The 288,358-nt window shown below is 42.6% G+C and overlaps 2 protein-coding genes across 2 annotated transcripts; one reads left to right on the forward strand and one right to left on the reverse strand.

The window, feature by feature from the left end:
• Nucleotides 1-13,672: 13,672 nt before the first annotated feature.
• On the reverse strand, nt 13,673-133,642 carry LOC124545854 (odorant receptor Or2-like). Its single transcript, XM_047124812.1, has 8 exons — nt 133,553-133,642; nt 94,125-94,346; nt 90,219-90,462; nt 67,065-67,446; nt 45,229-45,328; nt 41,999-42,097; nt 31,980-32,135; nt 13,673-13,758 (listed from the first exon to the last, which is right to left on the reverse strand). The coding sequence occupies exons 1-8, from the start codon at nt 133,640-133,642 to the stop codon at nt 13,696-13,698; spliced, it is 1,356 nt and encodes a 451-aa protein (XP_046980768.1). The 3' UTR covers nt 13,673-13,695.
• A 29,501-nt stretch (nt 133,643-163,143) lies between these two features.
• On the forward strand, nt 163,144-226,142 carry LOC124544897 (snRNA-activating protein complex subunit 3-like). The gene is made up of 6 exons (XM_047123628.1): nt 163,144-163,457; nt 176,861-177,038; nt 196,301-196,540; nt 200,910-201,157; nt 213,986-214,093; nt 225,503-226,142. The coding sequence occupies exons 1-6, from the start codon at nt 163,246-163,248 to the stop codon at nt 225,648-225,650; spliced, it is 1,134 nt and encodes a 377-aa protein (XP_046979584.1). The 5' UTR covers nt 163,144-163,245; the 3' UTR covers nt 225,651-226,142.
• The last annotated feature ends 62,216 nt before the right edge of the window (nt 226,143-288,358 follow it).

The raw sequence follows: 288,358 nt of genomic DNA on the forward strand, positions 1-288,358 counted from the left end.
AAGTTCACGTGATGCTTGACGAGTTGATTTAGACGGACTCCGTTGAAACGATTGTCGAACACGATCAACAGTTGCATCACTCACACGAGGCCTGCCACTTCGAGGACGATCTTCAACGCTGCCTGTTTCGTTAAACTTTGCGTACCATCGCTTTATTGATTTAACGTCACGAGGGCTACGTCCATGAGAAGCCCGAAATTTACGCTGAACACTGATGGGCAATTTCGTTTCGTGAAAACAAAGCACACATTCCGCTTTCTCCTGCTTCGACGCCATTTCGCCAGCAACTAACGTGACCCATCAGACCGCGTCGGTGTTGTGGAGCACTAGCGCCATCTATTGGTCACAACAACTAGTAACACTAACCTATGTAACGGCATCAAATGTAACTTATCATGTCAAACGGGTAAGACTTTGTGCTCACCAGGTATGCTCAATATTACTTAAGTTTTTACCTTTTCCCAGGTAGGTCTTTCATTAGTATGTCCGTTCTGGTAGGGGCGACGACGAAGTTTTCGGACCTAGCCCGGTCCAACATACACAGTTTTAAATCCAACAGGAAACAACGCTGCAGCACAAATTCCGCGGTACTGGGCAGCTTTGTAATGGTATGTGAAACGCAGTACACAAAATATGCGTGTGTTGATGGTTAATTGGATCAGTAACTGACATTTTGACTAAGGACATTACAGCCACACTACTGAGTGACTCAGACACTATCGACTTTTTTTCACATCGTACGTTCATCAGCAGACGCTGATGAGGCATATGCACCAAAGAAATGAAACTTCATACGGTTCACTGATTACAAAATCGAATCAAATTTACAAAGAAGTTGGCAGTAATAGCCCAGCACGACGTTATACCCCCTCTGGCCTGGATGAGTACACTGGGTCTGTTGAGCAGGGTGTCACAAAGCCGCTGTTTCCTCTTCTGTGGTAACCTAGCACACAGCTGTTGTAGCGGGTCATTCATATACTGGCACTGGGGCGGAGTAGACGTCCCAGCTGGTCTCCCAGATGTTCTTCTATCAAGGACAGATCAGAGGCTCTTGCTGGCAACGGGAGTACGCCCACATCATCCAAACAGTTCATAGAGACAAGTGCCATGTGTGAACGGGCAGCGTTCTGTTGACAAAGCGGCTCCACGATAGTGTAGCGTGAGAGCTGACACACGAGACGCAGGAAGTCCGAGACATTTCGTTGTGCCGCCAGAGTTCCCTAAATCACTACCAGCCGTGTCCTCAAGTCATCCCCGCTGGCTCCTCACACCATAACACCTTTGTGCTGCTCCAGAACACACTCGCCGATGGTGGATATACAGTGTACAGAACCGCGATTCATTGCTGAACGCAGTGCGACGCCGTTCATCATCAGTACATGTTATCTGGTCGCGACAATACTCCAAATGCTGCAAGTTCGTAAAATTTGTGATAAAGAGTCCATAAGGCAATGGTTATTTTATTTGAAATGACAGAGTTCAGCCTAGTATTATCCATCTTCAAAACAGCACCATCATCTGAAGTCGACAATGTCCGGAACAGTCAGTAGACCTCAGTTGCTGAAACTGCTGAGGTCTATTGGCTGTTCTGGACATCGTCATCTTCAACTGATTGTGGTGTTCTGAAAATGGATAAGAATAGTTCGAAACCTGTCATTTCAAATAAAATAAGCATTGCGGTATAGACTGTTCATCACTAATTTTAAATAGATTAACAGATCGTTGTTCTCCCAAGATCTTACCAAAAATTTTCAACATGTTTGTGTTGTGTTGTTAACGGCAGTAATCTCCTTGTCTGGCTGATGCTAGTCTCCGAGCAATGGTGTCGGATCACATTCATTTTCATTTTCATTTCATTTACTGCATATTTCAAAACCTGCTGCCTATTTTAAAAACTAGGTCGTACATTTTTCAGTTTTGCATGTTACTGTACATTGTTCTCTTTTTGTAACAAATTTGTTTTTAGCAGAAAAACAAGAGTTAATACTGGTATAAAAGGAACATAATTTGAGGAAAAGAAAACAAAAATAATTTGCTTGTTTAAGAAGAAGCTAACAGGTGATATGAGAGGTTTTTAATAGAAGAAGTTGTCCCAGTACCTAGCTGTTCCAGGTGGGATGGAATCGGGATGGCCTCCCAGACGGAGGAGCAATTTGCTTAGTTCTAAGTACAAATTGTATTGAATTATGTTATTTTCAATTTTTCAACTTATGTAATAAATTAGCATTTTTTTCTCATATTAATTTTACTGATGTAGTGCAGTTTCTAGTAAGGCATTATGAAAATTGACCTATTACGGGAAATTTACAGCTTAGATGGCACTGGACAGTAATATGACATGCTTGCGTAACTACTGGTAATGACATACACCATCTAATCAAAAGTATCCGGACACCCCAAAAAACATACGTCTTTCATATTAGGTGTATTAGGTGTATTGTACTTCAGTAGTCATTAGACGTCGTTAAAGAGCGGAACTGGGCGCTCAGCGGAACTCAAGAACTTCGAACGTGGTCAGGTGATTGGATGTCACTTGTCTCATTCGTCTGTAAGCGAGATTTTCACACTCCCTACGTCCAATGTTTCCGATGTGATAGTGAAGTGAAAACGAAAAGGGACAAGTACTGCACAAAAGCGTACAGGCCGATCTAGTCTGTTGACTGACAGAGACAGCCGATTGTTGAAGTGTGTCGTAATGTGTAATTGGCAAACGTCTATCCAGACCATCACAAAGGAATTCCAAACTGCATCAGGATCCACTGCAAGTACTCTGTTAGGCGGGAGGTGAGAAAACTTGGGTTTCATGGTCGAGCGACCTCTCATAAGCCACACATCACGCCGGTAAATGCCAAACGACGCGCCGTTTGGTTAAGGAGCGTAAACATTGGACAATTGAACAGTGGAAAAACGTTGTGTGGAGTGACGAGTCACGGTACATAATGTGACGATCCCGTGGCAAGGTGTGGCTATGGCGAATGCCTGGTGAACGTCATCTGCCAGCGTGTGTAGTGCCAACAGTAAAATTCGGAGGCGGTGGTGTTATGGTCATGGAGGGGGCTTGCACCCATGGCTGTTTTGCGTGGCACTATCACAGCACAGGCCTACATTGATGTTTTGAGCACCTTCTTGCTTCCCACTGTTGAAGAGCAATTCGGGGATGGCGAATCCATTTTTCAACACGATCGAGCACCTGTTCATAATGCACGGCCTGTGGCGGAGTGGTTATATGACAGTAACATCCCAGTAATGGACTGGCCTCCACAGAGTCCTGACCTGAATCCTATAGAACACCTTTGGGATGTTTTGGAACGCCAGCTTCGTCTCAGGCCTCACAGACCTACATCTATACCTCTCCTCAGCGCAGCACTCAGTGAAGAACGGGCTGCCATTCCCCGAGAAACCTTCCAGCACCTGCATGAACGTATGCCTCTGAGAGTGGAAGCTGTCATCAAGGTTATGGCTGGGCCAACAACATATTGAATTCCAGCATTACCAATGGAGGGCGCCACGAACTTGTGATTTTCAGCCAGGTGTCCGGATACATTTGATCACATAGTGTAGCTTTTCCTGTGGGAGGGGAGCCTCGGAAGTTCGTCCAGCTTCGCCTCCCCAGGAAGTTTTAGTTCACTGTATTTCTGTAATATAAGCCTTTATGAAATTAAACTTAGCAATTATTTACGTGACACAGAATGTTGCACCCTAATCCATTACTCGGATGGCACATGCAAGTGTGGAGGAGGTACGATTTGCACGACGCACAATTTGGCGATCCTCGTTTGTGGTGGTCAGAAATGGTCGACAGGAACCTTGACGAGTATTGCTGCCCTCACGTTCCTATTCAGCCCAATATCGGGCCATGTCACATCTGAATGCCCCACAAATGTGGATACCGCACGATTCAACCAACTGGCCGAATGAAGACTGAAAAGGAGGCCTCTTTCAATTTCACCTGCTGGTAAGGCTGTCTCACATGTGTCCGCTGCATCTCTGTGTCCTTACCAGTGATCACTCAACATCTGACGCTGTTCGTGCCCCTTATGCACGCTACCAGACCTCATAACACTAAACCCTAACAATTTTAACGCACTTTGTTAGCAGCTCTACCTGCTGCAGCGGATTGCAGCCCTAATCATTTGATTTTTCACTGATGGTTCGCAGGTGTACGAAGCTACATTGACATCCGACCACGTCTTCCGGGTGCTTCATTTGTTTTATCAGCAGTGGATTTTTAAACTGGTTTTTTCAGGTACGCACCCAGTAAAACTCGTCACTCGTTCTGACTAAGACTGAAACTTAGTCTACGCAACCATTTAGACAGATCAGTTTTTCTCTATATACTACTGTCAGCTAGTCAAGGCGCTAGTCAGGCACATTATTCATTGGTATGCAATAACATACAAGCGTTATTCTCTCTTCTGTCATTTCCAATCCTGTCCCAGTGTTTGTACATACTGACACTTAAGCCCCACACCCACTCCGGAAAAGGCATTCGAAACGCTAGCAGGGCGCCAGCCTTTCCAGGAACTGAGGGCCAAAGCAAAGGGGAGGTTGCGCCAGTTGTACCCACTCATTAAGCTGGCGTCTACACACCCGAAGAATCATGAAGTAGGTTTGCAAATTTACATCATTTCGCGACGTACAGAGCTTCACCCGCGTCTGATGTTACTGTATTTCTACAGCGAGAAGACCTATTTTTGACGATGACATGTACACACGTCGGAGTATTTTAAAGTGTGACGTGTTCTGAAGCAAAATCTTTTGCAAGACCACTAGAAAATGGCCCAAAGGCTGAAATTGCAGTAGCGGGTTAAATAATTTCTACAGTTAACGGCGAATATGATGCCCTTAACAAAGTTCTGTAAAAGACGCTTCTGTGACCCATTGCAGGGTAGGCAACAGTAGCATTTAGTAGAGTGCAAATACTCTTATCGACCGATTGCAGTAGGTGCAGAATAGAGGCTACTCTTTTCGAAGCTACAATGACATTACCTCGCAGGGCAATTCTACCCGGTAGCTATAGTACCTTACCTTGAGAGGACGTTCAGAGGGACGTGACCGAGAGCACAATTACACGAGAAATCTAGAATGTCGTAGAACCGATACACAAACGAGAAATTTGGAAATTTATAGTAATGGCTTATGGGACCAAACTGCTGAGGTCATCAGTCCCTAAGCTTACGCACTACTTAATCTAACTTAAACTAACTTACGCTAAGGACAACACACACACCCATGCCCGAGCCAACGAGAAACGCACTAGGCATTAACAACTGGTAATTTTTTTTTTAAGCCGTCTTCTTTCGACAGGTTCGTCACAGTCCTCCACATTCTCCTGTCTTGCGCTAATCTTTCCATCTCTGTTTAATTAGCATCCCCAAAATCCTCTAGAACTTGTTTTGCATATCGTAGTCCTGGTCTGCCCCTAATACTTTTCCCCTTCAAATGGTTCAAATGGCTCTGAGCACTATGGGACTTAACTTCTGAGGTCATCAGTCCCCTAGAACTTAGAACTACTTAAACCTAACTAACCTAAGGACATCACACACATCCATGCCCGAGGCAGGATTAGAACCTGCGACCGTAGCAGTCACGCGGTTCCAAACTGAAGCGCTTAGAACCGCACGGCCACACCGGCCGGCTTTTCCCCTTCAACTACTCCTTCTAACGTCAAGGTGATAACTATTATTCCCATAGTAGACTCGGCCAAAGAAGTTCTTTAACAGCTCGCAGCGCTGTTGCCAACTTACAACAGCGAAACACAAACGCCTACAGGCGAAAACAATAGCCGTTTATACACTGAGATAGCGATCTGCTTGTATACAGGTGTCAAATGTTCAAATGTGTGTGAAATGTTATGGGACTTAACTGCTAAGGTCATCAGTCCCTAAGCTTAGACACTACTTAATCTAAATTATCCTAAGGACAAATACACACACCCATGCCCGAGGGAGGACTCGATCCTCCGCCGGGACCAGCCGCACAGTCCATGACTGCAGCGCCCTAGACCTCTTGGCTAATCCCGCGCGGCGTATACAGGTGTCGGTAACATCGCGTACACAAGGTGCATTGGCGGAGTTGTCATTTGTACTCAGGTGATTTATGTGAAAAGGTTTCCGACGTGATTATGGCTCACGACGGGAATTAACAGACTTTGAAAACGGAATGGTAGTTGAAGCTAGACACATGGGACATTCTTTTGCGGAAACTGTTAGAAAATTCATTATTCTGAGATCCACAGTGTCAAGAGTGTGCCGAGAATACCAAATTTCAGGCATCATCTCTCATCACAGACAACGCAGTGGCTGTCGATCGAGAGCAGCGGCCTTTGCGTGGAATTGTCACTTGTAACAGACAAGCAACATTGCGTAAAGTAACCACAAAATCAATGTGGAACTTACAACTACGGTATCTGTTATGACATTGCAACGACATTTGGCGTTAATGGATTGTGACAGATGACTGGGTGTTGTGTGATGTCCTTAGGTTAGTTAGTTTTAAGTAGTTCTAAGTTCTACGGGACTGATGACCTCACAAGTTAAGTCCCATAGCGCTCAGAGCCATTTGAACCATTTTTTGATTGTGGCAGCAGACCTCCGATGCGAGGGCCTTTGCCACCAGCATGACATGGCCTGTAGCGCCTCTCCTGCGCTCGTGACCATATCAGTTGAAACCTAACGACTGGAAAACCGTAGCCTGCTCAGACAAGTTCCGATTTCAGTTGGTTTGAATTCATGGTGGAGTTAGAATGTGTTTCAGACCCCATGAAGCCATAGACCCAGTTTGTCAACTAGGCACTGTGCAATCTGGTGGTGGCTTCTTAATGGTGTGGACTGTGAAACTTCCTGGCAGATTAAAACTGTGCGCCGGACCGAGACTCGAACTCGGGACCTTTGCCTTTCGCGGGCAAGTGCTCTGCCAACTGAGCTACCCAAGCATGACTCACGACCCGTCCTCACAGCTTTACTTCTGCCAGTACCTCGTCTCCTACCTTCCAAACTTTACAGATGCTCTCCTGCGAACCTGTGAGGACGGCTCGTGAGTCGTGCTTGGGTAGCTCAGTTGGCAGAGCACTTTCCCGCGAAAGGCAAACGTCCCGAGTTCTAGTCTCGGTCCGGCACATAGTTTTAATCTGCCAGGAAGTTTCATATCAGCGCACACTCCGCTGCAGAGTGAAAATCTCATTCTGGAAACATCCCCTAGGCTGTGGTTAAGTCATGTCTACGCAATATCCTTTCTTTCAGGAGTGATAGTTCTGCAAGGTTCGCAGGAGAGCTTCCCTAAAGTTTGGAAGGTAGGAGACGAGGTACTGGCAGAAGTAAAGCTGTGAGGACGGGTCGTGAGTCATGCTTGGGTAGCTCAGTTGGCAGAGCACTTGCCTGCGAAGGTCAAAGGTTCCGAGTTCGAGTCTCGGTCCGGCACACAGTTTTAATCTGCCAGAAAGTTTCATATCAACGCACACTCCGCTGTAGAGTGAAAATCTCATTCTGGGTGTGGACTGTGTTTATATGGAATGGACTGCGTCCTCTGGTCTCACCGATCGTTGACTGGAAATGGTTATAATCGGTTGCTTGGAGATCATTTGCAGCCATTCATGGACTTCATTTTCCCGAATAACGATAGAATTTCATGTGGATGACAATGCGCCGAGCCAAGGGCCACAATTGTTCGCGGATGGTTTGCAGAACATTCTGGAAAGATCACGTGAATCATTTGGCCACCCCAATCACCCGACATGAATCCCATGGATCATTTATGGGACGTAATCGAGAGATCAGTTCGTGCACAAAATCCTACACCGTCAACACTTTCGCAATTATGGACGGCTATAGAGGCAGCATGGCTAAGTATTTCCGCAGGCGACTTCCATCGACTTGTTGAGTCCAAGCTCGTCGAGTTGCTGCGCTATGGCAGGAAAAAGGAGATCCGACACGATGTTGGGCGGTATCCCGTGACTTTTGTCGCCTCACTCTAGAGCTACGACAATGCTGTGGAGTTGCCATAGAGACTTTTACAAAATTGTGTTAGACTATTAGTTGCGGCAGACGCGCAAATCAGCGACGCCAAGGACACTGCAACAGACCGGGATCTTCCTTCCCAGAAGCTATTATAAATAACATATATCTAGTAATCATGTTACTTATTCTGGTACCGATCTTCCAAAAAATTATTATACTGCTTGTGATTTGTAGTAAAGTGCGGTAGTTACATTTGTAGTTGTATCTCCAAACCGAACTTTTTCTTTCGCTCAAGCACACTTTAACATAAACCGCAACTGTTTGGCAATAGGTATTTGTCTTCGTTTTAGTAAAATTAGGAAATCTTAAAAGGTTGCACTTGAAAGGTAATATGGAATGATCGGGAAATGTGGAATAGGTGGTAAAATGCAAATAATCATTAAAAAAATATTTGATGTACGTAAAGAGCTCACTCTTAAAGAAATTTATTAGCAGTTATTTGTTTTGTTTTTGGGTTTAGCAATTATTTGTTTATGTAGTGAAGACGATTTCTTTTACATTCATTCATTTGCAGAAGATACAAATGGAATCTTCGTTCTCAGTACCTGCAGATTCAAGGTGCACCTACATTTTATATACAACGCACTCAATCGAAACTTCTCCTCTTCCTTAATACAACAATTATTCTGTATCATTATCTTCAGTTGGCGTCAGGAGGCTCATGGCTCATTCCGCCCGTACCGATCTCCCACCCATGATAAGTCCCTGGCAGAAAAGGTGGATCGAATCCACGTCCTCCACATTAGCAGTCAGACACCGCTGACCACTGAGCTACGTAGGCAGAACAGTTAAAATAGTGGTTCCTAAATATATGCTGTGGCTTATAGCAGATACTTTACTGTCAGGTTATGTCGAATGTTCTGGATTTTACGTCGTGTCATATGGAATACCAAGTATTTCATATTGCCCGACGCTCCATCTTGGACTTCACAATACAGGGTGTTTCGGAAAGAATGGCCTGATTTTGGACGGTAATTTTTACGAAATGTTGCTTGAATGGGCATGGCCAAGGGTTTCATAAAATCACCGTTAGATGTCAGCCGTAAGACGGCGTCCGCTCAACAGAAGGCGTTTTGTGTGCTGCAGTTCGCAAAGAGAGAGTCAGTGATGTCGGTCTAGCGTGCTTTTCGTCGACGTTCTGGCATTTATCTGCCTGTGCCCAAAAACATTCGACGTTGGTATCGCCAATTTGAGGAGACAGTAGGCTTGTGCATAGGTAATAACCCGGGTCGACGTCTCACTTCGGATATAGTGGAAAGAATTCGGTAAACGTTGCAGTGGAGTCGACAACAGTTTACTCGCCGAGCAAACGAAGAACTGACAATGCCTCATACGACTGCCTGGTGAGTGTTAAGGTGTCTATAAACAATACAGACTACAATTAGTACAAACTCCTCGTGTTGGTGATAAAAGGAAACGGGTTGACTTCAGCAATGCTTTGCTAGATGACATGTAAGACGATCCATTTTGACCACGGTTAATTTTCAGACATGAAGCAACATTTATTTACCTTTTACCTCGTGACGTAGAAGAAGTGAAGAATAGAACAACAGCCGGCATAACTTCTGTAAAAGCAGATACATTGCGTAAAGTTTATGACGAATTTAGCTATGGTCTAGATGTTGTTCTTGCTGCTGGTGATGATCGCAGCATTTACAATTCTCAGTAGTGTTACTCATGGTGAAAAAATCCTCTTCGCTGATGACAGTAACATTATAGTCACTGAGAAAACAAGAAAACTCCTTGCCGAGAAAGCAAATGAAACTCTCAAGGAAGTTTATGATTGGTCAATAAGTAATAAAGTGACACTGAACATAAAGAAAACTAATGCCATGAATTTCAGTTTGAAGAGGAAAAATGACAATGTTAAATTAAATGTAGATGACACCTCTATAGACTGTGTAACAAATTCAAAATTTCCAGGAATGAATATGATTCTCAGTTGAAGTGGTGGAACAAACAAAGGTACTTGCAAACAGAATGTCATCAGCATGTTATGCCCTTAGAATGCTATCATCAGTGTGTAACATGCAGTGTCTTTAAGTTACATATTATTCATATGGACACTCAGTTCAGCTATGGCGTTCTTTCTAGGGGAACAAATGCACAAAATATGAACACAATTTTCAAACTCCAGAAAAGAGCCATACGAATAATAAGCAAAAATACTAGTCGAGCTCATTGTAAGGATCTGCTCAGAACACTGGGGATTTTAAATGCTCCATGTGAAGACGTTTACCACTCAGTTGTACGCATCAAAAATAACATTGGTAATTACTGCACAAACAGCTCTGTCCGTGTCCATGGAACAAGAGACAGACACAACTTACATTTACCAAGAAAATAAAATCATAAAACTCAAAACAGCATTTCCTACCAAGGAATGAAACTGTACAATAAATTACTAAAAGAGATTAAAAAATTGCAAAAAATACACTTATTTAAAAAGGCAGCTAAAAAGTACCTGTTATGCAATACATTTTATACATTGAAGGATTACTTAGCTAAAACAGAATAGGGGGTTGATAAAAAATGTTATACAAATAAATACTACTAATAATTATTATAAAATATCCAACATTCCACATAACACATTCACTTTAGGTTTTTTTCCTTTTTTTCCTTTCTAGAAATACTTACCCCCAAGCTATGCATAGCACAATACTAACACCTCTTCCTCTTTCTGAGCTCAACATCTCACTCATTATGGAGGGATACTGACTCAGCTTTTCAGCATAGAAAAAGGAAAGTTGCGGTACAGAAAATGGCCCAGAGATCACCAGTGTGTGTGTGTATGTGTGTGTGTGTGTGTGTGTGTGTGTGTGTGTGTGTGTGTGTGTGTAGTGAGTGAAGTATTATGAAACAATGCGTGTATAGTGTGTGCAGAGACTGATAGTGAGACATGAGTGAACAATGTGGCATTACATTATGTAATAAGTTATTTGTAAAAAATGTATTGTATACCCGGAGTAAACCTAATGATTGTCTCTAACTAGAAGTCTGTAAATATATGTGAATACGAATTAGCTTATTTTAAATTGATCTAAATTTGTAAATACGTTGACATGTCCTATATCCTTGTTGGTTGGTTGGTTTGGGGAAGGAGACCAGACAGCGTGGTGGTCGGTCTCATCGGATTAGGGAAGGATGGGGAAGGAAGTCGCCCGTGCCCTTTCAGAGGAACCATCCCGACATTTGCCTGGACTGATTTAGGGAAATCACGGAAATCTAAATCAAGGTGGCCGGACGCGGGATTGAACCGTCGTCCTTCCGAATGCGAGTCCAGTGTCTAACCACTGCGCCACCTCGCTCGGTATATCCTTGTAAACATAAATCTACGGATGAATAAAGCTACTACTACTACTACTACTACATAATAGTATCCCTAAAACTTTAAGATTTTGTGAGTTTTTGCAATCCACCTCGCATTTTACCAATAAAAATAGGGTTCTGAAATCAGATCTTTTTTTAAATACCCTATCGACTGTATCCATAAACAAAAATAGAACAACACATAAAGATTTGCTGCTCTTTTGCTTAATAAATTGCATATTTTTAATAGTTTGCGTACATTTTCAATAGTTATTGGATATTTTTTAAACTTAACAGCAAAAATATTTGTAAAACTGCGGAAACGAGTTTTGTGTGCCGTAGCTCATACCGTGACTGGAGACGAACTGGACTCGCAACAAAACATCATGGAAACATCTAGAAGTAGTTCATGTGTCTCCCACTTGGGATAATCACTCGACAGATGAGAAACCACTATATTACACATTTACTAAGTCCATAATACCCGAAGTTCATTTCATATTTCAACTATCTACTAACCAATATTCTAACATTATTCGATAGCACAGACGTAATACTTAGAGTTTCAATTGTCAATGATCCACGTTTCACTTCGATAAAGCGCGGTATTTCAGACCTAAAGATTCAGGAACAACCTACTCATTTTCTAATCACTGCTTGATATTGACGAAAACTTTCCACGTCTGTTGCTATTTGCTTCTGATATCTTGCTCACTTCTACCATCCTGTGTAAAGGTTTTTCCTAGACAGTATAACTCTTTCACTTTTTTCACTGCTGCGTCTTACACTTTTGGTTTTGCGCCAGTCGTTACTCTGCTTCTTATTACTCTACATCACCCTTGTCTTTGTTCCGTGTACCTTTAAGCCAATTTCTGTGCGAAGTTGGTGTCCGTTTCTCTCAACACGTCGTCTAAGTTTTTCTCTTATTACATTACTACAGCGACAAACTGATGGAACACTCTGTCACAATTACAGATGGGCTATGGCTCTGAGCACTATGCGACTCAACTGCTGAGGTCATCAGTCGCCTAGAACTTAGAACTAATTAAACCTAACTAACCTAAGGACAGCACACAACACCCAGCCATCACGAGGCAGAGAAAATCCCTGACCCCGCCGGGAATCGAACCCGGGAACCCGGGCGTGGGAAGCGAGAACGCTACCGCACGACCACGAGATGCGGGCATTACAGATGGGTTAATAGATTCAAACGTAATGAGCAATGATATGGGAAATCTAATCAACCTGTTTGTTAATGACTTGGGCGAAGAGCAAAACGTGCGATTATATTTCGAAATAGCCCACTAGGAAGGCAATAAGAATTAATACCGATGTAACAAACACAATACTTTTCTGTAGTATGTCACGTTAACAGTCACCTTCGAGAGCAAAATCAGTACTCTAACTAAAAAAATGCCTTGATATGAATAAAATGTGTAGAGGTAGAGGTAACTGTGAAATACGACTACCACTTCAATGATGTTTATATTGTTTTTTTCTATAATCATTGCAGGTTATTACACATGAGAATACTTCCATATTATGGTATACGGAAGAGTGAATGCAATTCATAAAACAGTTTCTTTTAAAAACATTGAAACGTCCCCTTTGAACAATTTATATACGACTGTGCTTAACCTGACAGACAATATTTTTAGCGCAACGCAATCTGACTATCAAAGATCCCTGCAAAAGAATGGCCCTGACTAACATTAAACTATACCTCTCACAAATCACTTACCTCACAAAAATCTTCGCTGCTCAAGCTACTGCAATACAGCGAGCGCCACTACTGCCAGCTAAATAAAAGATTCAAACTACTGAAGGCACTAACTACTGATAGGGATAGTTAGCAAATGAAAGATATTAATAGAGAACAAACAATGTATTTACCTTGATATCATCACAAGTCATAATATACATATCAGTTCATGACAAATTACAAAACTCCGCCATCTCTCTCCCCACATCCACCATTGCTGGCGGCTCACCTCCAACTGCGCAACGCTACGCGCTGTTCACAGCCAGCTGCCTAACACTACAATGGCGAGAATTACAACAATGCAAAGCAGCCACAGACTGCACACAGCACAGCCAGTGATTTTCATATTGAGCGCTACGTAATGTTGCCAATAAGAAAACATAAACAGCCTACTTACAACATGTTTGTAATTATCATCTCAAAATTATATGAGAAAGCTTTGGATTAATGAAACACAGGAAATTACGTTGTTTTAGTTAAATTTATTGTTTATTTAACGCCCGTCATAAAGCACGTGATTCTAACACTTTTCTACACTTTTAACAGCTGACTGCTCGGACACGAGTGCTGGAGGGCAGACCCCCTGCAGCAGGACGCTGGAGTCTCCTAGGCCGGCGCCTGGTTCATCCGGTGGAGCAGGGCGAAGTACGAGTAGGAGCCGTTCATCAGCTGCAACAACAACAACAGGATATTACACTTTCAGTACTAAGCCACAAAGAACTATTTGTCAGAATGAGATTTTCACTCTGCAGCGGATTGCGCGCTGATATGAAACTTCCTGGCAGGTTGAAACTGTGTGCCGGACCGAGACTCGAACTCGGGACCTTTGTCATTCGCGGGCAAGAGCTCCATCAACATTTTTTTTTTTGGTCATTGCGGACGTCACATGACATCCGTTCAAGTTCGTTGTTGATCCTTTCGCTCAGTTTTTTTGTTACAGAATCCAACCCGCTCTCTGACCGAACACCCTGAGCTACCGTGCCGGCTGCCACCTGAGGTACCCAAGCACGACTCACGATTCGTCCTCACAGCTTTAATACCGCGAGTACCTCGCCTCCTGCCTTCCAAACTTCACAGAAGCTCTCCTGCATACAATGCAGAACTCGAAACATCCCCCAGGCTGTGGCTGAGCCATGTCTCTGCAATACCCTTTCTTCCAGGAGTGCTGGTCCTGCAAGGTATGCAGGAGAGCTTCTGTGAAGTTTGGATGGTAGAAGACGAGGTAATGGGGGAATTAAAGCTGTGAGGAGGCGTCGTGAGTCGTGCCTGGGTAGCTCAGTTGCGTCCGCAGCTCGTGGTCGTGCGGTAGCGTTCTCGCTTCCCACGCCCGGGTTCCCGGGTTCGATTCCCGGCGGGGTCAGGGATTTTCTCTGCCTCGTGATGACTGGGTGTTGTGTGCTGTCCTTAGGTTAGTTAGGTTTAAGTAGTTCTAAGTTCTAGGGGACCGATGACCATAGATGTTAAGTCCCATAGCGCTCAGAGCCATTTGAATCATTTTATATATTGCAGTCTGCTTTCGGCCGGTGAGCGGCGAGGACGTCTTGTTTACGTCCCGTCCGCAGAGTCGCGGTCCCGTCCTCAGAGTGGCGAGCGCGCGTAGTTTGTTTACTTCCTCGCCGCAGCTAATACTCGCGTCCGTTAACACTGAGTCGCCATGGCTCATTCGTACAGAAAAGCTACCATCAAGATCAGCTTCCAGCCCGACTACGCACGACCAGAGCCTTTGAAGTCGAACGATTCATCCGTGACGAACTTCAAATACCAACACAGCACATCATCGGTATCCACCTATCCATCACAAGCAGCGTCGTTTACGTCAAGATGGTCGATGACGAGTTATGTCACGCAGTTGTGAACAGATGCGCGAACACTCTCAAGTTCAAACACTCCGATGGTCACATCGGAGAGGTTACTGTTGACCATGCTGGACTAGGATTACGCACACTAAGAGTCTTCGAACTCCCTTTCGAAGTACCACCGGACGTCGTCACCTCAGCTTTCCTCCCTTATGGGACGGTAATTAGCCACGTGGCCGAAAAATGGAACACCTTCGAGACGTACCAAGTCCTCAACGGCGTCCGACAAAGTGAAAATTGAATTAAAGAAACATGTGCCGTCCTACTTAGTCATAGGTGGCTGTCGAGCAATAATAATGTACGACGGCCAACCTCGTACTTGTTCTGGTTGTGGCCAGGAGGGTCATGTGCGCTCGGCGTGTATTCAACGTCGGGTTACACAACTTCCATTGCATGACACGACACCACCTCCTACGCTCACGGCCCTCCCCCTCAATTACGCAGAGGTGACACGATCGACCGTCATGACAGACGACAACCCCCCCGGAAGACAGGAAGCGTTAGAATGCGCACCTGTCGCCGGTCCTGGATTGACCAACACCATTACGGTGTCTGCAGGGGTTGAAGAACGCCGGCCATCGACTCCACATGAAGATTCGGACGAGAGAATGGAACTCGACGCTAGGGTTTACCGACCTCTGCCTTTCTCCCTGAGGGGGATGCTATACGGGAACCACAAACTCTTTCGGACACAGAAACCCACGTCCGCAAACAAAGGTCACCGAGAAAACATAAAAAGCGACGTCGCACACCCTCAGACGATTGCCTCCAGCAGACGTCTTCTCCAGTTGACGACCGGACGGCTGACGAAACGACGAGGAGAATGGATGACACGAGATCGCCCTCACCTGTCACTTTGTCTGATTTTGACAAACCCGATTCCGCTCCCTCGGACAAACGGATGGCCAGCACAGTGCCCGCCGTTGGTACACAACCGGAAACAACTGCGGATTCACCCTTAGTCACTCAGCCCACAAGTGTTCTACCGCAGCCAGCGTTTACTTACGGACCTTGGGCGGATGACATTGAAGACGATTCTACGACCGCTGTGGTGGATGAGGAGAGGGGTCTCTCCTCCCACACCTCGGCCCCTCCCGAGTAGCAACAGATGACGGCGCGGACGCGGCCAGCAGATCACAGGCCCCACCTTTTACGGCGACACTGACGGCAGCCCCCACCTCAGGAGACGATCTACAAACCTATCGCTTAACGACCATCAACATTAACACCATTCGGACGCGTACGAAGTTGTCGCTGCTCCAAGACATGCTCAATGCAGCAGACATTGTCTTTCTCCAAGAAGTCTTCGTCGCCGATTTCCCGGGTATGTATGGTTATACGGCTCTTGTGTCCCACGCCTCGCCAACTAACAGTGGAGTCGCCATTCTCCTCAGAGAGGGCCTCGAGGCGGACGAAGTCCGATATCTCCCCGACGCTAGAGGAATGGCCGTAACGGTGCAAGGCGTCCGGTTTATCAATGTGTACGCCCCTTCCGGAACGAATCGCCGTCGTGACCGATCGCTCTTCTTCGCAGAAGGAATAGCACCGCTTTTTCAGGGCAGGCACGATGACTTGACATTAGGGGGCGATTTCAATTGCACCCAAGCACCTACAGATCAGCTGCCACGCCATTCACCGTGCCCCGAACTTGGGACACTCATCGGCGATCTCCAGCTAGTAGATGCATGGGAACATGTCCGAGGAAATAGACCGGGATACACCCATTTCACGAGTCACTCGTCTAGTCGCATCGATAGGATTTACGTCTCCCGTTCTCTCGCGGCAACGGTGAGTGACGCGGAGGTGTGGCCAGTAGCCTTTTCTGATCACGAGGCCTATATATGTGCCGTCACCCTTCGTCGCCAACGGGTGTGGCGCAGCCGACATCCCTGGAAATTAAACCTTGCTCATCTCGCTTCTCCGGATTGTCGACGCGCCATCGAAGACACGTGGAGTTTGTGCGTCCGCCGATTCCCAACGTATCCTACGTCGATTAGTTGGTGGTTAACCTGCGCCAAGCCGGCCCTACGGCGAACCTTTATTACGTATGGTCGTGAGACTGCTGCTTGGAGGCGGCAGACCCTTGATTTCTATTTCACCGTCCTTCGCGAATGCGCCTCCTTGCCACCCACACCGGAACGACAGCTGACAGTTCAGCGTGCGAAAGCACAGATCGTAGCCCATATGCGCCGACACCTCGAAGGGACGACCGTCCGAGCGCGGACACAAGACAGACTAGCAACGGAACGACCCACCATGTACCACGTCATCCGAGAACGTACACTGCGAAGACGGGCGCTGATACATGCCATCACCACTGAGGACGGTCATCATCACACCACACAACGCGATATTGCTGCAGCCTTCTTCGACCATTACGCACGACTTTATTCTGCTCAATGTTCCGACCCGACGACGGTGACAGCAGTCTCACAACTGGTTTACGGCATTGTCCCACAGGATTTACAAACGGAATTATTGAACGACACTACGGAAGACGAAGTTATCGACGCCATCGGTAAAGGAGCGGCGAATAAGTCTCCTGGCCCCGACGGGCTCCCTGTGGAGTTTTATAGAACTTTCCAGTATTTACTGGCTCCCAAGTTAACAGACATCTGTCGGGAGCTTATGTCCCCCGCGGTGCCGCTCCGTTGCGACCTTTGTAGAAGGAATAATTAAACCGGTTCACAAGCCTAAAGGTGGGGCTCGAATACAAGATTACCGCCCGCTAACACTCGTCAACTGCGACATGAAGATATTCACGGGACTATTAGCAAACCGTCTACGACCGACCCTACCTTACGTCATCTCGCCAGATCAGACTTCCCTAGGGGGTATCAACAACATCCACACAGCACTGTGTCGATACCGTGACTTAATAGCCCTAGCCAGGGCACGCCGCATCCCGGGAGCGCTGGCATCACTAGATTTTAGCCAAGCTTTTGATCGAGTGGATCACGCGTACCTAGCGTCCGTTCTCCAGCACAAGCAGTACCAGCAGCAATTCACAGACGTCGTGATGCGCCTACTCCGAGGGGCGACTTCCAAAGCGCTCGTTAACGGGCGTCTCTCGCAGTCCCTCCCGATTTTCCGCTCCGTCCGTCAAGGCTGCCCCTTGTCGACGTTACTATATGCTCTGGCACTGGAACCGCTCCTCTGTGGTCTCCGTCAACGCCTCACCGGTCTTACCCTACGTGACGTCACATTTCGCTGTACAGCATATGCAGACGACCTGGTTCTCGTGTTTCGCAATCGCGACGATGTCAACAGAGCACTAGAATGGATTACCACGTACGGTGTGGCTTCCGGCAGCTGTCTCAACGTCGCCAAATCGGTCTCCATGGCCATAGGAGACGGGTTGACCCCAGCGTGTGTCGAACCCCTACAGCTTCGTGGCACTATCAAATGCCTCGGAATAGAGTTTCATGACGACATACGGCGCACCGCGGCTCTTAACTACCGCCGCTTATTACAACAAATTCGGGTCCAGATCTTCAACCTTCGTCTGCGGACCCTCGACATTCTCCAAAGGACACACTTCGTCAATGTTTACCTCGCATCGCGCCTTCCACACATAGCGCTTGTTCTCCCAATACCGTTACTGATGGCTCGACGTCTATTAGCGGCATTCGGAGCCTACGTCAGTACAGGCATGCTCTTCAAAGTCAGTTACGAGTCACTGACCCTTCCCCCAGAAAGGGGAGGTCTTGGTCTAGTCCATGTCCACGACAGAGCTGTGGCCCTGTATGTCAGCTCACACATCAAGCTGTGGCGCCACCACCCGGAAAGTTTGACAGGTTTGCTGTTGGAGTCCTTAGCTCCGCCCTCCATTATGCCCCCACTGACGACGCAAGACATACCCTCACCCTTCTACTACTTCGGGAACTTTTACATTGAACACAGCTATGTCCGTATCGCAGTACCACCGACGGAACAGGCGTCGGCGCGGGATATATATCACGTCCTACAGCAGAGGCGCCCACCAAACATCGTGGAGACCAAAAGCCCTCAGGTTAATTGGAAGGTGGTGTGGAAGACGATTCACGCGATTCCACTGGACACAGCCGTCCGATCCACATGGTACATCACAGTCAATGGTAAACAGATCACCCGATCACGCCTCCACAAGATAAACATGGCGGAATCGCCTCTCTGCGTAGACTGCGGGATACCAGACACGGACGAACACCGACTCACATGTGGCGCGGCAGAAGACGTATGGCGCTTGGTGCGACAAATTTTGTCGTATTTTCTACGAGTGACTCCGGAGCACATTACACCTCGGTTTCTACTATTTCCGGATCAACAGTTCTTCCCGCGCGCCAAGACCAACGCTGTCACGTGGATCCGTGCGGATGCGGTACACTACTTATTTCACGATGGACCTACAGGTGTATTAGACTTTTGGAACTACCTACAAGAACGTCATTGCAAGATCGCACGGAACCCAAAATACAGAGAGTATTTTTCTAATTACTTAGGGAGTGCCCTACGCGACCCTCCGCGCAGCTGGATCATCAACAGGTAGGAGAAGATACCCATTGAGTGAGCTGACATGACTAAGTTCGATTCTCGGTGGAACAACATGATATACGTGAAGACGTACCTGGATGATGAAGCGTAAGGAGAGTAGCGGCACACCCTTCTGCATCCTGTATGAAGCACTTTTTTTTCGTTTTCCCCATATACATTACCTCGGTGTAGAAACGTGCCGAGATATTGTTTTCTTTTTCTCAGAGCACGATGCGGTGCTAGATACATTTATTTTTGTTGTGGTATAAAGTAAAACCACATTAAGAATGTATTAAAAACAGTAAATAAAAATAAATAAATAAATAATAATTCCCACAAAAGATTTCCCCTTCCCATCCCTGATTCCTTGACGGACGAGGGGGACACTGCGACCAGGCCTCGGGTTACGACCCCTGATCGCTCTGCCTTCCCCGCCCTCCCCCACCTCCTTAAAAAAAAAAAGGTTGGTAGAGCACTTGCCCGCAAAAGGCAAAGGTCCCGAGCCCGAGTTCGAGTCTCGGTCCGGCAGGCAGTTTTAATCTGCCGGGAAGTTTCAACTATTTCTCAGTCTAAACACGAATTGAAAATCAGAGTCACCACATCCTATAGACTATGTTTACAAATACAGTGTTTCTCTTAACACTTTATGAAACTTGCATTTTGAAAAACCTGATGGACGTATTTCTTTTATGTTTACAAATACTGTGTTTCTTTAAACATTTTATAAAACTTGCATTTTGAAGAATCTGATGGACATATTTCTTTACTTTTGTTACCTGTTAACTCACGAACTCTAATGTTATCGTCACGCCCGGGTTCCCGGGTTCGATTCCCGGCGGGGTCAGGGATTTTCTCTGCCTCGTGATGGCTGGGTGTTGTGTGATGTCCTTAGGTTAGTTAGGTTTAAGTAGTTCTAAGTTCTAGCGGACTGATGACCATAGATGTTAAGTCCCATAGTGCTCAGAGCCATTTGAACCATTTTTTAATGTTATCGTCACAAAATTATTAGTTGTGGTTACTCCCTCATCGATGCTATGTTTGATCATTGGCTTTAATAAATTTTCGTATTCGAATTTTTTCTTAGAACGATTGCGAAATAGTATCAGTCTAAAAAACACAGTGTATATGAGCATAATTTTAAATTGGTTTCATTTTGTGTTATAAAGACAGAGTCGTTGTATTTTCAAATTATAAAACCAGAAATTTGGGGTACATGACACATTCTTAGAATATAGATGCTGCTCGGAAATTCCCGTTACAAATTTCTAGGATTTGTAGAGGAGAGTGAATACATAATATTCTGAAGAGGAACCCATGTCCGGAAACGCACTGTTTACATTCTACGACGGTTTCAATTCAGGAGTTAAACTCATCCACGCCTGATTGAGGAACTGAATTAGGCGAGGCACAGTACAATTATCAGGTAACAATTCAAAAGAAGGCATAACGAAACATTTATGTATCACTTAAGCACATTTGTTTGTATTAATATTTAAACTTTATGTGTTTACATTATTCCAAAACAAAACAGAACCCAACAATACTGTGTGTACAGAACACTGCTCATGGATTACAACAGCGGCTAGATGTGGCAACCACCAACATTGTTACAGACGCAGAACGTATGAAGCATGTTCTGGTACACACGCATCATCGCACCTGTTATCTATTCAACTTTCTAGTGCAGCGGCCAGAACTCGCGACAGTGTGTCTTCCTTTGTCTCTACAGGGGTTTCGTAAACTAAACTTTGCATTCGATCTGACAAGAAGTAGGTCATAGAAGTACAGTACACGTCATCCTGTATACCCTATACATGCGGTTCTAAAACTTTTCTCTTCCCCTCGGCAAAAGTGGACGCGTTACACATCTGATTGAAACTGTCAAAGAACGTGAACGGTACGTTTCCGGACATGGGTTCCTGCTCAAAATGTTGCGCACTCATGTACTCACTCCCCTCTACAAAATTTTGATCTGCGGCAGTAAATTCGACGTTAAAGACTGACAATCTGGCAGCACTGTAATAACATGTACGGTAACTACTTCTGTCAGCAGATACTAGTAGCGCTGTGCAGCTGCTGCAGTAGGTAGCGTTTTGGGTTAGCATGTAGGAGGGCGAGGGTTCGAGTCTGGGTCGAGGTGTATTTGTTTTTATTTGCTAAGTAAAATTCGTGTGGTAGGCTGGCGTCTTAATCGTCATGTAGCGATCAGGGTGGCTTTTCTAGAAAACTTTTGCGCTTACGTGCTACGGACACAGAAATGGAAGTACTATCGTCTTCAATGGTCAGATTTTAAAGAAGCCTTTTACATGTCGTGTACCCGAACTGTTTCACACCACTGCATGTATTAGATTTCAAATCTGTTTTCTGTATACCCTCCTCCACTTGTGCTATAGATTATAGTACCAACTATTATTCTTGCCACCTTCAGGTCCGTTACATGTCGTTAGGGCCTTACGCCAGCAGTGAAGCTAGCAAGGTGCCTTGCAAATAATTTCCAAACTCGATTACTAGTTGTATGTATTATCAGCATGGAACCACTAATTATGCGTTTCAACATTGAGAATGACAAGCGCATGCTATTCAGTAAGCATCTCCATGCGTTACTGTTATTATTATTATTATTACTGTTTCCTTTCTCAGACGTTATGTCTGGTTAAAAATGGAAAGTGACGCGTACCTTGATCAAGCGTGACTTCCTTTTAACTGTATAGTATATGTTACATTGCATTTAGGAACTTTCGGGTAATCGAACATGTATCAATAATTACAGATTTCTGTAGTTGTATATATACGTTTGGATGTAGCTGTATTGCGTTGATGTACTGGTGGATATTGTGTGGTATGACTCTTGTAGTTGATAGTATAATTGGTATAATGTCCACTTTGTCTTGATCCCACATGTCCTTGTCTTCCTCAGCCAGTTGGATGTATTTTTCAATTTTTTCTCCTGTTTTCTTCTGTATATTTGTTGTATTGGGTATGGATATTTCGATTAGTTGTGTTAATTTCCTCTTTTTATTGGTGAGTATGATGTCAGGTTTGTTATGTGGTGTTGTTTTATCTGTTATAATGGTTCTGTTCCAGCATAATTTGTATTCATCATTCTCAAGTACATTTTGTGGTGCATACTTGTATGTGGGAAAGCGTTGTTTTATTAGTCTATGTTGTATGGCAAGTTGTTGATGTATTATTTTTGCTACATTGTCATGTCTTCTGGTGTATTCTGTATTTGCTAGTATTGTACATCCGCTTGTGATGTGATCTACAGTTTCTATTTGTTGTTTGCAAAGTCTGCATTTATCTGTTGTGGTATTGGGATCTTTAATAATATGCTTGCTGTAATTATTATTATTATTATTATTATTGTTGATGGAAATCTGGAAACATCACGTCCATTATCTCTAGGGAAACGCGTAACATTTGAAAGTCAGCTGTGCCGGAATGAATCACACCGAATATAAGCTGTAAGGGAGGTGATGTGCTGTAGGTGTCACAGCCCACTGTGACTAGTGACGTGTCTATACTGTATCCGCCGTCCACCAAACAGGGAGGCTAGTTGTTAGCGGAGTATGCGCCCGTGACAGACTTCATGTACATTCGCACATATGTCGTATTTTCTTCTTTTGTTATTCTAAAACAATGTGACAGATGTATGGGTAGCGGTTGTTTGGGGGGAGGGGACCAGACAGCGAGGTCATCGGTCTCATCGGATTAGGGAAGGACGGGGAAGGAAGTCGGCCGTGTCCTTTCAATGAAACCATCCGAGAATTTGCCTGGAACGATTTAGGAAATCACGGAAAACGTAGATCGGGATGGCTGGACGCGGGATTGAGCCGTCGTCCTCCCGAATGCGGGTCCATTGTGCTAGCAGACGTATGGCATACACAGACGATGAATATGTGGATATGCTTCTGGTCCTTGGAGGAGCTAATAACTGGGCTGGTGTTGTCGCTCGTGAATATGCTGCTAGATATCGTGATCGACGTCATCCAGATAAAATCGTATTTCGTCGTCTGGAGCTTCGCCTTCGTGAGACAGGTTTTCTTCTTCCACCGTTGCGTGACCGGAAGTCGTCCACGGACTCGCCGTACTCCAGCTACTGAGGAAGCTATACTGTACGTCAAACACCAAGAACTCTAGCGTAATACGCGTAGCGCAGGAAGACAACTGCGTGTTCCGCAGCGCCCTGTCGTTGACGTGCTGCACGAGCACGGGCTGCACCCCTATCATTATTCTTTAACGTAATACCTGTACCATGCAGACCGCCGTCTGCGGATCCAGTTCTATGAAGGGTTCCAAAAACAACAACATGAAGCCAACGACGACTTCGCAAACACTGTAATACGGTCGGATGAAGTAGCGTTCACTCGTGACGGTGTCTTCAGTATGCTTAATGCCCACAATTGCGATGACGTTTACCCACAAATCACCCGCGACCGTGGATATCAAGTTCGCTCTGGCATCAACGTCTGGCCTGTAATATAGGGAGACAGGAGTTTGGATCCCCATTTGTTGCCTGCCGGTTGACTGCAGGAATTTGGGTCCCCATTTGTTGCCCGACCAGGTGACTGCACGAAGATATCATGCATTCCTCTCAAACTGTTTAACGCATTGGAAGATGTTCCACTTCACTTTCGGCACAGGTTATGGTTCCGACATAATGGTGCACCTCCACACTTTGGAATTAATGTGCGATGGTATTTATATGATACATTTCTAGGGAAATGGCTCGGACGGGAGATCCAACTGCATAGTCTCCGCTTTCACCTGACCTAAATCCCCTGGATTTCTTCCTGTGGGCACACATGAAGGAGCACGTGTATTCTGCTCCGCCGAAACATGTCGAAGAACTGATAGAGCGTGTTCATGTTGCTCTTGTATCTGTGGATGTAGCGATGTTGCGAAGAGACCAGAGTTGTTTGATTCAGCGGGTCGCACAATGTTTAGACATACAAGGGATTCACTTTTAGCATCTGCTCTGAAGACAACGTATTCTCTTGTGAACATAATGCGATCATTAATTATTATTAATTATTATTATTATTTATTATTATTGTCACTGGTTGCTAATGTGGTACATCTGAGCGATTCTACTGCGTGTAGTATACATGACTAGTAGATGTTGAGTTATTCAACTGTGCAGTCAACCTTAGCATCTCGAAATAGCTATTGTTTTCGTAGTTATTCTGTCCTATGACTGGTGCCGCGTGGGATTAGCCGAGCGGTCTAAGGCGCTGCAGTCATGGACTGTGCGGCTGGTCCCGGCGGAGGTTCGAGTCCTCCCTCGGGCATGGATGTGTGTGTTTGTCCTTAGGATAATTTAGGTTAAGTAGTGTGTAAGCTTAGGGACTGATGACCTTAGCAGTTAAGTCCCATAAGATTTCACACACATTTGAACATTTTTTTTCCTATGACTGGTCATTCGTTTCAACTGTTTATTTCTGACTTGTATGATCATGTTTTTGTTACGTTCACCGCTACAAAACATTGTTCTACAAACGTTGAATATGTGTGGCTTATGAAACGATGTATACGACAGTGTTGCAATGCAGAATGAAACTAGCAAATAGAAATAAATATACTTCAGCCCAGAATCTATCCTCAACCTCCTTCAAACTAACCCAAAACGCTATCCATTGCACCATCTGTACAGCACTACTGATATATGCTGACAAAGGTAGTTACCGTACATATGATTACAGTGTTGCCAGATTACCAGTTTTTAACGTCCATTTGTTGCCGGAAATATGAGCACGATGAAATTTTGTGAGAGAAATTTTTGTGTTGCCAGTATGTGAGGAATCGCGCTCCAAAGTCCGAGTGTGCAAATTTTTCTTCACCCTGTACGAAGAAAAATACTACCACAACAGTTGTTACTTCTGTATTTGCTTTGGTGGACGATAGATTAGAATCAGTACATCAGAAATTATTACTAATTGGAAATTCTTAGCTGAGACATTTGATTGCGTAGCCTGTGTTACGCAGGTCATACCAAGGGATTCCATTTTGCGTCCTGTATTGTATCTACATTAGTTATCGTCATGTTGGGCACTCTGAAGAAAAAATCCTCATACTTGTATATGAGAGAAACAGCGCCATTCGTCTTACTGCTGGAGCAGTTAATAAATTGCTTAAAAATAGCAGTAGGTGCATCAAGTGAAATATTGACATAACTCGATGCACACAGTTCAGTCCTGATCACAAAGGGCAGAAATTATGATCTGTTCACAGAGTGCAGTCTAGGAGGTGTATGGCAATCAGTTTTTGAGAATGCAGATAAATCACGGCTAAAATTGGAGAACCCCACATTTCATATAGCCCATCAGTTCAATCACATTCGAAGTATGCCAGTAAGCAGGTGTGCGTGATACTTAAAGAATGTCCTTTGGAAACCTCTAAAAAAGGCTGTCTGTCTGCGTGTTATAATTATTGTGACGAATTATTACTTTCTAACGATATGTGATTATTTGTAATTATGAATTTACATTGAAACAGCTGCTGCTGTTTCCTTAAATTCTCTTTCAGAAAGAGGCCTATAACAGTTTTTCTTTCGATTCCTGATAACGTTTCGAAGATTGATAAAAAATAGGCGGTAGGGTAGTTTGTGGAAACCAAGACAGACATCCGCCTCCGCAGAGAATGTTGCTAACACACGCCTGTGCAGTGATATTCAGCTGTCGTTTAATGCTACTTTCCATGATAGTCACTCCTGCGCAAGCCTCTCCATTTCTGCATAATTACTGCAGCCGAATGTGTTTGCACATGCTTGCTAGAGTCAAGCCTTGGTGATTTATTTATGCCTTGTGTCCTATCAGCCATTCCCTTCATGTAATCAAAATGTGCCACACATTTCTTTACTCCACAACTCGATTCAGCAGCACTTGTTTAGTTATTTGTTTTACCCATCTAAAGTTAAGCAGTACATCACAAAAAGTTCTGTTTCTTATATTAACTGTTAACCTTGAACGCTTCACTTCTGTACAAGGCTACTTTCCAGACAAAAACCTACAGAAAATACGAGGATTATTGGGAAAGTAAGGAGCGATCGGTCGCGAAATGGAAAATACAGTGAAAATCTGATGAAGCTTTGCACAGATGCGTTGGGCACTGTGTCTCACAGTGAGAAGGTAAAGATGGCTAGAAATTAGCGTCTCCCGTCAAGTATGAGGGCCTGGTGAAAGATTTCGCCTGAAGCTATGCAATCCACATAGCATAACTGTCGAGTGGATAGTTCGACAAGACAATTCTTGGCCGCACTCTGCGGGGGCAAAGAAGACGCTCCTGCAGCGTTTTCGATGGGAAGTGTTTGATCACCCACGATACAGCCCGTAATTGACTACCTCTGAGATTCATCTCTGCTCAAATTAACCGCTGGCTATGAAGACAATATTTTGACACAGACAACGAGCTGCAGTCCAGAGTAGAAAATTGTCGAAAAGCACTGGCGGCTGTCTTCTATAGCGAGGGAACTGAAAAGTTGGTGCAACGCAACAACAGATGTCTAAGTCTGAGAGGCGACTGTGTAGTGAAGTAGCTGGAACGTGTATCTAACCGTTTCAAATAAGACAGTTTTTATTTTCACTGTGGTTTCCATTTCGCGGCCTATCGTTCCGTACTTTCCGAATAGCCCTCGTACTTCCCAATAACTAAACTGATACTCCATGTTAACAATGTTCTCTTCTTCAGAAATGCTCTTCTGGTTTTTGTCGCCAGTCCTGTTTCAGGACAAGTTGTATGTAACCCTTCGCTCGCTGTCGTTTATCCCTGTAGGATTTCCTAGAGTGTAGCCTAGTTAACACTGACAAAAGTTTCTGTAATCTATGTATTCTGTCTGTAACCTATCTTCTAAATCGTAAGGTCAGTATTGCCTCAGGTGTTGCTATATTTGCCTGGTACCCAGACTGACCTCCCCCGAGGTCGGCCTCCGCCAGTTTCCCTATTCTTCTGTAAATAACTCGTGTCACTTCTTCGCGATCATTGAAAATCGTCTGCTGCTACACACATTTCAAGCTGCATATTGACGTGACCGTCGCTGGGCATTAGTCTGTTTCAGAGGGCTTGTTATCTAGCTGTGTGCTGCAGTAGTATATCGCTAGGTAGGAACTGTGAGGCAGGTCTCAGTAAGGACTCTGGCCTTTGACGTGAGTCAGCCAATAGCAAAGCTCGGCGGCAGAATCATTTCACAAGGCCGCGCAGTCGGCGGACAAAGGCGCAGTTTCAGCTCTTCCGTTTGCTGCTGTGACGCAGTGCCGTTCTGTTTAGTGTAAACACTTTGTCTTGTGATAATGAAATTAGCCATTGAAGCAGCTTTGTTCTGGATTGTGGTGAGATGGCTGTTCGCTAGCACTCTTTCACTTCATTTATTTGCGCATCATTTACGTAATTAGTTCTTCAAATTGTGGATCACTGAATTTCTTTACACAAGATACTTCGCAGTCGTTTTTAAAGTAGGTAACGTAGGCGACGTTAGGTCTTTGTTAGATTCACAACTTTAATACACCAAGTGGGAATCAACATCCAATTTTATTCAGTCATGTGGGCTTGCAAGTTACTTATCTCATTGCTCTTCCACTCATCAAATAATATTTCGGGCATTATTGTTTTTTTTTTTTGTCTGTTATGGATGGTCATCTAAAGATACGTGGTTCGCTGAATGGGATGTGTATATGAAACAGCCGCATCATTGCTACAAACTAACAACAATAATAAACTAAAACCAACGTTTCGGCCGAACTGCAACGGCCTTCCTCAGGCCGCGACTGGTTTTGCATGGGGATAGGTGCTTCTATTTATTACAGACTATCGATGTCTGACGTCACTGTTGCAAAACTTTTAATTGGCGTTCTAATATGATTGGCTAGTCATGACGTAAGGGAAGATGGAAGGAAAGAGGCTATTCGTGGATGTCCATGTCGTCAGCGATTGGTAGCTGTCCGCCAATAAGCGTTCGGCTTCTGGTCGAGCAGTTTTCCTCCTGAGAGTTGCTCTACAGCTGTTTGTGCAGATACCTCCGTGTCCCGTGTAGCTTCTGCCCCGCGACCGCTCGCGGCCCGTTTGACTGGGATGGCCTGCAGCCAGGACGCAGGGAGTTTGTAGCCATCTTCTCTGTTGATGTTGTCAGGCTGCTTAGTAATTTCAATCGCCTCCCGTGTTTTGCGTTCTCGCATCCACGATTCTTTCGCCAGTACTCGGGCTTCCTGGAACCTGTCCACAGTCACGGTGGTGTTCTGCTATCGCCGATTTATTATGTTGTTGTAATCGTACAAAGCGCTCGTGTTCTGCTACTCGTAAGCCGACAAGATTTATGACTGGTTACTACGGTGCTACAGTTTTACACTTGACATGGCAAACTTTGGCATGCAATAGATTAGTGTCACTGGCTTCTCAAGAAGGCCAAATTATTTTGGCTGAAACCTGGGTAAAGATTGGTTTCTGTTTGCAACTGAGGCTGACGTGTTACATGTTCAACTGTCACAGTTGCTGACGGGGCTGCACAATGTTAAAAATTCTGAATACATTTATTTGAAATCTTATGAGGTGTTTTGCACAAGCGCGTGTGTGAGGACTTTTTAAAGAACCATTGTCGTGACGGTACTGTGAGCAAAAGGTCTTAAGTTCAGATTGGTAATTTGTGGATCTGGTTTTGAGTGCCTCTGATAAAATTTTCTACTTTTATTTTATTTTATTCGTCACACGGTTAAGCTATTAACTATAAAATTTAAAAATGAGAGTTCAGTTTATGTTCATAAAATTAATATAGCCAATTTGGGCTAGATGATGGTAAAACGTGTGAGTATACGAGGAAATTTAGTGTGAAAGTGTTTTCTGCAGACGATCCGCTGAAGAGGTCCCTTACCAGTAGATATTTGGAGGAGAAAGGGAGATTTAAAGAGTTAGGTAGATGTATTTCAAATGAAAATCGAAGAACAGAGGGGCGTGGGATAACGCTGGCTGATTTGACTTACATAACCCTGAAAATTTCGAAATATTTGCAAAATATTTTGATCAGCTTCTTAATTGTTCTGAACCATCCATAGGCTCGAACTCGAACACGATGAAAATCTGGGAAAAAAGTATTCTAAACCACCAAGGAAGACGTTATTAAAACCTTATTAAGCTGCTGGAGGAGACTCTATAACAGCAGAACTTTTGAAATTGTCTCTACCAAAAATAAAAAAGAGCCAAAATTAATGTTTCAGAAAACTCAGAAAACAGAAAAACTCCCACGAGTATGGAAGGTAGCCCTGATAAATCTACTACAGAAGAAAGGCAATAAACTGGTGTTAACAACAACATAGGAATTTCTTTGCAATCAGTTGCATATAACAAGTTCCCCAAGACTAGACTAAGCGGGTAGAAACAACACTGAAGATTAATTTAGATGAATAGCAAGGTAATTGTAGGAAAGGCCCCTCATGTTCTCAACGAATATTTAATCTGAAGTTAGACATTTGCCACAAATTACTGAATGCAAAAGATAAGTATTTTTCCTTGAAACTGTGTGTAGCGTATCGTGTAAGCGTACGGTATTTTTAAAGCCGTATTGTCACGACTACACCATGGACGCGTAGTCTAAAGCATAGATGGGTAATTCGTGGACCTGGGTTCAGTTCCCATAGACGCCAAAAATTTGTTTTCCCTTTTATTTTATTCCCTGAAATGTAAAACTATTGATTATTAAGTTATTATTAAAACAGTTCAGTTTATATACGCAAAATTAATATATTTAACTTAATTATGATTACTACCATGTAATTCAGAAGGCTATAGACCACCACATTGTATCACATTTGTATAATTTTGCACGAGCTGGGTATAGGGTGTCACTGGGTGCACAGTACCATCAAAAATGTTCAAATGAGTGTGAAATCTTATGCGGCTTAAATGCTAAGGTCATCAGTCCCTAAGCTTACACACTACTTAACCTAAATTATCCTAAGGACAAACACACACACCCATGCCCGAGGGAGGACTCGAACCTCCGCCGGGACCAGCCGCACAGTCCCTGACTGCACCGCCTTAGACCGTTCGGCTACAGTACCATCACCTATGGTTCGCGTACCTGGTAACACGGACAGCAGCTGTTACATTTCAAATGTGTTAAGGGTTGTGACTGTATCATTAAACGAGATTACGTAAGACCGCGTGTTGGCTATTCTGTTCTGCCCTATCTCGACTGTTACCCTGGCCAGCATAACCTCCATGGCGTAAATGTCGTACAGCGTTGTTGGCCAGGAAATCCCACAGGGACAGTTTAGCAGCCAGTCGGAAATGTTGTTCTTCCCCTGTGCACATTGGCCCCTTCCTTTACGGATATGTAAGAGATGTGTCGTATGGGGATTTGTTGAGTGCAGGTGAGCGTAATGGATGAGTTTGTAGCATAGCCTTATGTTTGTGTCGTCTATTGATGGTGATAGAAGGGAGGGGGTGAAACTAGGTCCCAGCACGCAGCCTACTTCTCTCAGATAGCACCAAACAGTCACCAATCTTAATGTCCCAATCTTATGGACTGATCAGCATCAACAGTGACACATGGCCTCACTTCATGACACGCTGTGGAGAGGTTCGAATTTTAATCCAGGACATTGGCGCAAAGAGTGATGACCAGAATCTTTATACCACCATCTTGGCTCCGCTTGCCTCCAAAATACTGGCAGTTACAATTTCATCCAGCACCAGAACTCGGACCCGCTTACCAGCATGTCGAGCACTACCGCTGTATTTCCTGGGGTGGCCATGAATGTGGAGTTTATAAGTGCCATGTGGTGATAGTTATTGTATGAATTGCTGGCGCAGTGCACCAAAGAGGACAGTAAACTTTCTTTTAGATTCCACGAGCTATGTGGCCGCTACGAATAATTTAATATACTTTCAGATTTTCTCAAGGTTGCAAGATAATATCCCAAGCAGAAAGGTCTGGTTACAGGATTCTAGTTTTAGTATAAGATTTCATCTGCAAAAGTTTAGGCATGTTATCTTATATTGGTATTCGAGACGAAACCACGATCTTGAATTACGGGTTCCATTACTCTACATTGAACTGACATACGAAATATCATCGGATGCTATAAGCACATGAGTCTTAACTATACTCTGGATATACGTACATAGGGGAATATCTGTTATGATTCAAGAGAGAGACAATTAGTTATTTATAATCGCGTAACCACCCTGAGTACTGAGCTAGTTTGCTGATTGCTGATCCGCGTCGTGCTAAATTAAAAATGCGGTACATTACACTGTTCATAGTATTATTAGTTATTTATCTTTCGTTTTGACGTCACTTTATTCAAAGATATCAAAGCAGAAAAATAAATTTAAAATTTTATGAAGTTACATTACACGGTGCAAGCACTGTGCGCTAAATTTCGTACCCAGTACATCCCCCAATCACCCACAAATTAGACATGTAATCTTCCTATTGTACTGTATATACACTATAAGAAAATTTCGTTATTCGTTATCCTCCCTGATCTTATAATTTTAACGGCCATTAGTGTAGATAAAACGAAGAGTACGCACCAGCAGGAATGTCTCGCGGGTGAGTCCATAGAGCTTGCAGGCAGTGAGCTTGACGGGGTTCTGCAGGCGAGCCATCATGATGCGCAAGGAGCGCTTCAAACTGGGGTCCGCATCTGGCCAGGCACAGCTGTACGCCGACAACTGCAGCTTCTCGCTCTGCAACAGCCGTAACATAACTTAACAGCGTTATACTGGCCGCTTCGTGGCCACCTGTCAGGGCGCCTTATGCAACAAGCGAGCATTTTCGTAGCTGGTCAACGGTGATGGGATGAGACGGACGACATGTATACAGGATCAGAGAGTTAAGGCAGAACGATTAAGTATAACGTGATATTTCTAAATGGGACAAACTGTAGGAAGCGGTCTCTGAGAGGATGAAGGACACAAAAGGCCATGTGGACATATGGCTAGTTCCCAGTGGGGTATACCCACGCGAAGTTTGAGGTAAAAAGATCTTTGATAATGATTCCAGTATCAGCACCAGACAGCTTAGAGTAAGCCAGAAGACCACGTGGAATATTCTCCACCACAGCTGCCAATATCCATACCACGTACAACGTGTTTTGGCCCTTTTACCTATGGATTTACCTCCCGCTCTTTCATCACATATGGCGCCACGTTGTGGGATTTCTGTTATACTTCCTATTCACAGATGGGCCTACTTTTACAAGGGGCGGTATCGTCAACATTTACAACACACCACCGTCCGTTCTGGCCGAGCGCTTCTAGGCGCTTCAGTCTGGAACCACGCTGCTACTACAGTCACAGGTTTGAATCCTGCCTCGGGCATGGATGTGTGTGATGTTCTAAGGTTAGTTAGGTTAAGTAGTTGTAATTCTAGGGGACTGATGGCCTCAAATTTTAAGTCCCATAGTGCTCAGAGTTATTTGAACCATTTCACAACACACCCCTGAGGGCTACGGAAATTCCCCTTGTGTGGTGTGGTGGCAGCGGACCATCAGTACTGGTTCAGTGTGTGGATTGGATTACAGGCGACTAACATGTAGGACCAGTCATCCTTCCACTGTGCTTCTCCTGTTGGAAGATGAAATGTAATGTGGCTACCGCATGACGGTGCTCCAGCTCACCGCCCTCTTGAGTGTCGAGCCAAAATATTAGCAGAAAAGGAACACTCCCACTTGCCCATTGTGTTGTCGTATATGATTTCAATCATTAAAAGCTACACTGCCACAAACCTTTTATCTGCACATTCAAGGGGGTATACCTCCCTTGGAACTCATTTCTGGTCATATGTCCATACGACCTGTTTTGCTTCTTATTCTGTCAGCGACCTTGTCCTGCAGTTTGCCCATATTTAGTAAAATCGCCCTGTGTATACTCGTACCGTCGTAATTATCTCACCCTGTATACATACTGTCCGTCTCATTCCATCGTTCTCACCAGCCAATGACCATCAACAGTATCACTTGCCTTCACTTCATTCCACACTGTAGAGTGGTTCTAAATTTAATCAATCACATTGACGCAAAGATTGGTGATCAGCCACTCTGCACCACCACCTCTTCTCCTCTTGCATGCGAAGTACTGGTAGTGAACGTTTGATCCACCAACAGGATTCGAGCCACACACCTCTTAGTCGAGCGCCACTACACAGACGTGTAATAGCGACCTCGGCTATGGAGACAGGTACCGACACAATAAAATTATTCCAATAAACATGGGTCCAGAAAATCGTACTTTCTGAGATCTAAATACGTGTTCGTAGGAGGTGCTCAACGTGATTTCCATCCATGACAATGCATCCCTTTACACTACGCTGTAAGGAATTACACACTCTTCGAACTTTCGCTGAAGTTCCTGTAGTATTTGCACGTCTGCACAAAACTTAGTTCACTAGCCTTAAAAAGATTGGGAACTACCGATATATGTACTCCATAATTCTAGTGTAACTCAAAGGTCAGAGGATAATTTTCTAATCAGTAGAATACATCAGAGTACAAAGTAGTTACTACTGACCAATAATATGGTTATTGTAAATGCGGAGCAATACTTCGCCCTTATGTGACATGCGTTTCATAAGGTTATTGGCGAGTTAATGAGAGATTTGTTACCCCACTCAAGAAGAGAACACCAGTTCTGAGTGTATCATCAGAGGTGCTGTAGTAGGAGAGAAGAGGAGAGAACAGGAAATTGGTGCAAAGCGCTCTCCGACACATACTATATTGCAGCAAGTGAGGAAGATACGTATATGTAGCTAGCTTAGCTGTAACATAGGTTCCAATTAAATCTCGGATTGGTCCAATAAGATTCGTGTCCGAATAATGTGCTGTTCACGGTATTTGACTGATATTTGCACTTTGTTGAATATCGATAACCAATTGTGCTCTATAGAACTAACTTCGTCTTGCATAAAAAGAACATATGAGGAAATAAAATTAATTATGGGACATACGTTGCCCCGAGTGGTCAACAACCTTTCTTGTTTAGCAACAATCCGCTAGCCGTCACGGTTCCGCACGTGATCTGAAGATATTAGTCATAGAGACCAAAACAGATCTTAAAGTTAATGTGCAATCGCGACTTTAAATGAAATGTTATACAGAAAAAATTATGCAAGATGTCACCCTTGTACCGTCGAACGATCAAGTTACGTTCCGGATAACACGAGGATCCATTCCCCCGCTCAATGTTGAACCCTGCTCTTACCATCTGTGCCTCACTGCGATATTAGAACGTACAGCTCACCAACGTAGTATTCCGCACTCTCTGTATAGAAAAGCGTCCTCCTTCAGGCTGGACTCTAAATCATAGCTCGTCAGACAACCAAACGCACCGACTGAGATGGCGATGTGGTTAGATACCGGACTAGCATTCGAGAGAAGTTTTCCATTGCTCGCCTAAATCGCATGTGGTAAATGTCAGGTTCCTTCTTCTTAAAAGAATATGGCCGATTTTCCTCGTCATTTTTCCCAATCCGGAATCTATAATGATCTTTTCGTCGACGAGAGTTTACCTTCAGAATCAAACCTGATTCCAATCAGCGTCGCCTTGCCAACGAGCTCCTCTACCCGGAATCCTAGAGGTACTATGCTATAGTGTTGACAAAAATACATACAAGTGCGTGAAAGAGCATCATCCCGACGATGAATACGAATTGGTTTGATCGAAATGACCTCTTAAAGTTTACAAGTTGAATAGAATCCTGCCGCGTCTTCCGATTTGCAGTGAGCAAAATGTAACGACTGTCTCACGTTGCAGCTGAACGTGGGCAAAGTGTAGGTTAGCTTTCTTCGCATCCATTGGGTTTTCTCAACAAGAGCCAAAAGCCTTGGACGATAACATGCGAAACTTCAACTGCATTTACTACACAAATCTGTGACTCGCCGTTTCTATTCTGCTAATGGACGTCATGCCAATAATCCTTCCATAATCGCACTACATTTACTAGTATCGAAGAGAGCACTAGTATCGAATACCTTCGTCTCTTGGAATCCAGTGATGTAGCAATACGACTCTTATCTGTGACTACACGATCTTTTCCTCCTTCCTGTAGTAGTTATCAGCGATTCTATTCAAAGTCGTCTTAGTTACATTTTTTCCGTTTAATAGTATACGTATACCTCCTTCACCTCTCAAGCTATCAGCTGTGCAACATTCCGCTCTCTAGAAATGAAATCTTAAAACGGAGAGGATGATGTACTACCTTCTCCGACAATAAAAGTGACGTACCACGAAGGAATTATCGAAATTGAAACAAAATCGGTATATGTCACGTACGTGTACAGACAAACAAATGATTACAGTTTAAGAAAAATCGCATAATTTTTTCAAGAGAAAGAGCTACACAAATTGAGCAAGTCAATAACGCTTTGGTCCATCTCTGACCCTCATGCAAGCAGTTACTCGACTTGGCATTGATTGATAGAGATGTTGGATGTCCTACTGAGTGATATCGTGCCAGATTCTGTCCATTTAGTGAAGTATTCCTCACTCGGATTATTACCACAAGATCACAAGTAGATGTAGCTAAACTTCGTTTATTTGAAAAAGTAAACTTCGAATACAAACAGTTTGCTGTTTCTGATGCAGGTCAACAAAAGAGAAAAAACGTTCTTCAGAAATTCTTCTTAGTAATGTGAAGAAAACGTTCGTCACGAGAAATTGTTCTCCAGCTAAAGAAAATAGATTCCTGAATGCGTAGATTATGTTCTCTTGAGAAATGAAAGGGCAACGGCCTTGCCGCAGTGGATATACCGGTTCCCGTGAGATCACCGAAGTTAAGCGCTGTTAGGCGTGGCCGGCGCTCGGATGGGTGACCATCCAGCCGCCATGCGCTGTTGCCATTTTTCGGGGTGCACTCAGCCTCGTGATGCCAATTGAGGAGCTACTCGACCGAATAGTAGCGGCTTCGGTCAAGAATACCATCTTACGACCGGGAGAGCAGTGTGCTGACCCCACGCCCCCACGTCCGGATGACCAAGGTGTCGTCCGGTCCGAGTAATGGTACAACAGTTGCTGGCTGGCGAAGACGAAAGTCGCTCTAGCCGGCTCTGGATGGGGGCAGAAATATTCGAGCGGAGCAAGTTACAATTTTCCTATTGGCTATCTAAGGTCTGGCAGATGCAGCAAGAGGTGCGTGTATGGAGCAGCCTCTTTTGCTATATTCTGCGCACTCTGCCTGGTTACGGGGAGGCCCTCTGGGGGCTGAGCCGGATACCGCGGAAACCACCCGCAGGGGCCGAGTTGACGATAACCCACTAAGAACAGATACGTTGCGGGTTGGCGGCGTCGAAGGCGAAGGTGAGAGACGTGCCATTTAGAGCGTTAGACTGTCAAAATCCCGAGTTCGTTGTAAAGCCTGCCTATAATGCTCCAAACGTTCTCAAGTGGGAGGACATCCGGCGGCTTTGCTGGCAAAGGTAGGGTTTGGCAATCACTCTCGCCGTGTGCGGGCGGGCACTGTCTTGCTGAAATGTAAGCCAAGGATGGCTTGCCATGAAGGGCAACAAAACGGGACGCAAAGTATCGTTGACATACCGCTGTGCTGTAAGAGTGTCGCGGATGACAACCAAAGGGGTCCTGCTATGAAAAAAAATGGCACCCCAGACCATCCTGGGCTTACATTTTACCAATATTATGTCTGTTCGCACACGGCGGGAGTTTCTATTGCTTTTCTTCGCGATTTCCAAACCCTACCTTGACCAGTAAGGTCGCTGGATCCCTCAAATTGAGAACGCTTGGGGCCCTTCAACCAGCTTGGGATTTTGACGATCTGACCCTCCAATTAGACAGGATTTGGAAGGTATCCTTCAGAACGTCAATCAACTCTACCAATGCCGAACCAAATAATTGCGATTTGTGGTGTGTCATTTTGTTACTTTTTATTTTTTATTTCATTTTCTTGAAGTGCAATTTAAAGAGAATGAAATATTTAAAAGTGTTTTCATTATAGGATTATTTGCATTGATGTTATTAAAATCACCCATCATCCCTGCTTTTCATTCTTTAGAAATAGAGTTATAGAGAAGCACTGCACTTCTTTGCGCAGGAAGCAACTGCGGCGGGAAAGGATAATTAGTGAGGGGAAGGTTGACTGGAGATGTAATGATTTGAATATCGCTGGATCAAGGGTACTAGGGTGTTAAAACGGAAGGGAGTGGCGATGTAAGTGGGTCGGTTTTGTGGTAGGATACGTGAGTTGGAATTTGCGCAAGAAAGAACGATTTATAGGAAAGATATGAGGAAAAGGGAAAGATTAGGCGTCAGCATCCTATGGAGAACAAAATCCTTAGAGCTGGACCACAAGCTCAGATTGGACAAGCATAGGGAAGGCACTCGGCTGATTCTTTAGAAAAAGAAATCCCAACATTTTCCTTAAGTGGTTTTGGGAACCAATGGGAAAGTTAAATTAGAGTGGCTGTCTTGTGATCTGAACCCCACTCCTACCGAATGTGAGTCCAGTGGCATAAATACAGCACCACACAAATCGAGGAGAGAGTAGGAACTGAATGGCGGCAGTAGAATCTGATAAAGGTAATGATGGGGATGGGCGAGTTAGATATGATTTCATAGACTAGGATTGTCTGTCTGTTGTACCACTGGGAGAGGAAATTGACTATGTTGGACGGTGTAGAAGCATGCGGCCGAGGAAATCTGTTTGTATAGGGGCAGGGGGCATATCCCGATTAGAGCGAACCAATAGAGTGCTTGGAGTATGATTTAGGACAAGTTTGCGTGTTGCGGAGTTCTGATGAATAGGGCGGTTGTAAATGGCATTGTTGAAGACCTCAGGACGAAAACTGCACGTGGTTCATCTTCTTTTATAGCTTAAATTGTTGAGTTGGAGCCCATGAATCTTGTATTTCTTGACAGTGAAACGGAAGTTTAGTAAAACAGGTGGTGTAGGAGGAGATAGTCTTAGCGTGTTACCGGTCCGGACGATAAATATAGAGAGAGATCAGATCGGAACATAGGGGCAAGCACAAAAACGTATAGAATAAAAGCTTACCTGCGTGGATTTGTAGAACTGCAATTACAATGGGAACTTCATTCTTTAATACTGACAGAAATTAACCCGCTCCTAAGATATATGCGAGTTTCGAATGGACATCCATTATGTAACAGCTTAATAGCTGAGAGACACAAATCACCTTCTACAGTAACAAAAGATCTGAAATCAGTATGAGTTGTAAGAGGTATGTGCTGCCTGCGATATGTAAGCTATAAGAGAATCTGAGACCAAAGAGCAGTGTTGACTGCAGTACGAACTGTGTAGCAGTAGCAGTAAGTTGTTGCTAGCGAGCAGTCGCCTGTCTGCGCTTGTCAGTCCAGTCTGGTGTATCGTGTTGGGTGGGGCGGTCGCGGTGCAGCGATGCCGGATCCTGAGTATTATTGTATAAGGTAAATATCAGCCTTGCGCAAATCTAGTAATGTTATGTGAAGTCCCATGTAAATCTTTTAAAAATGTCCTAATAATAATCTTCGTGATATAAAGTAATTTCTAACAAACATTCATTTCAATTTAAAGAATTTACTAATTTCTTCAATCCATGATCATTCCTATTGTTGCAAAAGAAAAAATCAGTTGCTTCCTTTCATAAAATGACAAATCTATCGGCCAGCATTGCAAAGAGCTGTCCCGGAAAAATTTTATATAAGAGCAGATATATTCGCCGTTTTTATTGAGGTAAGAATTTTTCCTTTTTTATTCAGAATGATCTTATTCAGAATGACGCAGCGCTGCTGTCGTCCAAATTCTACCAGTTTACTGAATTTATTTTTTATTACGAGGTTTAGGAATTTTTCTGCTTCGAGCTTACATTAAATGGGAAACAAATTTTGTGTGGAGGTTAAATGTGAATGAATTTCTGTAGGGAGGTTATAAATGGGAACCAATTTTGTTCTGAGGTTACACTAAAATTTAATCGCTATCAATAATAATTATTTAATTAAAACTTTTTTTGTGGGGAGGTTACAGAGTGCGACTCAAATTTCAGTCCGTATATTTTGATTTAAGTTTTTCGTGGTTTAGTCAGATGACAGCAGATGAACGCCTGAATTTACATTCACAGTGAGATTAGCCACTGGTATACCAAACAAAGTGTAAGCAGTGCAAGTTATCCATGTTGCATCAAAGTTTCTTGGGCTGCCTAGCCCTTACATTACAATACAGAACACCTTATGATCCACCGACTACCTCCGTTAATTGTAGAGTAGGTGCAGCGGGACAAGCATGGATATTCCAACGCCCTACCACCCAGTATAAGTTGCTGTTGTTGTGGTCTTCAGTCCAGAGACTGGTTTGATGCAGCTCTCCATGCTACTCTATCCTGTGCAAGCTTCTTCATCTCCCGATACCTACTGCAACCTGCATCCTTCTGAATTCATCTCTTGGCCTCCCTCTACGATTTTTACCCTCCACGCTACCCTCCAGTACTAAATTGGTGATACCTTGATGCCTCAGAACATGTCCTACCATTCGATCCATCCTTCTTGTGAAATTGTGCCACAAACTCCTCTTCTCCCCAATCCTATTCAGTATCTCATTAGTTATGTGATCTACTCATATAATCTTCAGCATTCTTCTGTAGCACCACATTTCGAAAGCTTCTATTCTCTTCTCGTCCAAACTATTTATCGTCCATGTTTCACTTCCATGCATGGCCCCCTAATACTTTCAGAAACAACTCAAAAAATGGTTCAAATGGCTCTGAGCACTATGGGACTTAACATCTGTGGTCATCAGTACCCTAGAACGTAGAACTACTTAAACCTAACTCACCTAAGGACATCACACACATCCATGACCGAGGCAGGATTCGAACCTGCGACCGCAACAGTCGCGCGGTTCCGGACTGAGCGCCTAGAACCGCGAGACCACCGCGGCCGGCAGCAGAAACAACTTCCTGACACTTAAATCTATACTCGATGTTAACAAATTTCTCTTCTTCAGAAACGCTTTCCTTGCCATTGCCAGTCTACATTTTATATCATCTCTACTTCGACCATCAGTTATTTTGCTCTCCAAATAGCAAAATTCCTTTACTACTTTAAGTGTCTCATTTCCTAATCTAACTCCCTCAGAATCACACGACTTAATTCGACTACATTCCATTATCCTCGTTTTGCTTTTGTTGATGTTCATCTTATATCCACTGACCATTCCGTTCAACTGCTCTTCCAAGTTCTTTGCTGTCTCTGACAGAATTACAATGTCATCAGTGAACCTCAAAGTTTATATTTCTTCTCCATGGATTTTAGTACCTACTCTGAATTTTTCTTTTGTTTTCTTTAGTGCTTGCTCAATATACAGATTGAATAACATCGGGGAGAGGCTACAACTCTGTCTCACACCCTTCCCAACCACTGCTTTCCTTTCATGTCCCTCGACTATTATAACTGCCATCTGGTTTCTGTACAAATTGTAAATAGCCTTTCGCTTCCTGTATTTTAGCCCTGCCACCTTCAGAATTTGAAAGAGAGTATTCCAGTCAACATTGTCAAAAGCTTTCTCTAAGTCTACAAATGCTAGAAACGTAGGTTTGCCTTTCATTGATCTATCTTCTAAGATAAGTCGTAGGGTTAGTATTGCTCACGTGTTCCAATATTTCTACGTAATCCAAACTGGTCTTCCACGAGGTCGGCTTCTACCAGTTTTTCCATTCGTCTGTAACGAATTCGTGTTAGTATTTTGCAGGCGTGACTTATTAAACTGATAGTTCGGTAATTTTCACATCTGTCAACACCTACTTTCTTTGGGATTGGAACTATTATACTCTTCTTGAAGTTTGAGGGTATTTCGCGTGTCTCATACATCTTGCTCACCAAATAGTAGAGTTCTGTCAGGACTGGCTCTCCCAAGGCTGTAAGTAGTTCTAATGGAATGTTGTCTACTCCCGGGGCCTCGTTTCGACTCACGTGTTTCAGTGCTCTGTCAAACTCTTCACGCAGTATCGTATCTCCCATTTCATCTTAATCTACATCCTCTTCCATTTCCATAATATTGTCCTCAAATACATCGCCCTTGTTTAGAACCTCTATATACTACTTCCACCTTTCTGCTTTCCCTTCTTTGCTTATAACTGGGTTTCCATCTGAGCTCTTGGTATTCACACAAGTGGCTCTCTTTTCTCCAAAGGTCTCTTTAATTTTCCTGTAGGCAGTATCTATCTTACCCCTCGTGAGATAACCCTCTACATCCTTACATCTGTCCTCTAGTCATCCCTGCTTAGCCATTTTGTACTTCCTGTCGATTTCATTTTTGAGACGTTTGTATTCCTTTTTGCCTGCTTCATTTACTGCATTTTTATATTTTGTCCTTTCATCAATTAAATTCACTATTTCTTCTGTTGCCCAAGGATTTCTACTAGCCCTCGTCTTTTTACCTACTTGATCCTCTGCTGCCTTCATTACTTGATCCCGCAAAGCTACCCAATCTTCTTTTACTGTATTGCTTTCCCCCTTTCCTGTCAATTGTTCCCTTATGCTCTCTCTGAAATACATGAGAAATTATTAATGCATTTGTGCACGTACGTGGGCAGCCTACAGTATTTACTGACCTCCAAAAGCAGCTCCCCACCGTACCAGCAGTACAGGAACAGCTGGTAGAACATTGTAGCCAGGTACGTTATGTATGTGTGTAGGTACGCTCTCTCCGCCTGCAACAATTATACATAGTACATATCTCAGGTACACTCATCAGCCAGAACATTATGATCACCGACCTACTATCGATATAGTCCCGTTCAGGCCATAGCGCATTAGATAGCGAGGAATGGCTGCCAGTCAGCCACACACAGGGTGCATGTAGTGTCAGTGAGCCTGCTGTCCGTATGTAGAATGGCGAAGGCGCACGATCTATTTGGCTTTCACTGAGGGCGGCTTGTGACGACCTGGAGACTCTGCACGAGAATTTAGGAAACTGCATGACTTGTGGGGTGTTCGATGAGTGCTGTGGGAAGTGCGTTAAACATGTGGCGAAAGCAAGGTGAAACAACGTCCAGACGTGGTGGGGTTGGGCGACCACATCTCCTTACAGATGTCGGATATCGTAAGCTGGACACATTGGTAAAATAGGACAGGCGTCGATCTGTGGCAGAACTAACATCAGACTTTAATGCCGGACAGAGTACAAGTGTGTCCGAACACACAGTACACCGAACACTTCAAAACGATGGCCCTCCACAGGTGACGACTCGTCCATGTGTCAAAGTTAACACCATCACATCGGCAACTACGGCTGAAATAGGCAGTGACAATCGGCATTGGACGTTGGCGCAGCGGCATATCGTTGCATGATCTAATGAATCGCCGGCCGGTGTGGCCGTGCGGTTCTAGGCGCTCCAGTCTGGAACCGCGTGACCGCTACGGTCGCAGGTTCGAATTCTGCCTCGGGCATGGATGTGTGTGATGTCCTTAGGTTAGTTAGGTTTAAGTAGTTCTAAGTTCTAGGGGACTGATGACCACAGATGTTAAGTCCCATAGTGCTCAGAGCCATCTAATGAATCCCAATCCCTTTGTCATCATATCGTCTTCCAAGGTAACAGTTCCTTGACATCTGTACTGCAGGGCGGTAACAAGCTAGCGGCGGCTCCGTAATGCTCTGGGGAACATTCACGTGGGCATTCACGGGTCCAGTGGAGCTCGTACAGGGCACCATGTAGGTGAAGGGATATCGTACACTGGTTGCATACCACGTGCCCCTCTTCATGACGATATGTTTCACGATGGCAGCGGCAATTTTCAACAAGATTGTGCGCCATACCACAAGGCCAGGAGAGTGATGAACTGGTTCGAGGAACACAGTGGGAAGTTCCACCTGATGTGCACCCCCCCCCCCGCCCCCCCCCCCTCCTACACACACACACACACACTTGCCAGATCTGAACCTACTCGAACACAACTAAGATGCGACTGAATGTGGCGTCAGAGTTCATCGGCCCCTTCACCGGAATTTGCCAGAACTAGTGCCTTGTGTGTGCAGATGTGGCGCCAACTCCTTTCAGCGACCTACCAGTCTCATTGCTTCCATGCCACGAAGCGTCGCCGCTGTTATCCGTGCCAAAGGTGGACATACCGGCTGTTAGGTAGGAGGTCGTAATGCTCTGGCTGATCTGTGTATTTCGTCTATTACTGCAACAAAGACATAGATCATCAACGGTTACAGCTCCCAACAACATATGAAAAATGAATGGTCTGGAATGAGTAGAATGTGGTACACTGAGGGACCAATGATGCCTTACAAGTTAACTCATTATCTATACAAGAGTTGAGTCAGGACAAAATTAAGAAATTGCTGGTAGTGTTTCAAGTAAAGTGAGCACCCCTTAACCCTCTCAAACCAAGTGGGGAGGGATGGGGTATTTTATGCATACCTTTTGAAAACTTTGTAATCTAGTCTGCTATTTAATATTTTAAAATTTTGAAAAAATATTAATTGTTCTTTTAATGAATTCTTCTACCAGATTCCATAAAAGTTTTAAATTTTTCAGGTAAACTATAGCCAACAATGTAAATATTAGTGGTAGATGTCACTTTCTCCATTGAATTTAGTATTGAATATTTTCAGGTTCATTACCTTATTTAAACATTGATATCTCTTTAAAAATACGTTATGAGTAAAATAACGTTATTGAAGTGCGTTGATATTCCTAAGTGTGTGCTAAAAATTATTGTCAGGTTGAGAACTCTAATACATATCAGGATCTCTTTAAAAACTATGTTGTTAATATAGGTCAACAACAATCAACGAATTTTTTTTCATTTTTTCTGGGACTGGACATAAAGAAACACCCCTCCTTCCCCTTGATAATGCCCGATATGGAAAATTTGCTGATATTGCTTGGGTCAACATTTCAAAATCATTTTTAGGTCCACGGAATAACATTACCATCTTGATCACTACCGATTTCCAGCATATATCAATACTATAGCTATCTGTATGGTGATTAATATCATTCAATACTGAGAATTGTTCTCTGGACACGATTATGTTACGACAGTTCTAGATGCAGAAAAAATGTAGCAGCGACTAGCAGCTGCAAATATTTGAATGTGAAAAACTGAAACATTATTTCTGTATTTCAGTCCTTCAACAGCCATTTTTTAATGTATAAAATAGTATCTTCAAGCCTTTTGTCAGTTTAACTTACGTATACGAGAAGCTAAATATTGCAGCTGTTTAAAGGAAGAAGAAACTACAGACGGACACGTTTTAATGTTTTTTAATGATTTGTTGCCGTGATAGCGTTTCCTGTTCAGCGTTTGTACTCTGTTTGTGTAAATTTGCCAGTTTCTAGAGACGGAGTCTCCACACAGCCGGGAATGGATAGTGTCGCCTTGCGTTTCTCAGAATCTCCTGGGTGACATGTTGTCGTCTTTACATTCTCAGGTAATAGCTACGAGCAGTCTACAAATTAAAGCTCCTGTCAAAACCGCATCTAATGATTAGCCTGAAGTATTTGGAAATCTGGCTAATAGGGCAAAAATAATGCAAAACATTACTAAATGCTTAACTGCATTTTTTTTCCAATGCATCCCTCGTTGTCAAAAGCTACACTTTTTTCTGAGTTAGTGCGTATTTAGTGATTTTTCTCTGAATTTTGAATAACAATACATATTTTCAGGAAAATATAAGTTACATACCGTATCTGAAAGGTTAAGCCAATGGATATATTTGGAAAAACATGCTCAGAAAATTAATACAGTATTGAAATTTGTTCTTTCTGGAGACCATGTCGTGATTCTAAGTCTTTTTTATAAGAGTATGTTAATTGTACAATCGACCTACCGTAATAACAGTGAATGCTGTGAAACATATGACGAGCGTGCTGGTCATGAACTGCATGAGTACTGAAGCGCTCAAAATGGACTCCATCTCAGCCGCAGACCTGAACAAAAACAATGTACACATCACAACAGAAGAGCTTCTGCGTTTACCCTGTGTATTCTGAACGGGAGAGCTCAAGAAACTAATAAATCACCAGAGATACATGGATTGGTTAAAAAATAGTGGCAACACTGCCGTAATATGAAGGATGTACGTCACATGGCATGCCCATTCTCTGAAGCTGAGAGCAGAAGGTCAGATGAAGTGGTGCAATGAGTGGCGACGGCTGTGTTTAAAACAATTGCAGTGTGTACGAGTACTATCCGAAAGTACGGGACGCCGGTTCAGGCACCCTGACAGTATGTTTAGGAAACACGAACACCGTGTGCGGATCAAGACTGAAGTGGCACGTATTCGGAGCGCACAACAATGTTTCCTTCTGGCCTGCATCCCATAATCCTTCATGACAATGTACGAGGGTAAGCCCAAAAGTAAGATCTCCTATTTTTCTGTAAGTACGTAGACTTGTTTATTTCTACAATGATTTACATAAGTTTACAGCTTGAACATTTAGCTATTTTTCGACATAATCACCATTTCTGTCGATGCATTTTTGTAGACACTGTGGCAGTTTTTGTATGCCCATGTCATACCAGCTCGCCGCCATGCTGTTCAGAAAGTTATGAACCTCTTCTTTCACCTCGTCATCGGAGCTAAATCGCTGGCACCGCAATTAACGCTGACAGGTACTGTGAGACTCTGAAAAATCTCAAAAGGGCAATTCAGAACCGGTGAAGAGGAATTTTGAGCAAGGGCGTACGCATTCTCCACGACAACGCTGGCCCACACATCGCTCGGCAAACCGTTTCAGTGGAACATAATCACTCACCCACCCTATAGTCCTGACTTGGTGCCAGTGACTATCACCTGTTCCCTAGGTTAAAAGAACATTTGGCCCGAAAGCGATTCAGCTCCGACGACGAGGTGGAAGAAGAGGTTCAAAATTTCTGAACAGCATGGCGGCGAGATGGTATGATATGGGCATACAAAAACCGCCACAGCGTCTACAAAAATGCATCGACAGAAATGGTGATTATGTCGAAAAATAGCTAAATGTTCAAGCTGTAAACTGATGTAAACCGTTGTAGAAATAAACAATTATATGTACTCATGAAAAATAGGAGACATTACTTTTGTGATTACCCTCGAACAATACCACACGATGAACTCCGTGCAGCAGGCGCTGTGTACGTGGGGATGAAAGATACCGAAACATCCACGGTATTCACCCACATGGGTCCGTGCGATGACGACCTGTTGGTCAAAATGAAGGAGTCTCTTCGCGGTACGCGTCACAACACAAGAGGAGACATCATCGGTGTCACGGGGTGGTCCTTGCGAGACATCGACAGAGATGAATGCGCTGTCGGCGTACGACGTGTTCCGTCTCTGGTCTCTGAGGGTGAAGGTGATGGAGATGCGGGGTGATTGCACTCAGGTGATGTAATACGTTAAACGACTGTCAATAAAGTCTGGTAGACTTTATTGAGAGATGTACAGTTATAACCTGTTGTCATTACTTTTTATCCAACCCATGTATACTTGTCCATTAGTTACGTTTTACCAAATTCAATCAAATACACTCGGAGAACACGTAGAAGGTAAGGTCTCAGATAATGACGGGATGATTCTCTCTCCGTACTGCACAGTAGTTAGGAAATACAGGATGGTCAGGAATAGTCTAAAGAGCTTGTAAGGGTCATGCAGGGTCGATGGTGCTGAGAAATGATTGTTAATTAATAAATTCGATATGCTGCGCTGTTTCCTAGGTAATTGCCATTGAAGTTAACCAATAAGGCCGTTGTGCGCAAACTCAAGCGGCCGGCCAGAGAAGGTATCGACAGACGCCTTCTTTGTATAGTTTCCTAAGACCGAACAAGAGAGCGATACTAAAATTGGATATGGGACGGTAGTAAGCGTCAAATCCGAGCCAAAGGCTGAGCAGTCTCGTGCGCTGTAATGTATGTTATGACAACAACTGACACTAAGTGTATTCGGCGAACTGTTTGAATTTGCGCGCGAAATGGCCTGATTGGCTATCTTCAATGCTAATTAACTCGGAAATGGCTCAACGTATCGAATTATTTTCTGAAAAATTTTTTGTCAGCACAACTTACTCTGCAAACCCCTTACAAGTTTATCACTGTTTCTGATCATCCGGTGTATATACTCTTTATACGGCATAGAATTGACTAGAAAACACTTGACAGGCACCCTGATGTGAAAGATATATGTTCCATACACCGATGAGCTGAAATATCATGACCACTCCTTACTGCGAGTCTGAATGCCTCTGGTTAAAATGGCTCTGAGCACTATGGGACTCAACTGCTGAGGTCATTAGTCCCCTAGAACTTAGAACTAGTTAAACCTAAGTAACCTAAGGGCATCACAAACATCCATGCCCGAGGCAGGATTCGAACCTGCGACCGTAGCGGTCTTGCGGTTCCAGACTGCAGCGCCTTTAACCGCACGGCCACTTCGGCCGGCTGCCTCTGGTGACGGCGTGGTCACGCGAAGTGGTAAGCGGAGCAGAAATGAATGGGGAATCATTCGAGCAATGATGTAGGCCACAGATGGGAAAATCCACTAAGATAAGTGGCTTTGACAAAGGGCAGATTGAAAAATCCTGATAGATTAAAACAGCGTGCTGGACGGGAAACTCGAAGCCGGGATCTTTGTGCACACTACAAGGCTTTCGACACCGTTCCTCACAAGCGTCTTCTAACCAAACTGCCTGCCTGAGGAATATCGCCTCAGTTGTGCGACTGGATTCGTGATTTCCTGTCAGAAAGGTCACAGTTCGTAGTAACAGACGGAAATTCATCGAGTAAAACAGAAATTATACGGCGTTCCCGAAGGAAGTGTTACAAGCCCTCTATTGTTCCTGATCCATATTAACGACGTAGGAGACAATCTCAGTAGCCGTCTCAGATTGTTTGCAGATGGTGCTGTCATTTACCGTCTTGTAAAGTCATCAAATGACCAAAAGGAATTGCAAAATGATTTAGATAAGATATCTGTATGGTGAGAAAAGTGACAATTGACCCTGAATAAAGAAAAAAGTGAAGTTACTCGCTTTAAGTCACCAAATCTGAAGGCTGAAAATGCAACTAAATACTTAGGGTTTACAATTACAAATAACCTAAATTCGAACGATCACATAGATAATGTTGTGGGTGGAGCCAACCAAAGACTGGGATTCATTGGCAGAACACTTAGAAGGTGCAACAGGTCTACTAAAGAGACTGCTTACACCACGCTTATCCGCCCTATTCTGGAGTATTGCTGTGCGGTGTGGGATCCACATCAGATGGGACTGACGGAAGACATCAAAAAAAGTACGATGTAGGGCAGCTCGTTTTGTATTATCATGAAGTAGGGGAGATATTGGCACAGACATGATGCGTGAATTGGAGTGGCAATCATTAAAACAAAGGCGTTTTTTGTTGCGACGGGATCTTCTAATGAAATTTAAATCACCTGTTTTCTCCTCAGATTGTGAAAACATTCTGTTGGTACCAACCTACATAGGGAGATATGTCCATCGCGATAAAATAAGAGAAATCTGGGCTCGCACAGAAAAAGTTCAGTGCTCGTTTTTCCCTCGCGCCGTTCGAGAGTGGAACGGTAGAGAGACAGCTTGAAGGAGGTTCATTGAACCCTCTGTCAGGCACTTTATTGTGAATAGCACAGTAATCACGTAGATGTAGAGACTATGCTGCAGAGTGAAAATTTTATTCTGATAACAACACACAGTCTGTGGCTAAGCCATGTCTTCAGCATTCCCTTTCGTCCAATATTGCTAGTCTCGCAAGTTTCGCCAGAGAACTGCTGTGAAATTTGGAAGGTTGGAGATGAGATACTTGAGAAAGCAAAGCAGTGAGGACGGGTCGTGAGTCGATCGTGGGTAACTTAGCTGGTAGAGCACTTATCCACGATAGGCAAGGGTTCTGATTTCATGTTTGGGTCCGGGATACAATTTTAATCTGTCAGGAAGTTTGATATCAGCGCACACTCCGCTGCAGAGTGAGAATTTTATTCTAAAAGGCCAAATTGTTATGACCTTGCGCCTATGAATGAACATCTTGGGACCAACGAAGATGGCAGACTGTTCGTGTGCTAGTGTCGTGAGCATCCATGGAAAGTGGTTGAGGATCGGTGAAAGCACAGGTTGGGAACAAAGTGTTGGACGCCCACGCCTCATCATATGAAGGGCAGACAACTGAAAACCGAACAACCGCCACAACGGGACCACGGAATGGTTCCATTCAAAAATGATCACCACACACTTTAAGATCTGTATCCCACAGAAAGACGAGACGATCAATTCCTGTTTTATAGAACACCATCGGCCACTGACAGATCCACAAACACACTCAATCTTGCACTTACTCGTCTGCCTGAAAGCGATGCCCATGCATGTCTTCCTTCAGGTCGCCCACGCAATGATTCGCGCTGTACGAAGGATGTTGCAGCATTTCGTAAGTAAGTTGCTGAAGCGCAGCCTTCGTACGGTTGGCAATGTGAGGGTGGGCGTTATTCTGTAACAGGGCGATTCCGTCCGACAGCATTCCGAGCAGCCGACAGTGGAAACGTCCCACATCTACCCCGGCAAAGAAATCGAAAGCTGATAATCTTGTCGTGTTACTGGTCCACAGTCATGTAATAACATTTGAATAATATTTATGCCATTTGACTGTGCGAACTCCTTTATTTTATATTACACTGATGTTCTTTCTGTGGCTCAGTTGTTCTATGATTGGAAAACAGGTTTGCTACCTTTCTGTCATATATTTTGTGATTTTGTACTCATCTACGCGCTGAGACATCCAGTTTCGTAGATCTTGACGATGACTTCAGTTAACAAAGTCTAATTATATGCAACATTATTGTACTTGGTAATGGCATAAGGCCGAAACCGTGATAGTAATATGAAATAAAGAAGGTTCTAAAGTCAAATGGCAGAAATATCATTCAAAGAAATCCAAAACTGTTCATACAATTTCCAGTAAAATCATGATGACCTCCTTCTTCGAACGCCGGGGTCTTCTGCTCGTCGAGTTTCTCGAGCGTGAATCCACAATCAATGCGCATCGCTACGAAGACACTTTGCAAAAACTGCGACGCCTCATAAAGTCAGAACGCCGAGGAACGCTGTCAGACGGAATCATCCTGCTGCACGACAACGCCCGCCGCCACGCAATCAATCGGACGAAGACTACTCTTCGGCATTTTGGTTGCGAAACACTGCTACATCTTCCTTACAGCACGGATCCTTATCTGTGTGATTTTCACTCCTTTGGCGATCTGAAGAAAGACGCGCGTGGAAGTCGGTTTCAGTCGGTCGAGAAAGTGCTACAGTCAGTGCGGTAGTGGATCCGTCAGCGGCCGACCGCGTTCTACGAAACAATGGTTCATCGTATTGTCTCCCAGTGGGGTAAATGTCTTAACACGTGTAATGATTAATTTTTGAGTGGCGCCCATTCCGTGGTCCCATTGTGGCGAGTGTTCGGTTTTCATTTGACTGCCCCATATAGAATGCGGAGGTTAGAAGTATGCCCGCTCTGCAAAGCACGATAAGCGGCTCTATGAGACCGATCTGATGACAGATTACAGTGTTGGTACAGGCACATGTGTTTCAGACCACCCCTTAGGACCACGTTGTTGAACATGGGCCTCCGCAGCAGACAACCGCTATATATCCCCACGATGATCAAAGGGCATGGTCAATTATTATTGCATTGGGCTCGGGATCATCGAGATTGGACCGTAAATCAACGGAAACACGTCTTTGCTACAACTGGCCGATGGCCGTGACCAGATCCGCGGTCATCATGGCGAACGATTGTTGAAAACATGCACTGCGTCACGAACGCAGGCAGGGGAGTATTATGCATTGTGGAACATTCACCTAGGCTTCCATGGGACCTGTGGCAGTAATCAAAGGCATCGCGATAGCTGTGGGCGAGGTAGTCATCTCTTCACGCTTTATGTCTTCCCAGATGCCCTCTTCTAGAAGGATGTGGAGAACAAATGGAAAAAATTCAAATGCATCGTTCAATATGACGTAGAAAAGTATGTTCCGAGTAAGGTTTTAAGGGAAGGGAAAGATCCACCATGGTTTAATAGCCGTGTTATAAAAGCGCTACGTAAACAAAGAGCACTTCATCTCAGATTCAACATTTCAGTAAGGCATTTGATATCTCTCGCATTGCCGTTCAATGAAAAAATACGAGTTTACGGAGTATGAAAGTAGACCTACGATTGGATTCAAGACTTTCTTACAGAGAGAACTCAGCACGTCGCTCTTAACGGAACTAAATCGGCAGATGTTAAGGTAATATCCGGAGTACCACAGGGAATTGTGATAGGACCGTTGCTGTTCACAAAATATATAAATCATCTAGAAGAAAGCGTCGGATGCTCTTTAAGGCTATTCGGAGATGATGCAGTTGTTTATCCCAAAGTAGCAACGCCAGAAGATAGTAAGAATTTGCAGAACGACCTGCAGAGAATTGATGAATGGTACAGACTCTGGCAGTTGACCCTGAACGTAAATAAATGTAACATATTGCGCATACATAGGAAAAGAAATCCACTACTGTACAGCTCCACTATTGATGACAAACAGCTGGAGACAGCGTCTGCCGTAAAATATCTAGGTGTAACTATCCAGAGCGACCTTAAGTGGAATGACCTTGTAAAACAGATAGTGGGTAAAGCAGACACAAGATTCAGATTCATGGGAAGAATCTTAAGGAAATGTAACTCATCTACGAAAGAAATGGCTTATAAGGCGCTTGTTCGCCCGACTCTTGAGTATTGCTCATCTGTCTGGGATCTCTATCATGTAGGGCTGTTAGAGGAGATAGAGAAGATCCAACGAAGAGCTCGGCGTTTCGTCACGGCATCGTTTACCTGGCGAGAGAGCGTAGCGGAGATGCTAAACAAACTCCACTGGTAGACGTTACAGGAGAGACGTTGTGCATCACGGAGAGATTTACTACTGAAAATACGGGACAGCACTTTTCAGGAGGAGTCAGACTACATATTACTTCCCCCCCACATAAAAAAATGGCTCTGAGCACTATGGGACTTAACATCTATGGTCATCAGTCCCCTAGAACTTAGAACTACTTAAACCTAACTAACCTAAGGACATCACACAACACCCAGCCATCACGAGGCAGAGAAAATCCCTGACCCCGCCGAGAATCGAACCCGGGAACCCGGGCGTTGGAAGCGAGAACGCTACCGCACGACCACGAAATGCGGGCCCCCCCACATACATATCGCGTATTGACCACAAGGAGAAAATTCGAAGAATTAGAGCCAATACAGAGGCTTACCGACAATCACTCTTCCCACGTACTATTCGCGAGGCCGGCCAGTGTGGCCGAGCGGTTCTAGGCGCTTCAGTCTGGATCCGCGCGACCGCTACGGTTACAGGTACGAATCCTGCCTCGGGCATGGATGTGTGTGATGTCCTTAGGTTAGTTTGGTTTAAGTAGTTCTAAGTTCTAGGGGACTGATGATCTCAGATGTTAAGTCCCATAATGCTCAGAGCCATTTGAACCATTTGAACTATTCGCGAGTGAAACAGGGTTGGAGGGATCAGATAGTGGTACCGAAAGTACCCTCCACCACACACCGGTATTAGGTGGCTTGTGGAGTATAATGTAGATGTAGATGTACAAGTGTTCTTGACTGAAGGCCGAAATCGTGCTGCAGTGGATTCAGGAATGTGGTAGTGTACTCACGTTCATGCCAACTGCACGCCCACGAGCCATCGGATCGCAATTGAAGGGAAATACGTGGCATGTGCGTCAAAACATGATGCCATGTTCCTCTGGGAAGCTACCAAGGTCGTTTCAACTCCATTACACGCAGAATCCTGCTGTAATGTGACCCAAAGTGGACCAAAATAGAATAAAGCAGTCAATTACACATAACGGTCGTCTTGAAGTGACTGCATACGATTTGCCCGTGTCTACGAGTACAGCGTTGTTCATAACTACCCAAAGGGATTCAGAAGAATACTGCCCGAAAACTGTGAGACATACAGAAAAAAATCTGGCAAGATGTGAGTAAAACTCACGTCCTGAGGGTTCTGCATAAATTTAATTACGTATGCAGACAATTCATCCACACCGGAAGTCAGTAATCACGACCTTTTTTGCTGTTATCGACACTGATTCTGGTAAGGTATCAGCCTCGGAAAATCCAAGACTTTCGACAATGTTTTAATTTTAAGTTTGAAGTTCGGTTACAAACGATAAAAGAACTCGTGTGATATAATTTCAAAATAACTGTTTTCTGATATTTTCTTCATCTTGCATCTTCCCAAATTTCATGACTGCAGGTCAACGGGAAGCTCCCTATACGTTTCAGTGAGTGAGTTTACGAGTATCAAAATATGTGTCATAAATCGCCGTATCTTTTGATTGACTTAGAAGCTTAAATGTACTGGACTTCCAAGGGACTATCGGCCTCAGTATGTGACATAAATTTCAACTCGATTTCTCTAACCGTTCCTGAGAAAACCGGTTCTTCATAGACGGACGGATAGACAGACAGTCGGAGAACAAATGACAAAAAACTTTTTTCTTTGTGACATAATTACAAATTAACAATTTTTTATTTTTTTGCTTTACTTGTACAGTGAAACTTCCCTTCTTGCCAAATTTCATGACTCTAGGTCAACCTAAAGTATCTTGTAGATTTTTAATGAGTTTGTGAGTATCAAAATATGTGACGTAAATGGCAGTTCTTTTGACTGCATTGACTTAAATGTGTTTCACCGCCAAGAGATCGTAGACCCGAGTATGGGCATAAATTTCCTATGAAAATTGTTTTTAACATTGGACAGAGAGACAGACGGACGGGCAACAGCGTGATCCTATAAGGGTTCCGTTTTTACCGGGTTAGGAATGGAACCTTTAAAAGGACACGAATCAATGGATAGAGTATCTCTCGAACTTTCGATTCGTAATACGTGCCGAGACGTAATTGCAGAGCGCACCACCAGAAGGCAGGCGTGTTAGGAAGTGTTCACAAATACCTTAATACACTCCGCATTGTCGCATTGAATTGTTTCGCACCTGTGGATGGGCAAGCAGATAAACAGATTTACAAAGCGGGAAGCGCGGCAACGAGTTCAATGAATTGCACACCCATGCTGACGTTCTGAGTCACAAATGGTGCTCATATAGAGATATTTTATGTCCGTTAAAAACTTGGAGAAATGCTCTGTATATCTTTAAGTATTCACGCAGACGTCTTCTGAAACTCTGAAGATACGAATAAACCTGTATTATTCATTTTAGTAACTTACTCATGTATTATACTAAGCCGGCCGCGGTGGCCGTGCGGCTCTGGCGCTGCAATACGGAACCGCGAGGCTGCTACGGTCGCAGGTTCGAGTCCTGCCTCGGGCATGGGTGTGTGTGATGTCCTTACGTTAGTTAGGTTTAAGTAGTTCTAAGTTCTAGGGGACTTATGACCTAAGATGTTGAGTCCCATAGTGCTCAGAGCCATTTGAACCATTTTGTTATACTAACATTACTTTAGCCTAAGTGCTCAATAACTCAGCATCACTCAAAATGTGCCCATTAGAAGACAACGAATACATTCTTATTCAGAAAATCAGGAGAAAAAGAAAATTGATGTGAAACTGCAGTCACCTTTACGCTACGCAAGTCACGCAATGGAGTATGGTGTAGGGAGTACTTCAGTCGTTCCCAGCCCGCATCTGGCGACATTGCTCTCCCCCCAGTTTTGTTCGTTAACAGTGGACAGGAAGTAAGATAAGTGCCTGTTTAAGCTCTAAAGCTTTTGAAAATGTTGACTGGAATACTCTCTTTCAAATTCTGAAGGTGGCAGGGGTAAAATACAGGGAGCGAAAGGCTATTTACAATTTGTACAGAAACCAGATGGCAGTTATAAGAGTCGAGGGGTATGAAAGGGAAACAGTGGTTGGGAAGGGAGTGAGACAGGGTTGTAGCCTCTCCCCGATGTTATTCAGTCTGTATATTGAGCAAGCAGTGAAGGAAACAAAAGAAAAATTCGGAGTAGGCCTGGCTCTGAGCACTATGGGACTCAACTGCTGAGGTCGTTAGTCCCCTAGAACTTAGAACTAGTTAAACCTAACCAACCGAAGGACATCACAAACATCCATGCCCGAGGCAGGATTCGAACCTGCGACCGTAGCGGTCTTGCGGTTCCAGACTGCAGCGCCTTTAACCGCACGGCCACTTCGGCCGGCAATTCGGAGTAGGTATTAAAATCCATGGAGAAGAAATAAAATCTTTGAGGTTCGCCGAAGACATTGTAATTCTGTCAGAGACAGCAAAGGACTTGGAAGAGCAGTTGAACGGAATGGACAGTGTCATGATAGGAGGGTATAAGATGAACATCAACAAAAGCAAAACGAGGATAATGGAATGTGGTCGAATTAAGTCGGGTGATGCTGAGGAAATTAGATTAGGAAATGAGACACTTAAAGTAGTAAAGGAGTTTTGCTATTTGGGGAGCAAAATAACTGATGATGGTCAAAGTAGAGACGATATCAAATGTAGACTGGCAATGGCGAGGAAAGCGTTTCTGAAGAAGACAAATTTGTTAACATCGAGTATAGATTTAAGTGTCAGGAAGTCGTTTCTGAAAGTATTTGTATGGAGCGTAGCCACGTATGGAAGTGGAAGCTTTCGAAATGTGGTGCTACAGAAGAATGCTGAAGATTAGATGGGTAGATCATATAACTAATGAGGAGGTATTGAATAGGACTGGGGAGAAGAGAAGTTTGTGGCACAACTTGACAAGAAGGGATCGGTTGGTAGGACATGTTCTGAGGCATCAAGGGATCACCAATTTAGTATTGGAGGGCAGCGTTGAGGGAAAAAATCCTAGAGGGAGACCAAGAGATGAATACACTAAACAGATTCAGAAGGATGTAGGTTGCAGTAGGTACTGGGAGATGAAGAAGCTTGCACAGGATAGAGTAGCATGGAGAGCTGCATCAAACCAGTCTCAGGACTGAAGACCACAACAAAAAGCTCTGTTTTCTTTAATTTTACTCCTATGGTCATCTGAGATGCAGGGTGAGGAAGCTAAGGCAGGCCGCCTGTCAAAGACTGAATGACCACCTTTTGCTTCGTCGACGTGCAAAAAGAGAGTCATTGAGGTTTTGGAAGCTACCGACAGGGATGTGGAGACATGCCGACTCCAGTGCTGTGGCCAGCTGTGCTATGTTTCTCGGTTGAGGGTCCATGGTGCGAACAGTTCGATCGAACTGGTCCTACAGATTCTGTTTGGGTTTAAATCGATGGAGTTTGGTGGCCAGGGGAGTACGGGAAACTCATGCTGGTGTTCTTCGAATCACGCACTTAAGTGTGACTTGTAGGGCAGTCAGTAGATGATGTAGATGTACACAGTAGGCTGTGTGACACGTTGCATTGTCCAGCTGGTAGATGCCATCGTGTCGAGGAAAAAATAAACTGTAAGTCCGGGGTCCATGGACTCCAAGGAAAGATGCACATTTGTGTTAGTCCTTTGCGCCTTTCAGAATGACGAGATCATCGAGGATATGCCACGGAAACATTCCCTCCTCCGATCCGGAACCTTGCAGGGCTGTACACACCAACGGTCGTCTGTCCGTTGAAGCATGTGATTCATCTAAAAAGACTACGTGTCTCCATTCAGTGGACGTACAGTTGCAGGATTGGCGTGCAAATTCCAGCCTTCGTCACCGATGAATATGAGTCAGCATGAGAGGATGAATGAGGCACACGCAGCAACTTTCACTGAACAGTCGTTGAGAAGACACTATTGGTAGCCTCTTGGTTCATCTCGGCGATCAGTTACACGACAGTGGCACTGCTATTCGCCCGTACACATCTCGTCGTTCGCCCTATCATCTATGTCACAAGCTGCAGATTAGATGCCTCGGGGCCGGTTTTTGATAGCGTTATTTTGCGATGCAAGGTGTGCTTTAACAACGGTGGCATGCGAACAGTTTACAAACTTAGCCACTATGACCAGAAATCATATGATCATGCCCGTTTGGACGCCACATAACGCGCACCGTTTCCGGCTTACGACAATGACTGCGCTGATTTCTGTGTCCCCCGACACCCTTTAGATATCCTTCACTGCTAGTGGTGCCATCTGCCGTCCGCGAGTGGTTAATGGCTGTTGACGTTGAACGTAGGTGGTGGTCACCTTAATGTGACTGGAAGGCCATATGCAACAAATACGAGGTCTATTCGGAAAGTCTTCCAGCTACTTCTCTACATAGACGCCGCACCGACTTAGACATTTTTCGTAGCGTTGTACCTACTTTCCAATACCCTCATCAGAGAAAGCAGTCGCTTGTGCTTTCTGCCAATTTTCTACGCTTGTCTTCAACTCCTGGTCTCTGCCAAAATGTTGTCTTCCTAGGCAGAGCAGAGATGAAACTCAGGGGGAGCCAATTAAGGGCTGTATAGTGGATGATCAAACACTTCCCATCGAAAACGCTGCAGGAACATATTCATCGCCCTTGCAGAATGCGGCTGAAGGTACCGCATTACGGTTATGTTATGTGGTCTGCATGACATCAAGCGAAATCTCTCAACAGGTCCTTATACGCGTATCAAAAAAAGTTTTACATCACCTCGGTTCAGAGAGTTCCGGAACCTGTACAAAAATTGGAATAGAGATCAACATAAAAATCATTTCCGCCCTTTTTATTGCTCATGAAAACCATTCACGGCATGTTGTACCACCATACAGCGAGACCTTCATAGGTGGTGGTCCAGACTGCTGTACACACCGGTACCTCTAATACCCAGCAGCATGTCCTCTTGCATTGATGCATGCCTGCATTCGTCGTGGTATACTATCCACAAGTTCATCAAGGCACTGTTGGTCCAGATTGTCCCACTCCTCAACGGCGATTCAGCTTAGATCCCTCAGAGTGGTTGGTGGGTCGGTTCGTCCATAAATAGCCCTTTTCAATCCATCCGAGGCACGTTCGATAGGGCTAATGTTTGGAGAACATGCTGGCCACAGTAGTCGAGGGATGTCGTTATCCTGAAGGAAGTCAGTCATCCACAAGATGTGCACAAGGGGGGCGCGAATTGTCTCCAATAATCTGCCGATATGGTTGCACTATCGGTCGGAGGATGGCATTCACGTATTGCACAGCCTTTACGGCACCTTCCACGACCGCTAACGGCGTACTTGGGTCCCACATAATGCCACCCCAAAACTACAGGGAACCTCCACCTCGCTGGACAGTGTGTCTAAAGCGTTCAGCCCAACCGCGTTGCCTCGAAACACGTCTCCGACGATTGTCTGGTTGAAGGCATGTGCGACAGTCATCGGCGAAAGAGCGTGATGCCAGTCCTGAGCAGTCCATTCGGCATGTTGTTGCGCATATTTGTACGGCGCTGCACGGTGTCGTGGTTACAAAGATGGACCTTGCCATGGACGTCGGGAGTGAAGTTGCGCATCATGCAGCCTATTGCGCACAGTTTGAGTCGTAACACGACGTCCTGTGGCTGCACGAAAATCATTATTCAACATGGTGGTGCTGCTGTCAGGGTTCCTCCGAGCCATAATCCGTAGGTAGCGGTCATCCACTGGAGTAGTAGCCCTACTGTAGTGGCATGTCATCGACAGTTCCTGTCCCTTTGTATCTCCTCCATGTCCGAACAACATCGCTTTTGTTCACTCCGAGACGCCTGGACACTTCTCATGGGCAGAGCTCTTCCTGGCACAAAGTAACAATGCGGTCGCGATCGAACCGCAGTATTGACCGTCTAGGTATGGTTGAACTACAGACAACGTGAGCCGTGCACCTCCTTCCTGGTGGAATGACTGGAACTGATCGGCTGTCGGACCCCCTCCGTCTAATAGAAGCTGCTCGTTCGTGATTGTTTCGTCTTTGGGAGGGTTTAGTGACATCTCTGAACAGTCAAAGGTACTGCGTCTGTGATACAATATCCACAGTCAACGTCTATGTTCAGGAGTACTAGGAACCGGGGTGATGCAAAACTTTTTTTGGTGTATTTACTTGACTGTAGACACTACTTCCTGCGCATCTTCGCTTGCTCACTGTGCGCTCCGAGCTGAAAAGAGGGGCATGGCGCCGTTGACGGGCATACTAGAGGCACTGCGCAACACATCTGTGCGAAGATGCATCGGATTTTGAATCGGACCTTACTTTCCGAATGGACGTTGGGTGTAAGTTAAACTCTGAGATAAACAGAGGTTAATTCGAGACAGGTCGCCAAAAATCAGTCAGAGGTCTGAGTAAAACTGTGAGAGCGCATTGTAAGTCGTATCTGGTTAGCTCATTATGTAACAGCATTGTCCCGGAAAGATGTCGTTCTGGTTTCGAGTCCCGATCCGGCACACAGTTTTAATCTGCCAGAAAGTGTAGTAACAGCGCGCAGTCCGCTGGAGAGTGGAAGATTAATAGGGCCACACTTTGTTCCGGAATGCTAGTCCTAAAGGTATGGAAGGGAAATTCCGTGAAGCTTGAAAACTAGGAGAGAGGTACTGGTCAAGGCAGAGCTGTGAGGGCGAGTCGTGAGTCGTTTTGGAGTGCCTGGAGCACTGCTCACGAAAGACAAGCCTCTGGTTTCGAGTTCCAGTATGGCACAGTATTTGAAGATGCCTGGAAGGTGCACTTTACTCGTTTTTTTTAGGACTGTGGTTTAGCTCTCCATGCAGCTATACAGATTTAGTGTATGTTGAGACCACGAGTCGCAACATCTGGAAGCTAGACTTCCCTCCAGCAGCTAGGTTCCAACTGGGCTGTCTAATCGCCAGGAGCAGCGAGTCCTCCAGCAAATGCTTGCGCTTTGAAGGTTGCTACTAGCGAGGAATCGGTTTCAGGTGAAGCATCGCATGGAACAAATAGTGCGGATCAATATTCAGCGAATTTTTCCGACGGTGGCCGCATTACGGCATTGAAATTAATCAATGACGCGAGTTGATAACTTGTATCGGACTGAGAGCCGAACACGGATGCTCCGCTTCTCTAAAACGGTTGTCTTAACCGTCTCGATCATCCAGACACGCTCCCCGACCGACCCGAATTTCCAGCTCGTTGTACGCCAATCAGTGTCCCCGTCCATGTACTTTCTCTCGCTGAGCGACCTGTATTCCTGCGAGAGGAAACGAAAGCTGATGTGCATGCGCACTGAAACAATCATGTTTGGCTATCAAGGCTGTAGAAATATTACATACTACATAATGTGCAGCTTGCAACAAACACTCACAGACAGTAGATGGCAGCACTAGCAGTGGAGGTTGTATGAAGCGCGTCGGGGCTCGCGGAAAACCGTGCAGCCCTTGTAATGCGGAAACGGAGCGATTTTCTGATGTCCCAAAGGGTATAATCATTGGCCTTCGGGCATTTCCGAAACGGCTAAGTTTGTAAATTATTCTCATCCCACCACGGCTAAAGTATACCGTGCATGGCAAAATGGCACTATCGAAAAGCGGCTACGAGGAAACTGTGGTGCACCACAGGCCATAGATGACAGGGGTAGACGACAGCTACGGAGGTGTGTACGGGTGAATGGAGGTGCAGCTGTTGAGCAACTGACCGTCTAGATAAACCAGGAGGCTAGTAACTGTGATGTAGTCAGTCATACTACCACACCGCTGCCTGAGAGATCGATCCGCCGGATGCGATTCTCTCGATAAACGGAACAGAAGAACGGCTGTGCTAGTCAAAGAGTACACTGCCAGTCGCAGTACTTATGCTCGCCGCGAGGCGCCGCTAGGCCACTTCATGTGTAGCAAGAGTGTTGTGCAGTTGTGCCAGTCTACAGTTCGTAGCCGCGCTCAGTGGTCAGCCAGTGCCGATGTTAGTCATCGTCTGCAGCTCAGTCATTGCCGCCATCAAGCCTTTGTAACCCAGTTCCAAGTTAGTCCTCAAATTCACCGGATTCGACATTCAAGATTACGAGAGATTAAATCGTCACTGCCTGATTTGTGACTTGTAAATTACGTCATTCTACAGACGCTTAGTCTAGTCGCGCCTTCTATAATTGTCAACCAATAGATCATGGACTACAACAAAGTTAAGTAAGAAATACTTTCTCATTTTGTAATCGTGCTAATTAATTGTGTTTTCCTGTTGTAGCTACCAAGCAGTCTTGGCATAGTAGAACCCACATTTCCACCTCCTTGGCTACCTCATATTTGCTACCTCGTGTTGATGGACATGGTTATGGTGGAAGATCGAGAGCCATCAGTAACAGTGTCTGCTCAACGACCGTTCTGCGAACGTTGCTGCATACGGACCTCCGCAGCAGGCGTCTGGTTCACGCATCCATGCTTTCAAACGAAACTCATCGGCGACTAAGGGTGGAATTTGCACACCGAAACCGCAAATCGACGTCCACTGAGTGGCGACAAGTGAGCTTTTCAGATGGACCACGTTTCATGCTCCATCGGACAGGTGGCCCTTGGCGTATACGACGTGAAACGTCTGAAAGCAAACACACTGCAATAACCGTGAGAAGTGTTCAGGCCGGAGGAGGGAGCTTTATGGTCTGGGGAAAGTGTCCGTGGCATTCCGTGGGGATCTGGAGTGCAAAGAGGATCAATACAAGTATGCATCTACGCTTGGAAACCGTGTCCACCCCTAGTAACATGCAGTTAGTTTTTCCTCGGCACAATGGCACCTACCAATAAGTCAATACAATCTGTCACGCAGCTCGCAGTGTAGGTGAAGAACAGCAAGATGAGATTACCGTACTTTCCAGGTCACAAACACCGCAAATTTCAACCCAATCGAGAATCTGTGGGACCTCCTCGATCGGGTTGTTCGAGCGGTGGACTCTCTACCTAGAAACCTAATGCAGCTGGCCACGGCACTGAAGTGGGCGTGGCCCCGCATGCCTGTCGGTACCTTCCAGAGCGTCAGTGACTTTCTTCCTGCAGGTCTCACAGCAGCCGGCACTGCAGAAGGTGGTTGTTCAGGCTTTTGACAAATTTTCACGTTCGTGTCACTGGAGAGTGTCCGACAGACAACTTAACACCGACTTACTTTGTATCAAGGATTCGGTTATATGCTCTGTTACATAAAGTTACTCGCAGGTACGTCTACAACACGTTGCACATTTGGATTTGAAAAAACTTTTATGTACTGAACACATAAAATTCGTGCCACATTACACAGGGTGGTCGGAAACTCCCGTTACAAACATCTAGGACATGTAGAGGGTAGTGAGTACATAACATTTTGAATAGGAACTCATGTCCGGAAACGTATCGTTTCCGTTCTACGACAGTTTCAATGCAGATGATAATCTCATCCACAACCACTTGAGGAATGTACTTAGGCGTGACCCAGCACAATTTGAAAAGAATACTGACTCGTTCCGTTATTACTTACGCATTTGCATTACAACTTAAACCTTATGGTTTACATTAGTCGACAACAACAAGAATCCAGCATCTCCCGCACCAGCCGCAACGTACCAACGTTGTGACACACATTGTACCTCCGAAGCATGTTCTGGTACACTCTCTCCATCTCACCTGGTGTCTCTTCAGTGTCTTGTGCAGCGGCCAGAACTCGTGCCAGCAGATCTTCCTCTGTCTCTACAGGTGCCTCATAAATTAGGCTCTTCATACGACCCCACAAGAAGTAGTCCATAGGGGCTAAATCCGGCGATTATGGCGGCCACGCGGTTGGACCAACTCTCACCATACCGTCTGTTGAGATGTCTCCGGACAGCCAGTGAAAAGTGGGGTGATGCTCCATCATGTTGAAACCACATTTCCTGACGGACATTCAATGGCACAGCTTCCAAGGACGGGTCCATTGAGTGTCGTAGGAAGACTAAGCATGCGGGACCCGTGAGCTTGGGTGGAAGGAGGTATGTTCCAATCACATGGCGGTCCAGAATACCTGCCCACACGTTAATTCCAAACCTGTCTTTGAAATCCCTGAACATGCGTCGCATGAGAGTTTTCGTCCGCCCAGACATGGCTATTTCGAGCATTCAGTACACAATCCCTTGTGAACCTACATTGATCTGTGAAGAGAACTCGACGTGGAAACAGGGGCGCATCGATGTAACGGTGCAGGAATCATTTGCAGAAGGCGACGCGTTAAGGAAAGTCTGCTGGACCCATAGAGTGTACCCTTTGTAAGTGGTACGGATGTAATTGTTGCTCATGCGGGACGTCCAAGACGGTACTGTGACTAACAGCCACTGCACGTGCAGTTGTTCGCGAACTCGTTGACGGGCTATCTTCAATGCGGCGCAGTACGTCTTCTTCAAATTCGGGTGTGCGGCGTCGCCGTGGAGCACCACAGTCCTGCCTCCTCACGGTGAAGGCACCCGTTTCTCGTAGCCATTGTGTAACCTGGGCAAACAGTTTGTGCGATGGAGTGTGATGGTGTGGAAAACATTCGTGATACAGCCGACTAGCAGCTCTTCCGTTACCTCCAGCTTCCCCATACACAGGGAGCATGTCTGTGTATTCCGCAAAAGTGTACCGCACCACGTTTCCTCTATCGGTGATGCACAGGTATTGACTCGGTCTCACAGCAAAGCGGACAATAAGTGACATCTGGGGATCGTTTGACGTAGTACACGTCATCGTGTCTACCCTGTTGCACACCAGCACAGGGAACTCTGAGACGTTTCTCTTGCCCTAAGCAGAAGTTGACGAGGTACACATCCGAAAGGAAACTGTCGTAGAACGGAAACGATATGATTCCGGACATTGGCTCCTATTCAAAATGTTCTGTACTCACTACCCTCTACACGTCCTAGAAGTTTGTAACGGGAATTTCCGACCACCATGTATAAGAATAAGCCGCTAGAAGACGTGGACTGTTAAACTGACTGAGTCATACGTATCAGAATGAAATATAATAATATGTACTGAAGCAGGTGTACCCTGGTTTTGTAATTTGTGTAGTGCTTACGTCGTTATCATCGTCGCACGTTGTTCTGTATGGAAACGAAGGAGTATCTTTCACACTCTCATGTGTATTTTGTGCTCAAGAATGCTTGTACGTTAACATAAGAAATGTATTCTAGTAAAGAGTAATGAATGTAAGTACCGAGAATGATTATTTCTTTCGTATATTATGGATTTTAATCAGCGTATAAATGCATGGAAAAGGAACAAAATTTAAAGTCATTACAGCATTCTAAGGTCAGATTAAAAATTATCGAAATACTACTATTTACATGCTGGGTGTAATTAGGCTGTGAAATGACGTCATCGCCAAGGTCTATTGAACTGGGTGTCCCAGACAAGTACAAAATCACCGAAATATGTGGCAGACGGGTAGCAAATATGTTTTCCAGCCATCAAACAGTTGAGCCGCAGAATGAACATCAAATACAATAGTTACATGAGCAGTGTACATGGTTTGAAAATTTACTACGCAAGTTACTGGTTGACTGATGATCAAAGATGAACAGCGTAGATTGTAAGTCTATGCTACGTAATCCATGATTACAGAAAGGCTATGGGTACATAAAATCACACATCTTTGAAAGAACCGTCTAATCTGTGAAAGCATCTGTAAATACTTCTTTACACGTATGGAAACGTTTTCATATGTATTGGATTAGAAATGGGACGCGGACAGAAAAGGTGAGACAAGTGAGAAAGACATAATGCTGATTTTACTATTAACAGTTTTGGCTTGTCAGATGACAGCGTGGATGTCATACTGCCACAGACACGGTGTACAGCGCCAGATTTACACCTGGTGGCCAAAATTGGAACTAATTTTTGCCAACGTAAACCGTATCCCCACAGAAATATTTGCATGTCTACCGTACAGCCCACAATGGACTTCCATGAGTAGCTGCACTTTATTTATAACCATCCAGTATTTCCTTTCCTTCGGCATTTGTTTCGTGTATCTCGTGGATCCCACAAGCACGTATGATAACTATATTCTTCTATCAGCAACATTAAATTATCTTCGGACCACTCCGTCTCTATCGCAACAACAACAAAAGTAGATAACATAGCTGACGAAAGCTTTCTGTTTTCCTAGCTCAGAAGCGGCTACCTTGAACTTCGCTAAAAGACCGACAACGAGCGGAACGTGAGCGAACACAAGCGAAGAAATCCCTTTCGCTGTTGCACGTTCGTTTCGGTGCAAAGGAGACTTTCGCACTCGATTAGTTGTGCGCTTTAAATAACGTAAACGGACACTTAACGCGACTTAGCCTATATGGAAAATACACTCCTGGAAATGGAAAAAAGAACACATTGACACCGGTGTGTCAGACCCACCATACTTGCTCCGGACACTGCGAGAGGGCTGTACAAGCAATGATCACACGCACGGCACAGCGGAAACACCAGGAACCGCGGTGTTGGCCGTCGAATGGCGCTAGCTGCGCAGCATTTGTGCACCGCCGCCGTCAGTGTCAGCCAGTTTGCCGTGGCATACGGAGCTCCATCGCAGTCTTTAACACTGGTAGCATGCCGCGACAGCGTGGACGTGAACCGTATGTGCAGTTGACGGACTTTGAGCGAGGGCGTATAGTGGGCATGCGGGAGGCCGGGTGGACGTACCGCCGAATTGCTCAACACGTGGGGCGTGAGGTCTCCACAGTACATCGATGTTGTCGCCAGTGGTCGGCGGAAGGTGCACGTGGCCGTCGACCTGGGACCGGACCGCAGCGACGCACGGATGCACGCCAAGACCGTAGGATCCTACGCAGTGCCGTAGGGGACCGCACCGCCACTTCCCAGCAAATTAGGGACACTGTTGCTCCTGGGGTATCGGCGAGGACCATTCGCAACTGTCTCCATGAAGCTGGGCTACGGTCCCGCACACCGTTAGGCCATCTTCCGCTCACGCCCCAACATCGTGCAGCCCGCCTCCAGTGGTGTCGCGACAGGCGTGAATGGAGGGACGAATGGAGACGTGTCGTCTTCAGCGATGAGAGTCGCTTCTGCCTTGGTGCCAATGATGGTCGTATGCGTGTTTGGCGCCGTGCAGGTGAGCGCCACAATCAGGACTGCATACGACCGAGGCACACAGGGCCAACACCCGGCATCATGGTGTGGGGAGCGATCTCCTACACTGGCCGTACACCACTGGTGATCGTCGAGGGGACACTGAATAGTGCACGGTACATCCAAACCGTCATCGAACCCATCGTTCTACCATTCCTAGACCGGCAAGGGAACTTGCTGTTCCAACAGGACAATGCACGTCCGCATGTATCCCGTGCCACCCGACGTGCTCTAGAAGGTGTAAGTCAACTACCCTGACCAGCAAGATCTCCGGATCTGTCCCCCATTGAGCATGTTTGGGACTGGATGAAGCGTCGTCTCACGCGGTGTGCACGTCCAGCACGAACGCTGGTCCAACTGAGGCGCCAGGTGGAAATGGCATGGCAAGCCGTTCCACAGGACTACATCCAGCATCTCTACGATCGTCTCCATGGGAGAATAGCAGCCTGCATTGCTGCGAAAGGTGGATATACACTGTACTAGTGCCGACATTGTGCATGCTCTGTTGCCTGTGTCTATGTGCCTGTGGTTCTGTCAGTGTGATCATGTGATGTATCTGACCCCAGGAATGTGTCAATAAAGTTTCCCCTTCCCGGGACAATGAATTCACGGTGTTCTTATTTCAATTTCCAGGAGTGTAGGTTGTCTCACAAGATATGCGTTATATGGCATCTTAAATTTGTTAACAAGTGTCTGTGTTCAACTGAAGGGCGTTACGGAACTTTATAATTTCCTGGTGGAACCGAATGCATTCGACAAGTCTGTCGCGGTCACTGCGCTTCGCCGGCACGACACACTCGGCGTCGCCCCGCCAGACTCTGGATGGAAGCTGCCTCCTCTCCGAAGTGTGGCAGTCCCCGCCATCCCCCGGGTGCAGAGCGTTGGTCAGAGCGGCGTTGAGCATGGTCAGCTGCGCCGACAGGTAGATGATGAGCGTCACGTAGAAGGCATCCTGCACGTCGCACGACAGGTAGATGAGCATCAGCCAGTAGCACATGAGCACGTACGTCAGCTGGTAGTAGGGCGTCTGCTCCGGCTGCCCGTTGTACCACCACATCAGCATCGGCAGGTTGCGGCCCATGTGCGGCCTCATGGTCACGTTACCTGTGCACAGCAGTACCGTAGAGTAAACCCCGTGTTGAACAATGAATCTATCTGTGAGCTATAGTCTACACTGCAAGTGATGAATATACCAGTGACTAGACTGGATTGGTCAGCTAACACGTTATGTATACGGTTCCTACACAGTCTCAACAATAGTACACTCATTCGTTCGTCATGAAACACAGGCCTAAATCCGTGTTTCTACACGTAAACAAAGCGACTCTACTTGGCCGCCTTTGGTGCGACGTCACCGAAGTTGGATGTGGGAACATTCAAATTTCTGTGGTGTCACTCGCTTGTCGACACTTTTTTTATCATGCCACTTAAGGTAAAAGTCGCCTTTACTTTGTTAAGCCACTTTCTGTTACCCACCGTCGCCAGCCTCATTCGACTGACATCTCGTGGCTGAATTTCGAAGTATTATCTCTCTATTCCGGTTTTCGTGTTAGTAAAACACATGTCCAGCAAATTTGAGAACGGAAGTAACAAAGTTTCTGATAGCTGTTGATTCGTGAGTGGCTCCTGTTCGTGCCATCTATTACTTAACACCCTGTTTTGACCGTTCTGCCACCTCCTTATGTTAATTTCTATTACTGGTGTCACTAAGTTGTTGCCTTGCCTGGCCGTGAGCGGAAGCAGCAGCACTTACCGATATAAGCCCTGCCGTATTACCTTTTCTGGACTGCTATTACTTCCCGGTCGTCGTGTGTCGACGAGGGAGATGGAACGTGCCAGCAGTTAGTTCGGACCTGGTAGTGTTTGTGTTGGCACGCGGCACAAGTTTAGTCGGGGCGCGGCAGCAGTGAGTTCCGGACCGCCATGACTCGCCCGACGGTTGCTGAAACGCATGGCGTCGACTTTGGTTGGTCGTCGGTCGGTCATCTCGCCGGACAACGTGTATACGGTAGGCGATCGCTTATGGGTTGGCAGTGTGTGCCGACTCGTGATCCGTCCCTGTTATTGTACAGTCACTGCCGTTAGCATTGCCTGGTTCTTCGTGCAAGCGTTCGTGAAACTGTGTGTAGTTTGTGTGATTTGACTGACAAGTTATTTTAAATGTTGTCGGCATACTGGCTCTGAGCAGTCGGTCGGTTGGCGTGGATCTTTGAGAAATTCTCGGCGGGGCGTAGTTTGGCCGGGACCCGCTGGCGGTCTTCACGCGGTGTCGGAGAGTGTGGCGCTGTTCCCATTGCTACGAGGTCCACCGACCCTGGACACGAAAGTTGAGTTCTGATATAACCTACCAGCAAGTCAAAGCTGTTCACATTGTGTCGTTTGGAGTTCGTTGTCGGCTGCTGAGATATTCCCGCGAGCAACAACGTGGTTTTCAATTTGGAAAATTCTAGCCACCCTCCGGTGGAGTTTCACTGTATTTGGTTATTTGAATTGAAGTGCACCAGCGGAATCTTCTGCCTTGTGGCCGTTAACGTTCCGGTTACCTGCCTTGGGCGTTGACGTAAATTTCAGGCAGTGTAGTTTCCTCATCGTGTGGTTGTTGTCCAGCACTGTGTGTAGTTTGACAGCTCCGTGTGTGACTAGTTGTGGTCACCAATATCTTCTACGTTATTCCGTTGAACTTCCTGTTGAGCTCTGGTCGGGTGAAGTGGAAATTATCTTGTCGGTGGGTCCGCTGACTGTCGGTCGGTTGGGTTGTCGTCGGATCGTGAATGGTTGGCCCGACTGCCTGTCTCGCCTAAACGAGCTTTAGTGTTTCAATTCAGGCTGACACTCGAACATCTGGGCGCCCTGTGTGTGTACTGCCTTATTTTTTTAAATTTGTTCTTGTTGTTGGTACTTGTACGCTTCTAGCTGGTTTTGTGTTTTAAATTAGAGTTGTTTTACTCTTAAGGCCTTCAGCCTAGCTTAAAGTACAGTTTCACGTAAGCCCCTTAGCATTTTTAAGAAATTTTTAATTTTTAAGTCTTCGGCCCTTAGCAGATTTGAATTTAACTTGTTTACTTTAACTTCTGCCCCCATGAACCATGGACCTTGCCGTTGGTGGGGAGGCTTGCGTGCCTCAGCGATACAGATGGCCGTACCGTAGGTGCAACCACAACGGAGGGGTATATGTTGAGAGGCCAGACAAACGTGTGGTTCCTGAAGAGGGGCAGCAGCCTTTTCAGTAGTTCCAGGGGCAACAGTCTGGATGATTGACTGATCTGGCCTTGTAACACCAACCAAAACGGCCTTGCTGTTGTGGTACTGCGAACGGCTGAAAGCAAGGGGAAACTACAGCCGTAATTTTTCCCGAGGGCATGCAGCTTTACTGTATGATTAAATGATGATGGCGTCCTCTTGGGTAAAATATTTCGGAGGTAAAATAGTCCCCCATTCTGATCTCCCGGCAGGGACTACTCAAGAGGACGTCGTTATCAGGAGAAAGAAAACTGGTGCTCTACGGATCGGAGCGTGGAATGTCAGCTCCCTTAATCAGGCAGGTAGGTTAGAAAATTTAGAACGGGAAATGGATAGGTTAAAGTTAGATATTGTGGGAATTAGTGAAGTTCGGTGGCAGGAGGAACAAGACTTCTGGTCAGGTGAATACAGGGTTATAAATACAAAATCAAATAAGGGTAATGCAGGAGTAGGTTTAATAATGAATAATAAATAGAATGCGGGTAAGCTACTACAAACAGCATAGTGAACGTATTATAGTGGCCAAGACAGACACGAAGCCCATGCATACTACAGTAGTACAAGTTTTTATGCCAACTACCTCTGCATATGACCACGATACTGATGAAATATATGACGACATAAAAGACATTATTCAGATAGTGAAGGGAGACAAAATTTAAGTCTCGGGTGACTGTAATTCGACAGTAGGAAAAGGAAGAGAAGGAAACATAGTGGGTGAATATGGATTGGGGGAGAAAAATGAAAGAGGAAGCCGTCTGGTAGAATTTTGCACACAGCATAACTTAATCATAGCTAACACTTGGTTCAAGAATCATAAAAGAAGATTGTATGCATGGAAGAATCCTGGAGATGCTAGAAGGTATCAGATAGATAATATAATGGTAAGACAGAGATTTAGGAACCAGATTTTAAATTGTAAGACAGTTCCAGGGGCAGATGTGGACTCTGACCACAATCTATTGGTTATTAACAGTAGATTAAAACTGTAGAAACTGCAAAAAGGTGGGAATTTAAGGAGATGGGACCTGGATAAACTGACTAAATCAGAGGTTGTACAGAGTTTTAGGGAGAGCATAAGGCAACAATTGACAGGAATGAGGGAAAGAAATACAGTAGAAGAAGAATGGGTAGCTTTGAGGGATGAAGTAGTGAAGGCAGCAGAGGATCAAGTAGGTAAAGAGACGAGGGCTAGTAGAAATCCTTGGGTAACAGAAGAAATACTGAATTTAATCGACGAAAGGAGACAATATAAAAACGCAGTAAATGAAGCAGGCAAAAAGGAATACAAACGTCTCAAAAATGAGATCGACAGGATGTGCAGAATGGTTAAGCAGGGATGGCTAGAGGACAAATGTAAGGATGTAGAGGCTTATCTCACTATGGGTAAGATAGATACTGCCTACAGGAAAATTAGAGACCTTTGGAGAAAAGAGAGCCACTTGTATGAATTTGAAGAGCTCAGATGGAAACCCAGTTATAAGCAAATAAGGGAAAGCAGAAAGGTGGAAGGAGTATATAGAGGGTCTATACAAGGGCGATGTACTTGACGACAATATTATGGAAATGGAAGAGGATGTAGATGAAGATGAAATGGGAGATACGATACTGCGTGAAGAGTTTGACAGAGCACCTGAGTCGAAACAAGGCCCCGGGAGTAGACAACATTCCATTTGAACTACTGACAGCCTTGGGAGAGCCAGTCCTGACAAAACTCTACCATCTGGTGAGCAAGATGTATGAGACAGGCGAAATACCCTCAGACTTCAGGAAGAATATAATAATTCCAATCCCAAAGAAATCAGGTGTTGACAGATGAGAAAATTACCGAACTATTAGTTTAATAAGTCACAGCTGCAAAATACTAACGCGAATTCTTTACAGACGAATGGAAAAACTGCTAGAAGCCGACCTCGGGGAATATCAGTTTGGATTCCGCAGAAATATTGGAACACGTGAGGTAATACTGACCCTACGACTCATCTTAGAAAATAGATGAAGGAAAGGCAATCCTACGTTTCTAGCATTTGTAGACTTAGAGAAAGGTTTTGACAATGTTGACTGGAATACTCTTTCAAATTCTAAAGGTGGCAGGGGTAAAATAGAGGGAGCGAAAGGCTATTTACAATTTGTAGAGAAACCAGATGGCAGTTATAAGAGTCGAGGGGCATGAAAGGGAAACAGCGGTTGGGAAGGGAGTGAGACAGGGTTGTAGCCTATCCCCGATGTTATTCAATGTGTATATTGAGCAAGCAGTAAAGGAAACAAAAGAAAAATTCGGGGTAGGTATTAAAGTCCATGGAGAAGAAATAAAAACGTTGAGGTTCGCCGATGACATTGTAATTCTGTCAGAGACAGCAAAGGACTTGGAAGAGCAGTTGAACGGAATGGACAGTGTCTTGAAAAGAGGATATAAGATGAACATCAACAACAGCAAAACGAGGATAATGGAATGTAGTCGAATTAAGTCGGGTGATACTGAGGGAATTAGATTAGGAAATTACACTTAAAGTAGTAAAGGAGTTTTGCTATTTGGAGAGCAAAATAACTGATGATGGTCGAAGTAGAGGGGATATAAAATGTAGATTGGCAATGGCAAGGAAAGCGTTTCTGAAGAAGAGAAATTTAACATCGAGTATAGATTTGTGTCAAGAAGTCGTTTCTGAAAGTATTTGAATGGAGTGTAGCCATGTATGGAAGTGAAACGTGGACGATAAATAGTTTGGACAAGAAGAGAATAGAAGCTTTCGAAATGTGGTGCTACAGAAGAATGCTGATGATTAGATGGGTAGATCACGTAACTAATGAAGAGGCATTGAATAGAATTGGGGAGAAGAGAAGTTTGTGGCACAACTTGACAAGAAGAAGGGACCGGTTGGTAGGACATGTTCTGAGGCATCAAGGGATCACAAATTTAGCATTGGAGGGCAGCGTGGAGGGTAAAAATCGTAGAGGGAGACCAAGAGATGAATACACTAAGCAAATTCAGAAGGATGTTGGTTGCAGTAGGTACTGGGAGATGAAGGAGCTTGCACAGGATAGAGTAGCATGGAGAGCTGCATCAAACCAGTCTCAGGACTGAAGACAACAACAACAACTTTAACCTATTGAATTTTTAAGTCTTCGGCCTTCAACCGGTTTGAGTTTCAGTTGTTTGTTCTTAAGGCCTTCAGCCCAAATGAAAGAACTGTTTCTCGTAAGGACTTCGGTATTTTTTAAAAAAAAAATGTTTTGGTGTTTTAAGTGTTCGGCCTTCAGCCGATTTGAATTCAACTTGTTTACTTCAGCCTAACTAAAGAACTGTTTTAAGATAAGGCTTGCCTTTCAAATACCTGATTATGCTTGCGTTTTAAGTTATTGGTCTTCAACCGTTTTTAAATTAAAGTTGCTTTCAGCCGGTAATTAAGTCCCAAAGATGAAAGCTGTGGGTTTAAAAAAAATTGTTGGGCTCTTGTAATGTTTGATCAAATAACAAAGTTGTATGTTCGAGTGTAACTGACAGCCCCTTATTTTGGCCTCTTTCCACAACTGAATCTATCTGTCCTGTCCTGCGGGTTAAGCAGGGCGTTTCAGCTCTATAACTTCAGATTGACTGTAGCTTTCAATAAAGAAGCGTGAATATGCAAAACCCGACTATTTTTCACCGTCTTTTGTGCACTTGCACAATGCGTTAACTCCCAACTTCAACATTTACAGTACCTGTGACATCTTATTTAATTAGCTTCTAACGTGGACTATGTAGTGTCATATATGCTAACTATGAAATACATATATGCTTTGCTATCATGTGACTTCACAACCGTCTGAAGTGTGAGATGAAAGTATATCAATAGAAACATATTAATACTGTGATACGTGGTGAATTTCTGCTTTTGTTTTTCTGTATAAACATGTCTTATAATTAAAATCATAATTATAATCATTTACTGAAGAGGTCAAACGGAAACGAACTCTATATGAAGATATGCCCGAAAAAACGGGCAAACCTTCAAATGCAAAAACTTAGAGATAAGAGTTGCCATCTGTTGCCGGGTACGGGAACTACCAAAATTGACATTGGTCTCACCTCTAAATATCATATTGGAATATTTAGGTTCAAAAATGGATGTAGGCACTATGGGAATTAACATCTGAGGTCATCAGTCCCCTAGACTTAGAACTACTTAAATCTAACTAACCTAAGGATATCACACACATCCATGCCCGAGGCAGGATTCGAACCTGCAACCGTAGCAGCAGTGCGGTTCCGGACTAAAGCGCCTAGAACCGTTCCGTCACAGCTGCCGGCAGGAATATTTAGGGGTGAGACAAATGTCAGTTTTGATAGTTCCCATACCCAGCGATAGATGGCAACATATATCTAAGCTTTTACATTTGAAGGTTAGCCGGTTTTTCTGCGCATGGTTTCATATATCTTTTGCTGTAAAACTAATGAAGCTGTACTTGAATTATTCTCGCCTTGCTATGGCATCGTTTTTCGTCTGGCTCTTGTAGAGTAAACACGTGTGTTTCTAGTACCATAAATTCAGGTAAATATATTTTTTGAAATGTGTAAGTGGAATTTAGTAGCAAACCTGATCATGTCCCACGATAACAAGCATAACTTGGTATGAATATCGGCATCATTCTTTTCGAGGCCGTAACGAAAGGATTGGCGATGAACTGTTTGAGGGTAGAACCGTCGAACACATTACGTGTTCTCTTGTTGCCTATCTTTGAAGAGGCCTATCCTGAAATCGAATGTCTATCATTCCCTTTCGTTCTTTACTTATATTTTTATGTACGAGGCCTGTTCAGAAAGTAAGCTCCGATTGATTGCCAAATTGAAACCACAGTGAACATCAGAAATGTTTTACTTGTAAGAATTAGCTACACCTTTCAGCTACTTCTCTACGTAGTCGCCGTTCTGACTTAGACTTTTGTCATAGCGTTGTACCAACTTTTCAATAGCCTCATCATAGAAGGCAGCCGCCAGTGCTTTCCGCCAATTCTCCACGCTGGCCTACACCTCGTTGTCTGTGTCAAAATGTTGTCTTCAAAGACAGCGGTTCATGTGACCAGAGATGAAACTCAGGGGGAGACAATTGCGGACTGTATTGTGGGTAATCTAACATTTCCATTTGAAAACGATACAGGAGCATCTTCATTGCCCCTGCAGAATGCGGCTGAGAATTGTCGTGAAGACGAAACAGCACGACAGTTATGTAATGTTAGCTGCATAGCTTCAGGCGAAATTTCTCACCAGGCCCTCGTACTTGGCGGCAGACACTATTTTCTAGACATCTTTACGCACTCACTGCGAGCTCAGAAATGAGAAGAGCGACGTGATGCTAACTGGAGTTATACTAGAGACACTACCCAACACATCTGTGCAAAGCTTTATCGGATTTTCATAGTCGTTTCCATTTCGCGACCGATCGGAGCTTACTTTCTGAACGCCCCTCGTAAGAATCATGTTAGGTCAATTACCTTCGAACAATGACGTCGGCAGTCGCTTCAATGGTTTTTATTAATATCGTCTCTCATAAAATTAATAGGCAGTAACCTGATAATTACCTGAATATGTAACTTACATCTTTGGACACTAATCATTAATTTCATTTATCTATACTTTTTGCTCAGGTTTGTCGTTTTTGAACGTTTCGCTCACCCATCGCGTAACTGAATTAACAGTCAACATTTTTCGGTATTTTTATTTGCCGTGACGCACTGGGAAAGGTTTTCATAACAGTAACATCTCAGACCTTTCTCTTGTACTATAAATTTTAGAAGGAAACGCTTCAACTAGTCACTGGATTTCACCTGAGTGACAGATCTGTCAGGCACTTTTCAACCCTTTTAAAGCTGCCAAATTCTAATTTTGGTGATACGGTTGTAGAAACGTGTAGGCGCCCTCCGTCGATCTGCTGTCGTCGGCTTCTCTGACGTACGATGTTAAAGTTATCTACTGTATATGCCCGACTTTTAGTTATATCGGTACATCAGATGGAGCGGCCACAAACGTCTTCACTGTAACGGCGACTACATTTCGGGTTTTAATGATAATTAATGTAACTTTTGCTCAGTCGATCACCCTTCATTTGTTGTTGCGTTACCGAAGACAAGATAGTTAATAACGTCTTTGGTTGTTAATTATTATTCACCAATACACACGTAATTATGGAAATAACTTCAGTTTCTTATCAACAACATTCGATAATAATTAAATGATCATGAATGATTGCGTATTGTATAGAAGGAAAAGGAGGGTTGGTCCTACGATTGCTCTCAGCAATTGCGGCAACTAAAATGGCCGTCATTTTTGTAGTTAGTCACTCATATACAGGGTGAGTCACCTAACGTTACCACTGGATATATTTCGTAAACCACATCAAATACTGACGAACCTATTCCACAGACCGAACGTGAGGAGAGGGGCTAGTGTAATTGTTTAGTACAAACCATACAAAAATGCACGGAAGTATGTTTTTAAACACAAACCTACGTTTTTTTTAAATGGAACCACGTTAGTTTTGTTAGCACATCTGAACATATAAACAAATACGTAATCAGTGCCGTTTGTTGCATTGTAAAATGTTAATTACATCCGGAGATATTGTAACCTAAAGTTGACGCTTGAAACATTGTCCTCACTTCATTGCAGGGGCCCAAACACCTGCAACATACATCGCTTTTCTACAGAATGATCTGCCAACGTTGCTCGAAAATGTCCCACTGGAAACGCGTCGACGTATGTGGTATCAGCATGATGGTGCACCTACACATTCCGCAATTAACACTAGGCTGACCCTTGACAGGATGTTCGACGGGCGTTTCATAGGACATGGAGGACGCATAAATTGGCCAGCCCGTTCTCCTGATCTTACACCTCTGGACTTCTTTCTGTGGGGTACGTTAAAGGAGAATGTGTACCGTGATGTGCCTACAACCCCAGAGGATATGAAACAACGTATTGTGGCAGCCTGCGGCGACATTACACCAGATGTACTGCGGCGTGTACGACATTCATTACGCCAGAGATTGCAATTGTGTGCAGCAAATGATGGCCACCACATTGAACATCTATTGGCCTGACATGTCGGGACACACTCTATTCCACTCCGTAATTGAAAACGGAAACCACGTGTGTACGTGTACCTCACCACTCATGGTAATGTACATGTGCGTCAGTGAAAAAGACCAATAAAAAGGTGTTAGCATGTGGACGTAATGTACTGATCCAGTCTCTTCTGTACCTAAGGTCCATCACCGTTCCCTTTGGATCCCTACGTAATTCGGTGCTCTCCGATACACACGATCGAACAGCGGAGGAGTGCTACTCAAGCGTCAACTTTAGGTTACAATATCTCCGGATGTAGTTAACATTTTACAATGCAACAAACGGCACTGATTACGTATTTGTTTATATGTTCAGATGTGCTAACAAAACTAACGGGGTTCCATTTAAAAATACGTAGGTTTGTGTTAAAAAACATACTTCCGTGCATTTTTTTATGATTTGTAGTAACCAATTACACTAGCCCCTCTCCTCACGTTCGGTCTGTGGAATCGATTCGTCAGTATTTGGTATGGTTTACGAAATATATCCAGCGGTAATGTTAGGTGACTCACCCTGTATATTGTAGCAAGGACTATGGTCCATTACTACACTTCGATACAGAGTTTCAAACTTCGTGCACTGTTATTTTCACAAAAACTAAGTGTCCAGTCCAGTCCTTATACTCAATTTATCGTCCCTTCGTGTAGTCCACAGATCCTATTATCAGTTATTCGGTAAAAGAATTTAATATTGAGTGCTACGTAGGTTTTTGTTAAAAACATACTTCCGTGCATTTTTTTATGATTTGTAGTAACCAATTACACTGGCCCCTCTCCTCACGTTCGGTCTGTGGAATCGATTCGTCAGTATTTGATATGGTTTACGAAATATATCCAGCGGTAATGTTAGGTGACTCACCCTGCATATTGTAGCAAGGACTATGGTCCATTACTACACTTCGATACAGAGTTTCAAACTTCGTGCACTGTTAATTTCACAAAAACTAAGTGTCCAGTCCAGTCCTTATACTCAATTTATCGTCCCTTCGTGTAGTCCACAGATCCTATTATCAGTTATTCGGTAAAAGAATTTAATATTGAGTGCTACTTTTTCTCGCACGCACAATTCCTCAGATATTCTTAGTCTGTGTGACCTTACTGCAAAAGTCTGTCCCATATAAATTAACTAAACTCATTTTTCTTGCAGTTTACAAAACTGCCCTGATCCCTTCCGTAGCATACCACACGGAAATGCCCGCTATACCGCACGCCGCAGCTACGTGGACTTATTCAGAACGCAGAAAACAAGACAAGAGAACTAACAATACCAAATGGCTCTGAGCACTATGGGACTTAACTGCTGTGGTCATCAGTCCCCTAGAACTTAGAACTACTTAAACCTAACTAACCGAAGGACATCACACACATCCACGCCCGAGGCAGGATTCGAACCTGCGACCGTATCGGTCAGGCGGTTCCAGACTGTAGCGCCTAGAACCGCACGGCCACTCCGGCCGGCGAACTAACAATACCCGCGCATGGTTTATATAGTAGGTTTTAGAAACAAAAGTAGCCGCATTGAACCCTCTTAGATTTCCCTGAGGCGCTATTTTGCTGCGGGCGTTACTCTGATGAGAGATTATGCATCGATAATTTTAAATAAAACTTTTTCAATGCTATTATACACATTAAAAAGAGTTATGTATCACCCCTGTTCCCAAATCTCCTGAAGATTAGACAGAGGGGGTACGACAGCCGATCAGTTCCAGTCACTCCACCAGGAAGGAGGTAGACGGCTCGTGTTGTCTGTAGTTCAACCATGCCTAGACGGTCAACACCGCGGTTCGATCGCGTCCTCATTGCTACTTTGTGCCAGGAAGGGCTCTCAACAAGGGAAGTGTCCAGTTGTCTCAGAGTGAACCAAACCGATGTTGTTCGGACATGAAGGATATACAGAGAGACAGGAACTGTCGATGACATGCCTCGCTCAGGCCGCCCAGGGGCTACTAATGCAGTGGTTGACCGCTGCCGACGGATTATGGCTCGGAGGACAACGCCACCATGTTGAATAATGCTTTTCGTGCAGCCACAGGATGCCGTATTACGACGCAAACTGTGCGCAGTAGCCTGCATGATGCACAACTTTACTCCCGACGTCCATGCCGAGGTCCATCTTTGTAACGACGACACCAAGCAGCGCGGTACAGATGGGCCCAACAACATACCGAATGGACCACTCAGGATTGGCATCACGTTCTCTTGACCGATGAGTGTCGCATATGCCTTCAACCAGACACCGTCGGAGACGTGTTCGGAGGCAATCCGGTCAGGGTGAACGCCTTAGATACACTGTCCAGCGAGTGCAGTAAGGTGGAGGTTCCCTATTGTTTTGGGGTGGCATTATGTGGGGCCGACGTACGCCGCTGGTGGTCATGGAAGTCGCCGTAACGGCTGTACGATACGTGAATGCCATCCTCCGACCGATAATGCAACACTATCGACATCATATTGGTGAGGCATTGGAACCCTATCGAACATGCCTGGGATAGATTGAAAAGGGCTGTTTATCGACGACGTATCTCACCAACCACTCTGAGGGATCTACGGTGAATCGCCGTTGAGGAGTGGGACAATCTGGACCAACAGTGCCTTGATGAACTTGTGGATAGTATGCCATGACGAATACAGGCACGCATCAGTGCAATAGGACTTGCTACTGGGTATTTATAGGTAACGGTGTATACAGCAATTTGGACCACCACCTCTGAAGGTCTCGCTGTATGGTGGTATAACATGCAATGTGTGGTTTTCATGAGGAATAAAAAGGGTGGAAATGATGTTTATGTTGATCTCTATCCCAATTTTCTGAACAAATTCTGGAACTCTCAGCACCGAGATGATGCAAAACGTTTTTTGATGTGTGTAATTATTACCTCTCCCCTAAATGAAAATAAGCCTCGGTTCAGGTGCTCAGTCCGGAACCGCGCGACTACTACGGTCGCAGGTTCGAATCCTGCCTCTGGCGTGGGTGTGTGTGATGTCCATAGGTTAGTTAGGTTTAAGTAGTTCTAAGTTCTAGGGGACTGATGACCACAGATGTTAGGTTCCATGGTGCTCAGAGCCATTTGAACCATTTGAACCAAAATAAGCCTGATAATATTTATCATAATTAAAAGAGCGGTTATAAGCGCGAAAGAGCAACTACAGCTAAATCAAGACCAAGCAAACCTCATGGTACTGACAGACAGGGACCGTCGAGTAATCCAGAAGATGGTTGTAAAAAATCACATGAAACCATCTCAAAGAGTTCTCAAGTGCTCTTAGCAGTCCAGATCCAGATGACACAACGACCGTGAATTGGGAGTTAAAAAGAGTGAGGTATAATTATCTAGCAGCTTCTCGTAAGTCACGTGTTTCTTTAGACAATGGTGAACGAGGCACGAGGGGGTGCAAAGAGCGACATCACTGACTAGTGATTGACTGGAAACGACTGATTTGGAGTAATGAATCACGCTATATGAAGGGCTTCGGCTTGGCCGCAGCCTGCAGAAAGTTACCAGCCAATATATTAAGCGCCAGCAGTAAAGTTCAGAGGAGGTGGAGTTACGGTATGTGTGATCCCCCTATTGCACATAATAATAATAATAACAATAAAAAAACGCTAGATGCAGAGGGATATGATGACATTTTACAGTATTGTGTACAATGTACAGGTGTACAGTAAAAGAACCGTTCGGAGACAATGATTGCGTGTTTCAGCATGACAATGCACCCTGACATAAAGCAACATCTGTAGGGCAGCGGATTGTGGACAATAATATTGAGAAATGGGCTGGACTGCCCAGACTCGCGCGACCTGAAGCCAATGAAGCACATTTGATATGAGCTGTAACGTCCACTTCCATTCAGACACCGGCGTCTGACGTCACTGTGCTGCCATTCCTCCAGAGGAAGGTGACCTCAAGGAAAGTGACCTCAGAAGAATTCAAACCGTAATAAAACCAAAGGGTGAACGCAATCTTTATTACTGTTAACCAAGACGAGTCTGGATATTTCTGATCATATACATTATCAATGCTGGAGACATGACAGGTAATCGCCAGCTGTCAGTTATCGAAGTGTCATTTGTATTTTCATTCGAGTCAGTACTGCGTCTGTAATGTGAATATCGGATTTTTTAATATAGAGTTCGATGCACGTTTCAGAGAGTACACGAAATTTGCATTTTTTAATCGAAATTGGTTCGCAAATAGATTTTCAATTTCGAGAATTACTTCTCTTACATGTTTGATGCCTCTCCCCTTAAGACTCCCCTGTGTTGTTCATGCACGAAATTTGCTTCGAAATGCAACATTTATTCTTTGTTTTCTGTCTATTGCTTTCTTGGCTCAGTTCTGTCAAAACCTGAATGTTGTCCGGATACTATTGAGCCGTGCGTGGCTCGCGTTCATACCGTTTGTTCTTTGGCATTTTGTCACATCGACTGACGTCTTGTTTCTTCCTTACTTACTGGCATAACGAAGTTGCTGGCTTGCCTCCTTGAGTGGCAGCAGCAGCGCTTGTCGACACTAGTACTGTTGTACTACCTTTGGTGTGACTGCTAGTATTTACGGGTGGTGGTGGTGGGTGGTGGTCAGTCGGTTGGGACGGAGCAATATATTAGAAATTGAATTTGTAATGACATACATGACAATCTGATTAGTGGTTGGCTAAGGCAAGTTTTACCGCGAGAATGATCTGGAAGGATCATTCTGATTGATCATTCAGATCAAAAGTCAATCAAAATTAAGCGGTTCCCTCATCAGAGAGTTAGATAGGCAGAGAGGATAGGAGCTTCGATATAGTCGCTCGCTAATCTGCTACAGAGTAACACCATGTTAGATGTCTCCGCGAAAATAGTATGTAAAATGAAGAGCTAGTGAGATAATTTCAGATAGAACGTGTCGTGACTAAAGCGGTGTAACTTACGAAAATTTTGAGGAAAGTGTGATGTTTCAGATTTAATTAGCTGAAGTTTTATAAGCTTGTGATCATTTGTCGTAGAGACAATTCCGTGTTCTTTATGGATTACTTTGGCGAGCACTTCTGACATAGAACATCACTGAAACGACCGAATGTTCAACTCGCAAATAGTGGTGGGTCAGTGACTGTTAAATCCCAAAATTAGCCAGGTTGGACTTGCAGAAATTCTGTCTGCTTTTACGTGTTAAATATGTTGGATAAACAATGAACTTGGAATGATAGAGCATTTGCATTAATAAATACGGACTTTATAGCCATTTCATGTGCTTCCTTATGAATAAAAATACGTTAATAGAATTTTCAAATGCTTAATGCAATGAAACTGCATTCTCCTACCACCCGAAATTTGTCAAAATGAACTTACAGGAACTGATTTGCAACTTGAGTTTCGCGGCCTCAGTGTGGTAGGTATTAGGTAGTGGTTTCATCAACGTTGCTTTGCACTGCCTAGCGTGTTCTACTACTGCAGAGTGAAGGGACGTCGGAAGGAAGAAATATAGAGGTAGGTGAACTGTTCGATGAAAGTGACAGAGAGAGAAGGTAAGGGGACAAAAGAACGACAGAACGATCCCGCCCCGCCGCACTATGTCAGGCCAATTAAGATTTCGAAGCGCGAAATTCTGTTGAATCCGCCGTTTTTAGAACTACGACACTACCAGCAGAAAGAAACAAAAGCAGAACTATTGTCATCCTTAGAAGCCACATCCTTAACCCTTTAGCTGAGGTGTCGGCGAAATCATATGTAACCAAATACGATTATTATAAGTTTTAAGTTAAATATTTCTTAACTATTCCGCTTTTGTAAATAGACCCTCTTAGTTGCGCTAAGCTGGCGCTTTCCATAACCTGACGCGACAATTTAGTTAACAAATCTAACGTCCACTTTAGACAGCAATTAGTTTCATGCTCAAAACAGATAAATCCTAAGTTATAACTATTGCAATTTCTTCGAAACTACTAACCGGATTTTTAAGAAAGAAATCACACTGAATTCGCCTGTTTTAGGACTACGGTACTATTGGCAGCTATTATCATAGGTCCATCTGAAAAAGCATAGTTAATACGACATCTTCGTAATTAATATATCAATGAAAAGAGAGATTAGGTTATTTACTGAGGACTTTTTAAAAATTCATTTAGTTGAAAATGGAATTCCAAAAAATTAAACGAGAGAAGTGTAATACCCGATGTACAGAGAAGAAGATATACGACAAACAGCAATATCCAACAAATTTTTCCTTGTACGTTACATGCAGGTACATATTACTCTATCACAGTTTATGTTTTTACCTTAGGAGTGCTGTTTCTGAACGGTTACTTTTATCTGCAACAAAGAATGAAATATAACGTGCTTTCTACTTGGTCGGCTGCTAGGAAAAAAATGGATCAAAGTTAGTGGAATACAACCCAAGGTGTAACCCAATCTATTCAGAGCATTAGCTATGAAATCACACAGGTGAAACGAGATTGCCCGGAGCACTAAAAGCAGTTCTCCATCTGTTATGTCTTCGTCATCACGCATCGTTAAACATTAATCTCCTTCGTCTTTGTCTGCTACTGTTCACTATACAACGTCGTTGATAACATAGCTCCATGAGGCTAGTCGCGGACGTGTGCGGCTATTGTTTACAAAAGGGTTGCAACGCCAGGAAGTTGTAGCGATTTGCACGAAGGCCTGATTTGTACAGGAACTGGTTGTTGGCTCTCGATATACAAATGTATTGTACTGTGCGTAAATAAAGGAAAATGCTCATCATTGTTTGTTTACATGACTGGCAACGAGCGTGCAGTATCCAAGGAAAGTCAGACGCCAGCCTTGAATTTAGCGGACGTATCCTAAGGAAATGTAATTAATCCACGAAAGAAGTAGTTCGCGAGATCGTTGTTCGATGTTCCTTGTGTACTGCTACATTATCTTGCGTCCTTAAAAGGTATGATACGTACACGAGATAGAGAAGATCGCGGAAAGAGCAGAGTGCTTTGTCACTGACTCGTTTCGCCGACTGGAGAACTTTCAACTTGTATCAAGAGGGACCCGCAGTTACGAAATTAAACGTTTCACTATGAACTAAGTAACATATTACTTTTTCCTGTATGCATATCTCAGCAAATGATCGTGACGTCAAAAATTCAAACTTATACAGAGACTTAGCAGCGGCTGTTGCTGCTGAGCAATATTCATGAACGCTAGAGGAAGGGGAAATGGTGGTCATATTCCATGTTCACTCCAATACAGTAAGGTGGTTTGTGGAGCAAAAACGTAGATGTTCGTGACAGTATCGCATTAAAGTTGACTGTTATTGTCCTCTACAGTCTCCTGAGGTCGTTAGTTATGAAGTGACCACAGCATACTTTTCTGTTAGGAGGAGTCTGATACGGTTGTGTATCACTGGAGTCGACCACTTTCCAGTCTTTTCCATTACTAGTATGATGTAGATAGATAGCTGTAATTTAAAAACAGTCATAGTTCAACCAGTAAAAGTTGCTTATGAATACTTCTTTATTTGGAAGTGGTTTCAGTGCTCAGATCATTATCAGTCATTTCAGCTTACATGACAGTGTTAAAACTGTGGTGTCAAATAGCACAAAACCCGTCATATGTCACTGCTGTGAAGTAGTAAAACACAAAAATAAATTACATTGTTAGTGGCAGAAGTGATATAGAATGGAGTTTATGCTACTTTACGCCACAGTTTTAATGTTGCCCTATAAGTTGTTATAAATAGTTCTAAGATACCTAATGTTTATTCGCAATCGGTTGGTATCTTTACGTATACAAGTTTTTATTATCTGCTCTTTGCACTATAGCTATGGCGTTTCTTAAATACGAGGTGTTCGGCTCCACTTTCACAAAATACAGGGCGACCAAAGGTCCGTTAACGTTTCACGGAATACTGAAGGTAGAGAAGCAAAACGTGACACACTTGCCTGAAAGATCTCTTGCGCACATGGTTTAGTGAGGATTGCGTGCTTCCATCATGCTGAGCCTGCCAGGTCCCCAAATCTCAATCCGTGCCATTATTGCTCGTGGGGTTACCCAAAGTACCGCGATCGTCCGACCTCATTGGGGACGCATAAAGACTACATAAGACGGCAGTTTCTCATCATACCTACTGGTATGCTGTACAGTGCTGTTCACAACATTGTCCCTCGACTGCAGGAACAGTTAATGTATGACGGCAGATATGCTGAGTATGTCTCAAAAAGAACATCATCTTTTCCAAATATCCATTGTTCCGCTAATTATCGCTTTTGTATCATATGAAGCACCATTGTTTGTCATTTTGCACACTTTTTTGGTTTCAATAAAACTTCATGTCCTTTCAAGTGTGTAAGTCAAATTTTACCTCTCCACCTACATTATTCCATGAAGTATTGGATTTTTAAATGTTAACGGACTTTTGGGTCACCCTGTACGAGGTGCATTGAAGTTCTAAGGCCTCCGATTTTTTTTCTCCGGACTGGAAAGAGATAGAAACATGCGCATTGTTTTAAAATGAGGCCGCGTTCATTGTCAATACGACCCAGAGATGGCAGCACCGTATGGCAGATGGAATTTTACCGCCAGCGGCGAGAATGAGAACTGTTTTAAATACTTAAAATGGCGACGTTTTCCTTACTTCAACAGCGTGCAATCATTCGTTTTCTGAATTTGCGTGGTGTGAAACCAATTGAAATTCATCGACAGTTGAAGGAGACATGTGGTGATGGAGTTATGGATGCGTCGAAAGTGCGTTCGTGGGTGCAACAGTTTAATGAAGGCAGAACATCGTGTGACAACAACCTCGGGCTTGCACAAGCCGGTTTGATGACATGATCGAGAAAGTGGAGAGAATTGTTTTGGGGGATCGCCGAATGACTGTTGAACAGATCGCCTCCAGAGTTGGCATTTCTGTGGGTTCTGTGCACACAGTCCTGCATGACGACCTGAAAATGCAAAAAGTGTCATCCAGGTGGGTGCCACGAATGCTGACGGACGACCACATGGCTGCCCGTGTGGCATGTTGCCAAGCAATGTTGACGTGCAACGACAGCATGAATGGGACTTTCTTTTCATCGGTTGTGACAATGGAAGAGATGTGGATGCCATTTTTCAATCCAGAAACAAAGCGCCATTTAGCTCAATGGAATCACACAGATTCACGACCACCAAAAAAATTTCGGGTAACCACCAGTGCTGAAAAAATGATGGTGTCCATGTTCTGGGACAGTGAGGGCGTAATCCTTACCCATTGCGTTCCAAAGGGCACTACGGTAACAGGTGCATCCTACGAAAATGTTTTGAAGAACAAATTCCTTCCTGCACTGCAACAAGAACGTCCGGGAAGGGCTGCGCGTGTGCTGTTTCACCAAGACAACGCACCCGCACATCGAGCAAACGTTACGCAACAGCTTCTTCGTGTTAACAACTTTGAAGTGATTCCTCATGCTCCCTACTCACCTGACCTGGCTCCTAGTGACTTTTGGCTTTTCAACAATGAAAGGCACTCTCCGTGGCCGCACATTCACCAGCCGTGCTGCTATTGCCTCAGCGATTTTCCAGTGGTCAAAACAGACTCCTAAAGAAGCCTGCGCCGCTGCCATGGAATCATGGCGTCAGCATTGTGAAAAATGTGTACGTCTGCAGGGCGATTACGTCGAGAAGTAACGCCAGTTTCATCGATTTCGGGTGAGTAGTTAATTAGAAAAAAAATCGGAGGCCTTAGAACTTGAGTGCACCTCGTATATGTAGGATTTCCCAGGGTGAATGGTCACTATTGAGGTATATAACAGGAACGATCATTCGAAGCAAAAAGGCGTAGTAAACATGTGCTCTAAAATGTAAATCATATTCAGTACTGTGAAAGAAACGTCATCCACTGCAAGATCTTTGCTTTCCGTACTTTGAGCAGTGGTATATAATATTGGCCAAAACAAGTAAAACAAAAAGGTCCAGTAAACATGGGCTCTAAAGTGCAAATCTTACGAGCTACCAGCACTTGTTCATCGTTGCTACTGTGAGACGTATAGTATATGATCAAAAATATCCGGTCATCTGGCTCAAAATGACTTACAAGTTCGTGGCGCCCTCCATCGGTAATGCTTGAATTCATTATAGTGTTGGTTGACCCTTAGCCTTGATGTCAGCTTCCACTCTCGCAGGCATTCGTTCGATCAGGTTCTGGGAGGTTTCTTGGTGAATGGCAGCCTATTCTTCACAGAGCGCTACACTGAGGAGAGGTACTGATACCGGTCAGTGAGGCCTGGCACCAAGTTGGCACTCCAAAGTTTCCCAAAGGTGTTCTATAGGATTCAGGTCAGGACTTGTAACACCGGAAATCCATATCCTCCTATTTCCATCTATTGTAGGATAAATTTTTTTCCTTATTTTGTTACCTGAAGATATGACATTTGTGTGTCTTTATATATTGTAATTGTTTTACTATATATATATATATATATATATATATATATATATATATATGCATTTATGTCGATGTATAATTGGTTTGTTTTGTAAATATTATTTGTACTTTTACGCTGGGTCTGGCCTAGGGAAAACTATGCTATCGAACGACTACATCGATAGGTCGTGTGGAGAACCAAAGTGTTTAGGATCTTTGGTAGTGTTAACGCTGCCGCATGGAGCGCGGGCAGAGAGTCTGGCTGGAGTAGGGCGGCGGAGCAGGTTTGTTGTATGACGCTCCCGCGAGTTGCTGCGCTTCCGCGATTTGGCAGCATGTAATTGCGCTCGACTTGCCATGATAGTTTCTGACACGGTGTCGCGGACGGGAAGCATTAGCTGGCGCACATCAAGAGCCCGTTTCGCCTGGTGACCGTGTCGAGAAGAAGGCGCGCCAACATCCAGCTTCTGCAACAGCGACGGCCGACAATGAGTGACTGTCGCCACCTCCTCGACCGACGACTTCAAACCTTCAATCAACCAACAAGGAAGACTGGAAGCACGTAAAGTTTTAGAACTGTATGGCAGACCTCAGCTTTTCAAACTGTTTCAAAATTACAGCAACATAGCATGAACCTTTGTTGCTCATTGTCCCAACTGCATTACCAAGCAGGGTCCCTTCCTTTTCCGGAATGAACCCGAGTGTCGTTGAAATTCAAACGCCAGCATTAAAGTAATATCATTCCATTTCACTGCTTTAATTTCAAAGTTTAGTTAAAGTATTCATAGCTGGCTACAATATTTAGATTACACAAGCACAAATTAAGAGTGCGAGTTTTGTTACCATACTTTAGCTTACCTGTGACTGCAGCTCAGCTTGGTACATACTAAATTTTACTATTGTTAATTGTTCAGAAACATTTAATTCAAGTTCAAAGTTAAATCCTTTATTTCTAAATTGCGTAGATTCAAGTAGCTTTTGAAATGATTGTTGAGGTAGCCCAAGACTAGCCTTATTTTATTGAATTTCGTAGTGCTTCAGAAACAAAGTTCACTATTAATTTTAGTCACTAAATTAACTTTTCAATTTTCCGGTTTTATTAATTCTTTTGCTAAATTAAGCCAGAGTGTAGCGAAATTTATTACTTCTGACAAACATTCAGTTTTCACACTACACGTGTCAACCTTCAGTTGCCACGCTTTTAGTGCTAATTATATGTGCATTAATCTTTCATTTTCAGTTATTTTAGTAGTCGTCCATAGGACTGGCGACCGCAATTTTCCCCGAATCTCAAATATGTAATTAACGCCAATTAATTGTTAACATAAAGACTGCACATTAATTTTCTTTATTAACTTTACCCTTTTTCAAAATTAATTTCCACCAATATCATTTGCATTTTTACTTTCATTTAGATGTAACCTTTTCCTCCCTCTTTACCGACAGATTAACTTCGGTGACGATTGCTTTTCCCAAATTGCCATTAGGTACACGCGGTTTAATTTTTCACTGTCATTAAGGTCGATAAGTTAGGGGGAGGTTACAGACTCTGTGTCAGTTATTGTCGTGTGATCAGTCCGCCAAATTCCGTGCATTATGAACAGGTGTTCGATCGTGTTAAAATATGCAATTGCCATCCCCGAAATGCTCTTCAACAGTGGGAAGCAAAAAAGTGCTTAAAACATCAGTGTAGCCCTGTGCTGTGATAGTGCCACGCAAAACAACAAGGGGTGCAAGCCTCCTCCATGAAAAACACGTCCACACCACAACACCACCGCCTCCGAATTTTACTGTTGGCACTACACACGCTGGCAGATGACGTTCACCGGGCATTCGCCATACCCACACCCTGCCATCGGATTGCCACATTGTGTACCGTGATTCGTCACTCCACACAACATTTTTCCACTGTTCAGTCGTCCAATGTTTATGCTCCTTACACGAAGCGAGGCGCCGTTTGGCATTTACCGGCGCGACGTGTGGCTTATGAGTAGCCGTTCGACCATGAAATCCAAGTTCTCTCACCTCCCGCCTAGCTATCACAGTACTTGCAGTGGATCCTGATGCAGTTTGGAATTCCTGTGTGATTGTATGGATAGATGTCTGCGTATTACACATTACGACCCTGTTCAACTGTCAGCGGTGTCTGTCAGTCAACAGACGAGGCCAGCCTGTAGGCTTTTGTGCGTTACGTGTCCCTTCACGTTTACTCTTCACTATCACATCGGAAACAGTGGACCTAGGGATGTTTAGGAGTGTGGAAATCTCGCGTACAGACGTATGACACAAGTGACCCTCAATCACCTGACCACGTTCAAAGTCTGTGAGTTCCGCGGAGCGCCCCATTCTGCTCTCTCACGGTGTCTAATGACTACTGAGGTCGCTGATATGGAGTACGTGGCAGTAGGTGGCAGCAAATTGCACCTAATGTGAAAAACATATGTCTTTGGTTGTGTCTGGGTACTTATGATCGCACAGTGTATCTCTTCCTTGGTTGTTTGATTTGGGGAGGGGACCAAACAGCGAGGTCATCGGTCCTATCGGATAAGGGAAGGATGAGGAAGGAAGTCGGCCGTGCCCTTTCAAAGGAACGATCCTGGTATTTGCCTGAAGCGATTTAGGGAAATCACAGTCTCTCTCTTTCTCTGAACAACTTCTTATAGCACTTATGGTTCAAATGGATCTGAGCACTATGGGACTCAACTTCTGAGGTCACCAGTCCCCTAGAACGTAGAACTACTTAAACCTAACTAACCTAAGGACATCGCACACATCTATGCCCTAGGCAGAATTCGAACCTGCGACCGTAGCGGTCGCGTGGTTCCGGACTGTAGCGCCTAGAACCACTCGGCCACTCCGGCCGGCATAACACTTATGGTATGCATTTACAGCCCAGTTTTACTAGACAATTTTTTCTTGTGCTGCTCCATACTGCCTCCTCCAAAAATAAGGAAGACGCGATATGTTTCACCGTGTCGAGAATGAGGAAATGCTCATAGTGCTTGAAGTATACATTTTGGAGACCTTGTTTACTCGACCCTTCAGCTCCGAATGATCGTTCCTGTCACATCCGTAAATACTGACTATTCCTACTGGGACATCCTGTGAAGCTGTAAGGCAGCGCTGGATGAGAGAAACTGTCCCAAATTGGTTATCAAGCAGCGCTTTTTCCCTCAAGGGGTAGAGACTTACTTGCCCCATCGGCGAGAAGCTTGGCATCCTTGAAGTTCTGCACGATGGGCCCCGTGTAGAAGGAGAGCAGCGTGATGCCACCGATGCCCATGAACGAGGTGAACATGAACAGCACGCGCAGCCTGCAGCCGCGCAAGGTGGCCTCCTTGACGCGCGGCATGAACGAGCAAAACGTGGCCAGGTTGTACTCCAGGTGCGCCATCAGAGCGTCCACACGAGGCCGCTGTGTCACGAAGATGACCGCCTGTGAAACGTCGGAACAATTAAATTGCTGGCCACTCACATGCGTGTTACTTCTCCCTTTTATACTCTTAGACTGCAAGCACTCTGGACAAAAAAAATTATCACCGCCGGTTTACATCAAGCTACTACAGTGTAACACACCCACTAGCTCTGATAATTGCCTCAGTTCGGTGAGCAAAAGAATCCATAAGTTTCTTCAAATTTGCCATATCCATTTGAAGCCACTAACTGATGACTAGCTGATCCCAGCCAAGCGTTGCTGTGGCTGAGTCTGATAAAATGGAAAAGAAAGAAAAAAGAAAGCACACGTTTCTCATATGTACGGTAACTGAATATAGATCATAATCTCCCTCTCCCTCCTGCCTCTGCCCATCTCCTCCTCCTGTTCTTCTCTTTGTCGCTCTCCTCCTCCTTCCCTCTCTTTCTTTCTCTGTCCATTATCTCCTCCTCCCCCTCTCTCCGTCCGTCTTCTCCTCCCCCTTCTGAAAGCATCCCCTCCTCCCCCTCTCTCTCTGTCTCCTTCTGCCCTATCTCTCTCCTCGCTCTCTCTGTCCATCACCTGTTCTCCCGTTTCTATATCCATCCTCCCCTCCCTCTCTTTCTTCATCTCCTCTCCTCTCTGCCATCTCCCCCTTTCCGCACTACCGAGCGAGGTGGCGCAGTGGTTAGCACACAGGACTCGCATTCGGGAGGACGACGGTTCAATCCCGTCTCCGGCCATCCTGATTTAGGTTTTCCGTGATTTCCCTAAATCGCTTCAGGCAAATGCCGGGTTGGTTCTTTTGAAAGGGCATGGCCGATTTCCTTCCCCATCCTTCCCTCACCCGAGCTTGCGCTCCGTCTCTAATGACCTCGTTGTCGACGGGACGTTAAACACTAATATCATCCTCATCATCCTCCCCTTTCCGCTTTCTATGCCTATTTCCTCCCGCCCCTGTGTGCATCTCCTCATGACCCCTCTCTCTCATCTTGAGCCTTGTTTATTGTTATTGCAGATTCATATTCTGTAGTATTGTTCTAATCCTAATTCGATAAGCCATGCGATAAGCCATAAACACAACTTTCCTGTCTGTTTTCAAGGCTTCACTGTTATATTTTTAAGATCTAACCTACACATGTCCAAACGTTTCTTACAGTAACGTGTAAAAATCTAAAGTAAATTGGTCAAAAACCTTTCACCTTTACATAATAAATACTTATTTTTATAGTACATATCTAAAAAATAGCTATATAAGAACATGTGTGTACCCGAGTGCAATTGTTTCAAAATTTCGAAGAGATTGGTGAAGAACTTCCGGAGTTTTAAGATTTTGAGTAAATAAGTAAGAGGTTTTTGCTAATGGCGTATCCTCTTTATATAAAAAGAGGGTTCCTTAAGAGCGTACAAAAATATAACAGGACGTAGAGGATGCTCCACTGAACAATTAGAAGCAGGGAACCTTGGTCGGAGAAGCCATCATAGAGATAATAGGAATAACATCACATTACGGGGCACATTTTAATTTATATTAGTTACAGTTAACTGCAAATACCATCACTGACACAATACAATATGAACTGAATCTTATAAAATGTGTTGAAACTGACGGCCATCAACCTTAATGCAAAAATATACCTGGTATGTTTCGAATCACATCACAGGCAGCTACATTTCTGGCAACTAATTCCATCTCTGTGTCGACTGGGGTCTGGTAAGAAAGTGACTTTAGACATCCCCATAGCAAATAATCAGCGGTATTTATGCCACGTGACCTCGCAGGCCATGGAATGAGACCTCCCCTTCCAATAGAGCGACCAGGAAATACAGCTCTGAGATGGTTGTGGACACCCACACTGAAGAGGTGCTCCTTCTTATCGCTAACAGCCGTCAACTCAGGTTTCTACTCTTTACACGAACAAGTAAAATAAACAAAACCTGTATCATGACTTTCTACACTACTGGCCATTAAAATTGATACACCAAGAAGAAATGCAGATGATAAACGGGTATTCATTGGACAAATATATTATACTAGAACTGACATGTGATTACATTCTCACGCAATTTGGGTGCATAGATCCTGAGAAATCAGTACCCAGAAAACCACCTCTGGACGTAATAACGGCCTTGATACGCCTGGGCATTGAGTCAAACAGAGCTTCGATGGCGTGTACAGGTACAGCTGCCCATGCAACTTCAACACGATACCACAGTTAATCAAGAGTAGTGACTGGCGTATTGTGACGAGCCAGTTGCTCGGCCACCATTGACCATACGTTTTCAATTGGTGAGAGATCTGGAGAATGCGCTGGCCAGGGCACCAGACGAGCATTTTCTGTATCCAGAAAGGCCCGTACAGGACCTGCAACATGCGGTCGTGCATTATCCTGCTGAAATGTAGGGTTTCGCAGGGATCGAATGAAGGGTAGAGCCACGGGTCGTAACACATCTGAAATGTAACGCCCACTGTTCAAAGTGCCGTCAATGCAAACAACAGGTGATCGAGAAGTGTAACCAATGACAGCCCATACCATCACATCGGGTGATACGCCAGTATGGCGATGACGAATACGCGCTTCCAATATGCGTTCACCGCGATGTCGCCAAACACAGATGAGACCATCATGATGCTGTAAACAGAACCTGGATTCATCCGAAAAAAAGACGTTTTGCCATTCGTGCACCCAGGTTCGTCGTTGAATACACCATCGGAGGTGCTTCTGTCTGTGATGCAGCGTCAAGGGTAACCGCAGCCACGGTCTCCGACCTGATAGTCCATGCTGTTGCAAACGTCGTCGAACTGTTCGTGCAGATGGTTGTTGTCTTGCAAATGTCCCCATCTGTTGACTCAGGGATCGAGACGTGGCTGCACGATCCGTTACAGCAATGCGGATAAGACCCCTGTCATCTCGACTGCTAGTGATAAGAGGCCGTTGGGATCCAGCACGGCGTTCCATATTACCCTCCTGAACCCACCGATTCCATATTCTGCTAACAGTCATTAATCTCGACCAACGCGAACAGCAATGTCGCGATACGATAAACAGCATTCGCGATAGGCTACAATCCGACCTTTATCAAAGTCGTAAACGTGATGGTACGCATTTCTCCTCCTTACACGAGGCTTCAAACAACGTTTCAACAGGCAACGCCGGTCAACTGCTGTTTGTGTATGAGAAATCGGTTGGAAACTTTCCTTATGTCAGCACGTTGTAGGTGTCGCCACCGGCGCCAACCTTGTGTGAATGCTCTGAAAAGCTAATCATTTGCATATCACAGCATCTTCTTCCTGTCGGTTAAATATCGCGTCTGTAGCACGTCATCTTCTTGGTGTAGCAATTTTAATGGCCAGTAGTGTAGAAATCACGCTCGTCCTCCATGTTCCCTTGCAAGAAATCAAGAAGGACATTTAAATAAACAGCACACTAGATGTAAACTTGTACATATGTTAGTTGTAAATAAGCTGGAAAACGGTAATGATAGACAAAGCGGTAGACAAGTTTCCTTCCATATCAGCTTAAGCTGGCTTCACAGGCCCCAGGTTCCCTACCTCAAATTGTTCAATCCTGTTACAGTTTTTGCGCGCTCTTGCGGTAACACACGGTATATATGGTGCATTGCCTCAGGTAGAAAACAAACTCGGTCGGCAGTCTGACTTGTTGCAGAACAAGTTAGAGTTATACCTTGATGAAGGTGCAGGTGATGGTGAGCACGAAGCACAGTGAGGTGGAGACGGCAGGCAGGTTGTCCCAGTGTCCCTGCAGGCCGGCCACCTGCCCCACGATGGTGACCACCAGCTGGAGCAGCGACCACCGCGTGTAGACCCAGTAGAGCCTGCTGGGCCGCGATGGGGCCCACAGGCCAATGACCACCAGGGCAGCCTTCGACAGACCTATGTCGACCACCTGTCAAGCAAGCGAACTGTATTCAGTTCAGAGAACCCAACAAAGGCGTCCAACCATCAACGATTTTCTCGCTCGTCTTGTTTGGAGATCCCAAACTTCAGGAAGCAATCATTCAGCTATTCCCTAGTCTTTGAAGTTTCTCCTCATTTTCAGGAAAACCTTGTAAATGCTGGTAAGACCAGTACGCCTGGCTGTCGTCATTTTCTTTGAACGTTTTTGATACCTTTGTATCGACACTAGCACTCAGAGTCTCTCTTTAAGCAGTGATGAGTTCTGGATCCCATGACAGAACGCACCTTGCACGTGAGTGAGCAAATTAATGTGCCAGCGCATGCACTGGATAGGGAGAGTGCTGCAGATGTGGACGCCAGTGGACGGACGCCACATGAGATCTGTGGGCAGGAAAGGGCAGTTTGCTGGTCATTGTATGGGGAAGATATGCTGGAGGAACACACGAGGATTGTCGGTGACGGTGTTGTGTCTGGGCACAACCGAACAAGTGTGTGTACACTGATGAGTCAAAACATTATGACCACCTGTTTAATTGCTTATTGCTCCACTATTCTAACGCAGTACAACAGAGATTCTCCTTGTCATGTATTCTAAAAGTCCTTGACAGGATTCCAGTAGTATGTGGCACTACATGTCTATGCCCAGACCAAGCAATTCTCGCAAATTCCGGGATGGTGGTTTCTGGGCACACAGCTGGCCCCCGATGTATGTTCCAATGTATGCTGACCATCAATATGAGTTCACTACAATGCCCCTCAAACCAATGTAGCATGATTCTCACTTTTCAACACAGACAGTTGTCCTGCTGGAAGATGTCACGCCCCTAGGTGGAGACATCAAACACGAACCGTTGCAGGTGTTCGACAATGATGTTACATAGTTCACTGTTGTCATGATTCTGGCACCGAGCGCCGCGGGTTTCGAATCCGCGCCAGACGGCATGGACCTCGATTACCACTAGAGGTCTCTGCACCCATCTCACCCTAAGCTGGCCCACGCATAAAGTGAGGGCGCCACTGTGGAGCACGTGGTCCGAGCAGCCAATAGCGACGTACCCTATCATGTGTTTAAGCGCCTGCCTCTCATTCAGCGAGTCGTCCCCCCGTCCCCCCCCCCCCTATCTGCCCTTGGCTAGGGAGTGTCCTCTTTGTGCCGACATTTTCGTGCAGTGTTTTACAGTGAGTGTTCCGTGTTGTGTGTCTTTTGGGACGTGTTGCGAACGGCCATCATGCTGTCGCTAGGTGTGATTTTTTATCTCTTGCGAACAGATACCCGACTGTCGCCATGTTTTTTAATTGTGTGTCTACTATGTTTCTCGTCTGATTCCTATGTATTTTATTAACATTGCCAACCCCTTTGCTTTCTGATTTAACTTTCCGCAATTTTCCGCCATTTTACACTAAGTCACCGTTTTATCGCCTGTTTTTCTTGTTTCTTTTCTTCTTACGTTTTTAAAACAGTCTGTAGGCTGTAGAGCAGCGTACTAAGCTGCTGCCAGCCCGCCCCCTTCGGGGGGAATTGAAATTCAATAATGGGAAAAAAATTCAGCGAGGCAGTCTCATATTCGAGTGAGTCTCTCCATATCTCGCTTACAAACATCGTATGTACTTTGCTTATTTCCGTGTACTAGTGGACATTGTTGATTTCGTGAGATTTTCGCTTGTGACCCTGTTGCTTCTTGCGTGTTGTTGTTCGTGGTGTCTTGCCCGGTCGTCTGTCGTGCGTGTCCATCCTTACCGTTCGTCTGTCTTGTTCGCGGACTGCTCCCGTTCAGTCCCGCCGCGCTTTCGTTCATAGCCACACTGCGACCGTTCCGGTCGCTGTTACAACGATGATGCCTTCGATTACCACCGCAGATCCCATGCAACCCCAACTCATTGTAACCCACAGCATAATTCTGCTTTCGGTGGCCTGCATCTGTGGCGCGGTGCATGGTTCATGCAGCCATTCGCCTACATGACGGCGTGTAGGGACCCAAGCGTCGACCTGGATTAACAAGAAATGTGATTCATTCGACACCCGATGGGTTTCTACTGAAAATTCAGTGATGCTGTGCCCAATTCAGTCATAAATGAGGATGTCTTGGATCAACACAGGAAAACATGGGGGTCATGTGATCTGGAGCTCCACGTTCAACAAAGGCTTTTGAAGGGTGTGGTCCGAAACACTTGCACCTGCACCAGCATTGTACTCTGTCGTCAGATCTGCCACAGATCGCTGCCTGTCCTGGATTTCACTGTGTGAGATCCTCTGACCCCTACGTTTTGCGATGAGACATGGTCGTTGAATATCATACGGCCTATTCATTATTTCACCACCCTCGAACCACTTTCCACATGTGCTCACGACAATAGTAAGCAAACAGCCGACCAGCTTCGTCGATTCAGAGAGTCTCTTTTCCAGTCGCAGCGCCACAACAATGTGGCCTTTGTTGAAAACCACTTCTATCAGAGGGTTTCTGCGTTTGCGGCCCGTATCTTCGCTGTAATGACCGCCCCTTCGTCCCTCTTCCGCTTACATTCTTCCCCTATCGCGCCACGTACCCGCAACATCACCAGGACGCTTTCAACCTTGGTGGGCGGTGTTCATAATGTTTCGGCTCACCATTGTATATGAGTGCCTGTTCCTTGTTGTTCAACTCCGGGTGCGCTAACACTTATGGTCTTCTGTTTTACCGAGCGAGATGGCGCAGTGATTAACACACTGAACTCTTCCTCGGGAGGACGACAGTTCACTCCCGCGTCCATCCAACCTGATTTAGGTCTTCCGTGATTTCTCTAAAGCGCTCCAGGTAAATGCCGGGATGGTTCCTCCGAAACGGGACGACCGACTTCCTTCCCCGTCCTTTCCTAATCCGATGAGACCGATGACCTGCCTTTGAGGTCTCCTCCTTCAAAACAACCCAACCGTAGAAATCGTGAGCATTCTCGTTACATTATGCTCCGAATTTCTTGACAGTCTGCTAACTGATTATCAGTGACCTGTGATTGTGAGCCGTTATGCTAAATGACGTTGCCGCCATTGTCCTCGCCCATAGTTCAAAATGGTTCAAATGGCTCTGAGCACTATGCGACTTAACTTCTGAGGTCATCAGTCGCCTAGAACTTAGAACTAATTAAACCTAACTAACCTAAGGACATCACACACATCCATGCCCGAGGCAGGATTCGAACCTGCGACCGTAGCGGTCGCTCGGTTCCAGACTGCAGCGCCCAGAACTGCACGGCCACTCCGGCCGGCCACCCATAGTTAAAGTATGCTGAGCCGAGGTTACAAATTATTGTGGCTTATTAGTGGTTTAGACTTCTAAAGGCAGTTCTTTCATGACGTCCACTCACTGGAATTGTCCCTTAAGTATTTAAAGATGCAGCGCTTCTCACCTGGATTCCGACTTTCGCAAGTGTTTACTTAAAGAAGGTTAATGATAGTTGTAAGGCAACTTTTTTGCCTGTAATCAATTTAATTACACGTTATCTTTTGTTTCGTGGGTTTGTTTTTTTGGGGTAATCAATGCATGTTTTCTAAAGGCAGAAAGCTCACTGCTACCAGATTAACTGGGCAGCATTTCTTTTCGTGCACGCTATGGCTGTACTCTTGTAATACTAGACGTTCTGAAAATTGCTCAGTGCAATCTAGTACATTTTGTAAACTTTAGGTAAGCAAGGCAGTGTGCCTCCCACAAAACTGTTCTCGCATTTAGCTTGAATAATTTCCAGGTCATACTCTTGCACAGTTACTGACCATCAGGCTAATTGAGCATGATAAAGTTTGCAACTCAATGGAAAGCTCTTAGCTTGATTATCCTTATAATTTTAATATGATACCTTGAAAGGTAGTAATGGAACTTTTTAAAAACCCAGAGCACTAGAATGACTTTTAGCTCAGTAGTTGACCAGTTCTCTCTAAGTCCAATAAAATTCGACTGCAGTGTAAACCATAGAATGACAGTCTACAGGTGCTGATGTTCCAGGGTAAGCATTGGCAGCAAGACAGAGTTCAGATGGCGTATGTGTGTGATAAAGCACAATATACACTGAGGCCACAAAAGTAATGGTATACCTCCAGATATCGTGTTAGGTCTACTTTTGCCCTGCGTAATGTAGCAACTCGACGTGGCATGGACGCAACAAGTCTTTGGGTGTCCCCTGCAGAAATATTGAGTTATGCTCCCTCTACAGCCGTCCATAAGCGCGAAAGTGTTGCCAGCGCAGGATTTTGTGCACGATATGACTTCTCGAATATGCCCCATAAATGTTCGATGGGAATCATGTTGGGCGATTTGGGTGGCCAAATCAATTGCTCGAAATGTCCATAATGTCTTTCAAACGGATCGCGAACAGCTGTGGTCAGGTGACATGGTGCACTGTCGCCTACAAAAATTCCATAGTTGTTTGGGAACGTGAAGTCCATGAATGGCTACAAGTGGTCTCCAAGTAGCCGAACATAAGCTGAACCTAGTCCATTCCATGTGAACACAGCCCGCACCGTTATGGAGCCACCATCAGCTTGCACAGTGACCTGTTGACAATCTGGATCCATGGCTTTGTGGGATTAACTGAAATCGGTACTCATCCGACCAGGTCACGGCTTTCCATTCGCCTAGGGTCCAACCAATACAGTCACAAGCCCAGGAGAGGCGCTAGAGGCGATGTCGTGCTATTAGAAAAGGCACTCTCGTAGGTCATCTGCTGCCGTAGCACATTAATGCCAAATTCCGCCACACTGTCCTAACGGGTACGTTCGTCGTACGTCGCACACTGATTTCTATGGTTGTTTCCCACAGTGTTGCCTGTCTGTTAGCACTAACAACTCTTCGTAAACGCCTCTGCACTTGGCGGTTAAGTGAAGGCGTTGTCTGTAGTGATTGCGTTTTCTGTAGTGAGAGGTAATGCCCGAAATTTGGTATTCTCAGCATACTGTTGATTCTGTGGATCTCGGAATAATGATTTCCGTAAGAATTTCCAAGATCGAATGTCCCATGCGTCTAGCTCCAACTACCATTCCGCATTCAAAGTCTGTTAATTCCCGTTATGTGATCATAATCACGCCAGAATCTTTTTTGAATGAGTTACTTGAGTACAAATGACAAGTACACCAATGCATTACATTTTTATATGTTGTGTATGCGATACTGCTGGTATCTCTATGTGCGCTATCCCATGACTTTTGTCTCCTCTGTGTTATGTTCTCATTCAAGGCAAGGGTGCCCCCTGCCGCCGTTGGATAAGCAGCTGCCAGCAGAAAGTCGTATACTCCTAGCTCACTCATTTGTTACATAGTTTAATTCTTAATTTCTTTGCGTGTTTTTGGTACTTGCATTGTTTAATTCACAAATTTTGGGCGTATTATAGTATTTGAGAGTTGTAGCATCGCGTTTTAGTGCCTGAATAGTGTAAATTCGCGTTGTCGTCTGTCTTCTGTTTTTGTTTTGAACGGCCAGTGTCGGTTGGTCACAGCCAATGTGCTCCCTGCCGCCGTTGGATAAGCAGCTGCCAGCAGAAAGTCGTATACTCCTAGCTCACTCATTTGTTACATAGTTTAATTCTTAATTTCTTTGCGTGTTTTTGGTACTTGCATTGTTTAATTCATAAATTTCGGGCCTATTATAGTATTTGAGAGTTGTAGCATCGCGTTTTAGTACCTGAATAGTTTAAAGTCGCGTAGTCTCCTTCCGCCGCCGAGCAGTGTGTCAGCAGTGCGCAAGTAGCAGCATTACTGCATTTACTAGGCAATCTTGTATTTTAATAACCGTTTAAATGTTGTGTCGATTTGTTTGTGCTCCCTGTAGATTAATTCAAACGTTCTTTGCACAACAGTTTTTAGCATGGATAGGGACTGCAACTGCTGTGTTCGGATGCAGGCTGAGTTGGCATCCCTTCGCTCCCAGCTTCAGGCAGTGTTGGCTTCGGTCACACAGCTTGAGGCTGTTGCCAATGTGGGCATCACTGTGGGGGTCCGGATGGGGGTTTGTCGGGGACGGCCAGCTCGTCCCACGCATCCCCCGATCGGACTACGACTGTGGCTGCCCGGGATACTGCCCACATTGAGGCTGATCCCTCACCTGTGGTAGAGTGGGAGGTCGTCTCGAGGTGTGGCAGGGGGCGAAAGACATTCTGGAGGGCTGAACGGAAAGCCTCTCCAGTTTGTCTGATGAACCGGTTTCAGGCTCTGTCTCCAGCTGATACTAATCTTCAGCCGGAAATGGCTGCTTGTCCTGTTCCAGAGGTTGCCCCTCAGTCTGCAAGACCTGGGCAGTCGCAGAGGGTGGGCTTACTGGTAGTTGGGAGCTCCAACGTCAGGTGCGTAATGGGGCCCCTTTAGGGATATGGCAGCAAGAGAGAGGACGAAAATCAATGTGCACTCCGTGTGCATACCGGGGGGAGTCATTCCGGATGTGGAAAGGGTCCTGCCGGATGCCATGAAGGGTACAGGGTGCACCCATCTGCAGGTGGTCGCTCATGTCGGCACCAATGATGTGTGTCGCTATGGATCGGAGGAAATCCTCTCTGGCTTCCGGCGGGTATCTGATTTGGTGAAGACTGCCAGTCTCGCTAGCGGGATGAAAGCAGAGCTCACCATCTGCAGCATCATCGACAGGACTGACTGTGGACCTTTGGTACAGAGCCGAGTGGAGGGTCTGAATCAGAGGCTGAGACGGTTCTGCGACCGTGTGGGCTGCAGATTCCTCGACTTGCGCCATAGGGTGGTGGGGTTTCGGGTTCCGCTGGATAGGTCAGGAGTCCACCACACGCAGGAAGCGGCTACACGGGTACCAGGGGTTGTGTGGCGTGGAGTGGGCGGTTGTTTTTTTTTTAGGTTAGATGGCCTCGGGCAAGTACAAAAAGGGCAGCAGCCTCAAAGGGTGCGGGGCAAAGTCAGGACATGCGGGGGCAAGCAGCAATCGGTATTGTAATTGTAAACTGTCGAAGCTGCATTGGTAAAGTACCGGAACTTCAAGCGCTGATAGAAAGCACCGAATCTGAAACCGTTATAAGTACAGAAAGCTGGCTGAAACCAGAGATAAAATCAGCCGAAATTTTTACAAAGGCACAGACGGTGCTTAGAAAGGATAGATTGCATGCAACCGGTGGTGGCGCGTTTGTCGCTGTTAGTTGTAGTTTATCCTGTAGTGAAGTAGAAGTGGATAGTTCCTGTGAATTATTATGGGTGGAGGTTACGCTCAACAACCGAGCTAGGTTAATAATCGACTCCTTTTACCGACCTCCCGACTCAGCAGCATTAGTGGCAGAACAACTAAGAGAAAATTTGGAATACATTTCACATAAATTTTCTCAGCATATTATAGTCTTAGGTGGAGATTTCAATTTACCGGATACAGACTGGGACACTCCGATGTTTAGGACGGGTGGTAGGGACAGAGCATCGAGTGACATTATACTGAGAGCACTATCCGATAATTACCTCGAGCAAATAAACAGAGAACCGACTCGTGGAGATAACATCTTGGACCTACTGATAACAAACAGACCCGAACTTTTCGACTCTGTAAGTGCAGAACAGGGAATCAGTCATCATAAGGCCGTTGCAGCATCCCTGAATATGGAAGTTAATTGGAATATATAAAAAAGGAGGAAGGTTTATCCGTTTAGCAAGAGTAATAGAAGGCAGATTTCAGACTACCTAACAGATCAAAACGAAAATTTCTGTTCCGACACTGACAATGTTGAGTGTTTATGGAAAAAGTCTAAGGCAATTGTAAAATGCGTTTTAGACAGGTACGTGCCGAGTAAAACTGTGAGGGACGGGAAAAACCCACCGTGGTTCAACAACAAAGTTAGGAAACTACTGCGAAAGCAAAGAGAGCTTCACTCCAAGTTTAAACGCAGCCAAAACCTCTCAGACAAACAGAAGCTAAACGATGTCAGAGATAGCGTAAGGAGGGCTATGCGGACGCGTTCAGTGAATTCTAAAGTAAAATTCTATGTACCGACTTGACAGAAAATCCTAGGAAGTTCTGGTCTTACGTTAAATCAGTAAGTGGCTCGAAACAGCATATACAGACACTCTGGGATGATGATGGCATTGAAACAGAGGATGACATGCGTAAAGCTGAAATACTAAACACCTTTTTTCCAAAGCTGTTTCACAGAGGAAGACCGCACGGCAGTTCCTTCTCTAAATCCTCGCACAAACGAAAAAATGGCTGACATCGAAATAAGTATCCAAGGAATAGAAAAGCAACTGAAATCACTCAACAGAGGAAAGTCCACTGGACCTGACGGGATACCAATTCGATTCTACACAGAGTACGCGAAAGAACTTGCCCCCCTTCTAACAGCCGTGTACCGCAAGTCTCTAGAGGAACGGAAGGTTCCAAATGATTGGAAAAGAGCACAGGTAGTCCCAGTCTTCAAGAAGGGTCGTCGAGCAGATGCGCAAAACTATAGACCTATCTCTGACATCGATCTGTTGTAGAATTTTAGAACATGTTTTTTGCTCGCGTATCATGTCATTTCTGGAAACCCAGAACCTACTCTGTAGGAATCAACATGGATTCCGGAAACAGCGATCGTGTGAGACCCAGCACGTTTTATTTGTTCATGAGACCCAGAAAATATTAGATGCAGGCTCCCAGGTAGATGCCATTTTCCTTGACTTCCGGAAGGCGTTCGATACAGTTCCGCACTGTCGCCTGATAAACAAAGTAAGAGCCTACGGAATATCAGACCAGCTGTGTGGCTGGATTGAAGAGTTTTTAGCAAACAGAACACAGCATGTTGTTACCAATGGAGAGACGTCTACAGACGTTAAAGTAACCTCTGGCGTGCCACAGGGGAGTGTTATGGGACCATTGCTTTTCACAATATATATAAATGACCTAGTAGACAGTGTCGGAAGTTCCATGTGACTTTTCGCGGATGATGCTGTAGTATACAGAGAAGTTGCAGCATTAGAAAATTGTAGCGAAATGTAGGAAAATCTGCAGCGGATAGGCACTTGGTGCAGGGAGTGGCAACTGAGCTTTAACGTAGACAAATGTAATGTATTGCGAATACATAGAAAGAAGGATCCTTTATTGTATGATTATATGATAGCGGAACAAACACTGGTAGCAGTTACTTCTGTAAAATATCTGGGAGTATGCGTGCGGGACGATTTGAAGTGGAATGATCATATAAAATTAATTGTTGGTAAGGCGGGTACCAGGTTGAGATTCATTGGGAGAGTCCTTAGAAAATGTAGTCCATCAACAAAGGAGGTGGCTTACAAAACACTCGTTCGACCTATACTTGAGTATTGCTCATCATTGTGCGATCCGTACCAGATCGTGTTGACGGAGGAGATAGAGAAGATCCAAAAGAGCGGCGCGTTTCGTCACAGGGTTATTTGGTAAGCGTGATAGCGTTACGGAGATTTTTAGCAAACTCAAGTGGCAAACTCTGCAAGAGAGGCGCTCTGCATCGCGGTGTAGCTTGCTGTCCAGGTTTCGAGAGGGTGCGTTTCTGGATGAGGTATCGAATATATTGCTTCCCCCTACTTATACCTCCCGAGGAGATCACGAATGTAAAATTAGAGAGATTCGAGCGTGCACGGAGGCTTTCAGACAGTCGTTCTTCCCGCGAACCATACGCGACTGGAACAGAAAAGGGAGGTAATGACAGCGGCACGTAAAGTGCCCTCCGCCACACACCGTTGGGTGGCTTGCGGAGTATAAATGTAGATGTAGATGTAGATGTAGAAAGGTAAATCTTTGGCCATTAGTAAATGTAACTGCGTAGCTATTTTCGCCGAGCACTAAAGGACTTTGTTAACCATATTGTTGGTTGAAAGGCATGTTTGTAGGGGCAATATGTATGTGTTTTAGCCTCTTATCTTTTAAGAGTGTTGTTAGTCTTGAAACTGACTGCTGTTTCAATTTTAGAAAGTGTACTTTCTTCCTGTTACACACCCGTTCTGTGGAGCGACGACCTGTTTGTATATTAGCACCTAGTGGAGGCGTAAGGTGGAACACGGTGCAGGCGTAAGCTGAAACACGAGTCTCAGTAGTGCGGGTTGGTCGCTGGGCCGGCGTGTGCTTGATGTTACTGTACGTTTTCTTTGTGATTCACTTTCATTGAACATGAAATATTAATTGGTGCTATCAATTAGAAGCTATGAAATACTAGTCTGTTCTGCTGTCGCAGGGTAGAGGTGGGGTTCTATGTGCTATTGGATATTCAAGGGCCATGAGTAGCATGTCGTAAATTATGATAGTGTACCGATTTATACTCCTCCGATTACAGCGTCATGTGTGGTGAAATGAAGAAAATGCTTGAGACAAACACATGTAGACTTTGCCATAGAACTGTAATCTGCAATTAAAAAAATTGGGGTTCCCCCAGGGTGGGGTGGAGGTCGCGGGTGGCATCATTGGATGTCCTCCTCTGAGACAAGCAAACTGGAATTATAACTTTTCTCTATCCGATGTATAGTTTTCGATATATTTCAATGTCTTCAGTTAAAATGAAAAACCTGTACGTGATTGAAAGAGTAGTAGGGTAGTGGCGGCCTCAGTGCAATTTTGATATCAAATTGATATGCAAATTAACTAAATTGATCAATCAAGCACCCCGCCCCCGGCTGTGCTGTGCTGACCTCTCGCCATACTCACGTCCCCCCCACCCAAAAATTGGCGGGAAATTAAAATTGGTGGTACCCTTTCCAGGAATCGAACCCCGGTGATTCCATCGCCGGAAGGTTCTGTTCACAACATGCGTGAGGTAGCACAAATAAAAAGAGGTACTGTTATCCTTTTTTTTCTTTTTTTTCATCAGTCTACTGATTGGTTTGATGCGGCCCGCCACGAATTCCTTTCCTGTGCTAACCTCTTCATCTCAGAGTAGCACTTGCAACCTACGTCCTCAATTATTTGCTTGACGTATTCCACTCTCTGTCTTCCTCTACAGTTTTTGCCCTCTACAGCTCCCTCTAGTACCATGGAAGTCATTTCCTCATGTCTTAGCAGATGTCCTATCATCCTGTCCCTTCTCCTTATCAGTGTTTTCCACATATTCCTTTCCACTCCGATTCTGCGTAGAACCTCCTAATTCCTTACCTTATCAGTCCACCTGATTTTCAACATTCGTCTATAGCACCACGTCTCAAATGCTTCGATTCTCTTCTGTTCCGGTTTTCCCACAGTCCATGTTTCACTACCATACAATGCTGTACTCCAGACGTACATCCTCAGAAATTTCTTCCTCAAATTAAGGCCGGTATTTGATATTAGTAGAATTCTCTTGGCCAGAAATGCCTTTTTTGCCATAACGAGTCTGCTTTTGATGTCCTCCTTGCTCCGTCCGTCATTGGTTATTTTACTGCCTAGGTAGCAGAATTCCTTAACTCCATTGACTTCGTGACCATCAATCCTGATGTTAAGTTTCTCGCTGTTCTCATTTCTACTACTTCTCATTACCTTCGTCTTTCTCCGATTTACTCTCAAACCATACTGTGTACTCATTAGACTGTTCATTCCGTTCAGCAGATCATTTAATTCTTCTTCACTTTCACCCAGGATAGCAATGTCATCAGCGAATCGTATCATTGATATCCTTTCACCTTTTATTTTAATTCCACTCCTGAACCTTTCTTTTATTTCCATCATTGCTTCCTCGATGTACAGATTGAAGAGTAGGGGCGAAAGGCTACAGCCTTGTCTTACACCCTTCTTAATACGAGCACTTCGTTCTTGATCGTCCACTCTTATTATTCCCTCTTGGTTGTTGTACATATTGTATATGACCCGTCTCTCCCTATAGCTTACCCCTACTTTTTTCAGAATCTCGAACAGCTTGCACCATTTTATATTGTCGAACGCTTTTTCAAGGTCGACAAATCCTACGAAAGTGTCTTGATTTTTCTTTAGCCTTGCTTCCATTATTAGCCGTAACGTCAGAATTGCCTCTCTCGTCCCTTTACTTCCTAAAGCCAAACTGATCGTCACCTAGCGCATTCTCAATTTTCTTTTCCATTCTTCTGTATATTATTCTAGTAAGCATCTTCGATGCATGAGCTGTTAAGCTGATTGTGCGATAATTCTCGCACTTGTCAGCTCTTGCCGTCTTCGGAATTGTGTGGATGATGCTTTTCCGAAAGTCAGATGGTATATCGCCAGACTCAGATATTCTACGCACCAACGTGAATAGTCGTTTTGTTGCCACCTCCCGCAATGATTTTAGAAATTCTGATGGAATGTTATCTATCCCTTCTGCCTTATTTGACCCTAAGTCCTCCAAAGCTCTTTTAAATTCCGATTCTAATACTGGATCCCCTATCTCTTCTAAATCGACTCCTGTTTCTTCTTCTATCACATCAGACAAATCTTCACCCTCATAGAGGCTTTCAATGTATTCTTTCCACCTATCTGCTCTCTCCTCTGCATTTAACAGTGGAATTCCCGTTGCACTTTTAATGTTACCACCGTTGCTTTTAATGTCACCAAAGGTTGTTTTGACTTTCCTGTATGCTGAGTCTGTCCTTCCGACAATCATATCTTTTTCGATGTCTTCACATTTTTCCTGCAGCCATTTCGTCTTAGCTTCCCTGAACTTCCTATTTATTTCATTCCTCAGCGACTTGTATTTCTGTATTCCTGGTTTTCCCGGAACATGTTTGTACTTCCTCCTTTCATCAATCAATTGAAGTATTTCTTCCGTTACCCATGGTTTTTTCGCAGCTACCTTCTTTGTACCTATGTTTTCCTTCCCAACTTCTGTAATGGCCCTTTTTAGAGATGTCCGTTGCTCTTCAACTGTACTGCCTACTGCGCTATTCTTTATTGCTGTATCTATAGCGTTAGAGAACTTCAAACGTAAATTGTCATTCCTTAGTACTTCCGTATCCCACTTCTTTGCGTATTGATTCTTCCCGACTAATGTCTTGAACTTCAGCCTACTCTTCATCACTACTATATTGAGATCTGAGTCTATATCTGCTCCTGGGTACGCCTTACAATCCAGTATCTGATTTCGGAATCTCTGTCTGACCATGATGTAATCTAATTGAAATCTTCCCGTACCGCCTGGCCTTTTCCAAGTTATCTTACTGGATAAAAAAATAAAAAAATAAAAATAAAAACATGTGTAGGGCATTGCAGCATATGGAAATAGGATTAATCTGTAGCAATGAGGAACGCTTCCAAACTACTGTACTAAGGTGATGACCTCCATTTAATCCCATGTTCCACCGTGACAAGTAGCAGACATCCAGCATTCCACCAAGGCTCCCTCCATCTCAACGGAGACATGTCAGTCAATCATTGTGTGGCAATCTACAGCATACCCAGTGAACGGTCGGGATGGGGAAGATACCACTGAAAGGGGCGATATGCTTTAATACACATCGCAGTTAACAACGAGATATATTTTACCCAGAAGTCGGAGAGAGTAATATCTACCACATTCTACAACGCGTGTAGAAACATAGTGAGCTGAATTAGTGCGGTAGGGCTGTGTTTTGACCTCTCAGTGGAAATGGGAGCATGTTGTCATTGCTCCGCCATCCGTGTACAATGTGTAAGGTGAGCGCCAAACGAAGCCTGCTCCTACAACACGACGTAGTATAAAAGACAGTACGAAGAGTTCTGGTGGTGTTTATCATGAAAATTAAGAAGACGCATCATACAGGTACTGCAGTCTGAAGCAGATCCGCATCCCTCAGGGTCCACTCACGTCTATCAACCAAACATTCTAACATCGTTATTCTGTACCATGCAACAGAGAAAAATTACGAGCTATAAAAGCACCGCTAACTTCATCCAATAGATTTTTACCGCATCTCTCTCTTTTACACAATACTCTCTACGTGCCAGCAGCGAGTATATGCCACGAACTTATTAAATATACAGGTATTTATATACTGGAGCAGGTGACCAGTGATCTACGTCGCTTTCAGAGATCGGTGTAAGAGTTTCATCGCCCTTACTGTTCGAGAAGCTTCTCCCACAGGTTATCAGTCGCAGGAGACGGTCCCTGTTTCGTTGTTTGATACAGCGCTTTTTGTGCTGTAACATGCTTTATACACTCCTACACGTTTTGTTTTTTTTCCGTCGTGACTTCGACGCCTGTGTCAGATTTCAAACTGACATTAGCACGTTTGGTCCATTGCCTCCTCAGAAAACTAGACCTCACACGGTGTAAATCATGTTGGTGCTGCTGATCCCACGATACACCCACACACTGGGTGATTGAAATAAAAGATAGTCACAACGTAAGGAAACTGAAAGAGTTTTGAGGCATTGTGGAGCGTTTCCAAACTTCTGTCCGTGATTGACGACCTCTACATTTAAATTCATCATTCACAGTGACGGGATAGCTCATGGCGCTGTGTTCCGTTTGATTGATTCTCATATTGCTGCCATGCACGCTATCACTATTTATGTGTTAAGCGTCCCCCGAAGGTATTGCCTCCTCCACCAAGACTCTTTCTCCATCTCAAATTAATTATGTCAGTCAATCATTATGCAGTAATCAACAGCATACAAGTGGACTGTTGGGGTGGAAAAGACACCGTCGATGTACTGTAACAATAAACATCATAGTTGATAGTGCGATCAATTTTAGCAATTTTATCGTAATTTCAACACCGACCAGTGACCCAGCAACATGCTTACCAATTTTTGTATCGTCCCTAAACAGCCCCTCCACTAATTTGCTGTACCATTGCGAATGTAAGTAGATGACTGTGCAGTACGTTCATTCAGTGTTAATTCTCGGTCATATACTCCGAAGCATACCAGACAGCGACCTACATGTCTCTAGCACATCGATCAGTGTGCGTAACTTATGATCTTTCTCTATGTGGATGTGAGCCGTGCATGGCTCGCATTGACCCATTTATTGTTTGTCAACTTCTATTAGGGTACTGCCGCCTCGTTTCTTATTCCATTTACTGGCATCACTAACTTCCTGCCTTACTTTCCTGCGAGCAGCAGCAGCAGCGCGTATCAATAAGTGCACTGTCGTACCATCTCTGGAGCGACCAACAGTATCTCCGGGTCGTCGTGTGTCTGTCAGCATTTCGAGACGGATCAGCAGTGCAGTCGGGATGTGGCAGCAGTGAAGTCGGGGATGGAGCGCCAGTGAGGTGCCGACAGCCAGTGCTCACCGACCGCTGGTGACACACATGAACTATCCGACGGAGGGAGATTGGAGCGGCGCGACTGTTGGTTGGTCGTCTCATCGGCCGACGTATATTTGGTCCTTTCACCATTGCCAGGCCTGCAGTCGGTCGGTTGGCGTGGAGGAGCGAGCAATTCTCCGCGGGATGTAGTTTGGCCAGGGCCACTGGTGGTCTCTACGCAGTGTTGGAGTGTGTGGGGCTATTCCTATTACTATGAGGTCCGTGGCTCGCCGACCCTGGACACGAAACTTGAGTTTTGATTTAGTCCACCAGCAAGTCAATACTGTTCCATTGTGTCGTTTGGAGTTCGTTGTCGGTTGTTCGGATATTCCCGCGACCAACAACGTGGTTTTCAAGTTGGAAAATTCTAGCCACCCACCGGTGGAGTTTCACTGGATTTGGTTATTTGAATTGAAGTGCACCAGCGGAATCTTCTGCCTTGTGGCCGTTAACATTCCGGTTACCTGCCCTGGCCCTTGACGTAAATTTCAGGCGGTGTAGTTTCCTCATCGTGTTCTCGTCCTGCACGGTGTGTAGTTTGACAGCTCCATGTATGATTGGTTGTGGATGGCAATATCTTCTACGTCGTTCTGTTGAACTCCCTGTTGCGCCCTGGTCGGGTGAAGTGGAAGTTATCTTGTCGGTGGGTGCGTTGACTGTCGGTCAGTTGGGTTGTCGTCGCATGGTGAATGGTTGGCATGACTGCCTGTCTCACCTAAGCTAGTGTTAGTGTTTGAGTTCCAGGCCGACCCTCGAACATCTGGGCGCCCTTGGGTGTACTGCCTTTTTTAAAATTGTTCTTGTTGTTTGTACTTGTATGGTTTCTACCCGTTTTTTTAAAAAAAATTAAGGTTGTTTTGCCGTAAGATTCTTTAGGCCTTCAGCCTTGTTCAAAGAACTATTTCACGTAAGGCCTTTGGCATTTTAAAAATTTTAATGTTGTTGAATTTTAAGTTTTGGGCTTTCAGACGATTTTGAATTCAAATTCTTTGCTCTGAAAATTTCAGATTCTTTGGGCCTTCAGCCTAAATAAGGAACTGTTGTAAGATAAGGCTTGCCTTTTGAATTACTGATTATGCTTTTTTAAGTTATTGGCCTTGAGCCGTTTTTAAATTAAAGTTGCTTTCAGCCAGTAACTAATCCTCAAAGATTAAAGCTGTGTGTTTTAAAAAAAAATTTTTTTTGGGCTCTTGTAATGTTTGATCAACTAATAAAGTTGTATGTTCGAGTGTAACTGACAGCCACTTATTTTGGCCCCTTTACACAGTTTAAACTACCTGTCCTGTCCTGCTGGTTAAGAGGGGTGTCTGAGGATGGTAGTCACAAGACATTCTCGCACTTTTAGGATAAAGTTAGAGACCTAAAGATCTCCTCGCATAGTCTTTGACCAACACTCACTGCAGACGACCAGAAGTAAACCGCCACATTCCAAGTTCCGTGTAGCAACAGTGCGAACCGAGGCTGTAGCTGCTGCCCGCACCCATCCAAGAGCACAAGATTTCTCCAGATGTGCGAATGTCGAAGAGGTTAGAACCCATTAATGGTATACAATAGATATGAATCTGTTGTGATGATGTAACAGGCGATTAAGAACAAGAAACGGGTGGTTTTATGTATGATGGAGCTCCAGACGGATTAAGTTTGTGGCGTTTTACGTAAATCAACTGCGCTATCAGTTCTAAAGTATTGTTCTAGTGTGTGGTGTCATTACCAAGAAGTCACTGGTAAGAGAGAACATAAACACATGCACTCCTAAGGCTGCAATTTTCTGCAGTTAAAACACGCTATCATGTTAGATCGCTGCGGTTCCCGACCTATTAGTCATATTGAGTGCAACGCTGTTACTATCCCAATGTAAGAAATATATTTCCAACGCATGTCATACGTTCTCCTTGCAGGTTTCTCTACGATAAACCATGGTGATAAACTGAAATATGAAAAACTGCTTCCTTTAAAACATCGATTTCTTGTGACACACGTACAATATAGCTTTTCAGAGATGTATAGCTCCCACTATTCACATCCGATGAGGGTTCAGAAATTATACTATGCTAGCACCCGTCCTGTATAAAATGATCGTTAGTAACGGAGAATGCCTCTTACAAAGAAAGGGACAAACTCATAGCAGCGGTGTTTGACATGTGAAATTACACGCCCTCCGCCACTAACTCCGTAAGCAGGACATCTGTCAAGCAGATGTATGCATGGGGACTGTAATACCTCACAAACACCTGCCGCTTAGAATCACCGTAGTTACGAAATTGGAGACTCAATTTTATGCCCAAGATGCGGCAGAGGAATCTAGTACGTCGCATAAATCTTCGTTTGTCCAGAGGAATGTGTCGAAACAGGATGAAAGTCTTTTGATGACGAGAAGTTTGCTGTTAACAGTCGCACGTAGACAGTGCTCTAAGTCACATACAGAACACGCAGTTGTATGCGAGTCGAACGCAGGTTACGTCCACAACTGATGCATCCCTACAGAACAACAGAAAAAAATGAACAAATGACCTGCAACGACATGTCCCTCTCTCTCTAGAGTGCATTATCAGTCTACCATTAAATCCTACTTCGTTACAACTCCATCTCAACCGATCACTCCATCCACTCTCTGTCATCGTTTAACGCAGATGCAAGTAAGTTTAGAGGCAAATGGTTCTCTTTTTGGCACAACAGAGGCTAGGTTTGGACTGATGGAAACATGTAATATGTTCAGGATAGTAAATGTTCTGTGTGATCAGGCAACATCTCCACTGTTCCCTGATAATAGCAGAAAATTATTCGTTAAGGGGTGTGTTATGTAAGTATTTTTCCTTCTAACATGATCAATTGACGTAATTAATTTTGTTAGTTAGATAGTGAAAGAGGCAGAAGAAGCGATGAACTTCAAGCAGGTTGGGATTGAGCTGGGAGATTTCTGTCAGTGGTGAAAGAGCAGAATTTTACAGCCTGCTGTGAAGCCACTGTGAGGAGTGGCCCAGCAAGCATCACCCCTCATTGTCAGAGGTCGAGCAAAAGTTGAAAGGTGCAGTAAAGATAGCCACCTAACAAGAATCACCTGGAATTTTTTCAACCGTATAGGAATACGTCTCCTGTCTCCACACAGGTGCCCAAGAGTAAACAGTCAGGAACTCTTCCCACACAGAACGCTTAGCATGTCCCCGCCACTATATCTGGGAACTTGTGATTGGTTGAGCACTTCAGCCATCTAACAAGAATCACCTGGAATTTTTTCAACCATGTTGGAATGTGTCTCCTATTGCCACACAGGTGTCTAGGAGTCTTCCCACACAGAATGCTTAGCACGTCGTTACCACTGTCTCCAGGAACTTGTGATTGGCTGAGCACTTCAGCCATCTAACAAGAATCACCTGGAATTTTTCAACCATGTGGGAATGCGTCTTCTGTCGCCACACAGGTGCCTAGGAGTCAACGGTCAAGAACTCTTCCCACACAGAATGCTTAGCACTTTCCCGCCACTGTCTCCAGGCGCTTGTGATTGGCTGAGCACTTCAGATGAACGTTGCTTTCAATTGTTTGAGGCACTTCTAGGACACTCTGTATGAACTTCTAGGGGTTGGTCTAGAAAGAGTGGGAGGAATTGAGGTTGTAATGAGGGGTCATCATTGGCTGCGTCGAGATATTTGCTAATATCGAGGCAGAATCTGTCAGCGACTCTCTGGCGGGTATCCAGCCAACACACATCATTGGAGAGTGTGTAATTTGTTTGAGACTTTGCTGGCAAAGCGTCCAATGATCAATCTCAAACTTAAACTGACGAAGTGGCCATTGTGCCGCCTGGAGCAGAGGAAGAAATTGGTTCTTCTCCATGGAGCTTTAGCCATTCCAAAGTGGTCATTTACAACCACGCACTTGAGTCAAGTGGCTGCTCCTGGAAAGTGTGCAAGCATATTGTCTTCACATCTGCGCATCGTACTTCGTATCCATGACGACTGCAGCCTTCCACAGATCGACATGGCTGATGCGCTCTCCACTCGACTGTGGTGATACATACACGCGCCACGGGTTGAGGGACCATAACGATAAATATTTTAGTTCCACTAGGTTGTTCTCGGAACTCTCTCTTGTCAGCGCCAGTCATTTTGGAGAATTTTATTAACAAAGAGGCTACGCAATATCAACTATTTAAGAGTTTCTCACACGAAAACGGAAGATGCGACTTTTGCGTAGAAGATAGATGTTTAGCCAAACTTAGTCTGACCAATAGGTTTAATTGAATGTTGTACTGTACAGATTCTGTTTTGCAATTTCCTTAATTTTTTGTTATAAATATGTTGTTAGCATCTTACTATTCTTATTTAACTAGGATTAGTCTTTACCCCCACTGATCCTGAACAGGTTATGTAAGAACATTAATCAGTTGTGATCTACTAAATAGTTTTTGTCTGACATCAGAGGGTGGCCAACCACAGCAGGGCTTGTCAGATTGCAACATATTAAAATCACGACATATTTTTACTGTATGTGTGTTGCATTTTCTGGAGTGAAGATTAGAGACCAGCCCAGCATTTGCGTAAAAGAGAGCGGGAAACGGTCTAAAAACCACATTCAAGGTGGCAGATGTTCCAGCCATGATCATTAATCATCCATGCGGATTCGATCCTGGTCCAGCTCACTCCTCTGTTCCACAAGGTAGTGTAATGCCCCTTATGCTAAGAGAGCAGCTCGACCTTAATTTTAGGATGAGATTTCCAAGAATGTACGTTAGTACTGAACAGAAATCAAACATGGACGGTTGGGAAACTGGAAAAGAAGAGTTTCGAAGAGTTTGAGATGTGGTGCTATAGAAGGAAGTTGAAAATCATGTGGGCTGTTAAGATAAGAAATAACGTTGTACTTCGCAGATTCAATGAACAGAGGAACTTGTGGGCATCTACATCTACATGATTACTCTGCAATTCACGTTTAAGTGCTTGGCAGAGGGTTCATCGAACCACAATCATACTATCTCTCTACCATTCCACTCCCGGACAGCGCGCGGGAAAAACGAACACCTAAACCTTTCTGTTCGAGCTCTGACTTCTCTTATTTTATTTTGATGATCATTCCTACCTATGTATGTTGGGCTCAAAAAAATATTTTCGCATTCGGAAGAGAAAGTTGGTGACTGAAATTTCGTAAATAGATCTCGCCGCGACGAAAAACGTCTTTGCTTTAATGACTTCCATCCCAACTCGCGTATCATATCTGCCACACTCTCTCCCCTATTACGTGATAATACAAAACGAGCTGACCTTATTTGCACCCTTTCGATGTCCTCCGTCAATCCCTCCCGGTAAGGATCCCACACCGCGCAGCAATATTCTAACAGAGGACGAACGAGTGGAGTGTAAGCTATCTCTTTAGTGGGCTTGTTGCATCTTCTAAGTGTCCTGCCAATAAAACGCAACCTTTGGCTCGCCTTCCCCACAATATTATCTATGTGGTCTTTCCAATTGAAGTTGTTCGTAATTTTAACACCCAGGTACTTAGATGAATTGACAGCCTTGAGAATTGTACTATTTATCGAGTAATCGAATTCCAACGGATTTCTTTTGGAACTCATGTGGATTACCTCACACTTTCCGTTATTTAGCGTCAACTGCCTGCCGGTCGCGGTGGTCTAGCGGTTCTAGGTGCTCAGTCCGGAGCCGCGCGACTGCTACGGTCGCAGGTTCGAATCCTGCCTCGGGCATGGATGTGTGTGATGTCCTTAGGTTAGTTAGGTTTAAGTAGTTCTAAGTTCTATGGGACTGATGACCATAGATGGTAAGTCCCATAGTGCTCAGAGCCATTTGAACCATTTCGTCAACTGCCACCTGCCACACTATGCAGCAATCTTTTCTAAATCGCTTTACAACTGATACTGGTCTTCGGATGACCTTACTAGACGGTAAATTACAGCATCATCTGCGAACAACCTAAGAGAACTGCTCAGATTGTCACCCAGGTCATTTATATAGATCAGGAACAGCAGAGGTCCCAGGACGCTTCTCTGGGGAACACCTGATATCACTTCAGTTTTACTCGATGATTTGCTGTCTATTACTACGAACTGCGACCTTCCTGACAGGAAATCACGAATCCAGTCGCACAACTGAGACGATACCCCATAGGCCCACAGCTTGATTAGAAGTCGCTTGTGAGGAACGGTGTCAAAAGCTTTCCGGAAATCCAGAAATACAGAATCAACCTGAGATCCCCTGTCGATAGCGGCCATTACTTCGTGCGAATAAAGAGCTAGCTGCGTTGCACAAGAACGATGTTTTCTGAAATCATGCTGATTACGTATCAATAGATCGTTCCCTTCGAGGTGATTCATATTGTTTGAATACAGTATATGCTCCAAAACCCTACTGCAAACCGACGTCGATGATATAGGTCTGTAGTTCGATGGATTACTCCTACTACCCTTCTTAAACACTGGTGCGACCTGCGCAATTTTCCAATCTGTAGGTGCAGATCTATCGGTGAACGAGCGGTTGTATATGATTGCTAAGTAGGGAGCTATTGTATCAGCGTAATCTGAAAGGAACCTAATCGGTATGCAATCTGGACCTGAAGACTTGCCCGTATCAAGCGATTTGAGTTGCTTCGCAACCCCTAAGGTATCTACTTCTAAAAAACTCATGCCAGCAGCTGTCCGTGTTTCAAATTCTGGAATATTCCATTCGTCTTCCCTGGTGAAGGAATTTCGGAAAACTGCGTTCAATAACTCCGCTTTAGCGGCACAGTCGTCGGTAACAGTACCATCGGCACTGCGCAACGAAGGTATTGACTGCTTCTTGCCGCTTGTGTACTTTGCATACGACCAGAATTTCTTCGGATTTTCTACCAAATTTCGAGACAATGTTTCGTTGTGGAACCTATTAAAGGCAGCTCGCATTGAAGACCGTGCCAAATTTCGCGCGTCTGTAAATTTTAGCCAATCTTCGGGATTTCGCGTTCTTCTGAACTTCGCATGCTTTTTCCGTTGCCTCTGCAACAGCGTTCGGACCTGTTTTGTGTACCATGGGGGATCATTTCCATCTAATACCAATTTATGAGGTATGAATCTCTCAATTGCTGTTGCTACTATATCTTTGAATTTGAGCCACATCTCGCCTACATTTCCATAGTTCGGAAGGAATGGAGATTGTCTCTTAGGAAGGCTTCTAGTGACACTTTATCGGCTTTTTTAAATAAAATTATTTTGCGTAGAAACGGCATTGAGCCTAGCTACAATGACCTTGTGATCACTAATCCCTGTATCAGTCATGATGCTCTCTATTAGCTCTGAATTGTTTGTGGCTAAGAGGTCAAGTGTGTTTTCGCAACCATTTACAATTCATGTGGGTTCGTGGACTAACTGCTCGGAATAATTTTCGGAGAAAGCATTTAGGACAATCTCGGAACGGAAGATGTTTTCTGCCTACCACCGGTCTTGAACAAGTATTTTTGCCAACATATCGAGGGAAGGTTGAAGTCCCCACCAACTATAACCGTATGAGTGGGGTATTTATTTGTTACGAGACTCAGTTTTTCTCTGAACTGTTCAGCAACTATATCATCGGAGTCTGGGGGTCGGTAGAAGGAGCAAATTATTAATTTAGTTCGGCTGTTAAGTATAACCTCCACCCATACCAATTCGCACGGAGTATCTACTTCGACTTCACACGGAGTATCTACTTCGACTTCACTACAAGATAAACCACTACTGACAGACACAAACACTCCACCACCAATTCTGCCTACTCTATCTTTCCTGAACACCGTCTGAGACTTCGAAAAAATTTCTGCAGAACTTATTTCAGGCTTTAGCCAGCTTTCTGTACCTATAACTATTTCAGCTTCTGTGTTTTTTATTAGCGCTTGTAGCTCAGGGACTTTCCCAGCACAACTACAACAATTGACAACTACAATTCTGACTGTTTCTTCATCCAAGCGCGTCCTGTATTTGCCATGCACCCTTTGAGATTGCAGCCCACCCCGTACTTTCCCGAGGCCTTCTAACCTAAAAAACCGCCCAGTCCACGCCACACAGCCTCCGCAACCCGTGTAGCCGCCAGCTGAGTGTAGTGAAGTCCAGACCTATTCAGCGGAACCCGAAACCCCACCACCCTATGGCGCAAGTCAAGGATCTGCAGCCAACACGGTCGCAAAACCGTCTGAGCCTCTGATTCAGACCCTCTACCCGGCTCTGCACCAAAGGTCCGCAGTCGGTTCTGTCAACGATGCTGCAGATGGTGAGCTCTGCCTTCATCTCGTAAGCAAGACCGGCAGCCTTCACCAAATCAGATAGCCGCTGGAATCCAGAGAGGATTTCCTCAGATCTAAAGCGACACACGTCATTAGTGCCGACATGTGCCACCACCTGCAGCTGGCTGCACCCTGTGCTCTTCATGGCATCCGGAAGGACCCTTTCCCCATCAGGAATGACTCCACCCGGAATGCACACGAAGTGCACACTGGATTTCTTCCCCTCCTTAACCGCCATATCCCTAAGGGGCCCCATCACGCGCCTAACATTGGAGCTCCCAACTACCAATAAGCCCACCCTCTGCGATTGCCCGGACCTTGAAGGCTGAGAATCATCCTCTGAAACACAGCAGGCAGCTGCATCTGGCTCAGCCAGAGACAGTGCCTGAAACCTGTTTGTCAGGCGCACCGGGGAGGCTTTCTGATCAGCCTCCGGGGACATCTTTCACTGCCTGCCACGCCTTGGAATGACCTCCCAATCAACCACAGGCGAGGGCTCAGCCCCACTGCGGGCAGCAACCGGGGCAACCACAGCGGCAGACCGATCTGGGGACAGACGGGACGAGGTTGACATCCCCGTGATACCCAAGTCCGGCTCCCCAAAGTGGTGCCCATTGGCAAAAGCCTCAAGCTGCGCGGCCGAAGTCAGCGCCGCTTGCAGCTGTGAGCGAAGGGATGCCAACTCAGCCCTCATCCGAACACAGCAATCACAATCCCTGTCCAGTCTAATCGATGCTGAACAACAGTTACTGAAAAACGAGTCCGTGCCTAGATAATGCAAGGGAAACACGCAAAGAATGTATTAACTAACCTGTACAAATGTCTAACGACTGCGCTACAATCTGCCTGAATTTACGATTACAGTAACTAAAACTCGAAATTACACTTCCTATACGAAACTCACACGCAATTTAAGTAAGAATCTACGAAGCAAACACTAAAGCGCGATGCTGCAACTCTCAAATACTATAATACACCCGAAATTTATGAATTAAACAATGCAAGTACCCAAAAACACGCAAAGAAATTAAGAATTAAACTATGTAACAAATAAGTAAACTAGGGGTATACAGGTACTAGTACATCCAACACATAACTGAAGACGTTCCGTGCAAGTGCCGCTTATGGATAACGAGGGTGGCATAGGAGAGGAATTTGTCTCGGGCTGTGTCAAACCAGTCAGAAAACTGATTACCCAAAAAAAGTGTCCTCCCCTGAGCAACGTATTAAGGCTTACAGAGTACAAATGGCTAAATGTGCAAGGGTCATTCCCAAACTAATGTCTCCTTTTTTTTAGTTTTTACTGTGCAGTTATAATTTAAGTGCAGCTGCTCACAGAGGTTCAGCGTGGGCACTAATCGTTTTATGGCAGCGAAACTAGGTACATATTCTAATGCATTAATGCAGAACCAATTTATGCTGGAAAAAATTAGTTCCAGTTTTGGCCACCAGGTGCACATCTGGCGTAGTGAGTTCAATAAAGATTAATCCATTACATAATAGAATTATGTAATGGATCAGGAACGGGAAGTAGGCAGAAAAGGTTAAATGAGTAAGAAAGGCATAATGTTGACGTTATTATTAATTTCCAGTCACACAGTTTGTTCAATATGAGCACCAGAGACATCGACGAGATGCTATACAGCGCCAAATTAGCACCTAGTGGCCAAAATTGGAACAAATTTTTTTGCATCATAAGTCGGGTCTGCATTAACACATTATACTATCTATCATGTTTCGCTACCATATGATAATTGCAGTCCACACGGGACTTCTGTGTGTATTTGCACTTAGTATAACTACCCAGTACTACTTTTTGAAACTTTCCCATATTGTCCTCTTGGTTTCAACAGATAGAAGCAGCAGGGAAGAATTCCAAATTGTATGTCACATGAAAACGCTTGTAGACCAGAGATGTGTCATTGAATTCCGCCCTGCTGAACAAATTGCGCCATTGACGCTTGCTAAATATTTATCGAAACGATACCGTTTTTTTGTACTTTAGTAATGTAAGGCAGTTGGTACTGCGTTTCACTTGTACGGAAAATGATGTGCACGACCAGCTACGTATCAGTCGAACCTGCGCACTTTCCGTTCCTCCTAATGAACAGCGCCTCGTTCGACTCATCCGTGATGTTCGGCAGATTACGACCGTGGAATTGCGTACACACCTGGATGTCGACTAGTGGGCTTTGAACATGCTACGCAACCTCAGTTTTCGCAAAATGTCTGAGAGATGGATCCCGCGAATGCTTACACAAGACAAAATACAAATAAAAAGTCGAATGGAAATTTTTCAAGACCTACTGGACCATTACGAGGCTGAAGGTGACGTTTTCCTGAACACCATCACCACTAGAGATGAGAAGTAATGTCACCCTACTAGTAGGAACCCAAAAGACAGTCCATGAGTGGCGACAGATGACGTCAAGGAAATAGTTCGAGACGCAGCCACCTGAAGAAAAAGTGGTCTGTATTCCTTCTGGGATAGGGAGGGTATGGTTCTTCCGGATGTCTTGGAGCCTAAAGTAACTGTCATTTCAGTGCGCTACAAGGCAAACCAGATTGGGCTAAAACCACGAAATTGCATGAAACCTAAAGCTAATGTCAACTTAAAACGCTAAAAGACGACCCTGACTAGGCTGAAAGCACAAATTTATAGTGTCTGACCAGGGAAGACCACGAACTTCTGAGTACAATAACTTTAGATCTCGCCATAGTTTTGTGAGAGCGGAACTCGTTGCCAAAATTTAACTCCAGTTACCTATCAGGTCCACCATTCGTTCTTGATTTAGGACATTCAGACTTTAATTTCTGTGAGCCTATAAAAGATAAACAACTTGGTCAATATTTTCCAGATTCAGTCGCTGTAAGAGAGGACAATCATCAGTTGGTTTTACAGGCTTTTGATCATAGTTGGCATAAACGAATGCATAACGAATGGTGGTGATTAGGTGCAAAAGTGACGATATGTATCTGTTTAACTTCGGTTTTACGTTTTCTGTGTCTATTGTAATTTCCACGAAAATAAATGAGGGGTATCAATATCGAATGACCTTCGTCTCACTGAAACAGAGGGAAACGTATGAAAAGAAAATGATGCAGAAGGCATCAGCGAGATTTCGAACGCTAAAAGACCAATTTTAATTACCACTACAAGAAAATATCCAGTTTTCTAACCCCCTGTAACACCTGTAAGGGTGATACCTACCGGCTTACGGTGTACGTAGTCTGCCATCTCGCCAGACCGAAGCGCGGTGCCGGAATTAGCAGTATGGTGCGCTAGCCATTAAATATGAAGCCCCTTGCCGCATGGGTCTTTAATCGCGCAGTGTAGACGATGCAGCAGATGCCCAGAATGTAGCAGCGAACGTCAATGCCTCATGAATGACGACAACACGCACGCCGCTGAGCGGACGCGCACAAGTTCTCATTAAGTCCACGCCTATATTTATATTTCCGCTGCTCCGCCTCCTTGAGCAGTAGGCTTTGCTCAGAGGCAGTGAAATATGCAGCCGGCAGGATAGGGTCTATTAATATTTGAGGGCGCAGTCAATATGCAAAACACGAGAAGCGTTAATGGTTCACCTCACTCCTACGAGGGAAACATACGGTTACAGCAACCGATCACCGATTTTTCTCCTCCTCGGCACGACTGTAGTACGTGCTTAGGTGTAACGATTGCTGTTCCAATACGAAGTGCTTCTCGAGAATTGTTGAGAAATCGTGGTTCCAACAAGGAACCCCTTGAGTGCGAGGTCGCAAGTTCAGTGTTTACTAAGGCCCATTTGAAAGTATTGTGTTAACAATTATGACAGCAAAAATATTAGCTGCTAATGACTCACCATGGGCATCAAGAGGCCGACAGAAAATGAGTGTCCGGGATGTGCAGAGATCGATCTTCTATGGGATGTGTGTATTACACTTCACAAAATGGACATAGTCGACATTCAAAAAATTTTCAGAACGAACCATTGACTTTCACCATGAACATCAAATGAAAAATGTCTCACCATGATGATAACAAAGGTTCGCACCATCAAAATCGACGGCAAATTCCTTGGGAGTACAAACCGTGCAGGACGTTCATCTAGATATCCACTCTTAAGGAATGCGTATAGAATCATATTAGTGTAACGGGGTGATGAGAACTGACGGATTGCGATGGCGTGCAACCGAATGCGAAAACATATGTCGTGGAACTTATCGTGAAACTGGCTAGCCTTTAACGTGTAGCTGCAGATAGTGCAATAATATGTTTTATAGGCACTGACAAATACAAACATCCAGGATTCCAGGTGGTATGAACTGCAATGTTACACAATTTTCAGGAGGGATAGTTCGGTCGAAATACGTGCGATTTTTATACGCAGACTAGGAATCAAGCGAAAGCAAATTATTTTGACCAGTAATTGGCCGAAAGCAGTGTTCACATCTTAACTGTGGTTGTCTTACGCCCATGTGAGTAAATATTCCCTACTGTCCTTGCGAGATCATGCACACGAAAAAGAATCGTAGCGGCAGAGCACCTCCAACTTCTCGCAGCACAATAAATAACTTTCCAGCCAATTTACCATCCAGATAACCGTCGACATAATTGTATACGAATGCGTTAAGGCATTGATGATAGCCGATCTCGATACAACTCCCTTGGTACCTCTAATTTCCAGGGATCCTTTAATATGTATTTGTTCTTCAAATCCCGACTGGTCGGAATTGAAAACAAATTCCTTACTGAACAATGGGATAAGATTTTTTATCTCGTCTATAAATTTTCGGGCCGATTCCGCTGTTTGCTGTGCATCGCCAAGTTGGCGCTTTGTTTGATATTTCGTTACCTTACGTCTTTCAACTCTGTAGCACTGTTTCAAGTTGTACAGCTATCTACTGCCTCCCTTGAAATTACTGTTATCAATGTTGCGTCCAGTTTGATGTGCATAGTAGGTCACTATCATGCGCATTTTGTAAACTGTACTGAGCATTCTTAAAACGTGCAGACAATAGTTTTTGTAACAAGTACGTCTTGTCCTCCTCTTAATATCCGTAGCTTTTCTTATGCACTACACGGTCATATTGCTGCGGACTTATTGGAAATTTGTTCATAACTGTCGTGGATAATATTCTGTGTACGTAATTACAGTTAGTACCCTCTCCTCGGACAACGATTGTTCTTTACACCGTTTAACTGGACACGGGATCTGAGGCTCCCTGGCCGGCCGCGGTGGCCGAGCGGTTCTAGGCGCTACAGTCCGGAATCGCGCGACTGTTACGGTCGCAGGTTCGAATCCCGCCTCTGGTATGGATATGTGTGATGTCCTTAGGTTAGTTAGTTTTAAGTAGTTCTAAGTTCTAGGGGACTGATGACCTCAGACGTTAAGTCCCATAGTGCTCAGAGCCATTTGAATCATTTTTTTTTTTTTTTAGGCTCCCTGTCCGACAAGGATGATGAACTACATGGCTGTTTCAAAATCACTTTCGCTTTTTAAGCAGGTATCGTCATCATTGTAATCACTCATGTATATTGTCCGCACAGTCGAGCGAATACGACCCACACATTCAACTGACTCATCTTGCGGAAATGATAATATTTCATCTGCCACTTCTTTCTCACTCTGCGAAATTCCTTGGGTCCCTTTCTGACGTAATGTCAACTTCCACAACTGTTGTAGATATAATGCAATGTATGCTTTGTTTATCGTTGCCATTGCTCTGATTTGTATCACTGCCTCTAGCATTGTAGCACTATTTTGAGTTGCTCGTCGACTAAGCAATTCATCTACGCTCCGTAGCCTCATGCTGTGCTCACAATTCGATACCTCCACTCCTGCCGCCTGTTGCCATTACCAGCGAATAATGTGGTTGCGTGATAGACACTACGTCGGGCGTCGAATGCCATAAACATCATTGGCTTTTTGGGACCTCTCACTCAAGGGGGTCCTTGTAAGTTTAAATACTTTACTAGAGCGCCAGCCATCGAGACCTGCTGTTAGCGCAGCCAGCTAGAGCGGCAGACCATACGCCCCTTACTGCACTTAGAGTGTTGTCACTTTTTTTTATTTTTCACTGCAATAAGCTCATAAATGTATCCGTAAGTAAATGGTCATTGCTTCATCGTTCCTTCTTATATCTTGATTGTATCGCTCCATGAATGTACCATAAGTATTACCATTTTTTTAACCTTTGTATTGACCAACTACCGTCACGTAACATTTCAATTCCTCTTCATTCTTTGTTGTTTCGAGTTTTTCGAATACTTCTCCCTATGTTATCTTTTTCTTCCTACAGTTCATGTTGTTCTCTATTTCTTATTTTTTCCATATCGGAATTATTCCTAAACGCGTTTCTTTCCGTTATTTCTGACTCGTTGATGTTGTTTATTTCTAATTCTTTTCTTCTTTCTGTAATCTGTGCCGAAGTCGGTTTCCTGAATTATTGGTGCATTTGCTTCGTTAGCCTGTTTACATTCATTCAATAGAGGTAAAAAAAAAAGAAATTAAACTTATATTTGCCACTAGTTTTGAATTTTTTCTATATTTTCGTAGATATCCATGTTACTCCTCATTTTTTAACCATCAGTAGTTTGTATTGCATCCACTATTTTCCTCATAATCCGTCTCTCAAGTGCCTCTATCCTGTCCAGGTTGTAGTTCGTCGTTAGGAATCCAAGGGCATACAAACATTCTCGTCTTACCACTGTAGTATACTGTTTTCGTTTTCTTTTTCTAAACATGTATTTCTCGTTTTAGATATTTTTTCCAAACCACATGCTCTTTCCATAACTCCTAAACCTATTGCAAATGATTCTATTCCATTCTTCTATATAGTTTCCACAAGATATTCAAAATTACTAACTCGCTCGATTTTATATATTTCTATGTATTTTGGAGCATTTTTTATATTTGTTATGAACTTCATTTTTTCAGCGGAAATATTGAGACCAGTCCTATTTGCCATTTTATAGAATAATGAATTGGGTAACTGCCTGTCTCAGATTCTCTGGAAGTACTGCTAAATCGTCTCCAATAGCCTGACAGTTTACCTTAATTACATCTGTTTTCCTTCCCGAAAGTACTTGTTCAGTTTTGTGATTTTTTAGCTCCAAATACCAGATCCTCGCAACTTTTTTTATAAACGCATTGAAATAGCGAACGCAATATGTAACCCGTTTTTATTTTCATTGCAGTGATTATCATTATTATTATTGTTCCTGTCCGATGAAATATGTTATACATGTTTTGATGCAAAATTTAAAAAAATGAAAATGACGTCACTCCAACGTAACAGACTTTTAATCTACTGGTTGCTCTAACGTCGATGCTCGACGGATGGCGCCCTCGTAGGGTATTCATTCAACAAGCTAGCCAAACATTGAACTTTTATTCCTCAAAACGCCTGAGAAGCTTACAGTACAAAAGCAACAGTTTTACATTAAGTATGCGCTACAATCATGCGAAAGATGAGCAAAATCGGTGACCTGTTAGTTGTGTGCTTCCCTTATATGATCTGCTCAGAATCGCATGTCAACTGTCTAGAAACTTTTGTAACCGTATCCTCCACGCTATGCATTGTTAGCATTACGAGCGCTTTACGTGTTGAGGAAGTCACCTACATCAACAAATATACATTCACATATATAGGCTGCACATATTTTGTCTGGGACATACCGTTACAAAATTAAACCAAAAATCGTTCCCATTCCCTTTGTTCTGACAAAGGGTTTCGGGAGGTTTTCCTTGGTCTGAAATCAAATGCCGGAGCTAGAAGCCATCTCTCCTCCCAAATATTCCTCCTTCCCACTACCAGCTTTCCTGGTATTTGGCCGAAAGCTCCCTCTCCTCAGTGGGTCATTACCTGAACAACCAAATCTGACATTAGAGCTAGGAAACGATGGTTAAAAAATGAAAAAAGCTCTCTGTACTAGGAGGAAAAGTTATTAATCTGGGTGTGACAAAAACGGTAGGCTCGGGCAAGATAATTCCTACAGACATACACTCTGCCACGAAGGATTTATCCGTATGGCAGGGAAATTGGTAGATGTGACGTACATGCACAGACAAACAAATAAGTACAAATACAGAAAAGTTGGACGAGTTTTTCAAGAGAAAGAGCTTCACAAATTGAGTAAGTCAACAACTCGTTGGTCCACCTCTGGTCCTTATGCAAGCAGTTATTCGGCCTCGTATTGGTTGACGACGTTGTTGAACGTCCTCCTGCGGGATATCGTGTCACATTCTGTCCAAGTGGCCCGTGAGATCGTCAAAATCCGAGGTGGCTGGAGGGCTCTCCCCATAATTTTCCAAACGTTCCCAATCAGGGAGAGATCCCGCGCCGTTGCTGGCCAAGACAGGGTTTAACAAGCACGAATACAAGCAGTAGAAACTCTCGCCGTGTGAGTACGGGCAATATCTTGCTGAAATGTAAGCCTAGTATGGCTTGGTTTGAAGGGTAACATAACGGGTCGTAGAATATCGTCGACGTACCGTTGTGCTGTAAGGGTGCCCTGGATGACAACCAAAGGGCCGCTGCTAAGAAATGGCACCCCAAACTATCATTCCTGGGTGTCGAGGCGTATGGCGGCGACATCAGATTGGCATCGCATCACCGTTCAGGACGTCTCTAGACACGTCTTCCCTGGTCATTGGGGCTCAGATCGAAGCGTGACTCACCACTGAAGACAGCTATACTCCAATGAGATGCCAGGCCGAATGTGTCTGACACCACTGCAGACGGCCATATTGGCGTACAGTGAAGCATTAGTTGCACATCGGATCAATGATAAATCCGGAGCTCTGAGTGCCTCTCTAACGATTGCTCGGTCCTCGAGTTGTGTCGTGTCTCTGGGTGGATCGCTTGCTTCTTGACGTTATGTTCAGCCATGGTTCACCCATTCCTACCAACATCGTCGAACAGTGACATAGCTCAGTGGCATGTCGAGCGATTCGTCAATTACTCCTATCGGCCTCTTTGAGTCCAACTACATGCCCTCTTTCAAATGTTGGTACGAGTATCTGTATACGTTGTTCAAGCTCCTGCCTCAGCTGAATACACGGAATGAAATTCGCAAAGACTTCATGTTTTGATATTGACATGCCACTGTTTACCATCCTTGCCAGCTGGGTGGTGAAACTGCTCTGCAGGGTCACACATTCATTCATCCATTGGCAGCCAAACATTACAGTTTCTCTTTCTCCGTCGTACCTGTATGAATATCAGTTTGTGACCATCTTGCATAAATCCTTCTATGTGCGTCTTTTTTTTTTTCTTTTTTACCCAGAGTGTATGTTCTGTTTCAAATGATACCAGGTGTAAACGAAGTATTTTCTTCATTCTTTTATTTTTTTCTCCACTGCCCCATTCTGAAGCTTTCTTTGTGATAACTGTAACGATGAAACTTTACATCATCATTGCCCACAGTTGGACTAACTATAGGCGGTGATGACATAAAGTTCCAACATTACAGCTTGGCTGGTCTGAACCATAAATAGCACTTCAGAATAAGGCCGTACACCAAAACTACCAGCGGAGAAAGTCAAAGGAAAAATGAACGTGATTTGTCATTGTATACGCTTGAATGTTTACTACGTACGTCTACGTTTTACGAGGGGTGCTGAAAAGTTCCTGGCTTTGTTACCTTATAGTCGAAATAAATAAAAAAATGGGGACTCATTTGAAAGTCTTAAATCTTAAGATGTAGCTACGTAAATATCTGGTTTTCACTATTCGTAAAATTTGTTCTGTTGCAGGTGATAGCCAACTGACAGAGTCATAAGCATATTTCTCGTCATTGCAGAAATGGCCATCATGAAGTTTTTGTATCTCCAGGGAAAGTCCACTGAGGACATTCACAATGAGATGTCACAAACACTAGGAGAGAAGTGTGCTTCCTACAACTCTATGAAATCTTGAATATTTCGTTTCCAGACTGGCCACTTCATTGTTTAAGACGAGTCCCGCGGTTGTCGCCCTCAAACCGCAGCAAACACTGCAAAATCCGATGCTGTCCTTCAGCTGATTCTTCAGGACCGACGAATATCCGCCAAACAAATAGCCGCGATGCAGGACATCTCTCGGGAACGTGTTGGTTTCATTACCACCACAATCCCTAGACATGCGCAAGCTTTCAGTGAAATGGGTGCCGAAATGTTTGAACTGTGATCAACGGAAACAAAACGCTGTGACATTGACAGCCATTTTGTTCCATTTCGAAGGTCCAGAGACATTTTCGGTGATGTTAGTGACTGAGGATAAAACTTGTTCTTCACATTTATGACCATTAAACCAAGGAACAATAAAAAAATGTACCACAGCAGGTCACCACGGCCGAAGAAGTTGGGCAACCAGAAATAGGCCAAAAAAGTGAAGGAATCCGTTTTCTGGGACAAGGACGGCATTATGTTGCTGGGTCAGTTGGAGGAAGCAATTAAGAACAAACACCGAGGAAAGTTGACCGTAGGTATTCTTTTGTTGCTTGTTATCGCACCTGTTCACACGTCCAACGTTGTGGCTTCCAAACTGACGAAGCTGGGCATGCAACTAGACAACCATCCTTCCGAACTGGAAGGAACATCTGAAGGGTAACCGTTTTCAGGGCATTCAAGATGTCAATGGGGCTGCGGAGAACTCGTTTCGTGACCGACCCACATGACTTTTATTTGCACGGACTAGAAAAATTGCAACAACGATGTGACAAGTGTATTAGTCTCAGGAGAGAATATATTTAATAAATGGATAATTTCAAAATTCTAGCTTTCTTCTTTTTGGGCAAAGCCTGGAACTTTTTAGCATTCTCCCGTATTTATCATAACTGCGAAAGTATTAGTCTTCTATTCTTATTATTAGTCTTGTCCGAAGACCAGTTCGAAGTAGCCCTCCACGCTAATCTTTCCCGTACAAGGTTCTTCTTCTCTGTACAACTACTACAATCTACATCTCTTCCAACCCGCTTACTGTCTTCTAGCCCCGGTCTCCCTCCACATATTAACCCCCCACACTTTTCTCTATTACCAAATTGATGATACCTTCATGTCTCAGGGCGTGTCATAATTCTTTTTTCCCAGTTCGAGTCAGTACCTGCTTATTACTTATTAGATGCATCCATTTAATTTTCAGCATTCTTCTGTAGCACCACTTTTCGGAAACATCTATTCTCTTCTTGTCGGAATTGTTTTCCGTCGACGTTTCAAGTCCTTACAAGGTACCTTCAGAAAAAAATTCCTAGCACTGAAAATTCCTAACACTCAAAATTTATATTCGATGTCAAGAAATTCCTCTTTTTCATACATTCTTTTCTTGTAATTGCCAATTTGCTTATTATATCCCCTCTACTTCAGTCATAATCAATTATTTTGCTGCCAAAATAACACAACTGATCTACTACTTTTAGCGTGTCACATCCTAATCTAGTTCCCTCATGTCGCTTTATTTAATTCGATAACATTCTACACCCTGTGCTTTACTTTCGTTGATGTTCGTCTCCTAATCCCTCCTCAAGACACTATCCACTCCATTCAATTGTTTTTCCAAGTCATTTTCGTCTCTGAGAGAATGACCATGTCATCGACACTCCAAAGTTTTTATTTCTTCTTCCTGAACTTTGCTGCAAATTTCTCCATAATAACCTTTACCGTTTACTAAATTTACAGACTGAATAACATCGGGAATAGGCTACAAACCTGTCTCATTCCCTTCTCACTTACTGTTTCGTTTCCTTCACTCTTATAAACGCAGTCTGATTTCTGTGCAAGTTGCGAGCAACTTTCCGCTTCCTGTATTTTATGCCAGCTATCCTCAGAATGTCAGTGTATTCCTGCCAACATTGTCAAAGATTGCTCTAAATCTTCCGTTATGGTAGGTCTTCGGTACGTGACGAGTCTGTAGAAGCTATAGGGAGTTGTTGTTACCTAATGCGTCCCAAAATAGTCAGTGCTTACGTGCGCTCGAGAATTAGGCCTAAAAATATACTACAGTTCATAGGGTTTTGAATAAATGCCTTCATTTTTCGGGTTACAAATTGCAGTTACTGCACGCTGTCAGCCTGGCTGATAGGCCCCAAACTGTTCAAGTTTTTTACAGATATGCTTAATGAGATCGATTGTGATGAATGATTTGTGAAGAAGATTGTGGTTAGTGTGTAATCACTTTACATGTCTGTGATCATGTTCATCGCTATAACATCAGAATATGGGCTTCTGAAAATCCTCGGACTACGGTGAGTACGAATGTAATACCCCTAAGGTGAACATGTGGTGTGTTGCTGAGCAGACGGTGACGTCAGACAATTATCTTGATTTGTTTAAGCAGCATGCAGTGCCACAGTTTCCGCAAGGTGTCATCTCTTAACAATAAGGCGCTCCTCCACACTACGCCAATAGTTCCTGGATATAAAATTTCCCCACCGGCGGATAGGAAGGGGTAGTTTTAGGTCATGCCACCACGATCCCGAGACCCCACGCTATTTGTCTTTTACTTTTGGGGTTATGTGAAGCAACGTGTGTACAGTGAGCGTATCAACGACATTAACCATTTAAAACAGAGAATCAGAGATGTTATTCACTCTGTTGCAACAGATGTCTTTACACGTATGTGGAAAGAACTGGAATATCGTTTAGATGTGTGTAGGGCAACAAATTGAAGCCACATAGAACAGCTCTGAACAGATATGCATACTTGGAGAGTTTGTCTTTCATTTCCATCTTGTTTCACATTTTTACCTTGTTTCATTGCTTTTCTGTGACCGATTAAAGCTTCACCATGACTCACGGACGCACTGTATCGCCCCGTGTTTTCCCACATTTCTCCGGAACCCAAACCGATCTTTCTCGAGTTCTGCTTCTATCAGTTTTCCCATTTTTCCGTAAATAATTCGTGTCAGTGTTCTTCAACCATGGATTATTAAAAACTGATGGTTCGGTAATATTCACACCTTTCAGTACCTGCCTTCTTTGAACTTGGAATAATTACATTTTTTCGAAGTCTGAGGGTATTTCGCCTGTCTCTTGTGTCTTGCACACAGGTTGAATAGTTTTGTCATGGTATGTTCTAATAAAAATCTCTACTCCAGACGTCTTGCTTCAACTTGGATCCTGCAGAACACTACTGCATTCTTCTCGCAGTATCGTGTCTCTCATCTCATCTTCATCTACTTCCTCTTCGTTTTCTATGAAGTTGTCTCGAAGTTCGTTCCCTTGTATAACCATTCTAGATTCCTTCCACTGCTCAGCTTTCACTGCTTCGCCCACTACTGGCATGCCACCTGAACTCTTGATATCCATACAGCTGCTTCTCTTTTCTCCAAATGTCTAATTTTGCAATGGGAGGCATCCGTCTTTCTTGTAGTCAAGCCCGCTTCTACACCCTTATATTTGTGCTCTATCCATTCGTGAGTATCCACTTTACACTTTCTGTCAATCTCATTTTTCAAATGTCTGTGTTGCCTTTAGCTCGATCCATTTGCTGCTTTTTTTATATTTCCCCCTTCACCTTCCGCACGATTTGCAACGCTTTTGGATACGTGTATATCATAGTTTGCGGTAATTCTCCTTGTCTGCAAGTAAACATTTGGTGTACTTAGTCCCTTTTGGGGTTGTGCCTTAGGATCTTGAAGTTCGGGTGAGGGCTGTATAAGGCGGCAGATTTAACTGGCACTGTTTAATTTTTTATATTAATATACAGCTGCGATTACTCCGTTTTCATGTTCAAGGTTAATAAGTAGCGTTGGCACGGTTCTTTTCACAAGTCATATCATAGGAAGTAATGTATTGTAATTAACTGTTATTATATAACAAGATTTAAATGACACAGATAACTATTATTAATATATTCCACGGCCAAAGCAAAATTCGAAGCAGGCGTAATCTTTGCCATTTGGTTGTAATTTTTGGCGATAAAACGAGTTATAATTTCGCGGAAAAGGCTTTGCTCTTGTGATAACAACTTTAATTATTGTCAGTTAATTGCAGAGATGTTTCAATGATATAATTCAGTTTTCCAGATGCTTCAAGATGGAAGATAGTTCCACATGATCAGGTTTCATTTAGTAAAGGCCGTAGTGGCAGTAGTGTTTTTATTTACTGTAACTTGCAACAGTTTGTTAATATTAGGTTGAGACACAAGTTCGTAGCCTTTTTGGTTTTGCATGTTGGTATTCCGTTTGCTATGGGTTTGTTTATCGATTGTCACTTTTTATCTGTAGATCACTGTTGCTACTTGCGTTTATATATTGTCATTCTGTCATCTAGATACGGTGAATGGAGCTGTGGAAGCTTGAAAGTGGAGTGCCAAGTTGAGAAATCGGAACATTTCCGAAATATTCGTCTGTTTCAGTTTAATAGAGAGAAGACAGCAGCGGAGGCTGCCACTAACATTTGCGCCGTGTATGGGGATAACGTCAATGGACAGGGCACGGCAAGAGAATAGGTTTCTCGTTTTAAGAAGGATCGTTTTGACATTGGTGACTCTCTACGTTCAGGAAGACCTTCAGGGTTTGATGAAGATCGTTGAAGCGCATTAATCCACAGTTATCCACGTAAGTATACTCGAGTAGTGACAAATCAACTGTCCCAAGCGAAAAAAAGGCCAAGTGTAGCAAGGAAGAAAGTCATCTTCCATCAAGAGAATGCGCGCCCGCACACATGTGCCATTGCCATGGCAAAATTACTCGAACTAAGGTATGAATTATGAGATCTCAGGCTTTCCCAGCGAATGTGCTGTATCCAAGGTTCTCGGGTGTCCAGCCGGATCCGTTCGTCGAAGTTCCACGATATTTCGGCGGATAACCGTTTCGCCATCATCAGGTGGTGCTGATCAGCACCTGATGATGGCGGAACGGTTATCCGCCGAAATATCGTGGAACTTCGACGAACGGATCCGGCTGGAGACCCGAGAACCTTGGATACAAGATATGAATTGTTGCCACATCCGCCTTATTCACCTGATATGACTCCGTCAGGCTTCCATCTCTTCTCGAAACTGAAAATTTTCCTTGTGGGTGAAGATTCACTTCAAACGAAAAACTGATAGCCAGAGTTGACAACCGTTATTCGGGCCTGGAGTAAACCCATATTCGAGGTGGGATCAAGGCACTGGAACATCGTTGGACCAAGTGTATTAATCTATAAGGAGACTACATTGAAAACTGAAAAAAGTTTCGGTGATGTAAGTTCTTATTTTCTATTCCGTTCCGATAACTTCTCAAACCATCCTCGTAGCTTTTCTAGAGCCTTGCATGTTAAAAGAAGCAAACTTATTTCTTTATAGGGTTTCTGTTTAGTGCTGACTTGAGCAACACGATGTGATCCACAAAGTTTTGTTACATCGTCTAACATCGTCTAACTCCTACAATCACCATAAGATGACCAAACGCTTAGTATTTTTTGACATGGTCTAGGTGTTCGTGTAAATCTTAAATAAAACAGACGTGAGAGGTAACGACAACGTGGAACCCCTACTTCTTTTCCCTTTCTGTTATATATTTAGATTTCTCTGAAACTCGAAGTGGGCTCAACGATTTCAAAGATCCCTGGCGGTACATTTTGTGTACGTTGGTCAGACGTCGGGTAAACCACAGTAATGGTGATGGGAGTAGTTGATTCTTAGAGAAGGGCGTGGGATCGTAGCGTGGAAATACTAAAGCACCAGCTACAACCCAGGTTCTTGTAGAACAACTAACTAATCTTTAAACAGATACTGTCTTCAAAAGAAGAAACCATAGACTATACAAATTGTTGTTTCACTGCAAGCAATATGTGGAGAAAACTAAACCTCTGTTGTGTTAGTTTCCTGCTAACTGAACTGTGGTGATATTACGAGCTGTTGTTAATGTACCATGCTTAATGTACCTGTTCGAAGTCACTCTCTCGTGCATGTGTGATCTCGTGCGTGCTGGGCCGCATGCTAGCATGAAATGTTAAAATACTACCTGTTGCCATGATGCCGTAATCGCAGACAATGGGCGTGCCCTTAAATGATTTAAGACCCCAACACCGGCAAGTACGCTGCACGATCTTACGTCCTTTGCCGAGAATCCTCAAAATGTCAGCCGCGTAATCTGCAGCATGTGTTGACACGCTATAAATTTAGCATTTCATTAAAAACATTCTACTTACTTTCACATCTACATGCATTCCCTGGAAATCAGTGTGCAATGTATTCCTGAGAGTACGTATAGAATCTCTTTGGTGTTATTCTCATGGCGTGTTCACTGCACGGACGTTCGTCATTTTTCATCGAAGTCGAAAGGCATGGTCACTTTTATAAATTAAACTTACGTTACATAGTTCATTGCGTATCTGGCCTAGTTGTACTCTCGAGCTCTTCCTGTACAAAGAAAGCTGTAAATTTGCTGAATTTTTTAGTTTGTTGGGTCACTTCAATTACGAAATAATAATAGTTCATTACTTTATTCTTCTGTATTTTATCACGTTCTGACAACTGGTCGACAATATTTACACTACTTCCAAATAATTGCGATTTTTATCTTCTCACGTGAGCTACGAAATTCCAACTGTTGTTACGTCTGCACAAAACATGTCTACTTCTCAGAACTCGACAAGACTCTTTCTTAGAATTGCACTTCCATCCAAGTGCAAGGAAAAGATCAAACATTAATTTTTAGGACAGGGAGTTTAGATTATTAATATCACTGACAAAAACATTATTTATATAAACTGATACATATTTAATAAAATTTTGTGTAAATAAATTTACCGATTTTTGTGATAAAACATCAAAACAATTCTAATCACATAAAATACAAACAGTCAACATTGTCAAAAGCTTTCTCTAAGTCTAAAAATGCTAGAAACGTAGGTTTGCCTTTCCTTAATCTATTTTCTAAGATGAGTCGTAGGGTCAGTATTGCTTCACGTGTTCCAACATTTCTGCGGAATCCAAACTGATCTTCCCCGAGGTCGGCTTGTACCAGTTTTTCCATTCGTCTGTAAAGAATTCGCATTAGTATTTTGCAGCAGTGACTTATTAAACAGATAGTTCGGTAATTTTCACATCTGTCAACACCTGCTTTCTTTGGGATTGGAATTATTATATTCTTCTTGAAGTCTGAGGGTATTTCACCTGTCTCATACATCTTGCTCACCAGATGGTAGAGTTTTGTCAGGACTGGTTCTCCCAAGGCCGTCAGTAGTTCCAATGGAACGTTGTCTACTCCCGGGGCCTTGTTTCGACTCAGGTCTTTCAGTGCTCTGTCAAACTCTTCACGCAGTATCGTATCTCCCATTTCATCTTCATCTACATCCTCTTCAATTTCCATAATATTGTCCTCAAGTACATCGCCCTTGTATAGACCCTCTATATACTCCTTCCACCTTTCTGCTTTCCCGTCTTTGCTTAGAACTGGGTTTCCATCAAAGCTCTTAATATTCATACAAGTGGTTCTCCTTTCTCCAAAGGTCTCTTTAATTTTCCTGTAGGCAGTATCTATCTTACCCCTAGTGAGATAAGCCTCTACATTCTTACATTTGTCCTCTAGCCATGCCTGCTTAGCCATTTTGCACTTCCTGTCGATATCATTTTTGAGATCGTTGTATTCCTTTTTGCCTGCTTCATTTACTGCATTTTTATATTTTCTCCTTTCATCAATTAAATTCAATATTTCTTCTGTTACCCAAGGGTTTCTACTAGCCCTCGTCTTTTTACCTACATGATACTCTGCTGCCTTCACTATTTCATCCCTCAAAGCTATCCATTCTTCATCTACTGTATTTCTTTCCCCCATTCCTGTCAATTGTTCCCTTATGCGCTCCCTGAAACTCTGTACAATCTCTGGTTCTTTCAGTTTATCCAGGTCCCATCTCCTTAAATTCCCACCTTTTTGCAGTTTCTTCAGTTTTAATCTACAGTTCATAACCATAGCTTGTGGTCAGAGTCCACATCTGCCCCTGGAAATGTCTTACAATTTAAAACCTGGTTCCTAAATCTCTGTCTTACCATTATATAATCTATGTGATACCTTCTAATATCTCCAGGATTCTTCCATGTATACAACCTTCTTTTATGATTCTTGAACCAAGTGTTAGCTATGATTAAGTTGTATAGTACCCCGTTTTTGAGATAGCCTTGATATATCTATGCATACCCCTTAATTTTGTATTGGCTTCCACAATTTTGTCAGCGACATATAATTCATATTGCTGTATTCTAAAATTTGACACCTCACCATTTCCAGCTCCGTTAATTTAGCGCTAATAATCTTGATTTTTGCGTCAATTTACACTCGTATGTGCTTTGCACCCTTCGAATGAGTGTGCAACACACTTGCAAATTTGTCCATAGTCTACAGTATACTGACACAATAACGTTTTAGTACGCTGTCTTTTCTTTTACGCATAATCTCATCGATGATCCTCTGTACCGGTCTTCATTCAGTTTCCTAGTTTCATCTATAACAAGAAAGATATACCATGATGTATTTCAGCAATCTCCTTAGCACACTGAACTCGCATTCGGGAGAACGACGGTTCTATCCCGCGTCCGGCTGTCCTGACTTAGGTTTTCCGCGATTTTCCTAAATCACTCCAGGCAAATGCCGGGATGGTGGTGGTGGTGGTTAGTGTTTAACGTCCCGTCGACAACGAGGTCATTAGAGACGGAGCGCATGCTCGGGTTAGGGAAGGATTGGGAAGGAAATCGGCCGTGGCCTTTCAAAGGAACCATCCCGGCATTTGCCTGAAACGATTTAGGGAAATCACGTGCCGGGATGGTTCCTTTGAAAGGGCATGGCCGACTTCCTTCCCCATCCTTCCCTAATCCAATGAGACCGATGACCTCGCTGTTTGGTCTCTTCCTCGAAACAACCCAACTCAGCAATCTCCGCATATGACAAAGAATTCTTTGAATGACATGTTGGTTTCTACAAGTGCTTGGTATATATGCTTGAAATTCAGGTTGGCATGTTTGAAAGAGGTAATAAGTTTTTCATTATCCCACTCCAACTAGTTTGGGATCCTAGAATATGTCTGATTGAAATAATATATTTGGACTTGAATATGGTGACTGGAGCGGAACTATCGCCAGATCTCATCCTGATTTTCCATTGCTATGTTGTCAAATATCATAACGCTGTTTAGCTTTGCTTTTTCAGGCAGTGGAATATCGCTGCTTTGGCTGAATGTCAATGCCCTCAAAATCCTGCGGTAGCTGATATTTTTGGCTGGAACAGGGTTTCTGAAAAATATATATGTATACATGCTCAAAGCAGACTTCTCAGAATGCGTTAGAACGAGATTAGTCTTCCCACAGCCTAAAGGCCTAATAATCAAAGTATGTATGTTATCCAAGCGTAGTTGTCCATTCTTTATCTGGTTTCAGGTAGCATCATTGCAGGATCATTCACCTACCACAAGACTCCTGTAGTGAGGCTGTTTCGTCCAGTCGGTCATGGTGGTAACTGTTCATTTACACTGGAATGCAGTGGATTTTATAAAATAACTAACACATGTATGGCTCTTAAACTTTATAAGCTCTTAGCTGTAGCTGTGCAAACAAACTTAAATAAGATTGTAGTCCTATGCCCGTATCTAGTAAAGTTGAATCATACATCTCCATCTCCATCGATGCACAGCAAGCATCACAAAGCTGTACTATGGTTTCTTCCAATGGGTGGAGATTCCTTCCCAATGTCCCATAGAATCGGTAGTTGCATATGACTGCCATCCTGGACGACACTTCCTAGTTCATGTTGTATTGCGTAGACGGCACACATGACACTGTTAGAGGTCTGCCCCTGCATATGCATGCATTCTCTGTTGTTAAATGTTCAAACTGTTTCAAGGAAGTCTCCTAAAGAGATTGATGATCGACCAATATAACCATCGAACAGTGAACCTTACTGTGGAACAAGGCTAAAATCTGCATATGCACATCACTTAGCCAACGTCATTCATCCATGGATAATATTACTTTGATGTCATTAAATTAAGGTTGGTTGGTTGGTTTGGGGAAGGAGACCAGACAGCGTGGTCATCGGTCTCATCGGATTAGGGAAGGATGGGGAAGGAAGTCGGCCGTGCCCTTTCAGAGGAACCATCCCGGCATTTGCCTGGAGTGATTTAGGAAAATCACGGAAAACCTAAATCAGGATGGCCGGACCCGGGATTGAACCGTCGTCCTTCCGAATGCGAGTCCAGTGTCTAACCACTGCACCACCTCGCTCGGTATTAAATTAAGGTTTTCAAATGTTATTAACAGAAAAACTCCTAATTCGATATCATACCGACACTGATGCACTTACAGCCACTGGTGTTCAAACAATAAGTTTGATTGAAGAACACTAATACCACGTCAGGTGGATGCTTTTGGAATGACCTCACCTTGCCTGTGCGATGCACGTAGCCGGATGTGGCTCCCGGAATGACCCTAGAGGTGAGGAAGTGTAAATGCTAACGTCAGCGAATTATTACAAGCACAACTGTCTGAGAATAGGATGGAATGACCTTGAAGGTAAGAAAGTGCTGACAGATGCTGAGTCAGCGAATTCTGCCAGAATTCCCAGTGACCCATTACGTTTCTCTCTGCCCCTTATCACTTGCATTTTGGCCTCATATTCATCTTGGCCCAGCATGAAGTTAGTCACAACCTCTCCATAACTGTGTACCTGACTGCCATTAAACCCTTTAATTTTACATTTTGACGCCTACCACCTTTCATCCTCAACTTTATGGCACCCCATCAAAGAAATTTAAGCCCTTGTATCAACTATGACCTGGACACTTTGTCACAGCAAATTGCATTATCGAGCAGACATTTAGAGCTGTCGTCAGCGGAGCTCGCAGTAACTACTGCTTCTTGAAGACAGGAGCAGTGGTGGTCCTTCCGTCCTCTCTGTCGCTTAACGTACTCCTTCCAAAGCTATCCATCTTCGACCTTGTGTTCATCTTCTTACAGTTTCGCGCTATGTGGCCTTCCACTTCACAGATGAAACAGTGAATATTTTTCCAATGAGAATTTGTGCTATGTTGCCAGTTCTTATGACTGCTGGTTCCTGAGTAAGCTCCAAATACACTTCTACCCAGTCCGATATCAATTTGAGATCTCCATAGCTCTTCAACAAATCGAACTTCTGTTTGTATGACTTCTTCAAATGCCTCGCGACATGCCAATCTTATTGCTCGATCGACTTCACTCTGTAGCTTGTTCAAAAAGGTGTTTAATGTCCTTTGTCCAGCTTCAAACAATTTTAGCTCGTTGTGTGAATTGTTCTGACTGAGCTCGTATGTGACGGCAGTAACTTTCCTAACTCGAGCTGCAAAATGCTCAGTTGATTCCCCATCCAAAATACGCATGCCGTGGAGCTGCTCCCTGTAAAGCCTTGCCGTGTTTTCCTCTTGTACCGTCGCAAAAGTGTCTGTTTAAATTCTTCACAGGTAGCTGCACGACTGCAAGTGGTACCACAAGTGGCGAAATCGAATGCATCATCTTGGAGTCGCAGTTTTGCCACAGTTACTTTGTCTGAGTCACTCCTGGAGCCTAAATGAGCTGCATTTTCCTGTTTATTAAAAAACACGTGAGCATTCTCATCTGATTTGCTGCGGAAGACTGAAACTTTATTGATTAAAGAAAAGTTCTTAACTATCGCTGAGTCCATTTTACTTTCATCGGTTATACTCCGACGGCTGCTGTTTACTGGATCCACGTCCCTCCTATCTCCCGCATCTGCTTTTAATTGCTGAATTTCTGAGCGAAATCATGCTATAATAGTCTACACCTTGGTATCTGTCCGTAATGAGTGATTCTACATAGAGTACTCGGAAGAAATTGCCCCCCTTCTAACAGCAGTGTACCGCAAGAATCTAGAGGAACGGAAGGTTCCAAATGATTGGAAAAGAGCACAGGTAGTTCCAGTTTTCAAGAAGGGTCGTCGAGCAGATGCGCAGGACTATAGGCCTATATCTCTGACATCGATCTGTTGTAGAATTTTAGAACATGTTTTTTGCTCGCGTATCATGTCATTTCTGGAAACCCAGAATCTACTCTGTAGGAATCAACATGGATTCCGGAAACAGCGATCGTGTGACACCCACCTCGCCTTATTTGTTCATGAGACGCAGAAAATATTTGATGCAGGCACCCAGGTAGATGCCTTTTTCCTTGACTTCCGGAAGGCGTTCGATACAGTTCTGCACTGTCGCCTGATAAACGAGTAAGAGCCTACGGAATATCAGACCAGCTGTGTGGCTGGATTGAAGAGTTTCTAGCAAACAGAACACAGCATGTTGTTCTCAATGGAGAGACGTTTGAAGACATTAAAGTAACCTCTGGCGTGCCACAGGGGAGTGTTATGGGACCATTGCTTTTCACAATATATATAAATGACCTAGTAGGTAGTGTCGGAAGTTCCATGCGGCTTTTCGCGGATGATGCTGTAGTATACAGAGAAGTTGCAGCATTAGAAAATTGTAGCGAAATGCAGGAAGATCTGCAGCGGATAGGCACTTGGTGCAGGGAGTGGCAACTGACCCTTAACATAGACAAATATAATGTATTGCGAATACATAGAGAGAAGGATCCTTTTTTGTATGATTATATGATAGCGGAACAAACACTGGTAGCAGTTACTTCTGTAAAATATCTGGGAGTATGCGTACGGAACGATTTGAAGTGGAATGATCATATAAAATTAGTTGTTGGTAAGGCAGGTACCAGGTTGAGATTCATTGGGAGAGTCCTTAGAAAATGTAGTCCATCAACAAAGGAGGTGGCTTACAAAACAGTATTGCTCATCAGTGTGGGATACGTACCAGGTAGGGTTGACAGAGGAGATAGAGAAGATCCAAAGAAGAGCGGCGCGTTTCGTCACAGGGTTATTTGGTAAGCGTGATAGCGTTACGGAGATGTTTAGCAAACTCAAGTGGCAGACTCTGCAAGAGAGGCGCTCTTCATCGCGGTGTAGCTTGCTCGCCAGGTTTCGAGAGGGTGCGTTTCTGGATGAGGTATCGAATGTATTGCTTCCCCCTACTTATACCTCCCGAGGAGATCACGAATGTAAAATTAGAGAGATTCGAGCGCGCACGGAGGCTTTCCGGCAGTCGTTCTTCCCGCGAACCATACGCGACTGGAGCAGGAAAGGGAGGTAATGACAGTGGCACGTAAAGTGTCCTCCGCCACACACCGTTGGGTGGCCTGAGGAGTATAAATGTAGATGTAGATGTAGACTGATTACCCACTTTTTCTGCTTATAAAAAATCTGCCATCACTGCCATTCGCATGCACATCAAGCAAAGTCAGAACCTGCAGCGGTCCTGCCTTTAGTGCTAGATGTCGCTTCGCTGCATCGCCGGAGAGAAGTGCTCCGACGGAAGAATGTTGTCTGCATCAGCCTTCCGCTACTTCCACGTACAGATACCACACACGAATTCCCGTTACACCCTGAGCCGTGTGGTGAGGTCGATGCCTCGTACCCGGCGAACTCGAACACCATCTTTAGGTATCTGTCGGAGGAACGATGGAGGTGACAGTGGGGCTGAGGGTTAAGAAGAGCCTAGGAGAGGGTGGCGCCCAAGGCGGTACGTACTTGTTTTGTGTTGGCGTGGCTAACTTTGCCGGTGTGCACATGTTGTAGCAGCGGGCCCAGTGTGTTAGCGCTGAAGATGTAGAGCCCTCCGGCGGTTACTGCGGCGCGCCAGCTGTTACTGGTTCATTCCGGTGGTGGTGGTGGTGGTGGTGGTGATTAGTGTTTAACGTCCCGTCGACAATGAGGTCATCAGAGACGGAGCGCAAGCTCGGGTTGGGGAAGGATTGGGAAGGAAATCGGCCGTGCCCTTTCAAAGTAACCATCCCGGCATTTGCCTGAAACGATTTAGGGAAATCAGGGAAAACCGAAATCAGGATGGCTGGAGACGGGATTGAACCGTCGTCCTCCCGAATGCGAGTCCAGTGTGGTTCATTCCGGCCGCACCGTTTGATGAGTAGTTTGACCGGACAGTTACCCAGCTTGCTTGCCATGGTTGGTCGAAGATTGAGCTTGAGATTTGCCGCTACCTGCTTCAATGGTGAGCGTTCTTTGAAATGTCTGACAACCCACTCAGTTCTCCTGTTTCAGTTACATAATGCAGTTAATTTATAGCCCTTTAAATTTAGTCAGACGTGTTTGGTGACGCGCAACGATCGAGCGCCATAAGTACTGTATCGTTAGTTATTTGTTATTCTTAAAAATCGAGCCAGAATCGTAATTCGAAGTCCAATTAACTTTTTACAAAATAATTGCTTTCGAATGAACATTATCTACGTACATAGTTATTTCCCACCAAGCGCGCCATTAACCAACAACATTTTGACCTGAAGCTTATTTTTATTCGTTCTATTAAAGTCAATGACTACAATTTCGTCCAAAGTAAAGACAATAAGCGTTTAGAGCAGTTTCAGTTACAAATAAGAGTACTTCCACTTCCCCTTTTTATCGCCTTTGGTGTTGATCCTTTTATTCCAGACTTTATGAAATTTATAATCTGGAGAATCAAACGTTTTACACAAAAGGAAGCACTTCAAGTGGCGACCGTTTATCAGGACTTAAGTGCAATTTTGTTGAATTTTCTGTATATACTAATTTTACCATCGCATAACTGCGGTTTGTAATTTTTTTTTCATGTTTCAACTAAGTGACCAATGAGGTAACATAATGTGGAGAAACAAAGTAAATAAGCAGTAAATATAAAAGGGTAATGTTACCCGCCAGGGTAGCCGAGAGCGCTAACGCGCTGCTTCCTGGACTCGGGTAGGCACGCCAGCCCCGGATCGAATCCGCCCGGCGGATTAACGACGACGGCCGGTGTGCTGGCCAGCCTGGGTTTGGTTCTTAGGCGGTTTTCCATATCCTCCTAGGTGAATACCGGATTGATCCCCACGTCCCGCCTCAGTTACACGATTCGCAGACATTTGACAACACATTCACACTGTTTCATGATTTACACTAGACGCAGACAGCTGGGGTACACTACTTCCATCCTGGAGAGTACGGGATGGCGGCAGGAAAGGCATCCGGCCACCCCTTACAATTAACCATGCCAATTCCATACTTAACCCTGCCGACCCTGCGCATAATGCGGGATAAAGGCAGTAGCAAAAGAAAGAAAAAAAGAAGAAGATGAAAGAGGAATGTTGAAAAGTACATAAAATTTTCTAAAGGAAATTTTCCGATAAGGATATTTTTACTAACGTTCTAAAATATGCCGCCAAACATAAGGTAAGGATATCATTGTTGATCCCTCTCCCTATAGATGTTATAAAATTTTGCCAATCAGGTAAATAGTTCAAGCTTTATCTCAAATTTAGTGTTCAAATCTGTCAATTAATTACGCTGTTCATGAAGATAACTGACGCAAAGTGGCTGATTTTGTGCATACTGGAGACAATATGGAATAGCACTCTTATCTTGTCTCTTCAAATCGATAATTTCTTGTTCAAAATTCACACTTTGAACCAAAATTACAATCTAGTCACATGTAGACTCGTTTTTGGATCTGTATATCAGATAGAAACAATGATGAAGGCAAATTTCAACCGTTTGTTGTTAGAACAGGACACCTTTCAATCCGCACATGGTGCCTTTCACTCCTAACAGGATGCCCTAAGATCCGAAATTTCGGAATTAAAAAGTGCTTATCAGGGCATTCGTGGTGGTAAAAGAAAATTAACAGACGAAGTGGGTTCAGTACAATCGAAACAATCTAACTTAAAGGAACTGTATAGCAGTTAACCAAGAGAGTAAACAATTTAGCTGCTGATCAAAAAGTAAAACAGAAAGAATAATTTGATGTACAGAGGTGGAATTTTTATGGATTTACGAAATGGATGTCTGAGAAAGATGCACAGATGAATGAGAGCTGGACTCTGAGTTAAAAGTTGTTACTCAACAGTCTAACATCGGATCATCATCAGAATTAGATGCTTCAGGCGAACTACTCGTACTTCTGTCTGAGTCGTGTCAAATTAACACAACATTAAGTAGGTACCTCCATGAGTTGCGTGATGATGATGTTGTTGTACAAATTAATGGTGTAACGAGAGAGTTGTCCGCTGTTAAACACACAGTGAGGGAGCCATCACCCCTTGTTACTGCGGCAGGTGATGCACATAGCATTCCAAATCAGTTTGACACGATACACAGCGTGAATCCGTTGCAAGCTGGTAATAGGATCCTTAAGAATTTGTTCATGTATGTGAGGATCTGAAACATTTTGAGTAATGGTGTCCTTGATCACAGCATCACTATAATAATGTCCGCACACACACACTTAACTTTGCAATGGCATGTAAGACACTGTAAGTCCGCTACCCACTGCTTACGAATCTGATTCAGTTGCCCATACAAAGGAAATAATTTGTAATGCGCCGCTGCCACACTACTCTGTTTATCAAAGTATTTGTCTAGTGCAGTAGTTGATCCTTCATAAGGAACACTCTCAAGGTGGTTGGTGGAGAAAAGTTTGCAGTCGGACCTGTACACTGACATTCCGACTCTTGCAAGAACATAAGTTTGCCTGCCCCTAACTTCAATCTGATGGCCGTGAGGTGTGCGTCGAGCTGTGCATAGTACTCGAACCATTCCTCATGTATTGAAACAAAAGCGCAGAATGGATGTGTGGACACAGGCGCTGCTTGCTGTTGCTGTGCTGCGACAGGTGTGTTTGCTTGACAGCAAGAAATCTTGTCACCGTTTCGACAAGCTGCTGCACGTGCTGCTCTTAAAACTGAACAATCTGTGTTACTGACAGTTCTTGCAGAGGACTATCTATGATCAATACATACAGGAGTTACAAGAACAAGAAAACGCATCTACATCTAGATACATACTCCGCAATCCACCATACGGTGCGTGGCGGAGGGTACCGCGTACCACAACTAGCATCTTCTCTAGCTGTTCCACTCCCTAACAGAACGAGGGAAAAATGACTGCCTATATGCCTCTATACGAGCCCTAACCTCTCTTATCTTTGTGGTCTTTCCGCGAAATGTAAGTTGGCGGCAGTAAAACTACTGCAGTCAGCCTCAAATGCTGGTTCTCTAAATTTCCTCAGTAGCGATTCACGAAAAGAACTCTTCCTTTCCTCTAGAGACTCCCACCCGAGTTCCTGAAGCATTTCCGTAACACTCGCGTGATGATCAAACCTACCAGTAACAAATTTAGCACCCTGCCTCTGAATTGCTTCTATGTCCTCCCTCAATCCGACCTGATAGGGATCCCAAAAACTCGAGCAGTACTCAAGAATAGGTCGTATTAGTGCTTTATAAGCGGTCTTCTTTACAGATGAACCACATCTTCCCAAAATTCTACCAATGAACCGAAGACGACTATCCGCCTTCCCCACAACTACCATTACGTGCTTGTCCCACTTCATATCGCTCTGCAATGTTACGGCCAAATATTTAATCGACGTGACTGTGCCAAGCGCTACACTACTAATGGAGTATTCAAACATTACAGGATTCTTTTTCTTATTCATCTGCATTAATTTACATTTATCTATATTTAGAGTTAGCTGCCATTCTTTACACCAATCACAAATCCTGTCCAAGTCATCTTGTATTCTCCTACAGTCACTCAACGACGACACCTTCCCGTACACCACAGCATCATCAGCAAACAGCCGCACATTGCTATCCACCCTATCCAAAAGATCATTTATGTAGATAGAAAACAACAGCGGACCTACCACACTTCCCTGGGGCACTCCAGATGATACCCTCACCTCCGATGAACACTCACCATCGAACAAGGTACTGGGTTCTATTACTTAAGAAGTCTTCGAGCCACCCAGATACTTGGGAACCAATCCAATATGCTCGTACCTTAGTTAAGAGTCTGCAGTGGGGCACTGAGCCAAACACTTTCCGGAAGTCAAGGAATATGGCATCCGTCTGATATCCTTCATCCATGGTTCGCAAGATATCACGTGAAAAAAGGGCGAGTTGCGTTTCGCAGGAGCGATGCTTTCTAAAGCCGTGCTGATGCATGGACAGCAACTTCTCTGTCTCAAGGAAATTCGTTATATTCGAACTGAGAATATGTTCGAGAATCCTGCAACAAGCCGACGTTAAGGATATTGGTCTGTAATTTTGAGGATCCGACCTTCTACCCTTCTTACGTACAGGCGTCACCTGCGCTTTTAGTTAGTTCAAATGGCTCTGAGCACTATGGGACTTAACTGCTGAGGTCATCAGTCCCCTAGAACTTAGAACTACTTAAACCTAACTAACCTAAGGACATCACACACATCCATGCCCGAGGCAGGATTCGAACCTGCGACCGTAGCGGTCGCGCGGTTCCAGACTCTAGCGCCTAGAACCGCTTGGCCACTACGGCCGGCTCACCTGTGCTTTTTTTCCAGTCGCTCGAGACTTTACGTTGGGCAAGAGATTCGCGATAAATGCAAGCTAAGTAAGGAGCCAATGCAGTAGAGTACTCTCTGTAAAACCGAATTGGAATCCCATCAGGACCTGGCGATTTATTTATTTTCAACCCATTCAGCTGCTTCACAACAAGGATGCACAACTTGTGAAAAAAAAGAAAACGAATTAGAATGTTAGCCTCTGAAAAGCGCTAAGGTCAGTTAATTGCAGGGCCAATGTTCTGAACCACAATCAGACAAATGCAAAGCAAGGCAAGCACGGTGAAGAACGACAATCCTGCAAGAAAGATACACAAATATTGTCGCCAGGTGGTTGTATGGCGAGAGTCGGAACCAGCCTGGACCTGGAACGCCAGTGGGAACATCCTCGTCGCCAGTAGTTTGGTCAGCCCAGCGATAAATACCCAGGAGAAGTTGTGTGCTGAGACACAGAGCAAAAATAACGACAAGTACATGTAATAAAATGATGGAAAAAATCACAACACCAAAAAAATAATTAATGTAGAGTAATTAAATTTTGCGAATGCACTTATCTAGGTAACATATTTAAGTGATTAACATCACAAAATGACAGGTTAAGGTAAGTGTAAGATAATCCAATGCAAATGTGAAATGTTGGTACATTAAGAACCGGTGTAACCGCCAGAATGTTGGACGCAAGCATGCAAACGAGCATGCATTTTGTTGTCCAGGTGCCAGATGTCAGTTTGTGGGGTGGAGTTCCAAGCCAGTTGCACTTGGTCGATCGATCCTGGGACGTTTAATGCTGTTTATGTATGACGCTGGAGATGTCATTCGATGGTGTCCCAAGCGTGCTCGTTTGGAAATAGATATAGTGAGTGAACAGGCCAAGGCGACATGTCGACACTTTGTAGAGGATGATGTGTTACAACAGCAGTTTGTGAGCGAGCGTTACCCTGTTGGAAAACACCCCTTGTAGTGCTGTTCATAAATGGTTGCACAACAGGTCGAATCACCAGACCAACGCCCAATTTTGAAGTCAGGGTGCGTCGGATAACGACGAGAGCGCTCCTGCTGCCACACGAAATCGCACCCCAGATCATAACTCCAGGTATTGGTCCAGTGTGAATAGCATGCAGAAAAGTTGGCCTCCTCCTAATCAAAATACAGCCATCATAGGCACCGAGGCAGGACATATTTCTACACTGCCCTCCAATGAGCTTTCTCTTGATACCACTAAAGTCGCAAATGGCGGTGGTTTGGAGTCAGTGGAATGCACACTGTAGGATGTCTGAATCGGAGCTTTTCTTGGAGTAACCAATTTGTAACAGTTTACTGTGTCATTATCATGCCAGCTGCTACTCAGAATGATGCTGCAGATAAAGTACAATGCACCAGAGCCATATGGCGAACACAGTAGACATCCCTCTTAGCAGTGCCATGTGGCCATACAGAGCCCAGTCTTCTTGCACCTGTACATTCTCGTGACCACTGCTGCCAGCAGTCATGTACAGGGCTACATTCCTGCCACGTCTTTCTGTAATATCACAGAAGCAAGATCCAGCTTCTTGTAGCCATACTACATGGCCTCATTCAAACTCAGTGAGGTGTTGGTAACGGCATCTTTGTCGCCTTAAAGGCATTCTTGACTAATATCAACTAACTATGTCCAATTTCAAATGTAACTAACGCTCACAACTGTTACAGCGTATATTTATAGCAAACCTGATTTGCATCCTTAAAGTGGTGCTAACAGCTCCACTCTTACAAGACTGGCAAGAAGTTGGAACAGACACCATCTTTCAGATTTAGAAACATGCCTACCAACTTTCGTTTATGTCATACAACTCCTTCTTGATGTTGCGACTTTTTTCCTTCAGTCTATATATGTAACTTTGGTTTACTTAATGTGCTTTCAGCAAGTCCAAATATAGTCAAACAGTTTCATGAGACAGGCAGGTTCATCATATACAGTAACAACACAGGCTAACTAGTTGTTTGTTTGTTGTGGTCTTCAGTCCTGAGACTGGTTTGATGCAGCTCTCAATGCTACGCTATCCTGTGCAAGCTTCTTCATCTCCCAGTACTTACTGCAACCTACATCCTTCTGAATCTGCTTAGTGTATACATCTCTTGGTCTCCCTCTACAATTTTTACCCTCAGCGCTGCCCTCCAATGCTAAATTGCTGATCCCTTGATGCCTCAGAATATGTCCTACTAACCGGTCCCTTCTTTTTGTCATGTTGTGCCACAAACTCCTCTTCTCCCCAATTCTGTTCAATACTTCATCATTAGTTATGTGATCTACCCATCTACTCTTCAGCATTCTTCTGTAGCACCACATTTCGAAAGCTTCTATTCTCTTCTGGTTCAAACTATTTATCGTCCACATTTCACTTCCATATATGGCTACACTCCATACAAATACTTTCAGAAACGACTTCCTGACACTTAAATCTATACTTGATGTTAACAAATTTCTCTTCTTTAGAAACGCTTCCCTGACATTGCCAGTCAACATTTTATATCTTCTCTACTTCGACCATCATCAGTTATTTTGCTCCCCAAATAGCAAAACCCCTTTACTACTTTAAGTGTATCATTTCCTAATCTAATTCCCTCAGCATTACCCGACTTAATTCGACTACTGTCCATTCCGTTCAACTGCTCTTCCAAGTCCTTTGCTGTCTCTGATAGAATTACAATGTCATCGGCGAACCTCAAAGTTTTTATTTCTTCTCCATGGATTTTAATACCAACTCTTTTACTGCTTGCTCAATATACAGATTGAATAACATCGGGGAGAGGCTACAACCCTGTCTCACTCCCTTCCCAACCACTGCTTCCCTTTCATGTCCCTCGACTCTTATAACTGACATCTGGTTTCTGTACAAATTGTAAATAGCCTTTCGCTCCCTGTATTTTACCCCTGCCACCTTTAGAATTTGAAAGAGAGTATTCCACCCAACATTGTCAAAAGCTTTCTCTAAGTCTACAAATGCTAGAAACGTAGGTTTGCCTTTCCTTAATCTTTCTTCTAAGATAAGTCGTAAGGTCAGTATTGCCTCACGTATGTCAATATTTCTACGGAATCCAAACTGATCTTCCCAAAGGTCGGCTTCTACCACTTTTTCCATTTGTCTGTAAAGAATTTGCGTTAGTATTTTGCAGCTGTGACTTATTAAACTGATAGTTCGGTAGTTTTCACATCTGTCAACACCTGCTTTCTTTGGGATTGGAATTATTATATTCTTCTTGAAGTCTGAGGGTATTTCGCCTGTCTCATACATCTTGCTCACCAGATGGTAGACTTTTGCCAGGACTGGCTCTCCCAAGGCCGTCAGTAGTTCTAATGGAATGTTGTCTACTCCCAGGGCCTTGTTTCGACTCAGGTCTTTCAGTGTTATGTCAAATTCTTCACGCAGTATCGTATCTCCCATTTCATCTTCTTGAACAGTTTCATGAGGCAGGCAGGTTCATCATATACAGTAAGAAGACAGGCTAACTAGTAAGACTTCGAATACACTGAGAGAATTGCACAAACAGACTAGGCTGGCGTTAGTATGCCATCTTCTTAATTCGGTTTCATGGTGGCGACTGCAATGCATGTTGCAGGGGGTGTCTTCGAGCCAGCAACAGATTGGCAGGGCATTCACATGAATTACTGGCTGCCACATGACATGGACTGCTTGGCATGATGTAGATAGCATATGACACACACCAGGCATCATTCGAGCTTAAGAATACTGTACTGTCATACACCTTACTCCATCCTGTGGTCCAAGCGAGCGTCTGTTACTAAAAAAAGGTAGAAAATGCATCCTGGAAGTTCATTGAGCCTTTGTTATCATCTTGCTGTAGTCCACTATTAGCCATGGCTAAACCTGGTGGTAGCATTTTCCTTGTGCTTGATGCTAGACTGCTTGATCAAATTATGTTCCTATCTATATTGGGCCTGAGAACTTGAATGAACAAATGCAAAAATGTCATGGTGTAATATTTTTGACAAGTATTGATCTAAGACCCTTCTGTTGGCAGGGGCTCTTAACAGAGGAATCTCACAAATATACTACGTTTAAAATTTCAGGTAGGTCTCAGTAATCTTGTGTTCTGCCCTTTGGCTTACGTGCCAATTCAGGTATCTTTCTTACTACCCTAGACAGTGTGCTACGACCTGAACTGTTAGATAAGCTAACCCTGTATGATTTACTCATCACAACATCAATCTCGAAGGACCACATTAATTTAATATAAAATGTATTAGAGAACTTTTTAGAGACAGGATTTACTGCAAATCCTCAACAATCGGAATTTGCTAAGGATAAAATCAAATTTCTTAGACATGTATTTTCACCTGTGGGAATAATATCAGTTGGTGAGAAAACCAGTGAAATAAAATTTTTTCTGTGCCTAAAATGGAGAAACAATTCAAACCATTCCTAGTTTTAGCCTCATTTTGAGGTGTTTTGTGCCCATTCAATTATAAATAGCGAACCACTCCTATATTTATTGAAAAAAGTAAACAATGCTTTTGGTCAAAAGACTGTCAAATAGTTTTTGATTATATTAAGCAAGCTTTGGTGAATTCTCAACTGTTGCACCCTCTTTGTATGTCTAAGGGCTGTAAGTCTGCTTATTCCAAATAAATGAATAAGAGGGAAAAACCTAACATTTACATTATAGGATTTGCTAGATGCATCCTTTCTGAGTGTGAAGAGCATATCCTACCATTGCATTAGAGACTTAAGCCATTTTATGTGCATTTCAAAATTTTGAGTTTTCTTTTATACTGTAAACTCTTGCATGCCTACCTAGTGCGTTGGTCTTTATTTTCACAGTACTGTAACACTGAAGTAATTCATGTTAGTGGAAGAGGTAATGTGGTGGCAGATGCCTCATCCTACCTCTCCCAAGGGCTTCCAAAATAATCAGAATTTTCTGAACAAACTTCAGACAACAAAATCTCCCTTATAAAGGACAACACTTACAGCCAATATTACATAGAATATGTAGACTGTCCAGGATGATGACCATAGGTGGAAAAATGTCAAAGAGTTACTACTACAAAATTATACTATAGATGAATGCACAGTCTGAATCTTGAAGTGTGTGTGTGTGTGTGTGTGTGTGTGTGTGTGTGTGTGTGTGTGTGTGTGTGTGTGTGCATACCCACAGCTTGTCAAGCTAGTCAAATCTGGTATACTCATTGTTTATCAGGACACTTTGGTGATGGAAAAGTTCAAACAAAGAAATCTTTATTGCTGGTTTCCAAACATATGTAGACAAGTTCAATAGCTTTTAAGAATTTCCATCATCTCTCAGAAGACTAAATCAAAGAACAAGTGATGCCAAACAGAACTACACTGAATATTACCAACTAAACTGTTACAAATTGTGTTGATTGAAATCTCTGGTCCCCTGCCTCAAGCTCAGGGTAGAGTTCAATATTTGATCATATTATACAATTCGTTTGTAAATAGATCACATTGTGGGCAATGAAAGCAACCACAGCAATACTTATTATTAAAAGAATACCAAATGGCTATATAGCAAGGATTGGGAAGCATTGTGCATTACTATCAGTGTTTCTAACTGTACTAGGCAAACTGTACTAGGAAAGGATTAACAACAATTTAAGCAGACTTTAATTTCAAGATTTCATCCAGAGGCAAACCACATAAGAAGAACTCTTAGAGAAAGTAATTGATTTATCTGTACTTATGCTGCCGATCAAGAAACAAACTGAGTTGAGTACCTTGAGCCTTTCGAACAAATATTCAATAACTTGCCATAAACCTGTACACAATACCCACCAGATAAGTTAATACTTGCAAAATCAGAAAGGAATTAGAGGAATGACCTATTTCCCCAAATCTCAAGGAAGGAGAGCTCCTGGGAAGGGAAAATAAGATAAACACTGACTACATTGACCGAAAATGCCCATCTAGGGAAAGCATACTCTGACAGAAGGCTAATATATGCACAAGAATTCCCTCAGCAGGATAAAATATTTTAGAGGATACACCCGAAGCCATCCCTTTTAAGTAGGAATAACTGAGAATGGCAGCTAATGTATTCAGGTCCACATAAATTGATTAGGATACCTTATGAAGGGAGGTTCCTATTAGCCTGCCCTGAGTTAACCAAGGTTAAGGAGTTATACCCTCTCCAGGACTTAAAGAAATATGTAAGATTATATTAAGTTGTCTACACACACAGGTTTGTGTAAATATGCAGAAGTTACGAATTATAGATAAGTTAGTTGCTTTATGGGCATTGGTGAAAAATCCAATTATGTGATTTACACAAAAAAATATAGGGATACAACCAAGCTGCAGTAATATTTTAATATAAACAGTACTCATGTGCACACTGTATATATAATATATGTATATTTTATAGTTATTTAGGATGTCATTTCGGTTTCTATAGTTATGTAGGATGTAGTTCAAAGAATGCTCACAAACAGAAACTGTCTTTTGTCAACTGAATGACTGTTACACACAAAATAATTAAGCTGTGGAACAGAGTGAGTACTTAGCTAATCCTCTCTCTCTCTCTATATATATATATATATATATGTCTGTGTGTGTGTGTGTGTGTGTGTGTGTGTGTGTGTGTGTGTGTGTGTGTGTGTATGTGTGGTAGTGAGTAAGCCCACTGGATAAAATAAAATTCTTTTTAAAGATTTCAAGTATGAACAATACTGTCCTATTGAAGACTACCTACAGTGCTATTAACAACTGTATCTATTTATGTCAATAATTATCACTATTTCATTGAGCTATGACTATAATAGTCCTATCAAGACACAGTCAGATTGACAGCATATGCATGTGGTCACTTAGAAAAGAATAAATGAGCATTAAAACGAAGGACAGTGTATTGTACTACATATATTTTCTTATGGTATTCAGAGTCAAACATATTTTCAGTGAGATAGTAACTGATACGCACTCAGATGCCAATGTAGACCAGGTATGAAACTAACCATTGGCACACAGTGAAAGGAATATGTCTCCTGTCATGATGACTATAACTGGCACCAAAGAAATGTAGAAGGGTTATGTACAATAACTACATATATAAATGTTCTTCATGTTCCTATACATGTATCTATGTATGGTAATTTAAGACTGGAGTGTGGAAATAATTTCCAAGTTCATGTCTGTGGATGTCCATAGACCTAGGGATAGTAATATTAGACCTTTATGGGCTCTGAACAATCTACTGTGGAACTGACACTAGTCTGTAGCTAATAAATGTTTATTTGAGTAGTTTTTGGAGCTTACAGCTGGTTTTTCTTTTCGTGCTAAATGAATTCTACTTCCTGCATGCTGAAATATGTATAGTATATGCACAGAATTATTCTTTTGAAAATAAACAGTGATATCCTAATCCTTCAGTAAACCTAATATGTTTGTGATTTTCTAAATGTAAACATAAAGCCAAAAAACTCATAAATTTGTATGGTCTTTGTGGTTTAAAGTTAGTGACTGCTATGAAATGTGTAAATACACTCCTGGAAATTGAAATAAGAACACCGTGAATTCATTGTCCCAGGAAGGGGAAACTTTATTGGCGCATTCCTGGGGTCAGATACATCACATGATCACACTGACAGAACCACAGGCACATAGACACAGGCAACAGAGCATGCACAATGTCGGCACTAGTACAGTGTATATCCACCTTTCGCAGCAATGCAGGCTGCTATTCTCCCATGGAGACGATCGTAGAGATGCTGGATGTAGTCCTGTGGAACGGCTTGCCATGCCATTTCCACCTGGCGCCTCAGTTGGACCAGCGTTCGTGCTGGACGTCCAGACCGCGTGAGACGACTCTTCATCCAGTCCCAAACATGCTCAATGGGGGACAGATCCGGAGATCTTGCTGGCCAGGGTAGTTGACTTACACCTTCTAGAGCACGTTGGGTGGCACGGGATACATGCGGACGTGCATTGTCCTGTTGGAACAGCAAGTTCCCTTGCCGGTCTAGGAATGGTAGAACGATGGGTTCGATGATGGTTTGGATGTACCGTGCACTATTCAGTGTCCCCTCGACGATCACCAGTGGTGTACGGCCAGTGTAGGAGATCGCTCCCCACACCATGATGCCGGGTGTTGGCCCTGTGTGCCTCGGTCGTATGCAGTCCTGATTGTGGCGCTCACCTGCACGGCGCCAAACACGCATACGACCATCATTGGCACCAAGGCAGAAGCGACTCTCATCGCTGAAGACGACACGTCTCCATTCGTCCCTCCATTCACGCCTGTCGCGACACCACTGGAGGCGGGCTGCACGATGTTGGGGCGTGAGAGGAAGACGGCCTACGGTGTGCGGGACCGTAGCCCAGCTTCATGGAGACGGTTGCGAATGGTCCTCGCCGATACCCCAGGAGCAACAGTGTCCCTAATTTGCTGGGAAGTGGCGGTGCGGTCCCCTACGGCACTGCGTAGGATCCTATGGTCTTGGCGTGCATCCGTGCGTCGCTGCGGTCCGGTCCCAGGTCGACGGGCACGTGCACCTTCCGCCGACCACTGGCGACAACATCGATGTACTGTGGAGACCTCACGCCCCACGTGTTGAGCAATTCGGCGGTACGTCCACCCGGCCTCCCGCATGCCAACTATACGCCCTCGCTCAAAGTCCGTCAACTGCACATACGGTTCACGTCCACGCTGTCGCGGCATGCTACCAGTGTTAAAGACTGCGATGGAGCTCCATATGCCACGGCAAACTGGCTGACACTGACGGCGGCGGTGCACAAATGCTGCGCAGCTAGCGCCATTCGACGGCCAACACCGCGGTTCCTGGTGTGTCCGCTGTGCCGTGCATGTGATCATTGCTTGTACAGCCCTCTCTCAGTGTCCGGAGCAAGTATGGTGGGTCTGACACACCGGTGTCAATGTGTTCTTTTTTCCATTTCCAGGAGTGTACAATGTAAATGTTTTTTGCACTTTGTCTAATAAAAACCTATTACCCATGGGGACAAAGTTAAAAGTCTGTTCACATAAAATGAGAAATGTTACATCATGCAGCTATGAACTCTACATAGAAGTGCTTGTCTAAGTTCTTTAAAGTGAATGGTTAAGATACTCCTCCAAGTGATGCTAGCAACTGTTGACATGGACGACATGTCTAGAGTATAAATTTTTAAAAAAAAACTTGATTTTTCACTCACCTTATTCATGTTTGTTCACATTCATGATCCAGAGAGAGATGTCAACTCCAGATGAGTTGTATGAACAGTTTTCATCAGCAAGTATGCACAAGGTCGTTGTGAGTGAACAGTAAACAGCCACTATATCTGCACTCATTATAAGCAACAGCATTGTACCTGGAACACTGGATGTGTGACCATTATTAACTTAAACCGTACAGTTCCACAGTTAAACTTAGTTCTGTAAAGACAGTGATCCAGAGCATATACTGGACATCGACATTTATAACTTGCCTTTAAAATGTATTACATGTCACGAATAACAGATAGTAATTTGAATGAATATACTAAAATTGTATGGCTCAGTGAATGATAAACTGACCTGCAATTTTAAAAGAAAAGAAAAGAGGATCCACAACAAAACCACTGATGTATTTAATGTACCCAAATAATTTACAATTTCTGTATGTATTTATGAAAATTTGAGTTATGTGTTGTTAGTTTTTTTCAGAACAACTTAATGTAAGTCTTATGCTATATGTTACTGAAACCAACATGCAACTGTTTAATATAATCCAAAAAATGATAACCTGCATGACATCTCCTTGAAATGAAACCAACCTGTTGTGAGTCCTGTGATCACCTACCATGTCATCAACCTGGCTGTCTGGATCCCTTCCATTCTACAATGAGTGTTGATGACTGTCATTTCCTTCCTACCCAGTGTCCAGTTCATGTTTTCTTAGAAACAGAAGATCTTTTGTTGGCATCTACTATTCAGATGTCTTAGCTTCTCAAAGCAGTTTGTTCTAACATATATACTAATGTGTTTCTCTTTTCCATATATTAACATGTGTGCATGATTCTTGTAAATCATCAATTCTATGACTGAGGAGAAATTTTTTCCTTTCATGTGATGTATAAGTGTATTATTTTTGTAAAAAGTTTTATGCTCTAACAAATTCTACAGACTACAGTTATTTATTCTCAGATAAGATGCAAGAGCATATGGACTATCAGACCAGTAGTGCGACTGGATTGAAGAGTTCCTAGATAACAGAACATGTCATTCTCAATGGAGAGAAGTCTTCTGAAGTAAGAGTGATTTCAGGTGTGCTGCAGGGGAGTGTCGTAGGACTGTTGCTATTCACAATATACATAAATGACCTCGTGTATAACATCCAAAGTTCACTGAGGCTTTTTGCGGATGATGCTGTAGTATATCGAGAGGTTGTAACAATGGAAAATTGTACTGAAATGCAGGAGGATCTGCAACAAATTGACGCATGGTGCAGGAAATGGAAATTGAATCTCAATGTAGACAAGTGTAATGTGCTGCAAATACCTAGAAAGAAAGATCCTTTATCATTTAGCTACAATATAGCAGGTCAGTTCCATAAACTATCTGGGAGTAGGCATTAGGAGTGATTTAAAATGGAATGATCATATAAAGTTGATCATTGGTAAAGCAGATGCCAGACTGAGATTCATTGGAAGAATCCTAAGGAAATACAATCTGAAAACAAAGGAAATAGGTTACAGTACACTTGTTCACCCACTGCTTGAATATTGCTCACCAGTGTGGGATCTGTTCCAGATAGGGTTGATAGAAGAGATAGAGAAGATACAACGGAGAACAGCACACTTTGTTACAGGATCATTTAGTAATCACAAAAGTGTTACGGAGATGATAGATAAACTGCAGTGGAAGACTCTGCAGGAGAGACGCTCAGTAGCTCGGTACGGGCTTTTGTTGAAGTTTCGAGAACATACATTCAGCGAGGAGTCTAGCAGTATATTGCTCCCTCCTACGTATATCTCGCAAAGAGACCACGAGGATAAAATCAGAGAGATTAGAGCCCACCCAGAGGCATATCGACAATCTTTCTTTCCACGAACAGTACAAGACTGGAATAGAAGGGAGAACCGATAGAGGTACTCAAGGTACCCTCCGCCAGACACCGTCAGGTGGCTTGTGGACTATGGATGTAGATGTAGATGTAGATGTAGAAAACATGTTGAACACAAGTCTATGCTCACTGCTCATGGATAAAATTTAAAATTTGTTGAATGCTATATTCGCCAGAATATCTCTACTTTTACTAATCGTGTTTGAGGCAGATTAACTTTATTTAAGAGACAAATACTTAAAATGGTATTCATGGACCTTCAATTCATTATCAATTACGCATGAAATAAATTCCTAGCTTTATGTGGCATGTACCTACTGATACAAACTAGTTAAGGGTCATGAATGATGTTAAAGTTTGAAGGACCTGTCCTCGTTTTTAGCTTGCCTGAACAGAGTAGCAAACATCTTAAATATGACCCTGATGCAGTAATCCAGATTTTCACAATAAGCTACAATCTTTAATTACCTAGCTTAGATTTGATTCAATCTGTAACTAATGTGAATACCCTGCCACAGAAAGACCCTAAAAATAATGTTTGTTCTGCAAACTCACATTTGAACAACAATCAATATTGTTCAATCAAAGAATTCTCTCAACATGAACACTATGTGATTATTCACTGCACCTTTCTAAAGTTTTTGGTAACAACTAAAGTGAACAACATGCAGTAGAATGATGGAAGCCAAGTTACACTAATGAACACTGCCTTCACTATTCAAGTGGGTTGTATAACACAGATATTGATAAAGACATAAGTGTGAACTTCTGTGCCTGACTGAATGGTCTATAAGGGACATGATAGTAATAATTACAAGTGATATTCCTGCTTGTGGACCGCCATATAACAACTGCTGATACTATTTCGCTTAAAATGTATGTCAAATTATGTCAGTTCCTTTGCATGAGCAGCAAAAATCTATTTTTTCGTTGTACTTATGAAAAGACAATGTCTTGGAAAATTTAATATCTGTAAACCACTGATATTATACCAGCCTTTGTACCCCATTAATTGTAATTGTTCTACCTGTGAAAAATACTACATCAGATTGAGTTTTCTTCTTGTTCTGGCATCAACATGATAAGGATGTAAGTTGTGTAAGTTGTAGCGTTTTGCAAGTAGTAATTACATGCTTTATTTCGTAAAACCATAACCCTATGAGTTCTCATGTTTTACTCAAGTAATGCAGTAATTCCTGGCTTTTAAAATCGTGCTTGGTGATGTAATGATCAAGTTCCATAAATGCTCTATCATTAGTTGTTTTACTATTCAGAGAAATCAAGCCTGCATCTTAATTCAGAGTCCAATTAATTTTTTACAAAATAATTCATTTTTACAAACATTAATTACATATGTTGTTATTTGACACCAAGTGTACTGTAAATCAACAATTACTTTCGGGTGTGGAGCTAGTTTTTATTCTTTATGTTAAAGCCAATGACTACAATTTCATTAAAGTAAACGTAATCAGAATTTACAACGGTTTCACTTACAAATAGTTGCACTTCCCATTTTTATCACCTTTGGAATAGGTCTTTTTGTTTGAGACTTACACTCATAATCTGGAAAATTAATCATTTTATAGAAAAGGAACCCCTTCACTATCTCACCCATGAGCAGAGGCATTGTCCACACTTGCTCTAGCATATTACTGTCATAGTGTGGCATGATTGCTCTGCTTAAGTCAGCTTGTGCCATTTGCCGCATCTGGCAAGGGAAGGTAAACATGTGCTCGTGAATCGAACAAAGGTACAGTCACACATACACATTATTGAGCCCATGCACTCAGAGAGGTTATATCTGCACAAAAGGAGGTCGGTATGTTCAAAATTTTGAATGATTAATTTGTACTAATCACAACATCCATTCACTGGCTTATCTCAGATGTAAACAGTTACATATAATATACAATTCATAAACAGCAGCTCTGACATCAACTGTCAACAGTAAAGGACAACAAGTTTAACATCAAATTCTGTTACATAAACAGGTATCACACAGTGAAACATTACAATCATTTATGAAAAGTTTGGTGCAACTTATATTCTGCATGTTTGAGAGAAACGATGAACAAAAGGGAGCTCTCTGATCTGAACACATGATGTTGATGTTCAGTCAAACTGAGCTTCATGGAAATGCTCTAAACACACTGTGCTGTATTTTACTAATTTGCTATATGTCATTACAAAGTCTTGATCTGCAACTTTTTCCTTTCAGTGCCTTTCGTGAATCTACATATTGTGAACACAAAAGCCAGTGAGTAAAAAAATTGAAATGAATATTTCAACCAAAAGTCTTATTTTAGCTAAAGCATTTACCTGTACAAAGTAATAGCAGACTTCCCACTTACTTTGATCCCTCAAATAGCGATATAAATGTTGGCACTTTGTTGGTAACACTAGTCTCTCAATCCTTGTAATTTTTGCTTGATTTTATTTGCACATTTTCACTAAATATATATAAGAAGTAAACACCACAGTATATATATATATATATATATATATATATATATATATATATATATATATATATATATATATATATGTAGTGAAAATGTGCTAGTAAAATTAAAAAATTAATAATTTTCTAATAGTGTTCTTGTTACTTCATTGCAATCTACTGTTTAAAAACATTTTTAAACTTTTGAACAACAAATTACAATTAAGTAACAAAAACATTTACTAGAAAATTATTAATTTATATATATATATATATATATATATATATATATATATATATATATATATATATATATACTGTGGTGTTTACTTCTTATATACATACATATGTACAATATTTAATGAAAATGTGCAAATAAAATCAAGTAAAATTACAAGGTCTGAGAGACTAGTGTTACCAACGAAGTGACAACATTTATGTTGCCATTTGAGGGATCAAAGTATGAAGCCTGTACAAAATTCATTTTCATATATCCTACTTTTACATTGATACATAACTTATTCCACATAATAATAATATAATATAGTGTCTTTCTTCTTCATAAATTTGAATTGCATCCTCATCAGGAAAAACTTAAGAGTTTCATTACACACTCTTTGCACAACTTCTTCGAACACTCCAAGCAGTTTGGTACCCCACACTTGACACACTTGTAATTAGTTTTTCTGCATCTTCGTGTAGACAATAGTGGCATATTGTTCTTTTTTCAAGTCTCTCTGATCTCCACTCCATGTTTCTTTCTGCATCCTGCTGTAGGAAAGTATATATTATTATTTTCCTCACTTCTGTTTCTAAATTTCAAATGTCCAGCCATCTTATCCTATTAGATTGTTTGCTAATACCTTCATGAAGTCAACCTGTTCAATGCTGGGGTTTGTTTCAAAGCTGTGAATATCATTTTTGTATTTACAAAGACAATTGATGTCATTTCCTGGTTCACCTATTTGTTGAATAGTTCCAAATCTGTCCATTGAGTTAGCACCAGATTTGGTGGCATTATAGAAAAAAATGTTCTCCATTTGCTATTTGTCGAATATGTGTACTTTCAGTGGTTGTAGTGTCCCTTTTGCGATGTTTAAAAATAATGTGTGTGAAGTGCGTATATAAATATTGAATAAGACCAAATACACCAGACTGAAAGTCAATTGTGAAAAAGATATAAAATTATTTACAAAAAAATATAACGTCGATACTATGGTAGGGAAAGGTAATAACGATGATAAACAATGTCGCAGTAAGGAATATGGTGTTATAAAACATTGATATTTGTATAACTATAGAAGATGGAAAAGATAAGTTATTACTCGCTCTTCTGCTGCTTCCGATTCTCATGTTACTATTGTTAGATAGAGATTGTGTGTAGGATTGAAGGCTAACAGATGCTCTTTTTGTTCGTTCGACTAGACGATAAAAAGGTGTGTATCAGGTTATTGTTGGAAATATATATGTAAAAGTGAATTCATTGTATTATTACAAGAACATGCCAGACACTAATCGCAATGTTTTAATTGAAAAGAGAGAATAATTAGTATTTTCAGCTATCAAGAAGCCGAAATCAGTGATCGCTGACTGGCAACAATTGGCCGCCATCACGTGGCGGACTTAATATTAACTTTTCTTACAGTTTTCCACAAGATCAGAAATCATTAAATCATTTTAAAACATTATTTAATTTAAATCTGAATAGTTCCAAGAGTTAATTTTGTGAGAGTTCAAATACTTTCAGAGATACCCTTTGTTGTAGATCTGTGAACTTTGACCTTGACTGTATTTAGATGAAAACCAGTTATGATAATCTTGTAGGGAGCCTGGCGCTCATTTAAATTGAAAAAACAAACAATTATTTTGGCTTCCCATAAGATACTCTGCTTATAACGGTCTCACCTATGTAAAGAAAATAATTAATGCTAACCTCAATTTCTGCTGTTCAACTTGCAAAAATATCGAAAAAGATGTTGATAATTTCTGGAGAAACTTGTGCTCGACAAAGCTCGATATATTGTCTGCTAACCACACAGACAGCACATAACTATGGCGATTTAGGAATGATTGCACCCACTCATCACCAGGCATGTTGTTCCTGAATCTAGGGTTGGTTCTCCCTTGCCTGTCACGATAGTATTTAACTAAATGTCTGATGTTATAAACAGTAAATGGAAATCCTCATTCACTTACTGTAAGCACATTTTTCACATGAGTATCTTCTTCTGTTGACAACAGAATAGTTTGTCCACCAGTTTTATTAGTGTTTTCCGTTAAGTGCACGAGAAAGCTTGCACTTCTCTATAGAATATTTCTCAGATGTTTTACGAAGGCTAAGGCGGCACATTTTTACATCTTCAAGAGCCTTTTCCAAACTTTCTAAGTTGCTACTTGCGTATTTGCTTGTACCAGTTTTTTTGACATGAACATGTAGCATTTTCTGCAAGAATAAAATTAAAAATCTTTAGTAGGAATAAGGTTATGTCTATACTTCAACAAAAATTCCACATTTATTATTTTATATTCTTGTCAAAGCTTCGAAGATACTCACCGAAAATTATTTTTCATGCAGTCAAACAAAGAAAGTTCCGGAACAATTGTCAAAGACGATATTTTACACCCTGTTTTCAAATGATACATGGCTGCCAACATTATTATTTTAAAAATGACTTTACCTCAGTCAGAAAGCTGGTGTTACGTGCAAACCAAACAAAGGATAAAATTTTGGTTATGTAAACTAAAACCTGGCATAATGCAGAACTATAAATGTATGTCATTTTGTCTCAAGTCACCCTGGTGTCTCAAGTCAAGAATAAATCGATGTCAATGATATTGAATGATAGTTTTGTGGATCACTTCCACTACTTTTCTTGTAAATGGGTGTGACCTGTGCTTTGTTCCAACTATAGCATACACTTTTTCGTTCGAGGAATCTAAGATGGATTACAGTTGGAGGAGGGGCAATTCATCTGCTGATTCAGTACAGACTCTGATATGGAATCCATCGGCCCCTGGAATTTTGTTCAGTTTTAATGGCTCCAACTGTTTCTCAACACAACTGACACTAACACTTATATATTGAAATAATCAGTAACCAGCTACATAAAAGAAATTTAATTTCTTAGCCAGTTGCAGGCATCTGGGGCCTTCTTCAAAAGGTTGGAACTATCGCATTATTTGCCTGAAACCGGTTAAGAAATTAAATTTCTTTTATGCAGTTGGTTCCTGATTATTTTCATGTATACAGCTACAGTGCTGAAGAAAATTGGTAAAATACTAAACAAACACGTCTTTCTCTCATCTTTTCAGTACCACGACAGTTTTGACACGAGATTGCTGAACCAGCAGCACACGGAGGCACTACTGTATCAACTGTCATACCATTTGTTGTGGCGTAACTTTTGTTGCTTATGGAAACATGACTCACGATATAAGTGGTAGCATCATTTTAGTGGCACGTGGAAGTTTGTCTGTATATTATATCTTTCGCCAAAGATCTTCATTTTAGAAGAGCAAGTGCAGAACAGGTGGGGGTGTGTATGTTTTTATTCGTTGATTGTAGTTGCTTGAGTAATTGGTAGAGTCTAGAGTGAAAGGGAGGTATCACATAGGATAAACGTTGTCACGGTTTTGATGTAATAGTGCAGTTTTGTTTGAAACAGAATTTTCTGTATATTATTTATTTCCTGTAACATGAATTTCTTATACGAGAAAAATGCGTCGTTTGAAACGGAGAAAATTTACTTGTCAAGATACTTTCAAGAATTCCGATTATCACTGGAGACCGTGCCAAACACTGTAACCATTACAAAAAAGAAACGCAAGAAGAAAAACCCCAATGAACATAGTCTCATTGGTAGAAAGATTACTCCGGAGGAGCATAAAGAGCTCGCGGAGAGGTGCAGGTCAGTGCATGTTTTATTATTTTTACGATACATTTGTCGTATTCAACAGATATTTGTATATGGGACGTGAAAAGAAGTCTAAGATGTTCTTTTAATTTAAATGCTATACAGTTACTTACTTTTCGACGTTTTCCCTTGGAACTATCATTTTCGATTCCCCCACGCCTCTTTCGCTCCGTTCACCCGGTCTTAAATTTCCATCTACCGTTGCTTACTGTATGTATTTTTCCCATCGTAGCGCTGGCCTTCCTCTCCTTCTTCCGGGTTTTAAAACATTTCTTGGCCACCTTTGGTTAGGCATAGGCCCTACATTTTACGTGCCAGTGTCACAGAAGCCCTCTTTCTCCAACGTTTTTGTTATGGAGAACAGTGTCTCCATTCGGCTCCATACCTCCTCATTTCGTATCCTGTTATGCCCAGGTAGCTGTAGAAGTTTTCTCATACGTTCCATTTCAACTGTTCTAATTTTGTCTGTAACTTTCCGTGATGGGGACACGTCTCGGCTCCTTCCATATAGAACTATGTTCTCCACCATGCTGTGACATATTCTTGTCGTAGTGCCTTTCCGTATATTATTATTCCATATCCGAAAAATTCGGATATGGAAGCGTCCGATTCCATCAGTCTCCTTTAACCCATGACGCAAGGGTGTAGGGTGTTGTGTGTGCTCTGTTCCAACTATGGCATACACTTTTTCGTCCGAGGAATCTACGATCAATGCAGAGTTTATGAATTGGTTGTGTGTTTGTAGATGTCGTCTTGTGTTTGATGGCGCCCTGTGTGTGTGTGTGTGTGTGTGTGTGTTACTACATACACGCGGCAACAAACATGAAAATACGTATAACTAATACACCGTGGTTATAGTGGGTGGGACAGGTAACAGTATTTACAGAGATCCTGGGTACAGTATAGAGTGTGACCTGGCGAAGATTGCATCAGCATCGAAGCATACTACTGTTGAGTTTGTATGTGTTCTTGGGCGCCATGACCGACCACATTTGAACTCTTCTGTCAGAGTTAATTTGGAGCTGGAATGACTGCTTATGTCGGGTGCAGGGTCAGACATTGGTGTGGTTCCTTTTGATTCTCTCAGTAGGTGGGATTATACTAGGCATGGCCTTCACCTACAGGAAGGGGAAGGGTAAATTGGCTGGGGAAATAGCAGAAAAGTTTAAGGGGGGAGGCACTGTCATGAGTGGTAAAATACCAGTGGTTATAGGGTTCAGAAAAGACCCTTTTTTAGGGTCAGCATAAACAGCTATTGGTTAAGAATTTTCTACAGTCAGCAGATATTTTAACTCTACCCAATTTTAACTCAGTTAGTGTGAAATGTCAGTTATCTTTATTGCATCAAAATATTTGAGGACTGAGAAATAAAATTAATGAATTAACTATCTGCATAGATGAATTAGTCTTCAAACCCAGCTGACATAATCTGCCTCTCAGAACATCATGTGACCACTGGTATAGAACTTTTAAGTGTTACAGGGTTTAGGTTAGCATCTCACTTTTGTAGATCAGAAATGGAGGAAGGAGAAGTTGCCACATTCATCAGGAGCTGTCATAAATTTAAGAACATAGATATTCATAAATTTTGCCTAGAACAGCATATGGAAGCATGTGCAAACAGAATTAGAATTTCACAAAAAATCCTTCATAATATTAAGTGTATATTGAGCACCTGCAGATAACTTTAATCTGTTTGTAAACCACCTTGAAGCTGTACTGGCCCATTTGACAACCAAAAACAAAGAAATAGTGGTTGCTGGTGATTTCAATGTAGGTTTCCTTAAAGACTCTCCCAATAAGAACTTATTTGAGTTAGTAACACTATCATTCAACTTAATTCCCACAGTAAAGTTCCCAACTAGGGTAGCAAATTGCTCAGCCATCGATAATATCTTCATAGAAAAGTCCAATGAACAAAATTATATTACTAAGCCAGTAGTCAATGGCCTCTCAGACCATGACATGCAGTTCCTTCTGTTAAATTTTAATACTGAACAGGATATAAAATCTGTTAAATCTGAGCGCAATAGGGTAATCAATAAGCCAAAAATTGGTTATTTTAGGACACTCCTCAGAGACATTCCACTGGACTGATGTTTACAGTGTTCATGGCATGAAAGAAAAATAAAAACACTTTCGCTAATGAAGTGCTTACCTTATTCGAACACTGTTTTCCCCCAAAACTTACCAAGGTTAGAGCAAAGTCTTCAAAGAAGCCATGGATTACTCAAGGAATAGGGGTATCTTGTAAAACAAAAAGAAAACTGTATCTGTCAATCCGAAACAGTTCCAATGTTGATGCTATAGCACATTACAAGAAATACTGCAAAATATTAGAGACTGTAATACGTATGTCAAAGCAAATATATTACAAAGAAAAGTCATATCAGATAACAAAATAAATACAATATAGGATATAGTGAAGGAGGAGACCAATAGAACCAGACATGAAGAGGAACAAATAGCATTAACAGTAAATGATACATTGGTGACAGATGGGTATAGTGTTGCAGAACTTTTTAACAAACATTTTATAACTGATACTGAAAAGATGGGGTTGTCAGGTTCGGTAGATGCTGCTATGGAATACCTCAGACCAGACATTTCAAGTAACTTCCATAATATGAATTTGACCCTCACTACCCCAACAGAAATAATGTCCATCATAAAATCTTTAAAATCAAAAACGTCTAGTGGGTATGATGAAATATCAACAAAGTTAAAGAATGTGATTCTGAGCTAAGTAACATATTAAGCTATCTGTGTAACCAGTCGTTTATCAGTGGAATATTTCCTGAATGGCTGAAATATGCTGAAGTTAAGCCACTGTTTAAGAAGGGAGATAAAGAAATAGCATCAAATTTCTGTCCAATTTCACTGTTGCCAGCATTCTCAAAAATTTTTGAAAAAGTAATGTACAGTCGGCTTTATAACCATCTTATCTCAAATAACATACTGTCAAAGTCACAGTTTGGATTTCTAAAAGGCTCTGATATTGAGAAGGCTATCTACACTTACAGTGAAAATGTGCTTAATTCATTAGACAAAAAATTGCAGGCAGCTGGTATATTTTGTGATCTGTCAAAGGCATTTGACTGTGTAAATCACAATATCCTTTTAAGCAAATTAGAATATTATAGTGTAACAGGAAATGCTGCAAAATGGTTCAAATCTTATATCTCTGGCAGGAAACAACGGGTGTTATTAGTAAAGAGACATGTATCAAGCTATCAGGCATCATCCAACTGGGAACTAATTACATGTGGGGGTCCCACAAGATTCCATTTTGGGGCCCTTACTTTTTCTTGTGTATATCAATGACCTTTCATCAGTAACATTACCAGATGCCAAGTTTGTTTTGTTTGCCGATGATTCAAACATTGCAATAAATAGCAAATCAAGTGTAGTCTTAGAAAGATCAGCTAATAAAATATTTGTGGACATTAGTCACTGGTTCCTAGCCAATTATTTGTCACTAAACTTTGAAAAAACACACTACATGCAGTTCAGAACTTGTAAGGGGTGTCCCACAAGTATATGTCTAACATACGATGACAAGAAGATAGAAGAAGTGGACAGTGTTAAATTCTTGGGATTATAGCTTGGTAATAAATTCAACTGGGAGGAGCACGCCACAGAACTGCTGAAGCGTCTTAAAAAATCTCTGCCACACACTGCTTGGTGGCTAGCGGAGTATATATATGTAGATGCATTTGTTGATGGTTTTTAAATGTTTCATTAGCTGCCTTTTCAGTAGGGGGACTTGTCTCTTATTATCTACAAAAAGGACAAAATTTGCAATTTATGAAACTGTAAGGGAAAGGTTATTTTTGTATAGGGCAAAGCATTTAGACAAGTTGATTGAAAGAAAGTTTACAAATTGGAGATAATGTTTTCTTGTTTCTTTTTTTTTCGTGAATCCTTTGCGTGTGAATAGAAATTGATAGTTTATCTTGAAAGTTATCGGTTTTTGAATACACTTTATCAGAGCCTGGACTTGCGCATGACATTGCACTGCATCTCCATTTCATGGAAAATTTGCTCCTTCAAATCTCTGGTTCTTCTGAAATACTTTGGATTTGGAGTAACCCCAGAGAAGAAAATCTTTAGCTGATAAAACTGATTAACAGGGAGGCAATGGAGTATCACCGATTCTGCTGGTGAGACAGCCAAGAAATAAGAATGTAAGCAAATTCATTGACACTGCAGCTCCAATACTTGTTTCACTGTCCTCCTGGAAGATTGTTTCCTTATTTGCTGTGTAGGCATTGAGCCCAGTCAGAAAATGCTACCAACATGTCAGCAGAACATTCAGAGTTCACCATCACTGTGTTACGTTGTTCATATCCAAAAAAGTAATGTCTGATTATTGCCCAAGGTGGTATTGTACATCAAACTGTTACTTTTCTGAATGGAGAAGGACTTTCATGTAGGTGATAGGGTTTTCATTACACCAATATTGAAAATTGTACTTGTTGTAGACAAAGCCACTAATGTGGAACTACTTTCCTATTCATCCGTAATCTGTGATGTCTGTCTTCATTTTCTCCAAGAACGTGTAACATCCCTTGGTTAAAGCATATGCGGCTATTGTTACCTTGAGGGTGGAGTGGTAGTAACCCGCATATTACTGCACCTCCACCACCGCTACGGTTTTGCATCTCGACACATGCACTCATTTAAATAGCACACCATTTGACTATTATGGCCCCCCCCACCAAAGGCCACCAACCATGGCCCACCGACTATATCACCTGTAGCTGATAAAAGTGGCCCCTGGCAAGCAAATGTACTGACTACAACTGGCAGCTCTTGTATATTTTCTCTAAACTGTAATGTACATACGCTGCCTGCCATGACCAAAAATAATTGGTTCCTTATGACAGTGTCGTTTTGTATGTTAAGAGTTAAGACATATCTTCTATGGATTGGTTGGGGGGGGGGGGGGTGGTAACGGAAACGTCAGCTTCCACACATCTGCTTTGACCAATGATATCACCAATATGGCGGAAACGACCATTCACAACTACTCCCATATTGCGACTATGATGTCATTATGTAAAAATGACATCAAATACAATAATAGATCGAAAAACCACCAAACACATATTCCTCCAAAAATATAATGAAACTGACAGGACAAGTGGGGGAAATTGGGGGTTTTTGGGTGGAGACAAACTAAAAATAAACACACTCCACTAAACCAAACGATAAAATAAAACGACCACAGCGTTCCCAAAATCAACTAAAAACAATATCCACTGGAATCGAACATTTTCCCTTGACCTGTTATCCTTACGACATCTCCACATATAGTTGTCCCTGATCCAAGATGCCTGAACTTTAGTAAGTCTCATTTCTTCACGACACACTGAACACTTCACTACTTCAGCCAACAGGCCAAATAGCTGAAGAAATTTTATTAGATACAACACACTGTCCCCCATCATCGCTGACAACCAAAAACTGTTGACCTTGTCAGTCATAATCATACCTACCAAAGACATAAAACAAAGCGATTTACCAAAATTCACACACGACGAACAGAAAAAAAAACTAGAATAATGTCGACATAACAAAACCAAAATCGTTAACTCACTTAAAAATATTCCGCTGAAAGCACAGTCACCACCAATACCACACACGTGCAATGCTACCACGCAAATGAACCCATACGCCTCATAACACGCTAACCATAAACCCACCACCAGAGAGAACCACAGATTGCAACAATATGCCACCTATAAACACGTCACGCATGCAAACTAAACTAAAAACATCACCTAACACACAACACGTAAGCACACCACCAGAGAGCACCACCAATAGCATCAAAACGACACCTACAAACACCCCACACTCATAAACTAAACTCCCCGCCGTCATGACTTCATGTATCACAACAGCCTTACGTCACGGGTCAGAGCCGACTGGTGGAATCGGACACTTCGGTTGACCGGTGATAATGGTGGTGGTCCTCAGTCCATAGACTGGTTTGCTGCAGCTCTCCATGTTACTTGATCTTGCGCAAGCTCCTTCATCTCCAAGTAACTACTGCAGCTTACATCCTTCTGAATCTGCTTAGTGTATTCATCCCTTGGTCTCCCTCTACAATTTTTACCCTCCACACTTCCCTCCAGTACTAAATTGGTGATCCCTTGAAGTCTCAGACTGTGTCCTACCAACCGATCCCTTCTTCTAGTCAAGTTGTGCTACAAATTCCTCTTCTCCCCAATTCCATTCTCTACGTCCTCAGTAGTTATGTGATCAACCCATCTAATCTTCAGCATTCTTCTGCGGCACCGCATTTCAAAAGTTTCTATTCTCTCCTTGACTAAACTATTTATCGTCCATGTTTCGCTTCCCTACATGGCTACACTTCGCACAAATACTTTCAGAAAAGACTTTGTGACACCTAAAACTATACTCGATGTTAACCAGTTTCTCTTCTTCAGAAACACTTTCCCTGCCATAGCCAGTCTATATTTTATATCGCCTTTACTTTGGCCATTATCAGCTATTTTGCTCCCCAAGTAGCAAAGCCCATTTTCTACTTTGTGTCTCATTTCCTAATCCAATTCCCTCAGCATCACCTGATTTTATTCAACTTCATTCCGTTACCTTTGTTTTGCCTTTTTTGATCATCTTGTATCGTCCTCTCAAGACAGTGACCACTCTGTTCAAATGCTCTTCCAGGTCTTTTGCTGTCTCTGACAGAATTACAATGTCATGGCAAGCCTCAAAGTTTTTATTTCTTCACCATGGCTTTTAATCCCTACACCAAATTTTTCTTTTGTTTCCTTTACTGCTTGCTCAATATACAAATTGAATAACATCGGGGATAGGCTACAACCCTGTCTCACTCCCTTCCCAACCACTGCTTCCCTTTCATGCCCCTCAACTATTATAACTGCCATCTGGTTTCTGTACAAGTTGTAAATACCCTTTTGCTCCCTGTGTTTGACCCCTACAACCTTCAGAATTTGAAAGAGAATCTTCCAATCAACATGTTGAAAGTTTTCTCTAAGTCTACAAATGCTAGAAACTTAGGTTTGCATTTTCCTAATCTATTTTCTAAGGTAAGTTGTAGGATCAGTATAGCCTCACGTGTCCCCAACATTTCTACAGAATCCAAACTGATCTTCCCTGAGGTCTCCTTCTACCAGTTTTTCCATTCGTACGTAAAGAATTTGCGTTAGTATTTTGCAGCCGTGACTTATTAAACTGATAGTTCCGTAATTTTCACATCTGTCAACACTTGCTTTTTTTGGGATTGGAATTGTTACATTCTTCATGAAGTGTGAGGGTATTTTGCTCACCAGATGGAAGAGTTTTGGTGTTGTCTACTCCAGGGGCCTGTTTTGACTAAGATCTTTCAGTGCTCTGTCAAACTCTTCACGCGGTATCATATCTCCCATTTCCTCTTCATCTATGTCCTCTTTCATTTACATAATATTGTCCTCAAGTAGATCGCCCTTGTATGGACCCTCTATATACTCCTTCCATCTTCCTGCTTTCCCCTCTTTGCGTAGAACTGGGTTTTCATCTGAGCTTCTGTTATTCATATAGGTGGTTCTCTTTTCTCCAAAGGTCTCTCTGTAATTTTCCTGTAGGCAGTGTCTCTTACCCCTAGTGATATATGCCTCTACATCCTTGCATTTGTCCTCTAGCCATCCCTGCTTAGCCATTTTGCACCTCCTGTCAATCTCATTTTTGAGACATTTGTATTCCTTTTTGCCTGTTTCATTTACTGCATTTTTGTTTTTTTTCCTTTCATCAATTAAATTCAATATTTCTTCTGTAACCCAAGGGTTTCTATTACCCCTCGTCTTTTTACCTACTTGATCCTCTGCAGCCTTCACTACTTCATCCCTCAAAACTACCTATTCTTCTTCTACTGTATTTCTTCCCTCCATTCCTGTCAATCGTTCCCTTATGCTCTCCCAGAAACACTGTACAACCTCTGGTTTAGTCAGTTTATCCAGGTCCCATCTCCTTAAATTCCCACCTTTTTGCAGTTTCTTCAGTTTTAATCTACAGTTCATAACCAATAGATTGTGGTCAGAGTCCACATCTGTCCCTGGAAATGTCTTACAATTTAAAACCTGGTTCCTAAATCTCTGTGTTACCATTATATAATCTATCTGACACCTTCCAGTATCTCCAGGGCTCTTCCATGTATACAACCTTCTTTCATGATTCTTTAACCAAGTGTTAGCTATGATTAAGTTATGCTCTGTGCAAAATTCTACCAGGTGGCTTCCTCTTTAATTTGTTACTCCCAATCCATATTCACCTACTACTTTTCCTTCTCTTCCTTTTCCTACTGTCGAATTCCAGTCACCCATGACTATTAAATTTTCGTCTTCCTTCACTATCTGAATAATGTCTTTTGTCATACATTTCATTAGTCTCTTTGCCATATGCAGAGCTAGTTGGCATATAAACTTGTACTACTGTAGTAGGCGTGGGCTTCGTGTCTATCTTGGCCACAATAATGGCGTTCACTATGCTGTTTGTAATAGCTTACTCGCACTCCTATTTTTTTATTCATTATTAAACCTACTCCAGCATTTCCTCTATTTGATTTTGTATTTATAACCCTGTATTCATCTGACCAGAAGTCTCATTCCTCCTGCCACCAAACTTCACTAATTCCCACTACATCTAACTTTAACCTATCCATTACCCTTTTTAAATTTTCTAACCTACCTGCCCGATTAAGGGATCTGACATTACAAGCTCCGATCCGGAGAATGACAGTTTTCTTTCTTCTGATAAAGGACTACTATATTGTGTAATCCCCATAGGTCTGCAGTTGTGAGTTGTAGACTTATATTGGCAAGCAGAGACAAAGTAGGCTTCCATTCCTTATTTTCATGAAAGTTTAATTTCAAAACAGTTGTCACAACACTGCTTAGAATATTGACAGTTATTTTCATCTGTAATTTTCAGGACAGTCATCTATTGAAACAGGTGAAGTTGTAAAGGTATGTGTCAGTAGCAAGTAACTTCTGCAAGCACTTCAACAAAAGCTTGTGCAGTTTTACTTCTGCAAGTCGATTAGGCAAGTTAATTTCAGGAACCTGCTGCAAGTGGAAGTTTACAGTGCCATACTTAAAAACCAGAGCTGCCACCACTGGTTGGTAATGCATTAATATCATTGAAGGAAAATTGTGATGAAAAACAAAAAGGTTGTGAGAATGTCAAATGCTTGTTTCCAAACTCACTTGTCTATTGTAGGCCTGCAATGAAATATTCGAAAACAGAATATAGAAATATGGCAGGCTGTATCACAAAGATATTGTCTTTTAGTTACTCTTCAATTTTTGCAAACCCTAGTTATTACTTTTATTACAAATGTAATTCATGTATGTTTATGCTAGCATGAAGAAATCAGCTAAAATTTATAGACATCTGTACTGCTATTTTGCTTGCTTTTCTGGTGAAACAAAATAATCCATAAATTCGTTGCACACTTCATTAGCTGACGATATTCAGTTACATGTGTTTAGGGGTTTTTATGGTATATTTAGCTGATATGTCTTTGCGTCCTTTTCGACACAGGTATTTTCATACCAGTGTTGAACACACAAAGCTACTAAAAGTTTGAGAAAACCTCCCAGCAACTGGCGTATTTGGCAAATACTTGTAGCGAGGTGCAAGAAACTGTTTCCAGTAACTCGCAGAAGCTGATGAAACTCGTGAACATTTACTGCTCATACCTTTTTCTTCCACTACAAAAATCATAGTAAATATCCTGTGTTTGTGGCCATTATCATTTGGTCTCTGTACATTTATCTGATTAAAATTTTGGAAATTAAAAATATAACTATAACACTGGTTTGGTACTGAATGTGACCATAATTCTACTTGTCTAAATTTCATATGGCAACCTTGAGTGTGTTACAGTGCTTTGTTGAGTCTAATAATTCATTTTTAGGCTAACTATTTTTATTACTAGTTTGTCACAACAGAGCCACAGTTTTTTCTTGTAAGGAAGATTTTCTACAATGAGTTATAGTGGCATGAACAAGACATAAATTCTTGCTGAACTTTTAGTAAACAATGAATTATCATAATTCAGTGATTTCAAGTCAGATCACAAGGAAATTTAAGAGGGTTCAAATGAAGAAGAAACAGAAGACAGTGAAGGAACAAACCATGCAGGCTACACTCCAGATTTATATGTTATAAATTCCGATAGAGTGTACCTTGCAGCAGCTCTGAGCCAATGTAGAAGGGATTTTGCCAGCATAGTCCATGAACCTCAGAGAACAACTGCTGGTGGGAAACTAACTAATATATGTGTGAAGTATTCAAGAAATTTTTCGCTCCTGAAGTTGTTAGGAAAATTGTTGAGGGGACAAATGAAGCAGCTCAAAGAAAAAAATGTATCTCCTGTTTGCAATTCTAAAATATATGCCTTAATGAGAATTTTAATGAGGATTTATCAGTACTTGAATATTTCATTATTGGATTTACTGTCAAGTTTAGTGGGAAGAGCTGTATATGGAGGAAGTATGAGTAAGACAAAGTGATTCATTTTGATAAGGACGCCAGGCAAAAAGACATGCAAGTGTTAGTTACTTCACCAAAAAAGAAAATCCACATAACCCTATACCATAATTCCACTGACAGAGAAATAGAGGATGTAGATCAGATGCCTGGACCATACTCTTCAAAAGGAGGTACAAGGAGATGGCCACTGTCATTGTTTTATAGACTACTTGATATAGCTTTAGTAAACTCATACACACTATTAAAGACAAATGTGTCCAAGTGGAATGAAAGAAACCCAACACCGAAAATTGTATCTGCATGAATTAGGCCTTGAACCTTTGAAACCATGTGTAGAATACTGATCCGAGGACTTAAAAGGACTCCAATTGCTTATCATTTATGATATGGGAGTCTTCCTTGGATATAAATGAGTAATTATCAAAATTACTCCAAATGAACTAACTAGGAAAGCAGTGTTGCCTGACTGAAAACGTTTTCATGAAAGTTTTCAGTATACCATAACCTGTATATGTGAGAGTTTTTTAACTAATTTTTTATTTATTTATTTTTAACTTTCTGTCAAGGGCAGAAATTTATTATGCAGGTACAAGATCAAAGACAGTGTAGAAATTTTGGACAGCCTCTTATAGCCTGTAACACGGGCAAATTTTGGCCTTGGTTGTTGCTCCTGTGTAACCTAAAATAATTTGATGCTCCTAGGGTTAAAAACAAATTTGAACATCTTACTTTGCATTACATGTCTGTCTTCCACTACATTGTTGCATCTGCCCAATTGAAATTGTGTCAAATAGTTTTGTTTCTTACAGCACGATAATACGTGCAGTAATGTCGAATTTCTGCTTAAAACATTGATAATACGGCTGTGGTGGGGTGGCTATCCAGATGAAGCTATGAGTGCAGGCTGCAGGATGAGGCGGCAGGCAGGCTGCAGGAAGCAGGGAATTGAGGTTTTCCTAACTGGATGGAATGTGTCTTGTCTACAGCTAGGCAGCACAATATGGAGGCCCCAGTGGCTTGGTAAAAGGGTGATTAATTGTAATATTCTACAGAAGACACACAAAAAGCCTTACAGCCATCTGCTACATGAAGACTACACACAGCTTACTGAACTCATCATCCAACTGACACTTACAACACATCAAATGATGCCAGCAATTACAAGTAGTAGTTACTTTTACTGCATTTACTATGGAACAATTTGTTAATAGGTATACAAATTTTATCTTTTTATATGCAAACAGTGCTGTAACTATGAATACATCCATATCAACACACTTCATAAAATCAGCATAAGTAAGTATCCTGTCTGTTATCTAACAAATTCGTATGTTTAGTTAACCATATCTGATGTTTGTAATGTATTTAAACTAGTAATTTGACTAGGAACACATTGTCAGATTTTGAGCAGTGGTCATGTGACGAAGTATTTAAAGGAATGTGCACAGCAGAGCTCGAGGCCTTTTATTTAGTTTCATGTTGAGATAAAGTCTTCTGGCCAGTGTTATTCAGAGTGGTGAGATCGGTGAGTTTAGGGAAACCGTAGGAGCCGCAAGACCTCTGTCTGTATTAGTGGGACTTAGAATATTTTGTGGCCGTGAGCTGAACACTTGAATATGTTCCAGGACATTGAATTTTCATGTCGCCTCTGTGATTGATTCTTTTGCAACCATACAAACGTTTCCATAATTTAATGGTTCATAAGTAGCTGTAATTTTTTTTAGTTTTGCTGCATTATATGATTTCAAATGTGTGACAAATTTGGTCTTTATTTGTCTTGATGGTCTTGATAATTGTGAGCTTTAGATTTTTCTGTGAATGTTAATGAGATTTTGTGCGAACAAAGTCTATGATTTTGCTACTGATGCTTCGTGAATTAATGCACAACTTCGCACACTTATTCCACACATGCTACTGTCTGGTGGCCTAAATGCTCTGCTTGCCTATGCAAACTACATTATGCACCACTACTTGAATAAAAAAATGTAAAGCAATCATAAATCCAAAGATTATTTTGAACACTACAGTGCTTTACTGTATATGGTGGTGGTGTGCCATTGCCTTCCTCTGACCTTTGACCTGATTTACCCAGCCAGCTATGGGGGACCTACAGTTTAGCATGAGTTCCAAACCATGGTGCAACTCAGCATTTTTCGCATTGAAAAACATTGCCAGAGGGGAAAGAAGTGGTAGGTGACATATCCTAGGATTGATAGGGGATCGGATCCGAGGCATGTGGATTTGCAGTCTGGCCCTTTACCACGGAGTCACCGAGCCACACACAGTTGAACCATTAATTTACGTGAATCCACCATTCACAAATATGTTTATGTGCTTACAGACACTTACAGACACTTTTGCTTCAGATTGCAAACAGTGTGCATTCTTTCCTAATATTTTACCATTACACAATGTATTTCTTGCACTTTATCACATTTCTCAGCTAATCAAAGGTTGCAGGATTAAAATTGTGGTCAAAAATGGGCGTAAAAGCAATGGTGCACAAGCATCCCCTACTGACGTCGGGAAGTTGTGCTGAAGTTGTAGGCCATGCAGTTTCCACACTGGCTATCACTCGTCCCATTGTAATTGAGTTTCTTATTCATGGTACAATTTGTGATAGACAGCCACCGATTTGTTGCATCTGGGGCTCATCCGGAGTAGTTACAACAATTTCATTGCAGACTGTGTAATTACTTTTTATAGGGGGTCACTAATTGCTATTTACGTTGTTCAGAATGAAAATAATGTATGTTATCTTAAAGAGACATTGAGAGTAACTTACCCCCACCCCCCTCCATCAGACACACATCATTTTTAGTTTGCCTTGCCATTAAACATAATTGTTAATTAGGAATTTGTTTTCATTTCAGTATTTCAAAATTAAAGGTTCCTGGTGAACCAGAGCAAATACCTGATGTGTATTTAAATGGCATGTGGTACTTGAATGAAACTTGTGCAGTTCCAAGTGGGTGTAATTTGCGGACGCCAAAGTTTCTGAATGAAAGAAAGCTATCACGGAATCTCCCATATTCCAACAGAATTTTTCATGTAAGTGCACAGTTTTTAATAAGTTTGTAAATAATATTAATTTTAGAGCTTCGGATGATATTTAGTTTGTGTGTAGAAAAAGATTGTTTGGATAATCTCTTACCAGCTTCACCAACTTATGGCTGAGCATGATAATGGATGTATCTGCACCATTACTGATGATGGTGAAAAACAACCTAATCCTTATGGCCCATAAAGCAAATATGCAATAACAGCCTCAGAATCGCTTGTTCTCCTCAAATAAATGGTTGAGCTTCAGAGCTGTTTACACGGCAGAATATTTTCACTGTATATGTTTTAAATTTTTTTAAAGTTCAACCATGTTAGTGTGGAACAAATTAGCACTGGGCTGGTGTGTCAGTCAGTATGTCAAGAGGTGAACCGCAGCAAGCCTCACAACAAGACAGACAAGAATGCAAGTGCTGCTGTGATACTTTACAAGACTCTGTGAGGTAACGCTATGTAACTTCACTGCCCAAGTACCACTACAAAACTGAATGTAGATGAAAAAGAACTGAGCTAGAATTATTATTGAATTTACACAGTGAAGCAATGAGCACTGAAAGGTCTGTTAAATGAGGACAAATGCACTCACACCCAGAACCACAGGCGCCGACGTGACCAGTTAAATTGAGAGGCTTTCAGGCCTCAAGAACACATTCTGGCATGCTGCCGTTCTGTAAGTGTTGTTAGAGCCAGAGACATTGACAGTGTATTAAGTTTCAGTGAAACAATGACGAGACTGATGACTGACAAGCCTACGACTTGCTTGCTCACTTAAACACTGAGTCTTGATGCATACCACAGCCTTGGTCTGCTGCCGTTGCTACCTATTGGGTCATCACAGATAATGTGCAAGCTGCTGTCATCACACTGATCAGGCAAGACACATCAGAGTACCCACCTGACCAATTTGTGAGCATCTGCTGCAGTCTTGGTCGATCTGTGATGGATTACCAGGGCCTAATCTTCACAACTGAGTTCCTGGACCACAGTCGGCAGTCTTGACCTGAGCACGCCACAGGCTGTCATAGATAGTGCTGGAGTGGGACACTACTTGGTCACTGGGGAACATTTGGGCATGTAGTGCCTTCCTTGCCCCACTGTCACTGCCAGAACAGCATGCGACCAGGGCACTGAACTGTGGTGACGACGACATGACTTGCTGATGAGGTGTCGGCACTTCTCCATGGCACATGCGCTTATGCCTGGTCACCAACTGCAGCTGTGTAGACACTTATACCGCTGTACATTTTGCACAAAAAAATAAATGTTCTAGATACCGCCGTATTACTGACACATCCGGGCATGCACTGGACCACTCAACCTTGCTTTGCTCTCAACCTCCTGATCTCAACACCCACCAGCCAGCCCACAGGTCACAAAAAAGCTAAGAGAAACTAATAATGGTAACTTTATTTGATGCTTGTGGAATGGTTTTGAGTTCCATTTGCATACAACAGTTGATGATCCTACAGCATCCCCATTCTGAAGATCATGACTGATCATTTCCAACAAATATGCAGAACTGAATGCATGTGTACAATAAGATTGCACTTTACCAGCAGTCTTAACCAATATCTGCCAAAATGTTGTTCTGCTCTCCAAACAATGGATGTCTGCACTGTGTGACTGTTTCTCTCCCCCTCCTGGAATCACAGTAATGAGGATGGTGTTTCGAATGATTATACATCATTCTCAGAGAGTTGTGAAGCTGAGTGCATCTGAAGACTAATTCTTCAAATGAACATTAGTTGTAACTGAAACTTCCATAACATATTTTGCGACAAATTTTAATTCTTAATGTTATTGACATGTTCTTCACATACTATAATGAATTACTACCACCATATTTTGTCAGAGAACAAATTTGTTATAAAATTGTTGAATAGGAGAAAAAAGTTCTGTAGTCATCACAATTTTTTACAGTTAACAACATACTAAAAATCCACACCAATATGATGCGAGTGCGGTGGTGAGGGGATGTTTACCGGTCATTTTTCATTTTTTTACTTGAATATCTTGAAAACTGTGGCTTCTAGTGAAAATGTTTCCTGGTACACAATCAAACTATACTTCCTACAGAAAAGCCATCTTAATCTTTTCTCTATGATTAATAGTTTCTGTGTTACAGAGGTTGAAACAAATGCATATGATTGAAAATATGTTACTGGTATAAAATTGGTTACTGTGAAGTGAGGTTGCTTCAGAAAAGATATTAAATGTATGGATTGTGCATAAGAGCAGTAGAGCAATATTGAAGGTTTAATTGTGTTGTGGGGGTGTAACAGGGTGGAGGATAGAAGCACGAGAGAAGGTAGACTGCCAGGTTGTCATCACACTCTTACCACCTTAAAAAGTCTGCAAACTATGAGCAAGCTGATGATTCCCCACTCGATCTACCCAACTATATCAGAAGAAGCAGCAATGGAGTGTTTAACAGAGTTACACCAACTCTCCACAGTGCGCCTTACAAATTACTGACAATGCCATGTGCAGACATGCCCAGATGTGTTTAATTTCCACAACGTGCATTAACATTACAGGGAATACAGATACTAATAATACTAATGCAAGAAAGAAACATGGGCAGAATCTACATAAATTCCTGCACACTACTCCACACTGCCAAAGGGGAAATTGATTCTTTGTCATATGGTATGGCAGCTATAGCATTCTTATGAAGAAAGCAACTTTCCCCAACACGATCACTGCTTGCTTTCCATTTTGCAGACTACATCCACAGTATTTGCTGTCCAACTCTTTTATTTGAGTTGACATAAATAACTTCACTGAGTATGTGTTTACATTGTTGTTATTTTCAGTTTATTAAATGAGTGCTTGTTTCCAGTTGGTAAGTGAGCTGTTATGTTAAGTGTTGAACAGCTGGAGCTGTCAGATGTCTACCACATTGAGGAGCCTGTCCCTAGTGTAACACGCTGTTAATATGTATTTGACAATGTCAGTTTCATTGTCTTCACAATCACTGCCTGGAATAGTTTCCACAGCACGACGTGTATCAAAGGCATCACCCCAGCCTCAGCTCTCTCAACATGCAAAGAATCCCATAGACTTGAATTGGCTTCCTCTGCAACAGAAGTGGGTCATCTGGGTGTTATTAAACTTCAGATATCTCAGCGCGTGTCAAGCAATCCATTAAAAAGATTACTGTTCTAGACTTGAATGTAAACAGTCCCATTCCATCGGACATATTCACATGCATCTGGGAAGATACGCTGTGGATGTGTGTTTCCAACCAACATTGAAAAGATCGCTGACAACATGACTCTCGCAATTATACATTTCTCAGCAACTGCTTGTAGAAAAGTGTTGTACATAAAAGCTCACTTAATAGCTGAAAATAAGTACTCATTTATGTGATATGAGCCTTAACTGACACATGAGGGTGGTCTGCATTGTTCTTGGAATGGAATAGAAAAAAAGTACTTACATCACTGAAACTTCTTTAATTTTTCATTATAGTCTCATTGTAGATTAATGCACTTGGTCCAACGATGTTACAGTGCCTTGATCCCATCTCGAAAATGAGTTTCCTCCAAACCTGCAAAATAGTTGCGAACTCCAGCTATCAATTCTTCGTTTGAAGTGAATCTTTTTCAGTTTTGGGAAGAGATGGAAGTCTGACAGAGCCATATCAGGTGAATAAGGTGGGTGTGCAACAATTCATATCTTAGTTCGTGTAATGTTGCCATGGCAACAGCACGTTTGCAGGTGCGCATTCTCTTGATGGAAGGTGACTTTCTTCCTTGCTAAACCTGTCCTTTTTTTTGCGAACTTTTGTTGCAATTTGTCCAGGGGGTTAGCCAGGTATTCTCCAGTAATTGTTTCCCGGTAGGGAGATAATCTACAAATAGAATCCCTTTCACATCCCAGAACACTGATGCCATGACGTTTCTTGCCAAAGGAATTGTCTGCTTTCTTTTGGTGGCATAGAATAAGCATATTTCCACTGCTTTGACTGCTGTTTCCTCTCTGGGGCATAGTAGTGCACCCAAGTTTCATCTGTGGTCACAAACCAGAGCAAAAAATCTTGTTCGTTTCTCCTAAAATGGGCCAAACATTGTTCCGATATGTCCTTTCTCGTGCGTTTTTGATCCAGCGTCAAGTCGTGGCACCCATCTTGCAGATAATTGTTTCATTTCTAATTCTTCGGTTAACATGCGATACACCCTTTCATATGACAACTGGCGCGGGTGAGCAATTTCACACACTTTCAATCGGCAACCCTCCATGACTGTTTTGTGCACTTTTGCAATGATTTCTGGAGCAGTGACACATCTTGGCCGGCCACTGCATAGATCATCATCTAAGCTCTGCCAACCAAATTTAAATTCATTTGTCCACTTTGCAACAGTAGAATATGAAGGAGCAGAGTCCCCCAGTGTATTCTGGAAATTTGCATAATTGGCATGAAGGTCCTTTGCTTTCATACCTTTCTTTATGAAGTACTTGATCACTTCTCAAATCTATTTTTTTTTTTTTTTTTTTTCCTCTCCTGCCCTCCACCCCCCAACCCCATTTTCACAAATCCCTAGGCGGGAATAACAGAGCCACAGCTCTCCTCCAAGAGCACTGACATGGCATGTGTTTACAGGCAACAGTCCAATTAATATCATGTGAACAACTTGTTGCAGTAGCACTGACTTTTCATGGTGATTCCAAGAACTTTTCAAACCACCCTTGTATATGCTGCTTCCAAAGTTCTTGGGTATACTGCCAAATTGAGTTTTTGTCATGACATTTCTGCGAACAACCGTTCCACCATCAGATGGTGCTGATGGAATGATGTGTCTGTTGTGTGCTGACAGTATTCATGCCTGCCAGTCCAGTGTTCAGGCCTCGTTGGGCCTGTGCGGTGGGGGCTGTGTGTCTGCAGTGATAGGAAGGAGAGTCTGTTGCCTTCTACCACCATCCCTGTCACATCTCGCATCTGAATGTCATGTTCTGTTTTGATGGAGCTTAGTATTGGCTCCTGTGCCTGAGATGGGATCCTGTGTCCCTGTTGATGGAATTATGTCACAGTTTTCAATCATTTCTTTGAATATGGAGTTCCAGAATTTATCAGTGGTTTGCTGGTAATTCATTTGATGTTCATTTCCAGTGCATTGTTCTGCTATTCCAGTCTAGCTGGGCAGCAGTAAGCAGGTTGGGCACCCATGTTCTGTATGTTGATCTTAGATTGTGCTGATCAGTTGTCCAATATAAGTTGTTTCTGATTTGAACAGTTCTCGGGTATCCGACTGGGTAGCATCATAATTTCTCCACAATATTTTGGCAGACGTACATGCTGCCATCTTCAGGTGGTGCCTGGCGAATGCTGTGCTGTTCATCTCGGTGCCCTATATATACTAGCCGTTACCCCCTCCACCGTTCCTCTCCTGGTGTCTTCGGCACAGCGGCTAATGGGGGTGGTGGGGGAAGCGGTGCCTGGGGTCTGCAGTCTCCCTGCTGCTGCCGTCGGGGGCAGTCCTCGATCTCTGGGACCGCATCTTTCTCTCCAGGCTGAGTGCATGGTTCCAAGCTTGACTAAGTTGAAGGCTGCTGTCTTTATTAATTAGATAGTCATGTAGTCGGATTTCGATGGCCTCTTTAGTAACGCAGTCCCAGAAGTAGGAGGATTGACAGAGTATTTTTGTTTTTTCATAGTCCATAGTATGGCCAGTCTTAATACAATGGTCAGCCACGGCTGATTTAGTGGCCTGGCGTATTTCGGTATGGCGCTTGTGTTTGCGGCACCTCTCTTCTACAATGTGGAATGTCTCCCCATTGCATGATTTTCCACACTGACAGGGAATTTGATAAACGCCTGGTTTTTGAAGGACTAGGTAATCTTTCACTGAACCCAGTAGAGTCAAGGTTTTTGCAGGGGGTTGGAATACACATTTCACATTGTGTTTCCCCACACAAGCGTATCTACATATATACTCAGCAAACATCTGTGAAATACATGTCAGAGGGTACCACATGGGAAGAGTGACTGCTTAAATGCCTTTGTGGGTGCTGTAATTAGCCTAATCGTAATTTCGGCCAATTTGGGAGTGATATGTATGGAGCTGTGGATACATTATTTGTAGATTCTTCATTTGACGGTGGTTCTTGAAACTTTGTAAGTAAATTTTTGCAGAATAAGTTGCACTTATATTCTAGAGTCTGCCATTTCAGGTTTTTCAACATTTCTGTGACACAGTCTCACATGTCAAACAAACCTGTGAGTATTGGTGCAGTTGCTCTTTCATTTTCAATATCCCCTGTTAATCCCACTTGGTATGGACCCCACAAACTTGAGCAGTGTTGTAGGATATGTCACACGACTGTTTTGTAAGCAGTCACCTTTGTGAACTGACTGAATTTTTCCAGTTGGTGTCAATAAACAGAAGTCTACCACCTGTCTTCTCTCTGGATATGACTGAGCCTTATGTAGTCATTACATTTCAAATACCTGTGTACTGTTACTCCTGAATATTTTTATGAGTAGAGCGACTCCAATTGTAATTCATTGTTGTTTTAGTCTGTATTTTTTGAATTGTACAGTTTACATTTCTGAATGTTTAAAATAAGTTGCCAGTCTTTGCTCAAGTTTCACTTCTTATCAAGATCTGAATATTTACATGGTGTTTGTCAGGTAGTACTTCATTATAAATAACTGCACTGTTTGCAAAAAGTCTGTGGTTACTATTAATACTGTCTGCCTGGTTAGTAACATATAATGTGAAAAGTGTCCCCCACACAATTTCATGTGTATGCCTGAAATTAATTCTATTTATTCTTCAGTTTCAGCATACCGTTGACAGGGAACAGCAACTTTATTTAAATTCCCTAAATATTTATTAATGATTCTGTCAACAGTTGTATTTAATGATTAGGTGACTAGTTTTGAACCCTTATATGTTCATTTTCAAGCTCGGCCCACTGAGGCTGCCTTGACAGTGCCTGACCTTAATAATAAAAATTGAGTGGCAACACATGCTTTATAAATGTTAGCAGGATGAATGCCACAATCCACACATGCCTGTTGCCAAGTCAAAATCAAATTTCATTCATCTTGTTAACCTTTTTAGAACATGTGTTGCTACTCAATGTTTATTATTAAGATTGGGCACTGTCAGTGCAGCCTCAGTGGGCCAGGCTTGAAAATGTACCTTTAAGGGTTCAAAAGTAGTTGCCTAATAAATAACTGCAGCTGTTGACATACCATTAATAAATGCTTTAAGGAATTTTACTTATGTTGATGACTCTCAAATCAAAATATCATGCTACTCCTTCCATACCAATACATCTTCAGTGCAGTCAAAAATTTTGTTAGATACCCATAGAACCATAATTTTGTTAATAAATGATGCTGTGGTACTGATTCAAATGCTTTTTGGAAGTCAAGAAATACTGCATCCACCTGACTGTCTTGATCCAAGGTTTTCAGGATGTCGTGTGAGGAAACTATCAGTTGGGTTTCATGAGATAGTTTTCAGAATAGGTATTAGTTGCAGTGGATAATGTCATGTGTTCTAGGATTCTACAACGGTGGATGTCAATCAAATTCAGTGGTAATTTTACAGATCACTTGTACAACTATTCCTATAGATGATTGTGATGTATGAGATTTTCTGAACACTAGGCTCAGCTGTCCCTTGACGGGTCAGTGGTATATTATGGTTGAAGTTAGCACTAACCTAGCTGCAAACTACGTATAGAATTTGATAGAAATTGCATTAGGCTCTGGGGCCTTGCTTGATTGTAGCTATTTTAGGTGTTTCTCAGTGTTGCAGGCACTGATATCTGTATCATTCATCTCACAGTGTTGCAAGATGTAAATTGGGACAGTACTTTTGTATCTTCCTTAGTAAATAAACATTTGAAAACAGAGTTCACCATTCTGTCTTTTGCTTTGCTACCCTTAATTTCAGTTCCTGTATCATCCTTCAGTGTCTGGACACTAAAGTTTGGTGTGATTAACAGCTTTACATATGAGTAGAATTTTTTTTTTTGCCTTTGTAGTAAAACTTCTGATAAGATTCTGCTTCACATATTTCCGTCTTTACAGCCAAACACTTCTAAATCAGTGGATCTGTCTATAGCTGTATGCTTCGTTTCACACTTATTATGCAGTAGTCACTGTCTCTTTAGAAGTACTTTTACAGTTGCTGTATGCCATGGGGTTTCCTACCATAATAACATTTTTTACTAGGTACATTTATATCCAACGAAAGCACATTGATTCGTGTTGGGATAGCTGTCAGTAGAACACCTGCCTGTGAAAGGCAAAGTCTCAGGTCTGAGTCCCAGTCCAGTCCAGTCCACAGTTTCAATCTGCCAGGTAGTTTCACATCAGTGCCCACTCTGCTGCTGAGTGTATATTTGTTTGAATCCAGTGCATGGACAACTATTCTTTTAAACTTCAGTGACAATACTTTTACATGCTGGAGCCCATAGCTAAGTGTTTTATTTTCTTCTTTGAGATATGATATGACTGCCTCTTTATCTAGTTTACTGAACCTGTAAATGTGCCTACTAGTTTTAGCTGTCCTTTGTACTTAGTAATTGTCACAGATACCAGTTTTGGTATGGATGTCCTCAGTGACATGATGGCAATTTGTTTGCTGTTTTGTGTGGCTTTCCAAGCTATCTGTTCTAGTTAGTTTTCAGAGAATGCATTTAGTAAAGCAGCTCATACATGATCAAAGTTGTTTGCCAAATTTGCCCTTTTCTACCCACAGGTTTCTCAGACTAGCCCAAACACATACCAACAAAGTTTGTCAGTTTCATCTCTCTATGGAAGCAGACACTGTTTGTTTTGCACACTATTTTGACACTAGTGGGAATGACTACCAAAGCAGACAAAGCATTTTGTGCACTGACTTTACCATTGTGAATAAAGAAAAAAAAAAAAGAAAACAAGGTGGTGGTCCAGGAAATGGCTGAAAATGAGAGAGAAACATATCCATGAAAATCTGCTAAAGGAAATAATACTGCCATAATCTGATAATTACATAAACTTTCTCAGAATGGACAACCAAGCTTTTTATAATTTGACTTACTTCAGTCTCTCATTAGAAAAGAAAACACAAATATGCGAAAATTTATTCTCTTCTACTTGACTGTCTAACGACAGTTCACTAAAATACCATCACCATATGCATAATCATGGAAGAACAAAAGAGCTTCGATTTTTTATTTAATTGCACTCTGGCTTATATGTTGTGCACAGAATATTGATTTTCTTATTAACCTCTTCTTGTGTAATATGTGGCTGGAAAGGTGCAACACTGTATCATTTTGATAGTCGCAAGAGCTATTTTGTTTTTACACCTAATTGTTGTAGAAGTTCGCGATGCAGTGCAATAAATTATAATAAAACTCTTTTCTGCTCAACATGTGCAGCACAACATTAATGCAGAGAAACATCCACCATGTTGTCAAATCTGCCATCAAACAATATTTCTCTTAAAACATGCTGTATGTTCGACCAACGTAGCAAAGCTTGACAAATTGTCTAATCGTGTATGGGCAGCATATGTCTTTCCACACCCATCACCCACATCAATCAGTTCTTCGATTATTAAAGCCTCCTCTATTGATGACAATGTGATTGTGGGACAAACATACTCAGAAACTGAAGTTTTTTGTTATGTATGGGGATGAGTCTGGTGGTCAGTTGAAAGACCCAGTTAAGACTTTACATGCACCTGCCCTGAAACTGAGCACCTCAAAGGCAGCCTCAGTTTCTCTGACATTGGATTTGAGTTTCTTATTTACTGAAACAAGTGCACCATTTCCACATCCCATAAGCCCATTCTTTTGACCCAAAAAATTTGTTGTTGTTAATTTAGGGTTCTAGGCCCATTCTCTTGTCCCAACAATCTTTTTGTTGTCAATTTTGGGTTTTAGTCAGCTTTCTATGGCAAGTATTATATGGGGTTAGCTTTTTTTTAGGACTTACAGCAAACTCTGGGATTTTGTTACAAATACTTCAGCAATTAATGGCCAGGAGTGAGACTGTTTTATCTGGGGGGGGGGGGGGGGGGGCTGCATTTCTTTGGATCTTACATTAAAACTTTGCGTCTCGACAGCTGTGCTATCTTCAATGGATGCAGAGTCACCTAAGCTAAAAGAGGTTTGTGTGGACTCCACACACACACACTGTCAACCCGCTGACTAGCAGCCTCTGACATGAATTGCACCCATCACCTATTTAGGAAGGCCGTAAAGTCTCAGTCCTACATCTTAAGAAATCACAGTGCAGCTTGTTACAGAACCTTTGAAGTCTCTTGTTTAAGCATTCTGCTTTGATCAGAAACTGAAGACACATCAGTTTTGGGGATAGTGCTGCCGATTGTGAACTTGATTGAAATTCCACGAGGAAAGCTGGTTTTGTCGACTTCATCTGCCAGTTTCTGAAACAATCCAAGAACCACATCAGACTCCAGATGAGAGGCATCTTTTGTTCCCGTGCATGCCACAGTCTGCAGTTGGTTGCATCTTCTACCTCAGCAATGTGTTTGGACTGCCAGTGATTAAGAGACCCCATATCCTTTCGAGCTTACTTTCCCCTGAATTGTGTTGCAGCAGGGTTCCCAGTAGGTGAAGTGTGTGTCATTGCTTCAATTTCAGTGGAAGACAGAATGTCAGACCGCTTGCGACCTGATTGGTAGGTAGTCAGAGTGTGCGCAGGATAAGGTTAAGGTTGTGGATGGGGCCATAAACAGTTACTGTGAGTTGCACAATCAAACACACAACTTTATTTTTCTAAGAACCACTTATTCACACGTTGGCTTAAGGATCACAACTAAACAATATGACTGAAGGCATAGTTAAAGAAAACTTAAGATGCTTTCTGGGCTGAAGGCCCAAAACCACACAGCAAACACAAGAACGACTGAAGGCCTGGCTTAGAAATCAAAAGCAATTAAAAATAGAAGGAAAAATTTTTAAAAAATGCAATGAAAATAATTAATGGTTGAAGGCCTACACTACACGTCTGAAGGACAACTATAATTAAGGCACATTAATAAACAATTTTTTCTAAGCAAGAACATTTCCTTTCAAACTTACAACAGAATGGCCAAAGCCTGATTAACTTATTGCAGAGCTGCAGGCCACAGACAAATTTGAAACCACAGCTGAAGACCTGAACAAGTCAGATAACTAATTTAGAATAAATCCCTTGCTTCTTATTTAAAAAAATAAATAAAAAAAAGCCTTTAGAGAATACACACGGCTGAAGGCTTTATTAAGAGGTTCATGCAAATCCTTGGCTGAAGGCCACACACAACACAAAGAACAACTAAAGGCTTAGGGCTGGATTACAAAAAATTCAGATAGAACAATTTCTAAGGATAAAAGATTTTTAAAAACAATCAATGCTCAAAATTTTAGTTCAACATGGCTGAAGACCTTTATGTAAAAAAAAAAAAAAAAAAAACCTGAATTAATACACGGCCAAAGGCCACGCACAACGCTTCAACTAAAATGAAAATCACTATTTAAAACAAACAGAACAAGTGGTGCTGAGAAGTGTTCCAAGGGTCAGCCTGGGAAGGTAGCTCAAACGTAAGGTGAGGTGAGACAGTCATCCAAGAGTTGAAGTTACGTAGTCAGATGGCAACCCAAACTAGGGACGGCCCAAGGAACAACCAACAATTTAACCAATTCCCTTCCGTTCGACCAACGGAACAATCATGGAGAATATCGGCCAAGGACAAGAATACAAACAGCATTATGCCTCAAGAAATCGGCGTCTAAAAACCGGCATGGGAACAATAACCACTCTAAGCAAAATATGAACCAAACCACTTAGAAGGCTGTCGAACTACACACTGTGCTGGAAAGCAACTACATGACAAGAAAAAGGCACGCTGCCTACAAACTATGCTAACGACCAGGGCAGGTAACTGGAGTGTTAACGGCCACAAGGCAGAAAATACCACTGGTGCACTTCACTGATAAGTAACAGTCAGTTTAATGATTAGTCACAACATAGGAAGACAGCTGCAATGTTTTACTGACTCCAACACATCATACAATGCTGCTGGCCTGAACAGCCAAGGGGGCCACAGCCTGCAAATGAACGAAGAGAAGTCACGATAGTTGAGGTTTCATAACAGATTAACTGATCACTCAACTTCAGCGTCCAGGTTCAATGGGCAACAAACTTGTTGCTCTCGCAGCTAGCGCTTCACGATCCGACAGTGCATGCACATTGCCAGCGCCCCCAGTCTGGCCTCGCACCGTGGAGACTTGCTTTATGCTCCGTCCGAACCGACTCACTCCATCCAACGCGCAGACAGCATTACAATAAATGGTCAGTCAAAACCACAAGATACACACGGTTCCGCGTAAACACTTCCACAAACAACTCGAACAGTACTAAAACCATTCACTGAGGAACAACAAGGACAAATCAAGAGTCGACACACAGAGAGAACCCAGAAGCAGTCGGAAGACCAACTACACGTCGCCCAATGAGACAACCGACTGAACAGCCAACCAACGGTCATCCCTGCTAAAGTCTCCTTCCATGGGACAGTGCATGTGTGTCACCAGCGGTCGGGCGAGTACTGGCTGTGCAGACCTCATTCCCTACTGAACTCACTGCACACCACGACCTGGAAATACTAGTGGTTGCTCCAAAGATAGTATGACAGTTCTCTTATCGATAGCGCTGTTGCTGCCACTCATGGGCGGGCAGGCAGGCCAGCAACTTAGTGACACCAGTGAATCAAATAAGTAACAGGACAGCAGTACCTCAAAGACAAGATGTCAAGTAATAAACGGCACAAACACGAGTTGTGCACAGCTACACCTCCCCCCACCCCCCCACCCCCACCCCACCCCCCACCCCTCAAACATCAAACTGGGGATCACAAGCCAAAATGAAATTGACCGGCAGTTCCTTGATGAAAACAAAAGACAATGGCCATGAGAAAGCCGCAAGTGAGACGCTCACTCGGACCCACCCGTGCAGAGGGAACACCTGCCCACTGGGCACCCAACATCCCTGCACCAGGAAGGGACTGATCTAAGTCCCACGAGATGACCAACCCAGGTACCATTTCTAGCTCAACAATGAAAAGAGATACCAGAATTTGAGGCAATAAGATGATGTCTTTGAACTAATGCATTAACTGTGCCTGCACCCTGTCTGACTGACTGCCACTAGATTGAGTGCCTTCCAAAACACTAATGGTGTCCTCAAGGCCCCTAATTGCCTTAAACAAAGCTCAAGGGCTGATTCTGTCTCAACCACCACGCCTGGTTTGGTAGAACAGAGTGGATCAGGTTATAGTTGTGGAAAGGGGCCAAAATCAGTTACGGTCAGTTGCACAAAACATACAAACTTTATTTTCTTGAAACACTTAATCAACATGCCGTTAAAAGAACCAATATGGCTGAAGACCAGGACACAACTTATTAAAGTTGCCTTAGGGAATACACATGGCTGAAGGCCTTGGTTACAAAATTTAACATGAAAACTCGGCTGAAGGCCACACACTGGAGATAAAGAACTGAGGGCTTAAGGCCTGGATAACAAGAATTTCAGATAGAGAAGAAAATTTTAAACAAGTGACTTCAAATTTTAATTTAAGACATCTGAAGGCCTTATCTTAAAATATTTCATGTAAAATTTGGCTGAAGGCCACATACTGAACATAGAACAACTCAAGGCCTAAGACCTGGATAATAATAAGGATTTCAAATGGGCAAAATCCCCTTTCTTTTTTTAAAAAAAAGAAGAAATGTTTAAGCAAGAATCTTCCAAGTTTTAGTTTAAGATGGTTGAAGGCCTTATCTTAACATTAAAACAAACCAAATTAATAGATGGCTGAAGGCCTCGCACAGTACTTGAGACGAAAAGAAAATCACAATCTAGAACAACAGAACAGTGGTGCTCAGAAGTGCTCCAAGGGTCAGCCTGAGGAGGTAATGCTAACATAAGTTTAGATGAGACAGGCAGCCAAGCGTAATACTAAATAATCAGATGGCAACCCGACCCAGGAACGGCTGTAGGACCAACCAACAACCTAATAAATTCCCTTCCGCCCGACCAACAGCACGGCAACAGGAATATCACCGACAACGAGGATACCAGCAGCTCTACATCTTGAAAATTGGCGTCTAAATACAGTCAAGACACAATAACCATTCAGAAATATGAACAACACTAAAGGCTGTCGAACTACACGCCGTGCCAGACAGCATCAACATGGCGAGGAAAACACACTGTCAGAAAACTACGCTAACGACCAGGGCAGGTAAATGGAATGTTAACGGCCACAAGGCAGAAGATACCACTGGTGCACTTCACTAATAAGTATCAACCAATTCAATAGTTAAACACCATACAGGAAGACGGCTGCAAAATTTCGCCGACTCCAACACACCATACGTTGCTGCTTGCAGGAACGGCCCAGAAAGCAACAACTGGCAATGAACTAGGAGATGTCACAGCAGTTGAGGTTTCATAACAGGTTGACTGAGCACTCAACTTCAGTGTCCAGGTTCGGTGGGCGATGAAATCTGTAGCTATCGCACCTAGCGCCTCAAAAATCCGACCATGCGTGCACACCGCTAGCGGCCCCAGCCTGACCTTGCACCACGGAGACTTGATCGCTGCTCTGTCCCTACTGACTAACTGCCACACACATGACACACTGAAATATAGCGCTCACACCAAAAATGGTACAGCAGTACTAGTATCAATAAGTGCTGCTGCTGCCACTGCCACTGATGGAGGCAAGTCAGCAACTCATTATGGCAGTAACTCGGAGAGAAATAAGACGCCACTCAATTGTGACAGATGCCAAAGAACAAGGCATCAATGCGAGCCAGTCACGGCTCAGTCAGACTTGTTGTTTGGAGGGGTGGGTGTAATACCCCGTGTTCTTCCTCATCACTGCCTCCTCTATACAGAGCATTTAGACCTACCAATGACACACCTCTATCAGTCAAGTGGATGAGCAGTGATAGATGTTGTACTCCCAGCAGAAAAGGCAGTATCTATTGGAGAGGCCAGTTCTTGAGGTACTTCGATATCCCTGGTGCTTGACTGACCATCAGCATTTTGCCAAACACACCCATTCAAAGCAGCTTCAGTCCCTTTTGAGCAGTCAGTGATTTTCAGCTGCTTACAAATAGCAACTAACTCAACCCGTGCCCAAGAACAGCTATCACAGTGGGTCTGCATTTTGACTGGTATGCTGTTTTTTATGTAAATTGGTCTCACTGATATTGTTCTGACTTCATGATCTGTTACACCACAGGTATTACTAGTTGTGTTTAAGATTTGAAGCTGCAACACCCAAATGTGAGATAAAATTCACAAATTCCCTGAAGACAGTTTTGTGTCTCCAACTCCTATCAAGATTATGCTCACTAGAAGCTCACTAGTGCTGTCAGTGTACACTACTGTTGAACGGAGACAGTTATAATGTTCACAAAACATTATCTCATAAAGGATAAATTTGTAAGTCATAAAATTTCAGACACTGGCTTATAACAAACAGATAAGTGCATAGAAGAAGCTGAAAATATTATTCTCATGCAATTCAATAAAGGGGAAAAGATTTTCTAAAAAGATAATGTTGCAAAAGCTTATAGAATGCACAACTGTCGCTCATAATTTACTAAGAAGTAAGTTACATACCTCACACATAGGCCTCCAAAAATTCTCAAAAAGTGTGCTTCACTGTGTAAACACACATTTTGGAACGATTCTTTTTGAACCAGGACATTGTTGCAAAAGAAGAATCATAAATTCAATCCACGGTTGATGATATAGTGTGAATTTTGTGTAGCACTTATTTATAATTGAAAATAGATATGTCATGACACTCACTAGTTTTGACATAATCAGTAAAGTGTGGGAAAGTGACATGAACAGTAAAATGTTAAAAGCTAGTATTTATAATTGAGTGTATCTGCCACATATAGTGTCACTTAAAGGAAAATCCAGAAGTTGGTTTATAGACAGTAAATAAATAACAAAAGGCATGGATTTTTTACTTAATCAAATTCTTGACACCTCCTACAGTGGCATCCTGAAGACAAACGCTGCAGCGTCAGTTTATCACAGTCAAAAGGAAAATTATGGAGCACCAACAAGCACATCTTTCTCTTGGTGCTGCTAACAATGAACTGTGCATTTTATGTCTTTGTATTCCTTATAAGAAGGCTTCCCAAACTTCAGGCCTGATTCTCTTGGTAATAAGTTTTGCATCATCTAAGGAGCCACTGGTGCTATAGAATGGGATACTCTGTGTGAAGAATTTTCCTGTGGTGTTGTGTCCCAGAGATCTTTAAAATTTTTATATTCCTTTCGCACCATAGATAAAATTCAATCATTTAATATTTGTTGAGATAAAAATATTTTGTTCATGTTTCAGTTCAGTGGACTCGCATTCAGGACGACGATAGTTCAATCCTTTTCCGGCCATCCTGATTTAGGTTTTCTGTGATTTTCCTAAATTGCTTCAGGCAAACGCCGGGATGGTTCCTTTGAAAGGGCACAGCCGACTTCCTTTCCCATCCTTCCCTAATCCGATGGGTCTGACAACGCTGTTTGGTCCCTTCCACCCAAATCAACCAACCAATCATACTTCAGTTATACATCATTTATAATCTCCATTTGTTGCCATGTTCTTACGTACAGCTTGTTTCGACAGAAAAACAGATTTCTTCTTCTAGCACACACTACATTGAATCAATCTTATTCAAATTAACTGCTAAAATTATTTGTAGAAATAAATGATGAATTAGCAAAACATGAGAGAATGTTTCCTGAAAGAATATCAAACAGTTGAATTTTATCTAAGCTGCAAAAGGAATTTGATAGCTTTAAAAAATCTCTGGGACACAATACTAGTGGAAAACCAGAGATTGAACTTACTTACTGAAAAACTTTGTGCCATTGAATTGCATAAACAAAATGCAATGGATGTAACTGTATTTGTAGTGTCTAATGCACGGAAAAAAGAAGTCGTAAGAACGAGCAAAACAAAAATTCCCGCATAATAAATGTAAACAACTAGGTCACTGTGCAGCGGAGTGTCAACTGAATGCTCTTGACTGCAGTAGCACATGGCAGGAAGAGAAGACAACTGGAAAGGCCATATTTACTCACACACCATGGGTTCATCTACTACGAATTGCACTGACATAAATAAATGATTTTGTGATAGTGGCGGCATGAAGCATATCACTATGAGAAACAGTACTTTGTTTTGTACAGTGCTAGAATGAAAAATATTTCATATGTGCCTGATGCAGGTGCTCATATGTTCGCAACCAGAGCCGCTGCATGTAACTGCTACAGCAAAATTTTTTAGTATAAAAGTGTTAGAATTCAGGAAAAGGCCAGCGACAACATCGTCATGTTGGGCTGTGTGAAAAGTGGGCTTTACATGTTGAATATGCCTGTTGTTAGGCCAGAAAAGTCATTTGGAGGTGCTTGATATTATAAATGTTTTAATGATGATTCCAGTCCATATTTTAAATCATACTGGAAGGTCTTCCATTCCATTCCAAACAACTTTTCCATCAGAGCTGTGGTACAAGAAAGAAAGAAAGAAACTTCATCAACTCAGAATTTTTGGCACAGGTTGCTGTGTTAATATAAACAAAAAAATTTTATTCAATGTTTGATACAAGGCTGTCTTTGGACAGTTTGTTGGATATGTCAGTGAGAAAGATGGATTTATATTCTGGATACCTTCCAAAAATAGTGTGATGATTCTTGATGTAAAATTTAAGCTGAAAACAGTTTGTAATTCCCGTTGTGATCATATTAAATTTGATATTCCTTGGCAACCCAGAAGAAGTCAATGTGAAGAAAAATTTAATGCACTTGATCCTGGAGAAAGTAAAGTATCAGATGACAGTAACATAGAATCAACAGAATTCTGTAATGAAGAAGCCTCCGAATTTTCTGGTGAAGATAAACTGGAAAACAGAAGACAACAAAGAAAAAACCAAATGGATAGTGTGTGGTGAGTTCTTGATGCTAACAAAAGCTAGTTCTTTGAATGTGAAGATCCATACAGTGCTTTTTTGCCGTTCAGGCGAATAGAAAGGATAAATGGATGCAACCTGTCAGTGAAGAAATAGAAGCGCTAAAGAGTGTTAGTTGAACGTCCCACAAATCCCAAGGTATTACAGAATCACTGGATTCCATACCAAAAAGTTGCAGTTGGTAGAAGCACTTGCTTCAAAGCCCCATTAGTTGTTAAGTGATATTTTCAGAAACCAGGAACCGATTGCGAAAATACAGAGAGTCCTGTTGTATTTTAAGATACCATTAGAGTTTTTCTAGTGGTAGCTGCTTTAAAGAACATGTGTTGAAACAGTGTGAAGATAGCCTTTTTGAATGGAATGCATCAAGATAGTGAATATATAACAACCACAAGGCTTTTAAGGTAATACACATCAAGCGTCTCTATTGGAATAGGGGCTCTGTTGACTCAAATAAGTCTTAGACTGCTGGGACAAACGTTTTATGAGAGTCTTGAAGTAAGTGGGTTTTCAAACAGTGCTGCAGATCCTTGTTGGTTTTATTGCACAATGAAAATAGACTTCATGTGTCAATTTATGTTGATGGTGGTCTAATTATTGGCAAGTACAGCTTTCTCAAATACTTAACACGAATTTGACATAGGGTACTATTGACAGTTTACATGGCTCCCCCCTCTGCACCCTTCTCTCCACCTCCCTCATCCCTTTCCACCTCCAGCCACTGACATTTGGCCTATAATTATTTCATATCAAGTGCTCATTTTGTACTAGTGCATTAGACAATAGTCAGAGATTTAAACAGATTGTAATTTCATTCAAATGACTTCATAGATTTCTAATTCATTTTTTATCCTTTGAAACATACTGGAGATTACGATGGGAGTAAAATTAATTTTTTAAGGGATTGTTACGCTAGTAAACCTTTGGAAAAAGGCTATTTTAGATCACCTTTCCAGTCACTGAGAAAATAGGCTTTAACAGAAAAGAAAAAGTAGGAAGCTTAATTCAGATAAACAAGTAGCAGCAACAAGAAGGGGTGCCCTCAAGTGGTATTTGTGAAATATCAATGTTGGTTAATGACACCAGAATTAAGATTTCTCAAGGTGATATAGAAATTCTCATTTAAGCAGTCTCTCCCCACAGCGAACATATTTTTATGTGCACTTCAGCCATCTAATATTATGCATAAGTTCCTCCTATGCCTTTGTGTCCATTACTGATTTGGTTTATATTTCCTACAGACTAAACCAACACCTGAGGATGATCTTCGATCTTATGATGATATTGTAGCTGTTGTACATGTTTATGAGCCATTCAAACATACTGACACCAGACATGGAAGAGGTATATTTGCTGAAATACAGCTCCTTGGGAAGCAAACTTTGGCTGACCTCAGAGACAGGATAATCTGTCCAAAGGATCTCGAATGCCCTGGTGATGTCAGTGAGAGTGCTGTAGCAGCTCAGGGAAAAAAAGGAAAGGTAAGAAGCTGTACTACATATTGCAATGAATCTGTATTTGTTTGAAAACTTTTTGCATAATCCTCAGTGTGAATAAATACAGTGCAACCTACTACAGTTGTAGCAAGTAACTATTCATAATGTTAATTTTGCATTAATCTGGCTAATTTAGTAATTGCCAAAACACATTAACTCATGCACAGGCTAACCGCCTTCTCAAAGGGATCCTCCTCCCCTCCCCCAAAACCATCCTTTGCAGACATTTCAGGAATTCCTCGCATCCAGTGTTGCCTCCCAGTCCTTCTTGAAGAACATCCCGACAACCCCCAACATCACCCCAGCTGAATCCTGTGCCATTAAGGAGCTGAAAACAGACCGCTCTATTGTCATCCTCCCGGCGGATAAAGGCTCCACAACTGTGGTACTTGACCGTGTGGAGTATGTGGCAGAAGGACTGCGTCAACTCTCGGACACCTCAACCTACAAAGCTGTTACCCAGGATCCCATTCCCTCCATCCAGACTGAGCTGCAGAAAATCCTAAAAATCCAAGGTCCCTCACAAGGCCTCACAACGGCTTCCATAGACTTACTCACTCCATCTGAGCCCCGTACTCCTACCTTCTACCTATTACCCAAAATCCACAAAGAGAACCATCCTGGCCGTCCCATTGTAGCAGTCTTCAAAGCCCCAACAGAACGTATCTCAGCTCTGGTAGACCAACACCTCCAACCTATCACCCGCACACTCCCATCCTACATCAAAGACACAAACCACTTCCTAGAACGTCTCAAATCCATTCCCACTCGTCTCCGACCTGAAACCTTTCTTGTCACCATAGATGCTACATCCATTTACACAAAAATCCCACATACCCATGGTCTCTCTGCCCTTGAGCACTACCTCTCCCAACGCCCACCTGAAGATCTTACAAAAACCTCATTCCTTATCATGCTTACCAACTTCATCCTAACCCATAATTACTTCACTTTTGAAGGCCAGACCTACAAACAAATCAGGGGAACGGCCATGAACCAGGATGGCTCCGTCCTATGCTAACCTCTTCATGGGCCGCATGGAGGAGGCTTTCCTGAAGACCCAACAGCTGCTTCCCCTGGCCTGGTATAGGTTTATAGAAGACATCTTTGTGGTCTGGACTCATGGTGAAGAGACACTCCTTAATTTCCTCCATAACCTCAACTCCTTTTCGAATCTGAATTCCACCTGGTCCTTCTCCAAAACCCAAGCCACCTTCCTGGATGTTGACCTTCATCTTGTTGAAGCTCACATCCACACGTCTGTTCATATCAAACCCACAAACAAACAACAGTACCTTCACTTTGATAGCTGCCATCCATTCCACATCAAATGCTCCCTTCCCTACAGCCTAGGTATTCGTGGCAAACGTATCTGCTCCAGTGACAAATCCCTCAACAATTACACCAATAACCTGACCAGTGCTTTCCTCTCCCGCAACTATCCTGCAGACCTTGTCCACAAACAGATCTCCCGAGCAATACATTCCTCCCCGTCAACAACAATGTTCCTACCCCCAGACCACACAGAAGCATCCCCCTTGTCACCCAATATTATCCTGGCCTCGAAAACATCAACAAATTACTCCGCCAGGGATATGACTTTCTCAAGTCAACCCCTGAAATGAGATCATCCCTTGACAAAATTCTCTCCACACCCCCAGAGTTGCCTTTCGTCGCCCCCCTAACCTCCGTAACATCCTTGTTAAACCCTACAATATTCCCAGACTACCTACTCCACCCACCGGTTCCTACCCGTGCAACTGACCCCGCTGCAAAACCTGCCCCATGCATCCCCCCACAACCACCTACTCCAGCCCCGCTACTGGTAAAACATACACAATTCAAGGCAGGGCCACGTGTGAAGCTACACATCATTTATCAGCTGACATGCCTGCACTGCACAGCCTTTTACATCGGTATGACAACAACTAAACTGGCTGAGCACATGAACAGACACAGGTGAACTGTCCGCCTAGGAGATGTCCAATACCCAGTAACAGAGCATGCTCTCCAGCATAATTCTAGGGACCTAGGAACCTGCTGCACCGTATGTGCCATTTGGCTTCTCCCACCCAACACCAGTCCCTCTGAACTGCAGAGATGGGAACTTTCACTCCAACACATCCTTTCATCCCGCCATCCCCCTGGACTGAACCTACGTTAAACAACCTCACTCCCATTTACTCTTCAGTCTTCTCTTCTTTCCCTTTCGTCTTTAGCCATTCATGCATCTTTTCATCCTACATAGTTGTGTTTATCTTTATACTGAATACCTCTTTACTTCTGTATGCATCCTCTTTGGTTTGAAGCTGGCACAGTACTTACAGTAGAATATCTTTGGCTTCCCTCTGACAACCATCCCTCCATCCTTGCTACCCTCCCTGTTTTCCTTTCCCTGTTGCTTCATAACCTGGGTTGTGAATAACTGAATCCACTTTCCCTTCTTCCCTCTCTTTCCCCTCTCTCCTCCCTGATGAAGGAACATTTGTTCCGAAAGCTAGGAACGTAAATTTTCGGTTCTGTTTTTTGTGTATCTATCGGCTGTGCTGAGCTGAGGTAAGTCCTGGCTAGCCCCTCTATCTCTTTGTTAGTATTTGTTTCACATCTTTATATGAGGTTTTCCATTAATCATTTATAATCTGATATCTGTGATTTTGGAATCTCTGCTTGACTGAGATGTAATGCAAGTCAGTCGTCCCATATCTCCTGGCATTTTCCAAGAACGAGCATACTTCCTCCTCTTGTGATTCTGAGAAGAGTATTCGCAATTACTACCTGAAATTTACTGCAGAACTCAATCAGCGTTTCTCTTCTCTCATTCCTACTCCCAAGCCCTTATTCTCCCATAACCTTTTCTTGTACGCCTTCTGCTACAACCAAATTAAAGTCCCCCATAACTATTAGATTTCATCTTCCTTTATGTGCTGGATCACCTGTTCAATATCTTTGATCTCTCTCTCTCTCTCTCTCTCTCTCTCTCTCTCTCTCTCTCTCTCTCTCACACACACACACACACACACACACACACTCACACTCTTCTGCTTGTGACATCCGCATGTATACCTGAACTATCGTTGTTTGTGTTCATTTGCTGTTGATTTTGATGAAACCAACCCTGTTGCTGAACTGTTCACAGTAACTCACTCTGTGCACTACCTTGCTATTCATAACAAATCCTACTCCAGTTATACCATTTTCTGCTGCTGTTGATATTATCCTATACTCATCTGACCAGAAATCCTTGTCTTCTTCCCATTTAACTTCATTGATCTGTACTATGTCTAAATTGAATCTGAATGTTTCCTGTTTCATATTTTCTACTTTCCCGACCAAATTCAAACACTACACACTCATTTCAGAATGAGACTTAAATAATTGTGTAATTATATATAGACACTACACATTATGTGAGGTGAGATGGTGTAGTAGTTAAGACAAATGTACCTCTATTCAGAAGGAGTGAGGTTTAATTCTTCTTCCAGCCATCCTGGTTTGTTTTCTATGGCGTACCTAAATCACTTCAGGTGAATGTGAGAATTGTTCCTTGTAAAGGTTGTCTATTTCATATCCCATCCTAGTCCAATTCCGAAGTAGACAAGACAGCATTTCAAGTGGTGTTGTGTGTAGGAATAATGGTATACATTTAAACTCTTTTCAATAATATGTCAATTTCCTGGACTTGTCAAAAGTCCCTGCCCAGTCAGAATGCAAATTAAATTCATGCAAGTCAGAGATCAAACTTCATTGTCTGCACCATTCAATACAGAAGTCTGATTTTGGTTTTGCATTTTGTGGTACCCAGTTGATGACAGCAGCCAGAGCCCATACAGTTTACTTCTGTCTTCAACCAGGTTGTTGTTGGAAGATTGTGTGTGTGTGTAGCAGACTGTCAGTGAATGTTACACCAAAAACAACTGAGAGAAGTGTAGTTTGCAACACACAACACTTACCCACCCACGCTTATTTTTCCTGTCAGGTTTCAGCCTCTGAAAAATGTGACTTGTTGTGCTATCTCATATGTATTCTCAGGATCCTATGAACACAGTATAGAACCTCATCGACTAACTTAACTTGTCCAACAAGAGTTTTTGGGGAGGCTGGTGTTTACATTAATTGTAATCACATTTCATCTTCAGAGTTTCTGTTTGGGTAAGGTACGAACTCAATATCATAAATTGGCTATTTACAGCTGCTAGTGTTTTATATCCAATAAGATTTTATATGTACCTTATACCAGAGTCTTTGGTTCCATAAATTGTTTTAAGATCTGCTTTAGATTAACTGTACATTCTATTTATTATTCTCAGTAATTATTTTAAAAATTTTAATGCAAGATTTACATTATGTTCTGTAGGATATACTCCCTTCAAGTTTTATTTTTATTGAGGATGTCTTCTATAATGACAAAAGGACACCTGGTAATATTGATTACAGTTCCGAAATAAGAACTTGGGCTGAGTCACAAGGAGTAAGCCTAGCATCACTGGAAACTAAGAGCATGGAAAAGACAAAAGTAACAGATCTATGTCTAAGATTTGGTCGTCCATATGTTTTTGTGCACATGGGCAACTGTGAGCATCTCATAGTCTTCCGCACTGCAAGGTATGTTTATATCACATAGTTTATGGCATGAATTTTTAGTTACTTTGTCGCACTTGTAAATGGAATTCAATGTAGAATCCAAAAAAGTTAAAAATGAATCAGTTACGTTAATAGTCATTTATAAACCAATATTTTGCATATCTAGTAGGAAAATAGCTGCATAGAGTTAAGCAGGATGGAAGAATAACTGGGCAAGAATAAACACAGGAGGTCTGTTTGGCCTCTATTGATGTTTTTTTGAAAATGCTGAAGAAGTGGGAGGGGGCTAAGTGGCAGGGGGAGGGGGGGGGGGGGGGGACAGGAGTGGTCTAGTTTGTGACTGGAAACATTAATGAAAAGCTTCTAGAAATAAAATAAAATGTCACAAAAATACTAGTGATGAATATATGTAAGTTTCAACTTGTAATTGAATATGGTTATAAAAGTTTGAAACTTTCTGAAATTGTTTATTCCAATGGCTGAGAATTGTATTTATCATCAGGTTGGATGCCCTTAGAGCCATTGTGCACAGCGACTGTGATGTAATTCAAATAGGAAATGTCAGCAGTCAGTTGTGATTCAATCTTTTTACTGCAGATCTAAATTTCAGCTACAGTATAACTACCATCAGTGCATATGAAATGAGTCATGTGGATTAACGGGCTCGTAAATGCCCATTTTATTAATTGACTTAAGCATCTATGATAGTGGTTTCATAAGTCTGATAAAAAAGAAAGAAGAAATGTTTGTTTTAGAAACAACTCCCCTTACTTCTCCCTTTGAGGGATACACACTTGGCCTAGTGGTCCTCCAGCTTTTTCACCCCATTGGAAAAATAGGTTCTGTCCAGCTTTTTAAAATAATCGTCAGCTGCAATATCACTTCATTTGGTGAAAATTGTTTCACCTCAAGCCCTAGTGTCAAGTTAGGAACAGGAAGAAATCACTTTGGGCTAAGTTTGGTCAATAGGGTGAATGAGGAACCAATTCAGAGCCCAGTTCATACACTATCGCCATTGTTATCACAGGTCTGTTGGATGGTGCATTATCCTGATGAGAGCGCTTTTTTGTGTGGTCTTTATTAAGCCAACGCAAGGTTTAAACAATCCAACAATGAAGCAAAACAGAGCCAGTTATGGTTCTGCCTTTATCCAATTGATCCAAGAAGATTATTCATTGGAATCCCAAAAATCTGTGGCCATCACCTTACCAGTGACTAAATGACTAAATGGTTTTTGGCCTACTTTGGTGCACTTTCACCAGCCTTTGTCCATTGTTTTGACAGCTGTTTTGACCATGGTGTGTAGTGATGGATCAAAGTTTCATCAAGAGTCATAAATAACCGCAAAAAGTCTTTCAGATTGTGATTAAATTTCACAAGACAACATGTTGAAGTGTTGTGCCGGATGCACTTTTGGTAGATATTGAGCTATCACAACACCCACCTTGCACACAGTTTCTTCATAACCGATTCCCCGTGCAGGAGATGCCTATAGTCTCAGCAATCTCACGAATTTGTGTTCAGTGGTCTTGCATTACCATATCATGGATTTTGTCAATGGTCTCCTTTGTGGTGATCTCGGTTAGATGGCCTGGGTGCACTTCATCTTCAGTGCTTGTCCGACCCTGTTTAAATTTATTACTTCAAAATGCTGAAGTTGCTCTATCATCATTACGGTTTAGATACATTTACTACTAGGAGTTCATAAAGTCAAACTTAGTCACTCATTTAGTTATCTTTTGGTTGGTTACATTTTTTTATATAAATATTAGTGCTAAATCTGGTTTTCAAATTACAGTCTGACATGACAGTCACATATGATGTGGTCCTTCATACCTAATGGTAATGGCTGATTAATGTAACTAGGATGTAAATGATTGGTAGCTTGACAATTTGTACCTATTTTTAAGCACTTTATTTTCTAACCTATTTTACATTATGAATACCATTTACATCACATTTATGTGGTGGCTGATGTTTGTGTTTACACATCTCGTGGATTATTACGCAATGATTATCCCAGTGTTTAGCATTTAGATATTGCAGAGGTTTGTATCTGCTTGCTATGGGATAGATGTTTGTCTGTATTTGGAACTTTCTTCTACGTCTACCACATTCTTCCAAAGCAGTGAAGTCTTGAGAAATAATTATAGCTGCGCTTCCCCTCCCCCCCCTCCCTCCCTCCCTCCCCCCCTTTCTCTTTGTTCTGTACTCTCTTCATTCAGTGACTGGATTAGCCAATGGTTCCTGAAATCCTCTCGAACAGAGTTGTTAATGAGGGTTTTTTTTTTCTCTTCCTTGTTTGCCTCTTCCTGTGTGAATTTGATGGTGTTGCATGTAATCATACACGACCGATGATGAACTTTGAAAGTACGTATGACATGGAGACTGCAGTCTGTGCTTTGTGGTAGAGAGTTAGCAAGAAGAATGCTCAAAGTGTATAGGTTGGCAGGCAACAGTCACATAGGCACCTGTCCCTTTGGGACAGAGTGATGGAATCACACAACACCCACAACCTGAATGTTTTTCTGTGCCAGTGCCTTGTTACTTTACACGAGCTCTTTTTGTCGTCAGTGTTTCTGTTCCTTGTGCTTGGGTATAGTATAGTGTCGGTGTTGACAGTGACATAGAAAGTTTCTCCTATTAATTTCCGACGTGTGTCGCTTCTGTACGCTGAGTGATCCTCAATTTTTGAATGAATGCTTTTTGCTTTACTTGTATGGCTCTATTACAAATACATGAAAAGCTAATTTTCTGAAACATTATTTATGGTGGTGTAAATTCCTTGGTGGAAGACAGGTAATGGACGTAGTAAAGGTACTAACTCGCTGAACAGTTGAGGTGCTGAGTTGTTGACAGGCACATAAACAAGTCTCTCTCTCTCTCTCTCTCTCTCTCTCTCTCTCTCTCTCTCTCTCTCTCTCTCTCTCTCTCACACACACACACACACACACACACACACACACACACACACACACACACAGTATTTCCTTCTCATCCCATCTGGTAAGTTTTCTGTGACCCGTGGCTCTGTGTGACTTTCCCGAAATCTGCCTCTTTTCCTACACGCCTGCAGTCCTTTCCCTTCACCCCTCTTCCTTCCCCTTCAACCCTTCTGTCTCCGAAAGCTTGCCTAATTATAACCTTCTAAATGTGTGTGTTCTGCTGCTGCTGCTCTTGGTGAGTACATTTTTTATCTATACAATTAAATTATTTAACTACTATCTTTGATATTTTTGACTCTGGTTCTATTAAGTCTATTACTTTCATTTTATTTCTTTATTCAGGGTGTGAAAACTTCATTGTAGATTGTTTTCATTGGCAGTAAGTTAATCAATGTCAACCTGCGTATAGAACTGAAGGAGTCTTTGAAGAAGAATAGCAGTAGTATCTTTGATCAATTCGGCCTCTTTGTTCAATTCAGCCTCTTTGTTTAATTTCAGTGTATATCAGCATGTACGAATATAAGTTTTTGAGAATTTTCGGAAGTTTCAGTTGTTACTTGTAATGTATTTCATAGTAAACCAGTATTTTTGATTTGCTTGCTGTATCATATATTATAACTAACGTATCATGTGAAATTGAGTGTTCCCTTTTAAGCATGAATGTATAGTGTCTACATTTATTATAAATTAATGCTATTGTTGAGTTTGTTGGTGACACTAACATCTAAAAGTATTTCAGGAGATTAATAACTTTTATGTTGGTTTTATTTATTTTTTTAATAGAAATCTCAATAGCATTCTAATTAACCAGCAGGCGTATTTGGGAGTTACTGGTTTATTATTCTATAAAGTGTTGCACATGCCACAGTACAGCTCAGCTGTGAGTGCTGTTGTCGTACAAACGATTAGTTAGTTGACATTTAGAAGTAGCTGTAAATCACCATTGCTAATCTCAAATGATTGGAAGCTGTTGCAAATAGGTGTATTGGGAGGGCTCCCAAGAGTCATGTAGAGGAGATATAAAAATCTCAACCTCTGTCCTCTCCTGTGAATACTGTTTCTTCTACAGGTAATAGAGCATCAGTCACCACTATTCGCACACTCGACTGTGAGTGGCATGTCAGTAGTAGGGTTAGGTACCCTATGTGGGGGAGACAAGAACCAGGGCTAGTTCAGGGTTCCACACCCAGCCCCTAGCAATGACTTTGAGGTGCTGTCTTCAACTGAAACTGAGCCAGTGAGACTCACTTCACCTGTTGGGGAAGATGCTGTGTTCTGTGTAAAGAGCAAGCAAACACAAAAGGACAGGGGTCTATTAATCCTTGGCAGTCCAAACGTATGGTAAATAATGGGACCCTGTATGGAAATAGTTGTAAGAGATGGGAAGGAACATCAGGTGCACTTAATCTGTTTGCCTGGAGACCTCATTAACCATGTTGAAGAAGCTATTCCAGATGCCATCGAGGTAAAAGGATGCAACCAACTGCAGATTATGGTGCGCATTGGGACAAATTATGCCTGTTATCTGGGATCTGAGGTCATATGTGGACTGTTCAAGAAAGTGGCATAGAAGGTTGAGATGATCAGCCTTTCTGATGGAATTTCAATAAAGCTCACAATCTGCAGCAATGCTACCAAAGCTGACCGCAGCCCCCTGGTTCTGTGTCGAGTGGAGGGGCTAATCTAGAGACTTCAAAGGTTCTAAAAATCAAGGCTACAATGTCCTGGACTTACCCCATAGGGTTGAGATCTGGAGGATCCACCTAAATGGGTCAGGTGTATGCCACACATTAGACGCTGCTGCCCAGGTAGCTTTTGGTGTGTGGGGTGTGCATGTAATGGCCTTTTTAGATGTTTCTTCATCTAGTCCAGATAAGCATAGCTATAATAGATACAGACATGTCGGTAGATCAACAGAAATTCCTCAGTAGGTAAGAGTAATTAAAATCCTAGTGATTAACTGCCAAAGAACTTGCAACAAAGTGCCAGAAATCGTGGAGGAATAAAGAAAAACAGAAGGTGGCTGCAAAGCAGCTTGGCAAGGTGCAGACTGGTCTGCTTAGCCATAACAGATGGAATTAGCAGCACATCCATTGCTGGGATGGAGACCCACATGCACTGCTGGTATGGAGACCATACTGGGCATGCCCCCATCTGCTTTTTGACAAACAGCATGTAAGGATGCCATCCCTGAAGTTCACTTTGTGAGAACAGGATCTGAAAACCCGTGTCCTTGTGTCAAACTGCCTTTCACTTTCATTGTCTTCATTGAAGTTTGCTCTAGTATCATATCAGACCATACACCACACCAAAATTGTGACTGTGAAAAATTGGGACTTTGTACGGGCGCTGATGACTGCACAGTTGAGCATCCCACAAACCAGTCACCACCACCACTGAAATTTATCACGTCGCCTAGTGGTGAAGTAGCCTTCAGTTGTAAATTGTTGAATTCAGTAGCATCCATTCAGTTTTCCAATGTGAGCATGTCTTGTAAATAATGATGAGCAGTTTTAGCATACAGGAAATGACCAGCAACGCAAAAGTACAGTAGCATTTCCTGCCTGGTATTTAAATACAGCCGGGCGAGATTAGCCGAGCTGTCTAAGGCGCTGCAGTCGTGGACTGGCAGAGGCCCGAGTCCTCCCTCGGGCATGGGCATGTGTGTTTGTCCTTAGGATAATTTAGGTCAAGTAGTGTGTAAGCTTAGGGACTGATGACCTTAGCAGTTAAGTCCCATAAGATTTCACACACATTTGAACACAACATTTAAATACAGTTTCCAGGACATTCAGCCACAGCGAACTGTTTTGTGGACATAACCATGGGATAACATGACACACATAATTTAGCTGTTTTTCCTCTTGCTTCAATGTTGCAAATCACGTTTTTGAACTCTATTATCATATTTATGTAATCTTTGTATTCAAGGCATTTGAATACGGAAGGTCTTTTATGGGGAAGCAACATTTCCTCAGTTATTATCGTTTCATTATCTTTGAACTTAGTCTCCTGAAAGGTGTAATATGACAATACTATGTGAACCAGTGTATGTGCTTTGCTCTGCTCAAACGCACGCATGCCCACTCAAAACTGTACCGAAACTGTTCCCAGGAAATATTGTGGATTGTAAGTCTCTATGGCACTTCGTGCCATTATTGTACCAATGCACCCCAATAAGGGTATTGATGGATGATTATGATGATGATGATGATGATGATGATGATGATGATGATGATGTAGTAGTAGTAGTAGTAGTAGTAGTAGTAGTAGTAGTAGTAGTAGTAGTCCCATACTCCTTGACAGAGCGTAGGGGAACGATTCGGGAGACATGCACCGCCATACTTGGCAAGGTCCAAGGGGAGGTGGTTTGCAAGTGCCTTCGTCTGACTGTAATGGGGATGGATGATGATGATGATGATGATGATGATGACACAAATACACCGTCATCTCGAGGCAGGTGAAAATCCCTGACCCTGTTGGGAATCGAACCTGGGACCCCGTGCTCGGGAAGCGAGAACGCTACCGCGAGACCACGAGCTGCGGACCAGTGAGGGTATTAGAAGGGGAAATACACCCAAACGTACAATGGCATGTTCTAAATTACTGCCTTCACTTCCAACAATATCCATCGCCATCAGATAAAGTGAATTATCGAATGTGACAAAGTCACCTTTGATCATGTTTTATGCGTTTGTTCAATGCTGTTAGAAGAAATGTATATATTGTCATGAAAAGTTGGAGGATAATTTAAGAATGGGAGGCACAATTTTTTTGGAACAAACGGACTTTTTGTGGTTTCTTCCACTCCGGCACGCCAGTGAATTTCTTCCACTTTCCGTAAAGCCACAGAATCTCATATTCAGAGAGCAGTTCCTTCAAGCACTCAGGTTCATCAAAATTGAGATCCTTTATAATAATATTGTTTAAGCCATCGTGATTTGCTTTTTGATAAGTGATCAGCTAAGGTGTACCAACTGTAGACAAAAATTCAGAAGGTGAATGTCTTCTTTCCCGATAAGTGTTCTAGTCAGACCATAGCTGTATAAGGAGTGACTACCATGATTCTTACCACGTAATGGGAAGTATTCAAAGCGTTAGTCACGCAGATGTAAAATCAGTGTTATCACAGATGAACTGGATGACTGCTTCACTGGTTATGTTCAGATGCTCAGGTCATGCAGTCGAAGATGTCTCAAATAGGAAGCTTCCATGTATGGAGCTGCAAATCCAATTGCACTAAGAGTCGACAATGTCTTGATCTGAATCTTTTGTACATGAATGTACTGAGCCCAATTCAATAATGGAGATAGAAATGACCAGGGCCTTACTGCAGAAATCACTGCATGTGGCATTGCAACTCACATTTTTTCCATTTATCTAGAGGTTTTTGTTTGTTTTTTTCAAAATCAACAACTCAAAGAAATGCAGCAATGTTTCAGAGATCTTTGATTGGGCACCTGATAAGAAATTGTCAGGTGGGGATATTCTGATGTATTATAGACCTGTGTACAGATGTCCTCATGAAGTGTATCTGCAACAGCACATACAATTCTCAGGTATTCTTGTGGATCAGATAGCTTCCTGTTATAGGAACTATCAGACAGTATTTTACAGCCTGTACATTCAAAATACACTATTGTGCTCTTTTTAAGTCTGTCAGCAGTCATTATTTCTTCACCATACTTCCAGAAGAGTCAGGTTTTTATGGGCCTTACATGTGCCTCCCAGTCATTTGTGATTTTCACCTTGAACTCTTGCAATGTAAGCTGACACTCTTCTGATTGTTTGGTGTATGAAGAAGTAATTTCCATTGCTTCAGCTGTCTGTGTGGATTGAGGAATTCCTTGTTTTCCTCCATCCCTGACGGCCGGTAAAAATCCTACTTATAAAACAATGAGCACCTTTAGCAGATATGTCCTCATCACGAATATTTTCCAATACTTCACGAGCCCAGTCTTCACCTCACCTTTCAGCTACCCGAATAACAGTACCTCATAATTAAAGTTTCATCACTTTAGAACAATATTTTGCTTTGATTGGGGAAATCTGCTTAGTTTCTCCCAAATAACATCAGTTTCCTCACCAGAATAAAAGCTGTGTTTCTTAACATCAGATATCTTCTTGTATGATCAAACATTCAACATTGCTGGTGCAGGGCCTTTTGTTAAAGATGACCTAATCAGTTTTGGTTTATTGTACTTCTCCTGACAAGCATTTTGCACTTCAACTTCAGTCAGACCGGTTAATAACTTACGATGTGCTGCGATTTTTCTATCCTGGCTGTATTGTGATAAGGTAAATTGCCATAGCACATAAGCACACCTCCATATGATCTGGAGCACACATTTTAAATGCACTGGCCACAAAACTAAACTCAAATGAGGAAATGAGAATTTTGCAAAGCACAAGGAGTTTCGGAACACATACCTTGCACAACACAGGAAGACTGGGCGCAGCTAACAGTGGAAATAATAATAAAGGAACAGCAGTCTCTGCTGGTTATGACATGTAAATCGAGGGAGATCTACAGATACGTCTACACGTGAAGGTGGGATAGAGTTATGTCTTCCTATTGGAAATTTCATTACACTGAATAACTTTGACTTACAGAAAAACAACAAAATGGAATTACCGTGGCTTTCAATGTATGAACGCTTAATAGTGCCTAAGACTAAAAAACTATGTGCTTTTTTAGCATGAAATTTCATGCTCTACTACTTTAACTTCACATTTTTCATTTGGAGTAGCTGTTTTTGAGTTACAGGCATTGAAACTGACACACACACACACACACACACACACACACACACACACACACACACACAGAGTTGTCCTGAGGGTTTAGAAGGTTGAAAGCTTGGATTCTGCATACTCTCGACTACATACACAAGATTAAAAAAAATAATTCTACCTATTTTCTGCAAGAGGGGTTTCTTTTGTGATGCCATTACTGGACTATTAGCCCATGCACTGAGTGGTTGCTGGATTTGTTACAGATTGTATAACATACACACAGACGTTTCTTATAAGTTTCAAATAGCATGTGGATCTCCAGCGATGACAAAGAAAATAGCATCAGACAACTAAGTCAGTTTTACCCCCAAGTACTTGGGCCTAACAGAGCAGAATTTATGTAACTACACTACTGGCCATTAAAATTGCTACACCAAGAAGAAATGCAGATGATAAACGGGTATTCATTTGACAAATATATTATACTAGAACTGACATGTGATTACATTTTCACACAATTTGGGTGCATAGCTCCTGAGAAATCAGTACCCAGAACAACCACCTATGGCCGTAATAACGGCCTTCATATGCCTGGGCATTGAGTCAAACAGAGCTTGGATGGAGTGTGCAGGTACAGCTGCCCATGCAGCTTCAACACGATACCACAGTTGCATCAAGAGTAGTGAGTGGCGTATTGTGACGAGCCAGTTGCTCGGCCACCATTGACCAGACTTTTCAGTTGCTGAGAGATCTGGAGAATGTGCTGGCCAGGGAAGCAGTCAAACATTTTCTGTATCCAGAAAGGCCCGTACAGGACCTGCAATATGCGGTTGTGCATTATCCTGCCGAAATGTAAGGTTTCGCAGGGATTGAATGAAGGGTAGAGCCACGGGTCGTAACACATATGAAATGTAACGTCCACTGTTCAAAGTGCCGTCATTGCGAACAAGAGGTGACCGAGACGTGTAACCAATGGCACCCCATAGCATCACGCCAGGTGATACGCCAATATGGCGATGATGAATACATGCTTCCAATGTGCGTTCACTGCGATGTCGCCAACACGGATGCGACGATCATGATGCTGTAAACAGAACCTGGATTCATCCGAGAAAATTACGTTTTGCATTCATGCACCGAGGTTCGTCATTGAGTACACCAACGCAGGCGCTCCTGTCTGTGAAGCAGCGTCAAGGATAACCGCAGCCATGGTCTCCGAGCTGATAGTGCATAATGCTGCAAACATCGTCGAACTGTTTGTGCAGATGGTTGTTCTCTTGCAAACGTTCCCATCTGTTGACTCAGGGATTGAGACATGGCTGCACAATCCGTTACAGCCATGCGACTGCTAGTGATAAGAGGCCATTGGGATCCTGCACGGCATTCCGTATTACCCCCCTGAACCCACCGATTCCATATTCTGCTAACAGTCATTGGATATCGACAAATGCGAGCAGCAATGTCACGATACGATAAACCGCAATCGCGAAAGGCTACAATCCGACCTTTATCAAAGCTGGAAACGTGATGGTACGCATTTCTGCTCATTACACGAGGCATCACAACAACGTTTCACCAGGCAACGCCGGTCAACTGCTGTTTGTGTATGAGAAATCGGTTGGAAACTTTCCTCATGTCAGCATGTTGTAGGTGACGCCACCGGCACCAGTCTTTTGTGAATGCTCTGAAAAGCTAATCATTTGCATATCACAGCATCTTCTTCCTGTCGGTTAAATTTCGCGTCTGTAGCTTGTCATCTTCGTGGTGTAGCAATTTTAATGGCCAGTAGTGTAAATATATTATGACATACACATCAGTCTTTTAATCGTAACTGACAAAATTTTTTTAAAGATATATGAATGTAGAAAATACATGCACCAGCATAGGTAAAAGCGAATCTTAGTAGACCAGCTAATCTCAGACAGAATGAGGTAAAATGGAAGCCCCTTTACAATTATAAATCTTTAACTTGGGTGCATCCTTACTACCAGAATCCTGCCAGCCAAACCAGCAGCCAGTAGTGTAAGCCTTTTCAGCTAACAGCAGACAAAATTCATTAGCAAAAGCACAGGGGTTTCCATGAACCGAGGCAGTCCCTTTATTGCGCACGAGTAATAGTGTTCACCATAATTCCTATGTTAGGCCTATCAGAATTACGGATTGTATATGTGCCCACGTCCACCAACCAAGACAGCAGGATACAGGCCTAGTTGATCTCCAGAGTACAACCTGCTACCCCACAGGCAGAGGGCAGCAGTCGTAGGCGCACTCCTCAAAGTAAACATCCACTATCCAGATGTGGTGTGTGGGCCTCCACAGCTAATTTTACATAACTCCTTTGATTTAAGAGGAGACAGTTGGTAAATGGGATTGACGTACACAGACAACAGAGAAACTATAGCTAGGAGATGAAACCAAAGGCATTCTGCATGCAAAGGTGTCCACACAGGTGCAAGTGTGGCTCAAAAGCCTTCAGGATTTATGGGGAAATAATTTATCCCAAATACGTAAACACACTCACACGCTCACTCACACTTCAGTATGCCTAGTCACATTTAAACATCTCAGTTCCATCACTTTCTGCAGAAGACATTTTCAGGGGCAGAGGAGACATAGGAAGTTGGTTTTCCAATGTAAACTGTTGAATAAATGTGCATTGTACTTTCTCACCTAATCTAAACTGCTAAACTATTCATTAGTAATCATACAACATACTAAACAAATAAAATAAATCATGATGTCCCCCAACCATTGCTGAAAATCACAGATTTACAGTGACCTGTGCTATGGAACTTCTGGTGTAGAAGTGTTTGTGTTGGTTGCTTTATTTAGCACTGATATTCACAACTTGTCAAATTTCAGTCCTTCTTTTCTGTTAAAAGTTGTTTTGGTGTGCCTGAACTTCTATGCCTAACTCTGCATCCTAGCATAGTCATAATTGCACCGTAATAAAACCTAGTATTGGAGAATAGAATTTGGTGCTTTATCTGCTAATGTTAATTTTATCCCAGACAGCAATGACCGGTATGTTCTTTGAGCCAAATAGGTGTTGATGCTGGTTTTAGTATTTCCTATGGGCACTTGGCAGTATAATCTGAATCACAATGTAAGTTTCTCTCTACAAATTAGAAGTTATGTACATTACTGATTCTTGAATTTAGTAGCACATCTCCAGCACCTTATAGAGATGACCATGAGAAATGATCAGCTGTTCCAATATTTTCCTTGGAAATTTTCATTGTGAACAATAGGAACAAGTAAAAATTTTAAGGAACCATACTCCTCAGTCAGCCTATAAAGTAAGTTTTTATGATTTTTTAAACTAATAGAAGTGATCCGTGTAAACCTTTGCACATTATTTATTGATTCTTGGACAACATTTTCGGAATTTTGTAAGAAATTAAGTCATCGTGAAGCCCCCTGTCCAAGGAGTTAAAGTTGCCCTGTCCAAAATAAGGTGTGACCATGACGGAAGTCCTGAAGTCTGCAATTCTTATCTGAAATCAAAAAACAAACAATTCTCTTAATCTGTGGGATATTGCACGCAGAGTAATGGCACAGTTTTTGAAATTTGGAAAATAATAAAACAGTGGGTGTTTGAAACAGAACTGTAGTTTTGTTATATGTTTTCAGTAAATTAAAATAAAAATTACCCTGTTATTTTATGTGAATGTGCCTGAGGAGTAATTCATCCAAATTTTATTTGAGTTTCTTCATTAGCTTAAAAAAATTAAAAATTGCTTATTTTATAGACTGACTGAGGCGAATGGACCCTTGATGCTGCCAGGTAACAGAATCGCATTGTAATGAAAGATTATTTGTTACAAATGAAACTGTATGTAGTAAATTGAACAAAGAAGAAATCGCGTACTTTTTCTAGCCAAAGTGACAAAAGAAAAAATTGGGATTGGAAACTTCAAAGTTCAGGACAGATGATATTCTCTCTCCAGTGGTGTCAAAAAGTGACAGCTTGTCTCCCAGATTGTACTGTTTCCTGATTGAATTCAGCTTTATTTTGACTCATGTTCAATAATTCCATCAATGAGTGTTAATTCACTGTGTTTAACAAAAATGAGTATTGACCATACGCCCACCTTTCTCACATGATAAACTTCTATTTTACTTTTTCCAAAGATTTTCTTCTGCTGATGTGTCATATTGTTTTCAGGCTACTGCATGAAACTGACTGCCTACAGTCAGCAAAGTATCCACTCTATACATCTTTATTCAGGAGGCAGTGTAAAACATGCATGATGTGCCAGAAAATTACTGCAAAGTAAGTGAACATTATTGTGCCTTAAAATTTCTAAGATTTGTTGTTCTACCTTCAGTGTCAATATCTTACATGTAGATGTAAAGGCTCTCTGTCAAATAATCATTTGAGATATGCACTAGGGAAAAACTTCCCATGTTTGATTTGCCCTTCATTTTTCTAAATTGTGTATTCAAACAGCCATATGTAGTACATATGGGGAAATAAATGATACAATAACAATGTAAAATGTAATCAAAGGTGATACAGTGTTTGGGTATGTCAGACATTCCTGGTTCATTTACTTATGTCTCAATGGCTTTTGTTTAGTGGAATGAGTGACTTCAGTAACAAAAACATTTTATTTGCAGTAATTCATTGCTTGATTGATTGATTAGGCATGCAACCTAAAGTTGTGGAATGTTTGTTTAGCTCTATTAAATTTTGCCGTGTATTAAAGTGCACGTCATTTATGTGAGCGGCAGAGTTTAGGTTCGTTCTGCGCATCTGACGTCACAAAACACGGTCAGCCAATGAACAGAGAACGACGTTGCCACATCTCGACTGCAGTGCAGAGCATGGACGAGTGTCTTCAGTTTTAGAAACGTTCAGTCATAAATAAAGTAATAGAACAAAAGCAATGTCTTGATAGCAGACATTCTTTTATAGAAAGTTTGGAAAAAGCATTCTTTATACCAGTTGCTTCATATTCTATTAATTAATTAATTAAAGGAAACAAGCAACAAGCAATAAGACTCCTAATTCAGGCGATATAGCAAGGAAAGGTGTTTGTATCACTCTCACGAACCGCTTTTTCGCAATAAAGAACAGCGGTAATTGTTTATTTCCTATTGTACTTCGACGAAGCGTGAGTAATTCATAGTCATACCAACATTGTTTGTCAGTATTATGCGTGACGTGTCATACTCCTCATGGCATTACATGGTCTGACAAGGTGCGTTAGCGTAACGGTTAAGGTGTTGGGCTGCTACGCGAAAGGTTATGAGTTCAAACCTTATGCGATGCTTAATATTTTCATTATTTAAAAACAATATCGAAGTGCCTTACTTCACGAATTATATTCGTTTGAATGCAATTTTTTGAAATTTCTAGTGCTTTGTCTCTTCATTAACCCTTTCGCTGCTGCAGACGCGCGCTCCCTGCATTCCGCGCTGTGCGCGATTTTGTCATCACTGTACTGCTCGCCTGTGCAGACACATGGTGTTCCCACTGCTTTGACACACTTATCATTCGATTTAACAAAAACTATTTGGCCCAAAAATTTGATTTTTACACGTCTTCTTGACTGATACCTTCCCCCCATAAATGACTTAATTTTGTTTCGATATTCAATGCAGTTATTATGCAGCATTAAATGTAGTAAACCATTGCACGAAATTTTGAAGCGTTTGCAGAGGTAGAAGTCCATAGCGTATACTTTCCGTATGGTCGATTTTAGTTGCCACAATGTTGAGAGTGAAATGTGGGCAAGATACCTAAATTTCATATAAAATTTACTGTATAACAATATCTCATTTAATTAAGACATAGGTGTTGTATGTAATATTGAGAAATATTCTGTCTTTCACGACTGTAATAAAAGTATTATTTACACCGGACGCGTTTGGCTTTATTTTAAAGCACTTCAATCAAGGAAAGGTATGGCACATACACAATGGTACTCATGTTCTCTTTCTCGTTTTTGTTCCACAGTCGCAGTTTTACCAATGGTACTGAAATATATTCCTCTTCTGCAACTGTAATAAGGGACTTATTTAAACCAGACGCGTTTCTCTCTTTTGAAGCATCTTCAGTGGACAGTATTTTGTCTCCTCCATTGCCAAGTCACCTTTCGTAGTTTTGTGCTGCGGTAACACAATATTCAACGTTTGTGTTGGCAGATCAGTGTTTTAGCAAATAAATGATGTTTGTGTGTGCCACACACAAAAATTATATTTGACATAGCTCAGAGCACTTCACTGATAGACGGTATATTCAAGTCCTAATGTTTTTGTAATTCCACAGTTTTGTTTAATGTATTTTGTCTACTTCCTTTTGATTGATTGAAGTGCTTTAAAATAAAGCCAAACGTGCTCAGTGTAAATAAAACTTTTGTTACAGTGGAGAAAGACGGAATATTTCTCAATATTACATACGACACCTATGTGGTACTTAAATGAGCTATTGTTATATAGTAAATTTCATATGAAATTTAGGTATCTTGTCCACATCTCATTATCAATATTGTGGCAACTAAAATCGATCATACGGAAAGTGTACTCTATGGACTTTCACCTCTGCAAACTCTTCAAAATTTCGTGCAATGGTTTACTATATTTAATGCTGCATAATAACTACGTTGAACATCGAAACAAAATTAAGTCATTTATGGGGGGGAGGTATCAGTCAAGAAGATGTGTAAAAATCTAATTTTTGGGCCAAATAGTTTTTGTGGAATCAATTGATAAGAGTGTCAAAGCAGTCCAGTCGGAACACGTGTCTGCACAGGCGAGCAGTGCAGTGACAAAATCGCGCACAGCGCGGAATGCAGGGAGCACGTCTTTGTAGCAGCGAAAGGGTTAATGCGGCCATGGTGGCCTTACTTCATGAACTGCGCTCTCCCCCCCTACATGTAAGCTTGCGAACTATGCTATACTATGGCGCTGCTTCTATTGGCGCGTGTGTCGTGTGCAACTGGCAACGCAGCAATCTCCCGCGTCTGGGCGGGCATGCGCGAGCCGCCAAGATAAAAGATTTGAACTATGGTATGTGAATATCAAAAGTACATGACTGTCCCACAATTCAGTTCCATGTTTTATTTTTGATCCATCCCGATTGAGTGGATTAATTTGGCCTTGCTACAGAGGAAAACAGTTGACTACCATCAACCACCCAGATTTTGACTTACTACCAAGCTGTCATCAGATGATATGTTTTAAAGAGAAAGGGAAAGAAGGTAGTAAAATACTACTGTGCACAGTCAACTTGCACATTGTCATGCTAGAGCAGGATCACTCGGAGACTTGTTTCCAGATGTTTTGCTTTGTGCAAGAAAAGAGTGGGGGGAGGAAATTGCTGAATATCGAACTTACCTTCATCCACAACAGTGGTAGTGATGTAGCTACTTGTTGCAAATAATGTGCATACTATTCTCTCCCCACAATTCTCGTTTTTGCTGGGTGGACTTCTCCTAAGAAAACTGTTTCTTCATTTCAGAGTCCGATTGGTAGCACTATGTATGTTTCCAGTTACAATATGAAATCTCCAGCATTTGCTGTCAAAATTGGAACACACACAATTTTTTGCTCAGTAGTTATCAAAACCATTTACTCTGTCATGCAGTGCCAACAAATAGGCTGATCTATTAACTAGATCAGTAGAAATTATTACCAGTCATCCAGACAAAAGTTTATTTCATTTCTGAATACATTACATCATTGGCATGCAGGTCATTTGGAAGATGAAGTTACGAAAAGCCTGTGACTTATGTTCCACCCACTGCATTCATTTTCTCCTGATGCCTTGAAATTGTGAAAGAAATGTATATTAATATATGTATTTTAGCACTATTACTGATTCTGTCTTATCCATACAGTAAAACAAATAGTGAGCCATTATAGTAGTAAATTTACTAGCAGTGAGCACCTCTCCAAACTGCATTTCTTGGAAATAAAACAGCAGCAGCATCTTGGGAAGTACCAAAACTTTGACTGATTCTTTGGCACAGATTTTTATATTGATCCCAGATGTTCAGTGAATTAAAATTATTTATAAATTACTATCTATAAACAAAGAAATTTCTTGCTGTCTTTAAGTTGATTTGAATTGACTGTGTATTTGAAAAAGCAATGCACTTTGTGGTTTTTACACTCATAGTACTAGTTGTGTGACACGGTTGTTATGCTGGCAGGATATAACTATTTTACTCCTTGGACTATGACAGCTGAGACACTGTGGGTTGGGGTGATGGGTTTGTAACTCAGTGGCTTCAGGCACCAGCATGGCTAGTGCTGGTGATTGTGGAACAGTGCTGGCAGAGTCATGGGCTTGTCTTCTTGCATAAGCTGGCTGGTACCACTATAAGATGCCCTGTTCCACAGAATTCCTTTTTGATATGTGAACTGCACATTTGTTGCCGCCTATCTGTGGCAATATATGTTTTTCCAGGCCAGTGAAACACAATGCCCTCCTAATTAGGGTGTGGATAAAACTTTTGGTCCGTGTACCCATTTCAGTGTGGCATATTTGGTACTTACTCTGAAGCACCAGCTGCAGAGGTGACAGAAAGATTTCCTTTTCGGAAGTGTAATTTGCTCAGGTTTGTTAGACTGTCGTGTGACATAAACCACCAAATTCTCTTGTTTTCTATGAATGCTGATTAGGTGGAGAGTGTAAGTCAGCAAGTGACATAGTTAAGGAGTATTCAGACTTTCTACTGTTTGATATTAATCTCCAATCATAAGCAGTTGGAAATCTGTGTGAGCATTGTTAAGTAATTTAAAGTTGCATCAAACGCATGTGTTCAACAAACTACTGAGGACCAGGTATTAGAGTTACTGAAGGTACCTCAGGTACTGTCCTCTCCCTTAGAAACTGTCACCTCTCCTAGAATTAAAAGGTCTATCACAACTCATTCACCTGACTATGAGTGGTGTGTCAGTGGTAGATCTAGGCGGCCTGAACATGGTAGACAGGAACTGGGGAGAACTCGAGGTATTACACCCAACCCCCTAACCAACCATTGAAAATGGAAATCAGCGAGTGATGCAGACTTCACCTGCTGGAAAGCCTGATGTGTTCTGCGATGAGGAAGCAAGTGCAGAAGGATAGAGGTCTGCTACTTCTAGGCACTTGAAACATATGATGATTATTGGCACTCCATAGGGAATTGGTAGCAAGTGATGGGAAAGACAACCTTGAACACTCTGTGTGTACACTTGGAGGCATCTTTCAACATCTTGAAGAGGCTGATGGGTCCCTTTGGATCTCAACTGAGTAGAAGTCTTAAACCAGAACCTTTGAAGGTTCTGTGACATGCTAGACTTACTTTCTGGGCCATGAGAATTAAGGGTCCTTTCAAATGGGTCAGGGGTGCACTACACATCAGAAGGCAGGTGGCTGACTGTGTGTGGCATGTGCACAAGGGTGTTTCAGCTTTGGTGACTCTCCATCTTACCCAGATAATGATTGCTGTAAGAGACTCCAAAGTATTAGTGTAAAACTCAAATAAATGGCCTCCATAGACAAAATGATTAAAATTGTAGTGATAAGTTGCCAAAACATTCACAATGACATGCCAGAGTCTGAAACAGTCATAAAAAGCATTGGAGTTAACATCATTCATCCAAAAAGTTCAGAGACTGATTTTTATTTCCGGCATATAGGAGATGTCGGTGCAGTAATTACTGCGGCAGCATGAGCTAACAACTGTAAACAACAGATGTCCATTCAACCATCGGGGTTTGAACAGAAAGTGTTTAAATAGTAGGCGTGCAACTGTGGTGTGTCAGTGTTGGTGTGTAATGGGTGGCACATATAACATGTGTGGCACATACAACATAACTTTCTTAGTTGTGGAACACAGCATTTTTCAGGAGCATCGATGATACATCGTGTTGCTTACCTGGGCTGTATATTACTGATGTACTGCTGTAAAGAAATCTTTGTCAACCCATACTGTGACCAATCTACTAAATCAGAATAGTAATATTTTAGGTGGATACTGTATATCTGTTGGGTCGGTCTGACACAGCACTTCTTCAGTTTTCTTCATATCTAACTGAATCTGAAGGTCAATTTCCAGACATAAGTTCTCTAAAGCAGTAAAACTAAACTTCTTTTTACTAGCAGTTGAATGCATAGAATGTAACTCTTACAGTCCCAGAGTTCTAGTTCGATTCTCGGTGCTCGAATTAAAAAGGGTGTAAGACTGGGATGCAGTGTTTTGTCCCAACTGTTCAATCTATCGAAAAAGATGTGACTGAAATAAAAGAATGGTTCAAGAGTGGGTTTCATATTCAGGTTGAAAGCACATCAATGATATGATTCGTTGGCGGCATTGCTGACCTCAGTGAAAGTGAAGAAGAATTAAAAGATCTGTTGAAGGAATGAACAATGTAATGGGTATATAATATGGATTGAGAGTAAAACTGAAGAAAGATAAAAGTAATGAGAAATAGTAGAAATGAGAACAGAGAGAATCTTAAAATGAGAATTGGGGATCACAAAGTAAATGGCGTTAAAGAGGTCTGCTACCTTGGAAGCAAAATAAGTTATGACAGCAGAAGCAATGAGGACATAGAAAGCAAAATGACAAACGCACAAAGGGCATTTCTGGCTAAGAGAAGTCTATTATTATCAAACAAAGGCCTTAATTTGAGGAAGAAATTTCTGAGAAAGTACAAGGGTTGTACCAAAGTAAGGTTCCCAATGAGCTACAGCCTCGAGGGAAGGTGCTAGGCTAAATCCGACAACAGTGCCATGCGCAGTGCTTCCCCCACTCTCAAGTCTGCCCATCCGCAATTTGCTACATTGTGCAGTGTTTACTTGGAGCCGTCAGATGTGGAAGTGTTGATCGCCGCTCCCGCAAAGTGCAACGTTCGAGCAGTAATGCGGTTTCTGCACGCAAGGAAGCTACTGCCCCTGGAGATTCATCGACAACTGACTGAGGTTTATGGTGAAGAGTTCATGTCTGTTCAGCACATCAGCAAATACTTTTGCTGAGGGTCGCACGGAAGTTCACAATGAAGAATGGAGTGGAAGACCGCTGGTTTCGGATGTGATTGTCCGGATCAACAGTGAGCTGCTCAAAGATCGCAGGGTCACTGCCCGTGAACTTGTTGAACGCATTCCTGAAGCTTCCCACAGCACAATTGAAAGAACTTTAACACAAACGTTGGGTTATCACAACAGGTGTGCTCGCTGGGTCCCCTGAATACTGACTGACGGACACAAGTAGCAACGCTTTGACTGTGCTTGCAAGTTTCCTCAACAGTGTGTGTGTGTGTGTGGGGGGGGGGGGGGGGGGGGGGGCAGGTAACAAGGAAAGCTGTTGGACTCTCGTCACAGGTGATGAAAGGCAAGTGTTTCATTACACCCGCAAAACAAACAAACAACCTCATCAGTGGGGTCACATGCTTCCTCATAGAGTTGGCAGGAGATTTCTTCGACTTAGGAATACACTGTCTTCAAAAGTGTGTTGAGAAAAATTGAGACCATGTTGAAAAATAGACAAAAGTGGAAGTTTTTCAACAATGTATAAATTAATAAACATAAACAATGTTTTCTGTTTGTAAAAGATATAGGAATCTTACATTTGGTACAACCGTTGTATGTTTGGAGCACAGCATTTTCTGGTAGTGAATTATGGACTGTGGGAAAGTGAGAACAAAAGAGAATCGAAGTGTTTGAAATATGGTGCTACAGTTGCAGTTTAGGTGAACTGATAAGGTAATGAGAAGGCTCTCCGCAGAATTGGCAAAGAAAGGAACATATGAAAACACTGACAAAAAGGTGGGACGGGATGATGGGACTTGTATTGAGACATCAGGGATTAACCTCCATGGTACTAGGAGGAGCTGTAGAGGGTAAAAACATGAGGGGAAAGACAGAGATTGGAGCACATCCAGCAAATAATTGGGGATGTAGGGTGCAAGTGCTACTCTGAGAAGAAGAGTTTTGTCCAGGAGAGAAATTTGCTGTGGGCTACATCAAACCTTCAGGAGACTGATGACCCAAAAAAAGCAACAAGGATTTTCTTAATTCTATATTTATCATCCAATGGAGATGTTACGTAATAAATGTAGAAGGATATTTCAGTATTAAAATTACATCATTTTATTTTTAATTATTGATCATATTAAGCTTTCACAGTAAATTAAAATTTGGTACAAAAGTACAAAACATCAAATAAAAATGGAGTAGTTTCTATTTATGGTGATTGATATGTGTAACTAGTTTCATTTAACAATAAGGCATTTCACATGTCTGTATAAAATTGAAGTCACTTTCGCTAGCCTCTACATCTGTATCTTGAAAACTTTCAGAACTGTCACTGAAATTATTGTCACTTTCTAAAAGCAGCTGCTCAATCTCCGAATCTAATAAACGACTTCTTTTCGCCATTGCAAAACATCACTCATTAACGTGGCGGTAAACACAGACGAAAAAGTGCAAATTAGAATTTAGTATTTGTTAATTAACACTTCCATTTGATTGCTACTAATGAAAATCAGGCAGGCAGCTGTGTGATTACAAAACTTACATGCTGCAAACTCTGCTACTGGCAACACTTGTTTATTGGTTTGAAATGTTTTTATGAAATGTGTTTAATTCAGGTTTATTTTTAAATTTTCCAGTCTTCAAAAGCGTGTTTCTTTTTTATATTAAGTATTGTGGCTTACACCATTAGAAAATTACTCTTCAAATCCTGTAAGTACGAAGAAAGGCCGGTTGAAGATGCCAGCACGTATACCTTAAAAAGACTTATTAGCTTGATGGTGAACATTACAATGAATCCTCTGAGGACTCAATGAATGAAACAATAGTGAACACTTAAACTATGAAAAAATTGTTTCCATACTTTCCTGCATATGTTCTGAAATGAGTTAAGGTGTTGGGTATGAAATATAAAGTTCACATGTAGCTCTTCATGATTTGTCTAGTGATATTGAGCAGCAAGTACAAGAGTTGGGCAAAAATATGGAAACACCACAAGAAATGGATGCTTGAACATAAATGCAGATGCTAGCCAAGCCTGCAGTTGACACTATTGTATTCAACCATGAATGGCACAAATGGCCTCAGTTGTAACTGTCAGTTGTTCTCGGAACTGTTTGGTGTGGTTATGAGCGCACTATGTAAAAGCTAAGTGAATTTGAACGTGGGTAAGTTGTTCATGCTTGTATGTTGGATGCTTCCGTAACTAAGGTAACCAAAGTGTTGGGTGTTTCAGAAGGCACCGTATCAAAGATTTATGCCGGATACAGGGAAACCAGAAAAATATCACCCTCTAAGGCACAACATTAATGAGGACTGTAATAAAAAATAAGAGGATGACAGCTGCAGAAGTCACTGCAGGACTGAATGTCGCACTCACGAAGCGTGTGGGCACCAAAACAACAAGAAGGGAGCTCTGTAAGCTGGGAATTGCAAACCCACACATCAGTGATGCGAATGCCTGTAATGGGAAAAGCCATGAAACCTGGACTGTGGAGCAGTGGAAGAAAGTTGCTTGGTTGGAAGTCCTGTTTCATACTGTTTCCAATTTCTGGCTGAGTTCACATCTGGCGTACTCCATCCAAAGCCTACAATGCAGATTGCTTGCTGCCAAGATAGAAACATGGCACAGGTATGGCGATGATTTGGGCCATATTGTGATATTCCATGGGCCATGTGGTTCTCGAATAGATTTTCAGAAAAGCTTTTGTCCACATACCTGCGTGGATTTTGAAAGCATCGCTTCTGCAAAACTCAACTTGCCCTTTCCTCACATGATATCCTGTGGACCATAGATGAAGGGAAACAAGCAAGTACAAGCTTATGGAGTAGATTCCCAGATATGTGAGTGCCTCAAAGAATTGTTAAGTAATAGAACCCATTACATTGTCTTTGACAGTGAGTGTTCCTCAGAGACAAGGGTATCATCAGGAGTGCCTCAGAGAAGCGTGATAGGACCGCTGCTAGTCTTTATATATATAAATTATCTTATGGACAGGGTAAGCAGCAGTCTGCTGATTTTTGTTGATGATGCTGTGATTTATGGAAAGATATCGAAGTTAAGTGACTGGTGGTTACAAGATATCTTACACACATTTTCTAGTTTGTGTGATGAATGGCAACTAGTTCTAAATGTAGAAAAATAGAAGTTCATGCAGATGAATAGGGAAAGCAATTGTGCAATGTTTGAATACCATATGTGCTGCTTGACACACTCTGTCGCCTCGATTAAGTGTCTTGGTGTTACGCTGCAAAGCGATATGAAATGGAACAAGCATGTAAGGACTTTAGTAGGGAAGGTGAGTGGTTGACTTTATTTTATGGGGAGAATTTTGGCAAAGTGTGGGCCACCTCTAAAGAAGACGATGTGTAGAACACTAATACAACCCAGTCTTAAGTACTACTCAAGTGTTTGAGATGCCCACCATGTAGATTAAAGGAAGACATCGAAGCAACTCAGAGGCAGGCTGCTAGATTTGTTACCAGCAGATTTGATCAACATGTAAGTGTTATGGAGGTGTTTTAAGAACTTAAATGGGAGGCCCTGAAGGAAAGGCGACATTCTTTTTGAGGAATATTATTGAGAAAACAGGCATTTGAAGCTGACTGCAGAAAGATTCTACTGCCGCCAACATACATTTTCCATAAGGCCCGCAAAGACAAAATATAGAAATTAGGGCTCATACGAGGGAATATAGGCAGTCATTTTTCCTTTGTTCTATGTGTGAATGAATGGAACAGGAAGGGAATTAACTAATAGCAGTAGAAGGTATCCTCCACCATTTATCATACGTGGATTGCGGAGTATGTATGTAGATGTGCTTTACAGGGTCGAATTACTGCCAACAATTATTCGACCACTTTGGCTGATCAGGTCCATCCCATTGTACAATGTTTGTACACAAGTGGTGTTGCAGTGTTGTAAGATCACAAGTTCCTGTTCACAAAGCTCGCATCATCCTGGGCTGGTTTAGTGAGCACAAGGATGACATGTCACATCTCCCCTGGCCACCAGTCACCAGATCTCAACAATATTGAGCCTTTGTGCTCTGCTTTGGAGAGAAGTGTGCGTGATAGCTGGCCACCTTCATCATTGTTACTTGACCTTGCCTCTATTTTGCAGGAATTATGGTATACGATTCCTTTCAAAACAATACAAGACCTTGTGTTTATATATTCCTAGATGACTGGATACTGTTTTGAATGCCAATGGATTTCCTACACTGTATAAGACATGGGAAGTATTGTGTTTTGGTGTTCCCATGTTTTTGTCCACTGCATGTATCACGTCACTGCTTTTCCAGGCTGTCATTCTCTGCGTCTTCCTGGGTATTTTTTGTTACTACGTGGACTTCCATTCTGACACTGTGTAACTGTGTAGCTGATTTCTCCTCCACCCTTCCCCGCACTAGAATTCTCCCATGCCCTTCCCAATGTCATATTGTCATGACATGGGTTACGTGCAGCATCAACCCCGACTCCTCACTCTACCTTGAGGTGTAAGCTTTTGTTACAGAAGTCTTAGCATGGCATGTTAAGTTAGAAAAATCTAATAATAATGAACAGTTTGAGCTGCGAAAGTTTGCATTTTATGATGATGTCATCTGTGGGGCCAGACTTTGTTTGCTGCAGTTTGTTTTTCATTTTATTAAGTTTCCTCTTTTTTCATGTGTAGTTCATGAAACTCTGTGATCTGATTACATTCATTCTTTTCAGATGGCTTGTCCGGGAATGCGATCGTCTGGTGTATGATACAACCTACCTCTGTATTACTTGTTTTGAGTCTTTTCTTTACCTAAGTGGCAATAAAGTTGGAGACTTCAAGGCATATGTTTATGTTGATAGAGCATCCATTCTGGCTTGACAGTGCTGCATGAATATGGTAATTGGTGTCACTGTATTGTTCCTTGTAATTTTCACAGAATTTGGAATGTTCTTTTGTGTAAGTTATAAAATATGAGTTAGTGTTGGAAAAACTAGTAACTGAAACAGTTCAGATTTCAGATATAAGAAGAATCCATCATATGTATACATTGTTTGTCAGATGTGGCTGTGAAGCTTGCAACTAAGCAATCATAAGATTGGGTTGTGCCTGCTGCTATATGATATCAGTCATCTGCAGATAAGTGTTATTGGCTGATTGTAAACTTAATGTGACTACACTTTCAAATATGGAGTGTACCTTTGGAACTGTTGCTTTTTCCTTCATTTTAGTATAATGTACTTTACAGAAAAGTTACGGAAAAAACACTGTACAATGAACTTACTGTTGGAGTATTTTTCATTTTCTTGTAAATAATGTAAAACCATATTCTGCTCATAAAATAAACTGAAATTGTCTGTGAAGTGTTAGAATTATCTAGTTGTGAAATGTTTTGTGTGTGGATTATTACCTTGACAGTTTGAAGTTTCTTCAACCATATTGTCTTTTTCCTCTCTCTCTGTCATTCTCATGTATGTCATCAAAATCTTCACTGATTCTGTTCTCTTTCAACAAGCCAGTTATTCAGCAGGTCTAGCCTCTCATGGCAAAAATAAACAAATATCCAGACAGGCATTTTTCAATGGGAATATTATTGTGTTTCCTAACATCTTTGTCAAATATTGTTCTTTTTTCCTCACTTCGTGCTGTAAATATGTAACATTTTGCACCAAAATTATTAATGTCTGTGTAAATTACTAAAGATACTCTAATAGCTCACATTCAGTCTTGCATTATTTCGTTGAGTTCTCATTTTATAAATGCTTTTAGTTTGGCATCATCTCTACTTGCTTCTTTCTGCTTGCATGTTGAGAGGAAACTGAGAGGGATTGGAGACCTGAGGGATAAATTAATGAAGTGAAGAACTAGAACAGTATTTTTTCTGAACTTAAGAAGTTGGGAAACAAAGTACTAAAATCCTTCATGATCACACTAAGACTGTCTAAAAGAAATGGTCATTCTTGAAAAATGCCATGACACTGAAACTTGTTTGACTGCTACAGAACACACATCACTGAATAACGTATTTACATAGCACTCAACTAGAGATGTTCAGATTTTAGAATGTATGTCACAACCTAAAATTATATAATCATTAGCTTGCTTCCTGCTTAGTAAGAATTTATTGCCAGTGAACTGTATTTCTGGTTGAATGTTACTGTAACTCATATATTCGTAATAACCACACAAGTGTTTATTAAACACCTAAAATATTATCTACAGAGGAGGTACAGTGGTTAAGGCACTGGGTACACATTTAGAATGTGCAGGGTTAGCTCACAATATGGTCATAAAGATTAAAGTTTTTTGAAATTTCCCTAAATTACTGTAAGTTAACACCCAGACAGTTCCTTTAAAATGTACTTGACCAGTCTCTTTGCCAAGTAACCACACTGGACAAAAACTTGTAACCCCCCAGGAGACATCACGATAACATCATGTAACATCATCTCTAGTCTTCATAATGGCCTCAATTCGCCAAGAAAGAGTGCCCACATTTCTTCAGATATTCTGTATCCAACTGAAGACACTCATTGATAATTGGGTCCCTTAGTGCTACTGAATTTCGGGGAAGTGGATTGCTTCATTTCACCTGCTGTTCAAGGTAGTCCCAGACATTTTTATAAGAATAAGATCAGGTGATGTAGCTCGTCAGATGAGATGTAGGGTTCCTGAGTTTTCATCAGATGAGGCATGTATGCACACTGCCCTTTGAACATCACTGTTGTCATTGGAAGACTGGAGTGTCCACAGAATACTCGTGGAGATGTAAGTAATGGGCAACACGTGGTCATCTACAGCTACATGACTACTCTGCAATTCATATTTAAGTGCTTGGCAGAGGGTTCATCGAACCACAATCATACTATATCTCTACCATTCCACTCCCGAACAGCGCACAGGAAAAACGAACACCTAAACCTTTTTGTTCAAGCTCTGATTTCTTTTATTTTATTTTGATGATCATTCCTACCTATGTAGGTTGGGCTCAACAAAATATTTTCGCATTCGGAAGAGAAAGTTGGTGACTGAAATTTCGTAAATAGATCTCGCCGCGACGAAAAACGTCTTTGCTTTAATGACTTCTATCCCAATTCGCGTATCATATCTGCCACACTCTCTCCCCTATTACATGAAAATACAAAACGAGCTGCCCTTTTTTGCACCCTTTCGATGTCCTCCGTCAATCCCACCTGGTAAGGATCCCACACCACGCAGCAATATTCTACCAGAGGACGAACGAGTGTAGTGTAAGCTGTCTCTTTAGTGTTAAAATAAACATTCTGGTTCGTATTTCCAGTACTTGAATGTATAAGTCCGAGCCAGGCCACATACAACACCCCCAAAACATCACAGAACCATCTCTGTCCTGAACTATGTACTCACATTTAAATACTCATTGGGCAGCCATGCCTCCAGTCTGCCATTGTCCATTTACTGTGTTTTTGGCCTACTGAAAATGCACAGCTTTGTGATGCTTTAACCAAATGGCCTTCCGTGAGATACCAAACTCCAAATGGGCATTCATGCTCTTCCCTTTGCAGTGCTCACTTACAAACTGGTTGAGGTAGGCTTGTGTTCAATCACAGAAGTTTAAGAACTGATTAGCATTGACAAGGCATGACACTCCTCTCCACTTCTTGTCAGCTTGTATCTTTCTATGGCCTCAGTTCTTATACAAGGATTCGAGTGGTACACTATTTCTTGAAGACACACTGGATAATCCGCATTGATATACCAACAGATTTAGCTATTTCGTTCACAATGTGGTCATGGGTACGTCCAAATATGGCAGCCCCTTTCTGTAATGTCTTCATTGTAAGGGTTCGTAACCCTTTAAGTGGGCATGCCAGATATATTCATAGACGCTCTGCTAATTCACAGTGGGTTTGGTGGATATATCCATCCACTGCATTTTGCGGCTAGTAGCTAGTGGGGATGATGAGTTATCAGCATGACGTTGACACTGTGGTATTAGTTGAGCTTCGTCCACTATATGGCAGCTCTCGTCGGGCAACACAGCGTGTTATAGGCTAGTTACAACATTGTCCACTCGAGCGCGCGTCGACAGTATGTGTCCAGTGAAGCAGCTGCAAAAGCACACCTTTTTCGTCTGTGTTTACCGCCAGGTTAGTGAGTGATCTTTTGCAATGGCGAAAAGAAGTTGTTAATTAGATTCAGAGATTGAGCAGCTGCTTTTAGAAAGTGACAATAATTTCAGTGACAGTTCTGAAAGTTTTCAAGACACAGATGTAGAGGCTAGTGAAAGTGACTTCGATTCAGGAACATCTGACGACGAGACACTACTGCAGCAGACGGCACCTACTGCATTTGTGCGTTCTAGTTCAATTTGTAATCAATACTTGTTCAGTGGTAGTAATGGTACAGTTGTGCCTCTAAAACAATATGATGTGATGAGTTGTTTTATGTGTTTTGTGGATGATGCTTCGTGCACAATAATAGTTGAACAGATGAACTTATATGCAGAACAGTTCCTAGCTTTGCATCCCAATTTAGCAGCATGCTCCAGGGTTTGCAGTTGGCAGGATACTACATCTGAGGAGGTAAAAACACTTATTAGAATGCTTATACTTCAAGGAATTCTTCACAAACCAGACCACAATATGTACTTTTGAAAGAGAGAATCAGTTGACACACTTTTCTTCAGGACACTGATGAGTGAAAAGCGATTTCATCGTCATTGAAATTCCTCCACTTTGCTGACAATACCTCGTATGACCCACTAGGCACTATCAGCAGAAAACTATTCAAAATTCTCCCCATTGTGGAGCATCTGCGGCATAAATTCAGATCACTATATGTGCCAGAAAGAAACATCACCGTTGACGAATCATTGTTGTTCTGGAAAAGACGGCTTGGATGGAGGCAATATATTCCATCAAAGTGTAGCAGATTTGGCATCAAATTATACAAACTCTGTGAAAGCAGCTCCGGGTATGTATGGGACTTTATTGTTTACACAGAAAAGGACACTAACTATGGAAGCCACTATCCAGACAAAAAAAAATAACCTCTTGGATTGTTTGGGAGCTTGCACATGATCTACTTGTGAAAGGCCACTGCATTTATCTTGACAACTGGTACACCAGTCCAGATTTGGTGGACAAACTAACCAGCAAGAACATTGACGTTGGCACAATGTGGCAAGACAGGAAGGGGTCCCCGACTTAAAAAAAAAAAAAAAAAAAAAAAAAAACAAAAAACAAAAAAACAAAAAAAAACTGAAGAAAGGGGAGTGCATAACAGGTTTCAGAGGCAAGCAAATGGTAGTGAAATGGACAAGAGACGTTGTTATGGTCAGCACCTTACATTACGCTGAATATGTTTAAATGTAAACTCGAAGAAGGGAATCGTTCAAAAGTCACACGTTGTTGTTGACTACAACAGGAATATGGGGGGCATGGATAGGTGTGATTCTCTGTTACAAAACTACCAGATGGCCAGGAGCAGGCTGAAAAAATATTATCAGAAGCTTTTCTGCCACTTGTTGGACACTGCATGCTTCAATGCATACATTGTCGACAAGAAGCATGGTGGCGAACAAAGTAGACTGGGCTTCACGATTAGTCTTGGCGAACAGTTGACCATATCTTTGCCGCAACACGAGACATCAGTAGGACACCCACCTCGAACACCGAAAGCAATACGCATTGCAGCCAGGCATTTTCCAAACCTTCTGCTGCCCACAATGAAGAAAAGGCCAACAAGGAGGTGTGTGGTGTGCACAAGAAAAGGCCTTTGCAAAGAGACTTCACACTGGTGTGCAGAATGTGAAGTTCCCTTGTGTGTAGCACCTTGTTTTAAAATGTTTCACACTGAAAACTACTTGTAATATTGTGAAAATGCAGTTTTGTTAACTTATGGAATATATTTTACTCATTTCCACCCAATATAAATTTAAATTCAACAACAAAAATATGAAGGAAAAACTTTTGTGTGTAGTGAGAACAGTACGCAGTGACGCACGCGTGCAAATTGCCCACTTAATGGGTTAATATGCTGATTGCGTATCACCTACTGGCACATTCACACATTTCGTGCCATAACTGTCAGTGCTGGAGGGTCAGATGACCACATTGCACTAGTTCTGCACCATATGCAGTGCTCCAAAGGAACCAGAGCACACTTTTAAGGAGTGACAAATATTTAGTCCAACGAGATTACAAGAGAGTGCTCCATCTATAATGATCACATTATCAGTGAGATATTAAACCCTGTTATTTCTTCTTTACTTGAACAAAGGCATTTGCCAGTGTCGTACCAAAGAGCATCAACATACAGCATGGTCACTGTCTGAAACTAGATTTTTTTCCAAAGTTATGTATCACCTGTTGATGGCCAACTAACCCCAAGACAGGTAAAGAAATTGCTATCTGTCGGTTGCACAAAATGTGCTTGGCCAGTTGCAGTGTATGTTTCACTTCGGAATGCAATTGGTTGAACTGAGGAAGCGTCTGTGATTTTGTAATGATGTCAAGAACTATCACCACCCCCATTTGCAGAGAAAACTGTGACCATAAGTAGTTAAGCACATTACTGTAAAAGGTAAGTGGAAAAAAAGTAAAGATTTAGCAGAGAAGGCAATATTTTACAAACATGTATGGAATAAATGTTACAAGAGACAAGCAGAAGAACACTTTCACAGGGTAGAACTAAGACAGAGAGGGGGAGAAACTTGGATAATTGTGAGTAAATATAAAACTGAGCACACCACTACAAACAGTGCATGTACCCTTATAACTAAAAACTTATAAGCTAATCAAGTTGAATTTATTCTTTAGGGAGGAAGGTAAGCACTCTTCAAATAATACAGGCTGAGTCATTGACAGGCATATGTCATGCTATTGAAGTAGCTATACATTGAACAACTTCTACATTAGGCAACATATTATAAGAGGGTTTTTTTTTCACTGATTGGGGGGGGGGGGGGGGGGGGGGGGGGGGAGGAGGAGGAGGAGATAGTTCCTGCTTCATTGTTACTGAAGTAGCCTATGTTCTTCCTCACAAATGAAGGCAAGTAAGTCCAATCATGTCCAGAGGTGGCTTGAGTAGTCGGATATAGAGATGGGCAAACTCTTTCATCCTTGGGAATTAGTCCACTGGTAATCACTCTTTTTTGGGAACTGTCCATTTCTACTCCTTCACAGATCATTGTGCTTGGTATATAGTTCTTATGAAACATTGAAAATTAGTAGCATAGATGACTGAAGTTGGAAAGCGCCAAGAGGGGCCACTTGCCTCTCCCCCGGAGTACAGAGTTTTTATTCATAACAGAATTCTCACACGCTTGTAATTTTCATGATTCTGCAAAACATCTTGTTTAGCCAACTGCAGCTTTAGGTTGCTGATAGCAGTGAAATAATACAAGGTGGTGCACGAAAAGCAGAAGCAAATATTTAGTCCGAGATTACAAGAGAGTGCTCCATCTATAATGATCACATTATCAGTGAGATATTAAACCCCCGAGTACAGACTGCTCGCCAATAATGCACGATTTGTTGACCGCTATGAGCAGAATAGATAAACATGTAATAATTATGCTGTGACGAATTAACAAATAAGCTAATGCAAACAACTTTGAAACAGTTGATGACAATTGGTAAGCGACAATGAGCAGTCTAGTACTCTGGGCCGATTTTTTGTGTGTCACCCTGTACCACTGAAATAATATGTAGGAGTTATCATACTCTCCTTACAAAATGTGACACTATACACTCGATTATGAAGCGTGGGCTTAATTCAGTTGTAAGTCGATCTGCTTTCCATAACAATGAACATGCTCTTTTACCTTGGATCAAAAAATGACAGTAAATGGCCACTCATGTGTGTCGTGCCGACATCCTTTGCAAGAGTAATAAAAACAAAACAAAAAAAACACTTTCCTTTTTACAAGTAGTTCTTCTGCTGTTTATCGAAATAGTGAAGTAAGCTGATACGCCAATTTGTTACCTGAAAAGATGTATGTATTACATACCAAGTAATTTTTATGTAATTTACTTAATTATAAAATACATTTTAACTACCGGTCATGGACGCAGAATAGAATACGAAAAGAACCAGAAGTTCAGAGTTTAAAAAAGGTTTGAAACAGATCTAGAATGGGAGTGTGAAGCAAACGAAAAGAATAACAACTCGATACTGAACTAACTATGAGCAGTCGGCAGTGGAACTGCGACGAGTGGCCACGTGAAGGACGGGAACGGGACCGAGGCCAGAACAAGACCGGCTGACATGCCGTTCAGGAAAGACCGACCGTTTCCCATTCCCGGGAACTATAAATAGAAAGCTGCGACCGAAGAGAATTATGAAAGACCGTTCCTTAGAATTTGTTCCTCTCTCATTCCATTCATCTTGGTGAACCGTTCCTTTGGACCCGTTAGTTTGCGAACGATCCATCTCTAGTCGGATAGGAATGTGTGCTCTCTACTAGAGAGGAGGTATGAGGGAATAACACTGCAGTTTGTCTTGTGATGGCAACAGTTATTTCATAGTGCTAGGATGAAATGGCCGCTCTGGTACTGTCTCCCGCAACGGTGAGGTTTATGCTTTTACCAAATTTTTGCACACTCAGAATCAGCAAAAATCCATCACCAGCTGTGCCACATGTATGGATATGACATTATGAGCAACAGTGTGGTCAGACAATAGTTCAGGTAATTTGTCATGAATATTCGTTCATCCTTCAGCAAAGACCGTAGTGGCCGCCCATCCCGGGTGACACTAGAATTCATGGAAAGTGTGTGGCAAGCAATTCTGCACAACTGGAACTTCAGTTTCGAAACACTCTTGTCAATTCCCTCAGATGTCTCGCCTGCTGTTGCACATAATTGTCTTCCAGTGGCTTGGTTTTTATAATGTGTGTGCAAGATGGGTGCCAAGGCAACTGACACAAAACCAAACATCTGGCCGTAGGGTTGACATTCCTAGAGTTGTATGAAGAGAAAGTTGATGAGCTTGTCGACCATGTTGTCACTGGGGATAGACATGTCGTGCCACATCAGAAATAAAACAAGCAGCAGCATTGGTGGCATAGTGATTCACATGTAAAGACCAAATTCAAGCTGACAGTGTCTCAAAAAAAAAAAAAAAAAGCATATGCATTGTCTTCTGGGATCAACGGGCACTTAAATGTGATTTGCAGAGTATGCATGTAGATGTAAAACACAGTCTCCTGTGCGAGTTTTTACCATGAGGGAGACTGTAAATGCTGATCGGTATTGAGAGACTAAATATGAGACCTCATACAGCCAATGCCACCTGAAAACTTGAATGTTTGTGTGGGAGATCTTGGACAACTGACCCTACAGTCCCAACCTCACCACAAGTGACTTTCATGTCTTCCATCTCATGATGTGTTTCCTGGCATGAAAATGTTTCCATGAAGGCACTGAAATGCAGATTAATGTGACTTTGTGGCTTCAGATGTTGGTGACAGACTCCTATAAGTGGGTGTACAATTGATGGTGCACCTTATGAGAAAGACCTTAACAATAGTGGTGAATACATTGGGGAGGAGCCTGTGAAGCTACAAGGAGGTACCAAAAAGAAACAGAATTATTTTTTAAAGGCTATATATTTTCAAATTGTTTGCAAAACAACCTTATCCGCTTCAAAATACTCTCCATTGCAACTAATGTATTTATCTCACTGTTTGGAACATTTTTTGTCATCATCTTTAGAAATGGCTGACAGCTTGTGACATTTGCCTGCTTTATTTCTTCATTGATAGTCCTCAGTGTCGACGTACTGCATTTTTATGCTGTCTGAAAAATAGGGGCTGGAAGTTCAACTCTGACTACTGTAAATGATGTAGCTGACAATTGCATAGTTGCATTTCACAGTTCTTTACTTTCACTGTTCACAACCCCCCACTATTGGTAAATGTTAAGCCACAATAATAGGTTGCAAACACCAGCATACTGCTACAACAGTTTGCTGTTGAACATCTATGAGCAGTAAAAACCTAACCACACAGTTCACAGTTCTTGCAGAATAATAAGGTACGTGTGACACTATTTCTCAATTAAATTGAACAGACATTAGTCTAACACATAGCCTATTTGTGTTACAATTATTCCACTGTTAGGTTGATGCATTGTTGTTACTTAAAACAGTACATAATTTGCCGCTGAAAATTGACTGTGGACTGACTGTGTAGAGACAAAAAATCCGTCCTTTATATATCCTCACAATAACAGCACTGACACTATACATTGTTCGGTGTTTTATTTACAGAAATTGCAATTCAATTAACTGAAAACATTGAAAAATTCCTTCTTTTTAACAAGTCCTTCTACCACAGAGGTTAGGCTGAATTGTTTGTTTGTTGTTGTTGTTGTTGTTGTTGTTGTTGTGGTCTTCAGTCCTGAGACTGGTTTGATGCAGCTCTCCATGCTACTCTATCCTGTGCAACCTTCATCCCTCTGAATCTGCTTAGTGTATTCATCTCTTGGTCTCCCTTTATGATTTTTACCCTCCACGCTGCCCTCCAATACTAAATTGGTGATCCCTTGATGCCTCAGAACATGTCCTACCAATCGATCCTTTCCTTTAGTCAAGTTGTGCCACAAACTCCTCTTCTCCCCAATTCTATTCAATACCTCCTCATTAGTTATATGATCTACCCATCTAATCTTCAGCATTATTCTGTAGCACCACATTTCAAAAGCTTCTATTCTCTTCTTGTCCAAACTATTTATCGTCTATGTTTCACTTCCATACATAGCTACACTCCATACAAATACTTTCAGAAACGACTTCCTGGCACTTAAATCTATACTCGATGTAAACAAATTTCTCTTCTTCAGAAACGCTTTCCTTGCCATTGCCAGCCTACATTTTATATCTCTCTACTTCAACCATCATCAGTTATTTTGCTCCCAAAATAGCAAAACTCCTTTACTACTCATCTCATTTCCTAATCTAATTCCCTCAGCATCATCCGATTTAATTGGACTACATTCCATTATCCTCATTTTGCTTTTGTTGATGTTCATCTTATATCCTCCTTTCAAGACACTATCCACTCCGTTCAACTGCTCTTCCAGGTCCTTTGCTGTCTCTGACAGAATTACAATGACATCAGCAAACCTCAAAGTTTTAATTTCTTCTCCATGGATTCTAATACCTACACCGAATTTTTCTTTTGTTTCCTTCATTGCTTGCTCAACATACGGATTGAATAACATTGGGGAGAGGCTACAACCCTGTCTCACTCCCTTTCCAACCACTGCTTCCATTTCATGTCCCTCGACTCATATAACTGCCATCTGGTTTCTGTACAAATTGTAAATAGCCTTTCGCTCCCTGTATTTTACCCCTGCCACCTTTAGAATTTGAAAGAGAGTATTCCAGTCAACATTGTCAAAAGCTTTCTATAAGTCCACAAATGCTAGAAACGTAGGTTTGCCTTTCCTTAATCTAGCCTCTAAGATAAGTCGTAGGGTCAGTATTGCCTCACGTGTTCCAGTATTTCTACGGAGTCCAAACTGATCTTCCCCGAGGTCGTCATCTACTAGTTTTTCCATTCATCTGTAAAGAATTTGCGTTAGTATTTTGCAGCCATGACTTATTAAACTGGTAGTTCGGTAATTTTCACATCTGTCAACACCTGCTTTCTTTGGGATTGGAATTATTATATTCTTCTTGAAGTCTGGGGGTATTTCGCCTGTCTCATACATCATGCTCACCAGATGGTAGAGTTTTGTCAGGACTGGCTCTCCCAAGGCTGTTAGTAGTTCTAATAGAATGTTGTCTACTCCTGGGGCCTTGTTTCAACTCAGGTCTTTCAGAGCTGAGTCAAACTCTTCACGCAGTATCGTATCTCCCATTTCATCTTCATGTACATCCTCTTCCATTTCCATAATACGAGGGCTATCCACAAAGTACATTACGTTTTCGTTTGTGTCCGTTAGGGGCGGAGCTAGCGCGGCCATCTTGGTGTCATGGCATTCCGCCGCTCAGTCGGCATCATGCCGTGCTAGTGAGAGGTTCGTGCTGTACTCCATTGAGTTACTGTGACAGTTTGAAATGTCAGCGTTAATTGAAAATTCCGCAAAGTGTGAATTGCGTGCTGTAATAAGGTTTCTGACTGCAAAAAACTGTACACCGATAGAAATCTATCGGCAGCTTTGTGAAGTGTATGGGGACAACATAATCACTTAAGGTGGAGTGCGTCAATGGGTCATAAAATTTAAAAATGGCCGAACTAACGTTCACGACGAAGAGCGAAGTGGAAGACCCAGCATAGTGACTGCCGAACTTGTCGAAAAAGTCGATGCAGCGGTCCGTGAAAACCGTAATTTCACAATAACGGAACTCTCTGTGAGTTTTTCACAAATTTCACGAAGTTTGTTGCACAAAATCATTTACCGAAAAGCTTGGTTACCACAAGTTTTGTGCAAGATGGATACCAAAAATCTTGACAGAGATTCACAAAAATCAGCGAATGGCTGCAGCGTTAACGTTTTTGGACGCTTACGAGAAATATGGTGACTCATTACTCGATTGCATCGTTACTGGTGACGAAACATGGGTTAAGCATGTGAACTGCGAGACAAAATTGCAGTCAATGCAGTGGGGTCACACAAATTCCCCCCAAAAACCCAAGAAATACATGCAGACAATGTCGGCAAGGAAGGTGATGGCGACTGTCTTTTGGGACAGAAAAGGTGTGATTTTTGTGGATTTCCTGGAAAGAGGCACTACAATAAACTCTCAAAGGTATTGCCAAACTCTGCACAACCTCAGCAGAGCAATACAAAACAAGCGCAGGGGAAAGTTGGGCTCAAAGATCTTGCTGATTCACGACAACGCCCGGGCCCACACGGCAAATGCCACTCGTGAAGTTCTCGAATCTTTTAAGTGGGAGTTGTTTCCTCATCCGCCGTACAGTCCTGACCTGGCACCGAGCGACTTCCACTTATTCCCAGCAATGAAGAAGTGGTTGGTTATGCAGCGTTTTGATGACGGTGCACAGCTTCAAGAAGAGTTAACCACGTGGTTGAAGGCGCAGGTGGCCGAATTTTACGATGAAGGAATTTCTGAGACCTTCTAGTATCTCCAGGCTTCTTCTATGTATACAACCTTCTTTTGTGATTCTTGAACCAAGTGTTAGCTATGATTAAGTTGTGCTCTGTGCAAAGTTCTACCAGGCGGCTTCCTTTCTCATTTCTTACCCCCAATCCATATTCACCTACTACGTTTTCTTCTCTCCCTTTTCCTACCGTCGAATTCCAGTCACCCATGACTATTAAATTTTCGTCTGCCTTCACTATCTGAATAATTTATTTTATTTTATCATACATTTCTTCAATTTCTTCGTCACCTGCAAAGCTAGTTGGCATATAAACTTGTACTACTGTAGTAGGCATGGGCTTTGTGTCTATCTTGGCCACAATAATGTGTTCACTATGCTGTTTGTAGTAGCTTACCTGCACTCCTATTTTTTTATTCATTATTAAACCTACTCCTGCATTACCCCTATTTGATTTTGTATTTATAACCCTGTATTCACCTGACCAAAAGTCTTGTTCCTCCTGGCACCGAACTTCACTAATTCCCACCATATCTAACTTTAACCTATCCATTTCCCTTTTTTAAATTTTCTAACCTACCAGCTCAATTAAGGGATCTGACATTCCACGCTCCGATCCGTAGAACGCCAGTTTTCTTTCTCCTGATAACGACCTCCTCTTGAGTAGTCCCCACCCAGAGATCCGAATGGGGGACTATTTTACCTCCGGTATATTTTAGCCAAGAGGACGCCATCATCATTTAACCATACAGTAAAGCTGCATGCCCTCAGGAAAAATTACGGCTGTAGTTTCCCCTTGCTTTCAGCCGTTCGCAGTACCAGCACAGCAAGGCTGTTTTGGTTAGTTACACAAGAGTAATAGAAGGCAGATTTCAGACTACCTAACAGATCAAAACGAAAATTTCTGTTCCGACACTGACAATGTTGAGTGTTTATGGCAAAAGTTTAAGGCAATCGTAAAATGCGTTTTAGACAGGTACGTGCCGAGTAAAACTGTGAGGGATGGGAAAAACCCACCGTGGTTCAACAACAAAGTTAGGAAACTACTGCGAAAGCAAAGAGAGCTTCACTCCAAGTTTAAACACAGCCAAAACCTCTCAGACAAACAGAAGCTAAACGATGTTTAAGTTAGCGTAAGGAGGGCTATGCGTGAAGCGTTCAGTGATTTCGGAAGTAAAATTCTATGTACCGACTTGACAGAAAATCCTAGGAAGTTCTGGTCTTACGTTAAATCAGTAAGTGGCTCGAAACAGCATATCCAGACACTCCGGGATGATGATGGCATTGAAACAGAGGATGACACGCGTAAAGCTGAAATACTAAACACCTTTTTCCAAAGCTGTGTCACAGAGGAAGACCGCACTGCAGTTCCTTCTCTAAATCCTCGCACAAACGAAATAATGGCTGACATCGAAATAAGTGTCCAAGGAATAGAAAAGCAACTGGAATCACTCAATAGAGGAAAGTCCACGTGACCTGACGGGATACCAATTTGATTCTACACAGAGTACGCGAAAGAACTTGGCCCCCTTCTAACAGCCATGTACCGCAAGTCTCTAGAGGAACGGAAGGTTCCAAATGATTGGAAAATAGCACAGGTAGTCCCAGTCTTCAAGAAGGTTCGTCGAGCAGATGTGCAAAACTATAGACCTATATCTCTGATGTCGATGTGTTGTAGAATTTTAGAACATGTTTTCTGCTCGAGTATCATGTCATTTTTGGAAACCCAGAATCTACTCTGTAGGAATCAACATGGATTCCGGAAACAGCGATCGTGTGAGACCCAACTCGCTTTATTTGTTCATGAGACCCAGAAAACATTAGATACAGGCTCCCAGGTAGATGCTATTTTCCTTGACTTCCAGAAGGCATTCGATACGGTTCTTCACTGTCGCCTGATAAACAAAGTAAGAGCCTACGGAATATCAGACCATCTGTGTGGTGGATTGAAGAGTTTTTAGCAAACAGAACACAGCATGTTGTTATCAATGGAGAGACGTCTACAGACGTTAAAGCAACCTCTGGTGTGCCACAGGGGAGTGTTATGTGACCATTCACAATATATATAAATGACCTAGTAGACAGTATCGGAAGTTCCATGCGGCTTTTCACGGATGATGCTGTAGTATACAGAGAAGTTGCAGCATTAGAAAAATGTAGCGAAATGCAGGAAGATCTGCAGCGGATAGGCACTTGGTGCAGGGAGTGGCAACTGACCCTTAACATAGACAAATATAATGTATTGCGAATACATAGAAAGAAGGATTCTTTATTGTATGATTATATGATAGCGAAACAAACACTGGTGGCAGTTACTTCTGTAAAATATCTGGGAGTATGCGTGCGGAACGATTTGAAGTGGAATGATCATATAAAATTAATTGTTGGTAAGGCGGGTACCAGGTTGAGATTCATTGGGAGAGTCCTTAGAAAATGTAGTCCATCAACAAAGGAGGTGGCTTACAAAACACTCGTTCGACCTATACTTGAGTATTGCTCATCAGTATAGGATCCGTACCAGATCGGGTTGACGGAGGAGATAGAGAAGATCCAAAGAAGAGCGGCGCGTTTCGTCACAGGGTTATTTGGTAACCGTGATAGCATTACGGAGATGTTTAGCAAACTCAAGTGGCAGACTCTCCAAGAGAGGCGCTCTGCATCGTGGTGTAGCTCGCTCGCCAGGTTTCGAGAGGGTGCGTTTCGGGATGAGGTATCGAATATATTGCTTCCCCCTACTTATACCTCCTGAGGAGATCACGAATGTAAAAGTAGAGAGATTCGAGCGCGCATGGAGGCTTTCAGACAGCCGTTCTTCCCGCGAACCATACGCGACTGGAACAGAAAAGGGAGGTAATGACAGTGGCACGTAAAGTGCCCTCTGCCCCACTTCAGGAGCATCACGTTTGTCTGGCCTCTCAACAGATACCCCTCTGTTGTGGTTGCATCTACGGTACAGCTATCTGTATCGCTGAGGCACGCAAACCTCCCCACCAACGGCAAGGTCCATTGTTGATTTGTTTAAATAATGAAATTAACAGATATAATTATGAAAACAATGCTTTTGACAAACCTGGTAATTATTGTGGAATTAATTAAGCATCTTCTTCCTGTTGGTTAAATTTCATGTCTGCAGCACGTCATCTTCGTGGTGTAGCAATTTTAATGGCCAGTAGTGTACATACACAAAACAATTAGACCTGGTGCTATATTCTTTAAGACTTTGAGGTCCAACCTTTCTCTTTTATGGAAGTGCAGATTATACTCATGCATATTATTAGTAATTAGGCAAAAATTAAAATAAAATAAATATAAGGAGGCAGATAGCAAAACAAGAGAGAAAGTAAAGAGATCCCATCTTGCTTCGTCACAAGCTTCTCCCTTTTTCTTTGTCATTGGTATCCTTTTATTCACCTTTTCAAGTGTGTAAATAAGAAAAAGTCGCACGGAGCCAGGTCAGACAAGTGATGTGCTTGGAGCAGCAGAACCAACCATTTTTAGCCAAAAACTGTCAGACAGAAGTGGCTGTATGTGCATGTGCTTTGTCTTGATGGAAAAACCAGTCTCCTGTCTGCCACAAATTGGGTCTTTAGTGACGAACACTGGTGCGCAATCTTCTTAAAACTTCCAAGTAAAAGGTTTGATTGAGGGTCTGACCAAATTTTTTCGATATTTTCATAGATTCAGGTAGTTGCTGGATGTCCAGAACAGAGTTTGCCATCATTTGACTTATCGCCATTTTTAAAGTGAGCAAACGACTCATACATTTTTAAGTTTTTCCCTTAGTGTAAGCCTGGAAGCTGTTTTCAACGTTAAAACAGTCTCAGCAGCATTTATACCAAGCAGAAAAAAAAATTTCACAGTTGCATATTGTTTGCTTAATCTTGCCATTGTAAAAAATGAAGCCAGAACAAAACAGTGCCAGCAGAAATAATCACTGCAGATGGACAATATAAGCCAGGTTTGACAACACAGGCAGCCTGAACTGACAATGAGTTACGCTGTACGCGCCTAGCAGCAGAAATTCGTACTTCACAAGCTCCCACAGCAATGTTGTTCCTGCTTTTTTCCCCTTGTATGTAAATATTCCAGTAAATATTTCTTACTTAGTGATGGTTTTCTTTTCTTTATTGGCCATCGGAACTTAATTTATTAGTATGGAAGCGTGGATTAATTGTATTCGTATTTTTTACACACACACACACACACACACACACACACACACACACACATCTGCAGTCTTTATTGTACCTATCGCGGCTCAGCATCTCTGCTATATGGTGAGTAGCAACTTTCCTTCTCTTGTATTGTTACATTCATTATGTTTAATCATATTATGTAGAACATATTGACCAATAAAAGCATTTTCAGAAATATGATAAAGTTAAAAGCCATAGTTCTTCCATTATTCACATAATATTCTTCAAATCAATAAATGTCTTACACTACAAATTATCTAAAGTTCCCTGCATCCTTTCTTCAGGCTTGAGTATCTCCATACCAAATTTAATCAAAATCTAGCAGTTTGGTCATGAAAATGCAACAGTTACTTTTACATTTATGAAACTTTAAATTACATTTTTTATTTTTTTCCTGATCATATTTTGATGAAATAAAATGTGTATGTTACCCCAAACTATACTCAAGTTACCTGTGAAAACCCCCATGAAAATTTCTCTAGCATTTTGAGATTAGCATATTCAGACAGACACAATGATTTTACAGTTTTATTATTAGTATAGATGCAAGAAATTCTCCCTTTAGCCAGATGTGAGATTACAATAAACGTAGAACTGCAGTCAAGAATCGTGCAATGACAATAAGTGTAATTCCATTTTCATGCCAACAATAAGGATGGAATATGCATGGTCTGACATGTTCAATACATTTAAGAAATTCTGTAGCTATGTGATACGCAGCTATCAAAAGGTCCCAGGTGGTGACATCTTCCTCAGAATGTTTCCAGCATTTAATGAAGTAGACAGATACTTTCTCTTCTATATGGGCAGTTCTAAGGTGACAAATATTGGTGTCATGAGAATAAAGTTTGAGCAAACTGCACAATGGGAAAACCAACCATGTCCTTCTACTATGTTAGCACAATATTGGTTCACCCTGGTCAACTCTTAAAAACAAAAATAAGAACATGAGACAAAGCTTGTGCCTCACTTTTTGCAAGACTTTAGATTTAACACTTCAGTGTCTTGCATCTGTTTTGTTTCGTATTAATTCAAAGAGACTTCTCAGCTAATACCTCAAGACATTGGAGTCTGCTTCCGACCTGTCCTCTGTAGAAAAATTGCAGGTGCTCATCATGTTTCAAACATGGTGAACCTTATCATTAACCAACTATGTTAAACACAAGACTCTTCTGGAGAGATATGCAGTGGTGCATATGCATGAGTGATAATACACATCCAAACCATTGACCATTACCACCATCATTTTCATGTTTTAACATTCTGAGCATTATTAGAGTTTCATCATTCTCTGCATCCTAGCTAGTGGCCCAAACTACAAACTCCATTTCACCTCCTGCAAGAAAGGTGAAAGCCCTGCTTTGTAGTGTTAAAGACAGTAAAGGCTTCCAAAATTTGGTGTAAACTTTATTTCACAGAAATAGGGCACAGCATATGGGGGATAGAGCAGCAAAACAGTTGAGAGAGATGATAGAACATCAGTGACGCGCCCAAAGGAAGCCACCAAGAAAATAATGTGTCCAAGAGCTCTGCCTGCAAGACGGTAATGAAATTAGGTATTACAAGATAAGTGTTTTTGTCGATGTTTCTACTAAATCATTATTAACAAGTCTATGAAATAAAGGTGTCACAAAACGTAAGTAGATATTGTTGGCATTTGTAGCAAATAATTCTTAGTGTGTTTTGCAAAAGCATGTTTCACCCTGTCATATTAGGCACTATCGGAGGCCTATAAAATTAATTAGTCTTTCCACTCCTGGGATTGGAATGACTCCTTAACCTCTCCCTTAAAACCCACATCCTTTTGTCTTTCCCTCTCCTTCCCTCTTTCCTGATGAAGCAACCGTTGGTTGCGAAAGCTTGAATTTTGTGTGTATGTTTTTGTTTGTTTGTGTGTCTATCGACTGCCAGCGCTTTCGTTTAATATATACTTTATAATGTAATTGTATTAAAAAAAGATGCTGTGACTTACCAAACGGGAAAGCACTGGTAGATAGACACAATAAAAAACACACAAACATACACACAAATATCAGGCTTTCGCAACCCACGGTTGCTTCAGCGGGAAAGAGGGAAGGAGAGGGAAAGACGAAAGTATGTGGGTTTTAAGGGAGAGGGTAAGGAGTCATTCCAATCCTGGGAGTGGAAAGACTTACCTTAGGGGGGAAAAAGGGACAGGTCACACACACACACACACACACACACACACACACACACACACTTATACAGACACAAGCAGACATATGTAAAGGCAAAGAGTTTGGGCAGAGATGTCAGTCGAGGCAGAAGTACAGAGGCAAAGATGTTGTTGAGTGACAAGTGATGTACGAGGGGCGGCAACTTGAAATTAGCGGAGATTGAGGCCAGGTGGGTAACAGGAAGAGAGGATATATTGAAGGGCAAGTTCCCATCTCTGGAGTTCTGATAGGTTGGTGTCAGTGGGAAGTATTCAGATAACCCGGACGGTGTAACACAGTGCCAAGATGTGCTGGCCGTGCACCAAGGCATGTTAGCCACAGGGTGACCCTCAATACCATCAAACACTGTCTGCCTGTGTCCATTTATGTGAATGGACAGTTTGTTGCTAGTCATTCCCACATAGAAGGCTTCACAGTGTAGGCAGGTCAGTTGGTAAATCACATTGGTGCTTTCACACGTGGCTCTGCCTTTGATCGTGTACACCTTCTGGGTTACAGGACTGGAGTAGGTGGTGGTGGGAGGGTGCATGGGACAGGTTTTACACCGGGGGGCAGTTACACCTGTCCCATGCACCCTCCCAATCGATGGGCGATTGTACAGGAAGGATGCAGTAAGGTGGGCAATGTCAAATGGAAGTGCATATGTTGTAGTTTGAAAAGGAGACTGGAATGCCAAATATGGTCATATTCTTTCTCTAGATCAAGGGATCAGGGGTGGCAGAGCACAGTTTGGTAAATAAACACAAGATTATATTCAAACATACCAAAATTCTGGCTGATACTTCGACCTATTGGGATTAAGAAAGCAGCCCTGGATCTATGATATTTCTGAACCGGGCAAAAACTTGATAGTGCGCGGAGGAAAACTTCTCATAGTTTACCACCTGATGTAAGCGGCGGCACAGCAAGCAATGCAGGATGGCAAGCGCAAAAGTAATCCGTGAGAAAAGAGGACGGCACTTCAGCATGAACCATTTCTGTGATGTAAATTAGCCAATTAGATACCATTCTTTGAGCATACAACTGGGAGCTTCGCCTGTTTCACAACCGTCGGACTTAGGTCCTTGGTGTTTTATCTGAATGTGGCATAGCAAGTTAAACAAGAACTTTTTATCAAATTCATCGTTTGTTTGTTGATGTGTGTCTGGTACACGCTGAAAGCCTCGCACCATAGGAGCATGGCATGCCCATGGAGGAGACAAAACAAGATGGCACAGCCCTTCATCACTGGTTTCGCACGCATTTATGGTGCCGGGTGGTTATAATTAAAATGTAGCTACTCACGGAGGTCCAGTGTGGGCTATAATTACCGCATGCCAGAGAAACTTCGTAGCTATGCTAATGTGTTAATTCGGAGCTGATTTATGCAGGGAAAAACTAGTTCCAGTTGTGGACACCAGGTGCAGAGCTGGCGCTTTACACTATTTCTATGACGGCATGACATCCACGCTGTAATTTCACAAGCCATAACGTGAGTGAACAGTACTGCTGAATTTGGGATACTGTTACACCACGTGTTTTGCACAAAGAGCCATCGCACTCTCCATATGTGACTGTGTGGTGTGGATTCACAAGCACCTTTATTCTTAGTCCGTTAGCTCAGTAGGCAGTACAGTTGAAGAGGAATGGACATCACTAAAAAGGGCCATCACAGAAGTTGGAAGGAAAACATAGGTACAAAGGAGATAACTATGAAGAAACCATGGCTAACAGAAGAAATACTTCAGTTGGTTGATGAAAGGAGGAAGTACAAAAATGTTGCGGTAAACTCAGGAATACATAAATACAAGTCGCTGAGGAATGAAATAAATAGAAAGTGCAGGAAAGCTAAGACACAATGGCTGCAGGAAAAATGTGAAGACATCGAAAAAGAAATGATTGTCGGAAGGACAGAACTCAGCATACAGGAAAGTCGAAACAACTTTCTTTGGCATTAAAAGCAAGGGTGGTAACATTAAGAGTGCATTGGGAATTCCACTGTTAAATGCCGAGGAGAGAGAGTGGATAGATGGAAAGAATACATCGAAAGCCTCTATGAGGAGGAAGATTTGTCTGATGTGATAGAAGAAGAAACAGGAGTCGATTTAGAAGAGACAGGGGATCCAGTATCAGAATCAGAATTTAAAAGAGCTTTGGAGGACTTAAGGCCAAATAATGCAGAAGGGATAGATAACATTCCATCAAAACTTCTAAAATCATTGGGGAAAGTGGCAACAAAACGACTATTCACGTTGGTGTGTAGAATGTATGACTCTGGCGACATACCATCTGACTTTCGGAAAAGCATCATCCACACAATTCTGAAGACGGCAAGAGGTGACAAGTGTGAGAATTATCGCACAATCAACTTAACAGCGCACGCATCCAAGCTGCTTACAAAAATAATATACAGAAGAATGGAAAAGAAAACTGTGGATGCACTAGATGACAATCAGTTTGGCTTTATGAAAAGTAAAGGCACGACAGAGGCAATTCTGACATTGCGGTTAGTAATGGAAGCAAAACTAAAGAAAAATCGAGATAAGTTATAGAGTTTGTCGACCTGAAAAAGCGTTCGACAGTGTAAAGTGGTGCAAGATGTTTGAAATTCTGAAACAAGTAGGGGTAAGTTATAGGGAGAGACGGGCCATATAAAATATGTACAACAGCCAAGAGGGAGTAATAAGGGTGGACGACTAAGAACGAAATGCACATATTAAAAAGAGTATAAGACAGTTATTTAGTCATTCGCCCCTACTGTTCAATCTGTACATCAAGGAAGCAATGATGGAAATAAAAGAAAGGTTCAGGAGTGGAATTATAATTCAAGGTGAAAGGATATCAATGATACAATTCACTGATAACATTGCTGTCCTGAGTGAAAGTGAAGAAGAATTACATGATCTGCCGTACGGAATGAACAGTTTAATGAGTACACAGTATGGACTGAGAGTAAATTGAAGAAAGACGAAGGTAATGAGAAGTAGTAGAAATGAGAACAGCGAGAAACTTAACATCAGGATTGATGCTCATGAAGTAGATGAAGTTATGGAATTCTGCTATGTAGAAGTAAAGTAACCAATGACGGACGGAGCAAGTAGGACATCAAAAGCAGACTAGCTATGGCAAAACTGACTCCCGGTCAAGAGGAGTCACTAATATCAAATATCGGCCTTAATTTGAGAAAGAAATTTCTGAGAATGTATGTCTGGAGTACAGCATTGTATGGTAGTGAAACATGGACTGTGGGAAAACCGGAACAGAAGATAATCGAATCATTTGAGATGTGGTGGTACAGACGATTGTTAAAAATTAGGTGGACTGATAACATAAGGAATGTTGAAAATTAGGTGGACTGATAAGGTAAGGAATGAGGAGGTTCTATGCAGGATCGGAGAGGAAAGGAATATGTGGGAAAACACTGATAAGGAGAAGAGACATGATGGTAGGATACCTGTTAAGACATGAGAGAATGACTTCCATGGTACTAGAGGGAGCTGTAGAGGGCAAAAACTGTAGAGGAAGACAGAGACTGGAATACATTCAGCAAATAATTGAGGATGTAGGTTGCAAGTGCTACTCTGAGATGAAGAGGTTAGAACAAGAGAGGAATTCGTGGCGGGCCGCATCAAACCAGTAAGAATACTGATGACCCAAAAAAAAAAAGAACCCCCAATGGGCCTGTCAAATTAGTGAAACAGATTCATGTAAACAGCAGCAATTACAGTGCAGTATTGAGAAAGTATCGCCGACTGAAAGGTCGGAGGAGAGGTCCGATCAAAATCTGGAAACATGGGTGAGCTTGGTGGAGCACCTGGAAGAGCAAGGCATCTTATTCCAATGGAAGTTATTGATAAGGTTGTTGTTGCCGTAGCTGATCATGCAGCATATGCCCCAGGTAGAGCTGCTGCTCGTGCAGTGCTACAAGCATTGTCCATCCCAGGGTCAACAGTATTGAAGTTTTGCAATCTATTTTACACTGATACTCATACAAGATGAAGGCAGTGCAACAACTGAAACCGCATGATCTTCAGCACCATTCTGAATTTGCTCTTCAGCTTTTGGCACAAATCAAAATTCATGATGTGTAGCTGGGCAATATTCTATGGTGTGACAAGACACATTTTACACTACAGGGTGTAATGAATACACAGAACTGCTGAATTTGGGATACTGTTAAACCATGTGTTGTGCACGAAGAGCCATCACACTCTCCCTATGTGACTGTTTGGTGCGGATTCACAAGTACCTTTATTCTCAGTCCAGTCTTTTTTTGAAGCTAATACACTCGATGGGCCTGTCAGGTGTACCATGACATCTGCACATTATCGAGACCGCCTCGTATAGCATGTGATTTCTGCCTCGGAGAAGTGAACTGTGTGGAAACCACTGTTTTCAGGCAGGATGGAGCAACACTTCATGTCGCTTGCCAAGAGGAAGATCTGCTTAGTGGAACCTCCCACAAACATATAAAACCTACAGATTTTTCAGATGCATGGCCTGCAAGTTCACCTCATCTGATTCTGTGTGACTTTTGGCACATCTAAAAGACGTGTTTACCAGGGATACATTTGGTCTCTACCTGATCTGAAGACTGTTTGACCTTTTCTGCCCACGCCCCGTTCTAATTATCGCATAAGGAAACATTTCTACGGGTATATGTCTTTTTTGCATTCAGAGCGCCATATTTGTCCCTGGTGATCAAAATTGGAACTAATTTGTTTCTTTTGTTAATTGGTTCCGCATTAACACATTAGAATATCTACCAATTTCACTGCCATACAATAATTGCAGCCGACACTGGACCTGTGTGAATAGCTGCAGTTTAATTATAACCACCCAGCATATGCACGGCCATGCGTTTAGAAAAAAATAACATTTTGGTGCGGTCTCGGTGAGGCACGACCTGTTTACGTTAACAGTACGGACTTTTAATCTATAGGTTGTGGGTTGGAGTCCTTGTGAGGGAAGATAATTATTATTTCCAGTTTTTACGTTACAGTGCAAATAAACCGAAATGATGCTCAAATATCGTATTTGTTAAAATGTTCATAAAAGGCATGAAAAGGAATGGCAAAGGAGAATTCGAGATAGCAAATAAATTTCGAAGAAGGAGTGTAAGCCGTACATGAGAACTTAATATATAAAATTAGATAATTTTAAACAATGGAAAATCAAGGTTGGAATATAACAATATTATGAGAAGAAAAGTTGCTATTCACCACACAGCAGAGATGCTGAGTCGCAGATGGGCATAACAAAAAGATTTTCACTCTTTTTGTTGTACCTGTCTGCGATTCAGCACCTCCACTATATGGTGAGTAGCAACTTTGCTTCTCATAATGTTATTAGATAATTTTATTATTTTATAGAAGATGATTTACGCGTGCTGAGGTAATATTCATCGTATAAGCAATAGAAGCATTAATTTTCTCGAAATCTTGTAGGCCTACACATTATTAATGCCGCATTTTTTCACGATATGGTCTTTTAAAGTTCTATACAAACACAGACTAGGTTTACATCCCTAGAAGGTTCTCTGGCATCGCACAGTTTCATGGTCAACCACGCGTAACGCATCGTTTGCTTGTGATGTGCAGTGGAACGTATTTTAATGCAGTCTTCTTGGCACCTGATTTCTTTTTCTCTCTAGTAGACTAAGAGCAGTTTTGAAGCTTTATGATCAAATTCCTTAGCTGACGATAAAAATAGTCATCTCAGGGTTGCACTAGTCGTGTAATTTTTGGGGGACTCACTTTAATACTGTACAGCAGAAATTTTCGTCTTGAAAAATCGCGTCGTATAATTGTAGATTCAAAAAGTTTTTGATTGTACTGGGCCACATTCACACAGTGTTTTTTGAAAGAATACACTGCCATTTGACTGTACATTGCTGTATTTTTAGTCTAGATAATGTAAGTTATCAAACCCACTATAATCAGATAGACACTTGTTTAGTAAAATACAGTGTTTTAAGTTCTTACAATGGGAATGACTCTCTGTCTGTCTCTCTCCCTGCATGCTTTTGTGAAAGAGTGTTTGTGTGTGTGTGGGGGGGGGGGGGGGGGAGGGGGAGAGTGCAGAGAGAAAGTGTAGAAAGAGAGAGAGAGATGGCAGGGTTCTCCTCAATTTAATTTTATTTGTGCTTTTTTCTGTGGACAATTATTTTGCTGTATTGGATAACACGCCATTACACAAAACAACGTATTCACTTAAAATCTGTTACTGACCTCTATATGTGATTATTTTCTTCAGTGTTAAGTTTTTAATATGACTTATGATTTAAATCTTTATCTAAGATTGTGGGAATGCCATTACTGACCAACATTATATAGGCATTTGAAAATATGTTTCTACATGTCGTATTTCCTATTTTATCACTTTTCCTTCGCATTTTAATTTTTTCATTTATTTCGTGCATTTTAGTGTTTCGTACCTCAGTCAGTAAAAGAGTAACTTTTATATACTCACTCTGCTGTCCGTCTGTGCATCCATATGTCTGCCCCTCCGACCGTTATGACCCTTCTTTCTCGGGAACGGGTGGTGCCATCAAGCTTGGCCACGTTAATAATTTAAGCTCTAAGTCAATGCAGTCAAAAGATAGGGTCATACCTGTTTTGGTACTCGCAAACTTACTATTCACAGACTATATAACCTGGCGTTTAGTTAGCGGGTGGTGCGGGGAGCGAGGGGAGCAGATAGGACTTGCTGCAGCATGAACGGGTGTGCAGAGGAATAAACTCCGCCTCGGTGTATTGTACGTAGCGCGGGAAACACAAACCTATGTTTTGAGTTTCCACTAGCTCCTGCTAATTGATTTCTTCTCGGAACTGGAGAAGAAGGTAAGCCACACCAAGGGCCAGCAACTGTATCACCACTCGCTTTCGAAAAATCTCAATGAAAACAGCGCAATGAGACGTAGACAGTGATCGCATAGCTCAGCGACAAAGAAGACAGTGCAGTCAACGCGAGCTAATAGTACACTGCGCATTTGGCAGCGAGCATCTGCAAGTTACTATGGCATGAAGTCTCCCGACAGCTGTCGATAGGAACAGAGGGCTTCACGTGCCAAGTGTAGTTCCCACATATAAAAAAATTGCAGCGATTAAAAATTTGTACCAAGATCGGGAATTAAACCCGGGTCTCCTGCTTGCAAGGCAGGTGCGTTGGCCACAAAGCCTAGCCACCTTGGCTTAGCACACGGATTTTGGCCTAGCACGCCTCCCTTCTCGACCCAAATTCTCACTGCCGCCCCAGTCTACTATGAATTCCCCCTTACGCATGAACAAAACTGCCGAGGCTCTCCATGTTCTGGAACAGCACCTAAGCATCGAATGTGAGTAGGGGATCCAGCCTGTAACCCAGGTGGAGATACTTATACAAATGAAATGACACTATTTCAGAGATTTCTTGTCTCTTACTGATATGATTTTTATGTGAAGTGACAAGTGAAGGTTTGTACCAAGGCCGGGAATCGAACCTGGGTCTGCTGCTTACTAGGCAGGTCTGTTAGCCACTAAGCCACCTTGGTAAAGCAATTCAGACAACTGTACGGAATTATCCTTGCTTGCCTCCTTTCTCAATCCAAATCCTTATTGCCGTCCCAGTCTATATGTATAAAAATCATATCTACGTCACATCATACTCCGCAAGCCACCTAATGGGGTGTGAATGTACTTTCGGTACCACTATCTGATCCCTCCAACCCTGTTCCACTCACGAATAGAGTGTGGGAAGAATGATTGTTGGTAAGCCTCTATATGGCCCGCCTGGTTAGCCGTGCGGTCTATTGCACGGCTTTCTGGAGTGGGAAGGAGAGCCTGTCCCCGGCACAAATCCTCCCGGCGGACTTGTGTCAAGGTCCGATGAGCCGGCGAGTCTGTGGATGGTTTTTTAAGCAGTTTTCCATCTGCCTCGACGAATGCGGGGTGGTTCCCCTTATTCTGCCTCAGCTACACCATGTCGGCGATTGCTGCGCAAACAAGTTCTCCACGTACGCGTACACCACCATTACTCTACCACGCAAACATAGAGGTTACACTCGTCTGGTGTGAGACGTTCCCTGGGGGGATCCACCGGGGGCCGAACTGCACAATACCCTGTAAGAGTGGTTCAGTGTGGAGCGGCGGAGGGGTGAAGTGGACTGCGGTAGCCGTCATGGAGTTGTGGACCACTGCGGCTGTGGCGGAGAGGGAGCCTCTCCGTTGTTTCTAGGCCCCCAGTTAACATACAATACAAGAAGCCTCTGTATTGACTCAATTTCTCGAATTTTCTCCTCGTGGCTAATACGTGACATGTATTGGGGGGGGGGGGGGGGGGAATTAATATGTTGTCGGATTCCCCTGATGGTTCAAATGGCTCTGAGTACTATGCGACTTAACTTCAGAGGTCATCAGTCGCCTAGAACTTAGAACTAATTAAACCTAACTAATCTAAGGACATCACACACATCCATGCCCGAGGCAGGATTCGAGGATTCGAACCTGCGATCGTAGCGGTCGCTCGGTTCCAGACTGTAACGCCTAGAACTGCATGGCCACTCCGGCCGGCGATTCCCCTGAAAAGTACTGTCCTGAAATTTCAATAGTAAATCTCTCCGTGATGCACAATGCCTCTCTTGTAACGTCTGCCAGATAAACGATCCTGTGTTGAATTATATATTCACTTGATGGTTCTGGTGGTCTATTCCTTTTTTGTAATAAAATTTTCTAACCGCCAACCGGTTCCACAGTAATGGTGATTTATGAAGAAGTGAAGTAATTTTAGTCTATAAAATTTATAAAGCAGAGTTACAGTAAGATGAAGCATGATATAATAATTATTACCTAACATGTTGTCAAAATTTTATTAAAACTGAAGGAAAATGTTTTTAAAATTCGTATCGCCTGCCACCCACCAGGAAAGCTGGAATGCCCATCAATGGGCAGTAGGGACCAGGTTGACTGCCACTGATCTAGCAACAACGGCACGGTAGCCCAGCATATTCGGTCAGAGGACTGGCTGCCCCCGTCCCGCAGGGGGAGGGGGGGGGGGGGGCAATGGGGGCCTATCTAGTATGCCCTCTCCCCCTGAACCATGGACCATGCCATTGGTGGGGAGGCTTGCGTGCCTCAACGATACAGATAGCCGTACCGTAGGTGCAACCACAACGGAGGGGTATCTGTTGAGAGGCCAGGCAAACATGTGGTTCCTGAAGAGGGGCAGCAGCCTTTTCAGTAGTTGCAGGGGCAACAGTCTGGATGATTGACTGATCTGGCCTTGTAACACTAACCAAAACGGCCTTGCTGTTGTGGTACTGCGAACGGCTGAAAGCAAGGGGAAACTACAGCCGTAATTTTTCCCGAGGGCATGCAGCTTTACTGTATGGTTAAATGATGATGGTGTCCTCTTGGGTAAAATATTCCGGAGGTAAAATAGTCCCCCATTCTGATCTCCCGGCAGGGACTACTCAAGAGGACGTCGTTATCAGGAGAAAGAAAACTGGCGTTCTACGGATCGGAGCGTGGAATGTCAGCTCCCTTAATCGGGCAGGTAGGTTAGAAAATTTAAACGGTAAATGGATAGGCTAAAGTTAGATATAGTGGGAATTAGTGAAGTTTGGTGGCAGGAAGAACAAGACATCTGGTCAGGTGAATACAGGGTTATAAATACAAAATCAAATGTGGGTAATGCAGGAGTAGGTTTAATAATGAATAAAAAAATAGAGTATGGGTAAGCTACTACAAACGTCATAGTGAACGTATTATAGTGGCCAAGATATACACGAAGCCCATGCTTACTACGGTAGTACAAATTTATATGCCAACTAGCTCTGCATATGACAAAGATACTGATGAAATATATGATGACATAAAAGACATTATTCAGATAGTGAAGGGAGACAAAATTTAATAGTCATAGGTGACTGTAATTCGACAGTAGGAAACGGAAGAGAAGGAAAAGTAGTAGGTGAATATGGATTGCGAGTAAGAAATTAAAGAGGAAGCCACCTGGTAGAATTTTGCACAGAGCATAAGTTAATCATATCTAACACTTGGTTCAAGAATCATCAAAGAAGGTTGTATACATGGAAGAAACCTGGAGATACTGGAAGGTGTCACATAGATTATATAATGGTAAGACAGAAATTTAGGAACCAGGTTTTAAATTGTAGGACATTTCCAGGGGTAGATGTGGACTCTGACCACAATCTATTGCTTATGAACTGTAGATTAAAACTGAAGAAATTGCAAAAAGGTGGAAATTTAAGGAAATGGGACCTGGATAAACTGACTAAACCAGAGGTTGTACAGAGTTTCAGGGACAGCATAAGGGAACAATTGACAGGAACGGGGGAAAGAAATACAGTAGAAGACGAATTGGTAGCTCTGAGGGATGAAGTAGTGAAGGCAGCAGAGGATCGAGCAGGTAAAAAGACGAGGGCTAGTAGAAATCTTTGGGTAACAGAAGAAATATTGAATTTAATTGATGAAAGGAGAAAATATAAAAATTCAGTAAATGAAGCAGGCAAAAAGGAATACAAACTTCTCAAAAATGAGATCGACAGAAAGTGCAAAATGGCCAAGCAGGAATGGCTAGAGGACAAATGTAAAGATGTTGAGGCTTATGATAGATACTGCCTACAGAAAAATTAAAGAGACCTTTGGAGAAAAGAGAGCCACTTGTATGAATATCAAGAGCTCAGATGGAAACCCAGCTCTAAGCAAAGAAGGGAAAGCAGAAAGGTGGAAGGAGTATATAGAGAGTCTATACAAGGACGACGTACTTGAGGACAATATTATAAAAATGGAAGAGGATGTAGGTGAAGATGAAATGGGAGATACGATACTGCGTGAAGAGTTTGACAGAGCACTGAAAGACCTGAGTCTAAACAAGGCCCCGGGAGTAGACATTCCATTAGACCTACAGACGGCCTTGGGAGAGCCAGTCCTGACAAAACTCTACCATCTGGTGAGCAAGATGTACGACACAGGCGAAATACCCCCAGACTTCAAGAAGAATATAATAATTCCAATCCCAAAGAAAGCAGGTGTTGACAGATGTGAAAATTACCGAACTATCAGTTTAATAAGTCACAGCTGCAAAATACTAATGCAAATACTTTACAGATGAATGGAAAAACTGGTAGAAGCCGACCTCAGCGAAGATCAGTTTGGATTCCATAGAAATACTGGAACACGTGAGGCAATACTGACCCTACGACTTATCTTAGAAAATAGATTAAGGAAAGGCAAACCTACGTTTCTAGCATTTGTAGACTTAGAGCAAGCTTTTGACAATGTTGACTGGAATACTCTCTTTCAAATTCTAAAGGTGGCAGGGGTAAAATACAGGGAGCGAAAGGCTATTTACAATTTGTACAGAAACCAGATGGCAGTTATAAGAGTCGAGGGGCATGAAAGGGAAGCAGTGGTTGGGAAAGGAGTGAGACAGGGTTGTAGCCTCTCTCCAATGTTATTCAATCTGTATATTGAGCAAGCAGTAAAGGAAACAAAAGAAAAATTTGGAGCAGGTATTAAAATCCAGGGAGAAGAAATAAAAACTTTGAGGTTCGCCGATGACATTGTAATTCTGTCAGAGACAGTAAAGGACCTGGAAGAGCAATTGAACGGAATGGATAGTGTCTTGAAAGGAGGATATAAGACGAACATCAACAAAAGCAAAATGAGGATAATGGAATGTAGTCCAATTAAATCGGATGATGCTGAGGGAATTAGATTAGGAAATGAGATGAGTAGTAAAGGAGTTTTGCTATTTTGGAAGCAAAATAAATGATGATGGTCGTTTCTGAAAGTATTTGTATGGAGTGTAGCCATGTATGAAGTGAAACATGGACAATAAATAGTTTGGACAAGAAGAGAATAGAAGCTTTCGAAATGTGGTGCTACAGAAGAATGTTGAAGATTAGGTGGGTAGATCACGTAACTAATGAGGAGGTATTGAATAGGATTGGGGAGAAGAGGAGCTTGTGGCACAACTTGACTAGAAGAAGGGATCGGTTGGTAGGACATGTCGTGAGGCATCAAGGGATCATAAATTTAGCATTGGAGGGCAGCGTGGAGGGTAAAAATCGTAGAGGGAGACCAAGAGATGAATACACTAAATAGATTCAGAAGGATGTAGGTTGCAGTAGGTACTGGGGGATGAAGGAGCTTGCACAGGATAGATTAGCATGGAGAGCTGCATCAAACGAGTCTCAGGACTGAAGACCACAACAACATCTAGTATGTTTTACTTGAAGTCGAAGATGTAAACAATGGCACTCAGTTTGATGTAACAATTCAAAAAGAGACCTTGAAGCCTCTTCCATTAAGTGAATAAACTACAGAAGAAACAACTATACTTACGAATAAAATGATAATATTCGCTGAGGCATGAGCGATCTGTGTCCCTTTTTTAGCACTTTCCCTGCAGTGCGTATGTTAGATTTTGTTTCTAGTGGCAATTTTCAAAGAGATGGTGTTGATAATTAAGCGATGAACACCGAAGGAATACTTGAAAATATTCTCATTAGTTGCAAATTGTGAGAACGTTACGACAGTCCCTTTTATTCTACAATTGCACGTTTTCGATCTGGATGAACGCTTCTCCCGCATTTTGGCTTTGTTCTCACTTTTGATGCAGAATGTGAACAAACATTAATTAGCCAAATGTAATAATGTACACGAAAATAACGTCTGTGGATTCATTCACAATCCATTCTCTCATACAGTAAGAATATAAGTGTTACGGTCAGCAGAGTCAAACAGATACTGACGTAATTAACAATATAAAATGGTTTCCTGAACACAGTCAAATACCCTATTATAACTTTTCGTAGTCGTATCGTCATTGCTGCGTATAAACACATGCTCGAATTCGATGGCAACATTTTGCCACATGAAAGCAATTGTTGAACTAATTTCGAAGATTTAAGAATGGAAACGAACATTAGCATTTTTATAGATTATTTTACATTAGCAGACAAACACGGAGTTTTTCAAGTGCACGTGTCGTATTTGAAGATAAATTTTTAGGTAATGCAATAAGTTATTTCATTAAACACACTTAACACATAGCGATACATAATTCAACTAAAAGCAATATATATATATATATATATATATATATATATATATATATATATATATATATATATATATATGTGTGTGTGTGTGTGTGTGTGTGTGTGTCTGTGTGCGTGTGCGTGTCTGTGTGCGTGTGCGTGTGCGTGTGCGTGTGCGTGTGCGCGCGCGCGTGTGCGCGCGCGCGCGCGCGTGTGAACGCGCGCGTGTATAGAGTATTAATTCTTTTATTTGGAATTAATTTTTTGGAAGGCAGGTACCAAAAAATTTGCACTTCCCACTCCCCCCCCCCCCCAACCCCCCCCCCCCACCCTCCCCCGCCGACCAATTTCCTGGATCCGCCCCTGGGCTGCCCTGTGCAATAAACTAACTCAGTGAAGTATGCAACGGTGAATCTGAAGGCGTGACGTCCGCCGAGAGGTTGCGCGATCAAATCTCGGACAGACCAAGGATTTTTCAGTCCTCGTTTTAATTCAGCCTTCACCTCTCAACAATGTGAGCAGACGCCAGATACAACTCACAGTTCGGTTTCCACGCTAAACTATAGGTCCCCTTCCCGCAGTGGATTAGGTTAGGGAGACGCAAGGTTGGTTCAAATGTTTCAAATGGTTCTGAGCACCATGGGACTTTACTTCTGAGGTCATCAGTCCCCTAGGACTTAGAACTACTTAAACCTAACTAACCTAAGGACATCACACACATCCACGCCAGAGGCAGGATTCGAACCTGCGACCGTAGCGGTCGCGCGGTTCCAGACTGTAGCGCCTAGAACCGCTCGGCCACTCCGGCCGGCGGAGACGCAAGGCGTCGAAGTGGCGTCCGATAGGAAGGCCTTAATGAAGTCGTACAAACTTAACCCTCAAAGCGCACATCCTACTCGCACGTGAGCGTGTTTTTGTTATTTCTTTCGGATGTCATGTTGGGCCCACGTCATCGGGGCTCCTAGGGCATTGCCCCTGTTGCCCTGGCCTCGTTACACCTCTGCGTAACAATGAAGTTAGCCTATCTGTTGTTTTCTGCAGGTCTTTTCGACTTGCTAAACCGCTAACCGTGGCCATTCGGCTACGAGCAGGATGCTACTTGTCGCCTTTACAATCTTTTCCGTGGCCTGACGAGTAATGGCGGCGCGCAGCCACGAGATTCGTGTTTCCGTCCATTGCGAGCTGGGTCAGCTCAGTTGTTTGCAGGCAACGGACGAAAGAGAGCGTTCCCATGGCGACGCTACGTTTACTGATCTCTCTGGTCGTCAGCGTTGCCCTGGTAAGTGCGCACGTTACGAAGGTAATGTTAAGAAACCTTGGTTAGTAGCCGGCCGAAGTGGCCGTGCGGTTAAAGGCGCTGCAGTCTGGAACCGCAAGACCGCTACGGTCGCAGGTTCGAATCCTGCCTCGGGCATGGATGTTTGTGATGTCCTTAGGATAGTTAGGTTTAACTAGTTCTAAGTTCTAGGGGACTACTGACCTCAGCAGTTGAGTCCCATAGTGCTCAGAGCCATTTGAACCTTGGTTAGCAACACATAGGGGTTGAACAAAAATATGGAAACACCGCGAGAAATGCATGCTTCAGCATGAATACAAAATGAAATCCAAGCCTGTAGGTTGCACTGTTCTAATTTTCCACGAATGACAACCGTGTAATTTCCTCAATACTTTGCATATACCAACCGCGGTCAAAAAACGTTCGGGTAATTACAACGCGGACAAACTGTTGCTGCTCGTATGGTGGTCAATAGGTAACCAGGGAGCAGAAGTGTTTGGCAGGATATCGAAGATTAATGCCGCATAGAGCGAAAGCAGGGAGAACACCATCCGCTAGGTCACACTGTGTCGAAAGAGAGTGTTGAGTGACCGTGACAGACAGAGATGGAAGAGGATTGTGACGGAAAATAATAGAACAGTCGGTGCTAAAGTCACTCGCGAACCCTTCCAGCACCAAAACAACACGAAGGGAGTTCCATAAGCGGGGAATTTCACGGGGAGCTGGAATTCCAAAACCACTCATCAGTGACCCAGATCCTTGCAACAGGAAAACTTGGTGCAAAGGCCATAAAACCTGGACTATGGAGCTATGGAGGAAAGTCATTTCGTCCGATGACTCTTTTCTACACTGTTCCCAACTTCGGGCCAAGTTTATCTCCCAAGAGAGAAAACATGATGGGGGTTCGGTGTTGATTTGGGTAGCTATATCGTGTTATTCTTTGGCCCCCGTGGTTACTCTTACAAGGTCATATTGCTGCCAAGGACTATCTGGCAACTTCGGCTGATCAGGTCCATCCCAATGCGCAGCGATTGTTCCCCAGTGGTGATGCTGTGTTCCAGGGCTACAGGGCCCCCGATCCACACAACTCGTACCGTCCATGGTTGGTTTTGTGAGCACGAGGATGAATTGTCGCCTCTCCCTTGACCACCACAGACGCCAGATCTCAGTATTATTGAGCCTTTGTGGTTTACTTTGGAGAGAAGGGCGCGTAATCGGTATCCATCTCCAACCTCGTAACCTGAACATGCCATTAATTCGCAGGAAGATAGTTATAAGTTTCCCCTGAAAACCATGCAGGACCTGTGTTTACCCATTCACACGACCAGAGGCTGTTCTGAATATCAACGGGTTTCCTACACCGTATTATGACTGGTAATATGTCGTCTGTTTTAGTGTTTCCATATTTTTATCCAACCCCTATATGGTTCTGAGCAGACAAGGGTAGTTGCCGACGCAACTACTTAGATCTGAAGATGATCCTGAGTGATCGAAACATGTACTGTAATTAAAATGTGCACATTTGAACTTCACGTGAGTGACTAGACGAAAGAGAGATGTTTTCCAATAGTTTGTTCTCGTGGCGTGTAGGGTGTATCCAGTAGTGCGAGGAACTTCATTCCTCGTTTATGTGTGAACGCTGAAACAAATTTGGGAAACGTTAAAAGCAACTATTTCTGTTGTTTACTCATGTACTTCCTTCATGTTGCTCGAAAACAATGTTAGTGCCTGCTTTTGCTAGATAATGAGTTCTGCAGTTAGTCTATAACTATTCCAGTATCTTTCATTCTCAGCTCCGTAAAAACTGTGCAAGTACGTTGAAATTTATGGCGAAGTGAAGTCGAATGTTTGTGACGCCTACCATGTTTCACTCAGAAATCAAGCGCGGAGAAAAAGTAAACTTCGCCTATAGCTCACTGTAGCCTAGGGCCTACATATTCGTCTTGTAAGAATCAGCAACTGAATTGATACATAAGATAATTCTCATTTATTGTTCCATTTCAGTTCCTCATTTTTAACTATTTTACGTGTTTCGTTCACTCAGGATCATCTTCTGCGTCAGTAATCTGTGTTGTCTGCTCAGAACCACAGACAGTACTCTCATATGTTTTTGTGAGCAGACAAGGGAAGTTGCTGACGCAAATACTTAGATCTGAAGATGATCCTGAGTGATCGAAACATGTAATTGAAATGTGCAACTGAGACGGAACAATAAGTGAGATATACCTTAAATTTCCCTGCAGCGTTCACCAAAAATAGCGTCGTCATTCCTTCAAATATTCAAATGTACCATCCTAGGGATATACAAAACGATCTCATACTGGAGGAGCCAGCCAGTTAATCTAGCAACACCCCACTGAATTCCTTCGATCGTCTCCTCAAATCCGAGTTGGTGAGGATTCCAGAGAGTTCAGATTATCGTGCGAGATGGCGCAGTGCTTAGTACATTGGGCTCGCATTCGGGAGGACGACAGTTCAAACCCACGTCCGGCCATCTTGATTTAGGTTCTCCGTGATTTCCCTAAATCACTTCAGGCAAATGCCGGAATGGCTCCCTTGAAAGCGCACGGTCGACTTCCTTCCCCATCCCTCCCTAATCCGATGGGACCGATTGCCTCGTTATTTGGTTCAGAATGGCTCTGAGCACTATGGGACTTAACATCTGAGGTCATCAGTCCCCTAGAACTACTTAAACCTAACTAACCTAAGGACATCACACACATCCATGCCCGAGGCAGGGTTCGAACCTGCGACCGTAGCGGTCGCGTGGTTCCAGACTGTAGCGCCTAGAACCGCTCGGCCACTCCGGCCGGCGCTGTTTGGTACCCTCCATTCAAATCAACAAACCAAGAGTCTAAATTCACCCTAACATGCCCCAGAAGCAACTGAAAGAAGTATTCCTTCCACTTCCCCAGACTATCTGAAAATCTAAGTCATCAATTTGGCCCCTCTGGACCTGATTTTGTATGTCCGACATACAAACTATTATACAACACTTCATATGATTAGCCACCTGAATTGCGCTGCTCGATTAAGGCTATTCGCCACAGATGAGGTGCTAGAAAGCAGATAATGGTTTCTCGATGAGTTAGTTCTCAAGAAAGAAGATGGCAGCTTTGGCTACATGGTATACCGAGAACTCATGCACGTGGACTGTTACTTACACAGGGATTCAAAAAAATCATTCACGGCAAAAGTGCTGTGCTATAAAAAGTTAGAGGATATGAGAGGACAGAGAAAGGAACTTCTGAGGACCGGAGCTTGTAGTGGTTAATAAAAAAAGAAAAAGAAAGGAGATGAAAAGAAAAGGTTGAAAATGGTGGGAAGGAATGGTGAATAAAAAGGGGGTTTTACAATCGTAAATGATCGTGAAAAAGGGAAAGAATGAAATGCAAATCGGACTTCATATTACAGAAAAGCTATCGGACTTCGTGATTCGCAAAAGCTATTGTTGGGGTGGTCCTTATGGCGTTTTTGAGCAACAGTTAAACCAATTTCCACTACAAAAATTATTGAAAAAGAACAGAGAATAACAAAATGTAACTGACAGGGGGAAATGGCGTAGATAAGAGTTCATCCTTTACCAGGTTAACATGTCTTCTTTCGTGCGGCGTCCAGGTCTTCAAAAATCTCCTTCATTTCTGCGTGATAAGTCCGCTCCGAAATCTTGCAATAAGTTTCATTGTCCAGGAATTTCTAATGTATCCAAAACCGTCTTGAATTTAAATGCAATTTATTTTAGTTGCTTCTCTCCATCCTCCGAATTTCATAAAAACTTCCGCAATGTCTACACATTAATAAGTTTTTTCGTCTTAATCAGATCACGTCAGCATTAAGCTTCCGCTCTCGAGAGACCGTAAAGAAACGGATAGAAAAACAAAAAAGAGTTACAATTTTAGTATTTTCTCTGCCGTCGAGCGCTCATACCGCTGCGACGGTATAATTTATGTCTGAGGGAACGAGTGTAGCGCGGCGAAATTCGAAGTCCCGCTACAAGCTGGTCGGCACGGAACTGGGATACTTCACCAAAGCATCGCTGAAGAATGAGTATTTGTCTGCTGACATACTGTTGATAAGTTCCTTTGGGACCAAACTGCTGAGGTCATCGGTCCCTAGGCTTACACACAACTTAATCCAACTTAAACTAACTTAGGCTAAGGACAACACACGCACCCATGCCCGAGGGAGGACTCGAACCTCTGACGGGGGCAGCCGCGCGAACCGTGGCAAGGCGCCTTGGACCGCTAGGCTACCACGCGCGGCTGTTTGCTGACATAGAAATACATGAAGATCAGAATGAAGTACAGCCGCCTGCGAAATCCAGTGTTTTCTATTTCATTAAAGACATTGCTGACCGCATAGTAAAGATCTCAAAGAAACCGAATATCGCCGGAGTTTACAAACAGATCCAAAGATAAAGGAACACCTAAGGTCGTCCAAGGATAGTCGCAAATCCCCTAAAAAAGACAAGAATATCGAGTATACCACCTAGCTCCGGACACGTATACGTGGGTACTACGAAGAGAACGGTGGAAAAATGACTAGAACAACATCATAGCCACTGCTGAAGGAGAGAAAACATCGTCAGCTGTTGCGGAACTCGTTTTGCAGTTAGGAGACCACGCGATTCGATTCGGCAAGACTATAGAATTACTAACATGCAACTAATTTCAATCGGAAGGAGAAGGACGTGGAAATGAATAGTGTCTGGATTCTAGTGCTGAAGAAAGTACCAGACTTGCATTGTGAGACGACGGCAAAAACGGACAATAGCAACCAACAACAGGTCCTCTGGTTTTGGAAAGAAGTGACGTCACGGGATTAAGTGCAAACGAAATTGTACTTACGTTTCATTTTCCTTACAGCCGTATTTACTCCTTCCGCTCCAATCTGTTCTCTGATCGAGTTGGTTATTTACCGCCTTGTCCTAATAATCTACGAGGGTTATTTTTTATCTAATCTCGTATCGGTTACGAAATGGAAACCACAGTGAAAATCAAAAATGTTTTATTTGTAATATTTAGCTACACCTTCGGGCTACTTTCTGCGTAATCGCTGCTCCCACTCACCAAGAGAACACGGCAAGCGCCATAACCCAAACTGCGCTCCGTAGAAGAGGAGTCAAAATTAGCGAACTCATGTCTCGTCTAATCCATGTATACTCGACCGTTTCTGAGAAAACGACGGTCAAAGTCTTCGGGATATTTTATGTACGTTTGACCGAGTAAATGTCCCAGCCGAAGTAATGACACAGTAGGTAACCTCGAGGCTTAACACTTTTGTGTCCCGTGTTCGAAGCCCGGTTATTATTGTATTTTTGTTTTTCATTTATCTACTCATATCTTTAGAAGTTTACTACACTGATGTTTGCCACTGTACATTGAAATAACGCTGTCCTTACTCGTCTACTAATAATATGTCTGGTGAATGGATTGAAAAAGAATGGATTTGAAAAGACGATAGGTGAATGAAAAAAATTGAAATCGTTTTTGGCGAAATTCCTGTAGTGTATCTTCTTTCGTAATCAACTGCAAGCGCCAGTTTTTGGAAAAGTGATTCGTTATGCTTTAGAAGGGTTGAAATTTTCCTGATGGGTTTGTTACTTAGGTGGCATCCAATGGCTGGTCCACACTGGAAGTCACTCTTCTGGCCGAACCATTCTACTGTTACTGATTCTCTACAGACAACACAATACTCCCCATCTTCTTTTATACTGGCTACCTCCCATGATATCTAGCCGTTACTTCCGCACTACACAGGGGTGTTCAACTCATAGAAAGTGAACGTAGAGCTGAATCAATGCATACTATGGCGACGGTAAACCATGCTTCATCAACAGAAACATCAGTGAGTGCAAAATTGACACGTCTGCCACGGAAAACGGATGGACCATGTAGAACATCGATTGTTTTGGCAGCATCAACATTCATTTGTATAATTAATATGTCACAAAAGTTTTTTTTAATTTCTAGTCTTGTCATCACCCAGTGGCCTAAAGCTTGATCTCTCTTAAAGTAAATATATATTACGCAATCATGACAACGCACTGTGCGACCGACGACCTCGGCCACTGATGTTTCTGATGACGTTGGCCAAGCATGGCTTACCGCCGCGCGGGGTTAGCCGAGCGGTCTCAGGCGCTGCAGTCGTGGACTATGCGGCTGGTCCCGGCGGAGGTACGAGTCCTCCCTCGGGCATGGGTGTGTTTGTTTGTCCTTAGGATAATTTAAGTTAAGTAGTGTGTAAGCTTAGGGACTGATGACCATAGCAGTTAAGTCCCATAAGATTTCACACACATTTGAACATGGCTTACCGTCGTCACTGTACGCATTGATTCAGCTCTACGTTCACTTGTTACGAGTTTGGAGAATTTTCCACCGAGGGATGTAATCGCCTATCGCACTTTCATGATTAATCAATCATGGGCTGCCACGAGGACTGACCAATCCACCAGTTTCTTTATTGATAAACCTATGTATGTTCGTACGAGACGTTTTCCATAAATTTAATAAACACAACAGAGGCTTCAGTGATCAATAATATATTCTTCACTATTTACAACAGTCTGCCAACGCTGGTAACTTTTCGATTGCACGAATGTAGAAATCACGTGGTTTTGAGGCGAAGAACTCGTCGCGGATTTTCATCCGGAAAGAAAGTTCCTTGAACATTGTTCGATGGAGAACGGAAAAGGTGAAAATCTGAAGGCACAAGATCAGGTGAATGAAGAGGGTGCGAAATGACTTCCCAACCCAACTCCTGTATAGTGTTTTCTGTCAGTCTAGAAGAATGAAGACGGATGTTATCGTGGAGTAGCGTCACTTCCCGCAGTCTTCCTGTTCGTTGTTCTTGAACTGCGAGTGCAGGATGCCTCAGTTGTTGACAATAAATGTCAGCAGTAACGTTTACACGTCGGGGAAGCAATTCGTAGCACACTACACAGTCGTTGCTTCACCAGATGTATTACACATCTTTCGTGGATGCGCACAGGTCTTTGTATGGGGAGTTGCTGCTTTGTTTGAGCTCAACCATTCCTTTCTTTTCCTTACGTTAGCATAAAGACTCCATTTCTCGTCACCAGTAATGACGCAGGACCAGACTGGTCGCCGTTGTTCACGAGCCAATTGTTGACGCGCAGCCGGCCGTTGTGAATGAACGGATCTAGGCGCTTCAGTCCGGAACTACGCTGCTGCTACGGTCGCAGGTTCGAATCCTGCCTCAAGTATGGATGTGTGTGATGTCCTAAGGTTAGTTAGGTTTAAGTAGTTTCTAAGTTCTAGGGGACTGATGACCTCAGATGTTAAGTCCCATAGTGCTCAGAGCCATTTGAATCATTTTTCAAATGTAAAATCTTAGATATGTGTTGCCACCTGTCGCTGGGTACGGGAACTATCAAAACTGCTTAGAACCATTTGCACCATTTTGTTGAAGAGCAAGCAGAGATGCACGTATGGCCATCCACTGATTTTTGTGATTTTGCCTTAGAGCATGCGGTACCCATTTATCCGATATTTAAACTTCCTCACTGCATGCAAATGTCGCACGATAGTGGAATGATCACAGTTCATTACAATTGCTAGTGCTCGGGTACCTGACGTGGAACATTGTGGATTAATGCGTTTAAGCGATCTTTATCAAACCCCAAAGATCTTCCTGAATGTGGAGAGTCACTAATGTCAAAACGATCCTCCTTAAAATGAGAAAACCACTTTCTCCTCGTTCTCTATACAGTGGCGTTACCCCATACACGGCGGCAATGTTTCTAGCTGCCTCCCCTCCTGTGAACACTCACCTGAAGTCAAACAGAAGAATACATCGGAAATGTTCCGATTTCTCCACTTGACCCTCCATTTTCTAGCGTCCACAGCTCCACTCACTATCTGCAAATGACAAAATGAGAATGTGTAAACTCACGTCAAATAGCAACAGCGAACTACAAACAATAAATGACAATCTATGAAGAAACCTATAGCAACCAGAATACCAACAGTACGAACTTATGCACCAGGGTCGGTCGGAGTGGCCGTGCGGTTCTAGGCGCTACAGTCTGGAGCCGAGCGACCGTTCCGGTCGCAGGTTCGAATCCTGCCTCGGGCATAGATGTGTGTGATGTCTTTAGGTTACTTAGGTTTAATTAGTTCTAAGTTCTAGGCGACTGATGACCTCAGAAGTTAAGTCGCATAGTGCTCAGAGCCATTTTTATGCACCAGGCTATTACTTTTGATCAGGCAGTGTAACTAATTTAATGTAATCCAGATCGCACACTAACGACGGCGCTTCGTTTGGTGAAGATCATTCATACAGCAGCAAGCAGCACCATTGCGCTGTCCGTTACGTTGCCCACAGGTGTCCTCCAACGCGGCGCTACCGGTCGCTAGCCCGGATGGGGAGACAAAGGCAGAGCCACCGTCAGATGGCGGAGAAGGAGTCGTGGGCGGCGGTGCCGAAGTCATGAATGCTGGCGTCGACGTCGGCCAAGTCATCGCAGACACCACCATCAACATGGCCGTCGTCTTCCTCAGCGGCGCGATGAGCATCATGGACAAGATACAAGGCTGATTCTCCCGACAACAGCATCCATCTCGGCACGTCCGTACCCCTCCTAATACTTGTGTGTATTATATCCCAACGTCCGTCTATTTATGCATACCACTGTTCCATATGCACAGTAACGATGCTTGGGGCCAGACGAGTTACCTAACCACTGTACCCTATTTCTGCTTCATTGGTTCACCCAGTATTCCACATCGGATGCCAAGCACGTCATAATCGTAACATCAGATCTCACTCGATGAAAAACTCTCGAATTTCGTCAACAGTATACTCTGGGAGAGTCTACATTCACAGATAAGATCTCACTTTTTTTTTAAATTGTGGCTATGCCCATCAATAAAACAAAAACATTTACAAACTCCTTCTGTGTTGCTGCTGTCTGGCTTTGGAATAAGCTACCCTGAACTCTGTGGACAATTCAGCGTCCTCTTCGATTTGAGAAAAAAGCGGAAGCATTTCCTTTTGGCTATCTCATAAATTTTCCCTAAAAATTAACACATTTGGCCAACAAAACAAATGCTCCAAATTTCACCTATTTATGCTTGTTTCTCTCTTTCTTTCCCCGTCAGTCTCTTCGTTACATATGTTCCATGACGTTCCTCTTTGTCACCCTTTCTCTCCCGCACATAGCTGCCAGTTCTCTCAGTTTGTCTACCAGACTGTGCTCTACCTCTGTTGTTCTACCTTCCGTGAACTTATATAAACTGTACTTTTTTCTACTAGAGCTAGTACAATTTTCCAATTTTTATGTTTAACAATAAGTGTTGCATCCCACATTAAATGCAACATGTGTGTCATTATGTACAATTTTGAAATATCTAGAATGCCTTGTTAGATGTAAGAAAAGATGTAAGAGTGTTAATCTTGTCTGGATAAATAAATCAATAAGTAGGATAAATATAACCAAAATGCTACTACCTTTCTCAACGAAGAGTTACATTATTTTTGTGATGACGTTTCCTAGAACATGAGGAATTTTGACGTCATTGTTAACATACTGTTCAGGTGTATCCCTCCTTAAACGTGTGTAGCGTTCACTGTCCATCTACGCACTCTTATCGGGGGGAGGAAGTGGGAGGTTTGAAGCATATTCTCTACTGAGTCCTTCCTGCTATGCATCTACTTTACAAGAAGTAGACAAACACATCAATGATTTTACTCCATCCGTAGGATTCTGTGTAGATTATGCGAAAGAACTTGCCCTGCTTCAAACAGCTGTTTATCGTAGGACGCTGAAGCAACGAAATATTCGATGTAATCTGAGAGTTGTGCCGGTCATCGCGTTTCTGAGAAGGGTCGTTGGACACAGGCTTATAATTACGGGCCAACACTGCTTCGTATGTCTGTTGTAGAATTAACGGAATACGTTATGAGTCTGAGACTTTTCGGGATGTATCGTCCACATGTGGAGAGATCTCTGCGATTGTCTCGCCGAGCCCTTACAAAGAAAGAATGCTTACTTACTCGATTACAGGAGCCAAAATTACAAATCCAGTGATCGCAGCCACGGGCGAACTGCATGAATATTTAACAAAGTTGGAAAACTTGATAGGCAAATGTCTTTTAAAATATTAGTTTTATCTCGATTTTCAAGACCTGCCAAGTAACAGGATCATCGGATAATGCGGTCAAAGTAATTTTAATATCTGCTTGATATATAGAGGAAGAAAGACCTACGATGGCGTAAATCATTAAAGAACAGGCTTTTTTCCCTGGAGTATCCATCCTGGTGCCCCTGTAGAATGACCAATCTAAGTGCAAGTTACTCTTCACCCACTACTCCGACCAAAAAGTTGCAGGAATGGTCAGTGCAATCCACCTCCCACCTTCCCCCTCTTCCTATGGTTGGGCTGGCTGCAGGAACTATCTTTCTCAGTGTGCCAGCTCCAAAATAAAGCCCGCGAGACCCGTCCTTAGAGCTCACACTTACTCAGATTCTTGACGGAGTCCTTTCAAACACAGCTACACGACGATGCTGTTAACAGTTGTAAAGAATTAGTCCGATCGTTGCTGCCACCTTTATATAACATTTGATGGCTTCCATTACCCTGCAGTCAATGATATGTAGAAGCACACTTGTAAAAATCCAGTCGCTCCGCGAGAATATGCACACACTTACCATAATTTCACCTACACACAGCTTGCTCTGCGAGCCGGCTCCACACATCTCACCGATGCTGATGGGGTAAGGGCGTCGCACTTACCTCCCTTTGTATTCGAATCTCGTATCTCTTAAGGTCAACAACAATATCTCCCAACTTTTTCTTAAGGCAGTTTTCCACGTTTTACTAGTTAGGAATCTCTAAGGGCTGGACAAGCATTTATTTCTTGTTTGTTCTCCGTAGTTACTTGTAATTTCCATGGAGGACAAGCTATTCGACGAGTAATCCAGAATTGTGGATTGGTTTTGTCCCCTTGCTGTAGAGGACTAACACCAAGTGTTTAACTTTTCATTCAAACTCCACAACAAAAACAACGTCTTTGCTTCCGTATTATGACGTGTTCCGTGAATGAGAACCGCTTTGCATGAATCGCAAATAACGACGGGTATTAACGGCCAGATGGGTGCTGGGTTGCCTGATATACGAAAGTCAATTGATATATTTCGCCACAGACGTCTACTGAACAAGATTCAGTTTAAGGAATAACGAATCAGGTTCTAACTGGATTTAGGACCTCGTAGCAGTTATTAAAGCGGTAAATTTCACGATCGATATTTGCGTGTAAGTGATCCGCTGGATAACATCGGAAGCTCCGTAAGGCTCTTCATAAAAATAAAATAAAATAAAAAAAGGAGAAGAAGATTAACGTCCCGTCAACATCGAGGTGATCACAGACGGAGCATAAGCTCGGATTGTTTCAACGACAAGGAAGGAATTCGGCCGTGCTGTTTCAAAGGAACCACTATGGCTCTTACCAGTAGCATACGGCTAAAGAATTTTACTTTGTGGAAGACTTTGTATGCGTCTCTCCAAATAGGTGCCTCCTCTGTGTTACCACTGGTCGTAGGTTATGTTCCAAAAATGAACAGCGTAGAAACAGAAGTGATGACACTCTCTGCAGGACCTAACCATCGTTTTGCAGGACAGCGCTCAAGCAGATACAGTGCAAGCTGTTACTGATTTGTTTCACTGATGGAGCTGCTAAGTGCTATACCACCTACTGCACTCCCTGATTTAAGCCCTCGTGAGTTCAACTCGATTTCTAAACTGAAGGAAACACTTCACGGCATTCGCTTCAGAACTGCTACAAATTCGTCGGGCAACAGCCCGCGTCGATCGAAGTGTCAACACAACTGACACTGCTAAAAGTATCCTACGACTTCCACATCGATGGCAACTGGTTATTCACAATGCTGATGACTACTTTGAAGGTCAGTAAAACTTTGAAACACGTGTCTATTTTGTTCGAGCTGTAAATAAATAGTTGCCATTATTAAAGTTCCAACCCTCGTATAATGGACTGATAATTACATTGAAGTCACCACGTTTCGTGATGGTCCCCTGGACATTACAAAAGGTGGGACATGCTTCTTAATGGGGTGTGTGACCACTATGGACGACAGTGCATGCTTTGCACCGTGCTCCCACCCTGGCCACAAGGACTGGTAAACAGTTCTTGTGGTACAGCATTCCAGTCCTCCAGAAGCGCAGTTGACAGCTGCTGGATGGTTGGAGGTGCTTTGGAAGTACTGCAATACGTTTCCCCAAAGCAATCACACGTGCTCCACGTGATTTAAGTCGAGCAAGCGCTCCTCCCCCCAGCGCTGCTCGATGTGATCGCGCATTGTCATCCGTAAAAATGAAGCAGGCACCGAATACACGCCTCGAAAGATGCACATGCGGAAGATGTATAGCATCACTATAACGCTGACCCGTGAGTGACGCGTGTTCAAAGATTTGGAGGTTGGTACGGTAATGAAACAGTCTGCCTCCCCACACCATATCGCCTGGACCACCAAAACGATGGTGTTCGGCAGTGTTCCTGGATGTATTACATGTTCAAACCTCTCGTAATATGAGGTTACGTCCAGAATTGTCGAACATTGTCGTTTAAGTGGTCCAGGTATTACAGTGTGGGGAGGTTGTACGGGCATACTAGCCTCCAAATCTTAGAATACGGTCACCGGTCAACATTACGGGAACAATCTACTCTTTCCATATGTGTGTCTTTTCAGGCGTATATTTGATCCTGACCTCATTTTTACGGATGACTTTCGCGGCCGCATCGAACAGCGTAGCTGGAGGAACACTTTGAACGAGAGTGTACTCGGCGAATGGCGTGGCCTGCCTGTTCCGCTCCCCCCCGCCCTCCCCCCCCCCCCCCCCACCCAAATCACATCGAGCACTAGCAGGATGCGTTGCGCAAATGTGCTGCAAAAAACGTGTGTGAAATCTTATGGGACTTAACTGCCAAGGTCATCACTCCCTAAGCTTACACACTACTTAACCTAAATTATCCTAAGGACAAACACACACACACCCATGCCCGAGGGAGGACTAGAACCTCCGCAGGGACCAGCCACTCAGTCCACGACTGCAGCGCCCCAGACCGCTCGGCTAATCCCGCGCGACAAATGTGCTGCAGCATGTCCAGTGCACCAACAACCATCCAGCTGTCGTCAACTGCACTAACCTTGTGGCCAGCATGGGGGCACGTTGCAGAGAGCGCATTGCCGTCTACTTTGATGGTACACCCCATTTAAAAAAAAAAAAACATGTGCCACCTTTCCCAATGTCCAGGGGACAGTATGAATCGCAGTGGCTTCAGTGTAATAACTGTCTTTGAATAAAAGTGTCATTGCTGTTCGTCTCATTGGACATTTCTTTCAATAATCGTCTGTACTGTTCTGCAACAGATGTTTCTATGTGTGGTCCAAGTTTCATAGAGGTATGTTGCTTGGCAGGGAAACACCATGCGAAAGTTACATTCGTCCTTACATTCTGCACACCAGTGTATGTTGACTGTCTATCCTTGGTACGCACACTCTCTTAATTAAAAAAATTAAAAAAGCCTCCTGTGAAGCTCAACGCTTCTTTCCCTTGTAACGTTTGTCATTGTAGTTCGAAGAGCATCTCTTGACGCTCTCGCGCTTACTAAATGAACCGTTGATGAAATGCGCTGCACTGCTACCCGCTCAATTAATCCTATGTGGTAAAGCTCCCACAGTAAATAGAAATAACACGGAATCGGTAGTACAAGATACCTGTATATGTAAGGTACCTCTTTTGTGGGCGAATTACGTTTCCTTAGTGTTCTTTCACTGAATCTCTCTGGTATTTGATTTCCTGTTCTAGTTGTGGTCGTTCCCTTTCAGGTCGCTCTGGGCAGACATTTTGTAAGTTTAACTCTATATTTGTTTCCCCATTCCATGAACGTCTACGTATTACCAAAACTATGCATTCACAAATTGTTATCCAAACTACACTCGTGTGATAACTGTAACTAAACAGAACCTAATATGAACTGAGCTGTAACTGATCTGAATACAGCTTGTCTTTCTATTAAATGCGCAACAAAGTTAAACAGTTACCAGGCCCTAATCAAAATTTCCATTTACCTCGCGTCTTGACAACATTGTTGCAGATTTCTCAAAAGTACAATAGCAAACAGCAAGCAGGCAGCGTCTAAGCTAGATTTCTGTTTCTAAATATGTACAAACTGTTGCATGTGGTAATGCGTAATAATAAACAGGGGGGGGGGGGGGGAGACAGTAACTATTCCTATGAAATAATATTCCAAGACAACGCTTTTAGACCGAAGTATGTATTCAAAAGGACAGAGTAAAACTTTGCGTGACCTTCACACATAACGTACTATACTTAACAATGTGAACAACAATTTGAAAAGAGCACAGTCTTAACAGAGAATTTCTATAAACAGCTTATTCAGTTGATATGTTTATCCACGATTCAGGGAAGTGGAGTGGTCTTTCTCTCAGCTCTGAACAAGTTAACTAGCTGACAATAATCATTCCGACAAATTAGGTGCGCATTGCTGCAGTCATACTTCAAACTACTTCTGTTCAAAAATCACATCGTTCAAAATTTATTTTCCTTTCACCTTTCATTGAACACATCATACTCATTCTCGCTGGTGTTAGTAGTATGTCATGGTGACGAATTGTTAATCGTTTCAAGACAGCTGCTTAGTCTGTGTGTCCTCAATTTACATTCGGTGATGTCTCTTATACACTAGCAGTGCTTCCCCAGGCGTGCAGAGGTGGTGAGGCTTTGCCTCGCGTATCATGGAAGGTCCGGCCCAATACGGTGGCGGTGGTGGGGATCGACAGACTGAGCTGAGTCGATAGTAGTCTCGCTATGGACAGGAGCGGCCGGTATAGTCGCCTCGTCCAGAATCTAACTTCGAACCAATGGCTGGAGGGCAGCGGCGAGCAGTTGGCAGACTCCAGCGATGAGGAGTGGTCCCGCACAGGTAGCGGGAGAGACTTGGGCACCGATTCCTGAGCAGTCAGGCAGCGGTCTTGGCCCAGAGATGGTGGTGGTTGTGTCAGCGGTGGCCGCCTGTAGTGGTACCAGGCGCTGTGCGGCGCTAGGGTGATTACACTTGGGTCTTCTCTTTGTATTTTCAAATAAAATGTACTTCCTCCACCATTTCTATAGTGTGGCGTGGAAAATTGTCCAAAAATTATTGTAGATTTATTGTTGTGTTGTGTATCGTTTCTTCCGTGGTTATTTACGAGTCTGATATGAGCAATCTAATAATAATAATAATAATAATGCAGGAAATGACTTGGTACGTATTTTGTTACCTTGTGGAATTTGTTTGACTCAGACAAGGGCGCATTTGTTAAGATATTCCACTGTACTAGTTGTTTGCTCATACACACACATCAAAAAAAGTTTTGCATCACTCCGGTTCCCAGAACTCCTGAAGATAGACGTTGACTGTGGATATTGTATCACAGACTCAGTCCCTTCGACTGTTAAGAGATGCCAGTAAACCCGCCCAAAGATGTAAACAACCATGCATGAGCAGCGCCTATTAGACGGAGGGGGTCCGACAGCCGATCAGTTCCAGTCATTCCACCAGGAAGGAGGTACACGGCTCGTGTTGTCTGTAGTTCAACCATGCCTAGACAGTCAACACTGCGGTTCGATCGCGTCCGCATTGTTACTTTGTGCCAGGAAGGGCTCTCAACAAGGGAAGTGTCCAGGCGTCTCGGAGTTAACCAAAGCGATGTTGCTCGGACATGGAGGAGATACAGACAGACAGGAACTGACGATGGCATGCCTCGCTCTGGCCACCCAAGGGCTACTACTGCAGTGGATGACGGCTACCTACGGATTATGGCTCGGAGGAAACCTGACAGCAACGCCAACATGTTGAATAATGCTTTTCGTGCAGCCACAGGACGTCGTGTTACGACTCAAATTGTGCGCAATAGGCTGCATGATGCGCAACTTCACTCCCGACGTCCATGGCGAGATCCATCTTTGCAACCACGGCACCATGTAGCGCGGTACAGATGGGCCCAACAACATGCCGAATGGACCGCTCAGGATTGGCGTCACGTTCTCTTCACCGATGAGTGTCGCATATGCCTTCAACCAGACAATCAAAAATGGTTCAAATGGCTCTGAGCACTATGGGACTTAACATCAATGGTCATCAGTCCCCTAGAACTTAGAACTACTTAAACCTAACTAACCTAAGAACATCACACAACACCCAGCCATCACGAGGCAGAGAAAATCCCTGACCCCCGCCGGGAATCGAACCCGGGAACCCGAGCGTGGGAAGCGAGAACGCTACCGCACGACCACGAGATGCGGCCCAACCAGACAATCGTCGGAGACATGTTTGGAGGCAACCCGGTCAGGCTAAACGCCTTAGACACACTGTCCAGCGAGTGCATCAAGGTGTAGCTTCTCTGCTGTTTAGGGGTGGCATTATGTGGGGCCGACGTATGCCGCTGGTGGTCATAGCAGGCGCCGTAACGGCTGTACCATATGTGAATGCCATCCTCCGACCAATAGTGCAACCAAATAGGCAGGATATTGGCGAGGCATTCGTCTTTATGGACGACAATCCGCACCCACATCGTGCACATCTTGTGAGTGACTTCGTTCACTAGAGTGGCTAGCATGTTCTCCAGACATGAACCCCATCGAACATGCCTGGAATAGATTGAAAAGGGGTGTTTGTGGACGACGTGACCCACCACCCACTCTGAGGGGTCTACGCCGAATCGCCGTTGAGGAATGGGACAATCTGGACCAACAGTGCCTTGATGAACTTGTGGATATTATGTCACGACGAATAAAGGCATGCATCAATGCAAGAGGAGGTGCTACTGGGCATTAGAGGTACCGGTATGTACAGCAATCTGGACCACCACCTCTGAAAGTCTCGCTGCATGGTGGTACGACATGCAATGTGTGGTTTTCATGAGGAATAAAAAGGGTGGAAATAATGATTATGTTGATCTCTATTCCAGTTTTCTGTACAGGTTCCAGAACTCTCGGTACTAAGGTGATTGAAAACTTTTTTTATGTGTGTAGTTACATGTATCTTAGAATGGAAGCTTTGGTATTTGAGGAAAATCGGTACAATTATAGCAAAAAGTAATTGAAGGTTGTAGTACTTACGGTAGGTGTTGTGACATTATTACTCTGTAACAATTTAGCAATATACTGTAACGTCAGTGTGTCTTACGTTGTTTACTGTGCCGCCGTTTTTCAGGGCATGCTGTGGCGTCATTTATTACAGTATTTCAACTGCACCAAAGTTAGACATTACAGTGCCAAAGTGTCTTACCTCAGTAATTACGGTAATATTTACCGTAATTTTTCTAAGTAGATCTGCCGACGTTCATCTGCCCACCTCTTTTGTGGGCGAATTACGTTTCCTTAGTGTTCTTTCACTGAATCTCTCTGGTATTTGATTTCCTGTTCTAGTTGTGGTCGTTTCCTTTTAGGTCGCTCTGGGCAGACATTTTGTAAGTTTAACTCTATATTTGTTTCCCCATTCCATGAACGTCTACGTATTACCAAAACTATATGCATTCACAAATTGTTATCCAAGCTACACTCGTGTGATAACTGTAACTAAACAGAACCTAATATGAACTGAGCTGTAACTGATCTGAATACAGCTTGTCTTTCTATTAAATGCGCAACAAAGTTAAACAGTTACCAGGCTCTAATCAAAATGTCCATTTACCTCGCGTCTTGACAACATTGTTGCAGATTTCTCAAAAGCACAATAGCAAACAGCAAGCAGGCAGCGTCTAAGCTAGATTTCTGTTTATTTGTACAAACTGTTGCATGTGGTAATGCGTAATAATAACCAGGGGGGGGGGGGGGAGGTGGGAGACAGTAACTATTCCTATGAAATAATATTCCAAGACAACGATTTTAGACCGAAGTATGTATTCAAAAGGACAGAGTAAAACTTTGCGTGATCTTCACACATAACGTACTATACTTAACAATGTGAACAATTTGAAAAGAGCACAGTCTTAACAGAGAATTTATATAAACAGCTTATTCAAATGATATGTTTATCCACGATTCAGGGAAGTGGAGTGGTCTTTCTCTCAGCTCTGAGCAAGTTAACTAGCTGACAATAATCATTCCGACAAATTAGGTGCGTATTGCTGCAGTCATACTTCAAATTTCTTCTGTTCAAAAACAATCACATCGTTCAAAATTTATTTTTCTTTCACCTTTCATTGAACACATCATACTCATTCTCGCTGGTGTTAGTAGTATGTCAAGGTGACGAATTGTTAACCGTTTCAAGACAGCTGCTTAGTCTGTGTGTCCTCAATTTACATTCGGTGATGTCTCTTATATCACTGTTGGCTGTGGAGTGTCAGTCACTGCCTGCATGTGGGAGAAAGGACCTCAGAGTGCGCCGCCTACATTTTACCACCAGCAGTGTTATCTCATGTGTGTGGTACGCTAGCTGGGCGAGGTATGAACAGTAAGCCCTCGGCAGCCAATGCAGGGCGTCTACTGATACACTAGCAGTGCTTCCCCAGGCGTCTAGAGGTGGTGAGGCTATGCCTCGCGTATCATGGAAGGTCCGGCCCAATACGTTGGCGGTGGTGGGGATCGACAGACTGAGCTGAGTCGATAGTAGTCTCGCTATGGACAGGAGCGGCCGGTATAGTCGCCTCGTCCAGAATCTAACTTCGAACCAATGGCTGGAGGGCAGCGGCGAGCAGTTGGCGGACTCCAGCGATGAGGAGTGGTCCCGCACAGGTAGCGGGAGAGACTTGGGCACCGATTCCTGAGCAGTCAGGCAGCGGTCCTTGGGTCTTGGCCCAGAGATGGTAGTGGTTGTGTCAGCGGTGGCCGCCTGTAGTGGTACCAGGCGCTGTGCGGCGCTAGGGTGATTACACTTGGGTCTTCTCTTTGTATTTTCAAATAAAATGTACTTCCTCCACCATTTCTAGACCTAGAACGATGAGGCTCTAGTAATAAAAAGGAGGAAGTTGAAAGAGGCTTGATTCTTACTTGTTCCTAGGGAAGGGAAGGGAATATGATGTCGACACGTATCAACCTCAATTTCCTGCCAGTTTGAGGCTTTACCACTCCACGTGCCAAAGAGAAGGAGCTGGGGTGGAGTTTCCCGGAAGTCCTATCTTATCAGTGACCTTACTGTAATATCTTTTTATGCTACAGAAATTGCACTAATGACCTGGTTGGGGTATGAAGCCGAATTTGTGATTGGATTGAAGACATTTCAGTGGGGAGCACACAACAAGTTATGTTGGATTGGGAGACATCGAAAGATATAGAATTATGTAAATTGAAAGTGGAGGGGGGGAGGGGGAAGGAAAGAGATTACTGAAGTCAGCTGCTTTGGGACATTACGCGAAATAGCGCATTCATATAAAAGATGTGGAAGTAACTTCGAGTATGCCCCATGGATACTTGCTACTCATGTTATATTTTAATGGTGCTGCAGGCAATATGAGCAGCAACCTCAGACTTTTCGAAAATGATGCAGCTTTCTATAATGAAGTTCTGTCTAATTTCAAAGCGTTACAAAGATTGAAACTTGCTTCATATTCTCAGAAATGAGAAAATTGTTCACTTCACAAAAGATACAGCATAGTATCCTATGACTATAATATCAATGAGTCACTGTGGAAATCGGTCAACTCATTCAAATACCTGGGTGTAACAATTTGTGAATATATGCAATAGTACAAACACATAGATCCAGTCATAGGTAAAACAGGTGCCAGACCTCCGTTCATTGATAGTGTGCTATGGAAGTGCAATCAGTCTACAGAGGAGGCTGCCAACAAAACCCTAATGCGATCCATCCTAGAATATTGCTTAATTGCGTGTGACCCATACCAGATAGGACTAACAGGGCACACTGAATGCATACAGAGAAGGGAAGCACGAATGATCACAGGTTCGTTCGATCCATGGGAGGGGGTCATGAAGACTCTGAAGGAATTTGTAGACACTTGAAGACAGACGCAAACTGTTCCATGAAAACCTAATTCGAAAGATTCTAGACCCAACTACAGTGCTGAATGTACGAATATATCACAACCTCCTAAATACCGCTCGCAAAGGGATCAAGAACTGGTAAAATGGGACTTACCCTCTGTCATGCATTTCACAAAGATCTGCCATAGCTTGTACATTGAAGCACCAAAGAAACTGGTACAAGCATGCGTATTGAAATACAGAGATATGTTAACAGGCAAAACACGGTGCTACGGTCGGCAACGCATATATAAGACAACAAATGTCTGGCACAGTTGTTAGATCGGGCACTGCTGCTGCAAAGGTAGGTTATCAAGATTTATGTAAGTTTGAACGTAATTTGATAGTCGACGCATGAGCGATGGGACACAGCATCTCCGAGATAGCGATGAAGTGGGGATTTTCCAGTACGACCGTTTCGCGAGTGTACCGTGAATATCAGGCATCCTGTAAAACATCAGATCTCCGACATAGCTGCAGCCGGAAAAAGATCCTGCAAGAACGGGACCAACGATGACTGAAGAGAATCGTTCAACGTGATAGAAGTGCAACCCTTCCGCAAACTGCTGCAGATTTCAATACTCGGCCATCAACAAGTGTCAGTGTGCGAACCATTCAACGACACATCATCGATATGGGTTTTCGGAGCTGAAGGCCCACTCGTGTACCCTTGATGACTGCACGACACAAAGCTTTACGCCTTGCCTGGGCCCATCAACACCGACATTGGACTCTTTCCCGGTCGGACGAGTTTCGTGTCAAATTGTATCGAGTGGATGGACGTGTATGAACATGGAGACAACCTCATGAATACATTGACTCTGCATATCAGCAGGGGACTGCTCAAGCTGGTGGAGGCTCTGTAATTGTTTGGGAGGTGTGCAGTTTGAGTGATATGGGAACCCTGATACGTCTAGATACGACGCTGATAGGTGACACGTATGTAAGCATCCTATCTGATCACCTGCATCCATTCATGTCCATTGTGCATTCCGACGGACTTGGGCAATTCCAGCAGGACAGCGCGACACCACATACGTCTAGAATTGCTACAGAGCGGCTCCAAGAACACTCTTCTTCGTTTAAACACTTCCGCTGGCCACCAAACTCCCTAGACATGAACATAGTTGAGCATATCTGGGATGCCTTGCAACGTGCTGTTGAGAAGAGATCTCCAACCCATGGTACTCTTACGTATTTAAAGACAGCCCTGCAGGATTCATGGTGTCAGTTCCCTCCAGAACTACTTCAGACATTAGTCGAGTCCATGCCACATCGTGTTGTGGCACTTATGCATGCTCACGGCGGCCCTACACAACGATAGGCACGTGTCAAGCGTGTATCACGCGTCCCGAAATGAGATTTGACTTCATCGTGTTTCCGTAACTACTTGTAGTTTGTGGTTAGGGTCACATGTTCTTTGTTTCTCATGCGAACCGAGTGCAGGATTAACCATTAGTATTTGTCAGTTCGATGTGCCCCAATATGTTTTCCGGCTGGGTTAGGCACAACATCTAGGGAAATAGTTTTGGATCACGAGGTTTCCACAGCAACTTGCAATTCCTAAAGAGACATTTACGTTCGCTGTACATGTAAACGTCAGAAGGTTTAGTCCTCAATAGCTTATTTGCCGATGCCTATTACTGTTAGCTGCATACTGTAATCTTACCCTCCCACACATTACTGGTCTATTTTCGGTCTCTTCATAAAGATTAATTCTTTTAAAAAGCTGCGAGAGGCGTAAGATGTACAAATAACATTTTTACTTATCTTCATTTTTCTCTTTGTTGGCTGCAGTTCGTCAAGTCTAGGGGTAGATTGTTGAGGCTGGAATTTTTGTCTTTGTGGGCTCCAGATGACTTTATAACAGTTAAGTAAGTCTGCTGCGTAATTTCTGTCTCTATGACTTTTATTTTATCCCATTTTTCTATGTCACACTGTCTTTAAAATCTCCACTTTAAAATAGAAATTTACATTGTTACTGCCAAACATAGAAACACGTCCGATTCCATCAGAAGCATGCCCATTCTGTGTTACTAACAACATTTCAAAGAGTTTACAAAACGAAAGAGTTTACGAACTTTCTTGACAAAAAATGGTTCAAATGGCTCTGAGCACTATGGGACTTAACATCTGAGGTCATTAGTCCCCTAGAACTTAGAACTACGTAAACGTAACTAACCTACGGACATCACATACATCCATGCCCAAGGCAGGATTCGAACCTGCGACCGTTGCGGTCGCGCGGTTCCAGATTGAAGCGCCTAGAACCGCTCGGCCACACCGGCCGGCCCTTGACAAAAGAAGAATCTTCAACAAGTTATATCATTATTTTGTAAATGAATCCAGAAATAAATTTAATGGTTTGTGTCAGACTGCGTAATTAATAATAGGAATTTTAAATGTGCCAGATATTTCGTAATTTCAAAATTTGTAAAAGAACACTAATTTTAGCTGTACGTACAGAGTTAGTACATATCGACTGTGACAAATTAATTTCGTTTTATACATTTTAACCTGAAATATAGTATACAAAATGACATGAAATTCTTTTACTTAAACAGCTGAGATAATGTTCATCTACACAAGATTCGAAAATATTCCTGGTATCGATTATTTCTATTAAAGAAAGGTAATGTTAGAAAATGGTGTCCCATTACAATATTGGAATCAAATTTCTCCAATGTGATTGAAATCGTGTATTGGTTTTATGTAGCAGTGCAGCAGTGATGATGCATTCACGTAGTGAGTTAGACACTTGCAGCGAAACACTGGACTCGCATTCGGGAGGACGACGGTTCAATCCCGCGTCCGGCCATCCTGATTTAGGTTTTCCGTGATTTCCCTAAATCGCTCCAGGCAAATGCTGGGATGGTTCCTCTGAAAGGGCACGGCCGACTTCCTTCCCTGTCCTTCCCTAATCCGATGAGACCGATGACCTCGCTGTTTGGTCTCTTCCCCCAAAAAACCAACCAACCAACCAACTTGCAGCGAAAGCTGCGCAGAGTTAGGTACTGTGCAATATACTTCCGGAAGAGGAAGTGTTGTTGAATTGTTCCCTTAGCTGCCACGTTGCTTTGTATCATGCGCACAGGTACTTGTCGAGAGAGAATCAAATTGACTGCTGGTTTGGATTGAAATGAAGTCCCATGCTGCTTGACAGAGTGTAGGGGAACGATGCGAGAGACCCGCTCCGCCGTACTAGGAAAGGTTCTAATGGAGGTGGTTTGCTGTTGCCTTCCTCCGACCGTAAGGGGTGAATGATGATGATGAAGATGGCACATCAACCATCGGGGCAGGTGAAAAATCCCCGACTCCGCCGGGACCCCGCGCTCGGGAAGCGAGAACGCTACCGCCAGACCACAAGCTGCGGACTGGGTTGGATTAAATTGATTTAATATTGTTAATTGTCTGTTTATTCGGTGAACATGTGTGTATTTAGTTACGTTGTTGCCTTGAGCTGTTATTTGCCTTCAATATTTTCGGAGTGTTTGCTATTAGTTGTGCATAGGACACATGGCTATATACTTATTTAAGTTTCCGCCGTGTGTTGATCAGATTGACACACGATTTACCGTGTTGTGTTGGCTGGTTCAAAGGTTCGACATCCATGCAGCTTGTGTTAGGTGAACCCTTCGTACACCGGTTAGTTCTGTTTATTGCACGCACGAGCGCATATTCTGAGTTGCTCCCTTGCACTGCGTCTAAGGCACACAGACTATGTGATCAAAAGTATCCGGACACCCCCAAATACATTAGTTTTTTTTTCGACTTTAGTAGTCATTAGGCATCGTGAACTCACGGTTTTCGAACGTGGTCAGGTGATTCGGTGTCACTTGTGTCATACGTCTGTACGCGAGAATCCACGCTCCTGAACATCCCTAGGTCCACTGCTCCCGATGTGATAGTGAAGCGAAAACGTGAAGGGACACGCACAGCACAAAAGCGTACAGGTCGACCTCGTCTGTAGACTGACAGAGACCGCCGATAGCTGAAGAGGGTCGTAATGTGTTATAGGCAGACATCTATCCAGACCATAACACAGGAATTCCAAACTGCGTCATAATCCACTACAAGTACTATTATAGTTAGGTGGGAGGTGAGAAAACTTGGATTTAATGGTCGAGCGGCTGCTCATAAGCCACACATCACGGTGGTAAATTCCAAACGACGCCTCACTTGGTGTAAGGAGCGTAAACATTGGACGATTGAAAAGTGAGAAAACGTTGTGTGGAGTGACGAATCACGGTACACAATGTGACGATCCGACGGCAGGGTATGGGTATGGCGAATTCCCGGTGAACGTCATCCGCCAGCGTGTGTAGTGCCAACAGTAAAATCCGAAGGCGGTGGTGTTACGGTATGGTGGAGTTTTTCATGGAGGGGGCTTGCACCATTAGTTGTTTTACATGGCACTATCACAGTACAGTCCTACATTGATGTTTTAAACACCTTCTTGCTGCCCACTATTGAAGAGCAATTCGGGGATGGCGATTGTATCTTTCAACACGATCGAGCACCTCTTCATAATACACGGCCTGTGGCGGAGTGGTTACACGACAATAACATCCCTGTAATGGACTGGCCTGCACAGAGTCCTGACCTGATACTATAAAACACCTTTGGGATGTTTTGGAACACCGACTTCGTGCCAGGCCTCACCGTCCGACATCGATATCTCTCCTCAGTGCAGCACTCGGTTTCCCCGAGAAACTTTCCAGTATCTTATTGAACGTATGCCTGCGAGAGTGGAAGCTGTAATCAAGGCTAAGTGTGGGCCAACAGCATATCGAATTCCAGCACTACCGATGGAGGGCGCCACGAACTTGTAAGTCATTTTCAGTCATGTGTCCGGATACTTTCGATCACAGAGTGTAAGACATGCGTTCGTTGTCGAGGTTGTCCTCTGTCCTCAGTGCCTATCTGAGCTCTCACAGCGAAGTCATACAGCGAGAATTGTTCTAAGTCTTTTTGTGACAAATTATCCGAGAGGGTACCAACTTTTGCTTTTGTTACGTAAGTTTTGATCAGACTAATGCGTGTTTAGTTACAAGGAGGTTAAGTCCTTGCTACATGAAAACACAGATTAAGCTATAGCTACTGCCGGTTACTGTAAGAGGGTTGTGATGAATATCTACTGGCATAGTAGCAAGTGGCGCTAACAGTGAGCGCACAAGCTTAAGTGGTTTTAGTATAACTTAGAGAGCAAATGCTACTCTCTGTTATGTAGTGAATTTTAGTAATAACCAGGTATGTGGCAGTGTCTGTTATGTATGTGACCATTTTGTTGTGAGAGTCTGTTACGTATCTAACTCATATGCTGTAAACGTGGTTTCTTGTCCTTGGTGCCTGATGCCTACCCATTTTGAACCCTCGTTTGAGTGATTATTCAGTCGAGTTTGTTCATGTCTAGAATGTTGTTGGACGGGATGTCTTTACATGGTTGCTTTTAAAAGTTGTCAGCTGTGGTATTAATAGATCACCTTGGTTATATAGATCTCTGTTTCAGAGTTTCCTCTCTCCATTGGTCGTGTACTCTCAGCAACTGAGGGGTGCATCCCGTCATTTCCACCGACGTCACGCTCCTCGAGATAGCTAGCTTCCAACATCTTGTGCCTAACTCAGTCTAAGGACGTCGGGTGTCACTAATTGGCGTCAGATCGCAAGACTTGTTAATGAAGTCTGAAGTGGGAAAATGAAAAAAGAAAAAGAAAATTGTTTCACCAAACTACCCTGAGCTGTATACAAGCCAGTGCTCCACTCCCCAACCACGTGCCTTAGCGCCACAGATAGATAGCACTACCATGTTTTTGCCTAGGGCATAGGAGATAACAATGACTCACTGTAGCAGCAAGATACGTCAGTCAGTCAGTCTGTCTGTTGTTGTTTACGACCAGTGCAATAATAACTAAAATTATTCGATTTTTTGTTTTATTTTTCATTAATAACGCATAAAGGTCATCTCAGACATTTATATGAAGCCATAGACCGGCACTCTGGACAACAAACGACGATGAGGTAAGTATATCCACGGGTGATGTGGATTTGGGATGCTACATTATTAGCTAAGGCTCTAGTTAATGGCCATTAAAATTAACAATATGTGGATCTTGCTGGCCACGGGAGTACTTCAACATCATGCAGGCAGTTAGTAAACACATATGCCTTGCGTAGGCGAGCACTATCCTGTTGAAAAATGGCACCACCATAATGTTACGTGCGCAGAATGTCCGTGACGCACCGTCGTGCCATGGAAGTTCCTCAATAATTACCATCCGCAACCTTAAGTCCTGGTGGCGCAGTGGCTAGCACACTGGACTCGCATTCGGGAGGACGACGGTTCAATCCCGCGTCCGGCCATCCTGATTTCGGTTTTCCGTGATTTCCCTAAATCACTCCAGGCATGTGCCGGGATGGTTCCTTTGAAAGGGCACGGCCGACTTCCTTCTCCGTCCTTCCCTAACCCGATGAGACCGATGACCTCGCTGTTTGGTCTCTTCCCCCAAACCAACCAACCAACCTTAAGTCCTAACCGAGAGATGTGGCACAGTGGTTAGCACACTCGAATCGAACCCGCGAGGGTGACATTAAAAGCCGCATCCAGCGATCCAGATTTAGGTTTCCCCTGATTTCCCTAAATCGTTTTAGGCAAATGCCGGAATGGTTCCTTGAAAAGGGCACAGCCGATTTCCTTCCCCATCCTTGACACCATCCGAGGTTGTGCTGACCTCGTTGTCTACGGGACGTTAAACCCAATCTTCCTTCCATGGTGAAGGCCCACCAGGGGTTCCCCACACCATGACGCTGTACCGTCCACAAAACTAGAAGAATGCGACCTCTCCCCAGGTCGCTGTCAGTACACCTACGACCATCATCAAGGATAGTGCAGAACTGCGATTCATATTTTTGTTTACTTCTTATTTTATTTTAGTGTGTTACCTAGGTACAAGTATCCCAAAGAAAGCAGGTGTTGACAGATGTGAAAATTACCGAACTATCAGCTTAATAAGTCACAGCTGCAAAATACTAACACGAATTCTTTACAGACGAATGGAAAAACTAGTAGAAGCCAACCTCGGGGAAGATCAGTTTGGATTCCGTAGAAACACTGGAACACGTGAGGCAATACTGACCTTACGACTTATCTTAGAAGAAAGATTAAGGAAAGGCAAACCTACGTTTCTAGCATTTGTAGACTTAGAGAAAGCTTTTGACAATGTTGACTGGAATACTCTCTTTCAAATTCTAAAGGTGGCAGGGGTAAAATACAGGGAGCGAAAGGCTATTTACAATTTGTACAGAAACCAGATGGCAGTTATAAGAGTCGAGGGACATGAAAGGGAAGCAGTGGTTGGGAAGGGATGTAACCTCCCCACCGCAATTTTTATAAGAGAAAATATAGCAATACTTAATAGAAATGGGGGCCAAGTGTAACCTCCCCACAAAAATTTTAAAAGAAAGAAAATGTAGCAATACTTAATAGAAATGGGAGCCAAGTGTAACGTCCCCACAATAATTTTGAAAAATTATGGACAATATTATTTAAGAATGCTGATGGACATGGCTCTATGCGTAACCTGCCCACAAACAAATGTACTGACAATGGCAACAAAAATGTGAAATTCGCAATCTGACTCAAATATAAATCCTTCAAAAGTAAAGTCCATTCAGTGACAAGAAAATTCAATTAAACCGAAATATCGGTCTTTGGCCCTGTGTAAAACAATCAGAATTAAAGTCTTACCTCGGAATAAATGGATGTCACATATCTGCTCTTGTTGTTGCGCACCGCTTGGAGGAACTGCATTGCAAATAATAATATTCTGTTTTTTTTTTTTTGTTTTTTTTTGATTCTAGTGAAATTTTTCTTCAAAAGAAGTGGAATGAAATGGGAAGTGCAACGAGATCTTTAGTTCAATAAAAAAATTAAATTTTTGAAAAAATGCTTTTGAAATAAAAATTATTATTGGGGAACTTGTTGGAGAATAATTACAATAAATAAATTTTTACATTATCTAATGATTATATTAATTAACAGTATACCTTATTCCTCATCTTGACCATTGTTGCCGACCGCCTACATCACACAACCGCACTGGGCTGCTACTACTGACCGACCGCTCTGCATGACGACTACAGACTGAGTACTGCTCTCAACTAGACAGAGCTACAGACTCGCAACGACTGACTGACTGCTACTCTGCATAGCGACAACTAACTCGCAAAGACTACTACTGACTGAGAACCGCTCGCAACACTCGCGCGGTCAAGCGCATACTCTCTGGTCACAGATGCTACAATGCCTCGCCATCGCTGCTGCGTTACATACGTGTTTCATAACCCTCCACTCGGGGGGCAAAAATTTGGCAGCGATGGTGAGTCATTTGGACTTGCCAAGCGCGGCAAAATTTTTCTTTAATTAACAAAATCCTACAACTTACAGAATATTTAAATGTTGTGCACACGCACTAAGTACAAAATATATCAGACAAGGACAAAATGTGAATACTAAACATAGTAGCAAATCAGAAAAAAGTATATACAAACTTTTTGACAGATAAAGTGCACAGGCACTGAAAAAAATTCTTTAGCATATGCAGAACAAATAAACAGACTGGCAAGAATAATTAGATGTAGTACATAAAGTAAATGTTGTGCACACGCACTAAGTACAAAATATATCAGACAAAGACAAAATGTGAGTACAAAACATAGTAGCAAATCAGAAAAGTATATACAAACTTTTTGACAGATAAAGTGCACAGGCACTGAAAAAATTCTTTAGCATATGCAGAACAAATAAACAGACTGGCAAGAATAATTAGATGTAGTACATAAAGTAAATGTTGTGCACACGCACTAAGTACAAAATATATCAGACAAAGACAAAATGTGAGTACAAAACATAGTAGCAAATCAGAAAAGTATATACAAATTATTTGACAGATAACAAAGTGCACAGGCACTGAAAAAATTCTTTAGCATATTCAGAACAAATAAACAGACTGGCAAAAAATATTATGTTGACAAGTGTACATGCACTGAAAAATGTCTTTAGCATTTTCACAACAAATAAACATAATGGCAAAAAAAATTCATGTCCAAAGTGCACATGCACTGAAAAATGTCTTTAGTATTTTCACAACAAATAAACATAATGGCAAAAAAAAAATTCATGTCCAAAGTGCACATGCACTGAAAAATGTCTTTAGTATTTTCACAACAAATAAACATAATGGCAAACATCATGTCGACCAGTGACATAAGTGTACTCACACTGGAGTTTAGCGAATCGAAAAATGTATAACCTATGAACATAAATGATGTTACCAAAAAAAATTTTTTCTTTATGTGACAAGAATCAGGATAGGAAAGGGAAGGATTGCATCATGGTTGTAGCACTTTAGATTGCACACAGCTGCTCTGAAAGTCCATATCTTTCCACAGTAGTACAACACCAAGTGACACAACTTGAAGTTCTTTTCCCATCAGAATTTATCAGTGTAGCCAAGACACTGAACTGTCGTAGTAATGTTCCATGTTTTCATTTTGGCAGTACATTAGGTACACCAAACAGTGGGACCATAATAATGTCTTCATCGCTCATGGTGGTGGACAGCATGTCGTGTCAACACCACACTCTTACAAGGCACACCAACGTAGAATTAGTGCAAAACCAAATATAGTGCTCCATGATCACTGGGATAAACAGGACAAATGGACATTGCAGTAATTCAGGGTAGTCAGCTTATGAGGTGAAGGACATCAAGTCACATAATATTGACAATTACAGTCTTCATTGATAG

This window comes from Schistocerca americana, chromosome 8 (assembly GCF_021461395.2).
Source record: "Schistocerca americana isolate TAMUIC-IGC-003095 chromosome 8, iqSchAmer2.1, whole genome shotgun sequence".
In the NCBI taxonomy this organism is placed as follows: domain Eukaryota; kingdom Metazoa; phylum Arthropoda; class Insecta; order Orthoptera; family Acrididae; genus Schistocerca; species Schistocerca americana.

Coding starts and splice junctions, on each gene's coding strand:
- LOC124545854 (XM_047124812.1), bottom strand. CDS start 133,642: ATGGCAACAGGTAGTATTTTAACATTTCATGCTAGCATGCGGCCCAGC. Junction 67,447..90,218: donor GCTTCTCGCCGATGGGGCAA/GTAAGTCTCTAC, acceptor TGCTGTGCACAG/GTAACGTGACCATGAGGCCG. Junction 13,759..31,979: donor CCCGCGAGACATTCCTGCTG/GTGCGTACTCTT, acceptor TTGTTGTTGCAG/CTGATGAACGGCTCCTACTC.
- LOC124544897 (XM_047123628.1), top strand. CDS start 163,246: ATGAATTTCTTATACGAGAAAAATGCGTCGTTTGAAACGGAGAAAATT. Junction 177,039..196,300: donor ATTCCAACAGAATTTTTCAT/GTAAGTGCACAG, acceptor TATTTCCTACAG/ACTAAACCAACACCTGAGGA. Junction 196,541..200,909: donor CTCAGGGAAAAAAAGGAAAG/GTAAGAAGCTGT, acceptor TATGTTCTGTAG/GATATACTCCCTTCAAGTTT.